Source organism: Cupressus sempervirens, chromosome 5 (genome assembly GCF_028749045.1).
Source record: "Cupressus sempervirens isolate cs-2001-9-10 chromosome 5, ASM2874904v1, whole genome shotgun sequence".
Taxonomy (NCBI): Eukaryota; Viridiplantae; Streptophyta; class Pinopsida; order Cupressales; family Cupressaceae; genus Cupressus; species Cupressus sempervirens.
In genome coordinates, this window is record NC_143122.1 from 260,404,933 (window position 1) to 260,693,290 (window position 288,358).

General features: G+C 35.7%; 1 long non-coding RNA gene and 1 pseudogene across 2 annotated transcripts; both read right to left on the reverse strand.

Moving 5' to 3' along the window:
• Positions 1-2,636: 2,636 nt before the first annotated feature.
• Positions 2,637-12,848, reverse strand: LOC149555535 (ABC transporter C family member 10-like; annotated as a pseudogene).
• Positions 12,849-14,160: 1,312 nt separating this feature from the next.
• LOC149555536 (uncharacterized) lies at positions 14,161-121,089 on the reverse strand. 2 transcript variants are annotated; one of them, XR_016364511.1, is made up of 11 exons: positions 120,539-121,006; positions 119,871-120,411; positions 119,386-119,574; positions 119,148-119,301; positions 118,920-119,054; positions 17,012-17,090; positions 16,581-16,895; positions 15,728-16,366; positions 15,407-15,541; positions 14,953-15,168; positions 14,161-14,734 (listed from the first exon to the last, which is right to left on the reverse strand). It is a non-coding gene; the product is annotated as an uncharacterized LOC149555536 (long non-coding RNA). The 2 variants fall into 2 exon arrangements; XR_016364512.1 differs by lacking the exons at positions 15,407-15,541; positions 15,728-16,366; positions 16,581-16,895; positions 17,012-17,090 and having other exon boundaries at positions 14,161-14,619; positions 118,920-118,968; positions 119,148-119,309; positions 120,539-121,089.
• Positions 121,090-288,358: the final 167,269 nt, after the last annotated feature.

A 288,358-nucleotide genomic window follows, 5' to 3' on the forward strand; every position in this document is an offset into this window, starting at 1 on the left:
CCCATAGCTAGCAACTCCTCGATGGTCCTTTTGATCTCATCCTTGAGTCGCTTTGGGTGTCGATATGGTGTGATCATGATAGGCTTAGCACCTTCCTCCAGCTCAATAACATGCTCAATGCCTCTGTCCGATGGCCTGCTTGGTGGAATCTCACTGAATACCTTTTCGTACTTAATCCTCAATTTCTGAATATCAAGATGATATTCCGTCTTATGTTGCTCCTCCTGTGTAGGTGTCAAAGTACAAACTGTTGCCCACTCTATATCATTATGCCTAGTTAATCTCTCCAGCCGCCTAAATGAGATAGTCTTGATGTCTCCATTACGAATAGCCTTAAGCACATGAGTCCTACCATTCACTTTGAATTGTATCTCCATATCCTCTAGTCTCAGGGTAACCACCTTCAATGAATGTAGCCACTACATTCCAAGTACTATATCCATGTCAACCATGTTGACCACATGATAGTCCGCCTTAAACTCATAGTTGTTCAGGCGCAAAGGTAGGTCTCGTACCATCCTGTCACAACGAAGAGTGTATCCATCAGCTACCTTGACTCTTAGTCCCACGAACTCCTCAGTAATGAGTCCATGCTTCTCCACGAATCGTGCATCAATGAAATTATGTGTGGCACCTGTGTCCAATAATGTAATAACCTTCTGCCCAGCCAAAACTCCCCAAAGTCTGAAAGATCCCTCTCTCTGGATACTAGACAGTCGTGCTTCCTGTAAATGTAGCTCTGTTCCCTGCTGTTGCCCTGCACTGTCTATCTCCTGCTCTCCCTCTGCTTCATCAGGATCCTCATCATGATGTTCTGAACTATCTGAATCTGAGCCTTCGTAATAAGCCCACATTGCTCGGTTGGTCTTCCCTTTTGGCCTCATAGGACAATCATGGCCATACTCATACAGGCCTTTGCAATAGAAGCATAGCTTCTTCCTACGCAAGTCATTAAGTGTCTCCTTGTCCAACCTCTTACTTTCCTCCTTAGGTAGTTGTGCCTCTCTATGAAAGGGTTTCCTGTCCCTATCTTTTCCTGAAGGGAAACTCTTTGCCTGGAATTTATTTTTAGAAGCTGAAGAGGAATCCATGTCACGAGCTTTCTTAATGGCTTCTTGCAAAGTGGGAGGGTTGAGAGCTTTAATCCACCCTCTCAACGGATCAACTAGCCTATCCATAAATAAAACCAATAGCCTCCGTTCAGATACATCTGTTACTAACACTGCAAGTTTCTGAAATTCTAAAATGTATGTTTCCAATGATCCCCATTGTTTAAGCTGAGCTAACTCCTTGAAATGGATTTCTGGATCCTTCTTATCAAAACGTTCAATCAGTCTCTCCGTAAACTCCACATATGAGGTAATGTGTGCATGACCCATAGTGATCATACCATGATGCCACCACTCGTGTGCTAACCCATCCAGGTGAATTGTTGCATACTTAATAGCTTCTTCCTCAGACATAGGGTTCAATTGAAAGTATGTGTCAAGTTTTTGAACCCAAGCTCTTGCTGTAGACTTCCCCGAGCCATCATAATATGGTAACTGAAGTTTCCCTACTTTCTTTCGTAGCTCATAGCTCTAAGTCCTGTCATGTCCACGGGGCATATGCTTCATCCGCACATCCATATACTCTCTAAAGGTGATTGCAGCTGTAAAATCTGGACCTCCTGCTTCCCAATCTCTCCTCAGCTGATCCTGTATGTCAGTGATCTGGGGTTCTGGTGCTGGCTGCTCTGGAGCTCTAGGAGGGAACGTGGGAATCATAGGCCTCGAACTCACTGTCCTAGCTTGCTGGGGTGCATGACCGAAATTGTTCCCAATTTGTTCGCCTCCATTATGTATCCCATCCTGATTATTCCCATTCTGATTGTTACCATTCTGATTATTTCCTCCACCTATGTTAGCGTTCAACCCCATTTGACGAGCCATCATCTCCATCATAAGCTCCATTCTCTGATTTTGTTCCTGTGCTCTTTGTTCGGCTAATCGTTGTCCCTGTGCCAAGGTGTCTAATAACTGTAAAAATCTTTCCTCTCGCTGATCTGGACCGACATTCCCGCCTCTATCCATATTGTAGTCGTAGTCTTGATCAAAGAATACCTCCCCTGTGTCTGTATGACTAGATTCTATGTCCACCTGTACAGATGTGCTAGACTGTTCGCTCTGCAAGTCTGAAATCCTATCTTGTCTTGCTTTGGTATTGTGGAAATTATAAAGCCTCTGTCGCATGCTCAAACATAAATGTTCTGATTTTAGTGTTTTGACATTTCGTCAAACACTTTCCCTTCTATCCAGCTGTTCCAAATTCCCTATAAGACCTCCACAGGATGGCAGGACTTATAGCTCTGGTACCACTGTTAGTAACCGTTGCACCAAAAGCCTGGACTGTTAGTAAACAACACCTCCCCGCGTTAAGGGGGCAACCCCAGGATAGCCTCACTGGCGAGGACCCCGGACACGTGGTAGCGAAAAATCGCACGGACAGACCTACGTCACCTTCCGTTAGGGGCCCACTCTGGGGACATCACATGTAGGGCATGCACATGAACCCATGGAGTGATGGTGAGTTCCAGTTATTATTTTGAGTTTGACATATCCTTTGCTTTAGTGTTTATCAATTTTTTCTATTGACACTTACATTTTGATGCTTTTTGTGATGGGGTTAGTATTCATTTCAAAACTTTTGACTACAACAGTTTCTATATCCTCCTTTTTAACTAATTGATCCATTTTAGGTGCTCTGGATGATCTCTCCTATTCCTTTGGGACTTGATCTGTTGAATTTCATTTTCTTGACTCACAGGTTTTTATTTTGAGGGTGGCATTCTACTTGCTGATTAGTTAGAACCCATTGTGTCTTTATGTGCATTCACAAGATCCTGGAATGCCTCACTAGAGGCTAATAACTCTTGATAACTCCCACTTATTTGAGACGAAGTTGAAGGAATTTCTACAATTAAATTCATATAAACTATGGGAGCAACATTTTATTTCAGTAACTAGAAAGCATCTTGATGTAACTCCCTTAGGAAATACATATGCAATCAGACATCTCTTTCATGACTACCCAGTATGGTATCAAATGCTATTAGAAAATCGGCTCAATGTGTTATAAGGATCACCATCCTTTTTGAAAGTGCATCCATTATGTAGTCGTAAACAAAGGAAACAAAATGATCATAAACTAGAAAGTAGATTGAGATGAGATTGCTCCCATATACATTATATTTCAGGAAGTTTATATCAAAAGAAAGCCAATACGATAGAGAAAAGTGGCATTATTTAAGAACCTTAAACAGGTCAGTAGTGGTATGAGCATCAACAAAATTGAAAGCTAAGTTGTCGATTCCAACATTGAAAGCTAACTTGTCGGTTCCAATTTGGGTTTGATATTCGTTCAAATTTTTTTTAGGTAGGCTTCAAATTCGTTTTGGGTCTGTACATACAAGAATATTTAAAAAATAAAAATAAAAATATCACACACACACACACACACATATAGATGCAACAATGCCTAAGTTAATACACCACTTGTTTACTATAGGGTAAATAGATTAATGCATACAGATAATGAACAAGAACAATAATACTTCTTTTATTATTCGCATATGCCAAGAGGTTACATAATCTGTCCAATAATTTACAATGATCTCAGATAAGGTATATATACTTCCCGCTAAACCTTCCCAAAGGGGTTCGTCAGCTACATGACAATGATAATCTACATGTCGGCTACCCAATGTTTACTGATGACATCATCCTGTCGGCCACACAATCTCTATTGACAACATCATCCCATTAGCTACGAATCTCTACTGATGACATCATCCCCCCAAAAGAAAAGTCATCTCTGAATGACAATTACAAAATATTTGAGATAAATTAACAAAATGGAATACATTAACTGACTAACTACAATAAGATAGATCTGTTTCTATCACACCACTTTCATAATCGTCCTATGCCTACACCAAACTGGTTTCCAAACCACATTGCATTTGTAGCCTTTGCTAACATAATACTGGTTCCTTAGTTGACCTTGATAGCCACCCGTGCCGCTTTCTCTGTTTCCAACTCCTCGGTACCCTAAGCCAAGTGTTGTTGTACAGTCTTCAACTAGATGATCAGCTCCTCTAAAGCTCTCTATGCATCCACCAAGACAACTTCACGTCCAACACCTACTCTAAGTACCTCAAAGCGTATCACCCCTCTCAAAAGGCATGCTCTGTTGATCTCTCCACCTTTGGCAACTATGCCTGTAGCAGTTCCAGATCTCATCAACTGGTCACACTTCCCATGATTGATAACTAAATTGACTGATAATTGCCTCTCTATCACTCTTAACTACTCTGATGCTTTTGTCTTCCGAGTTGAAGATTAGTGTCGTTGCTGCATCACCGCTAAACTCACACAAAATACCCCTTGCATTCATTTGACACGGAATGTAGAGCTGTGAAGGACAGGAAAAACAATCCACGGGAATGTTGTCCCTACGGAATTACTGTTCATGGGAATGTTTGTTGCTGCCATGGGAATGTTGTCTTTGCAAAATTACTCTATCCACGGGAATGTTGTCGCTACAAAATTACTCTGTCCACGAGAATGTTGTCGTTGCGAAATTACTTTGTCCACGGGACGTATACAACCTAGTCTGCGAAAATGCACAAATCCACATGCAGGAATATCCGTGGAACTCTCCACCGCAAGACTCAAACTTTGCAGGACATGTGATCTGCGGCCACATGTCTGCAAGACACTTCGTGTCCAGTGGATACCCAAGGTCTGTGGAATAGGTGTTTGCAGGACACTCTTGCAACACTTCACTTTTTTTTTCATTTTTCTTTTTTTAATTAATTAATTTTTACTTAGAATTTTACTGCTCCTCGATACTCGTCGACGACGGAATAGGTCACACATGATATATTTTTAACTTGCCACCATTCAACATTTTTTGAATTTCCTATCCATCCAGTGTCCATAACTTTATTGCTCTGTTATCACCTACTTCCCGGATCTAGTGTGACCCGACCCATTTGACTTTAATCTTCCCTAGTTTGATTTCATTCCGTCTGCTATACTTCAGCTTCTCCTACCATATATTCCACCTATTTTGTGTAACTTTCGTGGCCCATCGTGCCTGTAGTCGTTGCTTATCTAGTTTATTTCTTTGCTGTTGACATTTTTCTACTAATTTCATGGTGCAGTGCAACATTTTCTTTCTGCGCAATTCATTCATTGTGTATTGGGTTTGTACTGTATGTTCTTCCCCTCAGCTTCAGCCGTAACCGCCTTTCCTTCTTCCGCTTCTTTGTATTCCTTTGGTCATTTATTTTCCTCTTCTTTCTCATCTTCGTCGACCCTTAACATATTATAGCTCGAAAAGAGTTTGTAGTCCTCTATCTGCCAATGGAAAAGGTCATTCACCGAGTCTAGGTCGTCCTCATTTGATCCTCCTAATCTCAATACTCCATCCAATTCCATTCTCTTCTTTCCTTTATCATCATGGTCACCTTTACCTTTTGAGTCTGATAATGTTGCCTCCTCACCTACCATTTGCGTGTGCAGGTCAATTATGAATCTTTTACGTTCGCACTCCATTGATACGGTATTTCATTTCCAACCGTGTTTTACTTTTGCTTGCACTAACCAATTCTATCCCAAAATAGCGTCATATCCTTTTCTTTTCAATGGGATGACCACAGAGTCCAATAAAAATGGTTGCATTCCAATAGTTACCAGTTTTGCCATCAAGGTTCCCAATGGTTTGATCCCATGTTGGTCTACCGTGAGCAATTGGAATGTAGGTGGCCACAACGTTGGCTGTCCCAACCTCTTCCTGGTATCCTCCGGTAACACATTCATGCCGGACCTTCTGTCCACAATTGTGTCTGTCAGAACCGTTCCCAAAATTCCCATCTCAACAACTGTCAGATGCCTTTCGGATGTAAGGGCTAGCAACATTGTGTCCTCTGCACTTGCTCTACTTTCTTTCTCCTTTCCTTGTTCTCTTGGTAATTTAGCAGTGGGAGTGATGCTTGTGAGTGCCAATTGGAGTTGAGGCATTGTGAGCAGCAGATCATTTATCTTAACTGGCACTTCAGTTTGTAATATCTATCGTACGATGTTCTGTTTTGCATAGTTTCTTGCTAAGGTACCAGTAGTGTCATTCAAGTGTGCTTTGTCTGCCTGCACTGCCTTTTCAATTCCCACCTGTGCTTCCTCTAATCTCTTCTTTTCCTCCATCGGGTCAGGGTACAATTTTTCTTGCTTCCATGTGATTGCTAGAACCTCCTCTTCATCCTTCTTGATGGTGATAAGATCCACTCCTAATTTTGTGCACTTGGCATCTTCATGATCTCTAGGACCGCACCATCTGCATAACAACTTCGGTGCATTTGCCATTGTACAGTCTTGGGCAAAGTGGCCCCACAAATTGCATGCTCGACATTGTACCATCCAACGGTTGTTTGCATCGTACTGAATTCGGCTACGGCTTCCATTATTATTGTTGGCCTTGTTGTTTTGCCCTTGCCTATTATTTATGTACCCTTCTGATGTGGCACCCTCATTACTGGTGTTTTTGCTTCCTTCTGACGTGGAAGCCTCCTACGTCAGGAGCACTTGTTGAGGTCCTCTTGTTTTCATATTGAAGCGGCATTCTTTTGTGGAATGTCCCAAAGTTTGGCAGATCTTGCAGAACTAGTTCTTTGGACAGGATCCCTTTGTCTCACCTTTTTTCTTACATTCCGTGCACCAGAGGTCGTTTCCCTTTGTCTCTTTCTGCATGTTTTTAAATTCTTTCATCATTTGGATCATATGCTTCTAGAGGGCTCGGACCTTCTTGCTTCCCTTTTCGTTGTCGTTGCTCTCTTCTTTCGAAGATGCATCATCATTTGACTCGGATGAGCTACTCTTCTTCTTTTTTGTTTTCTACTCACTTTCTAAGTTCATCGCCTGATTGTATGCTTCAGTGTATGACGATGGTGGCACAATCTTCATCTTCGTTTGTAACTTTGGGTGTAGTCCTTCAATGAACCATCTCTTTTGCAGCCCATCCGCTGGCTTACTTTCCATCTTGTTTATTAAGTCTTTCAATTTTCTAGCATATACTTGAACTATTTCATTTTTCCCTTGCTTCGTGTTGTATATCTCTGCTACGATCTCATTGTCGTCGCGCAACAGTTGAAATTTGGTGGTAAATTCCTTTTTCACGTCCACCCAATTTGTTAATTTTTAGGGATCCATATCGGGAAACCAATCAATTACTACACCCCTTAGGGTTGCCGAAAATTTGTGACCCATTCATTTGTATCTGTTATGCCATTCGCCCTCCAAATTGTTTCGCATGTTTTACAGTGTCGGATTGGATCGACTATTCCACCACCATCAAACTTTGGCAACTTTTCCTTCCATCCAGCCATTATTACTTGATTGTGTGTACGGGCGTTGTTTGACACTTCCACACCGATGTTGTTTTGCACTCCCACACTAGCATTGTTCTACACTCACTCATTGGTGCTATTCTGCACTCCCACATCGCTGCTTTGCACTCACACACCAGCGCTCTGTACTCCCACATCGATGCTCTCTTCGATAGTTGTCTTATTTCCAACAGTTGTGTTCTTTGGTGAAGAAGGGTCTTCATTAAGCAAAATTGTCTGTTCCAAAAGTGTATTGTAGACGAAGAGTTCACTCCATGCTCATGCTCCCTCGGCACTTCGAGCTGTGCGAGTCGTGCGAGTTAATTCCCTTCTGTCTGGATTCTCTTCCCTCAGCGAATATAGGTTCAAAAATTCCTCCCTTGCTTCTTCCACCAATTCCACTACTTGTTGAGTCTCCAACAATTCCTCAATGCTTCGGTATTTATCGGCAAGTTGTTGAAACCTCCATCTCCGTTCGGCCTGTTGTGCGAAAATTAAATTTTCTTGTGCGGTGCGTATTCCATCTTTTCCCTTTCGCTTATTTCTATCCTTGTTAAGTTGATTTCGAATTAGTCTATGTTCCTCTATCGTCGTTCTAGGTCCATCAGACAATGACGCCAAATGTTTACTGTAAGGTAAATAGATTAATGCATACAGACAATGAACAAAAACAACAGTACTCCTTTTATTATTCGCATATGCCAAGAGACTACATAATCCATCTAATGATGATTTAAAATGATCTCGGATGGGGTATATATACTTCCTGCCGAATCTTCCCAAAGGGGTCCGTCGGCTACATGACAATGCTAATCTACCCATCGGCTACCCAATGTTTACTGACGACACCACTATGCTAATATTAAAACAACATAGAAAAGTACAGCACCATGTCAATGCTTTAGTTAAAAAACAATAATGTCAACATTAATAATCAACCTTCATTGATCAAATATCATCAAAAACAATCAAGCAAATCTTCACCATTCTGCTGTTGCAAATATGTAGCACAAAAATTAACGCTATTGGCCCATTTAAGGAAAATGTTGTGATTGCTACCATATTGTAAGCTTCACACATCAATTCTCGTACTCAATGATTCAAAGAAAGCAGCTTTGGATCAGATTGGATGAAGCCAAGAAAGTAGGCTCTGGATCCAGAATTATCCCGATTTTGTTCAACCCATAGTTTTCTATACATGTTAGCCTATATGCATGTATTGTGGTGTATTACATACATTCCATAATAGATGCATGGCACTTCTATACATCCTAATTCCTCTGCTAAAGTAGCATTTAATTCAAATTAAATATGATTAGTAATTTGAATCTAATCATGTGCTTAAGTCTACTTTGGCAACAAAAAAATTAAAAATTAAAAAGTAAACATAGGGTGTTTTTCAACCAAAATCTCTCAAAATTCTGCCCGCGTTCCTCTTCTGGAAACCAAAGTCATCCAAAAGTCATCTGAATTCTGCATGGGTTCCTCTCAGAGAATTCCCACCGAAATTTGGTCTCTGTGGCAGACTTTTGACAAAATTTTACAAGGACCAGACTTTTGAGAGAATTGAACCAGGAATTCCCAGGTCCAGGAGAGAATCTGCTAACACAGACCGAAAGGATTGCCCAAAAGACAAATATCAGCATCCTGTTACAGATCATGAACAAGTTGTATATGTTGTTTCTGACCACAACTAAAATTGACACCTCACTCCCCAATTTTGGTTAGATCACCAAAGGGGAGATCCTTAATTACTCCCGGTCCTCCTCTTATGAGGTCTTTTGGATCACCTCTTTATATTTCTTCTTGTACAGGAGCCTCCCAAATAATATGTTGTCCTGGACTGTTCCACTTTGAATCCACATAGTCTGAGAAACATATGCAAGAGTGCCACAGACTTGTGACCGTGGAAGCAAGAGATCAGAACAATCACATAAAGGAAAGTGGGTCAATAAGCAGGTTAAGAGAATAGTAGATACAAAGGATAGTCACATTTCCCCCCAGCTTTGGTACCTACCAATATTGCAGCTAAAACAGTTGATTTTCCAGATCCAGCTTCGTCACAAACAACCCCTTTTTGACCATGATCAGCCTCCATGTTGATATTATCAAGGCTATCATAACTTAACGTCACTGATTTGACAAAGATAGCGTGTTCAGACATTGTTGAGTACACCACTCAACGGTTTGATCCTGCAACTCATTGCTTTCCAGAAAGTTGGAGAAACACCTCAACGAGATCTTCACCTGAATGATAACAGCAATGACATTAGGCATTACTTGAATTGGTTCTTGAACAAGGAGCACAGTAGCTATGAATGTGAAAACATTTCTTGGAGTTGAAGAGATTTTAAGTAGCATGTTGCAAATGTATGATCTGATTAAAGACCAATGATTCTATCTCTGATACCACTTGATCCGTAAAACTAATCGAGCACTTACTTGGAATAGTTCACGAGTTAGACTTACAAAGATTACATTAGTAAATCTAACATCAAGATCTTTTAATTACCAATCTGAATCCAATATGTAAATCCAAACCTCTAATCTACTAAGCTCAAAGAAACAACTGCAAGATTAATCACAAAAGAATAGAACCGAGATGATAACGGAGTTCACTGAAAATCGGCTACATCTCCAGATTCGCCAGAAAAATGAATCAATCTATTGACTTCAAGACTTGGAAACGCCACAAGTTACAAAAAGAAGTCAGCTTTCGCCTTACAAGAGGTTTCAAGAAAGCAACTCCACCTATGACAATAGCTCCCATGTTGGCAAGACGTCCTTACAGAAGAACGAGAAGAAGCTTTGCAACAGCTCTTACAAAACATGGATTCCTCCAAGGAAAGCTTGGCTTACAAGAAGAATTTCTACGAGAAGAATTGGGAAGAATTGGATGATCAACTAATGGATCCCCCTTAGGAGACCCTCCTAGTCTCCTTTTATACATAAAAATAAGCCAAAATTAGGTTTAAACAAATTGTTTTAAATATGGGGCTTATTAATTAACCCCATATCCAAAATCCCCCTTTGGCCTTTTATAAATTTGGCCTTAACCAAATTTGGGGATAATAAGTTATCACCAATTAACAATTATCTATATTTAAAAAGGGTGCTTGGCGGACTGTTACAAGTTAAATAAAATGTCGCCACTTAATATAACAAACTGCGTATTTGGTGCAACGGCGGTTAACGTTTTGATTGGTCCGCCGGTCTAGGGTTCCAACCCTGCCGGCGGCTTCCCTTATCTCCAATTTTCGGCAGGAAGGTTTAAATAAAACCTATGCCAAATACACATTGAAGTTACGGCTACCGCCGAGGGTTTGGAGCTCAAAGGTGACGGGTTCGATTCCCGGCGACCCCTTCATATGCCGAAACAAAAATTTTGTAATTGACACGTGGACTGCCAACTAAGCAGACTTGCCACATGGGCTCTTGAGGTCGTGCCACGTGGGCTTCCTCGCCAAATACGTGGCACATACTTTCTGCCCTATAATGCAAAGTGTCAACATTTGACTGGCTGAGAATGCTAACTGTATTTTTTGTGTCATCATGCTGATGTCATGCCACATCATCGGTCAACCATTTTCCTAATCATCTTTGACTGCTCATAACTTTTGCGTATGAACTCCTTTGACGAAACGAACGCTGTTGGAATCGTGACGACAAGACCTTCGAATTGATGTCAACTTCGATCAATTTGGTAATGATGAATTTTTTCACCTTTTTTCATCCCTAATGTCTGAGTTGACCAGCCTTTGACCGAGCTTTGACCAGTCCTATCTCGGACATACGAACTCAAAATTTGACGAAACAAATTTTGTTGTGATCGTGTCAACGAGCCCTCCGAACTGACACCACTTCTAACTGATTCTGAGTTGGTCAAAATTTCACCTGCTCGAAGGCCTAGGTTGACCCAAACTTTGACCATGCGTAACTTGAGAAAACAGACTCCTCTTTCGCCTGTTCAAGTAGCACCGGATTCAGAATTTTGTGCTCTACGCAGCGGCACTGCTCCTGAGAGAAACTGGAACACTTCAATTTTAGGTCCTGAAGATCCTCTTGGATCAATGTAGCAGATGCAACCAAAATTGGGGGTGACCAAAGCAATAGCATACTCTATGTTGTTCAAAACTGAAATGCCGATAACCCTTCCTACTCTACCTTGCACAACTTTTCTATACCAGATTTGATACGTTTTGCCCATGCATGCCATTTCAGTGACTTCATGTGAATAAGAGCTTCTGTGACAGCTCTTAATTGTTCATCTTGGACTGACGGGTTCAATTTGGAATTTATGCTGTTTTTTTGCCAATGGAGAATTACAAATCATGGTTAGAACTTAGAATGATAATTTTCATGGCTGCTACTGTAGCCCATCCAATCATATGTGAAAGGACACTTAAGCCAATTACAAGATGGAGAAATGTTCTCCAAGTCAGGTGAGGCCAAAAGGGAAATTTACCTATATAATAAGCATCTATAGACATATAGCCCATGATCTCTCCTGCTCCATGGACCTGTTTAGCTTCATTGGATAGCTTTAATTGTTTCTCATAGATTTCTTTTACTAATGAGGAGCGCATCCTGAGACCAATCCTTCTAGTGCCAAAATACCATTGCTTTGAGATAGGGGCTTTAGGAGCTTTGCTAGAAAGAGAGCTCCCATTAAAGAGTGCCTTCCAAATTTGAAGGATTGTTTGCCTTTTGAAAATCCAATAAACTCATTTAAAACAAGTGGTCGACAAGACAGTTGTTATTTTGCGAAATGCATAGATCCCAGTCCTTGCTAGACTTTTCCAAGGACAACAAGCTAGAGCCCAAAAGACAGATGAATTAGCAGATGATCTTTTTCATTTTTGCCTAACTAGCTCTTCAGTGAATTTCATATAACATTTCTCTGCCTAATATTCCTCACATACTTGAGGCAAATCATTTTCTTCAAGAGGCTTTTTTCTGCCATTACACAAAAGAGAATTCAACCACCAAAATAAAAAAATGTCATCCTGCCAAAATTCCCTGCTTTGTCAAAAAGGAGTAACTTATGGATTTGACTATTCAGTAATGGGTTTTCGTGCACCTATTCATAATTTAATAACTCATTTTAGTTATGGCTAATTAGAATGGGTTCTGATAGAAGATTGCCTCTAGAATTTGAAAAATCGTTTTCCAGGGCACAAATGAGCATCAAACAGCTCACTAACCATGTAATTAAAGGTAGAAAAAGTTGAAGCTTTGCAATTGAACACAACAGAGACAAAATCCAGTGTCTCTAATAAAATGTGATAACCCAGCAAATAGGAAGAAATGCCTTTACAGTGCATGTGCACTAAAGGGTCACTGATGAAGCAACGACTAACCGTGCTAAACCTTGCACTGAAAGGACAACCAGATTGTCAGGGGAGTAATAGAAGCCCAGTCCCATATATTCTTGTGCAAAATCCCAAATTTACTCGACCCTAAATGACATTGATTGTCACAATGGATGCTTGGAATTGTGTTTGAGGCTTCCCATTTCTAAGAGTACTTGTCTGCCTAGACTATTTGAGTAACAAAATAAACCCAAATTCTAACAAGAAAACCGAATGTGATTAAAATTATGACATTTTTGGTGCATAAAGGCAATCGGAAGGCATAGAGAAATTGAGCGTCAAACAATAGGGGAAAGTGGCAGACAAAAGGAACAAATCCAACTCCCTGTGAAAGCCAGACCATAGATCTGTGGCAGACAAATGAAGTCAATTCAACGCAATGACAGGCAGGAATTTACAATGTTTAAAGAATTTCATACCAAATTTCAAAAAATAATCAAATCAATATTTGAACTTTCACTGTTCTATGACATGAGGTGGGGAGGTTTTCCATCAAATATTTATGATATCATTTAGTTTAAAGTCTAACTCAATAAAACTAGCTTTGCAGTTCACTGATAGGAGTCACTCCCAGCATTTGTAGGCATCAAAGGCTTAGTAATCCGAAAACATCTGGAGTGAAGGCCATTAAAAAATTTTAAGCCTAGACATGGATGATATAAATGCCTGCGATTTTCTCTTTATATAATGAAAACCTTCTGGTAGTCACCTCTTAGTGATAAGGATTTTGGGATCAGAAGCCCAAGCATCTGGTAAACTCAGGAAAAAACACTACTTCTCTCAATAGAGATCACAGCACAAAAAATCACTCATTAAAATCATGGATAGCGACGAACCTCAAGATTTTGAAAAATGTTTTCATGTTGTTAGTGATATTGATGTGAAAACTGGACACAGCTTGCAGGAACAATACCATGCAACCCTATGAAATAAAACACCTAGATTGATCTTTGTAACATATTTATAACAAGCTAAAAGAAAATTTAAAAATATTGTCTGATTCTTGAGCTAGAGATCATAAAAAACTTTATTGCAAAGTATTGATTTGACTGCATGAGGAAATCTGGTTTGATTTGATCGCAGAAAGGAAACCTCCTTTGATTTCGAGAAAATTTGATTTAGAGAAAATCTGATTTGGTATTCAGAGATATGATTTTGAGTGATAGTTTCCAGCATGAGGAAATTCATTGAATGGTAAGTAGTTTTGTGGTTTTGGCGCTGGACAGATGTGGGGTCCATTTGGGCTAATCAAATTAAGATATAGAAATGAAGAAGAGCTGCAGTGGAGCTGGAGTCCCTCTCTAATAAAAAATATAGGAGTGAAACAGTCACTGCTATTGCTTGGTGCAATTATGAATGACAATATAGTAGAAACAATTATTGAATATACAAGTAAATCAGTCTGTAGCTAGGATGTACATATGTAATCTTTTGGACACTGTTGGTGAGTGCATTTCTTTCCCAAATAGCCTTTGGAACCCACACTACTTTTGCAAATAAATTAGCATGTATGCCTTGTAGTGTTTGTTTCAAAAGATGAAAGTCCTCTTTTTACATTACAGAGACAGCCCCAGTAAATCCTTTACTGATAATTAAAAACAAATAAAAACACTATAAACAAAGAACTAATTTTGTGCAAATAATTATTAAAAACAAATCAAAGAAAATCCTAAAATCCATTAAGAGAACAGGAACAAAGGGTATTGAAGCTCCTGTGCGTTCAATCAACAAGAAAAGTATCACAGCACACTCATCCCTTGTCTGGGTGATGGACCCACTACTCATGCTCCATGGAATTCTCAGATTGATAAATTCTCATTAGACCTGCCCAATAAAAAAACAAGTTATAATGAAGAAAACCATTAAATCTTGACATTCTGGATTGAAAAAAAACAATCCAGGTGTGTCGCTTGTGTGAAGCTCAGCAGTCAACAAAAACCTGTCAGCATACCAGATGATAAGAATCATTTCAAACTAGCATTAAAGAACACTAAAAAATAGAAACAAACATACATTTGCTCAAACATATTACACAATAGAGTTATAAACCTTCACAACCAAAGCAATAATTGAATTCCAGAACAGTAATCAGTACAAGAACTTGTCAATTATACAATTAGAAAGAGAGACTAGACAACAAGAAGGTTGAAAAGTTACCTTCACAATCAACCATAACCATTCTAGGAAGTCCTCGAGGGTGTGACTTAAAGTCAGCCAATGTATCAAATTCCTTGCAGGCGTCGTGATTCTCCTACTCTAAGTCACAGTCCTGATAATTGATCGACCATATTGAGGGATACCGGAATTGTCTATAGCACAATTGTATGTGCCCTTAATATAATCCAGTGAGGTTACAACTAAATTGTTCTTCTCCTGCAAAAATTTTCCCATGGTTGGGGATGCAATCCAAGTCATTATTAACAACATCAATGCCAACAACCCATAGCAACATCAAATCTTTTGGGCACACTACAATTAATTAACCTTGTATTTAGAGAAAATATATGGAAAACATTAATTTGGCAGATACTGGCACACATTTGCCAACTCTTCTCAGTAGAAGGTGAGATCACTTAAAAGAATAACCTAAAAGTGAGGTCGGTTTGTCTACCTTTTGCTAGGAAAGCAAGACATTTAATTGTGGACCTTGCATTAGAAACAATAGCCATCTCAGACTTATAAGTCTCTTCATTAACTCCAACCACAATAATAGGGGGGTCTGCTGATGGAGCCGAAATCACAACCTCTTTAGGGCCATACAGTCGCAAAACAAAATATTAAATACTACAATCAATTGTAAAATACCCAAGAAAAGAGCCAAAAGTTGTTTCTCTATTAGTTTAGGTTTTCAAAAGGAAAAGAACATTATTCAGAACATCATATGTGTTGTCCACCTATCGAATGAGTTCCCATTAACCCCAGAAATCACTACCTTAAGATGTGCACATCTGCCGTTTCAGCTGTAGTAAATACAAATGACTCTACAACATAATCAGCTCCAAAATCATCCCATAGAATCTCTACAGGGTCCTGACACAAACAATTTGGAGCATACTTTAGCATACATCTTTTGCAATTTCGCATTGAGTATACTAATCTTGAAGTGCAAGCCTCTTGGAAGTAACTGTAATCTTGTGGCCATCAATTTCAAGTGTTTTATCATACATGCTACCCTTGTATATGCTGTGTTCTGTATTGTACTTGAACATGTCTGCCTGCACCAATGTAGTGATCTGCACCAGCAAGGGCAATGAAGGGAGCTTGAATTCAATATGCTGAGGCCTTCGGCTGTAATGAGTACAGGAGAGTAAGTACAAAATCTGATGTAAGAACCCCAACCAGTTCTAGCTCCAACACCATCAAATTACTTCACTTATTAGATGTTTGACATTCGTCAAATACTTTGCATGAAACCTCTATCTTGTTGTCCTTTATTATTTAGATTACTTTTGCTTGCTTGTAATGGTTTCAAATTTCGTTAAGACGCTTGCAATGGTTATTAGATATCCAGGCAAAGAGCTAAAGTATAGATCCAACCTTTTTTGACCATTCAAGTGCATACATATTATTTCTACACATAAAATGTGAAACTACAGTCAGTAGACATGATAACTAAATATCAATGAGACAACTCTTGACATTCAACTCCTTGTGACTCCAATAATATTAGAATTTAATGCAATTGATTACAAACTGAAATGCCAAGCAAGGCCAATGATTTGCAATTATGGTATTTGCAAATTATTATAACAGCTATCAAATAAATTGCAATTATAAAAAATAACCTGTATGTAACTGTCACATAAATTGATTGCAGCAGTTAGGTAGGATGAAACCACATACAACTCCAGCACAAAACCAAATTGCAGCTCCTAGTCTAAGGATGCTGCCCCCTAAGCCAGACGCCACTCCGCCAATGAGATTATGGCTGTTGAAAGGAAGCTCCAGCGGCTGAGATAACTCATACGGCAGTAGGAAAATGCATGCCAGTGGCATGTGAATATCACAGCAGGGTAAATGTACTCAGTGGCGTTGAATATATTGCGATCGATTGGGTAATCAAGTGCCCAATCACAGCCTCAAACACCCAGTAGGAAGTGCTGCCCAATGAATGCAAATGAATGACAATTCTAACACCAATTTCAGAACAAATTGGCCACCTAGCTTGATAAATATTGGAGCGATACAGACACCAAACTTGCAATACCAAAATTACCTTCTAGTCACAATGATCACCGTCATAAAGGCTGAAAACATAGATGCCCCAATTCAGTCCAGAATACTGATTGAATTTGCTATATAACAACAGAAAATTAATGCACAGATCAAGATGAATCAGTCCTCAAGAAATCCTTGTTGAAAAACTTCAACAACTTCCCAAAATAATAAGATCTATAGCTAAGAGAATGATTTCCTTTTTCTCAAAGTAAAGCTTTTATAGTCAATAAAGATGACTTCCTCAAGACATCTTTCACTTAAAAGTCTCTTTGATGGTTCGTATGGTGGTTGATTGAAGAGTGGTGCACGGTAGGGACAAAAGGTTTCCATTGTACAATAAAGAGAGGAAGTGGTTAGGGCATATGGTGGTTAGGGGTAGAGACTGAGGGAGCATAAGTGTGTGTGTGTGTGTGTGTGTGTGAGAGAGAGAGAGAGAGAGAGAGAGAGAGAGAGAGAGAGAGAGAGAGAGGCGAGGTCGTAAAGTGGAGGGAAGAAGGATTGCAGAGTAAATTGTACAGTGTAAGGGGAAGGGTATTGTGGTGTACGAAGTGAATGGTGTAGGTTGGGTTGTGTTGAGGTGTATACGTAAGTCACCTACATTCAACATACAAGTACTTGAGACAATTCAATGGATGATTAGGACACATATACTATCAAGGTTGTACAACGTTGGTGGACATGTAGTATGGTGAGGGGGAATTATTCTCGTTCATGGATTGTAGAGTGTTGTCCATCATACTTGAGTGACCTTGCCGCCATCTATCGAGAATGTTGTTTCAGTATTGCGACGCAAAGATTATCAATTGCAATTATTTTGTATAGACAAAGGGATTATGATTGATGCCACAAGAATACTTCAAATTTGCAAAACATAATGAGATCTAGATTCAGCAAATCTAAAACAAGCACTATAGGGAAAAAAATTGGGTGAGGGTTGAATCCCACCAAAACTGCAATAACCAAGTAGGTAAGGCCTTCTACTTTCGAAATGGTGAACAATACAAGAATTGTACAGAATTTTATATACAATAAAAACCAAGTCGCATACCTACAACTAACTCAATAGACATATATACCCTGTTGAAGGAAACAATCATGAGAGAGAAACAATGTGCCGACACATGATACGACAAACACCTATGCGTATGGCAAGAAAAAAGAAGGGCACAAGATATATATAAATCAACTCATACCCCAAATAAAAAATTATTTTATTTTTATTTAGTGATGGGGATATTACAATCCTCTTGTACCCCAAATTGTTTGCCCTCAAGCAATTGCAAATCTACTTCTGGAAGACCTTCTATGATCAACTTCTTCAGTTTGGAATTAGGCACAAAGTAGATCTTATCGCTGTAGTAAATGATATCATAAATCACTTTGTATCTATCATCTTATATATAGCCATCCATCAGTTGACATACAAAAGCATTTTTGGAGCACTCGACCAACAAATGAGCTAGCCAGTCATTCAAGGAATGGGGTATAGCATTGACTACAACATTTTTTTTGCCTCTGCCATGTTGAAGTTAGATTTTGGGATCATATTTGGTTTAAAAATTGCCTCCATCTTCTTGATTGTATCTTCCATCGGTTCTTTATTTGACGTTCCTCTTAGCAACTCCTTGTCATCTGTCTCAAATTATAAGTCAATCCTCTTGAAGCTTTGGTTATATTGATCAAGGGTCTTCGTCCATTGGATGCTCAATATGATATCGATGTCAACTAGATTTATGGAAAAGTAATCATCTGTCAGTGTATAGTTTTCCATGGTATTGCTCAATTGTGGTCACGTGAGTGTAGGGTAACAAATTTCCTCCAACAACCTTAACCTCAAATCCTCCATGCTCTATTGCATGCCAAGCCTTATTAGCAACCAATGATGAATTGATGAAATTGAGTTTGGCACCACTATCAAACATGATTTTGACTTTTTTTTCATGAAGTATATGCCATGTACCTTGAAGATACTACTTTCAATTGTCATAGTGAGGGTCGCAATGAAACCTCCTTTTGCACGAGGGTGGCAATTCTCTCAACCTTGTTAGTTTTTCACCTCGCCCTTTAGAGACTCGACTTTCTTCTTCATAACTAGGTAACACCTCTGTCATGACCCCATATGGATATATGTCTAATATAAATATATATAGAATATAATTATATGATAACATCAATCAATAATATGATATTATAATAATTAATAACCAAATAAGCAAAACAAATTTATATAAGAATAAATTTGATTGAACATTATTATAATCTTAAATAATATTACTTAATAATAATCGATACTCTTATTATTATGTGTATTCATTATTATTATGTAATAATATATCATTATATCTAAGTTAAAGAAATTAGTTTTACGTGTATACATTATATACTATATACTATATATATATAGTCTTAAAAAATAATGTCTATTATAATAATCTATTATCATTCACTTTATTAAGAATGCATTAAAAGGTTGGTGAGACGACATGTTGTGGAGTCACGTCCCTCCATGGATCATGACTCCACGGTGATGTATTTAATCACCTTCTTGCCCGCAGCCAAAGATATATAGGATGGAATGGGAAGGATTAAGCACAAGGCAGATATAAGTGAGGGAAAAATAGCGGATAGTATGAAGACCATCGGGCAGAAAGGTACGGAGAACAGGCCATGTACAGTGATCTCCTGAATTGTCCAAGCTTATGTAGAGTATATTCCACCAAACGGGAGGAAGATACGTGTTCAGGCAAAAGGCGAAGGGGGAGTGGAACGAAGTAACAAGAGGAATCACGATACATAGTTTAACGTAGAGCAGACAGTGACGCTGCTACATAGCCTCAAGGTTGGATCGAGACAAAAAGATTAAAGTTCACACAACAATTAGATCCTCGAGCGTAGGTAAGGCACGAGTATAACATTTATAATTCTTAAATTATGTTTGGAGATTAAATTACCAATTAATAATTAAGGAATCTTTAAGGTTTAAAGATATCAATATTTATTGGAAAGATTATAAATATAAGCCAAGAATGCATGAGCATCAATAACTAATCAGAGATGACATCAAGAGGTTGCATGGTTAGAGGGTGATCATTCTAGAAAAGCTATAGGTTATATTTCCTCTTACGTGATCAAATCCGATTGCTTGCAAGATTATAAGAAGATAACTCAGAAAAGGCGATCATACTTGTATTGGACCCGCCGATTCTTCATATAGTTAGCGATACGGTTATTGGTCTCATTAGGCACGATTACTCTGTAGATCAGAAAATCTGACATTTTCATCAGCATTGAGAACATTTATAATTATCAAGAAATACAGGGATACAATAATCTTTAACAGAATTAACATTAATAAGGAATTTGTACCGCTGAACATGGAAGAGGGCACTGAACATAGAAATAGAGTATACAACATAAGTAGAAAACTATCAAGGCACCATAGCATAGCATAATGTGGAGCGTAAGAAATAAGGAGTATCACATACTGATCCCTTTATTAAGCAATATGTCATGAATCAATCATAGGTGATATGAAACATAGGACATAAGACATTGCAACAAAGTATGACATAGAATAGATGAATTGAAACATAACACCCAAGCATAGAAGAATAATACTTAACAAACACCGAAGATAATAAGGAATATGTTCCTTATTCCCTCCTCCATACTAGCACCAAAGCATAATACATAGAAACATATAAGATATGCACTAAGACATTAAAAGGAGTAAATCATTCATTTGAAGATAAGAGGAATATGAGGCAAAGATATTGAACAAGAAGGATAGAAGGATATAAAAGAACATTCTAAATTAGACATGAAATATAAAGGAATATATATATATATATATATATGAAAAGATATAAAGACATAGATATTAATATATCCCAAGGCTATTATGAAATATAGTAGAATATATATATGAATAAGTAAGAGATAGACGTTTTGATCTATTGAATATTGAAGATTCCTAAAGGATATTATGAAATATATAAGATCGACATGATATGCTATAAGCTATTGAAAATGTATATAATATATGGTGATATATACATCAGAAAAAGATATAAATATATGACATATAAACAAATATTGCAATACAAGAATATTGTATTAAGATATATTCTTAAGATTAGATAACATTAAGAATGCATTCCGGTTATAGTACAGAGGGTCTATCACTCGTCCAAAATTACGTAATCTCAGATAGGGAGTTGGTGGAGGGAAAGACGGAGTAATTTCGAGCGCTTGATGGATATCCTCCAAGGAACCGCTTGGAGCTTGTTTCACACGCCCTCTGCACCGTCATTCTACCATCAAGATGATCGTAACAAGGAGAAGGGAAGTCGTCTGTGTACTATAATAAGGAATTTTCTAAATGAACTCAATAAATTAAATTAAATACTCATCTTCTCAAGCACTTTAATAATAATGAAGGTTATAGGTTGCTAATTATTGGATGATTCCCTAACCTATGCTCAAATTTTGGGCTTTAGGTCAAAGGGGTAAAAAGGGGTCATCACAACCTCAATGTAGTGAGTCTTTCCCTTGCCAAGACAATGGTGACCCAATCTTCATGGTTTTTTCAACTGAAGCAAAGTCTCTTCCCTCGAAGCGCTTGTCAGGAATCTTCATCTTGCGGAGGCTTTTCCTGAATTATCTCCTTAACTTTGTCTTCCTATAGGGGAGGTATGGAATAGCTATGTTGATTTCGGAAGATGTGATGATGTCACACACCTTTAATAGCTTTGTTGCGTGTCCATGGGTCCTTTGATCCTGCCTCTCAAGGGTTCCCTCAGCCCATCCATGAATAACACGATCCAACGTCTCTCCAAGATGTTCGTGATCATTACTAATAGCATTTGGAACTCTGTGATGTAATTGTCTATTGTACTTGTTTGTCTTAGCTGCCCCAAATCTTTGAAGTTTAGTTTAGGGTCCTTCTTGTGGAAATGGTTAATGAGTCTCTTAGTGAACTCAATGTAAGAGGTCACTTGGTTGTGGCTGAGAGTGACCAATCCATGGTGCCACCAATCATGCACCACTTCTTTTAAATTGAGTGTTGTGAACTTGATTGCTTCCTCTTTAGGCATCAAGTTGAGCTGAAAATAGGTGTTCACCATTAGAACTGAGGACTGCGTAATGATTACTCGAGGTCCTTCCAATGTTGATAAGTTTGCTTTTTCGATATTTATCTTGAGGTCATTGTTGTGTGGATATTTTGCAACTGACAGTTTTGGGTAAAAATTCAGTCACAAAATAGGATGACTAGACTTAGCATGTGAGACAAAGTCTCTCCTACCTTAAAGGGAAGGCTCCCCCTTCTCACCATTCCTTGGATGAACTCAAGGTAAGAAAGAAGTCGAAAGATTTTCATAAAAGGGTGTTACCAATATTCTTTCCTCTTAACTTTTAGAAAAGAATCCACTTACCCGTGGAGAGAGTAATGGGCAGGGTGAAATCTCTAACTACACTTTTAATCTAAAGTTGGAAACAGTGATACCGATAAACTAACACTAACTCAAAGCATAGCTAAAAGTGTACCGGTTTGGCTCTAAGTCTTGTTTTAACCTATTCTAGAAGAATGACTTCTACCATTGGGGCACAAAGACTTCTAGAAGTAGGGAATTCTAACTATTTTTTGTGGATTTGAGATGGTAATACAAGCTACAGTCAAAGCTCCTAGTCTGTGTATTGCCACAACCACTCCCAGTCAAAGCTTCGGTTTTGATTGCTTTTTAAATCGCTATGCTCTATTCTTGAAAACACAATAATAACATGAATCAAAGACAATAGACACAAATTACAGTAAAGCTTCTAATTTGCTCTATCACAATTGTTTCCAGTCAAAGCTTTGAATCCAGTTGCTTCTTTTTTATTTAGTTTTCTCCCAAATTCCTACTACACAATCAAAGTTATGCTTGTACAAATGCGGTAGATCTTTTTTGCATACAACACCAGATGATCTTTACAATGAGGGGCACTCCTTTATATAGGCACAGGAGTTGAGAAAAAGATGGAGGAAAAAGTAAGAGCAATTCAACCAACTTTGACTCAATCTAACTAATGAGAGAAATTATTGGGTTACATGCAACTCGTGTTACATGTAATTATACATGTAAGTCATATTACATGCAATTACACATTTTCATGTAATACATCCTCTTCAACTTAAAACATGAAAGAAGAAGAAAGATGACGGAAGAGAAGGAAACAAGCCTAGGGATTGTTTTGAAGGGCCTTGTACTTAGCAATGCAATCCCAATTGATCATAAGATTGGAAGTTCTTGTATTTTGTGTCACTGCATTCACTTTGATAACATGGTGTTGCATCTTTTGATAGCCTATGATTCTCTTTGATGAATTTTCCGTTGTCATTTGAAAACTTGATGTGATCAAGCTTTTTTTCGTTCAAGCTGTCATGAATTCTCCTTTGTAGATTGGCACATTATGGAGTCTCTGACATTTTGAAAAACTTTTCGATGGTGTTTGAATGTAAATTCAAAACAACTTTCCTACAAGCATCTGCAACTTCTTTTATTTATCCTTTTTTTTTTCTTTTTTTCTTTTTTGAAACAAAGTGCTTGGCACATTCCCACACAAACTCAGGTTCTCAGACAACCATTGGGAAAAATGGAGACCAGAAGAATTCTCACTTTGATTTGAAGTGCACCTTCTTTACTAGATGTCTTCATTCTTTATAGAAATCCTAACATATCTTGACTTGCTGCAACATGAAAGTTTCAATGGGATTGAATCCATGAAAGCTTTGAGATTTGAGTTACATTGATGAATCTATGAGGGGTGGGTTTTCAGAGTATGGAATAAATACCTATGGAACACATGTAATGGCTGTAAATGAACTGGAAAGCATAGTTTTTGGATGGAAAGGGCCAAACTCAGACTTGGAAGGATGGATATGCTTTGAAACATGAAGGTGAAACGCATGGGAATGCGTGTGAATGAAGACTTAAATTTTAAAAAGTGACTTGGGATTTCAAGATGTCATTGCACGGAAAGTGGATTACATGTATATGCAACATGTATTGAGAAACAAAAAGTGAGATGACATGGGAATGTGGTTGGAGGAGGAGCTTACACATAAGTACGGCTGACGGATGAGATGAAATGCATAATGAAAAAGGAAGTGAAATGACATGTATTTTCTCATAGAGGTGTAAGTGCATATGGAAGGAACGAATGCAATATAACTTGAGGCGAAGTGAACAATATAATCGTCTTGGTGGAAAAGTAAAGTCAAAGTACATGGGAAAACATGCACATGACATTTTTGACCTTTTAAAAAGTGTCTTTAAGTCAAAAATGGTTTTTAGACATGCGATTACACGTAAGAATTTTCATGTAATTGTGACGTGCGAGTGGGTACAGAAAGTGAGATGAATGAAAATGGAAGAAAAAAATGAGATTACATGCATGTGCGGATGGTGAATGAGATGAAAAACATGTAATCGCATTTGTCGAATGAGATGTGAAGTGCTGTGACATGGAAGATGGAAATGGAAAGTGATGATACTTGCACATGAAATGAAACAAGAACAAGTTCGTGGGAAAGAACTTATAACTTCTCCAAAGTGAAGAAAACCGAAAAGCAAGCATAGAAAACACAAAAACTTCAAAAGAAAAATGTACCTTTGGCAAATGACTCAAATATGTCAACAAGCAAAGCACTTCAACATGCAGTTTCGAATTTGGAGTTTGGGGAAAAACCAAAAACATGAAAATGAACAATTTCATCATTTTTAAAGGAAAATGCAATTTCCATGGCATCAATTTCAACAAGTGGCAATCATCAAGCAATAATGTGCATAAAATCAGCAAGATAAGCACAAATTAAATAGCAAGAAAAAATATGTCCACTTACATAAAGATTAAGTGCCAAAAATGATGGAAAGAGAAGTTCCAAAGTTGAAAATTTCTTCAAAAACACTTGGACTCTTTCAGACTTTGCAATTTCAAATTGGAGACAGCAGCAAAAGAGTCATTTTTACATGCCAATACCCAAAACATGCCCTAATATAGCTCAAAATCCCAACGTTTTTCATAAATGCATGCACATGAGACATTTTTCTCCAAAAACGTTCTCCAAGGCAAGCAACAAAAACGTTTTGGCTATTAAATACCAAAATGTGAGTTACAATGTAATGTAAAACACTTAAAATGCCAAATCAATTCCTCTTTGGGCCAAAACTAGATTTTTTTGAATTTTTTTCCAAAAACGTGCCCTTGAAAGGAGTTTGAAATAATTTTTTTTAGCAAGATAAATCAATTTTCATTACTTGAAAACCCATGGATAGGCAAAAACGACCCTAGTAGAGAAAATCTCGTGACAAATCATGAAATAAATCAACCATAATCTTCAAAAATAGGTTCTTGGAGGCTCTTTGTATGTGTTCTTCCAAAAACATGTTTCTCAAGAGCAAACACATGAACTTTATGAAAGATCCTTGATGGATGCCCTTGCTGATCAGACAGATTTCTGATTTATAAAGCCAAATAATAAATCCAATGCAGTTCCAAGGAGCTTACATCCAACAATGATGCCAAATTGCTGCAAATGGCAGCCCTAAGACTGCAAGGAATCACGTTCCAACTGAAAGAATCAATCTGCAACGCTGAAACCATAAATCTGCAACCTGAATCCACAATAAAGAATGGCGTACTCTATCCCTGATAGCAACGCACACTATCTGAAGAATCCAATGCCAATAACTGCTGAGGGCTACGTCCCAGCCAATCCAAAACCTAGGGTTTGCGTCCTGGATGAAGAATTGCTCTCTCAAAGCCAATTCACAAAAACAAGTTTTTAAATATGCAAAAAATGATCTTAGAATGAAGCTTCCATCTCCTTATAACCCTCTCTCAATTGCAAATCGAACCCTAAGTGTCTCCAAGTGGTGTTGTGTAGTGAAAATGTTATAATTTATTATTTTAAAGTGGTCATGTTACTAGAAAATGACCTTTTTTCTCATAGATAGAATTCCATTCACTGAAATGCCCTGAGACCAAAGAGAAAGATTTAGAGAATTTTGAGACCTTTCCAATGAGCTATCACACCATAGGATACACATCTACATGAGGCCAAAAAACCCCTTATTACTCCAAAATGGCTAAAATTTAACCTTATTTAATTAATTTAATCACCAACTTAGGAAATATTTAAATATATTAAAATATTTCCCAAATGGTCCCAAAATGACTAATCAAACATGAATCTGAGCTTGTCACCTGTCTGTGACTGATGCCGAACAAGATGGATCAACTGGCAGTCCATCCCTAAAATCTAGGGATGCTCCTAAAAAGTAGGAGATTGCCCCAATCAACCAAAATTGAGTCCCAATGACTCTTCCCTACTGTGTGCACCTCTGAGAGAACTATCACTGTACTGGGAGTTTCTCCTAAAAAATAGGAGATGCACTCTAAGTCTCCAAAATGTTCGCCGAGGTCTCCAAATGCCTCCTAAACCACTCCTAGTCAATCCCTACAAATTAGGAATCACTCTTAAATTGTAGGAAACTGTTGTCTACTGCTCCAAACCACTTGGGAAGCTCATGCATGACTCTCAAAGCCCCTGGGTTGGTTCCCTCTATGCTCTGCTGGCCTATGGGAACCAGATAATAGACCAACCTTGCTAGAAATGTTGTCACTAAGGAGGGGCAAAAATTGGGGACATGACAGTCCTCTCTTCCCAAAGATTGCTTGTCCTCAAGCAATGTCAATCCAACTCCACAAACATTAGGCAAGTCCATACCATAACCAAGAATGATCCCAAGGTCCCAAGCCATCCTGGAAGGTTTGTAGTTCCATCTTCTAGAAACACTGTCCTGCATTGCACCCAAACAAGTAAACTCATGAAAACCCCCTGAAGGAAGAGCAAACAAATATTGTACTAACTCTGTCAACTCCTCAATGAATTGCTCTCTGAAAGAACCAAATTGGAACACTAAAGGCGAAAACTCTAGTAAGCCTACATTGGCTTCCACATCCTCAACTATTGAACTGCAAATCCAAGTGATTCCAGGATTCCAAATCCGCCTGAAAAGGGAACCACCATGCTGACGCTTCGTCACTCTGATATAAATATTAGTGAACCACAAGTTGTGAAGCAATTCATTAGGACCCTGAAGCACCAATGTATCAATGAGACCAGGGCCTGGATCCCAAACCAAAATACCAAATGTACTGAATGAGATGAAGAAGTATCTCAACCGCACTCCATGAAACATACATACAATGAAGCAGACTAGCAAGGTGTGAAAGTGAACTCCCATAAACCAGTATTCCAACCCACATGACCACCTAACAATGCTGCTCTAATTCTGACCAGCAACTCGAATGATATCATAGACGTCATCATACCAATGCCAAACAACAAATGTCCCAAAGAAACACTCCTCAATGCCCTCATACTAAATCATGGATGTGGTCAATGCCAAGTCAAGTAGTAAATGATTCCAGCTTGGACAGCCATTAGTCCATAAGGAATCGAAGACTATGGAATCACCAAACAACAAGGATACCACTGCCATATCAATGGATGTAGATGACAAACTTGAAGATGAAGTATGTATGCCATCATGAGAAAAACCAAAGCATGTATCATTTGTACCCAACATTGTAGGATTATCAATTCTTGAATCCCATATCGATTTGAGAAATGTTGCTCCACCCAACCACTGCGCTACTCTGCTGTAAACATCTGTATACCAAAAGTGAAGCAACTCAACATGAATCCACTGAAGAAATGCCCAACACATGTTGATACCAAGATCCCAAATCTTTGCACTGACACATCCCTCTGGCATGTTGATACTCATTATGTTGCTGTTGTGAAACTATACCTCATCTAACCAACTAAGAACTTCACTCCAAATGAAGCCACAATTACTACTAACAACCAATGCTGTTAGGAATTCACAAATGAGCCAATCATCGGCAAAGAAAGTTTGTTGAATACTTTTCCAAGTCTTCCAAACAGCTGCTGCAACTTTACCTATATTTCCACAATTTAGTGTGTCTTCATTAAAGGTTGTTAAATAAACGTTTTGTTTAACCATGTAACCAACGAAGTCCCTTATATTTTGATCTTGAAAGCCCAATGTAATATTTAAAAAGTTTGAATCTTCAATCAAAAGGTACATCGCTGCCCTATCATATGGAAGAGGTGATAAACACAATAATGAATGAGAGATGTTTCTAATTCTCAACAAAGACAGGCTCTTTGTGGTTGGTCCACTAGGTATGCAACTTAATATATCATCAACTCTTGGTAGGGAAGGATCAACTTCGCACTTGAACACCCCAACTTGAATGTAACCAACCCAAGGTTCAAAATTTGACTCATGAAATGAAAGAGAATTGCTGTTCAAAGTCAGAAAATCAAAAGTATGTTCATACCTTTCCACAATGTTTTTGTAGTCTTCTCTTGCCTCTCCTCCCAAGGTAGGTGACTCCTCTAAAGGTGCAGGTCCATGGGGTGTGTTCAAACGAATATAACATGTCCCATTAACTGCCTTAGCTGCCCAAAATCTGATCCATACCTCTATCTCCATAACTGATATGTTTTCCATTACTAACAAACTCCAAGGTGTAGTATGCCAAACAAACCAAACATTATCAAAATGCAATATCTTCTTCGTAAGAAGCCTCTTAGTCTCCCTAATCATCTCTTTAAGAAAAGATGTTTCATATGATCTTAACAATTGTCCTTCCATTGTAGATGATGCATGACTAACCAAATTAGAATCAATAATGTTCCATTCTACACAAATGAAAATAACACTTGTGGCTGGTCCATCAAGTGTGAAACTAATATCATCATTGTTTGGAGCCTTTAAGGGGTTCTTTAAAAGAGGAACGTCATAAACTTCATGATGCAAACTAGACCAAACTGAGTTTTCTAAATTATAACTTTTTTCCTCTTCACACATCTCAACATGCTCTTCTTGTGGACTTACCTCAAGAAGCTCTTCCCTTGTATGCTCAACATCCTCACTTTCTTCCCTTGGAAGAAATAAGGATCTAATGTATGACTCTCTTTGTCTTCTTGCATTATCAAGCTGATTGCATCTTTCCTTGACCTCTTGTAAGTGTTGTCTTTCTTGGGCAGCAAGCATCTTGGCCTTCTTAGCTCTATGTGACCATCCATTGCACGTCTCTTAAGCCTTTTTCACATCTTCCAAGGTGGGGTAAACACAATCAAAACCTTTGTGGTTTGAATCCACAATATAAATCTCATGTGCAACACTCTTAACCTGAGTGCCATCATAGGAAGACTCAACAACCTGATTACCTTCATGTGAAATGGATGATACCACATGACTAGAGCTACTATTGCAAAAATTAGAATAGGTATCAGACTTTGGAGACATGCTTTCAGCATCCCTAATGGACTGATCCATGATTGTAATCTCTTCCATTTTGTGATCAAATTGATGAATCAATGGTGTGCTATGTGTCTCCTCCTGATCTAGAGTTATTTCTTCTTTAGGAATCCCACATGATGACTGATTTTTGTTTTTCATAGGCTGCAACTCAAATGATAACACATCTTCATGTCTTTCTTCTGCATACCCTGCAAGTGACTAATCCATTATGGTGTTTTTGTTATAAACATGGATAGGTTGACACAAATCTTCTTTCTCACATGAAAACATATCATCCACTATGGCATGGTATTCCTTTTTTGCAAGCTTAACCTTATGACAAATTTTTGGATGCATGTCAATGTAATCTTTGAAATGAAAGTTCTCTCTAACATATTGAGGAAGAGTATTATACTCCTCAAGTATGCTAATTACTTCCGTTTTCCTGTCTAGTGGCAATGGATCCTTTCTAAAAGAAGATGATGATCCACTAGCATGTCCAAATTTCCTTGACATGGAATCATTGAACTGCTGCAATTGAAGCTTGAATTTTTGTTGTGATTGTTCCCATTCTTTCCATAGGGTTATATCTCTTAACAATTTTGCCATAATGAACTACCATGCTGACCAACTGAAACTAACATGCTAGAGCAAAAATCGACCCTGTACTGCTAATATGAATTATCAAAACTTTTGTTCCAGTACCCAGATTCCAAAATGAATTATCAAAATTTTTTAGCTAGTACCCAGATGCTGAAATGAATTATCAAAACTTTTTATCCAATACCCAAATGCCAAAATCTGTTGTAACAATTTCTCACAAACCCTACAGGCTGGTAGGATGTAGGCTCTGATACCACTGAAAGATCCCTGATGGATGCCCTTGCTAATCAGGCAGATTTTTGATTTATAAAGCCAAATAATAAATCCAATGCAGTTCCAAGGAGCTTATATCCAACAATGATGCCAAACTGCTGCAAATGGCAGCCCTAAGATTGCAAGGAATCACGTCCCAACTGAAAGAATCAATCTACAACGCTGAAACCATAAATCTGCAACCTGAATCCACAATAAAGAATGGCGTACTCTATCCCTGATAGCAATGCACACTGTTTGAAGAATCCAATGCCAATAACTGCTGAGGGCTACGTCCCAGCCAACCCAAAACCTGGGGTTTGCGTCCCAAATGAAGAATTGCTCTCTCAGAGCCAATTCACAAAAACAAGTTTTTCAATATGCAAAAGATGATCTTAGAATGAAGCTTCCATCTCCTTATAACCCCCTCTCAATTGCAAATCGAACCCTAAGTGTCTCCAAGTGGTGTTGTGTAGTGAAAATATTATAATTTCTTGTTTTAAAGTGGTCATGTTACTAGAAATGACCTTTTTCCTCATATATAGAATTTCATTCACTGAAATGCCCTGAGACCAAAGAGAAAGATTTAGAGAATTTTGAGACCTTTCCAACAAACTATCACACCATAGGATGCACATCCACATGAGGCCAAAAAACCCCTTATTACTCCAAAGTGGCTAAAACTTAACCTTATTTAATTTATTTAATCACCAACTTAGGAAATATTTAAATATATTAAAATATTTTCCAAATGGTCCCAAAATGACCAATCAAACATGAATCTGACCTTATCACCTGTTTGTGACTGATGCCGAACAAGATGGGTCAACTGGCAGTCCATCCGTAAAATCTAGGGATGCTCCTAAAAAGTAGGAGATTGCCCCAATCAACCAAAATTGATTCCCAATGACTCTCCCCTACTGTGTGCACCTCTGAGAGAACTATCACTGTACTGGGAGTTCCTCCTAAAAAATAGGAGATGCACTCTAAGTCTCCAAAACGTTCGCCAAGGTCTCCAAATGCCTCCTAGACCACTCCTAGTCAATCCCTACAAATTAGGAATCCCCCCTAAATTGTAGAAAACTATTGTCTACTACTCCAAACTACTTGGGAAGCTCATGCATGACTCTCAAAGCCCCTGGGTTGTTTCCCTCTATGCTCTACTGGCCTATGGGAACCAGATAATAGACCAACCTTGCTAGAAACGTTGTCACTAAAGAGGGGCAAAAATTGGGGACATGACACTTTAGTGCAAAACTCACCTTTTGGTGTCCATAGCATATATTAAAAACGTGCTAAGATGCAAATAGTACCTTTTTTGGAGACATTGCATATTTTAAAATATGCATTTAGCTTAAAACTTGCCTTTTTGGGGTGATTGCATATTTTAAGTGAAAACTCACATTTTAGATGCAATAGCATATTTAAGTTATAAAACTCACCTTTTTGATGTCATTGCACATTTCAAGTGAGTTATATGCAATGCCATCGGAAAGGTCCACTTTTATTGACTTTTACATGCAAAGACATGAAAAAGGTTCACTTTTGATGGGTTTATGTTTCTAAGATGAATTTTATATGCAATGACATGTAAAAAGTCCACTTTTGATGAATTTTATGTGTAATGACATATAAAATGTCCACTTTTGATGACATTAAGTGATTTAATAAGCACATATCAATTTAAATTCATTAAAATATTACTTAAGTGGGATATAAATTATATTTACATATCATATTAATAATATAACATGTAAATATCATTTAAAAAGTAATATTTACTAGAGCACTTGATTTAAATGCTAAAAATTAAATTGAACATTATAGTTAATATAATCACTTAAGTGAAAAATGAAATAGTAAACTCAACTTAAAAATATAACATAAAGTGAATGTCAAATTAAAAATATAACATGATATTTTTAATTCATGCTATTGCATCAAAAAGTTTCACTTTTTGGATACTAAAATGGCCATATCTCTTGATTGACAACTCCGATTACGCTCTAAATTAGATCGAATATGTTGGGTGGATATTTTGCAACTGACAGTTTTGGGTAAAATCAAGTCGCAAAATAGGATGATCGGCCACAACATGTGAGATAGAGTCTCTCCTACTTTAAAAGGAAGGCTCCCCCTTCTCACCGTTCCTTGTATCAACTCAAGGTAAGCAAGAAGTAGAGAGATTTTGTAAAATGGGTGTTATCAATATTCTTTCTTCTTATCTTTCAAGAAAGAATCCACTTACTTGTGCAATGAGTAATGGGCAGAGTGAATACCTAACTACACTTCTATCTAAAGCCAGAAAAGGTGATACCAGTAAACTAACACTAACTCAAAGGCTGGTACCAGTTTGGCTCTAAGTTCAGTCATACTTCTATATGGAAAAATCTTTACAAATGGGGCATAAAGACTTCCAAAAGTAAAGATATCATAACTATTTACTATTTTACGAATTAAGAAAAGAATATAAGCTACAGACAAAGCTTCTAGCTATATATTTCTTCTCTAGTTGCTTCTTAACTCTTTTATATTCAATTACCAAGAGTGCAAGATAACATGAATCAAAGATAATGTCTGTGAATTACAGACAAATCTTCTAATTCACACAAATAACAATCTAACTCAATCAAAGTTAAGTCTAAATTGCTCCTTTGTATTCACTTTTCTCTCAAAATAGTGCTACACAAACAAAGTTTTGCTGGCACAATTTCTCCAAAGCTCTCTTGTATACAATAAAAGATAAAAGATGATTTTACAATGAGGGGGGCACTCCTTTATATAGGGATAGGAGTTGAGAAAAAGATGGAGGAAAGTGGAAGCAACTCAACCAATTTTGACCTAGTCTAACTAGAAGAGAAATTATTGGGTTACATGCAACTGCACATGTAACTCACATTACATCTTTTCATGTGCATGCAATTCGCATTACATATAATTACATCTTTTCATGCAATGCATTCTTTTAGACTTGAAAATAGAAATAAAGCAAAAACAACAATCTTAAAGATTGTTTCTCAATGCCTTGAACTTTACGATGACATCACACACTATAGGAAGATCAGCAATCTCCATTGTCTTAGATATAGCTTCAATCCTCATTGCATCTGTATATGCTGATTGTACAACCTTGAAATTTGTTGTCACAGAATCTAACAAGTTCTTTGTTGAGGATCTATACAAGATAAACTTATTCATTGTGTGTGAACCAAAATCTTTAGAATCCACATCAGCATTGATCTTGATTGTAAATTCTGAACTTACCCTTTCAACTACAATGAGATTACCATGTTCATCGAGAACTTGGCATCCCATTTGTTCCAACTCACAAGTAACACCTATTTCAATTGCTTGACAATCTCCAAAGGCCGTGTGCAACTTTGTAATCAGCTTCCTCAATGTTTCTTCTTAGTAGCCAAAAAGTCCTTGAAATCTGAAGAACATTTCACATGATGGAAGAATGTCACATGAGACCAAGTCATCTAGATCAAATGTTGCAATTTCATTCCAATAATTGAGGGTTTCCTTCAAATCATCTACTTCTTGAGTCAAAGAAGAGATCAAGTTTCGCTCCATTTCATTCATCTCTTTGATAGGCTTAACAACTGCAAATGTTTCTGTGATAGCTCGAATTCCTTCAAAGATGATTTCCCCTATCCAAGACTTGGCAGCCTCAATCAGCTTTCCCTCCTTAGATGTCTGAGACATAACAACTGCAATTTGAGAAGATGGTTGCCGAATGACCTCATTCAGGCGAGAAACCTCCTGTTTGAGTTGATTTTCTTCTCCCATAGTTCATGATTGCTTTTTTGTACATTGGCTAATGCATCTTGAGCATCTTGTAAACAACTCAAACGTGACTATTTTCCGATTTCAAACTTAGTGAATTTGTAATCAGAACGAGTAAGTTCTTCAATAGGTTTGTCCACCAAGGGCTCAACAACTTCTACAAATTTAGTTTTATCCGAATCAACCAAAACCCTTGAGACAATCTTATCTTTGAAAGATTTGGATTTGGTTTTCTTGATAGGAAGATTATTTGGAGATACAACCACTTTTCTTGCAGGCAAGCTAAAACTTTCATCCATAGAAGTACGTACAATGGAGACCATCGACATTGATACAGATTGTATCTCTGTTGTGATTGAACAAGATTCAGTCTATATAGCTGAAGGCATAGGAGCATGATGAGAGGACTCCGTCATGAAAAGCTCAAAACTTGTCAAAGATGTATCAAGTTGAGAAACTTGACCACTTGTAAGAGTTGGAAAATTCTCAAATACATTTGCCAAATGCTCATATTGTTTATTTGCGAGGATGAGAGGAGCAATAGAAGAAATAGGAAGAGTCATTGTATTGACTTACGAGACTAGAAATGGAGTAAAAGTAGTGGAGAATGAATCCACATCATCATCTACTTCATCCAAAAAAGGTGCTTCATGTATGGACAATGCACGAGTTTGTGTAGGCCTTGGGGGAGATATGATCACGACTTCCCCTTCTTCGTCTGTATCTTGTTCCTCTGATTCTTCCTCTGATTCTTGAACTAGTTCAGAGATCTAAGATGGCTTAGATCTCTTTCCACCCTTTAATTTGAATTTGAGGGAATCCTTAGCATCAGAAGAGGAAGCACCATCTTTTCCTATAATTTCCAGCTGTGACTTTCTTCTAGGAGGGCCAAAGCTTCCACAATCCAGACCCATCTTAGGATTTACTCTTTTTAGGCCTTTAATCTTCAGCCACTTGTTGGTGTTTACCAAAGTGAATAATAATCTATCCAAGATAAATGTACATTCTTTTTGTTGCCATTGAATAGGAATAGGGCACCTCTTATCAGATTTGGCTTGAAGAAATTTCGGGTCAAGAATGTTGTCGTCATCTTCAACTGGAAATTTGAAAGAATCTCTAGCATGTTAAGATTATGATATTGCTATCAAGATTTAAATATGTGATTGAGTTGAACTCATTGACCCATGTTTCATGACTAGTGATTCAACATGAATCCATCTCTCATGAGAATAAATGGAACACTTAGCACTCATTGGATTGAGGTGGTGCTCACAGGAGTGAAGCAATGGGACTTCCTGAGAGGTCACCCATCCCAGTACTACTCCAGCCTAAGTGAACTTAACTACGGAGATTCCTCAATGGTTAAACCCAAAGCTTGCAACCCCATTTGCAAAACCTTCACCAAGTGTTGTGCCTTATGAGCCATTCATTAGAAAGCCCCTTAAGCTCATCAATTGATAAGTAGGAGATAGTTTCCACAACAAGTCAAATTGTGATTTTGTTGTTTGGATTTAACTGTGTGATTTTGAGCCAAACACATTGACCCGTGTTTCATGAGTAGCGGTTCAACACGAATCCATCTCTCATGAGAATAAATAGAACACTTAGCACTCATTGGATCTAGGTGATGCTCACAGGGGTGAAGTATCAAGACTTCTTGGGAGATCACCCATCTTAGTACTACTCCAGCTTGAGCGCGCTTAACTACGGAGTTTCCTCCATGGTTAAACCCAAAGCTTGCAACCCCATTTGAAAAACCTTCACCATTATGTTCCAGATTATAGAACTAATTACTTGCTATACCTTGTAAGGTTTCAATAAAGAGCCTTATAGATATGTCATCATGTTCAACACCAAAAACTTTGTTAGAAGTTGTAATCTTTCCTTGGTGTATTTATAAACTAAGGTTAGACTTCCTTTCTTTATTGTTGTAATATATTAGGATATAAGCCAAGGTATCCTAATATATTTCTTTTTTGTCCTTTTTCCACTACATCTTATTTTGTCATCTAGTGGAATATGTGAGAACAAATATATATTGTAATTTCTAATTTTAGATTATTCCTCCTTAAGAGGAATCTCACACTTGGCCTCACACACTTATGAATGGTGGCATTCATAGACACGGGAGTTACATTCTAACTCCTCTCTCTCATCTCTATTTAAGAGATGACCCTCTTCTCTCATTTAACAACGAGGTTTCTTCCTCTTCTCAATTATTGTATGAGCCATTGCTCTCTTGCTCTCTCTCTTTTTCTTCTTAGGCTTTTCATGCCTCATTCATAATGTCACAAGGGGTTTTTTTTGCTTTCCCCTTTCCAAATATCTTGTCTCATGGTGTTGGAGCTTTGAAGCTTTCTCTCTCCTATCTTATGGTAATATCTTTTCATGCATTTACTCACTTAGATTCTTTCGTGGTATTGCTTATTTCCATATTTCTTTTTCCATTTCTAACATGGTATCAGAGCAGTTTAATCTTTGTTTTGAGTGTTTGCATGAAGGTACGATTCAAAGGAGACTCTCGAGAGAGATTTCACTAATTTCTTCTTTAATCTTCTTAAGATGGAAGAAATTGAATTTTTTTTGAGTTTGGCTGGTTTATCGCCAAACCTGATTAACTTTTGTTTGCTCTAATTTGTGCAGGTTACTTCTTATTTTCTATTAGTTTTCATCTAACTCCTTTGGAAGGCTTGCCGCCAAAGCGTTCACAGTTTGTTTTCTAAAAATTTATTTGCTTAAGAAATGGCTCTCTGACTATATATCGTGCTTTTATGGATTTGTTTTTTTTTCCATGAACTACTCATCTGGATGATGGTTTTATCTATTTGGCGGAAGCACTAAGCTCGCTTGTGCATTATTTGGCGGAGGTCTTTGTACGTTTTTTAATTGCTTAATCATTACTTTTATTTCTGCATGTCTTGCATGCACTGTGTTTTGTATCATTGCTCTTGGAATCGACATTTCAGCCTTTTTCCTCATTGAACTCCTCCGGATCGAGTATCCGGGAGATCAACTGCAACTTGGCCCCTTTTATGAGACGTCGGGACTCGATATGCGTCCCCTGCACTTCATCTTAGGGTTTCCTACTGTGCTCATTTTTGCCTCCGAGAGAGGCATTGCGGTGGCAAAGGCAATCGTTGAGGCCAACGAGGGAGACAATGGCAGTATTAGTTTGGGTTTCAAGGAAGTAGTGCGCCTCTATTACTCTTCCCCTCGGCTTTACCGTATTTTCCTGCAGCTTCCCACGCTGCTTGGCAATTCTCGCTCACCTTCTCTGAGTATTGACTCCCGCTTAGTGGGGAAATCATGGTAACTCTAATATACTTTCATATTCGCAAGTAATGATTAAGTAACATTACATCTCCAAGCAGAGACAGAGACAAGGGCTCGTCGTTGCCAACCAAGGAGGAGAATTTTCTCTTGTTGCACTACGACTAGTCGACCTGCAAAAGCTTTCATATTTGCCTAAATTTGATACCTCTGCCACAAATTCTGAACCCATCATTACTTTAGCTAGGAATCTTACTGCCGTGGCTGCACATCTTCTGGGTATCAGAACTTTTATTCCAGCTGTGTCTGTCACTTACTACTGTTGGAGTTCTTTCCAATTTTTGAGTTTTTTATATTAAAGCCGCCATTACTAATCTTTGGTGTAGATCCTTTTCTAAATAATGAATAGTCAATGGCTGCTTGTTACTATTCTAACAGTATTTATATTATTTTTCCATTTTAATTTTTGATCAAGCATCAAGGTAAGTACCTCAAGTCTATTTCTTTTAGAATAAGTATTTATGTTTCATCAATAATTTGACTTCATGTGAGCTAGATATGACCTTGTTTCATTGTAGGATTTCATATTTTATGTATATTTATTCAAACATATATTGGGGCCCACATATATGCCCAGATAAATATATAATTTATGACTATAATATTTCAGAAATTAATACATACCTTTGCAAAATGAATTAAATACTCATGTTTACCCTTAATGGAGTTTTATACCTGATATCTATATTTAGTTGATCTTCCTTAAATCATTTTACTTAATTGGATTATGAGTAATCTTACACATTTGCCTTCATTTTGATATTTTGTTGTGCCCATAGTTGCACTTTTATGCTTTTATAGCATTATTCTATGCCCATGTTGGCACTTTATGGTTTTATACCATTGATATACATGATTTATATGATTTTTTTGAGTTGCATAGGGAGCTTAATATTTTTTCAAGGATAACTATGTAGGTCCCCTCAGTATAACTGATACATAGTTTCCTTATCTGGCCCATGGAGTATCCCTCCATCCTATATTGGTATGCACTCATTTTATATGGAGTTTCCCTCCATTTGATCCTATTTGTTCCATTTTGATAGGATAATATTTTTATGGAGTTTCCCTCCATGTTGTTCCATTTTTGTTCCTCCATGAAGAGGATGCTATTATTGGAGTTTTCCCTCCAAATTCAGATGATTTGATCCAATTTGAAGGCAATATGTTGTTATATCCTCATAATCCATTCTTTTGATTATCCTAACAAAAATCATGATAATTCTACTTTGATCAGCATGTCTCTCCTTTATGTTATAATGATCTGCATACTTTATTGCTTAGATCATGAGTCATGCATGTTATGGATTGATCACCCATTAACTTGCAGTGGGATGATTCATTAAGTGGACTATCTATATCCACATGATTGATACAATGTTGATGCACATATCATTAGTTGGCCTTGTCTGTGGTCATTTGTGCATTAGTATAATATACTTTTCATGAGAGCATTGATCAAGCTTTTTACTCAATTTGTCCTTGTTGACAATTTTTTGAGCATATACTTTATCTTGATATCAGGTTATCTCCATTGTTTTCTGGTAACATGTTTTACTCATTGTTTCTCTATGAGAGTTTTATTATCCTTATTCAAAAGGATTTCGAATTTGCATATATGATGGCATTCTACTTGTGGATATTTGTCTTGTTGTTCTTTTTTTTCAGGTAATCCATCAAGGAACCTTCTCCAAGATGTGTCTATGCTTCCACTTGATCACATTCAAAGGACTCATGTACTTCTCTTGGATCTACAAATGTTCCATATGGCTTAAAGACAATCAAATTACTTCATATTGAAGACTAAGATGCAGATTTTTGTAAAAATTATGGGTTTAATACCCTTTGATGTAATTTCCCCAAGTAAAGATTATAGGGGGGTGTTAGAAGTTGTAATCTTTCCTTGGTGTATTTATAAACCAAGGTTAGACTTCCTTTCTTTATTGTTGTAATATATTAGGATATAAGCCAAGGTATCCTAATATATTTCTTTTTTGTCCTTTTTCCACTACATCTTATTTTGTCATCTAGTGGAATATGTGAGGACAAATATATATTGTAATTTCTAATTTTAGATTATTCCTCCTTAAGAGGAATCTCACACTTGGCCTCACACACTTATGAATGGTGGCATTCATAGACACGGGAGTTACATTCTAACTCCTCTCTCTCATCTCTATTTAAGAGATGACCCTCTTCTCTCATTTAACAATGAGGTTTCTTCCTCTTCTCAATTATTGTATGAGCCATTGCTCTCTTGCTCTCTCTCTTTTTCTTCTTAGGCTTTTCATGCCTCATTCATAATGTCACAAGGGGTTTTCTTTGCTTTCCCCTTTCCAAATATCTTGTCTCATGGTGTTGGAGCTTTGAAGCTTTCTCTCTCCTATTTTATGGTAATATCTTTTTATGCATTTACTCACTTAGATTCTTTTCTAGTATTGCTTATTTCCATATTTCTTTTTCCATTTCTAACAAACTTCTATAGCAATTTAGAAGGTTTTGATGTGTTCATCTAGGTATTGCTTACCGTCCCTATAGAATTTGGGAAAATTCTTATGAGAACCTTGAGGTAATGCATGCAATGGTGCTGCAAGTTTTTTAATGGACCAAAAGATGCTCCCCACGGTGCAACTGCCATATTGGTGACTATAGTAGCAAGATGTAATTCTACAGTAGGCACAAGGGGTTTGAGGAAAAACTGGGAATCTTCTCTAGGTATAATAGTCTTCCTTCTAGGAGGGTAGCTTGTAGTATGAGAGAGAATGAATTTTGGTAAGAAAATCAAAACAAGTTTGTTGTGCCCAAATTAATCTAGTAAAACTTGATGAACTATCACCCTTCTTTCTTCATGGATACACATGCTCAAAACTTGCTAGTATAATAACCTATAATGCAATTAGAACAAGGAACTAAACTGGGGAAGAAAATTGTTATGTGGATATTTGATGCAGGAGCATCCAGAGGTATAAGGGCAATCCTGTGTCACCCAAAAAAAAATTGTACTTAGACTTAGTTTCTGTTTCATGTCTTTTCATTTTTGGATACCCATTTGGGTCAAATAAAGGTTCCAACTCTCACAGTTCCACTATCAGTGTGTTTGAAAATCCCGAAAAAATAGGAGCATGCAATTTGGCCATCATTTTGGTGACCTAGAAGGTGTGAATTGGCCAGATGAATGTAATTGTGATTTAGAGCATTCCAGAAAAAGAATTAGGTCAAAAGACCCCACGGTTTGAAAGTTATTGCAATTTTTCAGGTTTTGGAGACCCCCTAAGAATGCTTCGAAGTCAGGTTAGGGGCATTAAATGACCTCGAAAAGGGTCGAAAAATGGGGGACGAGCGAAGCTTGTCCATGGGGCTATAGAGCGCTTCGAGAGCTTTCCGAAGATGTAAACGGTTCGTCAATCGGAGCTATAGTTCAAAAGTTACGTCTCCCAGAAGTTTGGTTACCGTTTCTGGATTCTTCTAGATTTGCACCGACTTCTAACACAGCTTCCGGAACCTTCTATTTGGTCGGTGGATGCCTACTAGCACTTTCTAGAATGTACTCCTAGTCCTTAACCCTCCGGGGTCTATTTAAGGAGATTTTTGGCATTGTAAAAGGCAGTTCGGAGTAGAGTTTGAGAGGAGGTACTAAAAGGAGAAATTATCTCCAGATTTATGCTATTGTAAGCCCGTAGAGCATGTTTTGAAGTTTATTTTCCTGTACTATTTGTACTAGCTTATTTTCTCAGTTAATATAATTTTCCTTTTCTGTTGTTTCCATTCTGTTCTTGGGTTGTGTCCCCATCAATATTTTGCAACTGACAGTTTTTGGTAAAAATTCAGTTGCAAAATAGAATGACTAGCTACGGCATGTGAGACAGAGTCTCTCCTACCTTAAAGGGAAGGCTCCCCCTTCTTACAATTCCTTGGATCAACTCAAGGAAAGCAAGCAGTCGAGAGACTTTTGTAAAAAGGTGTTACCAATATTCTTTTCTCTTAACTTTCAGGAAAGAATCCACTTACTCGTGGAGCGAGTAATGGGCAAGGTGAAATCTCTAACTACACTTAAATCTAAAGCTAGAAACGATGATACCGATAAACTAATGCTAACTCAAAGACTAGCTGAAAGCATACCAATTTGGCTCTAAGTCCTGTTTTAACCTATTCTATAAGAATAACCTATACCATTGGGACACAAAGACTTCCAGAAGTCGAGAATTCTAACTATTTTCATGAATTTGAGATGCTAATACAAGCTACAGTCAAAGCTCCTAGTCTATGTATTGCTACAACCACTCTCAGTCAAAGCTTCAACTTCGATTGCTTTTTTGTAATATCCCCATTTTTTCCAGCATTGGAGTTTCAGGGATTAGCTTATTACTGTGATCCTCATCAGCTAATTATTGTGGATAGAGGGTCTTTTGTGGCAGTGGCCTGGCTTGGGAGGGTCTTATCTTCTCAACATCTCAGTAAGCTACAAGTTGGTCTTCGTTTGACTCAAATTGGACTTCATTTGGGCTTAGTTTTTGTGTACTTACTATTCGTGGTAAGTTGGTGTTGATCGAGATGGACCCTTTCTATTTTTCGAAAGTGCATTTGGTCACATGGAGAAATAATAGGTATGACTCGTATTTCAAATGACGTATTTAAATGATGAGTATTTTGGGAGTTATTATATTTTTAATGGCCAAATTATTATTAATTATTAAATGGCTTATTATAAAGTTATAATTTAACTTAATAATTTCACTTAAGTTGAGAGTTGAGTTATCATTAGAAAGTGTCATTTATTAATTACTTAAGCCAAGTCAATTGAGAGAATCTATTGGAAGCTTCTAATTAATGTTATGTGGTGAAGCTTCTTGAGTGAAGTTACATTTTGACAACAAAAGGGAATCTGGAGATAATAAATACAAGCCCATTTGTTGAGGAAAGCATGCTTGGATATTTTATTTGCTTTTGATGCCTTTGTGGCTTTTCCGAGTTCTTATTTTTTGTGCCCTTGCTGAAGTATAAGGGTTTGTAGCTGATTGTTCATTCCATTGCTGAGGTATAGCGGTTTGATCTGAGGGTCAGTAATTCATCTACAGCTGAGGTATTGCAATTGTTCTTTTCCCTTTTGTTTTTACTGTGGTTGGGAGTTTTAAGTGGTTTGTGAGTTTCTCTATCCTACTATATCTATTGTGACAAAGGAGGAGTCATTTGTTGAAGTTTTTATTGGATCTATTGTGAGAAGTTGTGATTTCATTTGATAAATCTGAAGCTAGAATTTGGTGGAATTAAATGCTCAAATCCCACTCTTGACCTATGATTTGGAAGAAAAATTGTTGTTAATTAAAGGCAGCGTTGGGCATTGATAGTGGCCTGCGATCACTCCAAATAGGCCTGCACCATTTCTTTTTGGCCTGCAAACCACATTCAAGCTTGCACATGAATGACACCAATCCTGCGTTTGGGATTTAGAGGTGGGTAGCTGAGCCTGGATATCAGTATCTGCATTTTTGGAAGGAGTTGTCTTCAATCTGAGATTGCAAAGTGTATCTCCAACTATCATTCTACAAACATTGGCCAATGTGGATGTGGAAGGGCTATGGTTAGACTGAAGAGAGGTTGTTGATCGATTCAAGGTGGAATTCATAACACTAAGTCAAGTTATTCAATTGCTTAAATCAGGTTCCAATTGTTATTCGAGTGTTGATACTTGTGCTTCAGATAAAGCATTAGAATTTTGTGAATGTAATAAGTGTTAAAGGTCTTGAGAAATAAGTGAAGTTAAAATTTAAAATACATTGAGCTGGTTTTTCATTAGACATTTAGCTAATTCTTCCTTTTGAAAATTATTTATAACTAAAGAAACTGTTTTAGTTGGCAACTACAAAGCTTGAAATCGTAACCATTTATTGGCTTGTTCAAGAGCTGGCTTGCAAACTGTTTCAAAAACATCTAACCTTGGATTAGCTTAGGAAATTGTGTATTTAGGACATATGTTTGAAGCTATAGCCAGATTGAGGTTATTACATTCTTAAATCACTATGCTCTATTAGTGAACACACAATAATAACATGAATCAAAGACAATAGGCACAAATTTAACTCAAAGCTTCTAATTTTCTCTATCACAATTGCTTCCAGTCAAAGTTTTGAATCCAATTGCTTCTTTTTATTCACTTTTCTCCCAAATTCTTACTACACAATAATAACATGAATCAAAGACAATAGCCACAAATTTAACTCAAAGCTTCAAATTTTCTGTATCACAATTGCTTCCAGTCAAAGCTTTGAATCCAATTGCTTCTTTTTATTCACTTTTCTCCCAAATTTGTACTACACAATCAAAGTTAGGCTTGCATAAATGTGGCAGAGCTTTCTTGCATACAACAAAAGATGATCTTTAGAATGGGGGGGCACTCTTTTATATAGGCACAGGAGTTGAGAAAAAGATGGAGGAAAAAATGGGAGCAACTCAACCAACTTTGACCCAGTCTAACTAATGAGAGAAATTATTGGGTTACATGAAACTCGCTTTAAATGTAATTACACATGTAAGTTGTATTGCAAATAATTACACATTTTTATGTAGTACATCCTCTTCAACTACAAACATGAAAGAAGAAGAAAGAAGACGGAAGAGAAGGAAACAATCCTAGGGACTATTCTGAAGGGCCTTGTACTTGGTGATTGCAATCCCGAATGATTATAGAATTGGAAGTTCTTGTATTTTGTGCCACTGGAGTCACCTTGGTAACCATGGTGTTGCATCTTTTGATAGCCTCTGATTCTCTTTAATGAATTGTTCGTTGTCATTTGAAAACTTGATGTCATCAAGCTTTTTCTCGTTCAAGTTGTCGTGAATTCTCCTACGTAGATTGGCACATTATGGAGTCTCTGACACTTTGAAAACCTTCTTGATCGTGTCTAAATGTAAACTTGAAACAACTTTCCGACAAGCATCTGCAACCTTCTATTTTTTCTTTTTTTCTTTTTTGAAACAAAGTGCCTGGCGCATTCCTACACGAACTCAGGTTCTTCAACAACCATTGGGAAATCCCACCGAAATCGTGATAGCCAAGTAGGGAAGGTCTTGCACTTCTCAAATGGCCAAATAAGCATAACTCTACTAGGAATTCATGATAGAAATAAATAAATCAATTCAAATACCTAAACAAGTCAACCTAACGGACATATATACTCCATCGAGGGACAAATAACATGTCGACACAAGACATGGAAAATGCCTAAGGAAATAAATTATATAGAAATGGGTTCAAGGTATGCTAAATCAATTGACCCCATAAACAAATTTTTATCTCATTTATTTTATGATAGGAACATTAAAGAACAATTTGGTTAAATGAGGTGAAAATCTTTTAATGGTACAAAAAACAACCAATTTCACGTCAAATAACAGAAAAGACAAATATGCTAATGTGGAATAAAATTCCAGGTATAGACCCTCACATAAAACACCAATAATTCTCTTAATTTTAGAAAAAATAATTTGTAGATAGAACAAAATCTTCAAAATAAGGGAGAAGAATGCAGATTGAGAGTTGCCACAAGCTTAAGATTAAATTGTCATCCTCACGTGCGACATTAATGATGACAAATGTCAGGAAAGGGGAAGGAGTTAAAACAGGATTTTACTCTACTATTAATCAGTTTCTTGGATTTTTCAAAATACAAGATGCCATCATTCGAAGGATATGATACATTTGTATTTTTAAAAATAAATACTGCTACAATAAATACAAACTAATATCAACAGTTTTTGGAGACATAAATTTTTTTAAAACAACTAACAAAATTTGATTTGTCCAATAACAACATTTGAGAGAAAAATAATTCAAGCAGAAAAAAAGAAGAAGCAACATTAAAATGTTTGATGTTTAAACTTCAGCATAGATAAAAAATTACATTATGACAAGATTCAATGTAGAATTAATAGGCAAAATAGCTAGATGAAAACATTACTTCCATACCCATAGATAGGCAGGGACTAGTAAATAAATAACAAGAGCTGCAGTACAACTTAATTCCTACCAAGTACTAGCACGGCAATTTTGGAAGATAAATGAGGAAGAAGAAGAAGCTTGAAATGATTATGATAGACGAAAGAAATAGTATTTGAATTTAAATTTTTGCTATTTGTGGATATAAGAAAATTGTACATGTAAGATAAACCTCTAGCAACAGTTTGTTGAAAAGTGAAAGAAATTTAGAAAATCTCAAGAGCATTGCTCAATTTGCGGATGTGGAAGTAAGAGTGTAGAGTTAAAAGGTCAATCCATTACAATTTGATTGGCTACATATCATTCAATAGCAACACAATCAAAGGAAAAACGAGCTCTTTCATAAGAAAATCTAAGGTGTGTTGTCCAGCAAAAAGGGTAGTTAGACAGTTACCAGTGTGACGACGGTTGTGTCGTTTCATTGGCACCATTTCGGACATTATAAATGTCATGAATACTTTTGTATATCAGCATCATTATCATTGTATGGATTATCATTGTTGCGTACAAAAACATTTGATAATAAATAGTAATTTATATTAATTATATGTTTTCCTTCCTATTTGCCACGGGCTGAACATTTGGTGTCGTTGCTAGTTCAAACTCGGAGTAGTATGGAAGGACAAAGATAAATGGGAAGAACAGTACAAGACAACTAGAAAAGAAATGATGATGGCAAAATAGAAATTTTTGAAGGAGACCATGAAGTAGCACAAAACTTTCACATTCTATATCACGTAGGTCTAGAAACATTTGTATGAAGGGAAGCTGCAGAGAATGGGGTTACCATAGATAGTGTGTGGGATGAAATGCATAAGAGCCCTACCACAACCAAATTTCTAGACCAACTTCCCCGTCTGATTACACAAGCCTACTGGCACAAAAGCGACATTGGGAGGAGGCACAATGTGAGGAGCTCCGTTAAGCGGTCCTCAAGAAGTTCTATGAGGAGAGAGCCGCACGGTGGCAGAAAACCTAACCATGAGCCATTGCTTCGTGGTGTCTAAGGCACTCAAAATCTGTAACTGTTGTCACATAAGTCAACACATTTGGTATACAAAGTAAATAAGTGAAAAAGTGTTCTATTTTGTTTTATTTTATAATGGTATCTGTGAGATGCCCAAATTTTAAATAAGAATAGGAATTTGAGGGAAGAAATCAATGAATTACAAATTGTGTGTGGCGAAGCCGAACATAGGAGGAGAATAAGACAAGTCACCGGGAATGAACTGAGGGGTAGTCGGAGGAATCACCTAGTGTGGTGGTCGTAGTGAGGTTCATAGGAACCAATGAAGGGTGCCATAATTCGTCGGAGTGGCAGGGATGGAGGAACAAGGAGTTGCTGGAAGAAACTTGGCATAGATTAGCAATGCTTGAGGAGACAAAGGAGCAATGTTTACATTCAAATACACCACTACGAGAGGGAACTTGTGAAGAAGTAGGAGAGGATGCAAGGCCAACAAAAGACATCGAGGCAAGAGGAAGTGTCAGAGCGGCACTGCACGATAATTAGAGTAACCTATTGGGACCAACTTCAAATAGTTCGACAACACGATCTAGTGGTAATCAAAAGACAAAAAGCACAATGTCTCAAAAGCAAAAACTCCAGAAGTTCACAGGTGACAAGGAGGATACCATGTGACATTGTCATACGTGTGAAACAATATGGATGGCCAATTCGGTCACGGATGCAAATGAATGGTTGAATCAATTTCCCGCTAGTCTATAGGGAGTGTCGGTGGATTGGTTCTCTGACATGAATAAGGCAAAGATCTGCACATGGGATGATTTGAAGAAAGAATTCCAAGCAAAATTCCAACTAGTTCGGGATGATAACGAGGTTTTTAGAAGAAATCTACAACTACAAACAAGGCAAGGACATTGTTCAAGCCTACAATCGAAGGCTTTAAGATCTTAGCCAGATGGGTACTCAACTAACAGATGAATTAAAGAAATGCTGGTTTGTAGAAGGCCTCTGCAGGGCATTAAGAAGAAAAATGAAGATAGTTTCGCCCACATCATACACCGATGCATATCACCGTGCTCTAAATCTAGAAAGTGAAAGGAAAACAACAAAGAAGAAGAAGAAGAAGAGAATTAAATCTTCATCATCCTCTGAGAGTGATGAATCCTTCGACGAGGGAAGCAGTGCTGATAGCGAGGAGCCCAGCAAGAAAGTGCAAGCACTCCAGAAGACTTAGAGCGGATGCAAAAGGAATTCAAATCCATGATGGGAACAGGTGGCCGCATGGAGGAAGGAGAAATCTAGTGCATAGATTGCAAAGGAAATGGGCATTCAAAAGGAGTGTCCCAAAAAAGGCGATGTGTGATATCTGTCAGGTCCTAGGACATTCTACAAAGGAATGTCCATTCAACATGAAGGCTAGTTGCCAACAGATATTGTTCACATGAGAACAACCATCCACATCTAGCACGAACAATAATGCCACATCTGGCAGCTAATGCAATAACCGTCGAGGAGGATGGGGCGGGAATGAGAATGGAAATCGAATACAATATCACTCAAAAGGTAGGCCCATAATCCAATGTCGGGCATGTAACCAGTGGGGCCACTTCGCTAGAGAGTGCCCGAAGAACGACACCACAAAAATTATGTTGATGGTGTGGTCCAGGAGATCACGAAGATGCTAATTGCCTAAAGCAAGTAAATCTCATTAACATTGACAAAAAAGTTTTGGTCGTCACCAGCAACCAAGCTAAGTAGGCCACCTATCCTAACCCTCACATGGAGAAGTAAAGGCTAAGGGAGGTATGGGAGGATGTAGAAAAAGCAATGAAGGGATATTAAATATGCTATCCCTTGACGATTAGAGGGAGAGAACAACTTGGTCAACCAGATCTTGCAAATGGAGGTGCCTGTCAACTATTACAAATAGTATTGCAACTTAGGACGACATTATTGAATACCCATGCAAACATGTTAGAGACAAAAGGACAACCAATGGTACTCGGAGGATCGGCGACAGATCCCATGTTGTTGACAGGAAGCAATGGCCGTCATCTAGTGGTGGTCGAGATGGGAATCCTCGGAACCGTCCAGATGGACACCATCATGGATGATGGGTCTGTGGTGAATGTTCTTCCCGAGGAGACATGGAGGAAATTGGGGAAGCCTACCCTATGGCCATCCACATTCAACCTACTCGATGCTGACCAACAAGAGATAAAACCCCTGGAGACCCTAGTGGCCCAGCAAGTAATTGTCGAGACACAACCATTTGTGTTAGATTTTGTAGTAATCCTATTGAAGAAAAAGGGATATGACGCCATTCTTGGTGGCCGCGAAAGTAAATCATAACTGGAAGAGTAATATCCTGACAATGGAAAGTGGAGAGCGAAAGTTCATGATTGATCTCCAAACTCAAATTGTAATTGAAGAAATGGCCTTGTCATTGGAGTCCAAGTCAAACGGAGAGCATTGGAGAGATGAAGGAAGAATGAATCCGAACGACAAAGGCGTTTTAGAGTTGGTAGAATGTTTAGAGGACGAGACAAGTTCACTGAATGAACTTTTTCATTGGCAGATGGAAGACTATGAACTCTTCCATACGTACATGCATTGCATTGAAGAACCCGAAGATGAGCAGGTACTTCCACCATAGTTTGTGGAGTACAGAGAAGGAAACACGGAGATCAATGAGAGTCTCACCCATTGCTTTGAGGGAAAAGAGATAAGATACGAAAAGCCATCCATAGAAGTTATTAATCTTGGAGACGTGGAGAATCCAAGGAACATACTCGTGGGAAATGATTGGAACCTAGTATTAAAGGCTACAACATTCAAATTTTTTCTGGAGTACAAAGATGTATTCACATGTACTTATAAAGATTTAAAGGAAATCCCATCGGAGATGTGTGTTCACCGCATACAGTTGGTACCCAGAGCCATACCTATGTGAAACGCTCATACATAATGAACAAAAATTATGCAACCCGCATAGATGAGGAAATACAACACATGTTGGAGCTCGGCATAATATTCAAAGTTCAAACAAGTGAGTGGGTGTCACCAATTGTGATATCGATGAAGGAGGATTGGATCCAAATCCGGATATGCGTAGACTTCTTGTGCCTCCACACAGTAACAATAAAAGATCCCTTCCCAATTCCATTCACCGACATGATTCTGGAAGAAGTGGCTGGCATGAGATATATTCCTTCATGGATGGATTTTCTGGCTATAAACAAATTTCCATTACTGAGGAAGACAAACTAAAAACTACTTTTGTGGGAGGATGGTGTGTATGTATACAACCGGATGCCCTTCGGATTGTGTAATGTGCCTGCTACGTTCCAGAGGATCATTTTGCACATATTTGACAAAATGTCAGTAGGCAACTTCCATACATTTCTAGATGATAGGTCCATTTTCAGTGGACAAGACAACCATTTAAAGGCACTTCAGGAAGGTACGGAAAGGTGTCGATGGGTGAGGCTGGCATTAAATCCAAAGAAATGTCGGTTTATGGTTCCTCGGGGAAAACTACTTGGGCATATTGTTTGCAAGACAGAGTTAAAGACCGATCCGGATAAAGTAAGGGTGATAGTAGAAATGGAAGCCTCGACAAATGTATTTAGAGTAAACTCCTTTCTCGGACACATTGGGTATTACAAACGGTTTATAAAGAATTATGCTAGAATTGCTCTGCCCCTAGACAAGCTGACACAAAAAGGAGAATCATACATTTGGACGTCTAAGAAGGAGACCGCCTTCTCAGAACTAAAGAATTGATTGCTGGTAGCGCCCATATTGACATATCCAAACTGGGATAGGGAGTTTCACATCCATGTGGACGCATCAAACTTCACTATCGGTATGACGTTGGTGCAAATTGGTGATCATGGTCTTGATCACCCAATGTATTTTACAAGTCGGCTACTATCAAAAGCCAAGAGGAATTATAGTACCACTAAAACGGAGGCTCTTGGGATGGTATACTCAGTACAAAAGTTCAGACAATACCTATTGGCTACACCATTTACTTTTTACGTGGATCACCAGGCGTTGATTTACTTGGTGAACAAACCAATCATCCATGGCAGAATTAGCCAATGGTTGTTGCTACTACAGGAATTTACCTTCACCATCATTGTGCGACCCAAGAAGAGTCATGTCATTGTCGACCAACTCTACCGAATCAAGTCTAGGAAGCCATCGGAAGGGGTCAATGACAACTTTCCAGATGCACACCTATTTAGAATTGCCATTCTTCTGGAATGGTACAAATCTATGGGGAAGTATCTATCGAGAGAGATGCCACCAAGTGAACGATGAAAGCTAGTTCTAAGAAGTCGGACTTTTCAGCTAATAAATGGTCTTCTCTATAAGATGGATCTTGATCAAATCCTACAGCGATGTGTAATGGAGGAAGAAGTGCAAAGCATCCCAAGGGAAGCACATGAAGGAACGACAGGTGGCCACATGGGACCTGACACAATACGAAAGGTTCTGCTTGCTAGGTTATGGTGGCCCACACTTTACAATAATGCACGGGAATGGGTGTTGTGCTACGACACATGCTAGAGAGCGCAAACTGCTCAAGAGGGACTTTATGCCATTAAACCCGCTGCACGCCCAGGAGTTGTTTGAACATTGGGGATTAGATTTCGTCGGTCCCTTGAAGGTGAGTAGGGCCCGACGTTGCCAATACATAGTGGTAGCCACAGAGTATCTAACAAAGGGGGTAGAAGCACGGGCACTACCTGATAATTCTGCAATCAATCTGGCTAGGTTCTTGTATGATCAAATCATCACACGGTATGGTATGCCTATTCAGTTGACGAGTGACAAAGGAGGTCACTTTGTTAACCACATGATTAGATTATTAACGATAGAATTCAAAAACAATCATTCGTTGTCAAGTCCCTACTATCCACGAGCCAATGGCCAGGCGGAGGCCACAAATAAAATTTTGGTGGGCATCATATACAAATCATGTGGTGTCAAACAGGCGAAGTGGGAGGAGAAGTTACCTTCGATGCTGTGGGCCTACTATATAACATTCAAAGTCACAATAGATAGACGTCGTTCTAATTGATGTTTGGCCAAGAAGTTGTGGTACCAGTCAAATTTATGGTCCCAAGTCTACGAATTGCAATTGACAATAGACTGGGAGATATGGAAAGTTTACACGAATGCCTATACCAATTGAACAAACTCGATGAACGTAGATTAACAACAAAATGGGCAACAGAAGTGGTGCAGACCCATCGAAAAGCGTGGCATGACAAACATTTGAAAAGGACAAGGTTCCAGTAGGCCAACTCGTGATTCGATATAACGGCTACAATGAAATAAAACCAGGGAAATTTAAGGTTAAGTGGCTTGGACCATATAAAGTGAGAGAACTCGACAACAATGGATCCATAAAACTATGGACCTTGGATGGGTGTGAGATTCCCAAGGCCATAAATGGATTGAAGTTGAAAATTTACTAAAAGCGACAAGGAGGTGAAGTAAGAAATAATCGCCAAATCGGACTCAAGTTAAAAAAAATTTAAAAAATTAATTTAAAAAAATTTAAAAGAGAGGCGAAGTGTGTCCCGCGGACATGTGGCTATAGAAGACATTAAGTGTCCCACGGACGCATGGCCATGGACACTTGTGTCCTACGGTAAGGGTCCCGTAGACAGCAAAATTTTCAGCCGTAGGTTAAAGAAATGGTTTTAAGAAATCACGTGTGATAAAACAAATTTTCTAACCACTGGTTAAAAGAAATTGCCTGTGATAATAAGCCTACGGTTTTAAAGGAAATTGCAACCGCAGAGAAGGAAAGAAAGAGAACCATGGGAAAGAGATAGCTACCAAGTATAGAGCTGCAGGTATAGCGCAAAGAGATAGCTACCAAGTATAGAGCTGCAAGTATAGAGCATTCACTGTGGAGAACGGCAGTCCGCAATAATCAGTATTGGTGCTGGTAAGGAAGCCAGAAGAAGAATAAATGTTGAAGGAGAAAAGAAAGAAGCTACATTCCAATGGAAAGGAACATATCGTAGGCACATCATCTGCCGGAAAAAAATAATATCTGTAGAAAAGTAGAGGATAGCAAAGGCACTCCAGGTGGGAAGCATTGTTACCGAAAAATCTCTGCCGCAAAAAGAAAGAGAAACCCTAACCATTTCTTCTGGATACATTAAAAGACAAAACAAGACACTGTTATTATGGAATCTACAAGGAAAAGAAAGTAACGGAAAAGCCAGTTGAAGGCAAATATGGAAAAGAATGCAAGAGTGTAGGCTTCCAAAGTCCAAGTTGCAAGGCCAACAGCATCCAGCAATAAGAAGTAGAAAGTAAAGGCTGACCTATCACACCTCATGGTTTAGTTTGAAGAATTGAATGGCAACAACTGTCAGAAATGGTGGCAAGAGACTACAGATATAGAGGTAATCAAACAAATCTTGATACAAGCACAAGTACATTGGGCAATAGAACTTCTCATATCTTCCATTCGGTTGTATGAATCGATTTTAAGAACTATGATAGAATTGTACAATAGGAACAACATAACAAGTACATTTGTTTATAAGAAGCATCGTATGACAATCTCTTTCAAACCGAAGGATTTCACTAGGGTTTTTGGCATTCCTGGCCAAGGAGGTTGAAAAGTGGAGACCAAGAATCGCAAGTTGTCACAAGAATGTAAAGAGTATTGGGTGAAATTAGTGGGCCGCGACCCCACGCCAAAGGAAATGGAGTCTGCAATGAAAGGTGCCAAGAGCTGAGGACTACGTCGAGATTTTATTCAAGAGGGCCACTGGAGATGTATCATGGATGTAATCAAAAGCAGGTTGATAGGGGCAAGTCAGGTCTCAGATAGCTTTGTCCTAGATTACATTCATGAACGGCATCATGAATGGTACCGTGTACGATTGGGCCATGGTCCTTGCCAACAAGATGGAGGAGTTTATGACACTCCAGGATCAGACATTCTTTATGCCACATCATGTCATAGGCTTGGTTTTGGAGGCAACCCTTCATCAAGTTCCAATCGACGATTTTGAGGTTCCACCGAGGAGAAAGTTGACGCCAAGAGAATCCCTAATATTCTATTGGAGACATTTAGACATGGGTGGAACCGGGGCCTATCAAAAGAAAGTATTATAGGGATCGGAGACATACAAAGACACAGATAGGGGAAGGGAGGAAACCACAGAGTAGTGGGTTCAATTTTGAGGAACAAAGTACCAAGGCGGAAGTTGGCAGTGATGCGGTGGCCAATGGGTCCACATTCTTCACCCCTCCCTAGTTGCCAACTTCGGCACACTTGACTGCCACCACTTCGCTCATTCCTCCATTTGGCTAGAGACATGCATCAATCGTCATGACTCCACCAACAGCCATGACAGATGTGACTCCGCCGACAACCACGACAGATGTTATTCCACCGACGGTCATGACCGATGTTATGCCTCCACAAAGTTTTTTGCCAAACTCCGTTGCACCAATAGAGCTAGCTACAGAGATGGTAGAGTTGCCAATGTCAAAGCCCTGTACCTCAGGTTTGATTAGATGTGATTGGCTCTGACGCTATGGTCACCATCTCTTCCTCTTTGTTGGCCAATGCCCAGCCAGCCCAGTGAGCTCATCCAATATAGCCAGTTCTGCCAGTACAGCCAGATGGGAGCATTGAGTAGACACCAGTACCATAGCCTGAGAAGATGGAAGTGATGGATAGAGCCAGTGCATTTTTATGACAGCAGTTCCGCCTCATTCTTGCAAAGGTCGGTTCTTCCATTCAGTCCCCGAGTCATGGAGTCAGTCCCCGAGTCATGGAGGGGTATCCCTAGGACCAATTGCCATATTGGAGCCACAGGAGGTGGGAGTACCACAGTCCGAGAATGCACGCGAAGAGGAGGCGGCACTGGATGTGGAGGTGGCTAACGTGGAAAGGGCAGAGATGGATACCAATGGGGAGTGTATGATCGATGATGTGGTGAAAGAGGACTATGGGTCGGATGAGGATAGATGCAAGGAATACCTCAGAGCTATGCAAGTTGTGGTGGAGAAAGGACAAACCGTTGCATGCCAAGCTTTAACTCATTAGAGAGAGTTGCATTTGATCCAAGCTTATATTTGGGGGGTTTGTCCTGAGCAGTTTCGCTCTTGCTTCAAGGATAGGGGATGGCCAGTAGTTGAGACACCAAAGATGTTGGCTGATTGGGCTATAAAGCCTAAGCTAGACCGTGCAACACTTCGATGGAGAAGCTGCCGCATGAGATAATGGGGTTATATAAAGGCGTCTATTATGCTCATAGGTGTGCAAAGGTGGACAAGGCATCAAAAAAGATCAAGCTGAGAGATCTTTGATAGTTGAGTAGGAGACTAGAGAGAAGTTAGCTGCTGACTTGGTTAGCTTGTAGGCAGCGTGCGAAGCTGAGTGTACAGTACTATTACGGGACAAGGAAACGGCCGAACAAAGACTACAGGCGGCTAAGCAAGAATTGCAAACAGAAAAGGCATAGGCTATGAATGCAACACTTCTTCTAAAGTAAGCAGTGGAGGTTAATACGCAGACTCAGAAGGATTTACGCTTCTGTATGGATCAAGAGTACAAGTTGCGCCAACAGCAGAGCTCTTCAGGGATGCAACCTCCTCCCTAGTCAATATTATTTCTATGTTGTGTGTTGTTGTCTCCTATTTTTGTTAGTTTATGAAGTCGCTAGGAGACGACTTTTCTTTTTTTGGGGGGGATGATGTTGTCCGGCAAAAAGGGTAGTTAGACAGTTACTGGTGGGGCAATAGTTGTGTCATTTCACTGGCACCATTTTGAACATTATAAATGTTGTGAAGACTTTTGTATATCAGCATCAGTATCATTGTATGGAATATCATTGTTGTGTATGGAAACATTCGATAATGAATAGTAATTTGCATTGATTATATGTTTTCTTTCCTGTTCACCACAGGCTGAACAAGGTGCAAAACAAACTGGTTTCTTTTGGAAGTATAAGTGCAGGTTGTGCACTCTAGAATCCCAGCAACAATGAAATTTATAATCCAACTACTCTTGCATTGATTTGAATGTACACAAAGCCTCTGACAAAACTAAAATTTTGCAATGCCTATGATTTGGCCTATGGGAATCTGTCAGCACTCATATTGTATAGGCAATTGCTAAATTCCAATCAACTCACCGTAGTAAACATTAAATAATTTTCAAACAAAAGAAAAATTAAACAATACTATTGGTTGTTGAAGGAATGTTTAATCACTATAAAATGTTTTAGCCGTTGCCATAGTTACCAGGCATGACAGGAACTAATAATAGTGAAACGATAATAAAAAGAGGAAAACAATCTCATATCATATGTCACTAGAAGTGTTAATTGTTTGAACTTTAGAAGAAACTATTAAGCCCATGTAGATTCATTTGATGGAAAAACTACGTGAAGTGTTCGTTGATGCAATCAATGACAATCTAGGTGTTGTTGTATACTCCAAATAGTTGTTCACTATTGTGATAAGGATTAATAGATAACAAGGCAACTATTGAACGAGAATAGCAATATAATAGTGCCTCCATTACAAGAAGAAGAGTACTCAATGATAAGACATCGGTATTAACCTATACAAGCAAGCCATGAAAAAAGGAAAACAATGTTAAAAAAGTCAGAAACAATCACACAACAATGAGGAGGGTTAGTTTAGGAGGAGATGCAATTATTTGGAAGTTCTAGATTTTGATAAAATCAGCATATCAAAGGTAACACATTATCAATCTATTGGCATTGTGATTAAATAAATAAAGAATAGGCTATTGTATCAATAAGACTAAACATATATCGTTAATTATTATGATCCTTATTTGTCTTGAAACTTCATTTGCAGAAAACTTTATACCATGATCCTTCCACTTTGCCTACTAAATATTTGTTTTAAAAACTCGGCACTATGGTTTTAGTCAAAATAATAATATTTTTAATACTTAAATTCCCATTACCGCTATTACACTATTGTTATTATGTACATTATGAATAAATTAATTTAAAAGCACAAGTAAAAATATAAATAAATAAGGTGGGGATAATTTGATTTTGAATACAGAGGAATGTTAATATTCCTATCTGCTGGAGGATGCCATAGAAACAAGGGGCATGTTCATAATTTCTAGAAATCCGAGAAAGTAAAGAATAGACCTAAAACGCCAAAGGAAGAATTGAATGTTTTCAAGGAGAAATATTTGAAAATATACTGATGGCACATGTTGTCCTATGTTTTGCCACCACAAAATGTAGATAATAGTACTAAACTTTTTCAACTTAGTTTCTTATTTCACTGAGATAATTCACTACTAATTGGCCAACATTGATCAATCAATCGACCCTATGTTGCATAGTTAATCCTTTTACTTAAGGCTTTTGTCAAGTCCTTTTCATTTTTCGTTTTATTAAGCCTATGCTTGATTTTGTGGCCTTCAACGTCCTTTCTTACATTTTTAAGTGTGTTAGTTGATTTTGGTCTTTTTGTTTTGTCAAATCTCTTGCTTTTGGTTTTCCCTCCAATTTGGTATATCTTAGGGCTTAATTGTTGTTAGGTTATTGGGTAGTTAGACGGTTGGCACATCCAAGGGAGTTATACGGTCATGATGGTTCGCCTCACAACCCCTCTGCCACTATATGTATGCACCATTTCCTTTAATTGGAACATGTTAGTATGGAGTACATTGTATATGGTGATCAATGAATAAATATAATATTACTATTCTCTCTTTCCATTCCATGTTGAGTACTTTACTTCCTATATGCAACTAGTCTCTGTTACCCCAAGAGGAGAAACATTTGGAGGTCATTGGCATTTTTGAATCTGTAATGGCATACCACAAATAGAGTAAATGGGAATACCTCTAGAGGAGAACATGTGAATTAATGAAAACGGAATACCTAAGTTGTTCAAAGGGGAGTAAGAACTGGCAGAGAACTTTCACATTTTGTTTCGCTCGAGCATTGAAACCTTCGTACAGAGAGAAGCCATACATGAAGAGGTTCTGAAGGACATTGTCTGGGACTCACTGAATGTGAGCCCCATCGCCAACCGATTGTTGCATCAATCTACTAATCTATTTGCCCAAGCCTTTCTAGCACAGTGACGACAACACGAGAAGATCAAGCGGGAGCAACGAAGGCAATAGACCATTATGCAGTTTTGGGAACATAATCGTTAGGAATCGGAAGATCATGATGAAAATAGCCGAAGGTCCCACCCATGAGTCCTAGGCCATGGGAAAGTGAGTAGAGTTTGAGTAGGAAAGAGCACTAACTTCTGTAACAGTCACACGGATGACCATAATGATGTATGGAGACTTTACATTAAAAAAAGTTTTCTTGTTAACTATGATGTTTTTTGAGGATTAATGTCAAATTAGTTAAACAAAAACAAAAATAGAAATGAACAAAATAATGATGATATTCATGTTGCACAACAAGCTTTAATCCTTGCACAAGAAGTTGAGAGACGAAAAAGGCTCAGGCAACATGTTTATGGGTATGATGGTGAGGTCATGAAGGGTGACTTCGGTGTTGTACGAGGTGTACTAAACAGAGAGTAGGGTTCGCCTAACCGTCTGCAATCGAGAAGTATCGAGGACTTACTCAAAGAGATGTGACAAATGTTGAACTTAGTTGATGAGAAGGCAAAGGAGTTTCTAAACTTGCATACAACACAAGTGGGGAATCTAAATAGAAGTAAAGAGGGAACTAGCGTGGCTCAAGGTACCGATGAAAAATGAGTGCACGGTGATTACGTTGTCTTGGATACACTGTTCGAGCGAGTATATTTTAATAGTTGACCACACCTCTTCACAAAGGTTATCACACTGCAATGCACACAGGCACAAGTTCACGTGCAACAACAACAATCGTTATAGACACATCAGCCACCAACTATGGCAAGGCCGAAACAAAAACTAAACAAGTTTATTGGTGATAGGAAGGAAGATCTTGTCAAACATTTCCATACGTGTGAAACTATCTAGGTGGCAAATGGGGTTACCGATAAAGATGAATGGGCTTAACATTTTCCTGCAACCCCACGGGATGTTTCCATCGACTAGTATTCAAACATGGGCAAGTGGAAATAAATTGATGGGACCATCTCAGAAAAGAATTCCAAGGAGAATTCAAATTACTTCGAGATGATAATGAGATTACCAAAAAGATCTACAGTGTTAAGCAAGGAAAGAAGGAAACTATCTGAGCATACAATAGAAGGTTGAAGGAATTGCTCAAAAAGATGAAAACCCAATTGGCCAATGAATGAAAGAAGAGATGGTTCATCGACGGATTAAATGAATCTTTGAGAAGAAAAATGAAGATTATACCAATGACATCATATAATGATGCATATGACAGAGTGATGAATTTGGGAAGTGAAAGTAAAACATTAAAAAAGAAGAAAAGCAAGTCATCATCTGAGAGCGATGAATCCTCAGACGAGGATAGTAGTAGTGATGATGAGTCTAATAAAAAGGTACAAGCATTACAAAAGGATTTGGAATGCATGATACGAGAGTTCAAAACAATGAAAGGAGGCATAGGGCAGAATGATGAAGGAGAAATGTGGTGCACAGAGTACAAAGAAAGTGCACACACAAATGGAGCATGTCCTAAAAAGTCATTATGTGACATCTACCAGGTGATGGACAATTCCACCAAAGATTGCCCATATAACGTAAAGACAAGAGGGCCACAAGTTTTCTTCACCTAGGAGCAACCATCTGCCTCTCGGGCAACCACGCCAACCAACAAACAAACAATGCGTCATCTAGCAAGTTCTGAAATAACCAGCGAGGAGTAAGAGGAGGTAACGAGAACAAAAGCCGGATACAATACGATTTGAAGGGTCGGTCGATGATTTAGTGTTAGGCGTGCAGCCAATGGGGCCACTTTGCCTGTATTGCGAGAAAAATGACACATTGTAGAAGTTGTGTCGATGGTGTGGTCCTGGAGATCACGAAGAAGCTAATTGCCCAAAGCCTCAGTGAACTTACTCAACATTGAAAAAGAAGTACTAGAAGTCAATCATAATTAAGCAGTGTAACCAAGGTGCATGCACTCAGGTCAAAAACCCGAAGCACCTATTATGCGTACGCACCTGAGTACCCTCGCCGGCCAAAATTGTGCCGCCAAACCTTGGCCACACTAGTCAAGCATCCTGGTGGGACATGAGACCCAGGTGCGTGGCGAGTGCTCGGTTGTGGTGGTGCTCTCAGGGTGCTTGTGGGGTGCTCTTAGGATGCTCAAGGGGTGTGGCCCGTTGAATGGCTGAAAAAGTTTAAAGGAAAAACCTTTTTGCATTTATTTTTTGATTTGTTTTTTATGCATGCTAACCCTAATTTGGTGTGGGTCCCATGTGGTCTATTTGAAGGTTTAATAAGACCAATAGACCTAATTTTCATTTCACCATTTCATTTCATTGTTTTGGAGCAGCAAGGAGCTAAGTGAGCAAAATAGTTTGCAAGAGAGTGTGAGAACTTATTGGGTGATTTTGCAAGGGATTGCAAGATCAAGAGGAGCAAGAAGATTTGATTTGGCAAGTGTCTCCTCAAGTTCAAGGTAGGTTTTTTTAATTTTACATGTACAACTTTTTTTGGTTTTAGAAATCAATTTATAACTTTTAAATTCAGTAGTGAGTTTTTCTTTCAAGTTTCAACTTTAAATTTTTTAATGTTTCATTCTTGGATCTTGTTGATAGTAGATAGTTGATAGTTTTATGATTTTTATTATCTATATTATTTTTTTCATCGTTCGTAAAATAAAAATATGCTGAAATATATTTAATATTTTCTATTTAGCTTCCTTTTTTATATATATAATATTTTTAAATAATAAATGATAAAATTAAATCGTAAAGTTTTAAGTAAGTTGAAACTAGTTTGTATAACTTATTTTTACTAGGGCTGAAATGTATCATGATCATTTTTATAATTTTATTTTCATTTAGTGAAATGTAGTTTTATAAAAGGCATCTAGATCTGGCCAAAGTGTAGAGGACATAGAAATTAACGAGACAAGTGCATCTGATTATGAGCTTGAGCCCGAGGGAAGTGATCATTGAGCTAATTTAGATGGTCAATTTGAGGAAGAGCCTCCTTATGTTGCACCAAGAGTGCCTTCTATTAATTGCTCTTCAGAGATTTTGGAAAAGTATGCTAGGGGTCCTTATGACCCAAAGTCCCCTCTAAAACAGTTTGTTGTGAAAATTACATGCCCTACACCTTTAGGTCTTGGCATACATAAATGAAAGTGTAATATATGTGGTGCGGAATGGTTTGGCAGCATTACAAGAGTTAATGCACACTTTTTTTGGACTGGTTATGGTGTGAACCCATGCATATTCTTGTCAAATCCCGAGAATCTGAAATACAGAATTGAAGTGAAAAAACTATGGGGCATTTTTGATGATATTGATGTTCCACTATCTAGATCTTTGGCTGCTAGACAACAGGTACATAGTATACAACAGTTATAGGGGTAGTGAGATACATCTACTCGTATCTTGCATTAGAGAGCAAGGACTGTGTCACCTACACCATCCTTTTTCTCGCATAAACACAGTTCAATAGGGAATAGCAGTAGGGTGAAACCGAAAGAAACTACAAGTCACAGTGGTAGTAACCCTATTTCTCATTTATTTAACATGCACACAAGGGACCAGTTAGATGATGTTGCTGGTGATTTCTTCTTTTCCAATGGCATCCCAACACATGTGGCTTGATCTCCTTATTTTGTGAGGATGATGTCTATGGCAATGAACAAGGGAGAACCATCATCTGTGCCACTAGGTGACCACAAGTTGAGGACCACAATGTTAGATAGAGCCTATGACAAGGTTAGGATCTTGATGGAGTAGATGAAAGCATGTGGAATGGATTTAGGCTGCAGCATTATCATGGATGGGTGGATGGACATTAGTTATCGTCCACTCATCAACATTATAGTTACATGCACCGAGGGCTCATAATTTTTTAGGGTAGTTGATTATTCAGGGTATCGTAAAAATGCTGATTTTTAGTTTCATGTGCTTAGTGAAGCCATTGAGGAGGTTGAGACACAAAATGTGGTCCAAGTTGTGACAGATGTAGCACATGCGTGTAAAAATTGTGGCAAGATTTGTTGAGGCATATTTGGTGGACTCTATGTTGTGTGCATGCCATGAACAATGCACTCAAAGACATGGAAAAAATAGAGTGGCTTAGAAAGGTGGTTAATGATGGGAGAGAGGTGCAGATGTTTATCTATAATCACCATACACCACATGCACTTTTCAGGAGCTTTGCAAAGAAGCAATTCCTGAAACTAGTTGAGACCAAGTACACGTCATATTATATTCTCTTGGAGGGAATGATTGAGTAGCAGGAGCCATTGCAACTCATGGTTATGACACAAAAATGGAATCGATGGCCTGAGTCCAAAATAGAGTAGGGGAAGAGGGTAAAGGAGACAGTGAAGAGTAATTAGTTTTGGAGTGACACAAAATACATAATCTCTATCATTACTCTAGTGTTTCAGGTGATCAAATATGGAGATGTAGATTCACCTAACCTTAAAGAGGTTTATGAGTGCATTGATTCCATGCTTGGGCAGATGAGGGTTGTTATGCATGAGAGAGACCGCACTCTAGCATTCTATACAAAGCACATTGAGCCTATCATTCATCACAGGTGGGAGAAGCTAAACACTTGTTTGCACATGGCTGCCTATGCATTGAACCTGAAGTGGTACATACGTAGGCTTGGTAGAGTCACACCACTTTAGGATGATGAGGTGAAGAATTGGTTCTTTTTATGCATTGCCAGGATGTATGATATTGAAACTGCTAGTGAGATTCGCACCGAGTGGTCCGAATTTCCTAGTCTTTTAGGTAATCCTTAAATCTTGATTCAGTGCTCTAAACTCTTTATAATTATAAGTTCTTTTAATTGTTACTTTACTTATAAGTTGTAACTTTATTTAAGTTATTTTAATATTATGTTGTAAACTTGTAACTTGTAGGATACTCAGATATTGCAAAGGTGGATCACAAAACTATGGCACAAAAGAATCCCATTTTGTGGTGGAAATGTCATGGGTCATAGAAGTCAAAGATCACCTCACTAGCCATCACCATAATCACCATACATCACATGCACTTTTCATGAGCTTTGCAAAGAAGCAATTCCTGAAACTAGTTGAGACCAAGTACACATCATATTATATTCTCCTGGAGGGAACGATTGAGTAGCAAGAGCCATTGCAACTCATGGTTATGACACAAGAATGGAATCGATGGCCTGAGTCCAAAACAGAGAAGGGGAAGAGGGTAAAGGAGACAGTGAAGAGTAATCAGTTTTGGAGTGACGCAAAATACATAATCTCTATCATTACTCTAGTGTTTCAGGTGATCAAATATGGAGATGTAGATTCACCTAACCTTAGAGAGGTTTATGAGTGCATTGATTCCATGCTTGGGTAGATGAAGGTTGTTATGCATGAGAGAGACCCCACTTTAGCATTCTATACAGAGCACATTGAGTCTATCATTCACCACAGGTGGGAGAAGCTAAACACTTGTTTGCACATGGTTGCCTATGCATTGAACCCGAAGTGGTACATACCTAGGCTTGGTAGAGTCACACCACTTTAGGATGATGAGGTGAAGAATTGGTTCTTTTGATGCATTGCCAAGATGTATGATATTGAGACTGCTAGTGAGATTTGCACCGAGTAGTCTGAATTTCCTAGTCTTTCAGGTAATCCTTAAATCTTGATTCAGTGCTCTAAACTCTTTATAATTATAAGGTTTTTTAATTGTTACTTTACTTATAAGTTGTAACTTTATTTAAGTTATTTTAATATTATGTTGTAAACTTGTAACTTGTAGGATACTCAGATATTGCAAAGGTGGATCACAAAACTATGGCACAAAAGAATCCCATTTTGTGGTGGAAATGTCATGGGTCATAGAAGTCAAAGATCACCTCACTAGCCATCACCATAATCACCATACATCACATGCACTTTTCAGGAGCTTTGCAAAGAAGCAATTCCTAAAACTAGTTGAGACCAAGTACACATCATATTATATTCTCTTGGAGGGAATGATTGAGTAGCAGGAGCCATTGCAACTCATGGTTATGACACAAGAATGGAATCGATGGCCTGAGTCCAAAACAGAGAAGGGGAAGAGGGTAAAGGAGACAGTGAAGAGTAATTAGTTTTGGAGTGATGCAAAATACATAATCTCTATCATTACTCTAGTGTTTCAGGTGATCAAATATGGAGATGTAGATTCCCCTAACCTTAGAGAGGTTTATGAGTGCATTGATTCCATGCTTGGGCAGATGAGGGCTGTTATGCATGAGAAAGACCTCACTCTAGCATTCTATACAGAGCACATTGAGCCTATCATTCACCACAAGTGGGAGAAGCTAAACACTTGTTTGCACATGGCTGCCTATGCATTGAACCCGAAGTACATACCTAGGCTTGGTAGAGTCACACCACTTTAGGATGATGAGGTGAAGAATTGGTTCTTTTGATGCATTGCCAGGATGTATGATATTGAGACTGCTAGTGAGATTTGCACCGAGTGGTCCAAATTTCCTAGTCTTTTAGGTAATCCTTAAATCTTGATTCAGTGCTCTAAACTCTTTATAATTATAAGTTCTTTTAATTGTTACTTTACTTATAAGTTGTAACTTTATTTAAGTTATTTTAATATTATGTTGTAAACTTGTAACTTGTAGGATACTCAGATATTGCAAAGGTGGATCACAAAACTATGGCACAAAAGAATCCCATTTTGTGGTAGAAATGTCATGGGTCACAAAAGTCAAAGATCACCTCACTAGCCATCCAACTGCTTTCTCAGGTTTGTAATACTAATTACTAATTCCAGGCCTTTATAATCTTAACTTTACGAGTTTTACTTTACTGATTTTAATGTATGATTCATTGATTTACCATTTATCTTTTGTTACAAATTGTATGAACATTTGTTTGTAACTTTCAACTTTGTTATTGTTATCACCAAAATTTGCACCCTAAAGATAAGCACCTAAATACTTAGAAATTCTGGTGAAACATGGGAACAATTATAATTTGTGGGTAAACTATGCAGGTGACTAAACCTTCGAATTCTAGGCTGGTTCCTATATGATGTTATGATATTCCACCTATACTATGAACTTATGAAGAAAAGGGGTAAGAATTATGAAAAAAGGATTACCTAAACTAGAAAGGTGATACACCAAAAATAATAATGAAGCATTTGACGTTTAACAACACAATGATGTGACATACAATCAATTATGAGATACAACTTTGACGAAAATTTCTGCATAAAAGTGTTTCAGAAGAGGGCTTTAATGAATAATATCTAAAAGATATAGACCATAATCAATATGAATTAATCAAACTGCACAACTTATGACCTATGCATAAAGAATTTACTAGCACATATAGGTGCGAAAATGGGACATAAACTTAAAGGTTCTTGATATAACACAGAAAATTAACATCAAATCACCAACGTTGCACACAAAAAAGAGTCTCAAAGTAGATCCAGCTAACTGTATTATGCCTTCAAAGGTCAATGAACATCAACTTCAGAGATACAACTCAGGAAAAATGAACATACAAAGGACGATCAAATGTCACAATAGTCTATTCTCCTCTCAAAACTGCATCCATCCATCCCTTGGTATCACAGTTTCAGAATACTAAATACCAAACTCCTGGTTGAAATCAAGAATCAAGGCTACAAAAAGGGAGTCAAAACTTATCAAAAAGAATGACTCACTGTCTAACAACTGCACTAAGTCATAATAGAACCTATGACTCACCTTTAACTGTCCTCAAAAGACTCAAAACGTCAATAAATGGTCTCATACTACCGAGACAAGGTCAAAATTTGACCCACAGTCCTGGAATGACTCAAAAAGCCTTAAATTTGACCTTAAATGATGTTACTAAGTCTTTGAAAATAATAACCTCTAAGACTTAAGTCTTTAAAAAAAATGTCATATTGACTTGTTAAATCTACGACTAAATCGAATTCCCCCTTTCTCTCTTATTTGCATTTGATAAATAACAAAAAATATTAAAGTGACTTACAAATGTCACTTAACATTTAATGTTTTACAATATTTTCAATGCAAAATTTAATAAAAGAAAAAAAAAAATCCGTAACGCCTAATACCCTTTCACACCCCTCACGGTACATGCAATTTTATTATACTTTGCAAAAACAATAAAGTTTAAGAAGGACCCTTCTTTACTTACGGATTTCAAATCAAATGAAACGCAACAAAGGGTATTATAGGTATTAGCAACCCTAAAAGTTGCTCATTTGTGTTTCACATTGGTTGGAGAGAATGTGAGAAGTCGGCTAGGGTTTGGTGGAGGAGATTTCATCATTTTGCCATGATAATGCTTGCTGGAGCATTCAAATCAAATTTTTTATGCATGCCGTCAACTGTGACTTAGTGCTGTAAGCACTTTTTTTTCTGTTGTTGTCATTTGGAGCCGTTTTTGGAGGCAATGTTTCGTTTCTGAATTGAAAAGGCACGTTTTTCTATATGAAAGAAGTATTTGCTTTGCTTTGCTTGCCATTCTGTGCTAAACTAGAAGCACGATTTTTTCAATGTGCATGAGTATTGTTTTAGAAATAAAAAATCTGGGTGTTTTTCTCTTTCTCTGTTGAAATGCCACCATGAAATGTTTGCTGGAACTTCTTGAAGAGTTTTACCTTTCGATTTTACCACATGAGGGTTTCTTTGCCATTTTCTGGATATACATGCCGTTTTGGTGGTTTCTTGCTGTTGTAAATGGCATTATTAAATCATTTGTTTCATGATACCAACCCACTGGATGTAGGTGAGGCCGAGGGTTTTGAAAAAAGGAACTTCATTGAAATCTTGCTATTACATCTGTTGAGCCTTCGAGTGAAAATGTCCAGCATTCTTATACTGCCCATTGTTGAATTCATTAAGGTTAAAATCTCAGCAGGAGCCTTTGTTTTCCAAAGACGAAAATTGATGGTATTATTTGCCCTGTACCAGGAATTAGAACATCATATGCCATTGCTGAAAGATAATGTTTTTGTTATTTCACTTCTTCCTTTCTTGCATTCTTTTGCTGAATTGCCATAAGGGTTTGCCGGTTTAAAACTTCAAATGCCATATGTAATCATATGTTTTCAGTTTTACATTTTCTCAAAAGGGTTTCACTGCTGATTACTTTCCATGATGGGTTTCTAACTTCAGTCTTAGCAACTCGCTCAGAACCAGTCAAATCTATTAAATTAAAAAGAAACAAAATTCTATCAACATTCTTGTCTCTATTTTCCATGATCCTCCTGGGCATTAAATGTTAAAACATTGTACACAACTAGGTGGATAATCACAGGATCTTCAGGGAATCCTTGCATGGTGTAGGTCTTCACAATGCTTGCTTGCCCATATTGAGTTGCCAATAGGCCTGATGCAAATCCAATGTTTAGAATTGTTCTAGCATTATTAATGCAAATGTCAAGCTTTCTAAAAGCTTCCAAATGCTTTGAATAAAACAAATGCCATGTACCCTGGATTAGTTATATCACATTTACCAAATATTGTTGTATGATTGCTCAAATCTTTATGAAGTTTTGCATGTTCTTCTTGCTAAATGCTACTTCTTTCATGGCGAAGACATAATGCCTGCTTGCTTCCTTTTATGAAATTGACTTGCATATCATGCTGACTTCATCCTTAAGATCTCTTACTTTTCCATATTATGGGCTCGAATGGTCCATATGTGCTTTTAAACTATCACTTCTAAAAAACACTTATGATTACCAAGAATCAAATCCATCTGTATTTCTAGTTAATGCATTTTGTGGTATGCCTAATATTGGTTTTGTAGGTGTACTTGCACTTGGATATCTTCCATTCTTGGCAATAGGTTTCATCACCATAGATTTTTGCCTGGTTAGGGATTTAGAACCATTGTTCTCCCTATGTATACTTGCTTCAAATTTTATATGTTGTCTTTCCCTTAGTGCTCTGTTTTAGCAACTCACTCTTTTCTTTTCTTTTTTTTATATGGAATAGTATCTCATGAGGTTCGAGCACGGGCTCGTGATACTCACAAACTACCTTTCTGTGATTTGCATCTAAACACTTAGAATACACTTGCTATTTTTTGTATGTATTCAAAAATAAGAGGAATATGACATGTGCGAGTATGTAGCTGTAGATAACTAGTCATTGCTTAGATCATAAAAATCTAACCCCACCTCTTTCTCTTGCAAGGGAACGAAGAACCAGGCGCTTACCGGATCGAGAGTTGGACTATGGGCAACAACGCAACGACAGAGGACACCTAACCAGTCAAAGTCTGAAAGGCAATGACTGGTTAGCTTTGACTTTCTCCCATATGTTTTATTTTTCTTGTTCCTAGTACATATGAAAGATAGCAATTGTATTCACGATTTGTGTGAGATACTTTGCTTTCAGCATTTCATTATTTTGTAAAATATCAATTGTATATTCAAGAAATGAATGATACAAGGACATTTATATTCTTTCAAATATCAAATGAAAAGTGCTTTTGGAAAATAAATTTTTTAAGACTGAATTTTAACATGTGTTAAAATTAAGTAACAATTATCTCAGGTGTCTAGCTCCTTACCTGCAAAGAGGAACTGGTCCACCTATAGCTTCATTCACTCTATTAAGAGGAACAGACTTACCTCTAAGAGAGTGAAGAAGTTTTTCGTTGTACATGGTTTCTTGCGGTACATGGTTTCTTGCGGCTCAAAGATCACAAGATATGCGAGTACAAGGAGAGCCCTACAACATGATGGGATGTGGAGCCAGAGGATCAAACTTAGATTGATGAGGATGACAATGTAGTAGAAGCCAATGTAGGGCTAGTTGATGTTCCTTTAGAGGATCAAGATCTTACCCACAAGAAGTCTAGTAGTTATGGTGATGAGGACTTTGGTATAAGGGATGATCAAAGAGCACTTGCAATGAATCCATTCTCATTATTGACATTTTGTCATTTTGTTGATTGTACTCACTTTGATATGTCTATGATACATTATTTCATTTCATTGTTTCATGCTACTCCGCTCATAGTCATCATGATTATCTTTATGATATATGATATTCATATTTGAACAATGAATTTTGAATCTTGCATCTTGAACTAAGTTAATTTGTTAAATGGTCATTGGTAATGGTTATGAAGTTTCAAATTTCAAGTCTGAACTTATGGTTTGTGAATCACATTTCAATTTTCTCTATTCAACTATATTTGGTATGTTATATAATATATTGAAGTATTATTTCATAATTAGCATTTTCAGTCATATATATCATTATATGTACTATGCAACCCCCTCCCACCCCCTCTGCACCCTTGTCGCCACACCCCCGTTGTCCCCCCACCATCTCCAAATTGAGACTTTTTTTTTCCACACCCGAAACTCGTCCCAATGTCCCCTCGCATCCCTGCACTAGTGTAACACTATAATTAAGTAAAACAAGTCGCATACCCTAATATCCGTACAGAAAAGCAGAGATTATGGTAGGTGAAAGAGGAAATAGAGAACACAATGAAAGCGAAGGGGGATTCACATGTGACTACAAGTACCTCTGGACGAACAGAGGTAGAGAATAACATACTAGGGCGAATATTGCAAATGGAGGTTCCAATTAAAATACAAGATCTCCACACTTTACCCCAATTGAAGATGACATTATTAAACACCTGCACCCTACAACCAAGTACAAGTACCACACAACTAACCGTTTCAAAAGGATCAATAGTAGATCCTATGCTACTCGTGTTAAATAATAGACAACACCCTACAATCGTTAAGATGGGTATCCTCGAGATAATGCTTACCGATACCATAGTTGATGGTGGCTCAGAGGCAAATGTGCTTCCGGAGGAGACATGGAAAAAACTTGGGAAGCCTACCTTGTGGCCCTCCACCTTCAACCAACTCGGTGCAAAACAACATGGAATCAAACCTTTGGGAACATTGATGGCTCAACCAATCATCATTTGTTCTAGATTTCGTCATGATTCCATTGAAAATAAAGGGGTATTATGCCATTCTCCGAAGGGGATGGCAAGTAATAGCGAGGGAAAAACACAATTGGAAGAGAAACACACTTCCATTGGAAAGCATTGGAAGGAAGTTTGTTATCGACCTTTAGACACAAACGATAAGTGAGTAGATGGCTTCAGAATTTAAATCCGACAGAGAGTTTGGTGGAAGCAACGAGGGAAGAGATCGAATGGAGCCTGATGATGAAGGCATGTTGGAATTTGAAAGATATTTAGAAGATGACTTGGATTCCTTGAACAGATTCTGATGGGGACACAACCCAAGAACAGAATGGACACAACAGAAAAGGGAAATTGTATTAACTGAAAAAATAAGCTAAAACATTCAGTACAGAGAAAATAAACTTCAAAACATGCCCTAAGGGCTTACAATAGCATAAATCTGGAGATAATTTCTCCTTTCAGTACCTTCTCGCAAACTCCACTCCGAACTGCCTTTTACAATGCCAAAAATCTCCTTAAATAGACCCCGGAGGGTTAAAGACTAGGAGTACATTCTAGAAAGTGCTAGTAGGCATCCACCGACCAAATAGAAGGTTCCAGAAGCTGCATTAGAAGTCGGTGCAAATCTAGAAGAATCCAGAAACGGTAACCGAACTTCCAGGAGGCCTAACTTTTGAACCGTAGCTCCGATTGACGAACCGTTTACATTTTCGGAAAGCTCTCGAAGCGCTCTATAGCCCTATGGACCAGCTTCGCTCGTCCCCCATTTTTCAGCCCTTTTCGAGGTCATTTAATGCCCCTAACTTGACTTTGAAGCATTCTTAGGAGGTCTCCAAAACCCGAAAAACTGCAATAACTTTCAAACCGTGGGGCCTTTTGACCTGATTCTTTTACTGGAATTACAATTACATTCATCTGACCAATTCACACCTTCTAGTTTACCAAAATGATGGCCCAATTACATGCTCCTATTTTTTTGGGATTTTCTAACACACTGATAGTGGAACTGTGAGAGTTGGAACCTTTATTTGGCCCAAATGGGTATCCAAAAATAAAAACACATGAAACAGAAACTAAGTCTAAGTACATTTTTTTGCGTGACACAGGATTGCCCTTATACCTCTGGATGCTCCTGCATCAGATTCTTCCATTGGCAAATGAAAGATTATGAGTTATTTCTGAGTTGTAATATGCTATGAGTGGAAGCAATGGATGTGTCCTATCCCTATTTTAAGATAGAATTTTAATAATTATTAGATAATACAGTGTTATTAAATAAATAATAAAGTTATATTAAGACTAATACTAAAATATTGAACAAGAAAATAATAATTATTTAATCTATATTATTACTAAAATAATATTTAGTATGATATTTTAAATAATAATAAAATTTAAATGAGTAAAGAAATAAATAAAATTAAATACAAGAGACAATATTGTAAAAAGTATATTAAATTTCTAAATAGAATTTCATAATAAATAGTAATAAACACAAGTAACTAAGTAAATAAATAATATAACATAGAATAATATAAATTAACTAAATCTAATGAAAAGTCAAGAGAGATTTAACAAAGAGACATGACTCTTTAAAATTAAGATATGAAAGGGAGGAGAGTTTATTTTAGAGAGGGAAAAAGGAAGAGAAGAGAGGGGTTCAAAAAGGAAAAATGGAAGAGGAAAGTAATATCATAAAGAAAATAAGAAAGTGACTTTTTGAAAAGGTAAGAATAATATTGAAAGGATGTGAACCTTTGAAAGGGTCATAATTATGAATGGTTGTGACTCTTCAAAAATATTGTGATTATAAACTATTGAGATTTTTCGAAAGGATATTAGTTATAAGTGTTGTGAATTTTCAAAAGGATTATAACTATGAAGTGTTGTGACTTTTCAAAGGATTTGTATTATGAAAGGTTGTGACTCTTGAAAAAGAAAAATGGTAATAAGGTAAACATTTATTATTTTAAATGTTGTTTAATATTAATTATGATAATAATGAGATAACATAATTATATAGAAATACCAAGGTAATAAGAATGAACATTTTCTTTCATTTGACATAATTAAATAAAAGAAATAAACATCTAATCAATGTAATTAATTAAGAGATGATAATCGCTTGAAAATAATCTCAAGAATTACATTAATCAGTAAGAATTTGGTGGATAAGAGGGGAATATAGTGACTCTTGGGCTTAGTTTATCGAGCTATGGGACCCCACCACAATGTTCGAGGACTGAGGTATGGCATAGCATTTAGGCATGGCAAGGGATGAAAAACACTCATTTAAAAGGTGAGGACCAAGGTCTTGTCAAGGCTTTAATGCAGTCTCCTTGTCCAATCCCTAGGTGACCTAGCCTATATGTACAATGTAATAGATTGGGTAGGAATATGTACATATATAAAGAATAATTAATAGTACAATAATAACCTTTAAATTGATTATTTGGAAAAAAAAAAAAGGATAATATTATAAGCCCTTGCAAGTAGGGACATTATAGAGGTATCAGAGCATGATTTTATCATCCTGTAGGGTTAAAGGGGATTTAGAAAAATAATTTATGTGAAAGACTAATTTAGAAATTTAATGACTATTAGAAATGATTCAAACATATCCATGATAGCAACCTAAGAATTTGGACTAAAAGAAATATAAATTTCAACTTAACAGAAAAAGTTATATAATTGCTTAACAATTTGAAGGATAACAAACCACAAGGATCTCAAACTCAAAGTACAGTAACACATACTCAAGGGAGGTCTCCTCCTAATTCGGTGCATGTAATCCAAGACGCTCTAGGAGCGAATATGACAAATTCATCTCAAGAAATTTCGTATGGTGAGGGGGAGAACCCTACACAAGAGGTTGCATATGGCGACATTAGCAGTTTCAATGGCCAGTTAGGGCCTCAACCAATTTATGTGGCTCAAGGATCGATGCCTATAGAACAACAAACTCAAAAGAGTCAAAATCCGGTGAACAATAAAGAAAAGGTGAAGAAGGAAGAGATTACTCAAACAATAGATTTCGGAGTGAAGCCAAAGCAAGCACATAAGACACCTGTGGTATATTATCAAGGGAAAGAGGAACCAGCCCCATTCTTGTTGTCAGTAAGGATGTTCGGGAAGTTGCTTCACAATTGTTTGATAGATTCAGGAGCATCAAGCAACGTCATGCCTTTGAACATTTGCAGAAGGTTAGGAATCACGCCTTTGGACTCCAACAGAAGAGTTACTCAATTGGATAAAACGGAAGTGCCAGTGGTAGGAGAATTACACAATATACATATGCAGTTGGCATCTGATCCGAGGATGGAACACATGGTAGACATTTCAGTAGTGGATGTAGCCGATACCTACGGATTGATCCTAGGGAGAGATTGGGCTAGAAAATTGAATGGATATATGGCTACTGACTTCTCCCACATGTGGCTCCCATGGAAAGGTTTGGCGAATCAAATTAGAATTGATAGCACCCCAAGGTTGAGATTGACAGTGACCGAAAATGGGGAGTCAAACGAAATATTGTTTGTGGAGACAAATATGAGCACCTACAGACCAAAGAAAGTAGAAGTATTGACAATGAATATCATAAGCAAAGGAAGGGATTCCACTGAGATCCTGATTGAGTCAGATCCAGATGCTTCGTCCGATGAGGGTGAAGGCATGTTTGAAAATTTCAAGAATTTCGTGACTAGGACCGTGCAACAAGGAATGGATTTGGGTAACCGAACACCAGTAAGAGACTTATTATTACCCAATTGGTGCAGAATTCACAATGCATTCCACTCGGAGTTATCTTGCTCTCTGTGTACAGTAGCCTTAGAACAAGTGGAAAAGAGAATACCAGGGGCTCTAAAACGAGAAGATCAACATGGTAAACAGAAGGTTGAGATTCAACAAGTTGATGAAGCAGAAAGCAACATGATGGGTGAAACAAAGAACCAAATTACACCACCCAGTGCGGAAATAAGAGAAGATGATGAAATAGACGAGTCGGAGAGTCTCCAAAAGGAGAAGCATCTAGAAAGAAATGGAGTATGGACTCTAAGATTCGATGGTTCCAGAACCAAACAAGGAGCTGGAGCCGGATTTGAGTTAGTCAGCCCAACAGGGACAACATATTTAGAAGCACATAGATTGCAATTCTCATGCACTAACAATGTGGCAGAATATGAAGCTTTGATTTTAGGATTGTTATGCGCTATCAAGAAAGGTGCCAAAATACTACATGTTCTTGGGGACTCATATTTGATAATTGAGCAGATAAAACAGAAGTTCGCCTGCTATGACAAGAGATTGAAGAGATATAGAAACAGGGTTTGGGATTTGATAGAGGACTTCGATGCCTTCAATATCAAGTTTAGCTATAGAGCGAACAATCAGGTGGCAAATGCCCTCGCACAGACTGCAAGCTCACTGGCACCAATTAAGTTGGATGGTTTGAAGAAATTCAGAGTTGAGTTGGCATCGATTCCATCAGTACCAGACAATGTCAAGAATTTCCAAGTGTTTGAAGATGATAGACATATCCTCAAATTCTTGACCAATTCAGATGTTTTCACAGCGCAAATCATAGATGGTGAAGTGGATGAAGAAGCAGAGATTGATGCAGAAGGAATTATGAGCTTAAAAGAAAATACTATTCCAAAGGGGATTATTGAGTTAGAAAGGATATTTGACATGGACCAGTTCCACAAAATGCAGTATCAACCCACAGGGGGCGATGAGTGTGAAAAGGTTAATTTGGGGACAGAAGATTGTCCCAAAATAGTTCACATTGGGAAAGTTTGCACACCTAAGGAGAAGGCAGATATATTGAGTTTGATGAAGGAATTCCCAGATGTAATTGCTTGGGGATATGGAGATTTGAAAACATATGATCCTTCTATCATCACACATACAATTCCACTGAAGGAAGGGAGTAAGCCATTCAGGCAGCGGCAGAGGCCAGTCAATCCTTTGTTAGAACCATTGATATATCAAGAAGTAAAGAAGTTGCTAGATGCGCGGATCATTTTCCCAGTGAGACATTCAACGTGGGTCGCCAATCTTGTCCCAGTAAGGAAGAAGAACGGAGAGATAAGACTATGTGTAGATTTCAGAAATTTGAACAGAGCCTCAGAAAAAGACAATTATCCATTGCCATCACTAGACGAGGTTTTGCAAATTGTAAATGGAGCCCAAATGATGTCATTTATGGATGGATATTCGGGATACAATCAAGTGATAGTCGAAGAAGAAGATAGGTTAAAAACGGCTTTCACCACGAAGTGGGGAACATTTGCATACAGAAGGATGCCTTTTGGCTTGATCAATGCAGGCGCAACATTTCAAAGAGCCATGGATTATGCTTTCAAGGACTTAAAAGACAAGTGCATTATAATCTACATGGATGACATAACCGTATTTTCAAAGAACAGAGAAGATCACATTCTGGATTTGAGGAAAGTTTTCAGGAAATGTAGTAGGTATGGAATTTCTCTGAACCTGAAGAAATGTATGTTTGGAGTCACCGAGGGTAAATTGCTAGGACATATAATTTCAGAAAGAGGTATCATGATAGATCCAGAGAGGGTGGAAGCAATTTCCAAACTTGGCATGCCAGGAAGTAAGAAGGAGCTCAAATCGTTCTTTGGAAAGATCAACTTTGTGAGAAAGTTCATATCTGCATTTGCTGAGATCGTGAAGCCAATGAATGACATGTTGAAAAAGGATGTAAAAGTGGATTGGACTCCAGTAGCTAAGAAGGCATTTGAAGAGATAAAACATGCTATCATCAATGCACCAGTTCTAGTGAGTCCAGATTATGAGAGGCCATTCAATATATATTCTTTCGCCTTTGATCATGCATGCGCGGCTATTTTAACACAGAAGAATGAAGAAGATGAAGAGCACCCGATAGCCTTCATGAGTGCACCTTTCAGAGAAGCTGAATTGAATTATCCAAATGTGGAGAAGCAAGCTTATGCCTTGGTGAAGGCAATGAAGAAATTCAGGCACTACATCTTGAGAAGTAAAGTACGTGCAATTGTACCTGATATAGCAGTGAAGACGCTACTGATGCAGAGTGAGCTTGGAGAAAGAAGAGGCAAGTGGGTCGCCACTATCCAAGAATATGACACAGAAATCCTACCAATGAAATTGGTTAGAGGACAACAATTGGCACAGACCATGGCATCAGAGGGGCCTGGACTTGTGCAACAAGTTTATGAATTGGAGGATGTACATCCCGATGAATGGTATCGGGACATAACCAACTATTTGTTAAATCATCGGTGCCCTTCACATTTGAATCCAGTACAGAAGCGAGCATTGAGATTCAAGAGCAGAAGATATATGTTACAAGGAGCAGTATTATACAAGCAAAATCATGAAGGGATATATTTGAGATGTGTCGGAAAGGAAGAAGCCAGAAATATTTTGGAACATTTTCATGATAAATGGGGAACAGGACACGGATCAGACTTGGCCACAGCACATTGGATACTAAGAGCAGGATATTATTGGCCAACTTTGTTCAAGGATACTCACGAGCACGTAAAGATTTGTCATGTTTGTCAAACTTCGGCAAAACGACAAAGGAATCCGACAATGCCTCTGCGGCCAATCATCGAGGTGAGACCTTTCGCGATGTGGGGACTTGACTTCATCGGTCCTATCAATCCACCTTCCTCAACACAACACAGGTATATTCTAACCGCAACTGACTACTGTACTCGGTGGTAAGAAGCCCAAGCTTTCAAGAATTGCACTGCTGAGATTGTTATCAAATTTTTAGAGGAAAGAATCACTACCAGGTTTGGGTGTCCTTCTGCTTTTGTTTGTGATAATGGTTCTGCTTTCACTTCTTTGAAATTTCATACATGGGCATTTGATCACGGGATTATTTTAAAATTTTCATCAGGTTACTATCCCCAGGGAAATGGCCTAGCAGAATCCACAAACAAGAACCTTTTGACTGTGATTGGAAAACTTTTAGACAGGAACCCAAAAGATTGGCACACACAACTGAGATACGCTTTGTGGGCAGATAGAACAAGAGTTAAAGAGTCCATAGGGATCACTCCTTTTCATATGGTTTATGGACAAGACCCTGTATTCCCAATTCAATTGAAAATTCCAACTTTAAGGTTCATACAGGAGTACTATGATGAGAACAAAGACAGAGTCCAAGTCAGGTTGACTCAACTGATGCAGTTAGATGAGAAAAGAGACGAAGCCCTGGAAAAATTTGCAAAACATCAAGGGGTAGTAAAACGTTGGTTTGACAGAAAAGCACAAAACAAGGCCTTCAGGATTTCTGACTTGGTCTTATATTGGGACAAAGCCCATGAAAAGAAAGGACAACATAATAAATTCGACAAACTTTGGAAAGGTCCTTTCCAGATTGCTGAGATCATCAGAGATAATGCATTTAGACTCAAGACAATCACTGGAGGAGATGTCCCATTGCCCGTCAATGGGCAATTCCTCAAGCATTATTTCCAAGCCTAGGACTCTGTCCGGAGCCCTTTGTACATAGTTAGTTTAGGTTTGCTTTAAGTTGTTAGTTTAGGTTTGCTTTCAGTTCTTTAGAATAGAGTTTATCTTGGACCATTTGGCCCAAGGGTTAAAGTAGTTTCCCTTTCAATTGTTTAGAGTAGTTTTCTTTTAGTTGCTTAGTTTAGGTGTTTTGAGGGAGCTTGAATTTGATTTGCATCAAGTCATTTGACTTGAGATCTTTTTGCCTCCCTCAGTCGGAGAGTAGTTTTGGTTTTGGACCTTTGCAAGTGCAAAGGAGAGTTCCATGTTATCACTCATGGGCGAGGTGTGTAGATTTTATATTATATTGGGACAAAACGGAGTCTGTCTTGTTCATTTCTCGAATGCATTTAACAAGGTTCAGAGATTAAAGGATGTGTTTAGTCGTTGGTCTATGGTAGGACTTGTATTAAATTTGGGTTAGACTCTATAGAGGTTCTTAAGTTATCTTTTGACATGGTTACAACATTCTACTCACACTTAATTGCTCTGAGTTCTTGGTGTTTTAAAGTGAAGTTGGACTTAGTAAAAATCATACACCTGCTTCAGCGCCACTGTGGTCTTCCAAACCCTCCGCAAGCTTCATTGCCTGCAAACCAAACAAAAGATTGAAAAGAGAGAAGAAAAAGAGAAAATATCAGGAGAAAAGAGAAAAGGCAATACTATAGTGAAAATAAAGATAAAATTTGGTTAAAGGGTGTGCAGTCATCTCTGCCGGTGCTATAAAGATAATCACTAAAGGCAGAACCGTGATTGTGGTGCCACAGCGATAACTCCGTCGGGGCTATAGACGCCTGACTAGCACCGGAGCTCTATCCGGGTTGCTTTTGAAGTAAGGATATTTATAATAGCTAAGTTTAATGGATCTAAGAGACTATCAACTTCTTGTCGAGCGGGGAATAAATCATTTGCACACACGTGAGTAACTTATGGTCAGAGTGCTTAGGTTCAACTTGAGAGTCCTTTCCCTTGTTGAGTGCTCGTCCTTAAGTGATTTGTGGATAGGCCATCCTGAGATTTTGTTCTAAGTTACTTGTTTCTCGAAATGTTCAGGAACATTTCACCCGTGGAGTCGCCAGATGTTGTGAGGTTTTCACACATCGCCCCAAAATCTTGGGGACCCCCTTTTTAATTGCCTTTAGGGCCAGTGGAGAAGGTTAGATGTATTTTTCACCCGGTTTCAACTTGATTTTCCAGAGCTATCAGTTCTATCCTTAGGCCGAATAAGTTCAAAATTGATTTCAACTTGGCAGGATAAGATTGTGAATTTTGTACTTAGACGATTTCTTTTGAAAATTTGGATTTAATTGTAAATTTGAATGATTTTCAAATAAGGAAATTTTTCGTTAGACTTAGGTTCTTGGAAAATCTTTTTTTTTTTTGGTGAAATAGAATTTAATTTTGTAAGATGAAGTTAAATTGCAAAATCGATTTTTACTCTAGAGGCAATTTTATTTTTTGTCATAAAATTTTAATTATTTAGCAAAATCGATTTAGAGGAAAATTGCAAAAATTGGCTTTAATAGATTAAATTTGCCTTGAAAGCTTTTGGTATTTAATGAAATTGGTAAATTAATATTAAGAAATGGCTTTTGGTTAGCCAAAATTCAACTTCAAGGATGTATTAATTAGCAAACCCTCATTAAATAGAAATTTTTAGCATCCCCAAGGCACCATTCAATTTCGTTTTGCAATTGGTGGTTAATTAGTAAATTAAAAGTGCAGTTTTTATTTTAGAAAATTAAAATTTTGGCAAAGTATTTAAAGTGGGCCACTAACTTAGCTTTAATTTTGGTTTTTTTTCCTCTATAGGACCAAGTCGGCCAGCCTGGGAGGAAGGTGAAAGCTGCTATAAAGGGAGTCCCCTCCCATTTCATTTTCATCAATTCATTTGCTCCTCATTCTTGGGCGAATTTGAAGCAAGGGCAGATTTCCAGACTTGGGCGAAATTGGTGGAAGGCAGTTTTTTGGCGATTTTTAGGCAATTTCTCCATTGCCATTGTTGGGCGATTTGTCTAAGGGCCAGATTTTTTGCGTTTTTGGGGATTTTTGCTCCACTTTGTGGGCTGCGATTTGTGCCGTGAAGACAGTAAGGGTATTACAAGGGGCGCCTGCTAAGAGACTTTCATCGGAAGCAGAAGCAAGGATTAAGAAGTTTGGGGGAGTTGGTTCATCCAATTCCCGCAATTCACATACATTAGAGTGGCAGGAAGTACAGTTTGTCCCAAGAGGCTTCCAAGATACCCGCCCGACAAGGTAGTTTTGATGGAATTGGCTAGGCAGCTTGAGCACTATGATAGAGTAATGAGGAATGAGGGGAAAACAGGCGTTTCCTTCTCAATTATAATTGGCAATGATAGTTGCCCAAATCGGGCCACCTTTGAGGCTGCGGAAAAGGAATTGGAGTGGTATCATCTAGGATGGTACAGAGCAAGGCAAGGATTCGACCCTGTTGGTCTTATCAAGGCATCTCATGGAAGCGAATTTAAGCATGTTCCCACTATAGAGGACTTTTGGGCCAATGCAAAGGATGATTTTCACGTGAGAAAGCTAGCTTTCTCGAGATTGTCGGTGAACATGATGAGAGATATCAGATGGAGAGGCCTTGATATTCCCGATCAATTGGAAGATGATCGTAGTGTGTTGAGAGAAGACTATGAGACAGTAGTTGGAACAGAGTTGAATCCAGTGGATTGGGACGATCATCAGGATCCTTCCTTGGAGGCAGTCACAAGGACAGTAGATTTGCATACCGAGTCGTGGTATAATGCCAAGTTGAGAAAGCTACAAAGACAAAAGGTTATCCTTACTTATGAGATGATGAAACCGAAGGAAGGTCTAGTAGAATCAATCGGAAAGAAGGGTGAAGGAAGTGGCCGGCAATCGGAGACAGTTAGAAATAGCAAGAAGAGGGCTTTGGAGGTAGAGAAAAGCCAAGAACGTTCGGAACCTCCAGCCAAGAGACAGCGGGCAGCGCCGTCAAGGGAGAGTATAACTAAGGCTAGAAGCCAAGAGGTCAATTCGAGTGATAAAGGGGCCGCAGTGGAGGTGAGCTCTGATTCGGAATCAAGTGGCTACAGTGAAAGTACGGAGTACTCCCCTCTCTCGGAGAACCAGCAAGGAAATATGGCAGAAACTAGTAGAGAAGAAGATGGGCCGATTGATATTGAAGAGATAAGTCAGGCGTCTAAGGCCGTTGGTGATGCTTTGTTGGTCGAACCGAATCCGGATTTGGGGAGATGCACTGCACCACTATGGTTAAGGCAAATGCTTATGCCGAGAGGCGAGGTGGTAATGGCTCACGCAGTTGATGATATCCAAGGACTAATAGAAAAGGATGATAGCGAGAACCAAAAATAGATGGCAAATACGGTGGCAAGGGTAATCAGAAGCGACAGTGATGGTCACCGAAGGGTTCAGATTGCTATACCAACAGTCAATAAGGCAGCGGATGAGATTGCAGCCCAGGAGTACGAAATAGTAGAACATAATTTGGGAAGAAATACAGATGATATGGAATGTGAGGAGGTTCAGGAAGGCATAGCATCAATCAGAGAAAGATTGAGGAAGGCAAACGAAAAGATAGTAAAGTTGGAGGCCGAAAACAATTATTGGAGAGATTGCCAGCCAATCCAACAGCTGCATCAGGCAGCCCTTCCTCAAGACAGCGGGAGCAATTCAGAAGAGGTATCAGCTCAGTTACATGAAGTAAGGGGTTGGATCTATGATACAATCCAAGATGGGCGAAATTTCTTGCCCTCCTTCATCTCAACATTCCAGTCATTGGTGACTGTTAGAAACAAATTCAGATTATTTGAAGAGGAATGGAAGAATTTTCTTCCCATCAAGGATTTGGTTATTCCTAGGCTGCAGGCGTTCATTAGGCTACTGGAGGCATATTTGGAAAGAGCCCGGTTGGTTGATGAGAGAGGATTGAGCATAGTTGAATCTTGGTATGTCGCATTGACTACCAAATTCAGAACACTTGAAGAAATTCCTGATGAGATTGCACAACACGGCCCAAGCGTCGACACTTCCATTTCGACTATGATGAGCGACGTTGGGGTGGCGCTTGATTTTGAAGGTATTAGAGAGGAGGATGTCAGTGAGACAGGATTTGGATCGAGATTGGATGAGTTAGGAAAGGCTGCCGTCAAAAGGAAACATCTGAACACCCTTTCCTCACTCAATGCTTTTATTGGGTTTGCAAAGGAATATGAGAAGGATCACGAAAGGATACTACAAGCAGCAAACAGCGTGGCAAAGTCAGCAAAACTCCGAGCGAAGCACACACCTTGTCCTCCTATGGAAGAAGTTAACGAAAGGCTAGCTAAGTTCATTGCCTTAGCTAAAAGAACAAAAGAAAAAGGAAGAATTATATTAGAAGATCATCTTATGTAAGCCCAAGTGGCAACTTTCTCTTTCTTCTAGAATAGGACAAGTGTTTGTTTCTGATTGGCCACCATTTTGGTGCCTTCTCATTGGTTGCCACTTTTGCACTTTTTTCATTGCTCCATTGATGAGGTGGCATCTTCTCATTGGCCGATGGGGTGGCAACCCTAATTAGGGTTTTGGATCCAATCTGGATCGTCGATCTTGTTTTGATCTCTACCGTCCATTCTATTTTGGACCTCTATATAAGGCCATTGGCTCTCATTTGTAAAGGGAGGGGTTGGAGAAATTGTTGCGAAAATAATACCAAAGTGCTCTCTTTTTCATTGCATGTTGACTAAGAACATTGGGTGTTATTGCATATTTTCTACTTCCACATAGTTAAATTTTCTTTTCAAGTTGAAGCAATTTCATTTCAAGTTGTTAGAGTAAGAGTAAAATAAAATGGATAGTTGCATGGTAGCTTTGGTAGATGTTTGATAGGGGTCAACACTAGGCCACTAGCATCCTAGCGGCTGGTTGGGAGGCTTTGTGTGGTGATCTAGTTTACTTTCCTTTGAAGCGTTGCATCTATGGAGGTAGGGCCGCTGGTTAACCTTCATTAGATTCGATCCCCGTCCGTCTGCTAACCTTCCATTCTTAGGAGTAGGAGTAGTTGAGTAGCCAAATTTCATGCTTAGAAGAGGTTAGTTAGAGAAGTAAACCAAAACATCGGCATTCTCACCTTCCATCGCCATTCACCCTACATTGCCATCATCGCGCCATCAACATCATCTAGCATTCACACCGAACCACCATCTCCATTTTCTCACCAAGATCAAATTTTTCTCAAACAAGAAAACGTAAGGCCGCCTACGTGATTACCAGCAAATCACATTGATAAAACTGAGCGAGTATCCAACGGTGTAAGGAACATTGGAGTTATACTCATGTCCCATGAGAGATAACTTTTCAAGAGAGGAATTGTGTATTTGATATTCTGTATCAAGCATCCAATTACTAATATGTTATGTAGTGACACAAAACTCGCATCAACAGCGTGCCAAAATTGTTATGCAACCTACTGCAACTCTAAACTTCAGTAATCTGGCATAACACAACAATCATTTTCTGCATGTTCGATATGCAACTTTGAAAATGAGACCACTAGATCCTAGCCCGGTTTCTATTGGATAATCACCTATTTTTCTCTTCAAAACAACTTTAAGACTTAATTGAGAAAGAGGAAAAAGAGTATGCAAAAGACTAACAAACTTAAAACTGAAACTTAACTATCAAATGATTCACCAAAGAGGTGAAAATGGAACATATAACTGATAACTATTTGAAAGGGGCTTATTTGATTGGTAAACACTCCTATTATATTGAGGCTTGCATAAATATTTCACAATAAGGTCTTCGAACAAGATAGTTATGAAAACGAGGATATTCACCTAATAGTCTCAAAATATGAAAGACACAAATTATGACTTGCAAACAACATACACTCCTGCAAGTAGGCAAGTTGAGACAAGACAATATGGAATGATGCAATTCACAAATGATCTCTATCAATCACGCATTTACACAAAGATGCAGAAAGAAAAGAACATTAAAACTCAATAACATTTCATTCCAAAAGATTCCAGCATAATATATTCAGTCTCCAAAATTAGTTACAGAAAACATGCAAAAAGTACACTAAGGACAAAAATATGTCACAAAAGCTTCCTTTGCATAATCAGAACTACCAAAAATAATGAGCCCAAAACTCACTAAGTACACACACTCAACAACATGGATCGGATACAAGAAAAGAGGACCCAGAAATGAAGTCAAAAGACCACAAAATAGGGAAAATGGGATGGAAAGAACCTTCCAAACCCATAAAAAACCCCAACACCTGGCCTAACATGCCCTCAAAACACTCAAAATGCTCATAAAAGCTCCTTAATAAACCAAAACAAGTTTGCATTCGAGTTACTCCCTAAATCTTCTCCATCTTCCTAGATATACTCTTAGTCCTTCAATAGAAAACAAACTCCTTTATTATACCCTTATCTCTCCAAGAAGTATTCAAGTTCCTATATCCGCTCGTGAGGCTTTCAAATTTCACCAAATAGCTTCCTCATTCTTACCCACAATAATACTAAGTCAAAGACTTAATCAATGGATACATATTACTTCCTTCCTCCTTGAATAACTTTGACTAAAGACTTAGTTTCAAAACTTTTGGAGTGACTAAATAAAGAATTGCATCACATGTAGGCAAGAGCTTACAGTACAATGGTAAATTGTTAGCCTCTTAATTGGGAGGCCTTGGGTTCAAATCTAATTGAAATTAATTAATAATTGAAATAATTATTCACAATAAATAATAATAACAATTAACCTTGGCTTCGGCCTCTTACTGATAAAAAAAAAAATGATTTGCATCAAATGTTTGAAGTTAATAAATAGATTCATAAATATCTATTAATTAATACAAATTACCATAAAGTAGAATGCTAACTTATTTATCTAACCTTGACCCCCTTAAATTCTAGCCCAAAACATTACATAAGCTTTAGCAAAAAATGTTAATGGGCAGAAAAACCAATTCAAAAGTAAAGGTCCTGGACAGCAGGCAGTGTGGTTGATTTGGCTCCAAGTATTTTATGCTCCACATTTTGCCCCCATGAATGAACATCCTTGTCTTTGACAACCATTACCCAGGTGAATGAAAGTAATCTTTAGACTTACAGACTGAAAGGAGCCCTTTTCTGCGTCTTTGATAATGGATTTCATATGTTTTTACTACTCCTTACACTTCTTTGCAAATTTTGACATGCCAGTTGAGGATACTCACAAGTTCCAGCTCTTTTTCTCACATTTGATTGAAGATATTCACAATGGTAAGATGGCATGAACGAATATAGAAGTTGGGGTTTTTATTTTTTTAAATCAGCGAACTGGGCTCTTGATTGTGCTTCATTCTTTCCACTCTCTAGTCTTAATTCTCTTTTTGGACAAAGGGTTGATTGTGTATCTTGTAGACTTGAGCCCTTTTTGATTTATGACCACAACCCATGTTTTTTTCTTCAGCAAAAGAAATTAATATTTGATTTTTTCCTTTCTCGTTCATAAGACTATGCATTTGTAACTCTCATTTCCTTCAAGCTGATATCATTGTCCTGGAGAACAAGGGTTTTGTTTACTTGTTCAACTTTTGCTATCAGCATATTAAAGCAGATTCATGGATTCACAATATCAAGCTTTATCTTTGTTTCTTTGTGAATCCTCATGTAATCTTTGTCATTTTTCATTTCTTGTAAATGTCAACCACATTGCGTTATGCTATGTTCATGAAAACACTTAACTGTTGTACTTCTCTTTTGCTAAAAATTCATGCATATTTCCTTAACAAAACATTGTTACAACACTTCCTTACTGTATTTGTTTGCTCGTTATCATTATTGATCAGCATACATGTTGCAGCTTGCTTGTTGACTGGTTAAGTGATGCCTACCTCTCTTTGCTACTTTCAGCATTATTGTCAATGGACAAATCCTTGTTCTCTTGATGAATTTATTCATTGTAGATTCTTCATTTGACCTTTTACTGCATGAATAAACTGTGAATTTCCTTATCATGAGAAAATAAGCTGAAAGGCCCTCCCTGATTTCATATAATCTTTCTGTATTACACTTGCAGTAGCAGAGACAAATCTGGAACATTGCATTTACAGCTTTTCGCTTCCTGCACTTGATACATTTCTTTGACAACCTCACTAAAATTCCATAACCTCACGGTATTATATGCAATATTTAGTGTACTGCACACACCCCCCCCCACCTGGTGATCCTTGGAAACAAGGATTAAACAAGTCCAACATTAAAGTAAAGTATAATAACATCAATATGCAACAACATAAGCAACGGAAGACTAACAACATATAACCATTCCAAGAATGCCATGCGTCATTACTTACAAACACGCTCAGTCACTGAAACATAAATCATCTAAGTGTTCTTAACTTGCATTGTTCATTTCATCTCTAATATAAGTTTACAAGATACATTTAAAAGCACAAGATTAATTCCTACACATGCTGAAATGATGAAAGAATAAACTTCATTATGGGCATAAAGGAATATAGAAACATTAACCTCCACACCGGGGAGTACCGGAAGAATAATAATGACGAGGCTAAGACACTTGTAAGCATATAAGCATCCAAGATATAACTAATAGGACTAAATCACTGAAGTAAAACACCTAATCTTAGCATCTACATATGTGCATTTATAATCCAATAAAAGTATATGCAACAATACTGAATTAACATTGCAATGATATATACATGAACTAACGGCAATCCACACAACCTAAGTGCACATTTCCACCCAACACAGTCACAGCTTCATAAGACATCAGGTCCTCAGCCGGCCCCCATGCACAAGATATTCCATACCACCCAACCTGTGGCCCTAAGCTGGTATTCTCATTTTACCAATGTAGTGATCAAAAGAACCCTAAAGGTCTAATATACTACAATAATACAGAAGCATCTATGAAAGTCTGTGTAAAATATCACTATGGTGTAACATACATCATAATGAAACATACTCCTACGGCACACCTCTCAAGTGGTGCATCAGGTAGAACAAGCAACATCTACTAAGCAAGTGAAACATCCCTGATGGATCTCTTCTGCTGATTTGCTATAATTTTATATTTTTAAATTTGTTTCCTTGTTTATTAAATTTTCTTGTAGGGCTAGAAAGAAATTGCAGAAGGACTTGATTGTTTTATATTTTTGAGGATTTTTCAATAAGTAATAACAGAAGTACAATAACATGAATCAGTTCTGAGAATGTATTCCAAATACATTTAAAGCAAAGTCGCTTCAAGCATTTTTTTTTTAATATATGCCTAATATGTAACCAGATGAAGATTTACAATAATATCCAAATGACTACAACAAAAAATAAAGCCAACCTAAAGGCATGAAGGTGAAATATGAGCCCAGAAGGAAGCTACAGCCAAAATCCAGCTCTCAAATGCTATACGTGGAAAAGTAGATAGCTGCCAGGCGCGCTCGTACAGCTGCAAAGATACCCAAATCCCAGCTAAAACTCTAACTCAATACTATATTCCCCAAAAGAAACAATGCACAACCTCCAAGATGCTTCTGACTGCAAGAATCCAGACCACTATTTTGGGGGCTACGTCCCAAATAGGCAAAGCAAGTGTGTTTGGCATCCCAAATGCTGAAAGCTCAATTAGAGCCTAAAACACAAATCCAAGATGTAATATGTCAATAATGCCTTCAAACTTTGTCTTTACCTCCTTATAACCCACCAAACTTAGCTCGAACCCTAAAAGTGTCCCCATGTGGTGTTGGGTTATAAAATAATATATTTCTCATTTTTAAAGTGGTCAAGTATCTAGAAAATGACCTTTTTTCCCAATAGAAGGAAATCCGTTCACCAAAATGCTCTGAGTCAAAAGAGAAATAATTCAAAAAGTTCGAGACCTTTCCAATGAGCTATTACACCAAGGGATATAAGTGGTCAAATATCCAAAAAAATGACCTTTTTTCCCAATAGAAAGAAATCTGTTCACCAAAATGCTCTGAGTCAAAAGAGAAATATTTTGAAAAGTTCGAGACCTTTCCAACGAGCTATTACACCAAGGGATATTCACCCAAATGAGGCCAAAAAATCCCTTATTACTCCAAAATGGCTATAACTTAGCCTTTTAAAATTATTAAAATGCTAATTTAGGAGAATATTTAAATATATTAAAATATTTCCCAAATAGTGAACTGATGCCAGATAATTTGAAATAACTAGAAGTCTCATCCCTCAAAATTAGGGATACTCCTAAAAAATAGGAATGTCTCCGAATCTCTTGAAACTCAAACCATAGAATGATCTCCTAGAGACTCAAGAATGTAACCCATCTCCACCTCCTAAAATGTAGGAAACTCCTCCTACAATTAAGGAACTGCTCTCAACTGCTCTCCTACTATCTGAAACTCCAGATCCGAACACTGAGTACCCTGACTGAGTCCCTAAACACTACTGCTAGCCTACAAGACTCTAATGACAGGCCAACTCTATCGTCTCTAATGTCCACTCTAGAAAGGGACATGACAGCAAGAAACCACATGCAACCAAGTAGATAAGTAATAATCACGAGAGAACTTATAGTGCTGAAATATAAGGTGTCAAGTAATCAAACAAGACCAAGGAAAACCTATATGTCAGTCCTATGCAGTGATGAAGATAACTGCATGCTGAAGGGATAGAGATCCGACCAAGTAGAAAACAGTCACATATGGCTTACACACACGCCAAATAGTAACAAGGACTGAAATCAATCTGAGACAATGCATAGGTTAGGCCCTGGTCAAAAACCTCTAAGATACTATGATGGAGCTGTAATGGAGTGTGGATACATAACACACTAAACAACACTCCGAACCTCCCTAGGCATGGTATCATGCCAAACAACAATCCAAACATCCCAAATATATTGTGTGTTGATTAATTGACTATATTCATTTAGTTTGATCTTATTAAGTATACACCTCATGTATGCAGTCATCCCAACCGCTTTGTGTTGGTTCTTGCAGCAAAGGCCACTCTGCATCTTTACCCATACATACCCAACTTTCTCACCAATTGAACCTCTGTATTCTAAGGTGAATTATTATTCTCAATTACAAAACTTGTCTATCTTAATACAAGATTCGTGGAAATTTCCATCCGATCATATATTTTGTTTTGCCATAATTTTATTTTTGTTGGCTACTTGGGATATTATTATATATTGAAATTTTTAATTACTTGTGGGTAATTTTGTACCCATAGTCATTTATTTATATTATTGCTTTTATTAAATATTACTTTACTATTCAAGTCTATTCTCAGTTTATATTAAATATTACTTTATTATTAAATTACACATATATTGTTTTAAATTTATATTATTTCACTCTTACAAAAAAAATTTACATTCTTTTATTATTTCTTCGTTAAATATTACTTTATTATTGAATTTTTTTTTTTTATTCATATTATATTATTATTATTACTTATAATTCTAGTTTACTATTTTTTAATGCAATAAATATTTCAATAAAGTTGTTCATCTCAAGTAACTTGTTACAGACATCGTATTGGCAACACACAAACAAATTGTCAAGGTCATAACTTTTGACCTAGAGTTCAGATTTCAAAACCACTTACACCATTGGAAAGAAGAATTAATAACCTAATTTCAGTCCCTAAATCGGCAAGCCTACGGCTGCCCAATTTAAGGGACTGATGAAAGTTTCAGCTTCAAATTTTGAGCAGAAGACCTCCGAAAAGGCAAAATAAAAAGACAGAAAAAAATATATACTTTCAAACATTTGATCTTCTATATAATTGGATCAAGGAGAGAGCTTAGTGAGGGAGCGCGCATGATGGTAATGGAGGAGTTGGATTTGTCTAGAGAGGCAAAAATGGCATTTACCAAACACTTGTCCATAACGCATCAAAGATAGAGAAATGTCAGTGCATTATGCACTACACTATGAGTCCCATTCCTTTCCCCGCTCTTCAGCACCAATGGACATGGGAAGAGAAGTCAATACATCTCAAAGCAAAAATATGGTTCATCCTCCACCCAATAGAATCAAGCATACCATCACACAATGAGAAGAAAATTTGAAGTATCCTTAGTACAACATAGTTCGATCCTCAATATCATGAACTTCCACAATTTGTCCAACCAAGAAAAAGTAGTTTCCCATAGTTAATCCTCCGTATATTCTTTGTGATTTTGTCACTTAAATTCTTCAACATTTACATGAACACTTTGAATGCAAGGGTACAAGGGTACACTTTGAATGCAAGGGTTAGGGCAGAATTATTCTCTTACTGCACACTATTTTGAAACCTCACTCCCTAGGGTTTTGTCAGTAAAATTCTAATAACTCTCCATTCCACTGTGGAAACATTATAACCTTTGGTGGAATGATTGTAATTTTAATCCTCTTTGACATTCAATTTGTTTCAGATCAAGACGTGGTGCACAAGAGGAGGAAATTGATGCCCTAAACTAACGTTTTGTTATGTGATAGGCTGATTTTTATAACTATGAATGCAACTTAGTAATGTTGTGTAACTTTAAAAGGGCTAGGCACAGAAATCCCTCAAATCCATGGTTTGGTGATGAATTCTAAGTGTCCATGCCCTTGCAATAACAATGTCCATCAATTTTTGAGTCATTTGTTCCAAAGCAACCCTACCCAAGTTTTCGATATGTTGTAAAATGCCAAAAAGGTTATCCTAAATAGCTCATAGATTCTTGTTATGATTGGTTTGTCAAAACGCATACCAAAGTTACATCACATGTTGCTTACTTTTAGTGAAAGTCCAAATCAAGCAAAATTTTGTCTCTGCCTTCCAAAGTAAACCATACTCAATTTAAAAAAGGTTGTATATGTCCCAAAAAGAGATCTTGAACAAGTTTAATCTTGTCCCTACACCCAATACCCTAAAAATTATTGCTAAAAACCTCCTTGATAGAGCTAGTCAGCATAAATGAGCACATAGAAGCTAATGCCAAAAAAAATGTTTTGGGTGTCTGTTGAACATTGTTGTTGGGTGTTTGGAGTCCCTTGATGCTTAAAACAATCTCAAATTAACATTTCCAAAGTAATGGTTGGTTACTTCTTGATGTTTTGTTTTGTCGCCGACAAGGTAGGATGTCATTGTCAATAAGGGTTTAAAGTTTTAAGAAATGTCAAACACCATTAAAGGGAGATATGTTTGCCAAATGTTGTGTATGAGCTCTTATCCTCTGCATTAAAAAGGTGTAAGACCTAAGAAGGTCTAGGCAAAGGAGATTTTTGTGGTCATGTAGTTGTATGCTTGTGTTTGTATAGGTTGGTTGCCAAAAGGGTGGGTAGATGATAAGAGAAGAGAACTTGGTAAGGGAAGGGCACAATGGTGATGGAAGAGATGGATTTTTCTAAAGGTACATGCAAGGTAAGGGCTCACAAAAGGAGAAACAAGAAAAGAAAAAAGACGAAAGGCAAAAAAGAGAGAGAAAGGTAGATGGAATATGATCAAAAGATTAGACAATTGGAACAAACTTTGAAGGAGTTGGAAAAAGAGTTTATCTAGAGAGGCAAAAATAGCACTTACCAATCACGAACATTATTGCATGTCCCATTATAAGGATCATTCAAAAGAGTTAGAGACAATCATATGTCTATTTCGACATAATAATAAAGAAACTCAAATTTGAAATATCAGCAACTATTCTTTCAAAGGTTCAAATACTTAAGCAAGAGAATGATATGGCCAAAGTTGAAGATGAACAATAGATTGATTCAAGTTCAAGAGAGGAACTCTGTTTATTCTACTTAATATATTGGAAAGAACTACCAGATGAAAGAGTATGTGGAGTACAAGACAATGCAGCAATCAAGTTTGATTGACAATGGTGCGATTTCCAAGAGACTTGGAATATTTTCTATATCAGGTAAATGTTGTAAAAGCTCCTTGAGCACATTAAATCAATTTGATCCCTTAGAAATTCCTTTGTAATAGTCATGTGTTTTTCTATTGTTCCAAGTTGTAATAAGGTCCCCAGGACCGTTATTAACCTTTTCAAGTCATCTTGTAAGGCATTTTATGCCAATGTGTCATATAGAATAATAAGGTACTCATTAGATCGACTTTGGTCAAATCACTTCAAATATCTTCCAAGAGTATGAAAATTTTGTATTTAATATAATATGACCTAATTGCACACATGTTATGAATTAGATTTAAGTTTGTTGTCAAATTTTTAGGATGTGCAAGAAATTGCAAAAGCAACTTCTTATGCATAAATTGCAATTTGCAACTTCCAAAATCCTATCAATCAAAATTTGGTTGGAATCAATTGGAAATTATGTACTTAGGTATCTAAGGCCTCTTGGGTACCAGATGTTAGATGTAAGTTCAGAAACAAGATCAATAAGAATAACTTGTCAGTTTCATGGTTATACACATCTTTCCCTACTATTTTTGTTTTGGTGTAGATTTCACAAGCTTTATACAGACACCATAACCACATGGAATGATAGGGGAAGTTAAGACAAGTTTGGTGCTGATCTGAAGCATTTTCATACGAGCATAGGAACAATCCTTGTTTTACTACAGATTGGTTTGAAACCTCACTAAAATGCTAATAAATCTCCATTCAACCATGGGAAATATCTGATCCCTGGTCAAAGAGTTATAATTTTTGTCCACTATAAGGTTCTATTTGCTCCAAATCAGGACGTGGTGCATGGAAGGAGTAAATAAATGGCTTACCCTCACATTTTGTTATGTGACAAAGTGATTTTTGATTGTAGATGCGAATTAATAATGATGTGTAAATTTGAGAGCTTTAGACAATAAATGGTCCTTGAATCCTTGAATCAACATCTTTGTACTCTACCATAAATGCACCAAGATTCAGCTTTTGGACATAATGACTAGACTTATTACCCGATAAGTATTGAAACCATTACCATACAACACTCACTTCATTAGATTGTCAATAGTCATTTGCAATTCAATTCCTCACATGCACAAGTCAAACTAGTTCTTTATAACACCTTGCACCATTCCCTCATAGTAACCTATTGGCATCTTTCTAACATCTTACACCATTCCCTCATTGTAACCTATTGGCATCTATACAACTACCGTATTTTCCTTTAGTTATGCATAACTTAGTTTCAAATTGCAGCTGCTTCAGCCATATTGTCAACGTTAACCACCAACATCCCAAAGGACAACAAAAGGAATTGAACGTCGAACGAAAAAGCTCCATTCAATCTAAACATCATTGATCCTAATCGACACAAATCAACATTAGTACTCCAAGGTGAATTATTGTTTTCAAGTTGCAAAGCATGTTTATCTTTATATAAGGTTACTGGATATTTCCATCCGATCATATATTGTGTTTTGCCTATTTTTCTTATTGCTGCATAATTGATATACATCAATCATTGGCATGCTCCAAGTAATAATGAACGCTGCATAAATATTAAGATTCTTCACACTTGTATGGATCATAGATACAAGATTCACAATGTTAAACAAATGGACACCTATACCAAAATTGACTTATTTAGGAGACTATACATAGATTCTTAGATTTGGGGTTGAATATCAAAAATGCATCGTTCTCGCATAGACTAGACACTAAATGGCTTGAGCTCAACATGCACCTCTAAATAAACAGTGACTTCAAAACATTTGCTTTGTTTATTTTGTTATTTCGCTAATCACAAACATGTTATGCACTAAATAAATCTCTTAAACCTAAATACAATCATATTATGGGTTAAATACAAGTTTAATCGGCCAATATCTATGTTAAAATCATCTGAAGCCTACTAAAGAAAGAAGGTCCAATGATTCAGGAACAATCCCAAACACCATAGTTGTTCTACCCCCTAAACACTCCTTTATGGGCTTTAGCACACAAGATTATCCTTTTCTCCCAGACTACCCAAACATTATCAATGTCACACATAGTTCTACATGTAGGGTAGGGTCTATCAAAGGATACATGAACAAAAGTTTCCCATTGTTGCACTTTTGTTGGAAACATAACACATTTGATGGTTGGTAAGAAATCATAAATGAGGAGCACCTATTATACATTTCCGACCTATCAATGTCTGTATACTTCGCTAATCACAAACATGTTATGCACTAAATAAATCTCTTAAACCTAAATACAATCATATTATGGGTTAAATACAAGTTTAATCGGCCAATATCTATGTTAAAATCATCTGAAGCCTACTAAAGAAAGAAGGTCCAATGATTCAGGAACAATCCCAAACACCATAGTTGTTCTACCCCCTAAACACTCCTTTATGGGCTTTAGCACACAAGATTATCCTTTTCTCCCAGACTACCCAAACATTATCAATGTCACACATAGTTCTACATGTAGGGTAGGGTCTATCAAAGGATACATGAACAAAAGTTTCCCGTTGTTGCACTTTTGTTGGAAACATAACACATTTGATGGTTGGTAAGAAATCATAAATGAGGAGCACCTATTATACATTTCCGACCTATCAATGTTTGTATACTCCACCTTGAATACGCCAATGTTCATCTTATCAATTTAGTGACTAATTACCCAATAAGCACTGCAACCATTATCATATAACACTCATTAGATTGTCAATAGTCATCTCAAATTCAATTCCTCGCATGCACAAGTCAAATTAGATATTTAGAACACCTCTGTACCATCCTACGATGGATAAAAGTATGATAAAGTCCAAAACTATAATCCTCCTAAAGATGAAATGTTGCAATATATTTTTACTTCACAGAACATTCAACTAAAATTATTCTAATAATCAATTCACAATATATCATTTATCATGTCTTATTGTCACAATTATTCAAGGAACCTATACAGTTTCCAAGTATGTCCTATACTATAATTCAATGATATCAAGTATCATAACCTTATTATATTCTAGCATCCCTTGTGTTGCAAACATAACTGGCCAAGACAATATATTATCGCATAAAATATTTTTAAACATATCTATCAATTCCAAATCATTGTCGTTTGAATGATTGTGGAAAAATACCGATGTTTTATTCCCAAGATACCTAATAACATGTTTATAGTATGCCTTCCATGTCCACTGTCTTGGGTACCTTATTTGTTTCATGTTAATGTATCAATACATTTTTCAAATCCTTAGAAAACACAACAATACCATATATGGAAAGATCACTCGACCCTTAAAAGTATTTGCAAAAAACATTTATTTGTTAAAAAAATCCTATTCTTCTAGTGTTGCAACCTACATATTATGTAATAATATAAAAAAGTCTTGTAATATGATGCTTTCTTTTTTCTTTTTCTTATTTTGTGCTATATAATACACTAGAATGCTTTTCCTGGCTTTTTAACATTCAAGTCAAAAAGATATTTAATTCTACATGCGCTCCTCCTTTGGCTTACAAATTATCCTGCATATTATGTAATATGTTTCCCATTGGGCAAAAAAAAAAACGAAAAAGAAATCTAGAAAAGTACTATAATATAATGCTTTATTTTTTTGTTTCTTATTTAGTGCTATATAATAGACTAGAACGGTTTTCCTCACCATTAATATTCAAGTCAAAAAGATATTTAATTCTACATGCTCTCCTCCTTTGGCTCACATACACAAAATGCTAGCCTCTAAAACTATGGTGCATTACAACATCATTATTGTTGGGAACAAAATCTGTCAGCTTACTATTGATTTTGGTGCACTGTATGGCAGCAATAGGTATGGCAATGGGCATTTACATATTAGTCGAATTACTACCTTGTCAAATTTAGACAATTGAATATGAACAAGTGACTCGACACACCCATAAAATAAAGAGCAACAAACATTCAAACCTAAAAAGGGTACGCTTGAAACAAATATCGCATTTCGGCAATTCCTATGTGCATGCATTCTAGCTGGAACAACTATAACAAAGAAGCTACAATAGAATTGCTTGGACAATAAATTGATGAGTAGTCAAGCACATTATTCTATGAGATGTGCAATGGCCATTACTATAATAACTTGTTATTCACAGATAATTATTACAAAACCCCACAATTTCCAATGCGCAAGTTGGGTGTTTTGAGTCCCTTGATGTTTAAAACATTTTGAGGTTAATGTTTCCAACTAATGGTTCATTATTTCCTCATATTGCCTTTTGTAGCCAATAGGGTAGGATTTCATTATGAAGAAGAGTTTAAAGATATGTTGTGTGTGAACTCTTATCCTATGTATCAGATTGGTATCAAAGCTAAAAGCTCTAGGCAAAAGAGATTTCTTTGCTCGTGTAGTTGTGTGCTTGTGTTTGTATAGGTTAGTTGCCAAAAGGCTAGGTAGAGGATAAGAGGAGAGAACTTGGTGAGGGAAGGACATGATGGTAATGAAGGAGATGCATTTGTCTAAGTGTTACACGCAAGGTGAGGGTTCAAAAAAGAAGAAACAAGAAACGAAAACAGAAAAAAAGATGAAAAAAAGAGAGCTAGATAGATGGAAATCGAATTAAAAATTAGAGAATTAGAACAAGCTTTGGAGGAGTAGGAAAAAAGAGTTTCTCTAGAGAGGCAAAAATGGCACTTACCAAACACTTGTCCATAATGCATCAAAGATAGAAAAGAAATGTCGGTGTATTGCACACTACACTGTGGGTCCCATTTCATTTCCCTTCTCTTCAGAACCAATGGACATGGGAAAAGGAATCAATGCATCTTGTACCACAAAGATGGTTCGTCCTCAACCCAATAGAGTCAAGCATACCATCACACAATTGAGAAGAAGATTGAAGTATCTTGGTAAATCTCAGTTCGATCCTCAATATCATGAATTTCCACAAGTAATAAAAAAAGTTGATCCAACGAATGAAACTAGCGACAATTTTGTCCAACCACAAAGAAGTAGCTTCCCTCCTGATGTTCTTTGTGATATTCTCACCTAAATTCTTAAAAATTTCAATTAAAGTGGAATTCTTCTAGTTTGAACCCCTGCTTCCGTAGGGTTTTGTCACTAAAATTCTAATAACTCTCCAATCCACTGTGAAAACATTATAACCTTTAGTGGAATGGTTGTAATTTTAATCCTCTTTGACATTCAACTTGTTTCAGATCAAGAGGTGTTGCATGGGAGGACTAAATTGATGCCCTAGACTAACATTTTGTTATGTGACAGGCTAGTTCTTAAAAACTATGAATGCAAATTTATAATGTTGTGTAAAATTAAGAGGGTTAGGCACCAAAAATCCCTAGAACCCATGGTTTGGTGATTAAATCTAAGTGTCCATGCCCTTGGTTTGGTAGAGCTGAGTCTCTTTGTGGCACTTGCTTTGTAAAAGTTTCCAAATTAGGCCCTGCAGCAGCAATGCCAATCAAATTTTGAGACAGTTTTTGGATTTAAGTTTAGAGTAGCATTTTTAGGAAGTGCAAAAAATTACAAAAATTACAAAAGCAACTTTTATGCAAAAAGTGCAATTTGTAACTTCCAACATCCAACCAGTCAATATTTGCTTTGAATCAATTTGAAATTATGTAATAAGGTATCTAAGGCCTCTTTTGGCTGAGGCCAGAGTTGGATGTAATTTAGAAAACAAGATCAATAAGAATAACTTGCCAGGCACAGATTTCAGTTTGGTACAGATTTCTCAGGCATTATACAGACACCATAACCACATGGAATGAAAGAGGAAAGAGTTAAGAGAAGTTTGGTGGTGGTTTGAAGCATTTTCATCAAGTGGTTAGGAACAGTCCTTGTTTTACTACAGATTGGTTTGAAATCTCACTACCTAGTCACTAAAATTCAAATAAATCTCCATTCAACATTGAGAAATATCTGATCCTTGGTGGAATGGTTAAACTTTTTGTCCTCTTTAAGATTCAGTTAGCTTCAGCTCAGGACGTGGTGCATGGGAGGAGTAAATAAATGCCCTAGCTTCACATTTTGTTATGTGACAGAGTGATCGTTATGACTGTATATGCAAATTAATAATGATGTGTAAATTAGAGGTTTAATAATGATGTGTAAATTTGAGAGGTTTAGGCAATAAAAGCCCCTTGAATCCTTCAATCGACATCTTTATACTCTACCATAAACATGCTAAGATTCATCTTATAGAAATAACAACTAGACTTATTACCCAATAAGCATGCAACCATTACCATATACCACTCACTCATTAGATTGTCGATAATCATCTCATATTTGATTCCTCACATGCATAAGTCAAACTAGATTTTGAATGCACCTCTATACCATCCTACCATGCATAAAATTCTAATAAGTCTAAAAGTATAATACTCTTAAGAATGACATGTTGCAATATATTTATACTTAATGCAACAGTCAAATAAAATTATTCTAACATATCAATTCATAATACCTCATTACCATAAACCACTCACTCATTAGATTGTCAATAGTCATCTCATATTCAATTCCTCACATGCATAAGTCAAACTAGATTTTTATAGCACCTCTATACCATCCTACCATGCATTAAATTCTAATAAGTCTAGAAATATAATGCTCTTAAGAATGACATGTTGCAATATATTTATACTTAATGCAACAGTCAAATAAAATTATTCTAATATATCAATTCATAATACCTCATTACCATAAACCACTTACTCATTAGATTGTCAATAGTCATCTCATATTCAATTCCTCACATGCATAAGTCAAACTAGATTTTTATAGCACCTTTATACCATCCTACCATGCATAAAATTCTAAAAAGTCTAAAAATATAATGCTCTTAAGAATGACATGTTGCAATATATTTATACTTAATGCAAAAGTCAAATAAAATTATTCTAATATATCAATTCATAATATATCATTTATAATGTGTTATTGTCACAATTATGCAAGGAACCTTTACAGTTTCAAATATGCCCTATAATATAATTCAATGATATCAAGTATCAGAACCTTATAATTTTCTATCATCCTTTGTGTAGCAAACATAGCTGGCCAAGACAATATATTATGGCATAAGATATTCTTAGACATATATATCTTTTCCAGATCATTGTCGTTTGAGTGATTATGCAAAATACTAATGTTTTATTCCCAAAATACTAAATGCACATGGAGGTTAGTATATCTATACATTCTACTCATTAAACCATGTTTATAGTATGCCTTCCATGCTCACTGTCTTGGCTCCTTATTTGTTGCTTGTTAATCTTTCAGTACATTTGTCAAGTCCTTAGAAACCACGACAACACCATAGATGGAAGGATCACTTGACTCTCAAAATTATGTGCAGAAAATTTTTTTTTACTAAAAATCCTATTATTCTAGTGTTGGCACCTACATTTAATCTAATATGTTTCCCATTAGGCAAAAAACCAAACAGAAAGTAATCTCAAAAAGCCATAATGCTTTCTTTTTTCTTTTTCTTATATTGTGCCTATATAGTAGACTAGAACGTTTTTCCTCAGCATTAACATTCAAGATACGGAGATATTTAATTCTGAATGTCCTGCTCCTTTGGCTCACATACACAAAATGCTAGCCTTGAGGGGCTATGGTATACTACAACATCATTTGTGTTGGGAACAAAACCTGTCATGCTACTGTTAGATTTTGGTGTACTGTATGGCAGCAATAGTATGGCAATGGGCATTTACATAGTAGTTGAATTCTGTCAAATTTAGACAACTGAATATGAACAGGTGCATAGACACAAACATAAAATGAAGAGCAGCAACCATTCCAAGCTAAAAATGGTATGCTTGAAAACATTATTGCATATCGACAATTCTCACGTGCATGCATTCTAGCCAGTCCAACTGCAACAAAGGAGTGAAAAAATTTATTGCTTGGGCAATTAAACTATGAGTAATCAAGCACATTATTCTCTGAGATATGCGATGGCCAATATTATAATAAATTGCTATTCACAAATAGTTGTCAAAAACCCACAATTTCCAATACACAAGTTTTGGTACAGTACCGAAGGAGAATTATACACAATAAAATTATTTGTAATACCAAATAAGGCAAGGTAACACAAAACAAATGACTATCAGAAAGTAAGGATGAACTAGAATACAGGTGATGACATTGAAACTCTTCTCATCATCACAATGGGGGAGCTCAATGCCACAATATATGTACTCACACTTGAAAATCTTAATCCACCATGATTAGGACCACCCTTGAGGCAATCCTAGGTCTTGAGGGTTCATTTGGGATCACCATGAATGTATCCACTTGCTTGAAATCAAAGGCTTCACACTTTGTGAGAAAATGTTAAAAGGAGATAATTATCTCCCTTTGATTAGATACTTCTTCTTTTTTTCGATTAGATACTTGATCATTTGTACACCAAGACTATTAATAAATGGAATCTATTAAGATAAGCATTTTCATCAAAGGTATGCTTCATATCCATCATCATCAATCATTACTATAGCAACAAAAACATATGCAAAGGGGTAAGGTCTCACACAGTGACTGTTTCAACATAGATCACATACGGACAAGTCTAGTTCATACCCATCCTAGGTACACAAACTAACTAGATCCCACGTCGGTCGCATAGATAAAAAGCAGCTATTACCTAGATCACAAAAATAATGACTGGCTCATATATGCGTCATAAAGATAAGAATGATAAGCTCGTACAAGCATCAAAGTGATAGTACCCAACGACCCATACACACATTACAAAGATAATAACAATTGGCTCAAATAAGCATCAAGAATATAATAATGCTCGGCTCATATACAATTGCTACCAAACAACTATTTGTAACGCATCAAAGATATGGAAGGAATATCGGTGCATTGTGTACTACACCTTGGTTCCCATTGTTTTCCCTACTCTTCAAAACCGATGGACATGGGAAGAGGAGTGAGTGCATCTTGTACTACATAGATAGTTTGTCCACCCAATAGTGTAAAGCATACTATCGCACAATTGAGAAGAAGTTTTGAAGTATCCTTACTACATCATCGTTCCATCCTCAATACCATGGGTTTTCATAGGTAATGAAAAAACTGATCAAGTGAATGAAACTAGCACCAAGTTTGTTCGACCGAGAAAAAGTAGCTTCTCACATTTAATCCTTTTGATGATCTTTGTGATATTGTTACTTAATTTCTTTACAATTTCAATTAACAATTTGCATCGATCATTCCCGACTTATACGAAACTATCATACAACCATCCTAATAAAACAAACCTTCATTATTTACAGTTACCTAAACGTTAAGGTAACTATACATCAAGCCATTATTGTATCAAAGCAAACACAATCTTGTACCTCCATGGACATACGAAATATTAGCTAATACCAAAGGTACAATAAGAGCTATTGTGATCCTTCATAAGAACATTCTAAAGACAAACTAAGAAGTGTTTCTATATCATATCAAGGGTAACTGTTGGCAACTTCACCTTCATGAACAAACTGATCTTTGACCGAACATTTTCAATACCCAAAACATTCATCGTCATCATGTTCTTTTTTATCATGACCTATTAATTATCTCTTGCTTGAGGTCAATTTGATCTTTGTGGACCCGTTAAGGCTAAAATTTTGCACCCTGTTAAACTAAACAAGTTTAACAATCTTGCCTAACATGGGATTCATTTCTGCATGTGGGAAATGCGTAACTAGAAATGAAACCTCCGGATTCTAGGTCGGCTCCTATTGGATAATTACTGATAACTCCAGAAAACTAACATGAACTTGTGGGGAAAAAGGAATAGAAGTTACTAAAAAGAACCTAAAATCTTAAACTCTAAACTAGAGGATCAGGTGATGCACCAAAATGATATGAAAATTTGAATACTGGTAACTAGGAGGGCTTACTAGCATATCTGAATGAATAGAAGTTACTAAAAAGAACCTAAAATCTTAAACTCTAAACTAGAGGATCAGGTGATGCACCAAAATGATATGAAAATTTGAATACTGGTAACTAGGAGGGCTTACTAGCATATCTGAATGAATACAAAACATTTCCTTTCTGTATAGGCTTGCATAAATGTTTTGTAATAAAGTCTTAAAATGAATCATTATAAGGAGAAAAACAGATACTTCTCTTATAAGCTTCACCTTTCAAAACATGAACTACAACCTGCAAACAAACATACTTTTCTGAAACTAGGTGTTTGGATGAGACAAAACAACATGGAAAGACGATGATTCACTAGTTATCTTTATCAAATCACCTGAAAATACACAGAATTACAGAAAGAAGGGAAGGATCCAAAATAGATTCAGATATTATAAACTCAGCCACTGTCACTTGTATTTGATCTTTCCAAAATGGGTTACAAATTTCTGCACCAAAATCTTAAGGACAAAACAATTGTCACATAAGCCTTCTTTTTGCATAATCAGAACCCCTAAAATGAGTTCAAAAAACTCCCTAAATACAATCCCAACACTTGGGTCGAATTCAGGAAAACAGGCTACAAAAAAGGAGTCAAAACTTATCAAGAAGATGACTCACTTTCTAACAACTGCACTAAGTCATAATGAAACCCATGACTCATGTCAAAATCCTCCAAAATGCTCTAACTGGCCATAAAGACCTCCAAAATACTTGGTCAAAGTCTAAAATCGACCCAAATTAAAATCCCTACAATCCCTCCTCATAATTCAAAATATTTGAAACACTGTGATGACCTTTACATCTAGAGGTCACTAGAAAATAATGTTGTATTGTGAAAATTTGTCAAATGTTGGGTGTGTAACTGACAAATTGGGCGGAAATGTAATATCTTAACAATTCACTGAATAAGTAACTAATTAAATAACCAATTTTTTGTGGCATAGCAAATAATATTAATGACAAGAAATAACAGTGTTTGCTAATATTCAATTTTGGATAATAAGAATAGTCATAAGAACTTGAGATTACATTAGCTTCCAAGAGCTAGCACTCGTTTTGATGGTAACCTTGTCAATGAAACTCAAATTTGTGATTATCGTCCCTCTGCTATTGCTGTAGAACTTAAACCAGAACTATGCACTGGTCATTACATAATTTACTCCGGATTTCGCCTGTCACTGTTGTATTTGCGAAGGGGTCAGGGATGCTTTTTTCTAGACTCGACCCATGAAATTGCGATTTTCTGAATGGTGCCCAATCTGTGCATTCACCGGTTTTAGGCGGGATAGTACTTGGAATCGCCTGTAATTTAGGTGATAATATGAACGATTACAGTATACTTTCCGCCCCTGGTATTTGCGATTTCGGCATGCACGATTTTTGAAGGAAAAATAAATGACAAAGCCGTCTCCCAACCTCTGATCCTTCCTTAAAGCCTGCAACCTGTTTTTAGGGTAAACGCGTTTCGATCCTTAATGCGATCGATATTCAGGATACTTCATAACAATGATCTAAAGTCGCAAATTCCTGCTATGAGACCTGTTTGTTTTCCCTTCTTCAAAATAGACCAATACTGCCAACCGTTTCTTATGTAGTGATTCTTGCAATTGGCCTTAGGCCCGAATGTTTGCCCTGATGAAATGACTGCAGTGTCACCTCCAATGTGCAACCCTTCGGGGGATATTTCACCTCCTCAGTTATGCAGATCCAAGGGAGTTTTCGTTCCCAAAGACCTAATGGAAATTTGCAGATCAATGACTACAAATTGCCCCAATTGAAATAGAAATCGAATCCACAAAACCACTTGTCCAAATGGGTGTCTCTTGTCCTCTATTTATTCACTTTTTTTGAGAAGTCGCTGGAAACTTCCAGAACAACTTATTATAATAACTTATTATAATGTATTTAATTATTAATTAACTTTATAAAATTAAATAAATAACTTTATAAATTTAAAGTACAATCTCAATTCGACATTAAACAAGTAGGCCCCACTTACTGGATAATAACCTTCTGAGAGCAAGAATGTAATCATCTGTCAACTGAATGACTCTCTTTCCAAACTCATTTGCCTACGAGAGCCAAGGATAGACAAATCCCCGGTAGAAGTTATGTTGCTAGAAAGGGGACATGACAGTCCGCCCTTCCTAAAATTATTTGTCCTCAAGCAATCTCAAAGCTGGATGTTTCATTTTCCCAAGTGGCATCTTCAACTGGTAGATCTTTCCATTTAACCAAATATTCTCTGATTACCCTTCTGCGAAGCTGTTTTTCCCTACTTCCCAAAATGATTTCCGGCACTAAGATCAATTTCCCTTCATCATCCAAAGGAGGTAATACTGTAGAAGGTACCACATTCTGTCCCAGTGCCTTTTTGAGGCGCGACACATGGAACACATTATACACTTTGCTATCTGCTGGAAGCTCAAGCTCATAAGCCATTTCCCCTATTCGTCTGGCGATCCTGAAAGGCCCATAATATCTAGGCTTAAGCTTTTCTGACCCACTTCTTTTAAGAGTACATTGCCGAAAGGGCTCAAGCATGAGGTAAACCATGTCACCAACCTCAAAGCTTCTCTCAGTTCTCTTCTGATCTGCATACTGCTTATATTGATTCTGTTCCCGAGCAATGTTATCCCGAAGAGTGCTAATAATGTCTTTACTATCTTGAATCAAATCCCCGGCACGTGGAACCCGGACATCCCCCATCAACAAATCAATAAAGCTCAGTGCATCATACCCATATAATGCTCGAAAAGGTGTCATCTGAATTGACATGTGAAAAGTGGTATTGTAACAATATTCACACAAATAAATCCATCTTACCCATGCCTTCTACTGGTCAGCCACGTAATTCCTCAAGTAGCCTTCCACCCACTTGTTTACTATCTCCGTCTGTCCATCAGTCTGCGGGTGATAACTAGTACTGGGTGTGAGCTCAGTGCCACATAATCGAAACACCTCCTTCCAGAAATGACTCAAGAATCTGCTATCCCTGTCACTGACAATACTACGGGGTATCCCATGTAACCTGAGAACTTCTCTGAAGAATACCTCAGCTACCTGTACTGCTGTATAAGTCATGGTGATGGGAAAGAAGTGAGCATATTTCGTTAGTCTATCTACCACCACATAAATGCAATCACATCCCTGAGCCTTGGGCAACCCTGTAATGAAATCCATGGATATGCATTCCCACTTCTGTCTCGGGATGGGAAGTGGTTGTAGGAGTCCTGCTGGGAAGGTGTGCTCCTGTTTATTCTATTGACAAACAGAACACTCACGAACATACTGCAAAACATCCTTCTTGAGTCCTTTCCATGTAAACCGTTCCCGCACCTGTCTATATGTTTTAAAGTACCCGGGATGACCAGCTATGGGTGAATCATGAAGAGCCCGCATAATAGACCGTTTCACCTTCGATCCTGGGACTAAAAAGATCCTGCTCTTGTAAATGATCAAGTCATCCACAAGTGAATACCTAGTGTCAACAATTGTCCCATCAACTATCCCAGATGCCCAAGAGTCTCTAACATATTATGCAATAATCAAATGCTTCCAATCCTCACAGGTCTCAATCATCATACTAAGATGCGGCCTGCGTGACAAGGCATCTGCTACCACATTCTGAGTGCCCTTAACATATAATATATCAAAGTCGTAGGCCTGTAGCTTACTCACCCATTTCTGTTGTCTATCATTGAGATCTCTCTGCCCAAGGAAATGTCTCAAACTATTGTGGTCAATTTTTATACAAAACTTACCACCTACTAAATACTGCCTGAACTTAGCTGATGCATGCATGATAGCTAACATCTCCTTGTCGTAAATGCTGAATGTTCTCTCTGGCCCACGGAGTTTCCTGCTCTAATATGCAATAGGGTGTTTGTCCTGCATCAAAACAACCCCAATACCATCTCCTGAGGCATCACACTGGAGTTCAAATGGGTTTCGAGAAATCGGGCAATGCTTGTTTGACAAGATTCTGAATATCTTTGCTAGACAAAAGATTAATGAAACTATGTGGTTGATCGTTCTTCACAACAACTTGAAGCTCTATTAGCTTACAGATAGTTTTAGACTTATAAGCTAATAATCCTAGATCACTGTAAATTTCATTCCACTTTTTAACTGGCAACTTAAATCTTTAATTAGGCATAGAATATGCTTCTGATTGTGCTACATCTTCTTCAACATTAACATCTTGAATGGAATCAAAGACAGAGCTCAGACTTACTAATTCCGATGTTTGATCTGCAGATTGTTGATCCACGGGATCGGCCATCTCGATCTCTTTTCTGTATGTTGGTCGAAAGTGCGCTACCTTCCCTGCCTCTAACACGCCTTCACACGGCTTCAACAAGGAGGACTTACTTCACACGAAAGACCAGACAGAAACACGAGAGACACTAAACAATTGCTATGATCAAACAGAGGGCATAATATGAAAGAACATGGCTCTGATACCAACTTTTACAAGCAGCTGTGAATGTGAAACAGAAAGATCTTCTTATTAAAACTTTTACAAGCAGCTCTGAATGTGAAACAGAATGATCTTCTTATTAATATAATATGCGGAAATACATTTCACATATGCATCACGCGCTGACAGTCTGATTTCTGATTTTACAGACTCTTACAAACTGAAAGACTATGACTACTGGAAAGAACTAAGCAAGGGACTTCTTACGACTAGACTCGACTATGCCTGACTACTTCTACCTAGGACTGAAGGAAGCCCATCCTCATATAGATGGAAAACCTTAGCTTCAGTTTACAAATGATTCAAGTCCGACCATAGAGGGTGGACGCGTGTAAAGCACTTTCGGCAGAAAGGAATCCCACACAGGACCTCCACTAAGGAAAAGGAGGTGAACAGTGATATGGGATAAGAACGCACCGACAACTTTATTACAAGAGCATCTTTTTGACGCGAGAAGGTTAACTCGACAGGTGTCAGTTTTACCATGGTTGACAGCCATGTCCCAGATTAACTCACAAAGGTTGGGATGCCTTCGTCAAGTGACAACCCCAGTTGATAGGATTAGTACCCACGACTATGAGGAGAACTAGTTTCCCAATTCATATAATCTTCTTCTTTTGTATCTGACGTAGGTCTTTGTTCTTCGAAGACCATCTTGCACAGCTTGAAGAAGAACAAAGACCTACGTCAGATACAAAAGAAGAAGATTATATGAATTGGAAAACCAGTTATCCTCATAGTCGTGGGTACTAATCCTATCAAGTGGGGTTGTCACTTGACGAAGGCACCTCAACCTTTGTGAGGTAATCTGGGACATGGCTGTCAACCATGGTAAAACTGACACCTGTCGAGTTAGCCTTCTCGCGTCAAAAAGATGCTCTTGTAATAAAGTTGTCGGTGCGTTCTTATCCCATATCACTGTTCACCTCCTTTTCCTTAGTGGAGGTCTTGTGTGGGATTCCTTTCTGCCGAAAGTGCTTTACACGCGTCCACCCTCTATGGTCGGACTTGAATCATTTGTAAACTGAAGCTAAGGTTTTCCATCTATATGAGGATAGGCTTCCTTTAGTCCTAGGTAGAAGTAGTCAGGCATAGTCGAGTCTAGTCGTAAGAAGTCCCTTGCTTAGTTCTTTCCAGTAGTCATAGTCTTTCAGTTTGTAAGAGTCTGTAAATTTCATCACATCATTCTGGCATAGAGAGTATGCTCTTTTCTCTTTGAGAAAATCAGAAATCAGACTGTCAGCGCGTGATGCATATGTGAAATGTATTTCCGCATGTTATATTAATAAGAAGATCTTTCTGTTTCACATTCACAGTTGCTTGTAAAAGTTTAAATAAGAAGATCTTTCTGTTTCACATTCACAGCTGCTTGTAAAAGTTGGTATCAGAGCCATGTTCTTTCATATTATGCCCTCTGTTTGATCATAGTAATTGTTTAGTGTCTCTCGTGTTTCTGTCTGGTCTTTCGCGTGAAGTAAGTCCTCATTGTTGAAGTCGTGTGAAGGCGTGTTAGAGGCAGGGAAGGTAGCACACTTTCGACCAACATACAGAAAAGAGATCGAGATGGCCGATCCCGTGGATCAACAATCTGCAGATCAAACATCGGAATTAGTAAGTCTGAGCTCTGTCTTTGATTCCATTCAAGATGTTAATGTTGAAGAAGATGTAGCACAATCTGAAGCATATTCTATGCCTAATGAAAGATTTAAGTTGCCAGTTAAAAAGTGGAATGAAATTTACAGTGATCTAGGATTATTAGCTTATAAGTCTAAAACTATCTGTAAGCTAATAGAGCTTCAAGTTGTTGTGAAGAACGATCAACCACATAGTTTCATTAATCTTTTGTCTAGCAAAGATATTCAGAATCTTGTCAAACAAGCTAAGACAAAGAATGGTTACAAGTACTTACACATAGGTAGTATAGTGGCCGGAATTGAACCTCTGTATCAGAAAGGAATTCCAGCAACTGTCATGATGACATTGCTAGATGTAAGACATAACCGATACTGTGATATGTTAATGGGAGGAATCTCTGCTCCCATGGCCACTGGTGCCACAGCTTTTGATGTCATCCCAAACTTTGCTGTTAGTCTTTTGGATGATCATTTAGATAAGGTTTTGATGTTTCAATTCGGCACCCAGTACTTGAACATGAAGAAAGGGTCTAGAACTCATGCTCTTTGGTTTGCCCTTTATGGTCGTTTATTCAACACAACTGTTCCTGTTGTAAAAGATCCCAAAGTAGATAAGTCTCAGAACAGATATTCATTGTTATGGCAGACAGATGCTAAAGGTGCTCAAATCACTGCACCTCGCATGTTGCAATTAACTGATATTCAAGTGCCTAGAGAATGGATAGTAGACATGAAGGCTTTAAGGCGATTAGAAGGTCCAAGTAATATGACTACTATAGCTCAAGTACAAGAAGATTATAATCATGCTAGGATTTCATTTGCGTCTTCGCAATCTTCATCCTCTGCATCTACTCCTGCACGCCAACCTTTGGTTCGGAGTATGTCAAATATTACACCATCTTCTGTACCTCCTTTATTCAGACAGCCTTCAATGCCTCCTTTGAGACAGCCTCCTGTGCATACTTCACCAGCCATAGCACCTCCATCAACGCATTCACCAACCAATAGTGTCCATCAAACCTTGACGTCTGTAAAAGACCAAGTTGAGAATGTTATCTCCGATAAGCTAAGCTCTTTACCACAAAGTTCAGCCCCTGCTAAAATCCCTAGCAAGTTTCCTAGTTCGCAGGCTGACCATCAGCGTTTACGCTCACTCCATACAGGTAAAGCCTTAGTCTTACATGTACCTCCTCCAAAATCTCAAGAGTTTGATCCAAAGACCGGTACATGGAAACAAGTCAATATGGTATCTCAGGATCCATATGATCAACTGTATGCTTTTAATGAGAATGTACCTCCGTACATTAATTTCGATACTTATAATCCAATGAAAAATAAAGCTATTCTTGATGCTCTAAGAACATGGATGGACAATGCCATCTATGCAGCTAATATGACACCAGACCAAGCAATTAGAAAAAGACTAAATGCCTTAACTGGTATTGCACGAAGTGCTTGGGATAGTCTGCCGACAGACTACAAAGATGATCTGATTCAAGCTGGTGTTACTACAGTAAGTAGTGCCCTGTACAGAATGTTTGTTGGACAACATGATAATGAACAGCGTGCAGCCTTAAAGAAATTCAAAGAAAACAGAATTTGTGACATGAGTAAGTTAGATGAATACTGTAGTGATTAGTACACTAACTTCTATAGATCAGGCCAGACAAACAATAATGTCTGGATGTATAATACTTTTCTTGATAGTTTTCCTTTGCAACTCCAATCTTATTATCGAGAAAAGATTCTCTTTAGCATTATGAACACACCAGAACTGTCTATCAATGATGTTACATTTCCTCAATTGTGTCAGTTCATAAAAGAAATCAATAGTGACTTATGTACTAAAAAGCAAAAGAAGAAAAAGAAAGAAGTTTTGTCATACCTGAAAACTGGTTTATGCCATTGTCAATCCTCCTCCTATGGTTGCGAAAAGCACAAGAAAAGGCATAAGTTGTATAAATCTAAGTCACATAAGGAGAAGACATTTCCTCGATATCAAAAGCATAAAAGGAAAAAGAAAGTGTTCTTAAGAAGAAAGGAAAAGGTACGCAAAAAGGATTTTACACCTGTTTGCTATATCTGTAAAGGATCTCATTATGCCAATAAATGCCCTGATCGCCAGAAAAAAGGAAAGCATGTCCGCGCTTTACAATTTGTAAATCTGTTAGATGAACCTGTCACACTTGTTTCAGAAGGATCAGATTCAGATGATCTCTGTATAGAAGATTGTTCCTCAAATAGTGATGATGAGATAATGCAAGTTATGCATTTAAGAATATCTGAGCAGGAACACGCTAATGATACTGAAGAACCTGAAGAGTTCTTCTCACCAAGTGAAGATGAGCAGTCTGAAGTTTCTTTCTACTGCAATATGTATCATCAGTCAGATCGAATTCCAGATCGACACCGATCTCTCACGCAAATCAATCCAAATTGGTTGAAGTTGACTCCTCAACAAGAATTGGATAGAATCCAAGCACGGAGTAATCAATTGCTCAAGAGAAAAGAAGATTTTCTCACTCCCTATCAATTTGAGCAAATTAAAAAGGAATTAGCATCTCTTGAAGATCAAAGAAATCGCATCCTACTACAAAAGCAAGAAGCAGTCTTACCGCTCTATGATAAAGATGCTCCTGGTAATGTTTCTACTCCTCATGGGTATGCTCATAACCCACAGGGTCAACACGCCTTTTCCAAGGCTTCTTGAAAAGAATGGCTCTCTCAGCGCCTCGCCTTCCTGTATCAGGCCAAAGCTGACATTTTCAAAGAAATTAATCAAGTTCAGAAGGAATTAAAAGATTATGAAAGTAGTTCCAGTTCATTAAGCGCTTTTGATAAGCTGCTCCTTGAATCCGAACAAAGTCAGATGCAGGCACCTACATCCAGTCAAGCTATGGAAGCCACCGAAGACTATTTTGAACAAGATATCTCATATTTACATACCTCTGCAGACCCGTCCGAAAAGCAAGCTTTTGGTTATCAGAAAGGAATGCAAAATCCCTATCCAGCATTTTTACTTACAGTAAAACTTTCGGGATTAAAAGCCTATCAATTGTGTGCTCTACTAGATTCTGGTGCTAATTGCAATTTAGCCAGAAAAGAAGCTTTTCCTCTTGATTGTTGGGTTCCTACACACACCAGTATCCATTCTGTTACACATTCCAATAATCCTATTAGATTTCAAGCACACATCCCAATTCAGTTTGCTGCCCAGACTTGTGTTGTTACTTTTCTCCAGTTTCCTGTAGAACAATATGATTGTATCATTGGCAGTCAAACTTTACAACAATGGTCTCCATATACCGTAGGTCACCAAGGCACCTACATTGATTTTCAGTTTGGAAGGGTTTCTCAGATTAATAAGTTTCATGCTTATTTGCCCAAATTGTCCTTTCCACCTGTCTCTAAGCCTATTCCTCCTCAGTCGCGTGTCTGGTTAGCCACGCAATCTCTTTCCACCCGGGGGGATTTAGCCGCTATTCAAACCAATTTTGAACCCACTGTCCTTACCAAAGATTTAACCAAATACAAATGACAGATGGAATGTAGTTTCCCGTTGAAAAGGGATGAGAATGGTCATGAAATGTTACCCAGAAGTAAAGCAAATTACTTCATCCTTTCTAAAGATGAACAAGCTCTCTGTGAAAAGGATATTGCTGAACTTCTTGAGAAAAAGATTATCCGTGTAAGCACAAGCCCCTTTTCGTGTCATGTCATGTATAACTCAAAGAAAGATGAAAACGGGAATGAACTTGCTGAAAAAAAGTTGGTTGTAAATTACAAACCATTAAATGCTTGCCTGGAAAATAATCAACATCCTTTGCCTAGTAAGGATTATATTTGGCAAAGAATCCAAGGATGTAATATCTTCAGTAAGTTTGATTTAACGAAAGGTTTCTGGCAAGTCTCTGTTCGAGAGTCAGAAAGATACAAAACAGCCTTCTCTGTACCACAAGGCTTGTATGAATGGAACGTAATGCCATTTGGTATTAAAACTGCTCCTTCCATATTTCAAAGTCATATAGATAGGTTATTTGGTCCTTACTCCAAGTTTATTCAAGCCTATATAGATGACATCCTGATCTTCAGTCAAGACTACACCAGTCATATGAGTCATCTACGGCAATTCTTGAATATTTGTCAAAGCCATGGTATCTGCCTCAATCCAACAAAGTTACATTGGTGCACAGAAAGTTTAATCTTCATTGGTACAAAAATAGAACCCAATGGACGTCTGTATCCACAAACACATTTGCTTGCTGCCATCAACAAGGTAGAAGTCAAAGATAAGAAATCCTTGCAACAGTTTCTTGGCCTTGTTAACTATATTACAGGTTACTTTCAGAAGATAGCAAAAGCACGCAAAGAACTCAATAAACTTCTTCGAAAGAATGCACCACCATGGATAGATAAACATGATAAGATCATTCAACAAATCAAAGATCAATGTCAACAGCTCCCGCCTTTGAGAATTCTTGGTTCAGGTAAAAAGATTGTTCAAACTGATGCAAGCAATGAGGCTTGGGGTGTTGTGTTGTTAGAACAAGTGGAGCATGAAGGAAAAATCAAGGAAGAAGTGGTAAGATATGAATCCGGTTCTTTTAAAGGTTTTGAATTAAATTACCACAGTACACATAAAGAGTTGTTAGCAGTTATTAATGCTTTCACCAAATTCCAACTCTTTATTGGTGATAAACCTTTCCTTCCGAGAAGTGATCTACGTCACTTAGCCAGTTTCTTCAAGAAGGAATCCAAGCATAAGGTTGCTCGGGGCCGCCTGTTAAGATGGGCACAGTTTCTTGACACCTTTGATTTTGAAACAGAGTATGTGGAAGGTATAAAGAATGTCCTCGCAGACTTTCTAAGTCGTGAAGGATACCATGTGAATGCTCTCACAAAAGATTAGGAATACAATGAGTATATACGTCCAAGAGCTAATCCCATTGCTCAAACTCTTCCTAATGTTGTTACTAATCTTTATAATAGCATTTATTTTCATCCTGAGATGATTGATCAACAGGTACATCAAGACTAGATCCGAATGAGTATTGAAGAGGATCGTGGACGAATAATGGAGGATCATCGAGATCAAAATTTGATTCATCTTCAACAACTAGATCAATATGTGCAGATCCATCTGACACAACCAGCTCCTGTTCCTATACCTGTTGCAGAACAAACAAATCAACACAATGTCCGAATGATAATGGAACGAAAAGAAACATATCCAATGGTGTGCAATACTCCCTGGATTGTTGATACTCAAATGCTCACTAAGCATATCTATGATGAGTTTAGACAGTATCACTTTGCAGCCAACCGTCAGCTTCTTACAGATTCAGTAATCGCCAAGTATCCATGTCGTGAAGCTGATCCTGAAATTTCTGCTGCCATAGGTCCAATCCAGACATATGCTTCTTCCTATGAATGGCCCATAGAATTTCTGAGCAATACTCACATACCTAATCAACATCGAAATCAATATACTCTTCTCTCTAGGATTGATGAGTTCTTTCTTGGCCTTTATCCACATGCACATCAGGTTCAACCTATAACCATTAATTATTGTTATCTGTTCCATTTGCAATTTCTAGCCAAGACGCCAACTCCGCTTTCTAATGGAATCTTTGCTTCATATGGTCCTTCCAGTCCTCAACCTGACATCATTGAACTAAGAACATTAACCTCCTTTTTCGATGAAAGGAAACCCTTATGGTTGTTCACACAGTTTGAAACTATTCCAGAAAACCGCACTCCAGATGTTAGTCTGCCTACTGCATTTCTTCGGGTCACTCGCCGCATATTCTGGAAAGAAGATTCCATCGAAGACCGTCTTGCACAGCTTGAAGAAGAACAAAGACCTACGTCAGATACAGAAGAAGAAGATTATATGAATTGGGAAACCAGTTCTCCTCATAGTTGTGGGTACTAATCCTATCAAGTGGGGTTGTCACTTGACGAAGGCATCCCAACCTTTGTGAGTTAATCTGGGACATGGCTGTCAACCATGGTAAAACTGACACCTGTCGAGTTAGCCTTCTCGCGTCAAAAAGATGCTCTTGTAATAAAGTTGTCGGTGCGTTCTTATCCCATATCACTGTTCACCTACTTTTTCTTAGTGGAGATCCTGTGTGGGATTCCTTTCTGCCGAAAGTGCTTTAAAAGCGTCCACCCTCTATGGTCGGACTTGAATCATTTGTAAACTGAAGCTAAGGTTTTCCATCTATATAAGCATGGGCTTCCTTCAGTCCTAGGTAGAAGTAGTCAGGCATAGTCGAGTCTAATCGTAAGAAGTCCCTTGCTTAGTTCTTTCCAGTAGTCACAGTCTTTCAGTTTGTAAGAGTCTGTAAATTTCATCACATCATTCTGGCATAGAGAGTATGCTCTTTTCTCTTTGAGAAAATCAGAAATCAGACTGTCAGCGCGTGATGCATATGTGAAATGTATTTCCGCATGTTATATTAATAAGATCTTTCTGTTTCACATTCACAGCTTCTTGTAATGCCGTTTGGTATTAAAACTGCTCCTTCCATATTTCAAAGTCATATGGATAGGATATTTGGTCCTTACTCCAAGTTTATTCAACCCTATATAGATGACGTCCTAATCTTCAGTCAAGACTACACCAGTCATATGAGTCATCTACGACAATTCCTGAATATTTGTCAATGTCACGGTATCTGTCTGAATCCCACAAAGTTGCATTGGTGCACAGAAAGTTTAATCTTCATTGGTGCAAAAATAGAACCCAATGGACGTCTGTATCCACAAACACATTTGCTTGCTGCCATCAATAAGGTAGAAGTCAAAGATAAGAAATCCTTGCAACGGTTTCTTGGCCTTGTTAACTATATTGCAGGTTACTTTCAGAAGATAGCAGAAGCACGCAAAGAACTCAATAAACTTCTTCGAAAGAATGCACCACCATGGATAGATAAACATGATCAGATTATTCAACAAATCAAAGATCAATGTCAACAGCTCCCGCCTTTGAGAATTCCTGGTTCAAGCAAAAAGATTGTTCAAACTGATGCAAGCAATGAAGCTTGGGGTGCTATGTTGTTAGAACAAGTGGAGCATGAAGGAAAAATCAAGGAAGAAGTGGTAAGATATGAATCCGGTTCTTTTAAAGGTTCTGAATTAAATTACCACAGTACACATAAAGAGTTGCTAGCAGTCATCAATGCTTTCACCAAATTTCAACTCTTTATTGGTGATAAACCATTCGTTCTTCGAAGTGATTTACGTCACTTAGCCAGTTTCTTCAAGAAGGAATCCAAGCATAGGGTTGCTCGGGGCCACCTGTTAAGATGGGCACAGTTTCTCGACACCTTTGATTTTGAAACAGAGTATGTAGAAGGTATAAAGAATGTCCTCGCAGACTTTCTAAGTCGTGAAGGATACCATGTGAATGCTCTCACAGAAGATTAGGAATACAATGAGTATATACGTCCAAGAGCTAATCCCATTGCTCAAACTCTTCCTGATATTGTTACTAATCTTTATAATAGCATTTATTTTCATCCTGAGATGATTGATCAACAGGTACATCAAGACCATATCCGAATGAGTATTGACGAGGATCCTGGACGAATAATGGAGGATCATCGAGATCAAAATTTGATTCGTCTTCAACAACCAGATCAATATGTGCAGATCCATCTGACACAACCAGCTCCTGTTCCTGTACCTATTGCAGAACAAACAAATCAACACAATGTCCGAATGATAATGGAACGAAAAGAAACATATCCAATGGTGTGCAATACTCCCTGGATTGCTGATACTCAAATATGCTCACTAAGCATATCTATGATGAGTTTAGACAGTATCACTTTGCAGCCAACCGTCAGCTTCTTACAGATTCAGTCATAGCCAAGTATCCATGTCGTGAAGCTGATCCTGAAATTTCTACTGCCATAGGTCCAATCCAGACATATGCTTCTTCCTATGAATGGCCCATAGAATTTCTGAGCAATACTCACATACCTAATCAACATCGAAATCAATATACTCTTCTCTCTAGTATTGATGAGTTCTTTCTTGGCCTTTATCCACATGCACATCAGGTTCAACCTATAACCATTAATTATTGTTATCTGTTCCATTTGCAATTTCTAGCCAGGACGCCAACTCCGCTTTCTAATGGAATCTTTGCTTCATATGGTCCTTCCAGTCCTCAACCTGACATCATTGAACTAAGAACATTAACCTCCTTTGTCGATGAAAGGAAACCCTTATGGTTGTTCACACAGTTTGAAACTATTCCAAAAAACCGCACTCCAGATGTTAGTCTGCCTACTGCATTTCTTCGGGTCACTCGCCGAATATTCTGGAAAGAAGATTCCATCGAAGATCGTCTTGCACAGCTTGAAGAAGAACAAAGACCTACATTAGATACAGAAGAAGAAGATTATATGAATTGGGAAACCAATTCTCCTCATAGTCGTGGGTACTAATTCTATCAAGTGGGGTTGTCACTTGACGAAGGCATCCCAACCTTTGTGAGTTAATCTGGGACATGGTTGTCAACCATGGTAAAACTGACACCTGTCGAGTTAGCCTTCTCGCGTCAAAAAGATGCTCTTGTAATAAAGTTGTCGGTGCATTCTCACCTCCTTTTCCTTAGTGGAGGTCCTGTGTGGGATTCCTTTCTGCTGAAAGTGCTTTACACGCGTCCACCCTCTATGGTCAGACTTGAATCATTTGTAAACTGAAGCTAAGGTTTTCCATCTATATAAGGATGGGCTTCCTTCAATCCTAGGTAGAAGTAGTGAGGCATAGTCGAGTCTAGTCGTAAGAAGTCCCTTGCTTAGTTCTTTCCAGTAGTCACAGTCTTTCAATTTGTAAGAGTCTGTAAATTTCATCACATCATTCTGGCATTGAGAGTATGCTCTTTTCTCTTTGAGAAAATCAAAAATCAGACTGTCAGCGCGTGATGCATATGTGAAATGTATTTCCGCATGTTATATTAATAAGAAGATCTTTCTATTTCACATTCACAGCTGCTTGTAAAAGTTGCAAGCTTTGGGTTTAATTGTGGAGGAAACTCCGTAGTTAAGCGCGCTCAGGCTGGAGTAGTACTGGGATGGGTGACCTCGCGGGAAGTCCCGGTGCTTCACCCCTGTGAGCATCACCTAGATCCAATGAGTGCTAAGTATTCCATTTATTCTCATGAGAGATGGATTCATGTTGAATCACTACTCATGAAACATGGGTCATTGAGTTTGACTCAAAAATCACACAGTTAAATCCTGATATTCACATCACAATTTGACTAGCTATGGAAATCATCTCCTACTTATCAATTGATGAGCTTAAGGGGCTTTCTAATGAATGGTTCATAAGGCACAACACTTGGTGAAGGTTTTGCAAATGGGGTTGCAAGCTTTGGGTTTAATTGTGGAGGAAACTCCGTAGTTAAGCGCGCTCAGGCTGGAGTAGTACTGGGATGGGTGACCTCCCGGGAAGTCCCGGTGCTTCACCCCTGTGAGCATCACCTAGATCCAATGAGTGCTAAGTGTTCCATTTATTCTCATGAGAGATGGATTCATGTTGAATCACTACTCATGAAACATGGGTCATCGAGTTTGACTCAAAAATCACACAGTTAAATCTTGATATTCACATCACAACTCTCTGAGTTGTCAAGTATTCTCTAATTTTTTTTTGTCGGGCGAGTTTTTACAAGTTTAACTCTCAGATTTTATAGACGCAATGAAAATATTGATAAAAATGCTGACAAAGGTGAACTCTAGTTACAATGTGTTCTTCAAATTTTGTTTCGCTACCAAATCATGCATTTTATCTTTCAAGATGTCAAACTTAAATTTAACATATTTGTGATTGAATTTTGCAAGAAAAAATGCTTCTTTAAGAGATTTTAACTTTTAGTATTTATGAAGTTGTCAACTTTCCATTGATTATTTGCTGAGTTGAAAACTTTGGGCTTGCCGAGTATTCTCCAAGGCCAAGTCTGCGAACTATGGTATCAACTAACAAAGCCTACATATTTCTAAAGAAACAATGTTTAACAAAAGAAAAATTTAACAATCAGGAACAGCGGGGATGCAAGACAAGAGATATGTCTCTTACTCCTTGCAGCGTATTAAATCAGTAATAAATTTTTCGGGAAAAGGAGCAATCAAAAAAATTATAAAAACACCATATGTGGATAGAAAATAACCAGATCAATATAAGCATAACATACATAAACGGTCAAGGTAAAAGGAGGAAATGTCTTGACAACAAGGAAAGTAAGAGTGAAAAGGTACTCAGGTCAATATAAGCCAATGCAGCTAAAGGACCAGAATAAAAGAGAAAAGAGGTACGAACAGCAAACATCAGAGAGGATAAATGTCAATTCATATCTACCAGTAATATCTGGTTAAAGTACCTGAGGTGAAGTCATTGTATGATATTATTACTACTAATCACTAAATAGTAAATACAAATAGATTAAAACGTGCAACTACTTATAACAGACATCCATCTAGGACAGAATGCACCAGATCAATATTTAGATAATTGTTTGTTCAGTTGATATATGGACATGTGGATTTAGGCAAATTGCTAGGGTATTTACATTCTTGACTACATAATACTAACACATACAAATATATATTACCTGCACTTAGATTAGACTTTGTACATTTTATATGCAATATATATGATGGAATCCGTAATCAGGCTTTGTATATTTTGCTTGCAATATATGATGTAATCATATTCATGAGTCTGCAATAACTAGACATCAAATGTGTAACTTATATTTTCAACTACATTTAAGTAATAGCTCACAAGATAGGTAAGTCCTACGATGGAATGAACCACGGTACATCATAAAAAGGCAAAGAATAAGGTCTGCAGTGGAATGGATCATGCTAGATTATACAAAGGCAAGGAATGAAGCCTATAGTGGAATGAGCATGAGCTACATCATACAATAGGAAGTAATAAGGCCTTTGATGGAATGGGCATGAGTTACATCATACATAGACACTATCTGTGAAGGATAATCCATTGGATGTGGGATGACACAAGTGAATTCCTTTCATATGCATTAGATATTGATAACTAATCTCCAGATGAATTATATATTTTTATATGGTGTATATGTGCACTTGTTCCCTAAATGGGGACATGAGCTACATCATACATGATACACACACACTATTTGTGAAGGATAATCCATTGGACGTGAGATGACACAAGTGAATTCCTTTCATATGCATTAGATATTGATAACTAATCTCCAGATGAAAATTGAACATTTTCATATGTTGTATATGTGTAGTTGTTCCCTAAATGGGCATTGTAAGAGCTAAATCAGGACTTAACTTGTTAAAAGGCATTTTTAATGGTAAATTTATATCTCTAATAGTCTTACAATTCTTATTTTAAAGAAATTTGTGTTTGTAGGGCATAAATTAGGGGAATCCCAAAAAGGAGACATTACAGTGATAGACATAAATCCTTCAAATAGCAGAGATTGAAGAACAGAATACAAGATTTGTCAAATTAAGGTGACAGTCAAGCACAATGAAATTGTCTCCCAAAGTATGGACAGGATAATTTTAAGAAATCAATCGATATTCTGACCCTATGCAATTATGTGAGAGGTATAAAACTTAAAAACAAAGTATAAATTGATAAGTTAATAGTTTTTTAATTTGATATATGGAGTACCAAATGATTTTTGACAGGTCATTGTTTTTTCACAACAATCACATCATAATGGTTTGTAACATCTAAAGAAAAAACTCCTGCTAATATAGCATTAATGTTATATGCACTAGAAGGATTTTAAGCAAGAAATACAAAGAAAAACACTTGAAAAAGAAAAAGCATGTTATAATTAAATTTTAAATGTACATGACATATTCACAATCTGAATCACCTAATTTGTTCTTGCTTGCGAACATCTATTTCATTTTCGCTCCAAATTTAATTTGATTATAATGATAATTTCAAAAGCCATGTGAACTTTACAAAATCAAATGGTGCTGAAACCAACCTCTAATAGTGTTGTTGCAATACTCTCACAATGGACCTAATGGGTATATCTGCACACATTGGAAAGTGGCGTTCAGTTTGGTAAGAATGTCTTTGTTCATCCCGTCCATGTAATTCCCCCTTCCTCAACTCAAATCTGAATCAGTTTCAAGAATGTGATTCGAAAGCAAACAAAAGGCAATGAGAAAGGCCTCACTCTAAATGAATGCACATTTGAGTCCAAAATTACCTTGCAAGAATGTAAAGGCAAACAACTATTTACATTCCAAGTTTCTATTCCATCTTATATCTCGAACAGCACATATCTCGAACAGCACAAATAGACTTGCCCATAGTCTCCAATAGTCCATCTGGAGTGCATTCTTCTTTAATGGGAAAAATATCTGCAAATCTAGGAACAAAATAAAAGTTCTAATGACTACTTGCGCTAAATAAAAATCCAAAAACGCATGTAAAACAGTCTTTACCTGCAGCTTCAAAGACACCCAGAATATATATTTGTCTCTTGACAGCAAGTGTAGAGTTATAGTAGTCGTGCTCATTAAGATTGAAGGCACAGCTTCCCTGACGTTCCCATTCATAACTCCAAAACTTATTCCCATTATTTCTAAGGCACTGTAATGAAGCCCACTATTTTTCTAATGCACCCTCCAAATCTGCTACCAGCAAATAAATTGCATTCACATTAAATTTCACTCTATTAAAAATAGTTTTCTCAATGAATAACAAATATTGGTCGTTATAAGAGATCAAAATTGAAAAAGGTTAAAACACTAACTGATTATTAACTCTTTACGAGAAAACTCAATCTCACATAGACCAACCATTGAAGGAGGGTGCAAGTCAACAACCCCCACGAATAATAAAGACTACAAAGGAAGTTGAATAAGTGAAATCAGAAACATCGAACCTAACAAGACGTTATAGTGGTGATTAGCTCATACATACTTACAAAATGGATAACTTCTGAGCTTCTTGGATTGGTTGGGCATTGCATAAGTTTGAAGCCATTCTGAATTGAAATGATCCCAGGGAGACGAGTTGTTGAAAATTCTTCAATCCTGCCAATCTGTCAACATATCCTACAACCTCACTGCTTTTAAGATTTTCATAGCCATGACAACAGTCAAAAAAGACCTAACAAATTCTATAGATGATGTAGTTGTGCGCAATACGGGCTGAAATTTTCCTGTATTTTGAGGAGAATCGAGTCTGAACCCTTCGACGAGGCTCGTAGAGGCAGAAGCGGGAGAGAATAATTAAACTTGTCTTCTCGGGCTTCTTTTTAAGGGTAATATACAGAACAAAAGAAATGAAAGCTGAATTCAGTCTTTTATAAAACAGAGCAACAGCCATCTTCTCACGGTTTCGGAGCCGTTGGGGCGCGCTCCTCTCTGGAAAACCACGCCAAGGTGAAAACCCAATTTCACACAAACCAATGTTTCAAGATGGGTGTCAACAACCCACAGGAATGCAAATAGCCCGACTTCTACCTTTGAAAATTACAAAAGAAGTGGAATAAGTGAAATAAGAATTATTACAAATCGTGGAAACTTAACATGACGTCATGGCCAAGAATAAATAGCACAGGCATGCTTACAAAATGGTGTAACTTCTTACCTTCTTAAATTGGCTGTGCATTGCATGGGTGCTGAATTGAAATGATTTGTTCAAAGTTCTTCAATCCTGCCAATCCGTCAACATGTCCATTGCAAAAGCTTAATAAGCCAACCTCAACCTCACTGCATTGAAGATTGTCATAGCCATAGCGAAAGCTGAAAACTACCTCACGAATCCATTGATGTTGTTATGCGCAGAACAGGCTGAAGATCTCCTCCTGTGCTTGGAGGGGAATCGACCCTGCGAGGTTCTTAAGAGGCAGAAGCGGAAGAAAATAATTATGCCTATCTAACAGATATAGTAGCTGAATTCTTGTTTTTTCAAACGGTAATATACTGAATAACACAAAATAGAGCTTGAATTCATGCTTTTTTTAACGGTCATATGCAGAATAACACAAGCAAGAGCTGAATTCATGTTTTTCTTCAACGGTAACATGCAGAATAAGAGAAACGAGAACCGAATTGATGTTTTTTTAAAACGCTGTAAGAGGAACGAGAGCCGAGTTCATGTTTTTTTTTTTTTAAAACGGTAACATGCAAGCTAGTAGACATCTTTTTGGGCACCGGCTACGATGCAACTTATTTGCACCGTCTAGCTGCCCCAACTCTGCCACTGCCCCAACTTGCACGATTCAGATTACAATGGTTACGGTTCAAATTTGTACCATTGATTGGACGTGTTTGCAAACTGTAATCCGTACATGCAAGCAACATATTTAGTAAAAGACTATACAAGAGTGACGCCTCTTACATTAAGTGACGAGATTATTTTTTGTAAAAAAGAAGAGGACGAAACCATGAAGATCATAAGGAGATAAAGCAAGAAATCAGTCAAAGTGAAGGAAATTTCAGAGGTAACTTAAGAGGTAGAAGAGGAAATCCAAGAGGTGGATTTGGTGGTAGAAGGGCAAGTTCAATTATTTGTTTCAATTGTAATAAGGAGGGACATTATGCATCTAGGTGTCCAGATAGAGCAAGTTCAAGTTCACAAGGTGAAAGAAGAACCCATTTGGTAAAAGATGATGACTAACAAGAGAAGGAGATGGCTGACTCAAACAGTGTACCTGAAAGAGGAGAAAGTTTAATGATGAGAAGAACACTTTTGAAAGTGCCTACTACCATGGAACCACCACAAAGGAAAACTATCTTTAGGACTGCTTGCAAATCTGGAGGTGAGGTATGTAAAGTCATTATTGATTCAGGATCTACTGAGAATTTAGTTTCTCTTGAGATGGTTGAGAAGTTAAAACTTAGGAGAATACCTCATCCTTTTTCTTATAAGGTTTCATGGCTAACAAAGGGTCAACAAACTCTCGTAAATGAGCAAGCATGGGTTGATTTTCAGATTGGAAAGTATAAGTACAGAATTTTGTGTGATATAGTTGATATGGATGCATGCCACCTATTATTTGGTAGGCCCTGGCAATATGATTTACAGGTACAACATGACGGAAAACTCAATATATACACCATCAAGAAGGATATGATATGATATGATATGATAGATTTTAATGACGTCCACGAGACTAAAGTAGTCTATGGGACCCATGCAATCACCCTCCCGAGTTAGGAGCCAAACTAGTCAGTTGCAAAGTTTTGGTTAACTTGTCTCTTCTTCTCTGAATTTTGATAATCAAATCCGTTGTTCTCTTCACTTGATCTTCCTCGAATAAATAGTTGAAGTCCTTGTTCTGCAGAATTTTTGTATAATCAGATCTGATGTCGTTGTAAGCCAGGCATTCCATGACAAAGTGTTGCTCTGTCTCAACTGTTCCCATATTGCAGAATAAACATGTTCTGTCTGCCCACTCTTCCTTTGGAACTTGCCATCTACCAGTTTCACATCCCAGCTGATGTGAACTAGTTCTAATTTGTGCCATCAACATTTTTGCTTTCCAGTTAATAGGTGCCCTTATATATGCCCTGATGGAAAGGTGATTAGATTGATTCCATTTGCTGATCATGAGGAAGTGGAAGAAACTAAGGAGAGGGAAGCCAAAATTATGATGGTTAATAAAAAAGAATTCTTACGAGACATAAAGGATGAACCTAAGCCTTGTTTTTTTTTTATGCTTAATCCACATCCACAAGAACTCATTAGAAAAGACAGAAAGGAGGTTAAAACAAAGAAGGCAATTCCTAATGAAGTGAAAGAACTTTTGGATAAATATGAAGGTTTGATTTCAGAAGGTATGCCAAAATCTTTACCACCTATACAAGACATTAGTCATTGTATTGATTTCATTCCTGGAGCTACTTTACCCAATAAGGCTGCATACAAGATGACACCACAACAAAATGAAGAGATTGCCAAACAAGTAAAGGAGTTACTTGATTCTAGCTTGATTACGAAAAGCTTAAGCCCATGTGATGTACCTGCTATTTTGGCACCTAAGAAGGAAGGAACCTGGAGGTTATGCATTGATTCTAGAGCCATTAATAAGATTACAATCAAATATAGGTTTCCAATGCCAAGAATTGAAGATTTGCTTGATTGTTTGGGAGGTGCAAAGTATTTCTCCAAGATTGACTTAAAAAGTGGGTACCATTAAATAAGGATAAGAGCTGGAGATGAGTGGAAGATAGCATTCAAAACCAATGATGGATTATATGAATGGAAGGTAATGCCATTTGGACTCTCTAATGCTCCTAGTACCTTTATGAGACTTATGAATGAAATACTCAAGAACTTCAATGGCAAGTTTGTCATAGTATATTTAGATGACATATTAATTTTCAGCAAGACAAAGGAAGAACACTTAGAGCACATTGGCATGGTTTTGAGAAGACTTCATGAGGAGAAATTGGTAATAAATTTAGAAAAATGTTTGTTTATGCAAGAGGAGCTGACATATCTAGGTTTTGTGATCTCTCAAGGTTGCTTGAAGATGGATAAAGAAAAGGCAAGTGATATACTATCCTGGCCACCCCCAAACACAGTTGGAGATGTTAGAAGCTTTCATGGTCTTGCTACATTTTATAGAAAATTCATAAGAAATTTCAGTCATATATATGCTCCTATGTTAGAAACTATTAAAGGAGGAAGGAAATGTAAGTTTGCATGGAGTCAATTAGCAAATGAAGCTTTCGAGTTGCTTAAGAAAAAGGTTAGTGAGCAGCCAATTCTTTCTTTACCTGATTTTAACAAAGTTTTCCAAGTAGAATGTGATGCTAGTAAGGTTGCTATAGGGGCAGTTCTTAGTCAAGAAGGAAAACCAGTGGCTTTTTCAAGTGAAAAACTCAATGAAGCCAAGCAGAAATACTCTTCATATGACTTAGAAATGTGTGCATTGGTTCAAGCTCTCAAAAGATGGAGACATTACTTATTGCCAAAGGAGTTTGTTGTGTATACCAATAACCAAGCACTTAGTTTTCTAAATAGCCAAGACAAATTAAGTCATAGGCACATGAAATGGATGGAGTATTTATAGGCCTATACCTTTACCATCAAGCATAAGAAGGGCATATCAAATAAGGTTGTTGATGCTCTTAGTAGAAGGAATCTGACTGTCTCCCAGATACAGCTAGAAAGTGTGGGCATTGAAGCACTCAAGGACATGTATGTAGCAAATCTAGATTTTGGTGACATCTACAAGGTATGTATGGAGTTTGGTGAGAGATACCATGCTGATTTTCCTAATTTCTTGATACAAGACAGACTTCTTTTCAAAGGAGGACAATTATGTGTACCTAAGTGCTCTATGAGGACAAACATTATCAAAGAGAAGCACAGTGGAACAATGGGTGGACATTTTGGTTTGGATAAAACCTTAGAATTGGTTATAAGGTACTACTATTGGCCTAATCTTCAGACTGCTGTGAGAAACTTTGTGGCAACATGTATGATTTGTCAAAGGGCCAAAGGAAGGACTACAAATGTTGTACTTTATCAACCTTTGCCAATACCATCTAGACCTTGCAAAAGCATAAGAATGGATTTTGTAATGGGGCTGCCACGGACACAAAAGGGGTATGATAGTGTATTTGTTGTAGTAGATAGGTTCAACAAAATGGCTCACTTCTTACCCTGTAAGTCAACCAATGATGCTTCTCATATAGCAAATCTCATTTTCAAGGAAGTCATAAGGATTCATGGGCTACCCCTCAATATAGTTTCAGACAGGGATGTGAAGTTCATAGGACATTTTTGGAGAACTTTATGGAGGAAACTTGGAACCAATTTATCATTTTCATCAGCCTACCACCCTCAAACTGATAGCCAAATAGAGGTAGTTAATAGAACATTGGGCAATTTGTTAAGAACCCTCACAAGACAACATGCAGCAAAATGGGATGTAATCCTACCCCAAGCTGAATTTGCATATAATGACTCCATCAATAGAAGTACAGAAAAATCACCATTCCAAGTGGTATATGGAATTCATCCTAGAGGGATTTTTGAGTTAAGGGATATGAGTTCACAGCCACAAGTTAGTGCCCAAGGAGAAGAATTTGCTATTGCCATAAAAGCAATCCATGATGAAGTCAAAGAAAAACTCTGAAACAGCTCTGACAAGTATAAGAGGCATGCAGATCAGAAATGGAGACATTTAGAATTTGAAGTCGGAGATTTAGTATGGGCAAATCTCAAGAAGGAGAGGCTACCAAAAGGTAAATCTACCAAACTTATGTTGAGAAAACTAGGTCCTTGTAAAATATTAAAGAAGTTTGGACCAAATGCTTATGAGATTCAATTGCCACCTGAGATTGGCATTTCTCCCATCTTCAACATAGCATACCTCACACCATTCAAACCAACCATTGAAGAAATTGATACAGGACATATTGCTGATATAGAACACATTCAACATCTACCATTTAAGAAGACACCAGAACTAGACAGGATACTTGACACTGAAGTCATTAAGCAGCGAAAAGGACAGGAGTCCAATCAGTAGTTGGTAAAGCTCAAAGGTTATTCGGATGTAGATGTTGTGTGGATGAAATGAAATACTCAAGGACTTCAACGGCAAGTTTGTCATAGTATATTTAGATGACATATTAATTTTCAGCAAGACAAAGGAAGAACACTTAGAGCACATTGACATGGTTTTGAGAAGACTTCATGAGGAGAAATTGGTAATAAATTTAGAAAAATGTTTGTTTATGCAAGAGGAGCTGACATATCTAGGTTTTGTGATCTCTCAAGGTTGCTTGAAGATGGATAAAGAAAAGGTAAGTGATATACTATCCTGGCCACCCCCAAAAATAGTTGGAGATGTTAGAAGCTTTCATGGTCTTGCTACATTTTAGAGGAAATTCATAAGAAATTTCAGTCATATATGTGCTCCTATGTTAGAAACTATTAAAGGAGGAAGGAAGTGTAAGTTTGCATGGAGTCAATTAGCAAATGAAGCTTTTGAGTTGCTTAAGAAAAAGGTTAGTGAGCAGCCAATTCTTTCTGTGAAAAATTTAACTATTGCAATCACTGATTATTAATCTCCTATCATAAACGATTATTAAACTGCTAAAAATAAATTCCCAGCTAATATCGAAAAATAACACAACTACAACTTCACTTATAAAATACGGAAAGAAATGTGCAACACAATGAACACAATATTTTCAGACAAATTGTCCCAAGAAAAACCCTTAAGGGAAAACCAGTTCTACAGATGAGAAATTATATTAAACTTCAGCAAATCAAGAGATACAAATTTCCTTGCCTCTTACTGGCAAAATTCCAACAACCTCCTAATTTCTCCCGCTGATATTCCCCACTGCGCCCTTGCTAACACTGCAAGACTGTTTGCTAACACTGCAAACGTTTCTCCAAACTTCATGTTCTCCAAATGCCCCCCTGACCTCCTTTTATACTACTCTTGTTGGTAAACCAACGGCCGAGATTGATTTACAATCGACGGTTGAGATTAAAACAACTTAACAACCCTAACCAAGTCGGTTTCTAGTTGTTTCCAAAAGTGGTCAATTAATTAACAAATATTTGTTTCTAATCTAACCAATTAGTTAGCAAAACAATTACTTGCTAAATAATAGCAAATGGACAAACAGCTGTCCAAAGATAACAAAACTAACACTCCCTCTTAGCAAGGAAGTTGTTCTGCAGGACACCTAACTTATCTTTGAAGAAGATAAATTTTTCCTTCTCCAATGCCTTAGTCAGAATGTCTGCTACCTGCTCCTCTATAGGTATGTACTGTAACTGAACAACTCCCCTTTGTACACAATCTCTGATGAAGTGATATCTGATATCTATATGTTTAGACCTATCATGAAACAATGGATTCTCAGACAACTTGATGCAACTCTGATTGTCACAATGTATCACAGTAGTCTCAACCTTGTAACCAAACAAGGCTACTAACAACTTCCGAATCCATATAGCTTCACATGTCGCCATGCTAGCTGCTATGTATTCTGCTTCTGCTAAACTTAGAGCCATAGAATTCTGCTTCCTGCTGAACCAAGATACAACTCCTGATCCCAAGCTGAAACAACATCCTGAAGTGCTCCTTTTGTCTGTTGTACTTCCTGCCCAATCTGCATTAGTATAGCCTATCAACCTGATACCTTCACCTCAAACATATATGATCCCATACTTGACTGTACCACGCAAGTAATGTAGCACATGCTTAGCCACTATCCAATGCATTCTCTTTGGTTCGATCATGAACTGACTAAGAGAGTTTACTGCAAATGCTATATCTAGCCTAGTGTTGACCAAATACATAAGCAAACAAATCAACTGTCTATATAAAGTGGGATCTACATCTTTCTCCTTAGTTGTATCTACCTTCCTCCAATTCGTGATCATGGGTGTAGACATGGCTTTGCAATCCTCCATCCTGAATTTATTCAAGATTTCAATGCAATATTTCCCTTGACCAAGAAAAATCTCCCCATCTGTCTGCCACACTTCCATGCCTAGAAAGTAGTGCACAAGTCCTAAATCCTTCATCTCGAACTCTTCTGCAAGGTTCCTCTTGCAATCTACTATGAGCCCTAGTGAACCTGTAAGAAATAGGTCATCCACATAAAGAACAAGAATGAGAATCTCACCCCCAACCATCAAGTAGTAGAGGTTAGCATCTGCTTCACTCTTCACAAAGCCCATTTTTTGCAAGTATGTATCAATGTGCTCATATCACGCTCTAGGAGCCTACTTGAGTCCGTACAATGCTTTCTTCAATCTGCACACGTGGATCTCTTTGTTGTGTGCTGCAAAGCCTTCTGGTTGTTCTATGTATACCTCCTCCTTCAACTCACCATTAAGGAATGTTGTCTTGACATCCATTTGATGGATTTCCCATCCCATCTGTGCTGCAAGTGAGATTATAGCTCGTATAGAAGTATACCTGGCAACAGGAGCAAATGTCTCCTCATAGTCTATTCCCTCCTTCTGAGAGAACCCTTTTGCCATGAACCTCACCTTGTATTTCTCGATGCTACCATCTGCACCATGCTTTATCTTATAGATCCAGCATGATCCAACTACAACCCTATCTGTTGGTCTAGGTACTACCTCCCACACATCATTCTGTATTATTGAAGAATATTCCTCAACCATAGCATCTCGCCATACCTGATGTTCTGTAGCTTCCTGATAGCTAGAAGGCTCACTATCTACCAACTGACTAACTAATGCCACATAGTCATTGAACTTGGCTGGTTGTCTTCATTGTCTAGTACTCTTCCTAGGAGCTCCCACAAACTCCTGAGTATCCCTTTGTGTATCTAAAACCACATGGTTCCTGCTGCCAACTGTAGAGGATGAAAAGTCAACCTCTAAGTCCTCTAGATGCATTTCCTGTTGCACCTATTGCTCCATACTCTGTGAATCTTCACTAACTGAGTCTACACTCATACTGGTAACTGTACTTGAGCTTTGTTGCCCTTGACTTGGTCTTGGAGCTTCTGTTGGCTACTCACTCTGATCATCTGTTGGCAAATCTCTAGATCTCCTGAATGCCTTGTCCTCCATGAACTTAACATCCCGTCTGACAATAATTCTTTTAGTCCCTGGAATGAAAATCCTGTATGCCTTTGAGGTCTCACTGTACCCAACAAAGTACCCCCTCTTTGCAGTCTGATCTAACTTTGTACGGTTATCTCCAGGAATATGGCAATATGCCAAACTCCCAAATATCCTATAGTGACTAACATCTAGCTTCTTCCCTGTGAAAGCCTCCTCTGATGTCATCTTCCCTAGCACCTTATGTGGAACTCTATTCTGAATGTAGACTGTTGTATTACACGCCTCTACCCATAAGTAACGGGGCATGTCCTAGTCATGTAGCATAGCTCTTGCTACCTCCGATATAGAACGGTTCTTCCTCTCAGCAACTCCATTCTGTTGTGGATTGTAAGGAATAGTCCATTCTCTCTTGATTCCTTCTCTGGTGCAGAACTCCTGGAAGACATTTCCTTTGTACTCGCCTCCATTGTCTGACCTAAGAACCTTTATCTTCTTTCCTGTTGAGTTCTCCAAAAGAGCCTTGAACTCTTGGAATCAACTAAAGACCTCATCCTTAGTCTTCAAGAAGTATATCCAGGTCTTTCTAGAGAAATCATCAATAAAAATAACATAGTACTCATATCCTCTAAGAGATTTCATCAACATCGGTCCACAAACATTTGAATGTACTAGATCAAGAACACCTTTAGATCTAGTGTCACTCCTTGGAAAAGATGCTTTCGCAAACTTCCTCAACACACATCCCTTACATACATCGTCATGCTCTGTGCTCACCTCTGGAACACCTATCACCGTCTCACGAAGCAATCAAAGTGCTCCATGATGAATATGGCCCATCCTCCTATGCCATAGCTCTCCAAGATCTCTAGGATTACTATTGCTCATAAGTGCCTTAGGAGTATCAAACTACACTCTATAAAGGTGACCACTCCTAACTCCAATAGTTATGCGTGATTTCCAATCCTTGTGCTTAATCAACACATTTGTCCCTCTAAAGAGTACATTATACCCCCTATCCTGAAGAACAGATACAGAAATCAAATTCATACCTAAGCCTAGCACATATAACACATCATGAAGTGGGATTATCTTTCCATTCTCCCTCTGAAACTGAACAGTCCCTTTCCCAACAGGGTTCAGTTTGGACAAGTTTCCCATAGAAATCTGGATGTTGGTGTCCTCCTCCTTGTAACTGGAGAAGTACTCTCTAACTTCTGTCATATGAAATGACGCCCCACTATCTATATACCAAACACACTGTGAGGTTGAGCTAACCATACAAGCTATGAGTGCAAACTCATATTCCATTCTATTGGAGAGTTCTTCCGCACTTGCTAAAGCTGCCACCTGCTTCTTACCCTTCTTCCTCTTTGGGCAATCACTGACATAGTGGCCAAACTCGTGACATCCAAAGCACTTGACCTTAGAAAGGTCCTTCTTCTTTTCACTTTGTGAATTTGATCCTTTGCTAGATCCCTTCTTTTCTTTCCCTTTACCTGCTAGGGCAACGTTCTCTTGTTCCATCTCATTTTTTTGACTCTTGTTGGCCCCATTGACAAGACTTAGTCTAAACTCCTCCTGAGTGAAATCAGTCCATAGTCGATCCCAACTCGGTAAAGTATCTCGTCCACTGATAGGTTGAACAAAGACACTCCATTGTTTAGTAAACCCATTTATGGCTATTCTCACTAGCTCATCATCACTAGGGCTATCTCCAACAGCTGCTAACTCATCCTTGACAAGTCTGAGCCTGGTGAAGTAACTTGTGACGTCTTCTCCCTGATTCATTTTGGTATTCTTTAGCTTCTCTCTGAGAATCAACTTCCTGTTGGTGGTAGCATTCTGGTATAGATTCATAATGGCATCCCACATCTTCTTCGCTGTATCTAGCTCCGAGATATGTGGAACAATATGATCCTTGACACCATCAAGGATTATCCTCCTCACCTTGGCATAGTCCTTCTTGTATGCTGCAAGCTGGGTTGCATCCATTGGTACAGGTACAACACTGGTAGCATAATCCTTGATACCATTCTCTTCCAACAATAAAGAAATTCTGGCCTTCTAGACACCAAAATTTGAGGCACCATCCAATCTATCATGATCTCTCAAACCAGCTGAAGCTATCTCAAGGGTTTAAAGCAATAATAAATCTAAAGAGATCAACATTTCTTTCCTAGGGAAAAACTTTTCTACCCTTAACAACGCTCTGATACCATGTGAAAAATTTAACTATTACAGTCACTGATTATTAATCTCCTATCATAAACGATTATTAAACTGCTGAAAATAAATTCCCAACTAATATCAAAAAATAACAAAATTGCAACTTCACTTATAAAATACGGAAAGAAATGCGCAACATAATGAACACAATATTTTCGGACAAATTGTCCCTGGAAAAACCCCTAAGGGAAAACCAGTTCTACAGATGAGAAATTATATTAAACTTCAGCAAATCAAGAGATACAAAATTCCTTGCCTCTTACTAGCAGAATTTCGACAACCTCCTAATTTCTCCCGCTGATATTCCCCACTGCTATTCCCACGCTAACACTACGCCCTTGCTAACACTGCAAACATTTCTCCAAACTTCATGTTCTCCAAATGCCCCCCTGACCTCCTTTTATACTACTCCTATTGGTAAACCAACGATCGAGATTGATTTACAATTGACAGTTGAGATTAAAACAACTTAACAACCCTAACCAAGTCGGTTTCTAGTTGTTTCCAAAAGTGGTCAATTAATTAACAAATATTTTTTTCTAATCTAACCAATTAGTTAGCAAAACAATTACTTGCTAAATAATAGCAAATGGACAAACAGTTGTCCAAAGCTAACAAAACTAACAATATGCAGAATAACACAAGCAAGAGATGAATTCATGTTTTTCTTCAACGGTAACATGCAGAATAAGAGAAACGAGAACCGAATTGATGTTTTTTTAAAACGCTATAAGAGGAACGAGAGCCGAGTTCATGTTTTTTTTTTCAAACGGTAACATGAAAACTAGTAGACATCTTCTTGGGCACCGGCTACGGTGCAACTTATTTGCACCATCCATCTACCCCAACTCTGCCACTGCCCCAACTTGCACGATTCAGATTACAATGATTACGGTTCAAATTTGCACCATTGATTGGACGTGTTCTGCAAACTGTAATCCATACACGCAAGCAACATATTTAGTAAAAGACTATACAAGAGTGATGCCTCTTACATTAAGTGACAAGAGATTACTTTTTGTAAATTCTGATTATTGGGTGGATAATTTAATTTAGTTGTACATTTGTGATAAAGAGAGATGGATATTAGGTTTTCAAAAAAGTAGAAATTTTATTTAAAAGATATTGTTATTAATTAATATATTAGTTTTTTTTTAATATTAAAAGTAATTAAAATGATTAGTAATGTATTAAAATATATATAGTATTTTCTGAAGAACTTCTTAATATATTTTTAAAATTAACAACTTAAAATAAAGTTTATCAAATTATTCTACATTCATATGTAGATATAGTATTTGGTAAAGAAGATCTCAATATATATTTTAAATTAATAGTTAAAATAACAAAATGTTCTTTAGTTTATTAAATTATTCTACAATTTATATGTAGAATAATTTTTGACATTGAAGTAAATTAAAGAAATTAAAGAAAATCTAGAAAATAAATAAATTTTATTTATATTTATGATATTTATTAAGTAATAATGTTTCTAATTCTTTTTTCTTATGAGACAAATGAAATGAGTTGAATCTTTTAGATATATAATGTTATAAGAATAGTAAAAATAATGTTAATAATAAGTAAAAACATTTTATATAATCTAACTTGTAAAATAAAATATGAGAAATAATGTTAGTGAGTACAAACCAAAAAAATCAAAAAGATTTTAAGTCCTTCAAAGAAAATATATTTAAACAAGTTTTATTTGTATTTATTATAGTAGTAAGTAATAAAATTTTGGAAAAAATATAAGTTTATATTAAAAAATATAAATTAGATAAAATTACTCATTATAGTAAGTAAAAATAGTTTATATTTGTAACCTTTCAAATAAAAACAATTTTAAATTTTTTTTTATGATATTAACTATTTATTAATTATAAATTTCAAAATTTACTAAATTCTTAATTTTTACTCCTAATATAAATATATTTTATAAAATATATGAGGATGAATGTTACCTTCTAACTATTAGGATCACTAATATCTTTATTAGTGATTAATTCAAGATTGTAATCCTAATATGATTAATTCAGGTTATAGATTTTTTTGGGTCATATTCTTTCTTTGGAAGAAATTAAGTGTGCTTTATTTTCTATGAAATCCAATAAAAGTCCAGGTTGTGATGGCCTTCTAGCTGAATTTTATCAAGTCATGTGGCAACATATCAAGGATGATTTTTATATGTTTTATTTAGAAACCTTTCAAAATGGATCATTGGGTCTTAATGTCAATAAAGGCCTAATAAAACTTATTCCCAAGGGGAAGAATGAGAATACTATTTCTAGGTGGAGACCAATTACTTTATTGAATATATTTTATACAACCATTGCAAAAGCCTTAGCTATTAGAATTAGACCCACTGTCTAAGTTATTGTAAGAGCTAAGAAAACTTGGATTTGAAGGGGAAGACATATTTTGGACAACCTAATGTTAGCTTGGGAAACCATGGAATAAGATCAACAAATTTTGTAAAATGCCTTGGTATTCAATCTAGATTTTATTTAAGTATATGATAGAATTCGTTGGTCCTTCATTCTCAAAATGTTGCAATGGTTGGGCTATGGACCTAATATTTAAAAGCATGTTGAAATGTTGTTCAAGAGTGCCAATGCCCACCTTATTGTCAACAAAACAATGCCAGGTTCCTTTTCGTTACAATGATCTATAAGGCAAGGTTGTCCCTTATCCCCTTTTTCATATGTTCTCATAGTTGGTGCCTTGGGCCATCTCCTCCAAAAGGATCATCACATGAAGCTTATCATAGGTATCTATATTCCTCATAAAAAGGTGGTTATCAATTCATACTTTGTTGATGATAGTATGTTGTTCTTGCATAATTCAAAGGAGAATTTGAACAAAATTTTAGACATTTTAAATTTGTATTTTGTTGTTTCTGGTTCACTTTTATCATATAATAAAACAAAATATTTCATGATTCAACCTGGCATTTCTCCAAATTGGATTCTTAATAAATGGAGGAAACGTAATCATGGAGTGTTAACTAGATATCTTGGTATTTTGTTTGGGCTAGGAGTTTCTCTTGCTAATATGTGGACATAGTTTGTAAATAGAATAAAAAATAAGCTAGTTTACTTTGGGAATAAGTTTATATCCTTAGCTGGCAAGGTTCAAGTTGCCAATAAAATTCTCATTGTGACACATGTGTGCTACTCCTCTTGCTAGATGCCATCCAAATAAGGATATAAATAACATAACAAATTAATAAATAATTTTTTGAGGTCTAAGTGGGATGGAAATGGTGGATTCATTGCTACTTTGTGGTTCCATTGCATTCAACCATGAAAAAAAGGAGGCTTGGGGCTTATGGATCCCCAAATACAAGGGATGTGTCTTCTTGCTAAATTGATTATTAGAGGTGCTAATCGGCATGAGGCATGGAAAATTTTGGTTTGTTGTGGAATTAAAGAAGTAATAATAAAAAAGTGAAAAGATGTTGTTGGTTGGATAAATTGCTCATGTCTCCTTTCAAAATCAAGGCATCATTTCCTCTTCCATCTATTTAGAAAGCATGACAAAAAGTTTGTAAATTTTTAGAATGGAATAGATTTTTAGTACAATATGGTTTCAATTTTTCTTCGGCTTCAATTTGGTGGAATAAGCTTATTAACTATCATAACTAGCCTTTGGCTATTTTTCTTCCAAGACAAGCACATTGCTTATTTAAAACAAGGATACGATAATTTAAAGATTTTTGGGACTTTGATGGACTTGATTGGGCTTTATGGGACAATGTTAAAACTTCTTACTATTTACCTAACAAATATAAACACTTTTAAATCATTATTTAGTAAGTAATCCCTACTGGATTGACTATGAAGATTTGTACCTCAAGGTATTTTTTTTTTTAAGGATTGGAAGTGGTTGTCCAACAATCGCTTTAACTATTTTCCTTTAAAGAAGATTTACTTTCAGATATTTCCTTGTTAGTATCCTAATCGTTCGTTGAATCGTAAATGGAAATACATATTTAGTTCTAAATTTTGGATTAAAATGAGTGCTCAAATATGGAAAGCTAATGCTGATTTTGGTACTCAAGTGCTATCTTCAAAAATTTTGCATGGTAAGCTACCAGTGGGAGATAGATTGAGATTTATCGTGTTCCAACCAACAAAGTGTCCCTTTTGTAATGGTGTTGAGAGTTTAAAACATACATTTTGGGATTGCATATATGTCAAAAGCAATGGTATGCTATATTTAAAGTTTTTTTAGAAATATTTAATCATGATTTGAATTGGAAGGAAGACATTCTTGGCTGTGTCTTGCAAAATGATGGGTATGTGTAGGATCATGGTGTGCCAAAAAGTGGTGATCTAAAATATGTAGTTCTAAAATACCTCAAAGCATTTGAAAATCTATTCTAAATTTTTTCCCACTCATCTTGATACTAAACTAAAATATTGATAAAAATATTAGTGATCCTAATACTTAGAAGGTAGCATTCATCCTCATATATTTTATAAAATATATTAATATGAGGAGTAAAAATTAAGAATTTAGTAAATTTTGAAATTTATAATTAATAAGTAGTTAATACCATAAACAAAATTTAAAAAATTGTTTTTATTGTAAAGGTTTAAAATATAAACTATTTTTACTTACTATAATGAGTAATTTTATCTAATTTATATTTTTTAATATAAACTTATATTTTTTCCAAAGTTTTATTACTTACTAGTATCATAAATACAAACAAAACTTGTTTAAATATATTTACTATATATATTTTAATACACTACTAATAATTTTAATGATTAGTTATTAATTTTAAAAATATATTAAGAAGTTCTTCAGGAAATACTATATATATTTTAATACATTACTAATAATTTTAATTACCTTTAATATAAAAAATAAACTAATATATTAATTAATAACAATATCTTTTAAATAAAATTTCTACTTTTTTGAAAACCTAATATCCATCTCTCTCTATCACAAACGCACAACTAAATTAAATTATCCACCCGAAATCAAAATTTACAAATAATCTCTAATCACTTAATATAATAGGCGTCACTCTTGTGTAGTCTTTTACTAAATATGTTGCTTGCGTGTACGGATTATAGTTTGCAGAACACGTCCAATCGATGGTGCAAATTTGAATCGTAATCATTGTAATTTGAATCGTGCAAGTTGGCGCAGCCAGAGGGTGCAAATAAGTTGCATCGCAGCCACCGTTGGCACGCGCTCCTTATAGGAGTGAGGTCAAATTCTGAAGAAAAATAAATAATAAATTAAAATGCACATTTTTTTAAAAGTTTATTCCAAAACTATTCATTTATTACTTTATTAGTATGATATTTAAGAATTAAAATTATTTAATAATCTTTTCTAAATTGATGTAAAATTGAACCAACTAGGAGATTTAAAATAAAAGAAGGTTAGGAAACTTGTTCTAAAAAAAATTTGTAAAATTATAATAGTCAATTAAGGAGACAGATACTAACAAATATTTACTTAAAAATAAATAGTTTTCTAACTTGTAGAATAAAAAAATTTAGATGGTGAATGGATCAGAAATTTTTGTATTATGGATTGTTTTTTATTAAGTTAAGCAGCAAGAGGGTGCTAGCCCGTGGTACAAACAACTCGCACTATACTGCTAAACAGAATTAACAGTCTCTAGTGCCAAATCCAAGATCACCAAGGATCTACAATATTAACTTACCTCCATCAAAGACAAAGGTTTGAAAATGACACACCTTGGGACAAGCCCCCAAACAACTATGGAACATAGCCAAAAACAAGAACTAAGGACTTGGATGAGCCCTTTAAAACTTCCAACGTTCATCTAATCACAAAAGCCAAGGGCTTGGAAGCACCCTTTAAAACTTCCAACATACCTCCAAACACAAGACGATAAGGACCAGGAAGAAGGAGGTCCTTTCAACATCAAACAAAAGAGTAGCTAAACAAGGTAGCAAGCTGCCTGCCCTTTCTTCTTTGAACTAGAGATCCGAACCCTTCTTGGCCCATTTCTTAGGCCAGCACCTTCAAAGATCTTCCAACTCACAGCAGTCTCCTTTCCCACCTCAATAGTGAAAGGGTCCCCCATAATAGAAGCAGGGCAAGGGAAGATCAAAACAACAAAGTTGGGAAGATGGAACCACCAACCCCCCAACCTATCAGCAATAGCAACCATGAAATTGTCCCCATCATTAGGAGTCTCCCACAACTCACACCAGATCTCCACCTCAATAAGAGATACACCTCAATAAGAGATAGCTTCACCTCCATAGAAGCCATGCAAGAAGGAGTAGAGACAAGAATCCAAGCCCACCACCACTGTAACAACATTTTTCTCATAATGAGAGGACAAAGGGGAGTCCTCCCACCAAGGATCCAAACATCAAGGTTAGGAAGGTGGAACCACCATCTTCCCAACCTATCAAAAGTAGAAGCCTTGAAAATGTCCCCCACAATAGGAGTCACCTCCACACCCAATAACTCACACAAGATCTCCACCTCAATAGGAGATAGCTTCACCTCCATAGAAGCCCTGTGAGAAGGAGCGGAGACAAAAAACCAAGCCCACCACCTCTGTAACAACATTTTATTCATAGTGAGAGGACAAAGAATAGCCCTCCCACCCAAGAACCAACCACCCACTAGTGGTGGAACCCAAGCATGGTTAACCAACATTAGGACACAAGAGCCTAATGCATGAAACCAGTAGTGTCCAAGAGAAACCAGCCACATAAGCCTCCACAACCTAAGATTTCCCTAAAGGTAGCAACCCATCCTGACATCCAGCAAATGGAGGGGGAGAGGAACCATTCCAACCCGTCCATTACCAACATAACAACAAGGAGAGTCATGCAGATAGTAAAACTCCACACCAAAACTTGGGAAGACATAGGATCTAAAAGCCTTGATCCAAAAAAAGGTCATTCCGAGGTAAGATGAACCAAGGAGAATGAGGGCCTTGGACCAAGCCTTGGAACCCAATTCTCCCACCTTTGCCCATGTTACCATCACAACTAGCTACACATCTGGGGGAACACCTCTCACCCCAAAAACATAGAAGGCCAGAGCCAACCTTCAAAAAAACCAAATAGCAACCTTCAGAAGAAAGTTTTCCATAGCAAGGAGTGACACCCAGAAGGAACCCGTCAACATTGTCTCCAGCAGGAAAGGTACCGAAACCAGACCCCAATCTCTGCATATCTTTCTCAGAAAAAGAAGGCTACAGCTAAGAGGAGTTCCAACCCAAAGGAAAAAACTCATAGCTAGACTGCACCACACACAATATTACGGATTGTTATTCATACTTGGTTTATGTGAAAAGGAATAATGTCCACCATTTTAGAGACTTGTAGTCTAGTATATGTGATTTTCAATTTTGTTACCTAGTTCTTAGTCAAAGATATTGGGAGGAACATTAATTGATAAATGCAACATGTAAGATTCATTCAATCTCATGGAAGTTACAAAAGTATTAGCAAAGACCTAGAACATAAGGATCGCAAGGTTTTATTGGTAGATCACTAAATAACATTTATTGTAGCATAGATACCTTTTCTAGTCCAACAACATTTCTTGGTCCTTAACAGTATGAAATCATGGCCCAAATGATATTTATACTCATAAGGAATGGTACAACACCTCAAATATATAGAATAATTCAGCCATAATGGATTCCCTAAGTTTCTTTATGTTAGTACACTATATGAGTATGTTGGGCACTCATGATTTGGCAAGTTTGATAAATACCAAGTTCACCATTAAAAACACCTAAGGGATGGCTAATTTCTATGTTCAAAAATTAGAATGGACTTGGGCCAATTGACAAGGCTATTCTAACAAACCTTCTATACTTTAAGCTCTACAAAACTTGGGCAAGTTTACCCTTTTGACCAATTATATAATCCTATGTATTCCTACAAATGGTCAATAAAGTAGATAATCTCTTAAATTTTCTCTACTTGTTAAAGGGAAGATGAGTAATAGCTAGTTATTACCCTACCATAATCTAACAAAAAGGCTTAGATTTCATTAAGCTCCTTAACAACACAAAACTTAAAGAAGATTATTATTTAAGATTTTATATGCAAATTATGACATATTCAAATGAAATACCAATTCAAACTAGTGCCTAATACACTTTGAGCAATAGAGTCAATATTTTGCCTCAAAATTCAATGTCATACAAAAAAGATCTATTATATCATATTGTAGACCAAATGTATCAAGTATTCTCATAATTCTTCTTACTTATCACATCTAAATCTCCTATCAATATTATATCTATCGACCAATTCAAGAAATTACAAAACTCATTAAATTGAACCAATGAATTAGATGACATACATTCAAACAAATGCAAGGAAACAATCTAAAATTGTTCAAATTATTTTGAGACACATAAATAGAAAATTTGGAGAGGAAAATAACTTAGGAATAGTCTTATGAAATTTATTTATTTGATATAATGTCAATGCATTGGAAGATACAAAATTGGACTTCTAACCTACAAAAGGAATAATACTGGCAATCTATAAAACATGAAACTTTGGTTATTGACATTCTTTAATAGAAAATTATTAGAGCTCTACAAAGAACCATCAACACTTAAAGAGGAGGCATCAATTTTTCAAAGTTTGGATCCTCACCTCTAGTCTTGGAAATCCTTTTATATGTAAGGATTGCTACAAGCTTCAAGATAAGATGTGAGATACTAGTCATCTTTTAAATTGACTACAAGATAATAAACAATAGAAAGTGGATTCCGAGAAAACCCAAAACATACATTCTTTTAGGTGATCGCATTCACTTTGTTAAATTGGCATCTTTTAATTCATGACTCTTTTTCTTGAAAGAATTAGCATGCATCCCAAGAAGACTCAATTCTATTGTTTTAGTTGTTGAGTTGACAATAATGGCTTCTCCATTGTAGTGCACAATTTTATATATTCATCATATTCTTCCTTGCTTGGCAAATCGAATTTCATGAATTTATCTTCTATCTATTTGTAAGGATTATATCTAACAACACATTGTTTAACTTCCAACTTGAATTTTTTGTTGTTTACCCATGAGGTAGTTAACTCATTAGTACATATCCTTAGGAGATTCATGTTGGGGCTCTGACAGATGTTGTCCACCATAGCATTTACCTTTGATAATATATCTTCTTTCCATAACTGAAATTTTTTTACTCTTATGTCTTCATGTTGAATAGGTGTCAACAAGGTACTCTCCATCTCATCAAAACCCTTTTGTGGCTCTCTAATTTGTGCCTCAATGTGATCTAGTAGTATTTCTAAATTAACAAAGGACTCCACAATCAAAACAATAGGTTGAATCTTCTTTTATCTCTCACTGTGGAATCTTGAAGTCATATATAGGAGGTCCATCTTGGAAACCCTTTGGATCCACCTGGCAACCTACTTGTCATTGTTACAATTATTGACTACTTCATAGGCAAGTGTGTAACAACCATGAATCCTTAGTAATCATACATTAACCTTCTCATGTAGATGAAACAAGGTTGATTGTATAATTTTTACCCTAATCTTTTCAAACTCACTTTTATCATTGTCGGCATCCCTCTCTAACTCATAGATTTAATAATGTGATAATGCCTTGGACTCTTCATTATCATCTTCTTCTTCATTAGGTCATTCATGGTAGAGATAGGAAGTAGCCACATTCCATATAGAAGGTTTAATCATCAAGGACACAATGGCATTAATTGATGTACCATAAACATTTGTACCAACCAAAAAATGTAGACTCCAACTCAATAAACATTTTCTTAGTAATCTCACTTGGATCTCCAAGTTGACACATAACTTGGACTTCACCTCATATTCCCTAAACTAATGTTGATAACTCAATTTCAACTCATCTTTTCCTTTATTGCTTTATGTTCCACACCATGAAATAAATTTGAGTATTCCACACCCTGATCTGCAACCTATGAGATACAAGTGTCTTCAACTCATTGTAAGATACCCTTTCCTATAAAATATATCCATATCAATGAATAACCTTTTCCTATTTATGGGGGTGAGAGACAAGATTACCAAAGTGGCATAATCCTTATTGTAATGTGCTCCCTTAAGTGTCATGATTACTTCCTTTGATTTAGGTCCATGAAGTCTCATACTCTTTTTTATTGCATTAAAGGATATAATATTTGACAAATTCCAATTGTACAATGATGGGACACTTGTGTCATGGAATATTCGACTCTCATATGATATTATTGCCTAAAATATTTGGTGTATTTATGTCTACTCTTCTCTGACAATGCCATCTTTTGAAGCACCTTTCCTCTACATTCTTCTTTATTCTAATTTATTTTGATAATCTTCAATGTGATTCTACCTAAAAATTTGCAAGAAAGAAATTAGATTTGATGAAATCTTCATCACTAATGAATTTTTGGAAAGCCTTCATTCTTAAATCTCTATGAATCCCCTATATTTCATATAATGTAAATTTGGGTAAAGGAGAAATGAGCATGGGATGGATTCCTTCTTTCATCTTATCCTCTGGAATTATAATAAGTTCTTCCTACTCATCATCCAACTTGTAGTCAGTGACTAAATGGATTGGAGAATCACCTTACCCTTGTCTTTACCTTCCCCAATATTGATCTCTACTTCATGCCCCATTTTTCATTCCTTCTTTGGCTTAGGCATAGATATTGGTGGTGATTGAGGAGATGGTGGAGATGGTGACTTCCTTGGTGGATCATGTGCTTCTTTGATCACTACTCCAATTAGAGGTATAGGAGTGAGATCTCTTCTCTGATAGACCATAGGTCCTTTCCCTTTCTTCTTTATTCTATCTTCTTTTTCAACATCCTCCCTTTTCCTCTTATATGTATTTTCATCAGTTATGACCTTTGATGTGACAAAACTTGCAAACAAAAAATATCAACAATTCCACATAACCCATAATATATTTGAAATAAATAAACACTTAGAATCCAAAAGCAAGAAAATAGACAACATAGTCACAAAATGTGACACAAGATATAACTCAAGAAATCCTCATTGAGGAAAACATCCAACTTCCAAAAGCATCAATCACCATGTATTTTTCATAGAAAAAACCACTCCAATACATTGCAACCATTGAAGTCTTCAAATCCATAGCCACAAACAAGAAATTGATGTAAAAAATCATGAATCCACATATCCCATGGCATGCTTCCAAACTCCACAAATTCTACCTTGACTAACATGCCTTACATCTCTTACTACTCAATAACTACCCCTTTGACCTTGCATTTATAGTATCAAGCTCCCATAAAACCACCATTTGTATTACATAAACCATGTACTACCAAACCACTATTGACCCACTTTTAGTATTGAGAAATTAATTTATTGTTTCCCAATATTAAATAATTACATCAAAAAGATCACAAGGTATCAATACAACTCATCAAGAATATTCTATGAGAATCTCTACATGTTCTACATCCATCTAGGTGTTCCTATGAGCAATATTACACGATAAAATAAAATAAAATAATATAAAAAATATTGAGAGATGTGTGCAACAAACATAATCTCAACAATATCCAACTTGTTATATACATTGCATAGAGTCAATCCATGGCCACATAAATGGGCAATGAAACAATCCCTCCTAATAAATCCAATATTACAGATTAAAGTATAATGTGTGCTCTACCTAGGAACCTATAACAAAATCAAAGTATCCAACATCTCTAACATAACTGAAACCACTTGTTATCATGACACTATCATCAACCATACATGCAAGTCATCCATTCATCCAACCTATCACATAAGAATCATAAAATCCTATACTTACTAAAATTAGAAGCAAAAACATCTAATCCAAAGGTAATCACATGTATCTTTAGCCAAAAAAATACATAGCTAAAATAGCACCCATAGCAAGTTCCAATGCATTCAACTATCCATACCTCCAAAGGTGTACCAAGTGAGTCTCACATCCTCAACACATCCAATATGTAACCTAGAATCACAAGCCTCAAGTGAAATACATGGCACATATACACCAAGAAGCTTCTACTACAAAGATAATGTCCATTATGCAGCCTATCCACTCACAATATCTCATAGAAGTGAATCTATGTAGTATCAAGGACTTTCACAACACATAAACAAATAACCTGCAAGGACAACTCTCATAACAAGTCTCCAATGATCTCCCAAGTTCTTCACAACCAAAAAAGGAAAGAGATAATATAATAATCATTTCATCTCTCACATGACATACATGAACACAAACTAGTGATCACAAGCTCCACCAATCTCAAATCCAATGTAAGTGAAACTGAACATCAAGAAAGATAACCAATACCAAAGAAAAGCTATGAAAATCATAACATGTATCATGGCCTTATACACACATGAGTTATATGTAAATTGTTCCAAGTAAGATAACTTCCATAAAACCCCAAACAAGAAGCCACAACAACACTTGAAACATTATAACCAATCATGGATATAATCCTCTCACAAGAAGATCAATCTCATAAATCATTCCTAAACTAGGGAATATGCCCAATAAGACCATCTCCCAAACTCAACCAGCATAACAACATATGCATAAGGAGATAATCAATGCTAAACCATCTCTCAAACAAACACTCCAGCATTAACTCCTATATTATAGATCAAAATGCATACCAATGAAAGACAAGGTTAATAATAATGCATCTGAGAGGGGGGAAAATGGGGTATACCTCTCAAGTAGTAGACTACTAAATAGACCAAGAGTGGGGAATGAGAATGCTCATCAAGATATCCAAGTCTCCAACCAAGACTAATATAAAAAAAATCTCCTCTCAAGTCATATCAAGTGAATGCATGTGAGACTTCCTACTAAAACCAACAACTATCCAAATAAATAAATCTCTAATCCAAGAGAAATCAGCATCAACACCATCTCTAAGTATCCATGAGAAATATAGCAATATCAAGAAGTTTCCAACAAATGATCAATGTACTCAATACTAAGAGACTAAACTAAGATAAATGTCAAAGTTATAACTATGGCCCTAGAAACATAAACATGACAACATGGTCTAAACTATCTCAATTAAAGAGATAACATGTTCTATATAAACATACCATGACATGTCGAACTCTAAATGTGTATCAAGATTATAACATAACATAATAATGAAATTGTCCTAACACCGAGGATAACCTATCAAATGAAAGCATAAAACACACATCTATCAAGAATCTCATGAGTCCTCAAGATGCAACCATCTCCACACACCATGAAGATAACCATCACTAACAAGTGCACCATGAAAATGTCAAAGATACTTCTACACCAATAATATCTAAGACACCCTCCAACATCTACAATCACTCAATAAATATATCAATATTAATGACTCCCACTTAATTGTGGCACCAAGTCACCTATGGGATCATAACATCTATCTCATACTTAAAGATTAACTAGGTCTATAGACACAACTAAAGTGTCAATACTAAGTGAAACTAAGATCTCCAAACTGATAAGATACTAACTAGGCCAAGAACCAATCCTACACCACCACACCATCATTGTCATAAGCTCCCACTAAAGTCTATAACCAATCTATCCATGACATCATGATGAAAATCATCCTCTAACCATGAGAACTAACCAAGGCATCAAACCATAAAAGAACTCAAAGTGCACGTCATGGGTTTCTTAAAGAAATCAAATAACTATGATCCTCAACTAAGAAGATATACCATCATAGACAAATTAAAAATCCAAAATAATGAAAATCATCTTATAGTATAACCATGCCATGCCAAAATCCATGACACCATGATTACATCCATGAATCGAGTATCTAACTCTCAAAGTGTCTAACCTTTTAGCATAATATAGTCAACCAAAATTCTCAACTATGATTGTGCTTGGTAACAACATCTCATCCCTTCAACATGAGAAAAAATTAACAAATTGTATGACTAAGGGCATAGAGAACCCAAATCCAAGCCACCAATATGAATATGCATCAATTATGAAAGATTGATGGGCATAGACAAACCATATCCAAGTCATATATGCAACTTGTAAGTATAGATCACTTACAATATTGGATGAATCTTAGACCCAACAGTGCATCATACATATCCAAATGAAATACTGATAACATATCATCACGTAACCAATCTAAAATACATCTTAAATATACAATGACATCATAATCCAATTCTCGAAAACACATAATGTCATAAAATCACAATGTCACCATTGTCAATATAAATCATAAACTATTTAGATCAATATATCACCAAATAAACCATACCAAACCTACACCAGATCTAAACCAACGTGTATATCTCTTCTAGATCTTTCATTGACTATTTGAAGTCTAGGATCTGACTCTATATGTTCAATTTATGCCCTTTTTTTGGCTAAAAATAAACAAAATTTCAGTTTTGGCCTCCTAAAACTTAATCAAAAGTTAAAATCATAGAATGAAACATATACTAAACTATAGCACTCTAAATTAGGTTTCCAATTACTATAAAAAAATCAAAATTCTAACATCTTGAGTGAAAGTTGTGGTCATTTTAATAAGATAACCTATTTGCTTATATAAACCACTTTCAAATCCTTTTTTTTAATGATAAAAATTTTAACAGGATCAAATTTTAAGGTTGTAATAGCCTACAAATTTAAAATCTTTGCATTTTCTCTCAACACAACCAAACTAGAGAAAATTATACATTAAAATTCGTGGAAAACAATCAACCCAAATCCAATTGTGAGGTTCATTTTGTCCAAGAGGCCATTTTTGCAAGCTCCTCCTAAAACCCTTATTTAAATAAAACATCCAAAAAATCCTTTTGACCAAAAATTTTACATGCCCAAATTTGTGCAATAAACCATCATAAAAAAAAACCCAAAACCAACAAATCTAGAATTGACAACCTAATATATCTTTCCCTTCCTTTTATTCTTTCATGCAAGGGATTAGCTTTTTCATTATAAAGTTCACAATTGTCTTTAATATCATCCAAACTCAGATTTTCTAATATGTTCTTCACAACAAATTCTAAATGGGTAACTATTGTATATGCTACTTTAGTATGTTAGAAATGCTAAATTAAAACAATCAAAAAGCATTTGCATACTAATTTAACATAACTTCATGAGAGACAAAGTGAAGTCCTCAAATGAGAATATGAGCCATGGATAGGGCTCTCTCAATGAGGATGATCACTTGATGTAGAGGTGTGTCTAATAGCTAAGATGGCTTGATTATGTATGTATGCTCAAATGCTCAAATGGGCTTCAATGGAGGATTTTTGATAGATTTTGGTGAATGAATTTGATGTAAAAATGGCTTCTCAAAATGGCATTATGGCTTTACTTTCTAGATTGTGTTAAAATGGCTTGGGAGAGGATTCCTTAAATAGGCAAAGGGCTTGAGGGATCAAGGGCTAGGATGCAAGGATGGGAGAAAGTTTATGGAAGGTTTAGATTGAATGAGAGGAGAGCACATGGATTGTGCTTCCTTACAGCCAATTAGGGAGTGACACATGTCACAGGGTCGTTGGTTAGAGCAAGAGGGGTTGAGGGGTCAACAAAGGAGGCTCAAAGCTCATAAAGACCCTCATAATGGCTTGTAAGAGCAATGAATGGGCTTGCAAGAGTCATTTATGACTTTGTGGGCTTCATAAAGTTTTATGGTTAGGATATTTGTGAGAGAGTTGAGATATTTGACTTGGGTTGGATTAAGAAAGTCTTAAGTTTGACTTAGGAATGTGCAAATGATTAAGGCTTGGATTAGGCTTGGGTTAAGATTAGATTAGGCTTGTTAGAGATGGGCAAGTGGATGGCATTTAATGAGGGTGGGTGAAGGAGGAGATATTTGTTGACTTTGGCTTGGGTTAGCAAGTCTTAACCCATGTTTAGGGAATGTGACAAAGTTAGGGGGAGGGATTAGGATTAGGGTCAAAGATAAGGATTGACATCTTCTAAAAGAGTCTAGGCTTTGGATGAGGATGAATACTTTCTAGAAGAGTCTAGAACTTCCTAGGATGAGGATAAATAAGGTTTTTAGGGAAAAAAGAAGAAGTTTTATTTATTTCAAGGGTTTGGGTTGAGGAGATATTTATTAAAACTTTATTAATAAACATGAGGATTAGTATTTAATCTTAATTAAATATTTTGAGTTGGGATTAGGGGTAGGAAATGATGGGAGTAGCCTTAAATCAAAATTAAAGAAGGATTATAAGATTTTGGAAGAGGTTAGTGGTCTTAAGGAAATTGGCCAAGTTTTGGGCAAAAAATAAATTTTTAAATTTATTTTGGGTTTTTTGGTCAATTTATTAATTAAATAATTAATAAATAAGGAAATAATGTTTAAATAAGATTTAAACATTTTTGGGAGGGATTCCTTAATTAAATATTTTTAATTAAGATAAAGGGATTTAATGGCATAAAAATAAATAAATTAATTAAATAATTAATTAATTAATTAATGATGATGTCATCAGAGACTTTTTTTCAGAAAATAAAAATATTTTATTTTCTAAAAGATTTTAGGTGTCTACATTTTGCCCCTCTTTGATGTGATGCCACAAGTGGCAGGGCATCAAAGATAAGAAAAAAAGATGCCCAAGGCTAGAGCAGAAGAGGAGAGAATGGACTACGAGATGCCCCCTCAAGAAGGCGATGGGGAGAGAATGCAAGGCTCGATGACTTCTTGAAAAGTACAAGAATGCAAGATGAGCAAGGAGACTCGGATTAGCTTAAGAGAAGAGGTTTAGTTAGCTCAAACTCTCACTATGGGAGAATGATAAAGGGAGAATCAGAGGCACAAGAGGAAGCAAGCTTAAGATCTCAGGGATCGTAGAGGATGAAGGAGCAGAGTGCTATAAAAAGGAATCTAGGATAGGGAGATGGATGATGGGATGATAAAGCTGATGCAATAGGATTTCAAACAGTTAGATTGGTAGAAGATGGGTTACGAAGATCCCTAAGACTAGGATTGTGGATCTCGAAAGATGAGGCTTGGTGGATTGATTAGATTGGTGGATCCCTAAGACTAGGATTTTGGATCCCTAAAGCTAAGAGTGATGATTGATTCTGAGAGATACTAATGCACAAGCTAGGTAAGGAGAGACAAATGTTGGATATGTATGGGGGATAATGGAGATGAAGGAAATCCATTGAAGCTTATTGAGCGGGGGATACTTCAAAGAGAAGTACCACCATGTAGTTGAGCACTAGATTTGCTATAGGACTGTTGATTAATTTCCAAGGTTACCAAGAACATCAAGGCCTTTTCACCAACCGTCCAGAGGACTGACAAACTGACTCAAAACAAACATGCAAGGATTGCTCCAGCATCACACATGAGTCTCAGAGAAAGCAACGTGGAACCGACACTAGGTAACCCACAAGCAAAAAAAGAAACAAACAAAAGACTTGATCAAAACCGTATGCTTAGAGTGCCCCATTCACAGCATACCATGATATGGAAGATCGTGGAAACCTTGAGGAGGGAACAAAAAGATTGCTTGGAAAAGATACTTCAAGACCCAAAAGGGAAGATTCCAAATCGAAAGAAAGTGAAAATCCAAAAGAGAATTGTTTGCCAATGAGATGGGTAGGATGAGGTACTAACGGACCAAGATCAAACATGAGGAAAGCTATATCCTACAAGGATCTATTAGAGAGCACCTAAGCTGATGGATCTGGATGAGTTATGCGTTTGGCAAGCTGAACTAAGAAGGATAACACTTTGGTGACAGGAGATCTAGCTAAAGGATGAATTGGAATAGCTAACCAAGGGTTGTAAGATGTGTGCAAGATGCTGATCAAGGAGGAACTGACACGAAAGCTAGATAGATACAATGGTACTAAGCTAAAGAGGATGTACAAGCTGACGGACCAAGATATGTTACAAATGTACAAGTTGTTCATGTTTGGGTTTTGTGAGATGGAAATGTTTGTGAAGGGTGGGATGTCTGCAATAGTTGATAGGTGGATAGGTAGATGGTTTGCGAAAAGCTTAAGTGAAAATGGGGTTATTTGTGTGCATGTGATAGGATACCAACTAGGATAAAAGCTTTGATATATAATACAAGCTGGAATATGATACAAGCTTTGGACAAGATTTGGATATACAAGCTATGATACAAGGGATGATACAAGATTTACAAGCTGGGGTACAAGATTTACAAGCTGAGGTACAAGATTTAGGAGGTATTTACAAGCTTCATTAGATTTTAGATATTTGGTCAGAATACCAAGGGAACAAGTAGGTGTTTTATGGGATGGTGGGTGAATGGATGAGGGATAGGATAGTGATAGATAATGGATTAGTCTTAGTACACAAGGCACCTAAATTACTAAGTTTTTACCAAGGTACCTATCCAAGGCACTTGAATTGCCAAGTTTTCACCATTGGACGCTTATTTCTCTTTACTATTTTTTTAATTTTTTAATTTTTAATTTTTAAAAGCTGGGTATACCAAGGATCTTCAAGCATAGAACTTCTTGAGATGAATGATGTTAGTAGGATCATTCAAGAGTTCTCCTTCTGGTGTAGATAGCTGATAGGCTCCAGAGCAAAGGATGCATTGACAATATAAGGACCAAGCCATGTAGGTTCAAACTTGCCTTTCTTTTCTCGATCTGCTTGGACTTTCATATTTTCTTTGAGGACCATGTCACCTGGCTGAAAGTGTCGTGGAAGTACCTTCTTGTTGAAATTCCTTTTGAGACGAGTTTGATAGACTGTGAGATGATCATAGACTTGTTGTCACTTCTCGTCTAAGAGATCTAGCTAGGTGAGTCGAGCTACTCTGTATTCTTTATTTGATATTTTCCCTTGCAAAGATATGCGCAAGGAGGGAAGTTCAACCTTGACAGGTAGTACTGCTTTGGGACTATAGACAAGGGAGTATGTAGTTGTGCCTGTGGATGTACGAAAGGAGGTTCAATAGGTCCATAGGGCTAGATTTATTTGTAGGTGCCAATCGCGGCCGAAATCATTGACAACTTTCTTTAGGATTTTGAGGAGAGTTTTGTTAGTTGCCTTTGCCTGGCTGTTACCTTGTGGGAAATAGGGGCTAGAAAAGTGGTGATGGATGCAGAGGGAAGTGCATAATTCTTCCATGTTGAGATTTTCAAAGTTACCTCCATGGTCGGTGAAGATGGTGGATGGGATGCCGAAGCGACAAACAATGTGGTTCAAGATGAACTTGGAGACCTGAACTCCTGTAGCTGAGACTAGGGGGACTACTTCCACCCACTTAGTGAAATAGTCTGTAGCTGTTATTATCCATTTATGTCCATCAGATGAGAGAGGTGTGATATTTCCAACTAGATCAAGGCCCCAACAAGTGAAAAGCCAAGGTGGTGCAATAGGTTGTAGATCCTATGCTGGAGTGTGCACAAGATTTGTGTGCTACTGACATGGGAGACATTTTTTGACAAAGTCACACGAGTCTTCTTTAATGGTAGGCCAATAGTAGCCTGCTCTAAGGATTTGTCGTGCTAGGACAATACCACTCGTGTGGACACCGCAAAGTTCAGAGTGTACTTCTTTTAACGCCATCGCGACCTCATTTTGGTCTAAACATTGAGAGAGAGTATCGTGATAACCCTGATGATATAGGGTATTGGCTATGATAACATAGCGGGATGATTTTCGAATAAGGTTCTAGCGTTGGGTATGTGTGAGGTGAGGGGAGATGATAGCATCTTTAAGGTAAGTGTGAATCTCATGGTACCAAGGGGATTGGGGACCAACCAAGATACAAACACAGTTTGAATCGTCATTCGCATAGGCGGGTGTGAGGAGCTGCTCAACTAAAAACTCATACTATGTAGTTGCTTGGGGAATTTCCAAGAGCGAGCTGATAGTAGCCATAGCGTCCACTGCCTTGTTCTGCATTCGAGGCACTTGTGTAAATTAAAGCTTTGTAAAATGCTGGGTTAGCTGATCAACTAGCTCTTTGTAGGGTAATATATTTTCATCTTTGGTTTGATATTCATTTAGGGCTTGCTTGATGATGAGTTTAGAATCGCCAAAGATTTGTAACTCAGTGATGTTCCATTCTACAGCTATCTTTAATCCTGTTATGAGAGCCTCATATTCAGCTATATTGTTAGTGCTAGGGAATTGTAGCTTGAAGGCTTTTGCAATGTAATCTTCTTAAGGTGTGACCAACAATATTCCTGCCCCTGATCCACAAGATGTGTATGAGCCATCAAAATAAAGTTTCCATGGGGGTTGTTCTTCAATTAGGTAGATATGCTCATCTGGAAATTCTATGATCAAATGATATGCATCTATTAGAGGTGCATCAGCTAGGTGATCTTCTATAGCTTGCCCTTTGATTGCCTTTCTGTCCACATACTAGATGTCAAATTCGCTAAGGAGCATAACTCATTTGGCCAAATGGCCTATAAGTGATGTTCTAGAGAGCATATACTTGAGAGGGTCGATCTTGGAGACTAATTGGATGGTATGACTTAGCATGTAGTGGCGAAGCTTTTGAGTTGAGAAAATAACTGCCAAACAAGCTTTTTCCATAGGAGTATAATTGAACTCATAACCAACTAGGGTTCTACTGATGTAGTAGATGGCTCTTTCTCTACCGTAGTCATCGAGCTGTGCTAGAAGTACCCCTAGAGCAGTAGGTGTTGCTGATATGTACAAAATCAAGGGACAACCAGGAACTGGTGGAACCAAGATAGGGGGATTGGCGAGATACTACTTGAGTTGATCATAGCCACGTTGACATAAAGGATCCCACTTGAAGTTTTCATCCTTCTTCAGTAAATGTGTAAATGGCGTACACTTATCTACAAGCTGGGAGATGAAGTGTCGAATGGATTGGAACTTTCCCTGAAGAGAGAAAACCTGTCACATTGTCTGGGGAGGAGGCATGTCTAAGATAGCCTTGACCTTCTTGGGGTCGATCTCTATACCTCGTTTGGAAACTATAAAGCCTAGAAGCTTGCCAGATGTAACCCCAAATATACACTTCTTGGTATTCAACATGAGATAATATTTGGATAATCTATCAAAGACTTTCTCCAGGTCATCAAGATGATCCATGAAGGTGTGAGATTTAACCAAGATATCATCCACATAATCCTCCAAAATGCTATGGATAAGATCATGGAAAATGGCTGTCATAGCTCTTTGATAGGTAGCCCCTACATTCTTTAGGGAAAAAGGCATCATGTTGTAACAAAAGGTTCCCCAAGGGGTAGTGAATTTTGTCTTATGTTGATCCTCTTCTACAATTTTGATTTGATTATACCCAAAAAATCCATCCATGAGGGACAGAATTTCATGTCCAGCTGTAAGATCTACAATCATATCTATGTTGGGCAAGGGAAAATCATCTTTTGGACAAGCTTTGTTAAGATCTCTGAAATTAGTGCAAATTCTGATGTCACCTGAAGGTTTAGTGATGGGGACCATGTTGGAGATCCACTTTGAGTAGTCGATAGGTCAAATAACCTTAGCAGCTAACATTCTTTCTAATTCAGCTTTGACCAGTAATGCCACCTTGGGGTGCATTTTTCTAAGCTTTTGTCTGACGGGCTTGATCTTTGGATCGACTACAATATGATGAACTACAAGCTTTGGATCAATTCTTAGCATGGCCTGATATGACCATGCAAATTGGCCAATGTTCTCTCTTAAGACCTCAAAGAGGAGATCAGCTTGGTCTTGTGATAGGGATGCAGCAATGTGAACAAGTTTGGGGATCTTTGAAGAACTGATGTTGACTTCTCTAGTATCCTCAATTAGAATAGAAGACACCTCTAGTTGATTATCTTGAGGAGGTAATGCTAAATCCTCATATTCTACTTGTGACTCTGGATTTTCTTGCTAAGGGGCTCTCTTCACTGCCTTAGCTAGTCCCAGATTCACCTTTGTTCTAGTTTTGGGTATATCGAAACTAGGTTGGGGATTTTCTCCAAAATACCCCTTGGGATCTAGCTTATAGATATAGGCAGAATCTAGCTTTGTTTGTTTGTGAGGAGTTTCGACTCCCATGAATCTTGGAGAACAGAGTCTCTCAGGGAGATTTGGTCTGGGATATCATCGTAGGCTCTCTTTTCAACTTCCTTAGGAATGTCTTCGATTTCGACAAGGTTGCGGTGAATGTTCAAAAAAGCGTGACTGTTCTCATTGGTGCCCCCAATTGTGGGTATGCCAAAGCCAAGACCTGACTTCGATTCCCACTTGTATGCGTCGATGGGGCATTGCATGCCTCTTTCTTCTAGTCCTAGACCACCACCTTGATAGTTCCATTTGTCAGTGATGAGCTTATGTTCTTGGGGGTACTTCTGGCTGAAGTGATCAAGGCGTGCTTGATTTCTTGGAGGTGCATCCTTATGTAACCAATTGTTGATATCTAGAGTGACCTCCTCATGAAGAGGGATTTTTGAGGATACAAAGGTTGTTGGGCCAAACTATTTGTATTGAGGAGGTGGAATATCCTTAGCCTTGTGATATGTCAGTCATCCATGGGCGTGTGGATCAAGTGGGAGTGCCCCGACAACAAATGCATCTGACAGACTATACTCTCCACAACCTTTGTTATTGATCTTCACGGTAGATAGGGTGGAGGTGAGGATGGTTTCTGGGTCATTACAAGTGTGGGATGAACTGGTGATGGTTGTGCCGATATCAATTCCAGGGCAATGGTTTGCATATGAAGCTTCAACTGCATTGCAGTAAGCAAAGGGTTTTGGATCAGCATGGATGGTTACCTCAGTGCCTTGATGTGGAAATTTGACGCACTGATGGTAAGTGGATGGAACGACTTTCATGGCATGAATCCATGGGCGATTGAGGAGGATGTTAAATGGTAGGTTTAGATCAATAACATGGCAGAGTGTTTCTTGGATGACTGGCCCAACCTTGATTGGCAGCAAAATAGTTCCTTCTGTGGTTCTTTCCAAGTTGTCATAAGCTTTGATGGTGATAACCTCACTGATGATATCTGCCTTAGTATACCCAGCTTGTTTTATGAATTTTAGGGTGTAAATATTCAAGGCTGATCCATTATCTATCATTACTCTTTTCATGGCAAAATTGGATACCATGATGGCTATGCAAAGTGGAAGGGTGTGATCTGGCTCGACCATGGGTATGTTGGTGGGTTTGAAAGATAAGGCACATGAGAATGAAAGGTGTCCAACAACATTATGAAAATCAGTAGCGTTGATATCTAAAGGGACACGAGATTCTATGAGAGCATTTTCAAGGATGCTTTTTTACACAGGACTAGTGCGGAGAAGGTCTAAAATGGAGATTTGGGCTAGCATGTTCCCAAGGTGTTCCAAGATATTGTATTGGCTTTTTGATAGAGTTGATGGTGCTGGTGGAACTGGTGGGCCTGCGATGTTAAATTGCGTTCTTCAAGATGTGACTGCACACTCATTGTTTGGTCCTTGGATATTGATAACATTGACAGAAGGCTCTTTTTCAGATATACAACCGATGAGGCTACCATAGTCTATGTAGGATGAAGTGCGGTCATTGTTCTTCCCATGTTGTTGGTTTGGCTGGCGGTTGTTGGTGTTGTTGTTGTTGGTTTGGATAGGTGCTTTTCCAAGATTTTGGTTGTTGTGAGGAGGAAAAGAATTTTGATAGATCTGTAAGCTTGCATTGGGAGAGGTTTGGGCACCAATGGTGATTTCTTTCCGATCAATGAGGTCCTGCAAATAATCTTTCAGTTTCATGCATCTGAGGGTAGTGTGACCTTTTCCCTATGAAATTTGCAGTACTCATTGTCTTTGTACCATGCAGCTTTGGATTGGATTGGGTCAATTTGTTGGGTAGGAGGAAATTTGATGAGGTTTTCCTTGACTAATTTTTCAAAAATGACATCCAATGGCTCACCAAGGGGTGTATAGTTTCTAGGTGCAGGTTGGAATCTGGGCTTTTTCCCTACAGCTACATTGATGGCATTAGCTTGATTGCTAGATCCTTGGAAGTTGGTTCTTGGATTGTGGTTTTGATAGCTTTGGTTATTCTATTGTTGGTAGTTGATAGCTTGCTAATTGTTTGGTTGATATGGTGGGTTGGACTGATTTTGGGAAGGACCAACAATATTCACATGTCTAGTGTCAGTGACGCCATCTGTTGCAACGTGCTTGTTTTTGTTCCAATACCTAGACTTGTCATTTGAATGTGTTTGATTTTGGTTGTCTTCCTTGTAAATCTTGACCACACCATCTTTAATGAGTCCTTGCTCAAGGATCATTCCTTTCTCTTTGATATCTTTGTAGGTCTGTAAACAATTCATGGTCATGTGGTGAGCCAAGCTAGGATGGGAATTATCAATAAACATTTTCACCAAATGATGCTCTAGCAAGGTGCAAGATATGCAGGTGGTAAGGGTTTGCCATCTTTGTAGATATTCGGGAAGGCTTTCTCCACCTTTTTGCTTGGTGTGGACAAGATCAACTAATGATAGCTCTGTTTCAACAAGATGGGCATATTGGGCTACAAATGCCTCAAACAATTCAACAAAGTTTTTAATTGTGCCATATGGTATTCTATAAAACCATTCAAGAGCTGGTCCGGCCAAGCTTTTGGGAAAAAGGTGCAAGAGGAAGACATCATTGTATGCCACTTCTTGGCAGTGCATGTAAAATTCTTTGATATGTATTACAAGGTCTCCTTTTCCTCTAAATTTATCAAACTTGGGTACCTCAAAGTGTTTGGGAAATGGTGTCATGGTAATGGCTCTGTCAAATGGGTAAGGACACACATTCTCAAACTTGAAGATTTTTGGATCATTTCCCTCCTGGATGTTCTTCAAAACTGTCTTCATGGCTTCCCATTCTACATTAATGGGTGATGGCTGGGGTGCCCCCAATGTAGGAGCGCCTTGAGGTAGGTATGTGCTAGATGGGGAAATGGAATATGGATGGCTTTGAGGTATGGGCTGGTAGGGATTGTACATGGCTTGGGAAACTGAATGGTGGATGATGGGTTGTTGAGGTGGAGGGGGCACATATTGTTGCATGTGTTGTGAGGCTTGCTGCTGATATTGGATTTGAGGTTGGGATTGAGGAACATAAGCTGGCTGTGGGATAAATGGATTTCTTTGTGGAGGTAAGGTATAAGATGGGTGTGAAGCTCGGGGAAAGGATCAGGGAGCTTGTGGAACTTGACTTTGGATTTGAGGAGTTTGACCAATATATGTGGGCTGTGCCCCCATCTAGGAAGGTGTCTGCATGGCAAAAGAGGCCAAGTAATTGATGGTTGGTGGTGGTAGATTTCCTCCTAGAAGTTGCATAAAAAAATAGTTGGTAATAGGAGGTAATGGATTAGTTGGTGGTGGAGGTGGTGGGAATTGGAAGCTTGGGAATGGAACTGATGGGGTTTGATAGCTTGGTGGTTGGATTTGAAAGCTTGGTAGAGTGGTGGCAGGAGTTTGGGTCACTTGAGAGCTTGGCAGAACATTGGTAGTAGCTTGTGGGGTTTGATAGCTTTGTACAGTGAGGGTAGTAGCTTGTGGATTTGTGGCTGATGGCACTGAGCTCCAAGGACCTAGTGGAAATGATGGAATTGTGCTTTGGGTTGTGGTAAACAAGCTGGGGGTGATGAAAGGTTGATTACTTGGCCCCATGGGTGGCATCCCAATTGTATATTGCTGAGGTTGGCCAAAGATGCTAGCACTGATTTGGGGGATGGGTGGATTCGGAAGGCTGGGTTGGAGGGTAGTAGCAGCAATAGTGGAGGGAGTGAATGGTGATGTGTTTTGGGCGAAGGGGTTTGGGATTGAGTGGTATGGACCAATGGTGGAGTGGTGATGGCTGGATTGGTTTGTGGAAGGGAGATTTCAACTTGAGTGGAGGCTGGTATGTTTGGGTCTGTTGGATCATATGGGGTGGGTTGAGGCTCTTCTTTTGGCATATATTGAGGATAATTCAAATCATAAGAACCTATGGGTGGTGGGAGTTTCTCAAACAAGGGGTGAGATGGATCTGATAAGGGAGGAGGTCTTCCAAAGTTGAAGGCTCTGATGTTGTCCCTTTGAAAGTTAGCCATGATTATTTCTTTGTTCTTGTCTATAATGGCGTTCACCAATACTGCATTTCCTGGTTGGTTCATGAAAGCTTCAATGTCAGTAGGTGATGGTATAGTGTTCTCTGGGCTGAAGGATGGTTGACTGCTCAAGGGGAGCGATGCTATTTCATCCAAATGATAGGGCTCCATTTTTACCTTCTTCTTCTTGGCTAAGCGAGTGACGGGTGACATGAAAATGTAGAATGTTTCCTAGGGATGAGATGCAACAATGCTGATGGATGCAAAAAGGGGAAGGCTTTTCTATGCAAATGATTTCCTAGGTTGAGGCAAAGCTATATGAAAAAACCTAAGGAGGATCGGTTTGGGGACTCTAACTTCAAAGATATGTTGCCAAAGCATGAAAAGTCTGCTTTCCTATGTGCAAGCTTGGTGGCGATTGTGTCAACTTAAGTATAGACTGATGATCCTTTAGGAAGAACATGAGATTGACCACTTATGGATCCCAACCTTTAGCTCAAGGTGATGAGGGATAACAAGTGACAAAGCTAGATTACCCTAGACAAAACTTTGTCAAAGGGATAACCTTGGTGAGATTGGTGGATTTGGAAGATGTTAGGAATGGCAAACTTTTGGCAAGGTGACCACAATTTTGAAGGCTTGGATGTGAAGTTTTGGATTGTTGGCTAGATGGTTTAGAACTAAATGAGATGGATGAGCTAAAATGCTTAAGAGGATGACTAAGTATGGTTGGCTTACCTACAAGGATGACTCTAAAGTGGAGCTTATGCAAGAAGATGTGGAAAAACAAGGGGGTCTAATCATAGAAATCATGCCTAGTTGGTAATGCATCAGCAGGGTTAACTCCTGGATGTTGGTTAAGTTGGATAGTGCGATCTAACTAGGTGTCTTGAAGGGCTTCGTCGGCAGCTTTGTCCTTTTCTTTGTGGAGTTTGGCAATTTGAGGGCTTGGTGTTATTTCCTTTCTCTTGACTGAAAGTTCTTGGTATGCCTAAGATGGCTTGAGTTTGGCTTTGTGAAACTTCTGTTTAGGTTTGGGTTGTTCTGACATGAATTCCCGAATCTGCTTGGCTTTGAGAGATCTCAATTTTTTTGCTTTGACTTGTTCAACTTTTGAAATAGGCAGTGACTACGCTAAGTATGTGCTAAGCTAGGATTGACCAAGTTTGAAAAACATTCATTCAACAAATAAAAGATTAAGCAATAGATAGAAACAACCAGATAGAAGTTTTGATTCTCAGAATGTGATACTTGCACCAAGGAGTGTGTATGTTTTACAAATGTTTCAATCAGTCACTTCAAACACATTAACATCCTAGATGGTTGTCTACAAGGCTGACAGTTGTTTTAGCTAGGGAGTCCTCGATATACCCAAGGTACGTGAGGCCCAAATCTGTAGATGAAACCAAAACAATGTCACACAGTCGAGAGGAGCGGTAACCTACTTCTCCCCTTTCACTTCTCAAGGGTATAAAGTTCCTTGAGGCTTAGCCTGAGTGACAAAATTTTGATCCCAAGAGAGGTGTCTTTGGATTCACCTCCTAATCTTTATACTCCGTCGGAACGCTAGAGTTGAGGTCGTCCCAAGGGGTGATGAAATTCTCAAGCAGGCCTCCTAAAAGCTAAGACAAGATTTTGGATCCTAATCTTATGCACCCAAGATGGCCTCAAAAGACAACAAGGGGAGAGAAGACTTGGATGATCTTGGGCTAAAAGGTAGAGTTCTTTTCCAACTGACGCTTTAAGTTTTCTAATCTAGACCTTTTGAAAACACACGTGATTTAAGATGCAAAGGTTCAATTCCAATTTGAAATGTGCCAACAAAAGAGAAGTGATCGAAGAATGAATACACCAAGAACATTTAGGGTCAACAAAAAAAAAAACTCGCGTGCCTAGAGGCCCTCCACGTCAAGTATCGAATGTTTTTTCTTTAAGGCATTCAAGAGTTGGTGTGATTTTGTTTTAAGCCCAAAAAGAAAGATGTGTAAAAATTGGTTTCAAGCGTGTGCTTGGAGGTCCTCCACATCATGATTTGTTCAATTATTATGTCCAAATGAAGTGTTAGTGAGACTAATGCTCATTCAAGAGATTTTCTAACTTAGAAAAACCACTAAAAACCCAAGTGAGTGGAGTTTGATTTGCGTGGAGCACTTAACACCCTCTTAGGTAGACCCATCCCCATAAATGGTGCTGAGATTGCAACCAATGGTTAAATTTATGGGTGATTAAAGAGGGTGAGTCCAACTACAAACTCACTCAAAGCATCTTTAATTAATTTTGTAACTTAGAAAATTTATAAAATGTGGATTCTTTTTATGCCCCAAAAGATGAAGTGTGAGATATTGTAATGATTAATTGACCTTTTGCATTCAAGATTGGATTTGTTGTTTTAATCATGCATTCATAAAAAAAAAAAAAAACAATCTTGATTTTAATCCATGGCACTCAAGAGTGATTTTAGCAACATACATTCAAAGACAAGTGATTAAACATTCAAGTTTTTTCTTTTGAGCATTCAAGATTGAGATTTTGTGTGTTGTTTTAAGAACTTTGAAGTGCTTTGTTTTAACCTTAGATCATTCAAGATTGTTTTGGACTCAAAAGTGAAAATGACTCTTTGGACTTTGGTTTTCATTCAAGATTTTGTGTTCTAGTTTGCATGTTTTAAGCCCAAAAATGATATTCCTAGATTGTTTTGATGCATGAAAAACCTAAGAAACATTCAAGATTTTGCAACAAGACATTTGTTTGGAACAAATAAAAAAGCTTTTAGGACAATTTTGGCAACCATTTAAGACTCTTAGTTTTCATGAGATTTTTAAAAGAACTTTAAAATATTTGGAAATGAGGTTCATTTTATCCTTGATTGATGCTTTGAGTTTGATTTAGATTTTAGTGTGCACTTAGTGTTGATTTTGAACCTTTTGAAATGAAAACTTGAAGTTCTTTTTAAATTCTCAAAAATGAAGTGTTCCTAACTTTGCATGAATGCATCTAAAACCTTGATGTTGCTAGGATGCAAATGATTGGATTGGTTTAGTTTCACTTGTTAAAAGATTTTTTTTTTGCAAATTTTTAGTTTTTAATGGATTTAAGTATGATTTGGGGGTTCATTTTAAGCACTAAAAAGAAGTGTGTATGATTTTTCTTCCTTAAAAAAAATGGCCAAGATCTCCCACAAGAAGAAGAAAAAGAAGTAGATGGAATAAGAAGAATATAGACAAAAAGAGGAAGAAGAATTCTAAGTGCTTTGTCCACCTATAAGCTTGAAAAATTTGCAAACACTATGAGATAGACTATGAGTTCCTTTGTCTTCTTCATGCTCATGTGGACCTATAAAACCAATTTATACAATCCTACCTATCACAAAAATAAGCAAAATTAACCAAAATTAGCAAATGACATACAAAACTTGACTAAAAAAGCTAATGAAGATGACCCATGCGGGGTCCCACCGGGCGTGGCAAAATGTATATGCTACTTTAGTATGTTAGAAATGCTAAATTGAAACAATAAAAAAGCATTTGCATACTAATTTAACATAACTTCATGAGAGACAAAGTGAAGTCCTCAAATGAGAATATGAGCCATGGATAGGGCTCTCTCAATGAGGATGATCACTTGATGTAGAGGTGTGTCTAATAGCTAAGATGGCTTGATTATGTATGTATGCTCAAATGCTCAAATGGGCTTCAATGGAGGATTTTTGATAGATTTTGGTGAATGGATTTGATGTAAAAATGGCTTCTCAAAATGGCATTATGGCTTTACTTTCTAGATTGTGTTAAAATGGCTTGGGAGATGATTCCTTAAATAGGCAAAGGGCTTGAAGGATCAAGGGCTAGGATGCAAGGATGGGAGAAAGTTTATGGAAGGTTTAGATTGAATGAGAGGAGAGCACATGGATTGTGCTTCCTTACAGCCAATCAGGAAGTGACACATGTCACAGGGTCATTGGTTAGAGCAAGAGGGGTTGAGGGGTCAACAAAAGAGGCTCAAAGCTCATAAAGACCCTCATAATGTCTTGTAAGAGCAATGAATGAGCTTGTAAGAGTCATTTATGGCTTTGTGGGCTTCATAAAGTTTTATGGTTAGGATATTTGTGAGAGAGTTGAGATATTTGACTCGGGTTGGATTAAGAAAGTCTTAAGTTTGACTTAGGAATGTGCAAATAATTAAGGCTTGGATTAGGCTTGGGTTAAGATTAGATTAGGCTTGTTAGAGATGGGCAAGTGGATGGCATTTAATGAGGGTGGGTGAAGGAGGAGATATTTGTTGGCTTTGGCTTGGGTTAGCAAGTCTTAACCCATGTTTAGAGAATGTGACAAGGTTAGGGGGAGGGATTAGGATTAGGGTCAAAGATAAGGATTGACATCTTCTAGAAGAGTCTACGCTTTGGATGAGGATGAATACTTTCTAGAAGAGTCTAGAACTTCCTAGGATGAGGATAAATAAGTTTTTTAGGAAAAAAAGAAGAAGTTTTATTTATTTCAAGGGTTTGGGTTGAGGAGATATTTATTAAAACTTTTTTAATAAACATGAGGATTAATGTTTAATCTTAATTAAATATTTTGAGTTGGGATTAGGGGTAGGAAATTATGGGATTAGCCTTTAATCAAAATTAAAGAAGGATTAGAAGATTTTGGAAGAGGTTAGAGGTCTTAAGGAAATTGGCCAAGTTTTGGGCAAAAAATAAATTATTTATTTATTTTGGGTTTTTTGGTCAATTTATTAATTAAATAATTAATAAATAAGGGAATAATGTTTAAATAAGATTTAAACATTTTTGTTGAAAATGATTGATTAATTGTGTACTATCTTTGATGTTACACAAAATGTCATATCATTGCTAGTCAGTGTATATCAGCTCACTCAAATGTTGAAGATAGTTTTTTGTGTCTGTTGAGCATTCCAAATTTTGCCTAGTTCAAAAGACAGTGTCTATCAAGTTCACTCGGGCAAAAAAGGAAAGTTTATAGAAGTTGAGTGTTAATCGAAATCACTCGATTAATGAAGAAAATGTACCTTTATAGCAATGATCTAAATCTTTTAACTGAGTTGGCTTAACAACTATTTGTAAATCCTCTAACAAGGTGGCATTTCTATTTTGAAGTGTCCAAAGACCTCTAAAAAAGCCAATCCTAATAGGGTGATTAAATCCTCTAACAAGGTCACACCTAAAAGTGTGTTTTGTAACCTTTAACAAGGTTGGCTCCTAATAGGTCTCACTTCATAAGAGTGAAAACTAGCAACTAGTTGCAATTGGTGGTATTTCCCAAATTGGATTTCCACGTTAGATCTTAGTGTCAATTGAGTTCATGATATTTCTTTTATATGTATACAAACAAGTTAAATAAGGATAATCATAGATAATATCTTAAATATTTTTACGTTAAGCAGTTACTGAGTTATTTTAGTGTTACTGAGTTACAATATTTGCTAGTGTAAATCGAGTGTATGTATGTTTGTCGAGTTACAACAGAATATAGTTAGTCAAAGTTTTGATTTGTATTGGCATCTATGGGATCTGGGATTTATTTTAGTGGTAGCTAATTTACCCCTCCCCTCTCAGTTACTCCTCTTATATTTCCAATAATTAAATATTATATTCTTATGTACTTCCTTGATATAATTTGGGTTTAACATTAACACCCCTTCATCCTGTTTGGGTTTAGCTAATCTTAGTTGGGTTTTATTAAGATTTATGTTTGGAAGCTCCTCCTTATCTTGTATTGAAGGGCTTGGTATGAAAGTGGTTACTGAGTAATTGTATCAAACATCTATATTGCACCATTAATGTTACTTCATTTAGAATTTATGTTGCCAATTAGTGTCAAAAATATAGTGAAGGATAGAATGAATATGTTAATTAGTGACCATTGTCATTGAGTCACACTATTGTCTGATAAATGAACAAGGAGAAGTATGAGTTTGGGATTATACTCAAGCTTAGTATTTATTGAGTAATTCTATATTCATCTAGGAGAAACCTCACTAAGAAAGATAAATATAATCAAGCAAAGACATCATTGAGAGACAACATTTCTACTGAGTAGAAGTGGTATATTTATCGAGTGGAACATAGGTTACTTAAATGTTTCAATTGGCATAAAATACTATGTGTAATGATCATACTGAGAAGGAAAAAATATTCCCACTAATCAAGGAAAAGATTTGAAAAGATTTATTGGTAAGAGTGCATTGATTATTGTATGATTTCAAGGTAGAGAAGGCCAATGAAGATGTAGAAGGGAAAATTATGTAATGAGGACTATTTCAAATCATTAATGATTTTGACTAGTGATACAATCTAAACAATTCTTAAACCCTAATTAGTCAGTGATAATACAAGGAAAAAGAACCTATAAGGACCTATAAGGAAAAAAAAATTGTTGTTGTTGAGATGAGATATTTTGTTGCAATCAACTTATGAGGAGAATAGTGATACAGTAGGAAGAGCAAAGATTTAAGGACCTATAAGGAACAATTTTTTGTTTTTGCTGAGATGGAATAATTTGTTGTAATCAACTTATGAGGAGAAGAGTAATACAATAGAAAGAGAAAAGCATCAATAAACACAAGAATGAATTATTTTATTAATCACAAAATGTGATTTATTAGTGAGAAGAAGAGGGATCTATACTAGAGAAAAGTAAGTTTCATTATACAAATCAATTTACTACTATTATCTAATCATTGTAGCTAATTAAATCCTTTCACAAGGTAGACCAATAGTCTTATGCAAAATATATTAACCGAGTACACAGTAGCATAGTGTTGTAAAATCCTTGAAGAAGATAGATCCTAGAAGATCTAATTGTATACTCTTAACAGAGTAAGTGACCAGAAGTGAAACCAAATTATAGCCCTAACAAGGCACCCTCTTACTATAGTAGTGATGGATTTGTGGGTACCATCCCCACTATAGTTTTCCCTCTTACCATGGGTTTATATGTGACCAAATAGTTATGTGTGATAATCTTATGATTTATGTTTATTATTTCATGCAACATTATATTAGACAAAGTATTTTTATTTACAAGTATTGTGTTTAAGATTATATGGTTGCTGAGTTGCAAAAAGGGACAACGGTATTGCAAAATTAGTTTGCGAGTTAAAATTTTTGAGGATACTAATTCACTCCCCCCTTCTCAACATACAACATTTCCATAATAATCAAACAATTAGTAGTAGAGCACAATTTTCTTGTTGAGGGTTTTAACACTTGAGGAAAAGATCTAAATCATGGAGAGTTATAATCTTGACAAGACCACTAAGAATAAAAAATTGGAACTAAGGATGACCCTGAATTAAATCAATGAGATGAAAGAAAAATTGAAGCAAACATTAATTAGAACAAAGAAAAATTCCTTACAAATTGATGAAACAACAATATTAGGAATAAGTGATTGAATAAATGTCTAACAAAAACATGTATGATGAATTTGATATTGTTGTAGCAGATCTACCGAAGAAAAATCACAATCCTACTAAGTAGATGAAATCAATGAAAAGAGAAAAATAAAATTTCAATCTACAAGGATGTGTAAAGTGCTAGAAAAAAGGACAAGCCGAAGATGAGAAAATAATGATTGAAGATAGGAGATAGATCACTCCAATGCTAGATGCTAAGGATAAAGAAATCATGAAGTTGACTCAAAATCACTATGATGTGGTAAACCACCTAATTAGTGAAAATAATGGAATTGGTATAAAGGTGGAAGAAACTGTCAACTTTAAATTTTTGAATGAAAAAATGAAAAATGAACTAACAATAGAGAAAGAAATTAATGAAAAGCTAAAAAGATCATAAGAAAGCATAAAAATACTGGATGAACATCTAAGAGGGAAGACAAATGAGAGATACATTTGGACTAATCTATATTGAGCATTCCACTATTGAGAAAGGAAAGCTATCTATGAAAGATGAAAAAAAGGTATATATATACAAATGCCAAGCCAAATAAGCATACATGCTATCATTATGGAAAGTTGGATACATAGAAAATGTTTGCAAAAACAAAAATAGTAAGTCTAATGTTACTCCTAAATTTGATGGTTATTATTATAATTGTAATAAGTATGCTCAGAAAGAATATAACTATTGATCCAAGTTTAGTTAGTCCCGTAAGAAGTATACATTTAATAGACATTGCTATACTTGTGACAAGTTTTGCCACAAGTCACAAGAATATAGATCATAGAGGAAGTCCAATTGAACACTAAGAAAGAAAGGCAATACAATCAATTGGGATTAAAATACATGGTACAGTTATATTACATGTGGAAAATATTGTCACATTGCTAATAATTTCATGATATTACACTTTGGAGATTGGAGAAATCCTAGAATGGTATGTTATCATTTTCATAAGGTTGGTCACATAAGCAAGTACTATAGGTACCGAGTATCAACACCTAAAGGGGATTATCCAAAAGGAATAGAGAAAATCAATTTGTAGATGAAGTTCATGAATAGATGAACAAGAAGTGGATAAGGAAGACAAAAGAGAATGAGATGTCAAACAAAATTGATGTTGGCACCTCATTCAATGAATTAGGTGAAACCTCTACTTGAAACTAAGACATAAAGGAGGTATGGAACTGCATTTGAATTGGCAAATCTTACATTTATTCCAATTTTTCTTTTGAAATGAAGTCCATATATTCATATAGTTATATGCAAAAGGAAAACTAATGAATTTTTTGAATACTAGTAAGAGTCGACAAGTCTCACCGAGTGAAGTAGTTGTAATTAGTGTTAATTGAGCTATCAAAAGAGTTATGTATCAATCAAGTGTTGTGAGAAAACCAAGAAAAGAATAGGAATACATGTGACCATTGAGAATAGTGTACAAAACATTTATTGTGTAGTAATAAGCATTGAATACAACTTTTTTACATAAAAGAAGGAATTGATGCTTCATTTTTAACTTGCATTTACAAGAGCTGAAGAGAAATGTTGAATGAATATGAGTGATTTATGTGCACCAAAGTAAATTAAAGTGTAGGGATTTGGATTTGGTCAAGGATTTCAATAAAAATAAAGTTTGTAGTAAAAGGAAAGAAAATCTACCTAGTAATTAAAGTATCAATCAAATCCCTACCTAACAAAATGGATTTGAACTTAGCATTTGCAAAAGTCACAAAAATCAAAAGGGTTAGATTTATCAAGAATGAAGAATGTGAGAAACCAAAATACAAATCATACCTAGATGTAACAATGAATATTGATGAATGTGGTTCCCTATATGCAATTACACTTGAGGTTTTGCTAGTATGTGACATTCAAACATTTTATCATTATGAAATCAACAAAGTCAGAGATCACGAGCTTAGAGAGATCTGTCATGCCCAAAATACCAGGGCAAAAACACACATAACTTTTTTAAAAAGAATTTTAATAATAAGGAGGTACACTAAGGTTGAAGAGTTGAATACGAAATTTCAAGAATTAGATTCACTACATTACTCTTAAGTTTGTAAACATGAGGATTGAATCAAACGTTAAATTTGAAACTTTCGTTATAAGATTGATATCGATCATTAGTTACGTTTTTACATAATTATACTTAATTTAAATTTGCAACTTAATTAAAAAACTAATTTCTTGATTAATCTAAAATTTAACATTTCAAATTTATATTGCACTATCTTTTAGACTAAGCTAACTTTAATACTAAGTTCTTAACATCCAAACTCTATTAACAAAATTTAATAATCATATCATACATACATTAATTTAAAACATATCTGAACAAGTATGTTTACAAACAAGACAAGGAAAGAACTTTTTTTTTAATCACCACTTAATAAAGAAAATTGATAACTAATGTTTAACTATTTAATAATAAAATGTGCTAATATTAACACGTATGAACTAATTCATTAACTTTTAATAAAAAACAACTAAACTTTTAAAACTAGTTTATATACAATCTAACTAAATTAAAACTACTAAAATATATTAAAAATAAATAAAATTACAATCCCTAAACAATAACAACTACTATCATAATTAATGACTAACTTTTTTAATAAAAAAACTACTAACAAATAAAAAAATGATGTAACAACATTAACATAAACTAATCTATACTAAACTAAAGTAAATTACATACACATAATACTAAACTAACCCATCTTATAAAAATGTAACTAACACTAACATATACTAATATTTACTTTAACTAACACAAATATTAAACATACCTACACTAACACCAAACCCCCCGCCCCCCCCCCCCCCCCCCCCCCCAAAACCATACTTTACCTTACTAACTAATATAAAACAATCTTAATAAAACAAATAAACTAACATAACTAAAACCTAAACTATCCTACCACTAACCTAGATCCCTATGCGCTTTCCAAGCGCTCCCCATTGACACCCTGCCCCAAAAGCATGCGCAGACATCCTAGAAATAGAGGCAACCAAGGGACAACAAGGGTGGGAAAATGGCGACCCAAGGCTAACAAAAGAAATGGGAGAAGGCATTAACTAAGACAACCTCCTTTCACAACTACAATCACAAAGTATGTCCAATCAAAGATTTGCTAAGGCTACGAATTCCCATGGTCTTTGGGTGCCTCCCAAAACACTTCATGTGGACCAATGTCTGTCTCAAGTGAGTCCTTATGTAGGTCTGACCAAAGTACGAGAGGGAAGCTTTTACATCAAGCAATTGGAAGATGGTGGATAGCAACTGAATTTATTTTTAAAACATTAGCAACCCACTTTCCATTTAATACAAGTTTGACTTGCTTACTGTGCCCAATATTTGAAAGGAGAGGGGTGAATGTGATGTCACGAGGTGGCCAAAAGTCTTGGCATTAAATTCATCGACTAAGTTTTAAACACCATTCCCTTTCAAACTGGCACCTGGGATACGTAGGATTAAATGCAAAAAAGTTTTTTTTGATAGGAAAGATATTTAGGATAGTTTAATATGTTTAAAAGTTTGTTTTTGAATTGTTGTATCTATTTATAATTTGATTAATTTAAATATATTATTCAACCAAAATATAAAAAGGGAATCTTTTAAAGATTCTCTGTTACTAAGAGGGGAATTAAATTGGTTCCCCATACAAAAACCATAGAGTATTTACTCTTTGGGTAGAACTTTTTTGAAGTCTTAATTTATACTAAGTATAGATTTTCAAGCAACTATTTTTTTTTTTGACAAAAGGGGGTATTATTTTTTTGATGGGTTTAACATAAAGTTTAATAGTATTGTTAACAATGCAAGATCCATTTCAACAACAATACACAATTGTTTTATTTCAAATAATCATGAAAATTGAACCTTCATTCATAACATATTTTTTTTGCTCTCAACATATAAGAAAACTTGAAATTTTTCCTAATTGAACATAATCATTTCATCTTATTTTTGATGTGCATCCATATAACTGAAAATTACAATTAAAACTCATTAGAAGCAATAATACTCAACCACCATTTTATTTCCAAACCTGATTCAAAGGCTCAGCCGAGAAAGAACCAGGAAGAAAACCTGGTGTCATTGCCATTACAACAAAGTTTTGAAATACAATTTACATAGGATTCCAATCCCAGAATTACAAAAATCCAAATAAATTTCCTTCATGACCCTTATCAAGGGTTTGATATCATTTTCTGCAATACATTGCTAAGATTGTGGAGAGAACAAAATCTGATCAGGTGTCAAACAAGCATGACAAAGAGACAAAATCAAACATGCATATTCATACTAGGTTTTCATAACAAGATTCACAATGAATCAAAACTATGGAAAGATGGATTTTTTCAATAGGAGATGTTAGACACAACACCAAAATAGATGCCCAATTGGGGCTATAATTCAAGAACTTCCATTCTTCCATTTTAACATGCCAAAACTCATATGAGGTTTGTGCTAACAGGTAGGGGGCCATAACACCCTACCCTCTCTCCTTCTTCTCGTCCTGAGAAGAGACTCTACACTGTTGGAGTCCAACTAAAAAGACCTTTCCTGAAATTAGTCATTTCTGACCTATCCAAGGGTGAGTAATGCCAAAACACTCATACAAGAAAACTTTGAAAATTCAAACAAGAACATGAAAGAAAAGCATTCAAGAAACATGGTTTCAATCCTTCCCAACATGCCCAACATACATACAAGCATCCAAATAACAACACAATAGCATAAGCATGAAACAAGCATGAAAAATTTGAACAAGGGAGATGAAGAACTCCTACCTTCACAAAGGGATTATGGCAAATGATCAAATTGAGAAGAGTTTTTCCTTCCTTGCCTTCAATCTTCCAAGACTCCTCTCTAAAAGTAGAGATTGGGTAACAACCAAAACTACTCCAAGAAGGGCCTCTAAATAAGACCCAAACCAAACCACCAAAAAGAGTAATAACTTCCCCCACTCACCTAAAATTTTAGAAGTTTCTAAACCAACTAATCCTAAGGTTAATCACTGAGTGGAGTTGAGGTGATGCAACTCATGGCAACCATTTTCAATTTTCGCACAAAGGCAAAAATAGACTTTTTGAGTGACCTCAAAAGTCAACAAAAGGGGCTTAGGGGGTGGAAAATGCCCCCAACCCATACCCATACCCCTTGGGTATAAAAATTTCATGTTTTAAAACCTTAGGAATTGATTTGGAACCAAACAAAAGCTAGGAATAATTAGTACCATCTAACAACTCCAAAATGTAGATTAAGCACTAATCTACATTAGGGGTGACTAAACTCAATTAAGAAACAAATTAGCAAAAATGAAACTAACTTAATCTAACTTAGGTCCAAAGGTTACACAGTTAACCCTAGCTAGAATGCTAAAAGCATAAACAATTCACGAGTGTCAAGTGACACTATAAGAATACAGTTACAAACATTAACATTTACTGATCACAAAAAGATACATTCATACATCTCACAATATAATTTAGTTACGAATAAAAAGGTTTCCACAAAAAGCACATAGGGATCAGTTTCGTTCCTCCGTCGGGTTTCTCAGCTAAAATATCCTGCACACTCATTGCACACATCAGTAGTCTCGTAAAATCACATGCACATATGTATATACGTATCAGGGATTCACATAAATTGAAACATACATCTTAAAATCAATCAGGGTTTCTTTTGTCCTACTCATGTCCTTAATCATTAAATTCCATAATCAATGTGTTAATCCTGCATTTTACTTATTTCATCAACATACATATTTATAAAACATTAAATGAAGAACTCAATATATCTGAAAGTAAACATCACACAACATGAAATAATATAATATGTTCAAAGCATCAGATAATGTCTCAACATCTCAAGTCGTGAGTATCAAAATAATAATAATGTATCACTATGCTACAATGGGTCGAGGCGAGGCCTCACAAGATCTGTGAGAAATTTTGTGTGGATAGAAATCTTATAGATGAAAAAAAAACATTTAGAAAAAAAGAGGCTTACATGTATACTGCATTTTTTTGAATGTATTTAAGAGTGAATAGATTTGTATTAGTTTGAGTTGTGTTCACAATATGCAAATATGGCTAGAAGAGCCAGTAAAAATCACCAAAGATGTGACTCATATGGCCATAAGATACTTAATTACTAATAAAGACAAAGCTATTTAGCAAGATTCAATGAAAGAAATAAAAGAAATTACCAAATAAAAATGGGATGGAAAAGGTCTGAAAGTGGAATCGATTGATGATCCTAATACTAGGTTTTCTACGTACATAGTTTCCTACAACATATATCAATCAAACAAGCTTAATAGAATGCCTTGTGAAGTTGTAGACAAGACATATAAAATTGCAAAGAAAGGGTTGAAACTTGATCTTTCTAAACTATAGCTGAGATAATTAGTTGAGAGCATGAAACCAATTTGAGTGGCAAAATTAAACACTTGCAAGTTTGGATTGTTGTTCATATTTACATGAAAAACTTTTTCCCTACAATTGGAAAAGGTAATTGGGAAATAGATAAACCTATCATCTACCTGATTAATGAGTACATTAAGAGGTCAGGTTATAATTTTGAGAGTTTTATTAATGAATATGTCAACGGATTCAAAACAAAAATGCATCAAAGATACATAATTCCACCGTCATTGGTTGATAAGTATGAGAAGGACATTTTTTTTCTTATTGATATTCATGACACCCTAATACAATCTATTGGACCTAGGGTTGTTTGGTTGGATCCCTTAGGATATGAAGTTGATTTTTATTAGGCCACTAAGGCTATTGATGAACTATTGAGACAACCTATTAATAGGACTCTTATATTGTTTGAGATATATGAAGAAGAAAAGAAGAAAATTAAAATGGATGTCACTACCCTTAGAATTGACAAGAAAACTCAGAAAATGATTAACAATCTTTAAGGAAAATTTGGTGATGAAGAGAAGGGGCAACCCTAATTCTTACCAAGGGAAAAGGTAAAGACTTTGAGGAGAAATAAGGAAAAGAAAACCAAATTTTACTTGTTGAACCAAAAAGAAAACTAGTAAATGGAAAAACACATGCTACACCCTCTAGCCCTAAAAACAAAAGGTCAATAACACATGCTTCTACTATCACCAAGTCACCACCCAAGAAAGGAGTTGCCAAAATTATTAAACCTACAAAAAAGACATATGAAAAGAGAAATAATATTTTTAAATCTTCGAGCAAATAAATCATGAGAAGAAGAACATTGATTCTTAAGGATGTAGAGGAAGATAGTTAGAAAACAAAATCGAACGATGTTAATTAATTCTCATTTGTTGTACATAAAAGTCTAACAATAATTGATGAAATAGAAGATTCACTAAGAGAACATATGTTACGTATGATAAATTGAATGATGGAAACAAATAAAAGATTGAAATTTCCTTAATCGATATGATGGAAAAATTCAAGAAACACTCCTATAGAAATTGAAAATATTATTCCTAATGAGTTATACCAAATTATTGAGAATAGGTGGTAGTATGCCCTACTAACTAAGAAGTGAATGAGAGAAAGTTCATTTGCAATAGTAATGTCTGAGCTTACCATTGAAGGAATATGTGAAGCAATAAAAAGGAACAATAAGAGATTTGGTACTAAAGCATAGAGCATTGAAAGTCCTGAGAAGAAAATTACAAAGTATTGATATGGAAGGCTAGAGAAATGGGAAAAAAATATAGAAAATCAAAGATACTAAAGAAGAGATGGAAAAAAAGAAGAACTACTAAGCACATTTAATTGGATAACCAAGCATATGAATATGATAATATTTCTCCATAAGAAGTTGTTGATTCAATTCATGAAATGGTTGAAGACATAATTAGAAGAAAATAAAATATTACTATTGAAGATCTAGTAGGAGGAATCCAACTAAAGGATTGAAGAAAGATGAAGATGTTATGATAGACATTGAGATGCATACTGAAGGTCTAATGTCTTCCAAATCATCTCATGACTATATACTAGGTGTTGCACTAGTTATTATTCAAATCAAAGAATATGCCAATCCTAAAGTAAAAAATATAAGTAACTCGTATATTGGTTCTTTCCACACTTTAGCTAATAGTATTCTAATGGACACCAAGGGATAGCAATGATATACATATGCAAATCAAAACAAGGATCAAGGTCATAATATGCAAGGGGGAAAGAATACAAATAATGCAAACACGAAGCAAAATTACATTGATACTAATGATGGGAACACTCAAATAATTAAATAAAAAATTGGACACATGGTAAATGATTTTACTACAGGTGAAAGAGTGCTAGCCCATGAATCTTTGATTGAGGGATATATTAGGCAACGACAATTGACTATTAGAAGTGATAAGAAGAAAAAATATGGTGTTTGTTACAGTCAACATTTATGCCACAATTAATATATCATCCTCTATTTATTGATCCATGTTCCACATGCCAATAAGAGGAGAAGAAAGAGAGAAAACAAAGAATAAGAGAAGAAAGATACAAATCAAACTGACACTGCACAGAACAATCAAAGGATATGCCTCCTTTAGTACCATTGAAAATTATAACTATTGTAAGTATTGATCAAACTATACTAAAAGGTGAAGATCATAAAATAAGAAATTAGAAAACTAAAAATCTAGTTTCAACCTAAGTATCCCCGAATACAAGTAATGTTGATTCAAAAGGAAGGAAGTTGAAGAGAAAGAAAAAGAAGAAGATTACACTAGCTATCATGTCCAATCCTTTTACACTTGATGAGGTAATCATCATACCTAAATGGAATACAAATACTTTGGACACTAAGGATATGGATGTATATACTTCAATATATGCAAGGAAAGAAATACTAAAGAAAGATCACAAGCAAAAGAAGGCACTTCATGATATCAAATGCATAGTATTGGATGTTATGCTAGACATTACATTGAATGAGAAGACTCCAATATTGGAGCAATTAGTAAATTCTTTTGAGAATCCCAATCCACATGAAATTGATACTCAGTCTAAGTTAATGGAGAAAGCTAAAAATAAATTTGAGCACAAGGTATTAGAGAAGATGGCAAGTGAAATTTCAATACAATAATTGGATTTATCCACTAATGTTACCTAGATAGAGACCATTGTGGAAAATGTTTTAAAAAAATTCAATAAGTTATGTGATATTCCATTCCTCACAAGTGAAGTAAAAAACAAACAACAAAGGTTAATGAAGACATGAAAGCACACATTGATGCACTACATGTTGATTCTAGTACCGCATAATTGCACTACTCCTGAGTGATATTTCTTACAAGATTTCAACACGTGAGGCCTCACCCCAACCCATCATGGCATAGTGATGTATTCATACTATGATACCTTATGATTTGATGTTTTGATACACTTTTGGATTTAGTTAGATAGTGATTCATATTATTGATAATGTATGATGATTACATTTTGATGATCTTTACTTATGTTGTGGACTAGGACCTATCTCATATGTTTTTATGATTTAATATATATGTTTTTAGTGGCTCATTATTATGAGAGAAATTGAATCATGGTAGTACTCACAATGTTAAATTAATTATGTTTAAAGTGAGAATTGATGTTGATGTATAGATCATGATGTTTTAATATTGCAAGTATTATGTATGACATTACTTAGAAAGAAAAAGTTAATCAAAAATAAATTATGCATAAATTAGATGTGGATTGTGATTATGTAATAATGATCCATTGTATATATTTATATGAGATTCTTCCTTGGATTGTTGATGCTTGACTTTAGTGTCAAAGGATTTAACCATGGAAATTAAATCAGGGAACCAAGGTCTAAACATATGTGAATGCAATAAAGCCAAGGTTGAATCTAATGGAAAGATTCAAACCTCATTGTTATGTGATTTAATTTATAAATGTGAATTATATGTGTGTCCTAAATTAATTGCATCCATGCAAATAGTGACATGTCATTGTGATTTTTTTTATGGTGTCACTTGACACTTGTATTATTCATGTGTAAATGAGGTGTCAATTAGGGTTGGTAAGAAATAAATTAACCTAAAAATTAACCCCAACGGAGTACCCAAGTTTACCCCACTTGGAAGAGTTGTTAGGAGAAGTCCTCATCAAGTTGAATTTAGAATAAAACTTTCTACTAACTTTAGAGGGCTATAAAGTGGTCCTAAGGTTCAATTTTAGTGAGAATTAGGTACCCATATGATAGTATAATTAGCTAGGAGCCTAGTTTTCACCATTTGAAGGCCCAGATAACTTCAAAGACCCTCCAAATGAGATATTTTCTAAAATTTTCAAAAATGGAGTTGTCTTGTGGAATTTCCCTCACAGTCATACTTGGTCAAGCTCACATTTTTAGGAAGGGACAATATTGCAAGAGAAGTGGGGATTATGTTATTTCCATATGGAAATATTGGGTGTATTAGAGGTTTTGGAGGCCCTTTTAGAGTGTTTTGGGATAATTAGTTGAATGTTCACCCACTCTCTAATTTTAGAGACATCTAGGTTTTTTGACATTTTTGCAAGCTAAGGGAAAAGGGAGCTCTTGTCAAAATTCATTACCATTTTGCATAGTACTAGGGTTGGTGCATCTTGACATGGAGTTTCTCTTTCATTTGGAACTTGAGTATTGGTGTTGCATGAATGAATATGTAGGAATGCAATTTTATATTGCAAGAAGATTGTGTTTATGTTGCTCTAGGATGAGTATAAAAGTTTTCTTGCATTGTGTTTTTTATTTGTTGTGGTTGTTTGGATTGAGTGATTTTTTTGGGTGTGAACCCACCACTCACAGCTCTCTACTCCCATCATACATACCTCTACAAAAAAAGGAGACACCACCATATGTGTGGGAACTAATGAGGGGTATGGATTGCATGAGATAGTGTGGTTCCCCTTCTTATAGACATCATGGCCTCTACATGTCACCTCTCTCCACATTGGACAATGAGCCATTTCTCACTATGTCACTCCTCTTTGGTGTCATCCACAGTACCACAAAAATACACCTCTTATGAATGTCATCAAATGTACTTAGCACAAAATACATTGGGAGGTGGTGCAAATAAGTTTTTGCATAGTCTGAACCCTCCACTTTCTTGTGTGGGCCCTCCATGCTGCCACATTGCTCCTTTCCTCAACTGCCCCCCTTCCTTGTTTTTGGAGCTGCCCTCCGTCTCATGTTCACATGACTAGTCTTTGCATGCATGAGGGAAGGAAAAAGGTAATTAATAAGGGAAAATGAAAACGTGAAGGGTGGGACTAGATAAATAGGAGTAGGATATGATAAGGGTTTGGCTAATAGGAAAGTAAGATAGGGTAAAAGGAAAAGATATGCATATGGGTTAGTTTAGTTAGTTTTATAGGAGGATAACTATTATTATTATATAAGGTATAGTATATGTGTATATTCTATTATATAAATATATAATATTTAGTAATTAAAGGTAGAAAGTATCTTAGAAGTCCAATATACATTTTATGCTACTTAATGAACAAATTCTAAGTATACATTTTAGGTTATTACCTTATATGAATTTTAATGTTTAGTTTTGATAGATATATTTTTTTTTAAATGATTAATTATATACACCTTAATATAATTTCTTATATGAATATCTTAGTTTATTTGCATAACTTAGACCATTGTAAATTTTTACATATGTCATTTATATACACAAATATTATTGTCTAAAAGGTAACAATATATCTTTAAAACCATTGATATATGGATCCTATGATAATGTTATAGGAACAACATAGTTAATTTATTTGAGCCATCTTGATCATGATATGTCTAAGCACCAAATCCCTCGATGAGTTGTCTCACATTCCATTACGTCTTAATAGGTGTGCTAATGTTGATTCTTGAGTGCAGTGGGAAAACTTAAAATATAATGATTAATTTTATCCACAAAAATGAGACCCTCCAACTAACGAGTAATATCATCATTGAACTATCCTTTAGTTAATGAACATCAACCAAAATCCTAAACCTAATCACACTAATAAATAGACATTTGATTTTAACCTTTGCAAGTGTTCAATTAGTCATGAATGTAGCTCCAACTCAATCAATATAAGTGTGTAGTTAACATAGTTTCTATCACTTTCAAAAAAAAAATTGATAGTGTGTTCTGCCCAAGTTTTGGGCATGACATTATGGTATCAAAGTCTAGTTTCATCACTAGGAGCCTAACCCATTGTATTCCAACTTATGAAAGCTTCAACTTTGTATAGAATGCTTGGTGTCACCTGCAACAATCGTGCAAGGGCTAGAGTTCCTAGAACTACATATGCAACACATGTTGAGGTAGTGAAGGAGGTTGAGGCATGTCGATTTGAGTAGCCTCATGACCTAAACCAAGACATTTTGAATGCTATTCAGAACCTTATTTGGGTAATTAAATAAAGGCTACCATATGTAGCCCCATAGCTAGATCAACAAGGTTCAGGGGGGCATATGACTATTATTAGAGATAGGAGTAGGAGTCCCACACTAAGTCATGTAGAGGGTTAGGATGATCATGAGGTAGCATCAGTGCACTAGATGGAGTCACCACCTATCCTAGAGCCAAGAGCAGTTATGAGAGTACCCAGAGACATAGGAGTTGAGATTGGGGAGTTATCATGACTCCAACCACCTCTTTCCATATGAGCTATAGATGGTAAACATGTAGAGGCATGGTCGCAAAGCTGACAATGATGCTTCGAGTTGCATCCCTATGAAGAAATCTAAAGGCACAATTTGTCATCCACCTATTAAAAGATAATGCCTCTAATTGGTGGTGGTAGGAGGAGACCATAGGTGGGGTGAGTGTAGATACACTCACTTGGGAGGCATTTGTGGGCAGATACCTCTCAAAGAATTTTAAGCAAAAATAGATAAAGGAGTTTGATGATCTCCAACAAAGAGGTCTTATGGTGACACAATATGAGAGTAGATTTCTGAAGCTCCTTCCCTATGTTGACTATATGAAGGATGAGAAACTACAAATCCATTATTTCTTCAAAGGTCTTATTAAGTCCCTTTAGGGCATGGTTGACTTGGCATTTCCTACCACCTTTAGATAGGCAATTCAAATGGCACTAGTTGCTAAAGATATTCATAGTAGACATGAGTCTTAGGATCGACCTTAGAACCAAAAAATCTCTCATTAGTTAGGGAAACAAAGACCCTCTTGGAAGGGGAATCAAGATCACTAATAGGGTATAATAAGGCCCCATAGGCACAATAGTCTTAGTAGGAAACCAAGCATAGGTCATCAAAGGGTTATTAGGGCTCTAAGCCCAAGAAGTGGTAGACATAGGGTCCTAGGTGTGATTAGATGACACAAACCCCATATGCACAGCCAGTTGGGACTCAATAGTCCTCTAGGGGTGGATACAATGGATCCAGTAGGATTGGCAATTAGTGAATGATGCAAGAGAATCTTGGGTGTAAGAGAGATCTTTCATCACCCAAAAATATTTCATTTTAGTTGTTTGAATAAGGGATGTCTCAATACAAAGTTTCTTTCTTTGGAGGCTTTCTACTTGGTAAGTTAGCCATATGAGCTCTTAATGTCTTGAATTCAGAGGTGGATGTTCATCTTGGATATGGCTCAATGCTATATTATGAGTGTTCATGGATTTATTGTAGATTTTTGGTTTGTAATTTTGGTATAAAATTTACAGCTCAATTTTGAAGATCTAAGCGTGCCCAAATGAGGCCCAAAACTTAGAGCCTATAGATCAAAAGTTGAGGATTCCAAAAGGTGGTTATAATAGATAATCTAAGAAATGCTTCAAAAGTTATGGCCTTCTAAAGTTGTGATGACAAAATCTTCCAAAATAAATGTCAAAGGTGTATTTAGCTGACTCTATATGTATTGTTAGGGTCTATTAGCCCTAAGTATTAAGTTTGAGCGTCTAGAAACTTCCTGGGCAACATAAAATTACGTATTTAAGAAATGCACATACAAATGGTCTAGGACAACTCTGGGTGATAGTTCACAGCTTTATCTTGTAGATTACTATAATGAAGGAGCCCATGTGAGTTAGCATTGTTAGAAAATATAGTCAACCAATATAATTTGTGGGGGGGGCGTGAATCAATTATATAACTATTATCACAATTATCAAATTTATTAAATCTTAACCATATAGAAAAATAATCCTAAACCACAAAAAGATGCTTATGCACAATAACACCAAATATGTTAACTAGGGAAACCCTTGATCAGAGGGAAAACTCTAGTGGGGATGGTATCCACAAGATGATGTACTAATATAAATATTCCTTGTTAGAGGATAGAGGATAGACCCTATTAGGAGTTTGTGCAATACATTCAGTACATATCAATCCCTATTAGGAAACTTTTAATCCTTGTTAGGAGATTCCAACCCTATTAGGAGTTGGGCCAACTATGTTAGCAGTTGTAGAAGGTAGATAAACCCACTCTCCAAATAGCCTTAGGGGAAAGACCAATGAACCCATTGTCCAAATGATCTCTATATTATTCCTTGCAGAATAATAGAATTTAACTATATTGCTCCTTCCTCTTATTCTGTCCTATCAATCAGACTTCTACTCCTAATTTTGTTACTAGATCACAAACTTCACATCTAATAATCCCTTGGATCGCTTACTCGCATTCACCAATACACTATCCTTTTTGCACTTCCTTTCCCAGTTCAAAATTAATACATATTCAACACCCTTTACAATCAAGGAAAACATCTTTCCTTTATACCATAGCTTCAAAATATTTCCTTGAGTCGGCCTTGAGGATCTCCCAATTAATTATAATAAGATAATTAATTAATTCACAATTATAATAGCACTTTCAACTCACAATCTATATAACTTATCACATGTGTAATGTTAGGGCTTGCACACTTGTTAAAATCACCATCAAACTATCTTCTATCATTGATAGAATGTGCATCTCCATATTATATCTTTTTTTAGAAGATATAATGCAATCACCATAAACCACTTCTCACATACTCTATCATTGTACTACTCACTGTAAATTAGGCATATCTTCTATACATCTTCAACTTACTTTATGTGCATTGAAATTTATCATCAGGTTATAGTGTGGAACATGTCCTTAATCACAAATCACAAAACAACCAAAACTCTATCCATATGACCTTGATCTCTATCTGCTACTCTGCCAATCTTCATAGACTTATTGCTATGTTGACATCAATGAAAAACATAGTAATGAATGAAACATGTCAATACTACCACATGATCTCTAATTCTTAGGATACTCCCCCAAAGGAATACCATTGGCATTCATGCTAACAATCTCCCCCCTTTGGCATTGATGGTAACATAGATGAAAAATATCTAGGTTCCAAGAATACCAAATAGTACTCTGTTACTACTGTTGTAGTTCTCATATTCTCAAATCCTCTCCATCAATCAAATGTGAATTCCTTTGGAAATTTTCACTACTCTACACCTTCTTTAGGATCGACATCAGTTGTTTACATTAAACAACTCTCAGCTTCTCCCCCCCTACATCATAGCTCTTTATGATGCATATCTCCCCCATAGATATATTTCTTCTTTTACTTACATGAATCTTTCTAAATCTCCCTAATTCATACTCATGTCTCCCCCATTCATACTTAGGAGATTTTTTCATGTATTATCTCCCCCATTGACATCAATGAAAAAAAGCATCATTATGTCAATTTACTACTCCAAGTCTTTAACCAACTCAAGTGTCCAAAGACACTATTCAATACTAAATACCAAGAGTGCTCAATGACTTTGCTCACCATAAATAACCCCCCATACAAGAAGCATCAACATTCAATCTAGTCAAACAATAGTGCTTTATACCACTGGACTGATGTAGTCTCTGCATCATATACTCTAAAGTAGGTAGGGGCATAACCCCAAGCATACCTCTCAAATACTCAAAATTATCTTTAGGTAAAGGCTTTGTAAATATATTTGCAATCTAATCTTTAGTACTCACATACTCCAATCTGATTTTCTTTTATGTTTCCTTCTTTCTCAAGACATGATACTTTATAGATATATGCTTAGTCTTAGAATGCAATGCATGATTCTTGGACATACTTAATGTACTTATGTTATCATAGTATATGATAATAGGTTCTAAAAATTCTATTCCAATGTCCTTCAACATCTGCTTCATCCACATAACTTGATTACAATTATTTGTTGCTACTACATACTATGCCTTAGTTGTACTATGCAAAATACAATCTTATTTCTTACTTAGCCAAGAAAACAACCTTCCTCCAAAAAAGGACGCTCCACCATTGGTGCTTTTCGAGCATCCATACTACCTATCCAATCTGCATCAATATAAGCACATAGAGTGAAATCATTTGATCTATCATACCATATCCCATAATCAGATGTTTCTTTCAAATATCTAAATATCCTCTTTATTGCTGCATAATAATACTACTTAGGATCAGCTTGAAATCTAGCTACAATCCCAACTACATTTGTTATATCTAGTTTGGTGTGAGTAGGATATTATAAACCTCCAATCATGGATTTGTGCTTCTTTTTCTCAACTATAGGTGTCTCATCTTTGCTAGATAACTTTTGACCAATTATCATTGCTGTACGAAGAAGCTTACAATTTTCCAATCCAATTCTTTTCAATAAGTCTTTCAAATACTTAGCTTGTGAAATGAAAATGCAATCACTGTTTTACATAATCTGCAAACCTAAAAAGATCTTCATTTCTCCTATCTTACTTATTTCAAACTCATTCTTCATCTCTTTAGCAAATTTATCACTTCTTTCATCATTACCTCCAAATATTATATCATCAACAAATATTACTCTATTCAACAAACAATTGTCAATTTCTTTCAGATACAAGTTACTATTTGCCATAACTTTAGCAAATCCAAGTTTTCCCAAATACTTATCTAACCTTGCATACTAGGTTCGTGGTACTTCCTTCAAACCCTATAGAGCTTTCTTCAATCTACGTACCATATCTTTTTCATCTGTTAGAGGGAATCCTTCAAGTTTCTCAATATATACCTCTTCTTCAAGTTCTTAATTCAAGAAGGCTAATTTGACATCCTTCTAATATACTTTGGATTTCTTGTTCATTGCATAAGCCAAAAAAATTCTCACTATTTCCATTCTCACCACAAGAGCATATATCTCCTCATAATCTATTTCTTGCTAGTATGAATATCATTTGCATACAAGTTTGGCCTTGTTTCTTACAACTTCATCTTGTTCATTCATCTTGTTTCTTAATACCCATTTGGTTCCTACAATATTCTTATCTTTAGTTCTAGGAACTACCTCCCATGTGTCATTCTTCACAATCTAATCTAATTCTTTCTTCATTTCTTGAATCCAATAATCATATTTACATGCTTCATCTATACTCTTAGGTTCAACTTGAGAAATCAAGCATAATTCCCCATTTACTTTGTTTATTGTCATCATGAATTTGTCTTTGCTTCCAATTATCTATTCTACTAGGTGATTCTTTGTCATATTTCTATTGGAGGTAGGAGTTTCTATGTCAACTCTTATCTCTTATCTTGGTTCAAATGTATGTTCTCCTCTTTGTTTAACGTTTTGCACATCATTCTACAGATCATTGTTAGTCTCAAAGAAAACTTCAATATTCTATCTAACAAATCTAGTATCATCTTCTTCTTCATCAAAATTGTAATCTATCATCTTTTCCTTAGTTCTAAATTTTTCATCAAATTTTACACTTGCACATTTAACTTTTGTCTTTGTTCTATGATTAAAGCATATGCATGCTTTGCTTTTCAATGAATAACCAAGAAACATACCTTCATCACTTCTTCGATCAAACTTACCAATATCATCATCTCTCTTAATGTAACACTTGCTTCTGAATATTCTAAAATATTTTACTGAAGGTGTGTGACCAAACCATAATTCATGAGGGGCTTTATTCATACCTTTTTTGATTTGTACTTTGTTCATGGTGTACACTATTGTATTGATTGTTTCTCTCCAAAATGTCTGGGATACATCATTTCTCTAGCTACCTTTGATACTAACCTATTTCTCCTTTTTGCAATCCCATTTTACTCAGGGTTCTTAGGTGAAGATAACTATCTCTTAATTCCATTCTCTTCATTATCTGTTAACTCTATTCTCTTCACAAAACATAGTAAATTCTCTAAAGGTGAACTCTCCTCCTCTATCTGATCTCAAACATTTTATCTTAATGCCAGATTCATTCTCAACTCTATTCTTAAATATCTTAAACTTCTCAAATGCTTCAAACTTTTCTTTAAGAAATGCTACCCACATCATTCTAGTGAAATCATCAACAAAAATCACAAAACACCTTTCTTCATAGAATCATCTTGTCCTAGTAGGGCCACTCAAATCTGTGTGAATAATTTCTAGCTTCTTTGTAGTAGTGAACTTCTTACTTGGAAATGATACCTTCTTATACTTAGCCATAATATATTCTTTGTAAACACTAGTAGGCTTTATTATCTTAGGAAAGTCTCTGATTGTAAATGTGCTACTAACCTTCACAATGTTATCAAAGGTTATACGTAGGATATTGTGTCATATAAAATTTGTTTACAACTAATAACCTTTATCCACTAACTATCCAACACTGAACAAGTTATGCTTTAATCAATCAACAAAGTAAACATCATCAGTGTTAATATTCCCATCAAGAGTAATAGATCCTATCCCTATAACGTGATAGGCTACATTGTTACTAACTCTAACAATACCTCCATCATGATTCCTGAATTTAATAAACTTGTTCATATCACCAGTCATGTGATACAAACATCCATTATCTATTATCCAATCAGATTTATTTTCAACTTGGGAAACTAGAGCTTTTTCTTTTCTAATTTATTTGTCAAGATCATCTTCTTTAATGGCTATAAATGCTAGCTCATTATCACTTTCACTCTAAAATCTTTCATTAGATTCCTTATCTTCATTTGCATATAAATAATTTCTAGGTCTCTTAGGCTTAAACTTTCCCTTATACTTTTTCTCTCTTTTAGGACATTTAGATGTATAATGACCAAATCCATTACAAGTCCAACATTTAAAGACATTCTTACCATTTGGTTCTCTTCTTACAAGAAGGGATATACCATCTTCAATCCTCCTATTTTCATCAAATCTGGTTCTATTATTGCTAGTAAAATCTCCATAAGTACTTGCACTTCTTGAAAAACTTTGTTGAACACTTAAGGCACTAAAAGTTGTCTCCATTCTTGTCAATTCTCTAGACTATCTCATACCTTCTTCTACTACTTCTAATCTTCCAAGAAAATTTTCCATGATAAACTTCTCAGTAGAAGGCATTAGTAGTTCAATCATTTACGATGCTTGCTTGAATGGTGGTGGGTGAACCCACAAAAATGGGTTCCACTTTAGTGGGACGAAGGAAAAGTTAAAAAATTATAAAAAATTGAAATTGAGATTTTCATATGTTGGCAGTGAACATATTTTAAACTATTTTCACAGCGAACATCTGAAACGTATTTAAGGGACATTCACAACAAACATCCATATTAAATATGTTCGCTACAAACATGTAGAAAAATGGAATTCGACAACAAAAATGTCATTTTTCCCCATTATTGTTCATTTTATGACATTAGAACAAGGGTTGGAGCAAACGTGCAATACTAGTGAGCGCCCACCCATCATTTTCTTTCAAATTCTCATCCTCGCACTATTTAGGTATGTGTATATATTATTATTTTAATATTTTTTATGTTTTTAGTGTTTTCAAAGCATATTTTGATGTTTTTTACATTTTTAATGTTTTCAAAGCATATTTTAATGTTAATTTAATATTTTTATTTATTATTTATGTTAAACTTAATTATATTAATTTAGAAAACATTATAAAAACATTAGAAAACAAATTTAGAAAACATTAGAAAAAATATTAGAAAAACTTTAGAAAATTTATAATAATATAGATTTTAGAAAACAAATTCAGAAAAAAATTAGAAAAACATTAGAAAAACATTAGAAAATTTATAATAATATAAATTTTAGAAAAACATTAGAAAAACATTAGAAAATTTAAAATAATATAAAATTTAGAAAACAAATTTAGAAAAAAATTAGAAAAAATATTAGTAAAACACTAAAAAAAATTAGAAAATTTATAATAATATAAAATTTAGAAAAAAATTAATTCTTTTAAATATAATTTATAATAATATAACATTAGAAAACAAATTATTCCATTAAAAATGGCCAACTAAAGTAGTAATGCGAAAAAAAGTAGACACGAATGTAATAACATCACAACATGAAAAAAGTACTTTCCAATTGTGAGCAGACATGCAAATTTCAAAAAATGGCAAAGTAATGAAGATATATGCCATAGGAGCTCTAGGACAGGTCTTTGCTGAAATCCAGAGTAAGGATCCCATTCCATCAATACCCAATTCGCGTTGGAAACCTATAATGCTTTCTCTATTTTGGTGGAACTAGACACCTTCAGGAATTGGAAGAATGTTGTTCAATCGAAAGATTGGGTTAGGTCAAATTCGAAGTTGAAATTTGGCCACATCAAATCCTTTAATACACAACCCTTTGGCTTCCAATCTAACACAATCTTCACCATTGAAAGCCTAGATCACCAGATAAAGGTTTTTAACATGACCAAATAAGCTCATCCTAACATCCTCATGGTTTCCCCAACTTCCTCTAATTTGGCTAGGGTTCCAATAAATTCTCCTATTTTGGACACTCTTGAGGCACTCAATAACTCAATCCATAAACCCTACATTCCCCCATACCAAAGATCGACAAAGAAATCTACTAAGCGTATGGAAATCTCCCCAGTGAAATTGCCACAATTCTCAGATCCAACAGATACAACTATAATTCAAAATGAGGAATCTGAAGATGCGTGGCTGGAATGCAAAAATCTTGAAGTCTTTGCATTCTGGACTAGATCAAGAGAGGATATGTTCTTCCTTTCCAATTGGTTGGAAGAAAATTGCTGAGGTCAGGTAAGTATTTCTTACTCTGGTAATAATATTCTCTATATGAATTGTGTTGAAAAGCTAGTTAGAGATGAATTGCTTAAGGTTTCTCAATGTATGTTCAATGGCTATGTTGTCAAATTCATTGAGTGGTCTCCAAATTTCAAAGTAAAAAATTTAGATAGTAAGTGTCCCATCTGGTTTAATATCAGATCCCTTCCTCCAGAACTAAACTAGATTAAAACTCTTAATCTGATTGGTTCTTCGGAAGGAGATTTCATTGGAATTGATGGCACATTTTAGTTTGATAATAATGTGAAACTATTAATAAATACCAATCTTAATCTAGAATCTATAATACACAAAAATGTTTAAAATAATAGAGCAAAATATCAATTAATTCTTCACAAACACAAAGGTGCTATTTCAGAGATCATCAAAAGTAAGGATCACAAAGGCATAGGAATCCAAAATATTCCTCTTACTTTAGATTTTTGGACTACATTCCCTTTGATCTACCAACTAAGGAAAAGGACAGGTATTAATATTGCAAATTTTGAATCTTACTCTTAGCCTGGAACTAAAGATTTGGTTTAGAAGGACATACAAAAATCAGCAACAAAAAGGTCTAGTGAGGACAGAGTAAAGTCCACTATTGTCAGAGATGACTCCCTGAGGACAAAGAAGCATAAGACAAAGAAAAATAAGAAAGCACCTAAATCTACAAATCAAGCAAGGAAGATAGGAAATATGGCAAAGACTTTTTTTGGAAAAGATTTGGAAGTAGTAAATTAGAATAAGACAGCAAGCAGGGAGAAGGGAATTCCAACAGCATCTACATCAATCATTGCTCAAAACCAAGTTAAGATCTAGGATAAAGGAATTCCTAACAATAACTAGAAGATAGCAACAGGTGAAACAAAATCAAATAATTATCAAATTAGGGCAGCAGGAGGATTAGAGGATATTGACTTAGTCGAGGCAGAAAATGAGCTTCTTTTTGCCTCGCCTACAGCTATGGAGGAGGATAGTGTAATAAAAAAGGGTTCCAAGGAAGGACAACAATAGAATCAGGATATAGAAATTGAGAATGAAGTAACCACTCCTAGGAATAGAGGGTCCAAAGTACTCTCTAAATTCTGGCAAACTTCGATGGATTACTTTCCTTCCCCATTTTCTCCAGAGGATAAGTAGATAAATTCATGGAATGATGGACATAAAATAGAAGGCTCCATAGTCACAAAGGTTTAGAATTTCTTAAATCAAGAAGAAGAATTACATCTAGATGAAATTACTCCCACAATAGAAAACAAAGAGCTAGAGTAGCTCTCTGAAGAATTAATTCAGGTCTTTAACTCTGACAATATCAACAATAGGACAACCTCCTAGAAGGAAAACTTGATTCAAAAAATCATCAAACTAAGTGGAATTGGATATATAGCCGAGGATCTGCATGAAAACATCCTAAGGATTGTGTTGGAGGATTCTTTAAAAAGGAAATATGAGAATGTTGAAATCAATTCCAAATCAAATCAAGTAAGCATTGTGATAGAACCCAATGAGATGGAAGATTAAAGAAATGAAATAGGAGGTAAGATTCTTAGGGAATTAGAAAAGGAGGAGCTTGGAGGGCTAGGGGATTGTAAAAATCCTTCAATATATAGCCCATCTGAATATCAACAAGAACTTGGTCTACATATGAATCAAGAAGGACTGAATGTTCCTAACTTTGGTAGGTCAAAAGGGAAAAGAGGAAGGAAATCATTGAAGGAATTAAGAGAGGCTGATGGACTATGCTAAGAACAAAGAAAAATTGATGATCTATTGAATACTAGGAAGGGGAAGTGCCTTCCCAAGGCACCATGAGGATAACTACTTGGAATGCTAGGGGCATTTAAGCCCCTAGTAAAAAAATATTAATTAAACAATACCTAAATAACTTTAATTCAGATATAATCTTAATTCAACAAACCAAACTAAGCCAGTCTAAAGGTTTTTAATTTAACAAGGTGATAGGGATCTGGAAGTCTTCATTCCTAGAGGCAACAGGTGCTTTGGGAGGTTTAGGCTTTGTCTAGAATCCCAAGAAAGTTGATTTACATTATTTAAAAGGTAGTAGCAATTGGATATGTGCTACTCTGCAAAGCCTAAAATTTGATCTGAAATTCATTTTACTAAATATTTATAGTCCAAACAATTATATTAAGAAAAAAGCTATCTGGGATGAACTTAATATGATTCTTCTCAATTTTAAAGATAGTCCTATTGTAATGGGTGGTGACTTCAACACTATTTTAAGTTTAGATGAGAAAATAGGAGGCGTGCAACACCTAGCTCTGTCCTCTTCTAATTTCAAAGGTTGGATAGACAAACATAATATGATAGATATCCCTTTAAATAATGGTACCTTCACATGGAACAATAGAAGAAATGATCATGCTTATGTTGCTAAAAAACTAGATATGTTCTTTAACGAATTTTAATAAAAATTATTAGTCCTTTATTCTGCCATATGTAGGATCAGATCATTTTTTGATTTGCATTGAATTCACTGAACCCTTGAAACCTATTAGAAATCCATTCAAATGTGAAAAGATGTGGTTTCAAGATCCAAATGTCTTGGAGCTCATTAGGACCTGGTGGTTACAGGCAAACTTTGAGGGCTCTAAAATGTTTATCTTTATTTCAAAGTGAAAACTAATAAATGAAAATTTATTAAGATGGAATAGAATTCATTTTAACAATATTTTCAAAGAAAAAATGGATGTTGAAGAAAAACTATATAAGCTAAATCAGGATATCATTAAGGATGGGATGAGCTATGAGAGTTATTCCTTAGAAAAAGAACTACTTGCGAAATAGGAAGAGATTCTTTCGAATGAGGAAACATATTGGAGGCAGAAATATAGGGATAAATGGTTGGATGAGGGAGACCACAATACAAAATTCTTCCACAATTCAACAATTTATAATCGAGAACAAAACAAGCTTACCAGTATTATAAATCATTAGGGGATTCATACAGAGAACCCTCAAGAGATAGCAGATATGTTCGTTTCACACTTTGAAGGATTATTAAATAATTATGAAGGATCTAATAGGGAGGCTCAATCCAAACTGCTCAGATTTATCCCTAAGCTAATTTCTCTAGAGGATAAAAAAAATCTTACTAAACCTATTTCATTGGAAGAGGTAAGATCTATGGTTTTCAGTATGAATCCTGAAAAATCTTCTGGGCCTGATGGCTTTCGGGCATTTTTCTTTCAAAAATGTTGGGATATCCTAGGGGAAGATCTCTGGAAAGAAATTGAAGCATCAAAGAATGGAGGGTCTTTGTTGGATGAGATTAATTACTCTTTTCTCGCACTGATTCCTAAGAAACAAGGGCCAGAACATGCTGGAGACTTTTGTCCTATTGCCCTATGCAATATGATATATAAGGTTTTTGCTAAAGTCATGGCCAATAGGCTCAAAATTCTTTTACCTAAATTGATATGTGAAGAGAAAACATGCTTTGTCCCAGGAAGATCTATTTTGGATGGTATCCTCACAATCCATCAAACGATTCATTCAACATCTAAAAACAAAGAATCTTTTATGTTCATGAAGTTGGATATTCAAAAGGCTTATGGCATGGTAGATTGGCATTTTCTTTGCAAGGTCCTCGAAGCATTTGGCTTCTCGCATCAATGGATCAACCTAATATTCAAGTTCATTTCCACTCCTACAGTATCTATTCTTATTAATGGAATGCTAGAAGGTTTTTTTGGAATATCTAGAGGTATAAGGCAAGGAGACCCATTATATCCTTCCCTATTCATAATTATGGCTGAAGCCTTCAGTAGAGAAATCTTAGATACTTATAGAAATCAAAAGATTGTTGGTATCACTGTCACTAGAAATCTTCCCAACATTACACACCAACAATATGTAGATGATACATTATTACTTGGTAAGAGCACTACCAATGAGGCTCTTGGTTTCAAAAACATCATTCAGTCATATATGGATGCTTTAGGTCAAAAAGTTAATGTAAAAAAAAATAAAAAATCTTTTTAAATACAGATCCTAATATGGAGTTGTAAATTTGTAGAATAATGGGTTTTAAGAAAGGGATATTTCCTTGCAAATATTTGGGTATTTCCTTGGAAAAGGGATCAAAATTAAGTAAAGTGTGGTTGGATATGCTTGAAAAGTTAGATGAGAGGATAGGAAGTTGCAAAGACAAGTGGCTCACCAAGGTTGGTAAGATAACTAAGATTAGATCGACTCTTTCTGCCATTTTGATCTTCCCTTTGTCTTGTCTACCTCTCTCTAATTGGATGTCTTCAAAATTTGAATCCAAACTTAGGAATTTTCTGTGGAAAGATAAGGATGACGATAAGAAATTTTCCCTTATTAAATGGGATAATCTATGCAAACCTAAACAATTAGGGGATTTAGGGATAAAAAAGTTTCAATGGAAAAATGAAGCTTTGGGAGCAAAACTTATTTGGAGATTATACTTTAAACGAGAGCAAAAATGGGCAAAAATTATCTACAAAAAATATCTAGACCCAACTGATCCTTTATCACTTTTCAGGATGAGAAACCTACCTAAAGGTTTAGAATGCTAGAACTTTATGTCTAAGTGCAGAAGATTGATAAGTAAGTTCTTAACATGGGATGTGGGTTTGGGGGATAATGCTTTGTTTTGGGAAGATTCCTATGATGGGCACCCCTCACTATCGTATGTGCCTAGTATTAACAATCTAAAGCATAAGCTGATTTATTTATGGGGTGAGAAGGTTAAGGATTATAAAACTAGGATTTCCACATATGGAAATTTGTAGTGGAAATGGCGTTCGGTTGACAATCTAGATTTAGATCTTGACTCAGTTAAGGAATATGAGAATATTACCTCAACAAGAATTATCAAGCAATCTGAAAATCTAGACAAACTCATTTGGGCTGGATCTAAAGATGGCAAGTATAATGTGAAACAAGGTTATAAGGTTCTTGCCCATTCGCAAAGCTGGAATCAAGTTGAGATGCTACTCAATCTATGCTGGAATTCTAGATACCTCCCTAACAATGGATTCTTTTTATGGCTTACCTTACAAAAAAGAGTTCTAACTGCAGACAGATTGGCCAAATTTGGCATATTTGGACCTTCTTGGTGTGTTCTTTGTAGGCAAAATACGAATATGTAGATCACCTTTTTTACAGTTGTCAATTTGCTCAAAGATGTTGGGAGTGGCTTAGAGAGTGACTCTTGTGGGCTACTCCTCTCCTAAACTCTTTTAAGGACCTCCTTCTATCATGGCCTTCAAAGTTGGATCATGGGGTTTATAATAAACTTTGGAATTCAAGCCCCTTGATCATCATATAGGAACTATGGAAAGAAAGAAATCGACAAATCTTTTGAAATTTAGAAATGAGTTTGGAAATATTTCTAATAAAAGTAGAGGCTTCCATTATAGAAGTGTTGAATTCTCACCTTAGGAAAACACTAGAAGAAGAGGGTTCCTTCTCCCATTGGGATGGACTCATAAAGAAGATATTGCCTAATATCATCAACCCACCTTTGGTTTATTCAAAAAGGAATAAGGAGGCAAGGGTGAGCTGCAAGTGGGTTCCTCCCCCTATTGGATGGCATAAACTTAACTTTGATAGCACAACCAGAGGTAACTCAGGGAGGGTTGGGATTGGATGTATTATTAATGATGATTCTAGTAAGTGGATTGCGAAGCTAACTACTCCCCTATCTCCCACGACTAACAATTTGGTAGAGCTAGAAGCATTAGACCATGGTTTGCAACTATGTAACAAATTAGAAATATAAAAAATCTTCATTGAGGGAGATTCACAGATTATTCTAAATGCAATAAGGAAAAGAGATACACCTAATTGGGTTTTAAATTCAAGACTAAGAGAAGTTGTAACGCATCTGGATCACTTTGAAGACTACTAGATTGGTCATATATTTTAGGATGATAACAAAATTGTGGATGGATTAGCTAATAAAGGAGCTGATGGGGAATCAATATTAGCTTCCAATTAAAGTTATATGGTATGGATTCATATCCTTTGGGCTTTCTTTGAGATAGTGCTTGAGTTAGATTCTTTAGACTCATATGACATAAAAGCTCAATAAGTCATGGATATATGTTCACTATTTATTGCCTCCCTTATAAAGTGTTATCGGGTCATGTTGTCATGATTTTGGTTAAATGAATTTCCATTCTCCTATCTCCACTTAGTGGAGGAGAATTATCTTGCTAAGTCCTACTAAATCTTTGGAGATCCTGGCAAGATTTCACTTGTCATTTATGATCATTTATTACTATCTATAGGTTGTTATTGTAAGTCATTCCAAATAATAATGAGCCCTGTACTTTGCCTTCATTAATCTTCAGAATAGAGTGCGATCAATCTAGATGGTTGGCACTAATGTTGATTTAATCCCACCTACACTAGGGGTAGATGTTTATGGTAAAGAGCTAGTGGTCTATGTCACATTTTCATAGGGTTTCTCATTGGTTTATATCCTTCATGTTTTTGTCACTCTCCCTTATTGCAGATGGAGACCAATATTCATGTTTTCCACTCCTCTTAAAATCACACTATGGCTTTTTTAGGAAAGGTCAAGCTTGAAAGGTGGAGTCAGTTGATGACTTGACTCATTTCATAGTGAGTAAAGCCTTAGGAGAGAATGTTTTAAACTACAGTGCCACCTAGAGAACCAATAGCAATATTATTGGCTCGTTCATAGGAGTTGCTATGAGAGCCAAGATTGGAAAAGAGGATATCATCAAACTGTGCAATGAGGTCTTCAACCTTGTTTGGCATAAGGATTTGGCAAAAGATGTTTATAGTATTGATGATAAATTTTGAATTACTCTCCCAAAAAGATACATGAGTCTCCCAGTAGGGGCAGCAAAGCCAGAAATCACACCTCATTGGTAATCTCTCATAGTGAGGGAAAGTTTGGCCTTCTACACAGAATGGCCTCACAAGGAGGCAAGTATCAATTTCCTTCTTCATTGGTGAAAGATCATTGAAGTAGAAGGTAAGGACTGGCTCATAAATTACCTCTAGTTGTTTAATGCATATGTGAAATTGGGAGTGGTTTTGAAGAGCTCAATGCTCTAGAATTATGTACCCTCAATGTGGAAAAATCCAGTAGAGTCAAACATTGCTGCGAACTTCCTCCCAATCATATGGTAGATAGGGCTAATGAATTCCCTAAGGTGATCATGGTTTCTTGGAAGAAATGATTTAGGGTGTGGTTTTTCATTTTTTTTGTTGATAGTAAGGTTGGGAAAACTTAGATGGTTGGTTGTTAGGTGTGGATATATTGGCATAGATATGTTAAACTAAAATGTTTTGGTGAACTTGGTTATATCTGGATCCTTGAATATTGTATAAACAAACTCTGATAAGTAATTAAATATATATTAAGAACTATTTGGGCTTAAAACTTTTCTTCTTCTTTTGGGTGTTATTATTGGAGGAAGGATTACATAGTATCCTCTTTATTATATGAATGTTATGTGTAGGGATGAATTTGGTGATCCAAATTGTGGAGTCCTTTTCTCTTACTTTTTGCAAATAGGAAGATTTGGATGATTGATTCTAGCTATATTTTTGTTTGGAATCTGAGGGATTTGTTTCATTTAGATTTTTGGTATTGAAGTTGTTAGAATTCTTTTAGAATAACTGAGAGGGGGGGATGAATCAATTATTTAACGTCCAATAATGTCCAATACAATTTTTTGTATAAAACGGGGGTGAATTAGAAGTACTAGCCTTTTTACTTTCTTGTCAAATCCTTAATGGCATATAATTGAAATTATCATGCATGCAATTAAACATTAAACAATCATGAAAAGTAAACATGCATCACCTCATAACACAAAGGATTTTGGTGACCCAGAAACCCTCCAGGAATAAGAAGGTAAAACTAGTGTGGGGATGACACCCACAAAATTACTGTGTAATTGATTTCAACCACTTTTGATGGTTTGCCTTGTTAAAGGCCTACCCTGTTAAAGGCCTTACACATTGTTAGATGTGACCTTGTTAAAGGATTTCTACACCATGTTAGGAGTGTTCCCTATTAGAGGGCTTAAGAACATTCAACTTAGAATGCCACCCTATTAAAGGATTTACATAGAGCTGTTAGGCCCACCCAAGTCCATGGGATTTACAGTCACCTTCTCAAAAGAATCTTTTATCCCTCTCTAAGGATCTTCTATCCTTCTCTTGAGGATCTCTTATCCTTCTCCTTGAGATCTTCTATCCTTTTCTTGAGGCTTATCCACCTAGCTGTTAAGCTAAACTATCAGTGTAGGATTTCAATGTCTAATACAATGGTAAGAAAATATTAGAAAGGTTTTGACTTGATAAAGATTACAACTCTAACCTTGCAGATTTCAGATCACTCTTCAATTCTTTTCTTTGCTTGGCTTTTCTTCCTTATAGTGTTGATAGCTTGTCCACCCTTCAAGATCTGTCTCCTTGAGTTCTTTCACTCATTATGCCAATACACTCTATGGTCATTTGATCAACTCAGAGTCTTGATGCTTTGTGCTTACTCCTTACTATGTCCTCTTCTTGATACTTCACACTAGCCTTCTCTTGGCTTCTTCACACAACCACACTTATGACCAACTCACTCTCTCTATCTTGATCTCTAACTTGTAACTCCTTATAAAGAAGTTCTATTCTTCATTTTCCACTCAAGTCTTTGACTTATCAATTTGAATTGATTTTCAAAATTATTTTCCCTCCAAAATATTTCTTCTAGAAAATCCATCAGTATTCACCTTGAATTGGTTTGCATGGTTTACATAAAATTCTGTGACATCTACTCATCATCCTTATCATCCAATTGATTCAAAAAATTCAATGTAACAAACTTATCATTACCAATCTGGCAATTCTTTTGAGTTAACAAATAATGCAATAACTTGACATCATTGGTTTACTAATGCTCGACATTAACTGGGTTACTTGGCTTCTATTGCTATTTATTGATACTCAACACTATCTAGTTCTGGATTGCTTGGCATCCTCTATAGTTTTTACTTTACTTAGCACCTGAAGCTTTCCTATATTGCTTGGCTTCTACTGTTTTCTTGAATCACTCAGCTTCTATTTACTCCGTTGTGCTAAGCTCTTATTGGATCCTAAGTTACTCGACACAAGTTGAATTTTGTATAGCTCGGCATATGAAAATCTTTATCACTCAGCATATACAATTTTTTGGATGACTTAAGCAATTTTCATTCCTGTAGTTAGCAAGTTTGACATCAATGACAAAACAATAATTGAAAGCATTCTTTACCAATTCCATCATTCTTCATTCAAAGATCTTTTCAATCATTTCCAACAATCTCCCTCTTTGGCATTGATGGCAAGCCAAACTTATCAATTGAACAACTTAATTACCACCAAAATTATATACTAAACATAAAACTTGTTTTCATTACATATCTTCCTTTTTGTATCATGTTTCTGTCTTTTTTTGATACAAACTGAATCTTTTGTTTTGCTTCTCCCTCTTGACTGCTGCATCCTTACTCTATATTCTTGATCCTTCATAGCTGCTCGCTGATCAATTTCTTATCTCTTCTGAATCTCTCTCTTTCATCTCTCTTTATTTGGTCTAGTACTAATCTTATACATTCTCATACATCTCCCTCTTACCTTTTATTCATCTCTTCTAAATCTCCCTCTTTCATCTCTCTTTATTTGGTCTACTACTGATGTCATACATTCTCATACATCTCCCTCTTATCTTTTATTGATCAGTTTCTCATAAATCTCCCTATTTGACATAAATACCAAAGGTGTAACATCTTCAACATGCTTGGTGTGAGATTTGCATCTTATGTTTTTTTTCCTCTGTCACCATGCTTGTGACTGATCTGGAATTTCTGTTCTTGTTGTCATCCTCTGCATCATCCTTCTGATATTTCAATGATCTACTCCTATTGATGCAGGGCAACTTCTTTGTTGCTTTAGACTACTTGAGTTAGGGGCTTCACCCCCAAATTTTCTCTAAGATATTCATAAGTATCCTTGGGCAATGGTTTGTTGAAGATATTTGCAATTTGTTCCTTTGTGTAAATGTACTCCATCTTCACTTATTTGTCTTCCATCAATTCTCCGACATAGTGATACTTGATTGCAATATGTTGGGTTTTTTCATGCATTACTAGATTCTTAGATATGTTTATAGCACTTGTATTATCACAATATAGTATCACAGGTTTGGTTACCTCTTCTTTCATTCCTTTCAAAAGATGTTTGAGCCACACAATATTTGTGCAATTGATTGTTGCTGCCACATATTCTACTTCTGCAGTGGACTGAGATGTGCATATTTGTTTCTTGCTAGTCCAAGTAGCTAGCCTTTTACCTAAGAATAATGCTCCTCCAGTTGTGCTTTTCCTATCATCAATGTTGCCTCTCCAATCTGCATCTGTGTATGCATTGAGCTCAAACTTCTCATTCTTTTTGTAGTATAGGCCAAAATCATCAGTTCCTTTGAGATACCTAATTATCCTTTTTAGCAAATAATCTAGCCACTATTCCAATTGCTAATGCTATGTCTGGTTTGCTATGTACAACATATTATAGTTTTCCAATCATGAATCTGTACATTGTTTGATTGACTTCAGCTGATTCATCATTTTTGGATAGCTTATGTCCTATTGCCATTGGTGTGCTGACAGGTTTGGAGTCTTCCAATCCAAATATCTTGAGTATCTCTTTGATGTTCTTTGATTGTGTCATGAATATACTATGTTTTAGTTGATGTACTTACAATCCAACAAAGAACTTGATTTCTCCAAACATAGAAATCTCAAACTCATGTTTCATTTTGTCAGCGAAACTTTTGCAAAGCGCTTCCTTTCCTCCAAAAATTATGTCATCCACAAAGATTTCAGATACAAGGATATCCTTACATTCTTCTAATTTGATGTACACATTGATGTTATCATCAGTTCTTTCAAATCCTATTTGCACTAGATACTTGTGAAGTCTCTCATACCAAGCTCTAAGGGCTTGCTTTAATCCATATAGAGCCTTATGCAATTTGCATACCTTGTTTTTGCTATTTTCATCAACAAATCCTTTTGGTTTCTCTATGTAGACTTCCTCTTCAAATATATCATTCGTAAATGTGGACTTAACATCCATTTGATAAATTTTAAATCCTTTGAAGGCTGCATATGCGAGTAAGGTCCTTACTCCTTCCATTCTGGCAACTAGAGCAAAAGTTTCTCCATAGTCTAGTCCTTCTTCTTGTGCATACCCTTTACAAACTAGTCTTGCCTTGTTCCTTGTGATTTCACCATTCTCATCTTACTTGTTTCTAAATACCCACTTGGTTCCAATTGCATTTTTATCAGTTGGTCTTGAGACTAAGGTCCATGTCTTGTTCTTTTCAATTTGTTCTATTTCTTCTTTCATAGCATTGTACCAATCATCATCTTTTATGGCTTCACTTACTATTTTTGGTTTCATTTTGCTGAGCAGACATGTCTCACTTCTAAGTCTATTCCTTGTCATTGGTCCTGCCTCTTTGTTTCCAATAATTTGATCTGTAGGATGATGTCTTCTTACATACTTTGCCAATATTGGTTCTTTTCTTGTTTGCATGTTGTCTCTTTCAAAATCTGAATCTTCATGTGTATTTTCATCAAATATTTCTTCATTTCCTTCATATTGACAGTTCTTAAAATCTAAATAAACATTCTCTATATTGTGCAGCTTAGCTTTTGAATGTGTCTGCTACTCGGCATTCACTGTCTGTGACTCGACAGATATTGGATTTTTTTTGCTGATTGTCATTCTAAGTTACAACTTCACCATTATTAGGTATACCTTCATAAAAGTATACAAAAGTCTTGTATTCTTCTACTTTCTTGGTGTTCTCAACACTTTGAACTTTTGCAAGCTCATCAAATTTTACATTTGTGCTTTCTACTACTTTGTTAGTGTAACATTCAAGCACTTATAAGCTTTGCTTCTAGTAGAATAACCAAGAAATGTGCCTTCCTCACTCTTTGCATCAAAATTTCCATTTCTAGACTCTTTATATATATAGCATTTGCATCCAAATATTTTGAAATGTTTTATATTAGGAGAATGCCCATACCATAATTCAAAAGGTGTTGCATTTGTACCTTTCTTGACTTGAACTCTGTTGAGTGTGTAGACTGTAGTACTCATAGCTTCTCTCCAGTACTTGAGTGCAACATTTTTCTCCATCATTAAAGTTTTGGCACAATCAATAGCTGATCTATTCCTTCTTTTTTCTATACCGTTCTGAGGTGGAGTCCTAGGTGCTGATGTCTACCTTTTGATTCCTCTTTTATTGTAAAATTTTTCAAATTCTCTTGATGTGAATTCACCTCCTCTATCAGATCTAAGATATTTTAGGCTCTTCCCAGTCTCTTTCTCAACTTCGGCCAAGTACCATTTGAACATTTGGAATGCATCTATTTTTTCTTTTAGGATTATGACTGTCATCATCCTTTAATAGTCATCTACAAATAGCATTATGTATCTGTCACCTTTGTAGCTTTGCACTTCAATAGGACCACACAAGTTAGTATGAACTAGCTCTAATACTTCATTAGAAGTATAAGTCTTGCTTTTGAAAGTTGACTTAGTCATCTTCCCTAGTTGGCATTGTTTGCACATGGTGTTCTCAAGCTTCTTCAACTTTGGTAGACCTTTGACTTTCTTCATTTTGCTAATACTTATCAGATTGTCAAAATTTGCATGACATAGCCTCTTGTGCCATAACCATACATCATCGATTTGAACAATGAGACAAGAAGTATCTTCCATGTCTAGGTAGAACAAATTACTCCTAGTTTGGTCACCTTTTCCTATTAGACTTCCTTGAGAATCATAGATCTTGGCAACTCCATTTTCAAATTCAACCTTGCATCCTATGTTGCCTAACTGTGAGACACTTAAAAAGTTATAATTTAGGCCTTCAACATAGTATGCATTATCACATGATATCTTTTTAGTAAGCTTAATACTATCTTTCCCTTTGATCTAACATGGTGCATTGTTACCAAATCTAACACTATTTCCTTCATATTGAATAAAGATAATGAACTTACTTTTATCTCCAGTCATGTGATGAGAGCATCCATTGTCTATGATCCATTTGTTATTCTTGTTCATTTAGGTTACCAGGGTAGTTGCTTCATCTTCATCTGATTCATCTTTCATAGCCACATAGACTACTTCATCATCATTCTCATCAGAGTCTTCTTCAACAATGTAGCATCTTTTACCTTTACCTCTATAGTCCTTGTTTTCCTCTTTCTTGTTCTTGGGGTTGCCTCCATCTTTGTAATTTTTATTTTGTGTGCATTTGGCTACAATATAACCAACTTCATTACAATTGAAACAAATGATTGACAACTTACCTTTGAATTTGCCTCTTCCTCTATGAAATCTTCTTGCTAGTAATGCCTCCAATTGGTCTACATCATCTTCATCAGTGTTGCTGTCACTAGATACATACTTTCCTTTTCCACTCTTTTTCTTTGTTTGCACCTCCTCATTGTCTTTTATTGTCGTCTTGGCTTTGAATGCAGATTCAAATTTTTTTGTCTTGTAGTTGTCAAAGTTGGATAGCTCAAAGGCAGTGAGTCTTCCAATTATTCCTTCAAATGACAATGTGTTGCCTGGTACACACCTTAGCTCTTGGATGACTAATACTCTTATAGCATAGATAGGAAGCAAAGTTCTCAAGTATTTTCTATATACTATTTCTTCTAATAACTTTCCTTCTAGGCTTCTTATGGCACTTACCACTTCTTTCATCCTTGCACCGTATTGAGCAGCATTATCTCCTTCTTCCATTTTCATGTCATCAAACTTTCCTCTTAGGCTCTCTCTTTTGGCTCTCTTAACATTATCATCTCCTCCATAGATGTTTGATAATATTTTCCACATCTGATGTGTAGTACCACATTCTTTGATGTCATCATACTCAACATAGCTCAGTGCTGAAGCAATTTCTAACATCGCTTGATTGTGCTCCTTCTTCTTGTTCATGTCTTTTGTAGTGAGGGCTCCTATAGGGTCCACATGATCAGCTGTGATTGAGGTCTATGCATAGTCACCTATTGATCCAAGGTGCAACATCATTAGACTTTTCCATGCAACAAAGTTGTCTTTGTTTAGCTTGGGAACTTCTCTCTTAGACATCTTGATCTTCCTGCTGCTAGTACCTTGAAAGAAATCAGCAGTGGGCTTTGATACCAATTGTTATAATTCTTTTAGAATAACTGAGAGGGTGGGGGTGGGGGGGGGGGGGGGGGGTGAATCAGTTATTCAAGGTCCAATAATGTCCACTACAATTTTTTTAATAAAACAGGGGTGAATCAGAAGTACTAGCCTTTTTACTTTCTTGTCAAATCCTTAATGACATATAATTGAAATTATCTTGCATGCAATTAAAAATTAAACAATCATGAAAAATAGCATCACCTCATAACACAAAGGATTTTGGTGACCTAGAAACCCTCTAGGAATAAGAAGGTAAAACTGGGGTGGGGATGACACCCACAAAATTATTGTGCAATTGATTTCAACCACTTCTGATGGTTTGCCCTATTAAAGGCCTGCCTTGTTAAAGGCTTTACACACTGTCAGATGTGACCTTGTTAATGGATTTCTACACCATGTTAGGAGTGTGCCCTGTTAGAGGACTTAAGAACATTCAACTTAGAATGCCACCCTATTAAAGGATTTACATAGAGCTGTTAGGCCCACCCAAGTCCATGGGATTTACAGTCACCTTCTCAAAGGAATATTTTATCCCTCTCTAAGGATCTCCTATCCTTCTCCTGAGGATCTCTTATCCTTCTCCTAGGTATCTTCTATCATTTTCTTGAGGCTTATCCACCTAGCTGTTAAGCTAAGCTATCAATGTAGGATTTCAATGTCTAATACAATGGTAAGAAAGTATTAGAAAGGTTTTGACATGATAAAGATTGCAACTCTAACCTTGCAGATTTCATATCACTCTTCAATTCTTTTCTTTGCTTGGCTTTTCTTCCTTGCAGTGCTGATAGCTTGTCCACCCTTCAAGATTTGTCTCCTTGAGTTCTTCCACTCATTATGCCAATGCACTCTATGGTCATTTGATCAACTCAGAGTCTTGATGCTCTGTGCTTACTCCTCACTGTGTCCTCTTCTTGACACTTCACACTAGCCTTCTCTTAGCTTCTTCACACAACCACACTTATGACCAACTCACTCTCTCTATCTTGATCTCTAACCTATAACTCCTTATAAAGAAGTTCTATTCTTCATTTTCCGCTCAAGTGTTCCCGCTTATCAATTTGAATTGATTTTCAAAATTGTTTTCCCTCCAAATTGTTTCTTCTAGAAAATCCATTAGTATTCGCCTTAAATTGGTTTGCATGGTTTACATAAAATTTTGTGACATCTACTCATCATCCTTATCATCCAACTGATTCACAAAATTCAATGTAACAAACTTATCATTATTGATCTAGCAATTTTTTTGACTTAACAAATAATGTAGCAACTCGGCATCATTGGTTTACTGATGCTCGACATTAATTGGGTTACTCAGCTTCTACTACTATTTATTGATGCTCAACACTATCTAGTTCTGGATTTCTTGGCATCTTCTATAGTTTCTAGTTTACTCGACACCTGAAGCTTTCCTGTATTGCTCGATTTCTACTATTTTCTTGAATCACTCAGCTTCTATTTACTTCATAGTGCTTAGCTCTTGTTGGATCCCGAGTTACTCGGCACATGTTGAATTTTGTATAGCTCGACATATGAACATCTCTATTACTCGACATATACAATTTTTTGGATCACTTAAGCAATTGTCATTCCTATAGTTAGCAAGTTTGACATCAATGACAAAAAAATAATTGAAAGAATTCTTTACCAATTCCATCATTCTTCATTCAAATATCTTTTCAATCATTTCCAATAGAAGTTAGTATCTAAAGTTGTTTCCCTATGGGTGATTCTTTAAAAAAGTTGTTCTCTGATGGGTCTGTGGATGCCTTTCTTTTTATTGCAATTTCCTTGTTTATTAAGTGACAACTAATTAAGAGTTTGGTCTTAGTCTTATAATCCTAGATATTTGGTTTGATGGTATTGGGTGCCCTAAGGTATGCGGCAGTGAATCTACTAAATCTGATTATTTCCCTAATTAACTGGACATGTATTTGGAAACAATGGATTCATATTTATCCCTTTCTAGATTCAAAGTCTTTGAATCACATGCTATATTACTTGATGTTGTTCTGAATGTTCTCTCTAGTGTAAAGGACAAGGGGCCTAGATGGGTAACAGTTGAGATCAACTCGATTTTTGAAAAATATTGTCGACAATTTACCTTTTCAACTCTGAGCTATTCTTTAGTTATCTCAAGACTCCCGTGGATTGTTCATATATCTCTAAATTGCATTTTCTTTACATTCAGACTCATTGAGTTTTATTTCTATTTCCAATATACCATTTATTTCATCATTAATCTTTTTAGTGCTCTTATGCTTATTGTCTTCTTTGTTATGGAGCTTGGAGATCTATTTTGACTATTCATTAGTTGTTTTGGTTCTTCTTACTCTTCTCTAAGAGGGCTTACTTTTTATATTTTTTGTATTTAGGACATCTTGTGCAATGTAACATTAATATGGTAGGATAGAGTATTCAGTTAAGAGATATGTTTCTTTAAGGACTCATGCCTTTTAAGATTAAATAGTAAATTACGATTTTGTTATATGAGTTTTTCCAAGGTGATTCTAGCCTCGAATTTACCATAGAGGTGATCTAACCTATATGTGTTTAGATGGTGGTTTTCCTTTTCGGGCTCATTTGAATGTCTCTATACAAGTTGATTCAATTCAGACTTTATGATTATTCAAAAGTCGCTTCTACAGTTTGGATGAAGATGCAATTATTAATGGCTCGTCCTTGTATTGTACATAGTTTTTTAATTCCAATGAGGTATTAGTTCACTGGGGTATGCCCCTTTTAAATTTGTAACAATATAGGACATTTGTCACAGGCAAGACTAGAGGTTTTCTTCTCCGTTCTTTCCTACTAGTGCCCGTTTGAACAGAATTAGTTATTGTAACTTTTCTTCTATTAATAAAAGTTATCTTGGCCTTGGCCATTTACCAATTTTAATTTTTTTTTAAAAATAAAAATTAAAAAAATTAGAAAACAAATTTAGAAAAACATTACATTTAAATATTAGAAAAGCATTAGAAAACATATTTAAAAAAAAAAAAAGTTTAGAATTTAATATTAGAAAACTATGAGAAAATAAATTAGGATTTAAACATTAGAAAATATTAGAAAAATATTAGAAAAAACATTAGAAACTATTAGAAAAATATTTTAAAAAATATTAGAAAATATTTTAAAAAAGATTAGTCTTGAAAATTAGAAAACATTAGAAAAACATTAAAAAACAATAGTGTAGAAAATAAAATTTAGAAAAATATTTTCAATATTAATATAAATTTATTAATTTTAATGTACATATTATTGATGTTTTAATATATCTTAATCTTTTATGTTTACGTATATGTTTTATGCATGTTTTTATATATGTTATTCATATTTTCCTTATTCACATTTTCAATATTCATGTTTATGTATATGTTGTTCATCTTTATGCCTTAATTTAAACCCCAATCTTAATTCCTAAACCTAATAAAACCATAATCTTTAAAACAATTTACTAAACATTCAAGGTAAAATCTTATCATAATTGTAAACTCTAACCTTAATCAAAATTGTAATGTGAGTAACCCTAACCCTAATACTAAATGCTAAGCCATAACCCTAATATTAACTCCAAATACCAAGCTTAGTACTTGAACTCTAACCCTAACCATAATACTAATCATAATGTAAAGTATACTTAAATCTTAATCATAAGCCTAAATATTAAATACTTAAATTTTAACTCTTAAACCTTAATACTAAACAATAGTCCTAAATACTAAACTTGGTCATAATCTTAACTGCAAAATCCTAATCATAAATTATAACCCCCAATCTTAGATACTCAACTATAACTCCTAAATTTCTCAATTTGAACCATAGATCTAAATGATAATCTCCAACATTAAATAGAAAATCGTAATACTTGATCCTAACTTTAATTATAAATATTAAAATTAAGTGTTAAAACCATAATCCAAAATTTTATCCCTAATACAAATCCTAACCCTCTAACCATACTTCTAACAATGATGTAAACCCATATCCTAATCCTCTAACCATACTAAACTAAGAATGATGTAAACCCATAACCTAGAACCCTAATCATAATCATAAATCATAAATGTTAAACCATGATCCTAAATACTAAACCCTAATCTTTGTACACTAAGATCCTAAAATGTTAAATTTAAATGTTAAACTCTAATTCTAAAAGCTATAAACTAATTTTAAGCACACTAGACCATAATTCTAACCTTAATTGTAAATGGTAAACCCTTATACTAGATGATAAGCCCCAACCCTTATCCTAAATTATAAGCCCTAATCATAATCCTATCCATAAATTTTAACCCTGATACAAACCATAACCCTAAAAATAATACTAATAGCAATGTCAACCCATATTGTAACCCTATAAATAACACTAATAGAAATGTAAACCCATACCCTAACCCTAATCCTAACATTGAATCATTTCCAAAATGTTTTAGAAGTTGTAAACTAGTAGTTTTATTACTGGCAACATAGGAAGGAAATGGTGGAGCAAGTTCATGACGCATTTACCACTTTATGGCCCATGACCATCTAGATTGTAGGGCATTCACCTGATGGAAGATTGTAGATCATAAACAACAAATTTTTATATTTTGGCCCAATGAAATTTATAGGCTTTTGATTGCCCCGTTACTTTAAGCTTCTTTTGTATTTTTTACTATTCTAAAACACTTACAATAGATTTTTTGGAGACTGTTAACATAGAAGTAGCTTTACAGTCAACCCATAAACATTACCAGAATAATTACCTAAAAAAGAATGAACAAAACAAGTTTGAGCACCAAATCTGAGGACACAAACAGAGTGAATCAGACAAAAGATCCAAATAATTAAAACTTTAATTTCTAAAAAGTTGCATTTCGCTTGAAATTTTAAAAAAAGTTCCATCTCACTTGAAATTTTTAGTTCTTATGTATAATTTACTTAGCAAAACTTGAAAAAATCAAAACCAAGATGTTGGAACAAAAAGTCACTCTGCATTAAGTAACTGCTTTGGCATAAAGTTTTTGCTTTCAAAATGATGTTTACAATGGAATGGTTAACAATGTGCTCTGTCCTATTGATTTGGAGTTTGCTAATCAAAATATATTGCTATGTCTGACATTTGCTTTGGTATTACAATAACACTTGCCTTGATAATTACAACAACACTTTCTATTCTAATTAAATTAACTAGCTTTGTTCTTTTGTTTGTTGAAGGTGTGTTTTTTTATTTTTTTATTCAATTAAGGCCTTCCAAATCTATCGGCTTACACTTGCATTGTGTCCTAGGTGCAAGTGCTAGTATATTTTAAATGATGGATTATGGACCAATGTGTTCAAATTAATAATTAATTACACATATTTAGACTAAATTTAGAAGGATGACCAACCTTTGTGACACCACATGTATAATTTTTAATAAATAAAAATAAATTGTGCATATAGTAGACTTATCTCTTGATACATTTCTACAAATATGGCTTCACATGATTAGCTTGTTGTGGGTCCTGGTGTGGTTCCTGTAGTGGCTCCTATTGCAACACCTGATGTAGTTCCTATTGTAGCAACTAATGCAGTTCCTATTCTTGCTCCTCATGTAGTTCATCATGTTTCTTGGGTGGGGCTTGTGCTGTAGCTCATGGTGGGGCTCATGGTGTACCTCGAGATAGGGCTCGTCATGTATCTCATGTTCCAGCTTTTGGTGTGGCTCTAGGTGGTGTAGGTCCTATCGTGGCTCCTAGTGCAACTCCTATTCTAGGTCAAGCTACACCTGTAGCTCCTACTACAACACCTCCATGCATCAATATCGATGCTTTATTTTCATTTTTAGAGAAAGAGGTTACTAGACTACAATAGTCTATATTGTCCTCTGATGATGTTTTTTATAGAGACATATGTGCTACTGTATGTAGGATTTTATCGGATCTGACAGCTAGATTTAGAGCTCACCATTCATTTACTCCTAACATATTAGCTTTCATATCTAGGGAGCTTAGGGATGATATTTCAGGAGATGCATCTTTTGATGATGCCAAGAGGGTGGCCCTCAAAGACATCATCAAAAGAGACCTCTTTCCAGGATATGAGGTAGCATGAGGTAGGGTGAGAAGCTACTGAGTCACACAATGTAGAGATCTTATTATTACTAGGATGATCTATCCTTGATTTTTAGTTGCACATGGTCATTATCCTAATAACAACCAGATACCTCTTTATTTTGCACAGTAGTTGTATGTTGAGTTTCGTGTGGGGCTCAATGTCAACTACTTGGACATTCTAGATTATTATAGACAAGGAGATGGTCAGATCGCAGATTGTGACTAGTATTGTAGTGCACATCATCTGCCACGTCCATATGTTAGACAGTTTGTTGGATTGAGACTACATTGACTCTAGCACATGCAACTATTGCAAATAGATTTGACATTGCTTCCTAGAGGGGAGAAATTGACATTATTGAGCACATTGCATTTGTGACCACTAGTATCACATTTGATTCTATTGGTCATTATATTCATAGTCGAAGTCCTCATCACCTGGTTGACCATCTTCAGAGGCATCTAGTAGCACTTCAGGAACTTCCTTTGATGATGCATATAGAGCTACTGGGCTACCACTACCAGGTGATGTTCATGGTCTTTTAGGACATCAGACACATATGGATTTGGCATTGTATTTTTTGGAGGATATGTTGCACATTATTAGTTATATTTCCAATACATAGGGGATGCCATTTCACTCAGTGATGGATGTTGTTAGACAACAGCAGAGCCATGACGTAATTCCACAGACATAGGATGCCACACCAGTGATAGATGATACACCTGCGCATAGCTCATAGCATTCGACACCAAGCTCACAACACTCTACAAATGACTTAGGCATACGAGTTGGAGATGTCTAGATTACAGATGAGGGTCTTGATGATTTTCGTGAGTAGTTACGAGGCTTGTCTGAGATTGATACTAGTTTGAGCTTGGGAATTTCATCATACATGGACATGTTGTTCTGACTTGACAACATTAATTCTACACCATTACCCAATCAGTTACACAGTCTACTTCACTCAGATTTAATAGCAATTGGACATGGTGTTGAGGGTGATTTATTAGGTGTTAGAGTTTTAGGCTCAGGTGCATCGGTAGATGATACGATGGAGTCTATTGATCATCCTCTACCTCTAGAGACCCAAGTACATATATAATTTATTTTTATTTTTAAATATATGAAATTAAAAAATATGAATTTATTAAAAAATTCAGTTCAGATATATAGATATTTAATTTAATTGTTAACAATAATAAATCATGAAGGTAGAGGTCGTTGAGCACATGGTTACATGTAGTGTTGGTTCAAGGCATCATGTACATGAGAGAGATGATTCTATTGAGGCACCCAGTAGTGCTTAGGTACTTGAGTTTTAAATAATTTGTTTAAATTTATTTAAATGTTTCAAACTATATATATATAAAATTTGAATGTACACACATGTATATATATGTTTAGATAGAACTCTAATGTATGTATATGTATATATATTTACAGGGCTTAGTTGATGCACCTTGACAAGAGGATGTATAGGAGACTCAATCAGAGGGTCATTCTGTTTGTATGCATCTTGAGGGGTCCCTCTAGCAGTAGATCTTTATATATATTTTGATACATTTATATATTGGAGATAGTTTACATACACATATGTGTATTTTAGTACCTTGATGACATACATGTAAACATATGTTTCACTATTTATTTGATTATTGAGTACTTTAGTAGTTAGATGATCACATGTATATATGAATTTTTATATTTTGCTATGTACATGTATTTATTTGAGATTTACAGTTTGCATATGTATGCATTTCAGTTGTAGAGATATATTAGATGCAGATGTCTATTCTTGAGACATGTGTATGTATATGTGTATTTTTTTTGTATTATAGCTATAGAACATGATCTTGAGATGTGTACATGTGTGTTATTTTTTTGCAGTATTATAGTAGAACATTCTTCATCAATAAGATTATCGCTTTTAAACTTTAGATTTTATTGTCATCATTATAAAATAATCAAATTAACTTCTCTAAATATAGGTACTTCAATAGTATATTCAAAGAAGTTCCAAATTGATCTATGAACCTAATTTAAAATTTTGAAAAATAATAATAATTTAAATAGGGTGATTGAAGTGAATTAATATAGGTGCTTAAAACTACTAAATTAACCTAAATGATTTAGATTATAAATTTAAAACATTATATTTATTTGTAATCATTATATGAAATAAACAATTAGGAGGACTAAAGATACATAAATTTGGTAAATCAATTAGTAGGAATAAAGATGCAAATTTGTTATATCAATTAGTAGAAAATTAGGAAGATACATATTTCTTAAATTATCAATTACTAACCCGCTAAAGATAAATATTAGTTTTATGTCGATAAAAATATATTAATTAGGTAAGCCAATAAATTATTTTAGAAAACTTTTACAAAATATAATATTTAAAAGCATATTAATTTAAACTAATTTAAACATTAAGAGTATTCTACCGTAGATGTAATAAACTAACATTAAAATATTTAGTTTTTTAATCAACTAACATTTGATAACTATGAATTTATAATCTTACAATTTTCAAAACACATTTAATTCACTTATGAAATTCAATAGTTTGAAAAAAAGTTGATAAATGAATTTAAATTATTAAATTCATCCATGGTACAATTAATTTATTATTAAATTATATAGTTTTTTAATAAACTAATGATAATTAATAACTTATGATCAGACAATTAAAAACACATTTAATTCAAGATGAAATTCAATACTTTGAAAAGAAGTTGATATTTAAGAATTGTAACATATTAAATGATTTTTGATACATATCTATAGACAATGATTGTGTAAGTTCGAACTAACTTAGCATATTTATATCAAGTTGTTAAATTATTAAATTCATCCATGGTACAATTAATTTATTATTAAATTATATAGTTTTTCAATAAACTAATGACAATTAAGAACTTATGACTGTACAATTAAAAACACATTTAATTCAAGATGAAATTCAATAGTTTGAAAAGAAGTTGATATTTAAGAATTGTAACGTATTAAATTATTTTTGATACATATCTATAGATAATGAATGTGTAAGTTTGAATTAACTTAGCCTATTTATATCAAGATGTTAAATTATTAAATTCATCCATGGTATGTAGTGCCTGCCCTAGTTTACATTTTTCTATATACATTGTTGCTATCATTGCTGAACTCTTTTAGGCCAGTTTTATGTTGATGGTTAGTAGCATTGTTTTGAGACTATTAGATATTGTGCTATGGATTTAGTTGATATATGATGAGATTACTTAGACTCTACATTTCATGTATGCATGATGATTATTACATTATTCTCAGTTATTGATGATATTTAGCTAAATGGATTATTATATGTGTTTTCTTATGGATACTTACCCCATATTGCATGTGTATGGTGTGCGCATTTGTTCTCTTTATGTATGGCATTTCTTATGTGGTTAAAGAAGGGAGTCGTAGTCACCTGCTAGTCGGGATCTACACGATGCACCACTTCTTGCCATTGCTTGTTTAGCTTTATATATATATATAGTATGTAAATGCATGGATTTTATGCAGGTTGCAGGTATTAGGTATCGACTTCCCTGAATTACCAGGATGAGCGTACCCTATCACACTATCTCAATGATAAGAGAGGAGAGATAAATTCTCAAGTCCAAATCCTAAACCCTTAAACCATCTATCCTAGAAAGGTAGGACAAGTATTTGAAATGTTTTACCTTTCGAACGTGTCAGATGATGTAATTCGTGATTTTAACCCCTTAGACTGATTTTGTGTGGATTGTTCTATGATGGGTTTTCATATTTTATTTTGGAAGTCCATGGTGAATTTTTTATTAATTAAGTCTAAAATTAAAAGATTTAATTATTTTGGAAAAAATTAATATAATATCATGATATTTTGATATCTTGTTTTTAATTACTTAAATGGGAAATTAATTGAGTAAAAGGATTAAATTAAATAAATTTAAAAAATAATAATAAAAATAATAATAATAAAATAATAAATAAATAATAATAATAAAAATAATAAAATGAATAAAAATAAAAATCATAAGTCTACCTAGGAGTAAGCGCAAATCTTGATTGCACCTATGTCTACAATGCAAGAGTTAGCGCACAAATTAAGCACATGGTGTCTACAACCTTCTAACTCATCTAGAAGGTTGGAAAAGGCCTGTGCTTAGTTGTTAATGCTTATCTTATCTTTTGGTTGATTTTAGAGACATTCTAGGTGCTTCCTGAGAGGTCCTTATATTCAGGCACTCCTAGAAGCTCGAGGAGCATTTTTGGGTGGATCTGCGAGCATTGGAGAAGGAAGGAGCTTGCTTTGCAGATTCTGAGGAGAGGTGAATTAGCATCAGTGTCCAGGTAGACACTTGTAATTTTGCATATGTTATTTTTGCTTCGTGCACTTCCTGTCTTCTTTGTGTTTTTCGAATATTTTCTAAGGATTCTATGCATGAATGTTTTAGCTATATTTAGTCATGTTATGGATATTTAATTTTCTATATGAGAAAACCTCCACATGTGTAGATCTGAGGAATTTATGGGCCAAGTTTAAATGATGTGGGTTAATCCTTTTAGAAGGAATAGATAGATAAAATTTAATAAAAGGAAAAAATAACTCTATCTCTTCATCTGAATAATCTATGCACATATTTCAAAATTATGCCTGATACACACACACCCACACACACACACACACACACACACACACAAATATATAGACATATACATATACATGTACATGTACATGTATATATATAGCTTTGAAATTCTATCAAACTGTCAATATAAAAAAGGGATACATTGTAAATGTTTATCTTTGAAAATGTTTTAAAAAAATATACAAATTGAAAAATGTTTATTAAAAAGAATTTAATAATTTTAAATCAAAGTGGGAGGGACGAACCCGTGCCCCCGTAGGCCTTGCAACAGGAGGGTTCTGCGTGACAAGTAAGTCACCTTGTATTTTTTTAAATTTAATTTATTTTATGAAATATTAAAAGTATAAAATTAATTTATATGGTATTTCGATTTTATAAATGTCATGTTGATATTAAGTATTAATATTATTAAACATTAATAATTTTATTTAAATATTAATTATTATATATTTTTAATTAATAATTATTATATTATTATTAAAGATTTAGCATTATTAAATATTAATAATTTTTAAATACTAATTATTATATATTAATGATTACATTCATTAAAAATAGAAATTTTATAAATAGTTTTACTTCTTTTAACCATCTTGTAGCATTTTGTTTATTAATATAAATTTAATTAAATTGGATGTAATTGTTCCAGGATTAAAGTTAGATATTAATGAGGGGAAATTATGATTGCTTTTATTAAGAATTCAATTGATCCATTGAAACATGATGGGGGTCATTACCTAAATAATGTATATTCTTAGAACATTTAGAGAATTGAATTCTAAGAGTTATGGGGAGAAACTTTTATCAAAACAAATATATGAGTTAGAGAAAAATGTATAAACATTCCCTCACTTGATATCTAAGTCCGAAATGAAAACTAGAACCCCATATTTAACTCAACTAAGTTATTTTAGCAAATCCAAACATGTGCTTACATTTTGTGTTTTCTCTATGATATCTGTTTTGGGTTTTTGGGTTAATTCGTTTGTTGACCAGTTATAGGATGTCTACCAGAGGCTCGGGGAATTATGATTTGTGATGTCATGATGATGTCTTTTGATCTCGATCTTTTTAAACCCAACCATGGTTATGAGATGGCATGCTCTATGGTGTGTGTGGTTTACTAATTGATATTGTTTCCAGTCTTCTCGTGTAGGCTGTGACATATGTAACCATTTATGAGTTATCGATTAGTTGTATTTGGATTACTTTCCAGTTGCCTTGATGGGACTGAAGTGTTTGTTTTGATCTTGATGATGTCATGTTGTGACATGTTTTGACTTGACCATTTTGGAAGTCTTTGAATAGTATTATTTTGAGATTCTTTACAGTTGTTTGTTGAGAACTAATGGATATTGTGATTATAATTGATACCTTCAATTGCCAATAGAGAACTATTGTGGTCATGATTATCAATGGATACTTTTTAGTTGCTCATGGAGATTTGATGCTCTTATTGTGGATTATCTTTTGGTATTTTTTCAGTCGCTTGTATAGGACTGTGGTGATTTTGTGATTTATGATTCCATGAGCTTAGGGTAGGTTATCTACTTGTAGTGTCAGGAAGTGGCTTACAATGGGGGCTAGGGCCCTAAGTGGTTGCCAGGGTAACTCATTGTAAGTTGTTTAATAAGTGAAAAAATTACACTAAATACTGACTTAAATGAACCTAATAAGATAATTGTTTGTTCTCGCCCATGCCTCGAGTGCTAGTAGAGACTAGGATGGGAGTAGAGAGAACGCTTGGTTGTGACCTTGCATTCTGTAGTATGCCTCGTCAGTATGAGAGGATACTAGTGGCCGCATAGGGATCACTAGGGGGCCGGGGTCTATAAAGAGACTACCAAGGTAACTCTAGCATGATCCATGCGATGATACTTTCCTACTTACATAGTAGGTTCCTACGTGTCTTGTGTGCCTCTAGGTATAGATGTCAATTTATGTTGGAACCTTTGAGTTAGTATACTTTTAGGATTCCTAGACTTAGAAAGTACTTGTGCTATGTGATTTGATTATCTATTTGGGACTTGAGATTATCTCCTTATTGCAATGGGAGTGGTCCATTTAGGTCCCACGTGGTCGGGTGGTAGTGCTTTTTCACTCTTACCATTTGGGATCCGTCTGAGACACCATGGCTGAAGCATTCTTTGTTGGCACTTATCTTCATTCTCTTCTTGGATTATGATGGTGGACACATATCCTTATATTGATGTTAGCATATGTTAGATGATGTTATCTTATGCCTTAATTTGCATGATTAGATTTCTTATGCATATGTTGTAGCATGTTAGATTTCTTTCTGTATATGATGTAGCATGTTTTAGGACTGACATTTCTACTATGTTAATACCGATGATCTCTTCGGTGACTTGGGATGTTACACATGGAGGGATGGCTAGGGACCACAATGGTCTAATGATGCTATTTATAGTTGGGAGGAACTGTGCACTTAGATAATTATGTGTTATGATTTATGGTTATCTTTTATGATGGATGTTTATATCTTCTATGATGGATGTATCATGTACGATATATGGTTTCACTTACTTTATTGCACCTGCATCATGGATTAGAATAGGATGATGTACTTTATTTTCACACATGTATATTCTTTTAGGTCTTTCATACCTTGTGACATGTATAGTGGATGATTGAGCATTTTGAAATATAATATACTAAGGGACATTTGGAACAAGAGTATATTGTTTAAGAACGTTGGACTTTTCATTATTATTTCATGTGGATGTGGTATTAGATGGAATCAATATTAGTTAATTTAAATGTGATTCAATTTTAAGGGATCCTTAAGGAATGTAACCTATTATGTATGTTTATGTATGCTTTCAGTTGAATGTTGTTATTGCTTCTGCTACTATGTGTATGTTGTGAATGGTTCAACTTTCATGTTTAAAAAAAAAAATTGCTACCGAACTTAGTGAAACTTTAGGTCATTTCTTTTGGTTCCCTTGGCGGGGTGTTACATGGTACAATTAATATTATTAATTTATATAGTTTCTTAATAAACTAATGACAATTAAGAACTTATGATTGTACAATTAAAAACACATTTAATTCAAGATAAAATTCAATAGTTTGAAAAGAAGATAATATTTAAGAATTGTAACATATTCAATTATTTTTTATACATATCTATAGATAATGATTGTGTAAGTTTGAACTAAGTTAGCTAAAAATGCATGACAAATATAAGGTTGAATCAATTTCTTCAATCTATCCATAAATGTTAGAACAAGTAACTCCTCTTCAACATATTCCAACCTTTTTGTCTCTTTCCCCAACTTTGTTTCATTCTTGACATACTTGTAACTTTTGCAATTCAATTTTTTTGTCACATCAATACTTTCAATTTTCAAAGGAAATAGAGCCAATTCACCACATGTTTCACATAATCCTTTGATGCAATTTATTTGACTAGCTGGATCATCTATGTTGTCACATAAAATGGATGATATAAACTCACTTCTCCTACTAGGAGGAGTAGCATAAAAACCATATGTGTCTTCTAAAAACTTTCAAAATATCTGATAGTGGAGATCAAACTTAATATGATGACGAAAAAAACACATTTCAAACACTTTGTTTGACCTCACAAAGTATGGCTTCAATTTTTCAAACAATGTTTGCCCAACTTTTACATTAGGATGTTCACTACAAAATGATACATATAACTCATGCTGTGTTGTATCAAACCAATGTTTTGTATGATGTTCATATTGACCAGGTGCAATCCTATGCCTGATAACATCTCTACTATTTGATGAAGGGTGAGTATTATCAATCTAAAATGATATAAATAAATTTTTTAATAACTCTTCAATCTTATCAGAATGAGGTGCTCTACACATGATTGCCTAATTTCCCTCCATAGTACCATCATCCACAACTAATCTTCTCTTAACATATTCACTCATTACTTTCCTACTAAAACCTATTTAGAGGAAATTGAAGATATTTATCTATTTTGGGTCATATTCTTATTTACAACAGACATCAACATCACTTTTCTCATTGCGAACTTATCTTTAGTTCGAGAATGTTTTCCTATATTTCTCAAACCTTGTTTAACATTTTCAATTGGATTAGTTTGCATGCTAGAAAGTCTTCTCTTCTTTAATGTTGTGTCTACACCTAACAATTTCAATGCCTCTTGCAACTTCTTTTGTGTAAGAAAAAGTGAAAGCAATTAATCTTGTTCAAGTGTTTTAGTGTTATCAAATTAAGTCATAATTTCTCTTATCTTCTTATTCATTGACCTTTTCTTAGACACACTTAATGGTTGAATAGTAGCTGCAAGTTTTCTCAATTTATCCACATCCATTTTAAGTAAATGATCTAATTTTTTAATGAGAAATACCATTTTTTATAGATTGGGCAATATTTAAGATTTCATCTAGACCAATTCCTGCACTTTGTGAGGCCTCGCCCCGACCCATCCTAGAACCAATAATACATTATTATTTTGATACTCATGACTCGATATGTTAGAACATTATTTGATGCACTGAACATTATTATGCTATTTTACGATGTGTGATGCTTTACTTTAGTTATTTGATTATGTCATTTAATGCTTTATGAACATGTATAATGATCAAGTAAATGTATGCAAAACTAACACTTGATTATGCAAGTCTAATGGCCAAAAATATGAGTAGAATTAGATAAACAATTGATTATTAGAAAATGGATGCTTTAATTTATATGATATTTTTGATATGTAATTTAAATAATGCATGTGATTTCTTGATCTATTGATGTGTGCAATGAGTATGCAGGATTGTCTCCTTACTTGAGTTGGTGACCCAAAACTCCATCTTGAGGTTACTTGAAGCCTAGTTGAGTTAAGGATCATACATAGAGGCATTTTGGGAGGAGTTTTGGTTTTTTCACCCAACCTCTAGTTTTAGAGGAAGTTTGAAGATTGAAGGAAGAAAAGGGAAAGCTCTTCTCAACCCACCATTTTGCCATCACTCTTTTGTGAAGGTAGGAGTTCTCCACTCCTTGAGTTGTTCTTCATGTGTTCATGCTTGAATCATGTTTAAATCTTGCATGAGGTTTTGTGTTGTTTATGCATTGCTTGCTTGTGTGTTGGGGTTGATTGGGAGGGAACTTAACTTGTTTTCTTTTGATGGTATTCCATGCTTGCTTGATGTTTTGTGTTTTTGAGAGGATTTCATGGGGATTGTGTTGGCATCACTCACCCTTGGAGAGGGAAGAAGTGGACATGCTTGGGGGAAGGGCCTTAGTTGGACCTCAATATTGTAGAGTCTCCTCTGATGGTGAGAGGAGGGAAAGAGGGTAGGGTGTGTGGGCCCCTAATTGTAATCCCATACCTTGTTTGTTATTGAGAATTCTTGAATATGGAAAGGAATGAAAATTCTTGTGGAAATAGCCTCGAAAGGGCCTTGTAAAAGAATGGAAGTTCTTAAAGTTTTAGCCTCGAAAGGGTTATGTTATGGTATGGTGATTGATATCTCCTATTGAGAAAATCCACCTCCCCCTATTTTGGTTCATTGTTGAACCTATTGTGCAAAATCGGGTTGGGAATGCATTCTTGAATTGTTCATCTCTTTGCGTTGTTTACCTCCACATTGGTTCTTGTCTCTCCCATGGTTCCCTTGATGCTTTGAAGTTATTGGAAAAGTTCTCTTGTGAAAGCCCTTGAAGATAATTCATTTGAATTACAATATTATGTAAAATGTATTTGAATTTTGATGTATTGGCAAAGACATCAGGTTTTCTTACTGGTTCTTTCCCGATGGAGCCTTGAACTAGGATAAATAATAGAGAAAGAAAAGATTATGAAAACCTCCTTGTATTGCTCTTATGTGATTTCAAATTACGCATATGTACGTGAGAAAATGGAATGATAGATAATGTCTTGAATTATAAATGTTCAAGTTTTCAATTTTGTTAATGAGAAACTATTGATATGTTGAAGTTTCCAATTCATTGTTTAAGCATTAAGATAAAATAAAATTCCTACATTGTGATCACTAAGTTATCTCTCTCCTTGTTAAGTTTCATAATTGTCAAAATCAATTTGATCCAGAATTGTGCATCACCTTGAATCCTGATTATAAAGGAAAAAAATACACCTTGCATATGATGATTGTTAAAACATAAATATTAGGAGAAAAGAAAGAAAGGAATAACCATAACACACATCCTTGAAATGGTATATTGTAAAAAGGAATCAATGTTGTCATTAGGATTGAAATAATTCTTAGCATAACACAAAAATGAATTATAGTAGAGACATGTCAACACTTAGGCAAAATTGGCTCCACAAAAACAAAATGCATTTCCAAAAGTAAAAACCTCTCTGGAAAATGTATGGGGAAAAAACCTTAAATTCCTCCAAATTATAGAGAATATTCTCTGAGTTATCCTTTTTGCATTTCCAAACAAAAAGGAAAGAAATCATTATTAAATCTTTAAAAAAAAAGAGAGAAATATAAATTGAATACATTTAAGATTTAAAAACATTTAAATATAAATCCTTGTGATACCTTCAACAAAAAAACTTTATGCATTTACTACACCCACCCTCTATACTCATTACCCTAGTATCTACCTATCAAACTTTAAAACATTATCTGCATTCTCCCACTTTGGCACAGGCTTAGGGACTATAACAATTATTATGTTGTACTGAATGGAAGTGGGGATAAAATGGTTAAGAGTCAACATATATATATCCTCCCACCTCAGAATTGGTGCGCATTGGGAGAGCTGCCCACATGGTTGGGCAAGGGAGGTGGTGGTTGAGATGGACTGTCAAGGCCTTGCTTGCGTAAATGTTTTGGGGGGGAACAAAGGCAGTAAAACACATTAGTGTTGTTAGTTTTTTTAACCCGTACCATATCTTACTTTCCCCATACTAACCCCACTTGATGCGCTGACTTTCCTTCACAAGGCTTACGCAAGTATGCTAACCAGGCTTGCATTGCGCAGACCTTGGGTAGCACATTACCATTGGGTATGGGGCCACGTGAGTCGACAGGCCACTTGACTTAGGGGTAGGGGGGGGTGTCTCAGGTAGTAGATAGCATTTAGTTTTATTTATTTTTATTTCCTTCTTTGTCAGTAGGTTTTAGCATGATATTTGGGGTAATATTTAGTTATGGTGAAATTTGATAGTAGTGTAGTAATATTGTTGTTAGCATAGTTTGTTAGAATGTTATGTTGAGTAGTATAGTTAGTATGTTGATAGTTTATTTTAGTGGTAGTGTTAGGTTAGTTTGAGTTTAAAGTTATTAGATTAGTTTAGTTTATTTTTTTCTTTTAGTTTGAGTTAAGTTAGTTTTAGAGTTAGGTAATCTTGTGTTAGTGATTAGTATCATTTGGTAATTTTATTAATTGCAAATTGTTTTATGAATTTAATTATTAGTTTTAGTTTAAGTTATATGTTAAGTAAATTAATTAATTATGTTGGTGGATATTAGTTAGTTTAGTAAGATAATTGTAGTCTGAGTTAAAATTGTTGCTAAAAAAGTTATGCAATTAAGGGATAGATGTCATTTTAGTAGTAAGTCATTAGACGTATTGAATAAGTTGTTGTGTTAATCTAATGTCACTTTAGGAGGTAATATTTTAAGGAATTGTTAAAACCAATAGATGGATTGGGGCTCTAATTAAATGGATTAGTCATTAAATTTAATTCAGTGATTCACTAAGAAACTCTCAGTTTACCTTAATAATCTCTTCAACAAAATGTTCAAACTATGTTGTAACCCTTTTTATATCAATAGTGAACTTGCTTCTAGTTTCAAAGTACCCTGGATATCCGAACTTGAAACTTCTCAAACAAATTAGTTCCATTATAGTTAAACATTTAGACTTCTTTACAACCATGTTATCTTATTTAATCATAGTTAATCATCTGAACATTTTTCGACCTTATCATCTTAATTGATTCTTATAAAAAATAAAAATAAAATTTGTTGTGTGTTTTGCCCTTATATTTTGGGCATGATATTTTGGTATCAGAGCCCATGTTTCAACACTAGGAACCTAAAACCACTATGCTTCTAAAACCTAACTAAAAACTTTATTGTGAAGGATGCCTCATACTACACGAAGCAACCGTCAAGGTAGGGGTCGTAGGGCGAGAGGTGGTAGAGAGAGACAGGAGGATGGACTGCCACCTCCACCACCACCACCTCCACCACCTCCACCACTGAATCCAAATCAGGAATTGATTGGTGTAGTTCAACAGAGGGTAGTACCTATAGTCAACCAGGGCAGCAAATTCCTGAAGGGGAAGCACAAGATCTCGGAGGAGGTAGGGTCAAAGACAGAGAGAGGAGTTGGAGTCCTCCATTGAGGTAGGTTGAGGGATAGGGGGAGCATGAGGGTGAGTCAATACATCAGAGAGGACCACCACTCGATAGACATCCTAGGCATATAGGAGATGATATTAGAGAGTTGATACAACTTGGACCACCACACTTTATCAGTTCCACGGAGGGAACGGTAGCAAAGGCTTGGTTGCAGAGTCTTAAGCAGTGCTTTGGATTACATCCCTATGGGAGTAATTTGAAGGCACATTTTGCAGTCCATCAACTAAGAGGTGATGCCTCCAATTGGTGGCATCAGGAGGAGACTATAGGAGGAGTGAGCATGGATACCCTCACATGGGATTCATTCTTAGAGAGATTTAGAGAGAGGTACCTATCTGAGCACTTCAGGCAGAAGTAGATTGATGAGTTTCATTCTCTACATCAAAGAGGTCTCACCATAGCTCAGTATGAGAGCAGGTTTCTCAAGCTCCTTCCATATGTTGAGTACATGAAGGAAGAGAAACTACAAGTGCATCGATTTATCATGGGTTTGAATTTCTCACTTCAGGGTCCAGTTCGGTTGGCATTCCCTACTACTTTTAGACAGGTAGTTGAGGTAGCACTAGTTATAGAGGATACTCGAAGTAGACAGGAGTCACAAGATTGGTCTTAGAACCAAAACTCTACCCAGCAGAAACCCCTTTGGAAAGGAAATCATAACTCCAAAATAGGGTCCTCTAAGGGCCAATAGTCTCAGCAAAAGAAACCCTCATAGGGTTATCAGGGCTCCAAGCCTAAGCAGTAGCATTCATATGGTTTGAAGTAGGATAAAAAAGTACAGGCCCTGTAGTTACAACCAGCGAAGACTCAACAGTCTTCTAGGGGTGGTTTCAGTGGATCTAGTAGGTCAGGAGGCCCACAGCAGTCTGGATCACAGGGTGCATGATCTTACACATGAGGACCATGTTACACTTGTGGTGCCATGGGGCATATTTCTAGGGAGTTCCCTCAGGGATAGTCCTCCAGTGGTCAGAGAGGGGCATATTCAGAGCTGATAGTCGGTGATGTAGGTAGGTCACATAGAGTTTTTGCAGTGGTTGACAACTACCAAGCTGAGCATCAGGCTACAGTTATTAAGGCTACAAGTATCATTCAGTGTAGTAGGGTTACTGTTTTATTTGATTCTAGAGCTACAGATTCTTTTATATCTCCTTTTGTTGTGGAGCATTGTGGGCTAGTGGCAGTTAGACAAGATGTCAGTTGGGAGGTAGAGTTAGCCTTAGGAACCAGAGTGTCAGTTAGTTCCCTGGTGCATAGTTGCCCGATTTAGACTGGAGACATGTCCATGATGTCTGATCTATGCATTACCCCTCTAGGTTCTTATGATGTTGTTCTTGGCATGGATTGGCTTTATGCCCATAGTGCCAAGATGGATTGTCGACAGAAGAGGGTGGAATGTGTGGATGAGGATGGTATCTCTAGAGTGATCCTTGGGGTTAAGAGACCCATATCCCTTCATATAATTTTTGCTATGCAGCTTATATGGTGCATGCATAAGGGATGTCAGTTGCTCGCTATCACCATCAGTGACAGGGAGGAAGATTTAGAGGGAGAGCCATCCCTCAATGATTTTCCTATATTGTAGGAGTTTGCAGATGTTTTTCCTTCGGAGCTCCCTAGTAGACCTCCACCTAGAGTAGTGGATTTTCATATTGATCTTGTGCTAGGGGCAGAGCCAGTGTCGAGAGCACCTTACAGGATGACTACTCATGAGCTTAGTGAACTAAAGATTCAATTGGAGGAACTCTTAGAGAAGGGGCATATTCAACCTAGTGTGTCACCTTGGGGCACACTGGTGATCTTCATATAGAAGAAGGATGGATCACTTAGGTTGTGTATTGATTATCAACAATTGAACAAAGTAACCATCAAGAATTGATACCCTCTTCCTAGGATTGATGACCTCTTCGATCAGTTGCAGGGTGCCTGAGTGTTTTCAAAGATTGATCTCAAGTTAGGTTATCATCAGTTGAGGATTGTGGATAGGGATATCCCTAAGACTACCTTTCGTACTAGTTATGGTCACTATGAGTTTACCGTGGTACCATTTGGCCTCACGAATGCTCCAGCTATATTCATGAGCCTTATGAATGGAGTATTTTGTACCTTTTTTGATAAGTTTGTGGTTGTTTTCCTAGATTACATCTTGTTATATTCTCATGATGAGAAGGAGCACGAAGAGCACTTGAGACAGGTATTGTAGAAGTTGAGAGAGAATCAGTTGTTTGGTAGCTTGTCAAAGTGTGCATTCTTTAGACCTGAGATACATTATTTGGGTCATGTCATATTAGGCGATGGTGTCTCAGTAGACCCATCAAAGATTACAGCCATCATGGATTGGCCAGCACCCACCAGTGTCACTAAGGTGAGGAGCTTTATGGGACTAGCAAGTTATTATCAACGCTTCATTGCGGGATTCTCTAGATTGGCACACCCCATCACATCTCTTTAGAGGAAGAGAAAGAAGTATGAGTGGACAAAGAAGTGTGATAGAGCTTTTCAAGAGCTCAAGAGAGCCCTCATGAGTGTACTAATTCTTGTAGTACCAAATCCATCTACGGATTTTGTGTTGTGCACCTATGCATCTTTGGATGGTATAGGGGTAGTGCTTATGCAAGATGATTGACCTATTTCCTTTGAGTCTAAGAAGTTGAAGACTCATGAACTCAATTACCCTACTCACAACTTAGAGCTCAGGGTAGTGGTTCATGCTTTAGTGAGGTGGCAACACTTCCTACTAAGTCATAGATTTGAGCTTCATTCCAATCACCAGAGTTTGCAGTACATATTCACACAGTCGAACCTTAATGCTAGGCAGAGAAGGTGGATGGAGTTCCTTTGTGAGTACAATTTTGATGTTCATTACATCAAGGGGAAGGAGAATGTAGTTGTAGATGCCTTATGTAGAAGGTGACATGAGTTTTCATCTATGGCTACTAGTACCAATTTGAGAGAGCGGATTCTTTAGCACTTGCTAGCAGATGAGCTTTATGCAGAGGTTAGTCCGGTGGTGCATTCTCAGAGACCCTTAGAGGGAAAGTATTGAGAGTATTTCTTGGATTCTAATGGACTCTTGCATCATAGAGGATGTATATATGTACCTTACATTAGGGGTTTGCACGAGCTCATTAAATTTGAGGCTCACAGAGAACCTTATGTAGTGCACCCCAGTGTGAAGAAGTTGCATGCCAATTTGAGACAGTTATATCATTGGCTAGGCATGAGAGTGAAAATTTCTAACATAGTTGCGAGATGCCTCGAGTGTCAGAGGGTGAAGGCAGAGCATCATCATCCTGGTGGGCTCCTTTAGCCTCATGAGATTTCAAAGTGGAAGTGGGATGTTATATCTATGGACTTCATTATTGGTCTCCCTTTTTCATCTCATCGCCATGATGCCATTTTGGTGGCAGTTGACATGTTGACCAAGTTTTTCCACTTCTCTCCCATGCATACTACATACACAACACAAAACATAGCTCAGGTGTTTTTATGAGATATTATCAGACTTCATGGCATTCCTCGTAAGATCATCTCTGATAGGGACTCCTTGTTCACTTCATCTTTTTGGAGAGAGTTGCAGGTAGCTTTGGGCACTAGGCTCAATTTTAGTACAGCGTACCATCCTCAGACTGACAGGAAGACTGAGTGAGTGAATCAGGTCTTGGAGGACATGTTGCATATGTATGTGATGGAGCATCAGGTCAAGTGGGAGGAATACCTATATCTTGTCGAGTTTGCCTATAATAATGGGCACCATTCCCCCATAGGTATGTCGCCTTATGAGGCTTTGTATGGAAGACCTTGCAGGACACCTTTGAGTTGCGACATGATCAAGGATTGAGTATCTATTGGTCCTCTATTAGTTAAGGAGATAGAGTAGTAGGTAACTCTGATTAGGAGATAGAGTAGTAGGTAACTCTGATTAGGAGATAGAGTAGTAGGTAACTCTGATTAGACAACGCTTGAGAGAGGCACAGGATCGGCAAAAGAAGTATGCTGATGTGAAGAGGATAGATCGAGAGTATCAAGTTGGTGATAGAGTTTTCTTGAGGGTGCAGCCACACAAGAGTTTGATTTGATTCAAAAAGGGCTCTAAGTTGGCACCCCAGTTCGTTGGACCGTTCAAGATCCTAGAGAGGATAGGACCAGTTGCCTACTGTTTAGCCTTGCCACCTAGCCTGTCACGTATCCATGATGTGTTTCACATTTCAGTACTTAGAGGATACATTTATGATGAGTCTCATATTATAGATTGGGATTCTTTGTAGGTGGATTCGAACAGCTAGTTAGTGTTGGAGCCTATCCGTATTATTGCTCGACGGACCCTAGCACTTCGAGGTCGAGAGCTGGACCAAGTTAGAGTCTAGTGGGATTGCTATGATGAGGTTATGGCTTTATGGGAGGATGCGGCACAGATTTTATCTTAGTACCCATATCTTTTTAATGAACTCTACGAGGAAGTTCATGCCTAGTCAAGGAGGATGTGAGGCCTCACCCCGACCCATCCTAGCACCGATGATACATTATTATTTTGATACTCATGACTTGATATGTCAAAACATTATTTGATGAACTGAACATTATTATGCTATTTTATGATGTGTGATGTTTTACTTTAGTTATTTAATTTCATCATTTAATGCTTTATGAACATGTATAATGATGAAGCAAATGTATGTAAAACTCACAATTAATTATGCAAGTCTAATGGCCAAAAATATGAGTAGAATTAGATAAACAATTGATTATTAGAAAATGGATGCTTTAATTTATATGATTTTTTTGATATGTAATTTACATAATACATGTGATTTCTTGATATACTAATGTGTACAATGAGCGTGCAAGAAAACTAGCCGAGAAAACTCAATGGAAAGGCAAAACTAAATCACTTGTTAATTTTGTGCTATCTTGTATTGTAATTCGTTAAAGGTTGTTAATTGGTCTTACTATTCTCCTAGCTTTTAGTTATTCCTATTAAGTCTTTAAGGCCTAAAAACGTTAAATTTAAGTACCCTAGGGGTAAAGGTATGGGTGGGGAGTACTTTCCAACCCTTTAGCCTCCTTGGTTGATTTTTAGGGTCACTCAAAAACCCTATTTTTGGTTGATTACGAAAATGGATTGTCTCCTTACTTGAGTTGGTGACCCAAAACTCCATCTTGATGTCACTTGAAGCCTAGTTGAGTTAAGGATCATACATAGAGGCATTTTGGGAGGAGTTTTGGTTTTTTCACCCAACCTCTAGTTTTAGAGGAAGTTTGAAGATTGAAGGAAGAAAAGGGAAAGCTCTTCTCAACCCACCATTTTTCCATCACTCTTTTGTGAAGGTAGGAGTTCTCCACTCCTTGAGTTGTTCTTCATGTGTTCATGCTTGAATCATGTTTAAATCTTGCATGAGGTTTTGTGTTTTTTATGTATTGCTTGCTTGTGTGTTGGGGTTGATTGGGAGGCAACTTAACTTGTTTTCTTTTGATGGTATTCCATGCTTGCTTGATGTTTTGTATTTTTGAGAGGATTTTATGGAGATTGTGTTGGCATCACTCACCTTTGGAGAGGGAAGAAGTGGCCATGTTTGGGGGAAGGGCCTTAGTTGGACCTCAATAGTGTAGAGTCTCCTCTGATGGTGAGAGGAGGGAAAGAGGGTAGGGTGTATGGGCCCCTACTTGTCATCCCATACCTTGTTTGTTATTGAGAATTCTTGAATATGGAAAGGAATGAAAATCCTTGTGGAAATAGCCTCGAAAGGGCCTTGTAAAAGAATGTAAGTTCTTAAAATTTTAGCCCCAGAAGGGTTATGTTATGGTATGGTGATTGACATCTCCTATTGAGAAAATCCAACTCCCCCCTATTTTTGTTCATTGTTGAACCTATTGTGCAAAATCAGGTTGGGAATGCATTCTTGAATTGTTCATCTCATTGTGTTGTTTACCTCCATGTTGGTTCTTGTCTCTCCCATGGTTCCCTTGATGCTTTGAAGTTATTGGAAAAGTTCTCTTGTGAAAGCCCTTGAAGATAATTCATTTGAATTACAATATTATGTAAAATGTATTTGAATTTTGATGTATTGGCAAAGACATCGGGTTTTCTTACTGGTTCTTTCCTGAAGGAGCCTTGAACCAGGATAAATAATAGAGAAAGAAAAGATTATGAAAACCTCCTTGTATTTCTCTTATGTGATTTCAAATTATGCGTATGTACATGAGAAAATGGAATGATAGATAATGTCTTGAATTATGAATGTTCAAGTTTTCAATTTTGTTAATGAGAAACTATTGATATGTTGAAGTTTCCAATTCATTGTTTAAGCATTAAGATGAAATAAAATTTCTACATTGTGATCACTAAGTTATCTCTCTCCTTGTTAAGTTTCATAATTGTCAAAATCAATTTGATCCAGAATTGTGCATCACCTTGAATCCTGATTATAAAGGAAAAAAATACACCTTGCATATGATGATTGTTAAAACATAAATATTAGGAGAAAAGAAAGAAAGGAATAACCATAACACACATCCTTGAAATGGTATATTGTAAAAAGGAATCAATGTTGTCATTAGGATTGAAATAATTCTTAGCATAACACAAAAATGAATTATAGTAGAGACATGTCAGCACTTAGGAAAAATTGGCTCCACAAAAAAAAATGCATTTCCAAAAGTAAAAACCTCTCTGAAAAATGTATGGGAAAAAAAATTAAATTCCTCCAAGCTACAGAGAATATTCTTTGAGTTATCCTTTTTGTATTTCCAAACAAAAAAGAAAGAAATCATTATTAAATCTTTTTTTTAAAAAAGAGAAATATAAATTGAATACATTTAAGATTTAAAAAAATTTAAATATAAATCCTTGTGATACCTTCAACAAAAAAAATGTATGCATTTACTACACCCACCCTCTATACTCATTACCCTAGTGTCTACCTATCAAACTTTAAAAAATTATTTGCATTCCCCCACTTTGGCACAGGCTTAGGGACCTATAACAATTATTATGTTGTACTGAATGGAAGTGGGGATAAAATGGTTAAGAGTCAACATATATATCTCCTCCCACCTCAGACCTGGTGTACATTGGGAGAGCTGCCCACATGGTTGGCCAAGGGAGGTGGTGGTTAAGATGGACTATCAAGGCCTTGCTTGCGTAAATGTTTTTGTGGAGAACAAAGGCAGTAAAACACATTAGTGTTGTTAGTTTTTTTTAACCCCTCCCATATCTTACTTTCCCCATACCCACCCCACTTGATGCACTGACCTTCCTTCACAAGGCTCATGCAAGTACGCTAACCAGGCATGCATTGCGCAGACCTTGGGTAGCACATTACCATTGGGTATGGGGCCATGTGAGTCGACAGGCCACTTGGCTTAGGGGTGGGGGGGGGGGGGGGGGGGGGGGGGTGTCTTAGGTAGTAGATAACATTTAGTTTTTTTTTTAAAATTTCCTTCTTTGTTAGTAGGGGTTAGCATGTTATTTGGGGTAATATTTAGTTATGGTGAAATTTGATAGTAGTGTAGTAATATTGTTGTTAGCATAGTTTGTTAGAATGTTATGTTGAGTAGTATAGTTAGTATGTTGATAGTTTATTTTAGCAGTAGTGTTAGGTTAGTTTGAGTTTAAAGTTATTAGATTATTTTAGTTTATTTTTTTCTTTTAGTTTGAGTTAAGTTAGTTTTAGAGTTAGGTAATCTTGTGTTAGTGATTAGTATCATTTGGTAATTTTATTAATTGCAAATTGTTTTATGAATTTAATTATTAGTTTTAGTTTAATTTATATGTTAAGTAAATTAATTAATTATGTTGATGGATATTAGTTAGTTTAGTAAGATAATTGTAGTCTGAGTTAAAATTGTTGCTAAACAAGTTATGCAACTAAGGGATAGATGTCATTTTAGTAGTAAGTCATTAGATGTATTGAATAAGTTGTTGTGTTAATCTAATGTCACCTTAGGAGGTAATATTTTAAGGAATTGTTAAAACCAATAGATGGATTGGGGCTCTAATTAAATGGATTAGTCATTTAATTTAATTAATTGATTCACTAAGAAACTCTCAGTTTACCCTAATAATTTCTTCAACAAAATGTTCAAACTATGTTGTAACCCTTTTTATATCAATAGTGAACTTGCTTCTAGTTTCAAAGTACCCTGAATATTTGAACTTGAAACTTATTGAACAAATTAGTTCCATTATAGTTAAACATTTAGACTCTTTTATGACCATGTTATCTTATTTAATCATAGTTAATCATCTGAACATTTGTCAACCTTATCATCTTAATTAATTCTTATAAAAAATAAAAATAAAATTTGTTGTGTGTGTTTTTCCCTTATATTTTGTTCATGACACACTTGATCCCAACCCTTCTTCGACTTCTATTACCATAATTTCTACAGGGAGCAATCTTGAGCCTTCTCCAACATCCATTGTTTGAGATTCTGCAGGGAAAGATTCTGGCCCTTCTTCAAATTCTATTATTTGAACCTTTGTAGGGAGTGATCTTGAGCTTTTTTCAACATTCATTGTTTGAGATTCTATAGGGAGTGTCCCTGATCTCTCTACCATATGCACTTCTTCTACTTCTGTTGAGCCTTATTCAACATTTCCTTCACCTTGTTTAATTTGATGATAATGTGCCACAATCTTCTGAAGATTTCTTTTTTTGCTTCATCAGAGATCTTCCTTGCATATTTGTTTTTCCTTCTTTTCTTGTTTCCTATTATAAAATTAAAAAAAAAAAAAAATTACCCCTTGCCTCAAGATAAATTTCGTGCAATAACCATATAAAAAATTTTCCGTACAGATTTTCTTGTCACTATCACTATTTTTAAACTGCTTGTCTAAAGCTTTACATGTTCGCACAAATGCCATAAACTAGACATGTTTGCGTGAACATGTCTTGTTAAATTTTTGGTGGTCAAGAAATTGTAACCTGTATGTTCCTAGCGAATAGATGTTCGCAATGAATAGATGTTGGCAATGAACAGATGTTCGTAGCGAACATGTTTTATATGGTTTTTGCAAACGTAAAAAAACTAAGAAAATTTTACCCCTTTTCTTTGCTCTTTTGACACCCATAATTGCAAAAGAATGATCTCCTACTATAAAATAAAAAATTTCAAAATGTGTTTCTTGGAGCAAGCTTTCCAATGACTATAATTGTAATACATATTTTAATAATTAAGGCTTTCAAATATGAGTTTAACTCATCATAGGTTCATTACGTATTGAACATCAACTAACTTTGACACTTTGAGAAAATTAGTAAATTAGGTCAATTTTTTTTTAAAAAAAAAATTTAGGAAATAACTTATTGAGATAGCTTTCTATTCAAAAATATATATAGGTTTATGATAAATTGACTTCAAGTTATTTGTGTCAAAATGAACATATGTTTGAGTTACAATTGGTGTCACTTCAAAACTTCATAAACTATACAATATTCAACCAAAATGAATCAAACCAAATGCATCCTTTGGATATTGATATTAGAAATCTAACACTAAAAGAATTACTTCATTATCATTTCTAGAAAAAAAGTTATGTGTGTCAAGCAGACTGTCACTCTTTTAAAATATTGAATTTTATTATTTATCACTGTTTGAAGGAAAAAATTCATATAAATAATAATTTTTAGATTAAAAATATGGTTACAAAGTAGGAACAGAGTACTAAAAATCACTAGTTTATGTCATCTTCAAATTATTTATAGTTTTAGAGATATAGTCACTCAAATGTGAGGTTTGTTGCAAAAATATTGATTTTCATGTCAAAATTGGTCAAAAAGTGGAACCAATTATTGTGGCATCATCCTAGTGTCAAATTTTTTAGGATCTTCCACACAACTTCATCTTCTTGCTTGGTTCCAACATATTATTTAATTATCGCAACAATCTCATATATTCTACCAACATAGCTTCTTACAGCTTCATCTTCCATAATTTTAGCATCTTAAAATGAACATATCCATCTCTTCAATGTTACCCTCTTTGTATGTGTCTCACCTTCAAAAGTAGATTCTAATGTTTTCCAAATCTCATGAGATGTCTTTAGTGACTTTACTTGACTATATTCATTCATTCAAAGAGCTAATAGTAAGGCTTCTTTGGCTCTCATATTACACATAAATAGATCTCTTTCTACTTCATTGCATTCTTCAAGCAATTGTCTTGCTACCTTTTGTTAAAAATCAATAACCTGGACCTATACTTAGCACATGAGTCTTCATCTTCTCTTTCCAATAGTCATAGTTGACTCAATTAAATTCAGGACTATGATTTCTAAAAAGATTCACCATTGATCTCCCAAATTTGTTAAGATTTTTCTTCAAGGACCTCAAGCTCTGATACCAATTGTTAGAATATATAGTCTACAATTATAACTAAGAGTGGGGGGAGCTGAATCATTTATATAACTATTATCACAATTATCAACCTTATTAAATCTTAACCATATGAGAAATATAATCAAAAACCACAACAAGATACTCATGTACAATAGGGTAGATATGTTAACTAGGGAAACCCTTGATCAAAGGGAAAACCCTAGTGTGAATAGTATCGATAGGATGATGTACTAATAGAAATATTCCTTGTTAGAGGATATAGCCTATTAGGGTTATGTGCAATAAATTTAGTACATATCAGTCCTTGTTAGGAGGCTTTGAATCCTTTTTAGGAGATTCCAACCCTATTAGGAGTTGTGCCAACCATGTTAGGAGTTGTAGAAGGTAGATGGACCCACTATCCAAATAGTCTCAGGGGCAAGACCAATGAACCAACTATCCAAATTATCTTTGTGTTATTCCTTGTAGAATAATAAAATTGAATTGTATTGCTCCTTCCTCTTACTCTTTCCTATCAACCAAAATTTTGCTCCTCTTGATCTTATTACGAGATCATAAACTTCACATCCAATGATCCCTTGGATCACTTATTTGCATTCACCAAAACATTCTACTCCTTTTCACATTTTCTTGCACACTTCATAATTAATACATATTCAACACCCTTTATAATCAAGGAAAATAACTTTCCTTTATACCATATCTTCAAAATAATTCCTAAGTTGGCATTAAGACTTTCCCAAATAATTATAATAAAATAATTAATTAATTTGCAATTACAATAGCACTGTCAAATCAAAATCTATACAAATTATCACACATGTTACTTTAGGGCTTGCACACTTGCTGATATCACCATCAAACTATCTTCTATCACTGACTATCTGCACATCTCCAAACTATAATTTTTTAGAAGATATAATGGAATCACCATAAACCTATTCTTAGGTACTCTATCTTTGTACTACTCATTGTAAATTAGACATATCTTTTGTATTTCTTTGACTTACTTTACATACATTGAACCTTATCATCATGACATAATGTGGAATATGTCCTTAACCGTGTGTCAATAGATAACCAAAAATATGTCAGTACAACCTTGATCTCTATCTGCTACTCTACCAATCTTCACAGACTTACTGCAATGTTGACATCAATGAAAAACACAATCATGAATGCAACATTTCAATACTACCACATGATATCCAATGCTTAGAATACTATCCCAAAGGAATACCATCAACATTCATCCTAACAAAATTATATTGTACTTTAAAATTCTATAATTTTGGAATTGCGGCAATAATAAGAATCCCATATTTTGTTCTCATAAATTATTGTTGCTTTTTTTTTTTGTTATGTGTTTAAGGTATTAAGAGGAACACCCTTCATCACACGATACTATGTGAGGAGATTTCTACAACTCCTAAAAGTAAAGAAGGCGGGTATTTGATTGTTGTTATGGTTAATAATGACAATTTTCAAGTTGATGAAATATTGAGGGAGGTAGGATGGGTTTGTGATATACAAAGTTTCTGGAAGACTAATGAATGTCCACCAGGTCTAGACAAAGCCAAATGTACATATTTTTGTTTTTAATTCATTCCTTCTATTTTGTTGAATGACAAGGACATTAATGGACTATTTTTATAGTGTATTGACCTTTTTCAATTTGAAAAGATGAAATATTTTTATGATGGAGATTCACAGGGTCGCATTTTCCTAAGGAAAACCACATGGAAAATCATGTATGATGGTTATTTTTTGCCAAATATGTTTAAAGATTGTTTTAGGTAGTCTAGAAAATGTGTAAAATGTACATTATTTGTTGGTAAAGAGAAACTTCCATCCATACCTTTGCAACTAGTTCAGGTTGACCATCCTTTCATGAAGTGAGGTCTTGAATTGATACGACCAATTAATGCCTCAGCTAGTACTAGCCATAGTTGGGTTCTTACAACAAAAAACTACTTTACAAGATAAGAAAAGGTAGTTTCAATAAAGACTCCAATGAATTTATTGTTCTAATTTTTTATGAGGATATAGTTACGAAATTTGATGTTCTAGAATCTATAATATCTAATAATCCCCTTGTACTTTTTGGTTTAAGGATGACTAAATAGGATTCTAATCATGACATTTACTTGAATACATCTTCAAAATACTATCCTAAAGGCATTGGTTTGGCTAAAAGTACAAATAACTTAATAAGGATTATTAAGAGGACCATGGAGGAGAATCAAAGGGTTTGACATTCTCATATGAAGACTATATTGTGGGAAGAACGTATAACTCATAAGAGGTCAATTGGTAACCCTCCATATATGTTGGTGTACAAGGAAGAGGTAATATTATTATTATCAATTGAAATTCTAGCTCTAGATAGCATCCATTAGTTTAAAATGTTTGAAGATGAGGATCTCATGTTGGTTAAGTAAGATGAACTAATGGAAATTGAAAATGATAGAAGGAAAGCTATGGAGATTTTAGAATATCATTAGATTCATACCAAGAGGACTTTTGACAACAAATCCACTCCTAAGGATTTTAGAGAAGGAGATGGTGTGCTGAAATAGGATGTCTTAAACAACAATCCAAGAAAGCATACAAATTTTGATAGCTTTTGAAGTGGTTCTTTCATCATCACTCAGTACAAGGAGAATAATGTATTTTAGTTATCTATTATAGATGGTGATGTCCTACCTATTCAAGTTAATGGATTACACATCAAGTGTTGCTTTGAGGTTTGATATTTCTGTATAGTTATGTTTCTATTTTCATTAAGGTGTTGTTGTCCTATTTTTGTTGTTGTTTTTCCAAATTTTTTTAGTACATAATTTTCCTAGGTTTTTGTAGTGTTTCCTTCTTTCAACAAAGAGTTTCCAATTTTTATGAAGAACTAGGATGGAGGTCTTTAACTTGTATGTATAAAATTACCATAACTAATTAGATATACTCATACATATGAATCACTAAGAAGGATAGTGATAGGATCTTTTTGTCTCCTACTTAGACATATATCTAAATATGGTTGGTCGACTAAGATATTTGCACCCATTCAAGTTTTTTTATGGTTTATTATCAATGTTGTTTATATATTTCATTAAGACAAATGAATTAGTAACCCTTCCTTTTAAATTTAATATCTATGTTCACAACTTGTAATGATGAAGGTGGCCTACTTTAGTGTAAATTAATATGCATATAGCACTTGGATGAAAGAAATAATTATCCATTACTAAAATATGAGTCAACTCCTATCCCAATAGAATATGAAGGCTACTAGTTATCATGTCTAGCAAGCAAAACTCATCACAAGTTGCCAATTTGTTACCTATCTTCACCTACAACTCTATCTAGTAGAGCCTTTCTTGATAAAGAGTGATTAATAAATCTAAATGTCCATGTTTAGTGCTTATTATAATTACTTTGATCCATTCATACATATAGTTTTACATTTTCTAAATAAAAGAAAAGTAAAACATGAATTAAAAAATGCCTAGTCTCACCTATTTTGAAAATATAAAATTGTATTCAACAAAGTATTTATTACTGCTTCAAACAAGCCATGAAATGAGCTAAAGAAAAATTAAAAAATATTAATTTTACAATATGAATAGATATGAAAACATGAAATAAGAAAATAATAGATTTTCAAAGGGCCAATGATTACCTAATTGATAGGTTGTATTGTTGGTTTCTCTAGCTTCTTGCATTCTTTGTGCTCCCAATGTCTAAATTTTCTATGCTCTCATGCTAGACCCTAGAACTAAAACAAAAGAAGGGTTAGATCCATCCGGTCTAAGAAATAACCAATCCATCATACCTCAAACATGAATCGACTTTCCTAAATATTGAAACACTATTTATTTTTTAATTAGTTTGTTTCATGTGTATCAATCCATATTATTATTGACACATGAACGTAAATGTGGCTTCCTCAAGGGTTTGATCCCAACTTGTCAGTAATAGGCAAGATCCTAATAATACATGAACAATAATATTATTTATACATATATACATATACATATATATATATATATATATACATATATATATGTATATATATATATATATATACATACATATATATATGTATACATATATATATATATATATATATATATACATATATATATGTATACATATATATATATATGTATACATATATATATATATATACATATATATATGTATATACATATATATATATATATACATATATATATGTATATATATATATATATGTATATATATATATGTATATACATATATATGTATATACATATATATATGTATATATATATATATATATATACACACACACACACACACACATGAAACCTTTTATTGTACATTTTGAAGATTATAAAAGAATAAGTCAACTCATATTTAAAGGACAATATTTAATGTTGAAACTTAATAAATTGGTTGAGATAATAGGAAATGATCATGAAAGAAGACGTTAGTGGTTGAATGTGAAGGTAATTTAATGGTTTTAGTGCATGAGTTTTGAAACCAACTCAAGTATTAGTATTTGGTAGCACAATGATTTCATAGGGTCATCATAAAGTGCAAGAAGAACCAACACACTGGTGATCAACATTCTTTTTATGAAAGGAATCAGAAAAAATTTGTGTAATGGTAGCCTTCAACATTTTTCAATACTAATGGAAAAAAAAAATATTAAAAGAAAGATGTACAGATAGGGTTGTTACAAAGAGAAAAAAATGTTTCCACAGGGGTTTCAACATTTAGAATGACAATGGGACAAATTATGATAGTTGGATGGTGAGCGAGAGTGGAAGTAGGGAGAAGGGAGTGGGTGGGAACTTGATTTTGAGTTCCTCTAGTAGAAACTTGACTGTTCCCTCTGAGATGGGAGTGCGATCTGTGTCAGCTGGAGATTCCTCTACTAAAACTTTTGACACTGATGACGGTGAGAATTTGAAGGACTCGGGGGGGCAGGAGATTAAAAAATGGTCTAGTTTTTTTAGGGTTTAACCAACTAGCAAATCTATCTTCCTTCTAGTTAAGGATATCTCTTCAAAGGAAAAAGGCATGTACTCCATCAAAATCCCAAATCAAATCATTGATAAAAATATTTCTTGTATGGATTCAACTCTAGTTGGAAGGTTTCTAGGTGCCAGACCCAACACTAAAGATGTGAGGGCCCTTGTTTGTAAGAAATGGAAATTGAAAGGTCGAGTGGATATTATAGCGATGGACAAAGGGTGTCTTTCTTTCTTTTTTTTCCTTGTGATGAAGACAAGAGGGATGTCCTCTATTGGATCCCATGGGTTATGGGAAGCATACCTTGCTGTTACAAAAATGGGCTCCAAAATTTTACTCTTTGGAAGATTCGTCTATCTAAGCCCATGTCTGGGTTAGGCTGGTTAGCCTTCCACTAGAGTTCTAGGTGGAGGATGTGTTTTAGGTAGGGTAATCTTTAAAGAAACCCCCCTCCAAAAAAAGATGTAAAATATTGGCAAATATTTCATTATTTTTAAAAGCATAATTATTCCTATTGGCGAATCTATCAATTTTTTTTATTCCAAATGTTATTTATACTAGCGATTATTTTGGAATAATATTTTTTTTGTAGAAAATATTTGTGAATCTCAATAATAATAGAAAGCTCATTAATCACTATTATATTTTACAAATCAAAAATGAACATTTTTTACCTAATAGAATATTATGAGGGTCATTACATTATATTTTAAATCAATAGCGAAAACTAAATAGTGGTCATATATCCCTAAAGTAACTAATAATAAGAATAATTATTGGTGAATTAATTTTAATTTCTCTAATAATATATAATATTTAGGAGAGTCAAATCTAATCATGTATCAAATATTGTGGCGAACCATTGAATTTTAATTTTTTTATAAAATAAATTATTTAGCGATTCTAAGTATTTTAGAACTAAATTTTATAAAAATGTTGCAATTTAGGTTGCATTAAACTTAAATTATTAGCCAAATTACACACCAAAAATTTCTAAAATTAGCCAATTGACGAATATTAGCCACTAAAAAATACCTTGGTTTTAGGGCATTGCCAATACCTTTGGGGAGCTCCTTTCTTTGGATCCTATGACTGTATCTTGGAGGAGATTGAACTATGCCATATTTTGTGTTGGAGTTTCTCAAGGTGTTGATCTGCTTGAAGCTATCTCGTTAAAATCTAAATTGGGGACCTGGGACCAATGTGTTGAGTATGAATATATTCCTTTCACATGCTTTCATTGTAAAAAAGTTGGACACTAGGCTAAGATATGCCCTTCTTTGAAGAGGATACCTAAGAAGATTAAGAAAGTGTGGGTGAGAAAGGCTTAGAACAATATTTCAGAGAACATTAAGGGAGATGAGGTGGCTTTGGGTGAGAATGCCCCTCACCATAGGAATAGATTAAAAATTCAAATTTTGGTAAGCCCTTGGTTGTGCTGGTTTGTCAACCTAGATCTTTGGGTGAGAATGCTCCCTCGTAGGAGTAGACCAAAATTATAGATAGTGGTGAGCCCCTGGTTGTGGAGTTGCCTCAACCTAGATTGGATTTAGCTAAAGAGCATGAGAAATGCCTTGAGGCTTTGGATCATGGCATTATGATGAATCCTAACAGTGTTGCTTGGACAAGACCCTAGAAGACAATGTGATCAACCCCAAGGAGGGGGGGATAGCGACAATGGGGTGACTCATAAGGGTACAATCAAGTCTACTATTTAGCTGACCCAGGATGTTGTGTTAGTAGGAAACTTTGTTAGAGGTGAAGTTGAGGACCTCCTAACTATTTCACAAGATGAGGAAGTGGTGTGGGGGGAGGAGACTTAAGGTGATAACTAGATCCTAGTTGGAAAACCTTCTAAAGGTGGGAAGAAAGCTAACCTTAAAAAGGATGTGGAGATTGCTTCAACCAAAAACAATAATAAGAAAGGGTCCAAATCATAATAAAAAAAGGGGATTCTAAAGCTAATAAGGTTAAAAAATTGTTGTTCTTCTTCAATGCCCATTGGGACTATTCTCAAGAATGGGGATGTTGGTTCATCCCCTTCCCCAGGGGAAGACCCTCCAATTTGTAGAAAAGAACTACTAAGAAAAAACAAGGCATAGCGGATGGTAGTCAGAGGACTATCCTTGAATCAAAAAAATTTCATAAATTATGAAGATAATTTAATGGAATATTTGAGGGTTAAATAATCCTCACAAACATGACATTTTAAAAAATATGATTAGGGATAATAGGCCAGATATTTTTGTTTTTTAAGAAACCAAGATGCTGAAGGATAAGGTGGAAGGTTTTTCAATTTTTAGGGGTGGGAAGATAATAGGTAATGATTCTAAGGGAGCTTCAGGAGGGATGGAAATTTTTTGGAAAAATAGGTGGATTCAAGGGGAGCTTTAATCTCATAATAGAAACATGATGAATGTTAGATTTTCTAACTTGAAGGATGGCTTTACTTGGGTCCTAACTAATGTCTATGCCCCCACTTCTAAGTGAGGATAAAAGGCTTTATGGGAAGAAATTACTAACCAAAAATAGCTTTTTGTTGAATTGAATTATTATGGGGGACTTCAATACTCCTCTAAAAGAAGCTGAAAAATGGGGAGGCAGTCAAACTAATCTGGATAATAGATTAGATTTAATGGACTTTATTGAAAATCATCTTCTTCATGATCTTGACTTGCATGGGATTGAGTACACCTGGTCTAATAGAAGAACCAAAAAGGATCTCATTTAGGTCAAGTTGTATCAAGCACTTATTTGCAATGATTAGTTCCTAAACTACAAATGTTCTATCAATGTTCAAGTCTGTGTGGGTTCAGATCATTACCCAATTTTTCTAGTGGCTGATAAGCTTATCTATTAGAAAAATTTCCCCTTTAGATTTGAAAAAATGTGCACTATTCATCTAGACTTGGAGATCCTCATAAAGGAGTAGTGGGGCATTAATGTGGAAGGTACAACAATGTTTAATGTTGTAGCTAAGTTGAAAAATGTCAAGAAAAATATTTTAAAATGGAACAAAGACACCTTTGGCAACATCTTTGAGAATAAAAAAAAGATTTTGGAGGAACTTAAGGATATTCAAGATAGGATTCAAATCAATGGTTATGAGGTTGTCTCAAAGGAGGAGGAAAGCATCAAACTAGTTGAATTTCATGACATTATCACTAAATAGGAGATGTTTTGGAGGTAACATTCTAGAAAGGTTTTTTTGAAAAAAGGTGATCGTAATACTAAGTTCTTTCATATGACTACTCTAAAGCATAGGATGGCTAATAAAATTTCCAAACTTAAAATGGAAGAGGGATTTACTGATAATTAGAGATTTCTGAAAGGGAGGCAGTGGAGTTTTTTAGTAACTTGCTTCAAGGTGACCTAGATTTGGATGTGAAAAAGAAGAATTTGTTTCTTGATTGCATCCCTTCTTGTGTCTCTAAGGATTAGAATAATTTTCTCACTTCCATCCCTTCCTCAGAAGAGATTTACCAAGTTATTTTCTCTTTTGAGGGAGATAAAGCCCCTACTCTTGATGGGTTCCCATTCTTGTTCTTTCATTAGTATTGGAACATTATTGGAACATATGTTTGTAATGGGGTTAAGGAATTCTTTGGTTCTAGGAATATTCTGAAAGAAGTCAATGGTACTTTCATTGCTCTTATTCCAAAGAAGCTTGGAGCAAATAGCTTGGATTAGTTTAGGCCTATCAACCTATGTAATTCTTTCTATAAGATTACTTCCAAAGTGCCGACCCTTAGAATTCTACCTCTTCTTCCAATTATCATTTCTAGACAACAAAATGGGTTCATTCTTTGTAGATAGATTTTGGATTCCATTATTACTGTTCATGAAAATATTCATTCACTTTTGACATCCAAGAAAGAAGGGTTTCTTCTTAAGCTTGACTTTTCCAAAGCTTATGACAGAGTGGACTAGAACTTCCTTCTCCTAGGTCTTGAAGAGTTTGAGCTTACTAAGAGATTTCAAGATTTGATCTTCATGTTGATTTTTTTGGCTTCCTTCTTAGTGCTTGTTAATGGATCTCATGCCTCCTTCTTTAAGGCTTCTAGGGGTCTTAGACAAGGGGACCTGATCTCTCCTATTCTTTTCATTCTTTTGGCTGAATTTTTGGGAAGATTTGTGGAAAATATTGTGATGAAGGGGAGATATGCTCTCATCAACAATTTGTTGATGACTCTATTGTTATGGGAGAGGCCTCGGTTAGAAATGCTAGGAATATTAAAAAAGTTTTGGTTGTCTATGGGATTGCTTCAAGCCAAATCATTAATTAGAACAAAAGTGTGTTCTACTTCATTAATGTTAGTCAGGCCAAGAAAAATAAAATAAAAAAGATTATTGGCTGTGAGATTAGCTTTCTTCCTAGATCCCATCTGGGGTTACCTTTGGGTTTAAACCCACTTGATAGCTTTTGGAATTCATTGATTAATAAAATACACTTGAAACTCGCTGGTTGGAAAGGCTCCCTCCTTAGCCAGGCTAGTAAGGTTATTGTGTTAAAGTCCATCTTGCAAAGTGTTCTGCTTTATGCTTTGAGTGTTTTTAAAATTATAAGGAAGTTTTCTCTTGCTATTGAGAAAATTCAGAAGACCTTCTTACGGACTGGTATGGAGATTAGAAAAAGACTACCAGTGATTGCTTGGGAAAATGTTTGTATGCCCCTTAAGAAGAGTGGGCTTGGTTTGAGAAGAATTTCTTCTATGAATGAATTTTTATTGGCAAAATTATTATGGAGATGGCACAAAGAGAAAGGGGAATGGAAGAACATCTGGGATGATAAATACAATAGGGACAACTATGATTTTAATCATTTCCTTAATATTGATTTGGAATTGGGGGGGGGGGGTGTCCATGATCTGGAAAAATGCTTAGAAATTTAAAAAAATTATAGGGAAAGGGGTTAGATGGAAGATGGAAAACAAAAGAGTTGTTCTCTTTTGGGAAGATATTTGGATTTTGGACCATCCACTTTGTGATGATCCAAGGTGGAACACTTATATGGAGCAATGTAAGTATCTTTTTGGCAATCTTGTGGTAGATTACTAGAAGAATGATATGTGGTTGGACCTTACAAGGGTGAATGATAACTTGGTTGATCTTGACAAGTGTTTGAATGCTATCTTTTTAAGTCAAAAGGAGGATGATTTGATATGGAAGTCAAACCCTAGTGGAATGTTTTCTATATCCTTAGCCTATGCTAATTCTTTTGATTTATATGAAGAACTTTGCTGGGATAAGGCTTGTGTGAAAGACATGACACCTAAAATTAATATTTTCTTTTGGATTCTTCAGCAAAATAAGATATTGACTCTTGAAAATTTAATGAAGAAAGGCTTCATCATTATCAATAGGTGTGTTCTCTACAAGAATGATTGTGAATCAGTTAGCCATATTACTTTGCATTACCCCTTTACCAAAAAGCTTTCAGATAAGGTTTGTAACTTATTGAATATGGATTGGGTTTTCCCTACTACTATTCAACTATTCTTTTCTAGTTAGAAACCTCCATCCAAGAATGCTCTAATTTTAAATTTGTGGGATTTCATTCTTCCTTACCTATGCTGGGGTATATGGAAGAAGCGCAATGACAGGGTCTTTAGAGGAGTGGCATCTAGTTCAAATCAAGTTTTTTTTGTAAAATTAAGGCCCTTATAATTGAGAATATTAAAACTAATGGTTTTGGACAGCAATCTCATAATGAGTGGGAAGACTGGGTGTTTCATAAATGGAATCTTAGGAGTTTGTGTAAGGATAAACAATAACCTAACCCAAGGGATAGTGCTAGATGGGACATCCCCTAGCAAATTGGTTCAAGATAAACTTTGATGGGGCTTCTAAAGGGAACCCAAGTATTCTTGGGTGTGGAGTTGTTATCAAGAATTTTTATGTTATAAAGTGGGATGTATGGCTATTCCTATTGGCAATCAAACTAATAACATGATCGAAGCTTATGGTACTCTTCATGGTCTTATTTATGTAAGGAGTTTGAATTTGACAAAGGTTTGGGTGGAAGGAGACTCTCTAAACATCATTAACTATCTTAATAAAATTACTCAGCCTTCATGGACTATTAGAAATATTATTTTTTAGGCTATTCATATTTTAAGTTCTTTTTGATATTTGTATTGTCACCCATAACTTTAGGGAAGCTAACTGTGCTACTGATTGGGCAGCTAACGTGGCTTGCTTAAGTGAGCATAAAGTTATTTGGGATAATAATGAGCCTTTACCTGCTGATGGTCACCAATTTATCGGTTATGATAAATTGAGGTGTAGGCAAAAATGTTTTAATAATGATGATTTCAGAGATTTTTAATTATGTGTTAATCACTCTTTGGGTGTGTTGGGTTATGATTTTTAGAATAGTGAGCTTTAATTCTCACAAATTATGGGTTGCTGTTACCATTTTTCCCTTCAAATGTTGTATTATTTTTGGTAGTAGTGAGTATCATGTGTTTTAGAGAGAGAAATCTAGTGACATTGAAGGGGGGAATATGAGAGGAAAAAGGAAGAGAGTGGAACCTACAAGTTGCAAGGAGTGGATGAATAAAATAGAGGTCTAAGACATTTTAAGAGATGAGAATTTCACAGGTTATATAGAAAGGCTCAAAGGTAACAATCCTTCCATCACTCAACAATTCATTAAAACTTGGAGGGATAGTTCTGTCATGATTGGAAACCAGTGTATGGATGTGACTAAGGAGGTGATAATAGAGGCTATGAGGCTGGATATGGAATGCAACAACTTTTATCAAGATAGGAAGCTATTGGATAGGGCCATTGATGAATTTGTGGAGTGAAAAAATGAGAGAAGTCGACTGGTGAAAATAGGTAACTCTTATTTCAACTCGGCCTCTATTTCTCAACCTCGGAGATTCATGTTGTTTATCATTATGGAGTACCTTACTTTGGATGGTAGGCTATTAAAGCTATATGAGTATCATTTTATGGTTGCTAATAATTTTAGGCATGATTTGAGGGTCAACTTCCCCTTTTCTTTGAAGCAATCTCTAAGCTTCTCCATTTAGGCTTTTCAAAATGTTTGAATGGAGAACATGTGTTTCATTAGGGCCTTATGGTTCTTATCATGAATGTGCTAAAATCCAAAAAGTCTATGAAACCCAGGGGTAATTTGAAGGTAGTGTATTATGACATAGAGGGTAGTCTTCCAAAGAAAGCTTATGATTTAGATACTCAAGATGATGTAGAGGGCGATAAAGAGAGTTTGAAAAGAGGTTCTTGGTGTAGCTCTCAGAAGAAAAAGAAGATTGTTGAAGGGAGTAATTATGACTGCAAAAGTGATTTTGTGGATGAAATGGTGAGAGATTACTAGAACAAGAGGAGTGGTGGTAAAGGAAAGGATTTAAAGGGTCACAATGATATTAGAGCTTCTACCCCTTTTGATGATGAACCCTTTGTTCACAGAATGGAGAGGAAGCAAAATTCTTTGAGGCTTCAGGAGGAGAAGATTTAGAATGCTATTAAGAATGTGGAGCCGAAGAAAGAGGATGAGGGGGATGAGGAGAAAAGTCCAAATTTTGATGATAAAATGGAGGGTGTGATTGGTTCTTCCAAAGGTCTGTTAGGTAACCCTAGGATCATTCTAAAGGAGATTGGCATCCTAAAACAACAAATGCAGTTTATTGGTAAGGAGGTGGAGTAGGTTAGCAAGCTAGCTAGAGGAGAGTGTACCTTAAGACAACATATTGACCATCTCTCAAAGGATTTTGGAAATGATGCAGAACTTAAAACCCTTATGCACAAGATTCCACAACTTGAAATTAAATAGAGGGTGCTAGAGAAGGCTAATAGTGATAATCAGGGGAAGGTGACTAGACTAGAAGCCAAACTGAACAATATTAAAAAGATGATCAAGAAAATGGCAAACAATAATAGAAAATCTCTAAAGGCTATGGCTGATATTATGGGCAATCTTTCGAATAAGTTTGAGCAAGACAAAGGATAGCAATCCCCTACAATGGTAGAGAATTAGGGTCCTAGTAAAAACACTCGGGCTCACTCTAAGAAGAACAAGGAAGTGAACAAGATGGAAGAGGTGAAGGCCACTGTAGAGAATATGCATATTTTGGAAAACTAGGCTACTGACCTGAAAAAGCCTATTTAGCTGGTCAAGTGTTGGTCTTTTGCTATCTTTTTGCTGTCCTTTACAACTCTCTTTTTGGTTGGCCTCCTGTTTGTTCTTTCTAAAGGCCTATCTTATGCTGATCTGTGCTTTTATGCTTTTCTTTTTAAACTTTTAAAATTTTGTATAAGGTTTCAAGTCCTTTAAATTTTGTTTTTACTTAATCAAAACATTCAAAATGACAAATAGTTACAAGAGGAGAGGTACATAACATTAAACATGTTATCAGTAATGGGGAAGGAAAGGTATCATGCCAAGTTTATTGTTCAAGAAAATATTCAAATGTTGTTATCAAAATAGAAGCAAATTTTGGCTATCATAAATCAATAAAAGTAATAATTTGATGCAAGAACATCCTAGTTGTAAGGGTAATCTTGCATCACCTGAAAATATTTATATTTTCAATTTTCCATTTTTTGGGTTTTAAATAAGGGCTATCCCAGTATAGAGTTCCTATTTGAGGGAGCTTGCTAATTGTAATAAGCTAGTATTATGTGCTCATTTGTTCTAATCTCATATATGGAGGTTCATATTTGACATATTAGCCTGCTAGATGAGTTTTATTGTCATATCATATGTATTGGTGTAGTTATTGTAGATTTTTGGTATGCATTTTGGCTATCCAAATTTCAGGTACAATGATGAAGGTCTAAATAGCTCTAAAATGAGGTGAAACCTCAACTAATTTATGCTTACATAATCAATTGATGTATATTTCTAGCTAAGGATTCTATAATGGGGTTATAATAGCCAATCAAGTCAAAAATTTACTAGTTATGGTCTCTAAAAGTAGATCCATCCAAAAATATAATTTGTAAATTGTCTTGAGTTGATCATATGTAATAAAGTGTAATGGAATAATATAATATGAGGTTGGTTGGCCTCAAGGGTTATAGATTAGTGTCTAGAACCTTCCTCAATAGTTAAAAGTGCCTATATAAGGAAGGCATGTAGGTTGTCTAGGGTAGTTCTGGGTGATAGTCAAAACTCTATCTTGCAGAATTTTGTAAGGAAGGCACCCATGTGGGGTTGCATATTGTAATTCTATAATTCTACATTTGTGGCAATAATAAGAGGCCCATATTTTGTTCTCTAAATTTATGTTCTTTATTTCTAGTGGTTGTTTTGGTATAAAGGGGAGTGCCCTTCATCAAGTGGTATCAAACTGGGAGTTCTTGACTATGTAAAGAGACTGAGAGAAAGTTTGCACTGGGACCATAGTTTTGGCTAAGTGTGTGGATAGATCACCAATTGTGAGGCAATTTGCACAAGGGTTTTAGTAGAATCACAAAAATGCCTCCACAAAGAGAGCATGGTGGAATAACCATAGGTGTTATGCCTAGGGGTTTTAGAGTTATAAAGAGGCATATGCAAGCATTGGTAGAGCAAACATACTAAAGAATAAATCTTTTTGTAAGAGATAAAGTTGAGGATGAAGAAGAAGAAGAAGGAAATATTGAAGAAGAAGGCTTTTCAAAATATTTTTAAGATTGAAAAAAGACCTAAGTTTGAGGTCCCCTAATTTTTTGAAATCTTAACCTTGAGGAATTGATCGACTAGATTAATGAATTAGAGGAATACTTTGAAGATTATGATATGGTTAAATTTTGCAAAGGCTAAGACAAAGCATGCACAGTTTTGGTGGTAGGAGATCCAGTTAGAGTGAAATAGAAGAGGAAAAGACAAAATTGCAAGATGGGACTAGATGATAGCCAAATTGAAGCAACAATTCATTCTTCTGGATTATGAGCTCGATCTATTGAGGAAAATACAAGGGTTGAAGCAAGTGAAAAGATCTATTCAAGAGTGTACTGAAGATTTCTATGAAGTTCTCATTAGAACTAACCATGTGGAAGTTGATAAAGAGAAAGTTGTTCGTTATCTTAATGGGTTGATGCCAAGAATTAAGGAGCTGAGTCGAGTTCCAATGACCAGTATTGGAGAGGCATATGAGTTTTCCCTAAGAGTGGAGGAAAATATGAATAAGAAGTTTGATATCAAAATGATACAAGGCACAAGAATCCCCAAAGGATATGTCCTAGCCCCCAATAAATAACTATGTAGTGGAATATAAATAATAACACAAAGATTAAGATCCAAAATAATGCCAACTCTCATAATATAATCATAAGATTTACATCCAACATGCCTAACTATAAGGCCTTCTAGGTTATGGCCAAATACATAAGCAAATACAATGATTGTGCTGCAATATCTGGCAAGATCCAACCCTAGCTAGCCTAAATTGACAATTTGGTAGAAAAACAAAGAAGAATCTAAACTTGTGCTCACAAGCCACCAAGAAACTCCTTGTTTCCCAAGCCACAACTACTAGCTTTTCTCACCTTCACCCAACATCATGTTGTAAATTACCTCACATTTTGTGATCTATCCACAAACTCAAGGAAAACTTTTCTCACTCAACTACTTTGTCTTATCAATGTTGAATCCCACACTCCATGCTCCATCTTCAAATGAATATTAACAAGGAAAAACCCTCTACTTATAATAAACCAAGCCACAAGTCAATTAGAAAATTTATATTAAATAGACCCTCAAGGCACATGTTGGCTTGACAAAAAACATTAAATGCCTTTTTTCTTTTCTTTTCTTCATTATTTATTTATTTATTTTTTAAAATAATTTTTTACTTTCTCTCTTTTATTTTATGATGCAAGATGCTCCTATATTTGACTCCCTGGCTAGATAGAAAAGTATGTCTCATACTTTGATGTCAAAAGAAATATCTATAACCATCTTCATCTTCACCAAAGGCTTCCAATCCATCAAGGAAAAGAGAAAAAATCTAAAATTCAACCATCTATACTTCATCCACTCAAACATACAAATCAAATGAATCTCACCAACGCGATCAACATGCTCACTCCCAAGAACAAAGTAAACATAATGCTTCACCAATAATTCCCATAGTTGATCGCAACCAGCAAGACCAACATCCTTAATCATGGACTTCATGTCAAAAACATCATGTAACTCTAGAAACAAACCAACAACATGTAAACTCAAATACACATTAAGAGTAAAAATAAAATCCTTAGTAGCTAGTGAATCCACACTAGTTACATCAAATTCCACATCAATAGAAACATCCGTACCCTCAATCATTTCAACAAAATCTACGAATTCATATTCATATAAAAAACCATATGAAAATCCTCATCATCAAAAATCTCATCATCCACAATAAAGTTCTCTGCAACATACAAATCATCACCCACAACAACCTGATTATCTAGGACCAAGTGCTCTATAATTTCCATGTTACGCTCAACCAACTGATCATGAAAACCAATCTCCATCACAAAATCAACAAGGTTACAAATCTCTTCAACAAAAAACACAAGTTCCTTTTTAGGTTTCACATCACACTCCTCAAATTGATTAAAAAACCAACTTCTACCTCAACCTTTTCATGTCATCTTCTCTCTTGAACAAGTCTCCTAAACAGCTAGACAACTCACTTTCTGATTGATAAACTCCAAATCTAGTTGAGTATAACTTCCTTCTTCTATTTATCAACACTTTTAAACAAAGCAACATTAACCCAAGAAATTGACCCATTAGTCCTCGTCTCCACCACATTACAGTGAGTCACAATCACCCTAGGGTCCAATCTTTTTGGAAACATCTTCTAAGATCTTCACAAACCCTCTGCAAAAAATCTCCAACCAAATCCAACCTTTGTGTAAGATAAACTATCCATTTTTAATTTTTTAAAAGAAAATCATGCCCCCTTTTATTTTATGATGCAACATGCTCCTGTGTCACAAAAATAGTGAAAGAGGTCACAATACAATATTCGGTGAACTATCTTATGGAGGTTGAAATAATGATAAGGAGAATAAGGATGAGACCAACAATGGTGGAAAAAATCAAAAGAGAAAAAATTTCAAGTTTTTCCATGATCACATTAATAGATATCAAAAAGAAAGAGGAAGAGAGGAAGGATTTGGAAGAGGAGGTTTCCACAAAAATATTTTTCACTATGGAGAAGAAGGGCATAGAGCATTTGAGTGTTCCTAGTGCTAAGAAAATAATGATAGAAGAAATGAAGGTTAAGTTAGTGTGGTGCATGTTTATGAAGATTCCAAATCATCACATTCTAAAGATGCTAAAAGAGGAGAAGTCCTATTGAATAGAAGAGTCTTACTCAGTGGTGAGAATGAACCTAATCAAAGGAGGATTTGATTTTGCACAAGGTTCAAATGTGAAGAGAAGTGTTGTGATGTGAATATTGATGGTGGAAGTACTGAAAATCTGGTGTTAGGAAAGATGGTCACAAAGTTAAAGTTAAAGAGGCAAAAAAACTTGTGTCCACATCACATTGCCTAGGTGCAAGATGACCACAAGGTAATGGATAATGATCAATGCCTAGTGAAGTTCAAGATTGGGAGCTCCCAAGATAAAGTGATGTGTAGTATCATACTTATGGTCATATGTCATATGTTATTTTGTAGGTTGTGGTAGTTTGGTACGCATGTTCTACATAATGGATGTACAAATAAGTCTACACTCTGACAAAGGATAGAGTGAAACATAAGCAGAAGCCATTCATGGAGAAAAAAGAAAAGATATGTAGTTCTTCCAATATATGTTTTATTGATGGAAAATATTTTCTCAAGGATATTTAGTGTCAACATATGAGTTTTTTTGTAATTTCAAAAGATGGTAAAGAAGAAGTAGAGGAGGTACTTGTAGAAGTTGCAAATTTGATGGAAGAATTTCCTAATACTACGGCAGATAATGTACCCTATGGATTGCTCTTAGTGTGAAAGATTAGTGACCAAATGGGTTTGATTTTAGGATTTAGTTTTTCAAATAAGGAAATACACAAAATGAGACCAACAAAAAGAAAATATTCAAATAGACAAGTGCATGAGTTGTTGTAGAAGGATTTGACTTGAGAGAGTCTTAGTCCATTTGTTGTACCAATAGTATTGACACCTAAGAATAAAAAAGAATGAAGGGTGTTTACATATTCTCAAGCTATCAACAAGATCATGATCAAGTAAAGATTTTTATTTCTATGGATGGATAATATTATGGACTATTTTGAGTGGAGCTATGTATTTCACAAAGATAGATATGAAAGTGGGTACCATCAGATTCACATCAGGGAAGGAGATGAGTGGAAGACTACCTTCTTGATAAGAGAAGGATTATATGAGTGGTTAGTGATTGAATGATTGATATTTTGGGCTAACCAATGCATTGAGTACTTTCATGAGGCTCATGAATGAGGTATTGAAGAAGCTTCTAGGTAAGCTTGTCATTGTTTACTTATATGATATTTTTATGTTTAGTAAGACATTGGAACATCATTTGATGCACATTCATAAGTTTTTTTATAAGTTGAGGGAGGAAAAGTTGCTAATAAAATTAAAGAAGTGCATTTTGTGAAGAAAATATTTGGTGTACTTGGGATTTATAGTATCAGTAGATGGTCTGAAAATGGAACCTAAGAAAGTAAAGGCTATCCTCAAATGATCCACCGCTAGGAGTGCAACAAAGGTAAGATTTTTTCATGGATTATGTAACACCCTGCCAAGGGATCCAAAAGAATTAACCTAAAGTTTTACTAAGTTTTCCAAACATTTTTTTTAAACAAGAAAGGTAAATCATACACATCAAACACATAGTAGTGCAAGCAGTAACATACATTCAACTAAACATAAGCACATAATAGGTTTCATTCCTTAAGGATCCCAAGACGTTGAGTAACATTTAATTTAATTAATACTAAGTCTAACAATTACCACATCCACATGAAAGAATAATGAAAAATCCAAAGTCCATAATATACATTTGTTCTGAATGCCTCTTGGAAAATGAAATTCGGAATGCTCAATCATCCACTGTACATATCACAAGGTATGAAAGGATTAAAAGAATATACATAGGTAAAAATAAAGATACATCATCCTCATCAAATCCATGATACCAGTGTAATAAAGTAAATGAAACCATCCACCCTACATGATACATCCATCCATTAGTAAAGATATAACAATGATGCAGGAGCATCTAGAGGTATAAGGGCAATCCTGTGTCACCCAAAAAAATGTACTTAGGCTTAGTTTCTATTTCATGTCTTTACATTTTTGGATACCCATTTGGCTCAAATAAAGGTTCCAACTCTCATAGTTCAACTATCAGTGCGTTTGAAAATCCCAAAAAAAATAGGAGCATGTATTTGGGCCATCATTTTGGTGACCTAGAAGGTGTGAATTGACCAGATGAATGTAATTGTGATTTAGAGCATTCCAAAAAAAGAATCAGGTCAAAAGGCCCCACGGTTTTAAAGTTATTGCAGTTTTTCGAGTTTTGGAGACCCCCTAAGAATGCTTCGAAGTCAGGTTAGGGGCATTAAATGACCTCGAAAAGGGCCAAAAAATGGGGGACAAGAAAAGCTAGTCCATAGGGCTATAGAGCGCTTCGAGAGCTTTCCAAAAATGTAAACAGTTCGTCAATCGGAGCTCCGGTTCAAAAGTTATGCCTCCCGAAAGTTCGGTTACCATTTTTGGATTCTTCTAGAATTGCACTGACTTCTAACGCAGCTTTCGGAACCTTCTATTTGGTCGGTGGATGCCTACTAGCACTTTCTAGAATGTACTCCTAGTCCTTAACCCTCCGGGGTCTATTTAAGGAGATTTTTGGCATTGTAAAAGGCAGTTTGGAGTGGAGTTTGAGAGGAGGTGCTAAAAGGAGAAATATTCTCCAAATTTATGCTATTGTAAGCCCTTAGGGCATGTTCTGAAGTTTATTTCCTTTGTACTATTTGTACTAGCTTATTTTCTCAGTTAATATAATTTCCCTTTTCTGTTGTGTCCATTCTATTCTCAGCCTGTGTCCCCATCAAACAACCATCGTAAAAGATAACCATCTATCATAAAGCACAACTAACTAAGTGTGTAGTACCTCCCACCCATCAATGGCATCATTGTTAGAATTTGAAAAGATTGATAACCCAAAAAATTAGTTCAAATAATAGATATCTAAACTATGAATTCAAATGATATAAAATTAGAATAGCAACATAGAGTTAGTCTCCAAGATAGTATTGCAAATACTGGAAGAAAAATAACATTAAGAGGATGCAAAAGAAATCGATCCCAAATACAAGCCAAGTAGCATGCTTATATAGACTAGGAAGAGGGAGGAGGTGGCAACACCGACCAATGAGGAGCAACCATTTATTTGACTAAAGATAGAAAAATATCTTCCCAAGATAGCTAATGGATGCTCACATGTAGGAAGGTGACACCTCACAACCACTTTCTAAATAAGACATGCTTTATTAACCTAAGCCAAATTATTAAAAGTGTAGGAAAAAAACTAGAAATAAAGCAAAAAAAAAACCCACTAGGAAATAAATAAACACTACACTAACACCCCCCATAAGTGAAGCTTAGGTGGATAGAGAAATGGGTCCCAACAAGTTAGGCCTGATGAGGTGCCCATGTACATAAAATTCCCCCAAAAGAGAGAGAAGAGATCACCAAAAATAATTAGGACTCCAAGTGAGAGGAAGAGGCCCCCCCAAAAGATGAAGCATCCTATACCCCTAGCAAAGCTTGCAAATGAAGGAACTTGCTCTCAGTGAAGGGTTTGGTGAAGATATTAGCAACTTGCTCAAATGTCAGACAATAGCGAAGGTTGATGACATGACCATGGATGAGCTCTCGAATGTAGTACATGTGGATCTCAATGTGTTTGGTCCATTGATGATGGACTGGATTCTATGAGATCTGAATGGCACTCTGGTTGTCACAAAATATGATTGATGGCCATTTGATTGGATACCAAACTCAGTGAGAAGATGTTGAAGCCAAATGGCCTCAGTGGTGGCATTCATAGCCCCTTGATACTCAGCCTCAATAGAAGATAGAGAAATAGCAGACTGCTTCATGCTCGACCAAAAAATAGGACCAGAACCAAGTGAGAAGCTATAGCTTGAAGTAGACTTGTGATCCTGAGAATCACCTGCCCAATCTGAATCTATGTAGCCCACAAAATCAAGCTCAATACCTAATGGATAGTGAATCCCATAACTATGAGACCCCTGAATGTAGTGAAGGATCTGCTTGGCTGCTTTCCAGTGCAGCTCATGAGGCTCCTACATTGATTGAGTGACCATGCCTACAACATATGAGATGTCAGGTCTTGTATGAGTCAAATAAATGAGACTCACAACAACTTGGCGATACAAGGTGCCATCAACAAGTGGAGAAGAACATTAAGCCTCAAGTTTGACTCCAAAAAGGAAGGGAGTTAGAGCAAGCTTACAGTCAGCCATATGAAATCTCGAGAGTAAATCTAGAGCATACTTGGATTGTGTGATGGTAATCCCAGAAGGAGACTGAAAGATCTCAATCTCAATAAAGTAATGCAATAAGCCCAAGTCATTCATCAAGAAACTATCTTGAAGGGAAACTTTGATAGCCTTAATGGTGGGTGAAGAACTTCCTGTAATCAACAAGTCATCAACATACACAACCAAAAATAGGAGTGAATCACTTGTTGTAGAATGTAGACATTAGGATCAAAATGGCACTAAGTGAACCCAACTGATAGAAGAAAGGAGCCCATCTTGGCATACCAGGCTTGAGGATCCTATTTGAGGCCATAGAGAGACATTCAAAGATGACACACAAGTGAAGAATCCTAAAGGAAACCTTGTGGTTTCTCCATGTAGATATCCTCATGAAGGTCACCATGAAGAAAAGCACTCTTCACCTCCATCTGATGTACTTCCTAATGATTAGCTGCAGCAATGGCAAGAACAAGTCGAATAGCATTCATCTGGGCAACTGGTGCAAAAGTCTTAGAGTAGTCAATCCCAAGAACCTGGGAGAATCCTCTAGTGACCAAGTGAGCCTTGTGTTTGTCAACTAGCCCATTTGTTGCAAATTTTGTTTGATAGATCCACTTACATCAAATAAGTTTTCTTTCCTTAGGAAGAGGGACAAGATCCCAAGTATGGTTCCTCATCAAGGAACTATACTCTTCCTGCATAGTTATATCCCACTTAGGAATACCAGAAGTCTCATGAAAGGAATGTGGATCTAAGGCAATAGCAATGAAGACATGTGGAGCATCCTGGAATTATGAATAAGTCTGCCTGGTGTCTAATGGATCCCCAACCCAATCACCTGCAGACTGCAAGGTTTGTCTAGCCCAAAGTGGACTGGAAGATGGAGAATCTAGAGGAGAATCATCAACTTGTGAATGATGACTAGAAGAGGAAGGAGGTGAGTCCTCTATATCACTCTCTGCATCATAATTAGAGGTAGAAGACTATTTAGGTGAATCTAACCCATCAAAAGATTTGTCATGTATTCCAAGTGACTCCAATGCCAAAGTAGGGGGAGTTGGAGAAATTATAGAAAGGGAGCTTGAAGGTCCCTCCTCAAACTGAACACTCCTCGTATTAAACAACTTATGTGTAGTAGGGTGGAGCAATCGATAACCCTTCACACCATTAGGATAACCTACAAATATGCAAGGTTTTCTCTGTGGATCCAAGGCCTTGCATTTCTCTGCAGGAATGTGGGCCCATGCAGGAGAGCCAAAAACTCAAAAGTGCTTAATTGATGGTTTCTAACCATTCCAAGCTTCAAAAGGAGTAAATCCCTTCAAGGCTCAGTAAGGAACACATTTTTGGATATAACAAGCATAGTTAATGGCTTCTACCCAATATTGTGGTGCAAGAGATCTAGAGTGAATCACATAGTTTTCCATTTCCTTCAAGGATCTATTCTTCCATTCTACAACATTTTTCTACTAAGGATTGTATGGAACTGAATGTTGTAAATCAATCCCCTCTAAAGTGCAAAATCTTTCAAATCGATGGTTGACATACTCACCACCATTGTTTGTGTGCAACACTTTGATGGCTTTCCTAGATTGCTTCTGTACAAAAGTTTTGAAGTCCTAAAAATGATTAAATACCTTTGACTTCTATTTGAGAAAGTACACCTACGTATATTGAGAAAATTCATCAATGAATGCGAGGACATATCTGGCCCTACTAAAAGAAGGATGTTGAAATAGACTAGCCAAATCACTGTGAACTAACTTTAGTGTCTATGAAGCTCTCCATGCCTTACTTTTGTCAAAATTTTCCTTAGGATGCTTACCAAGAATGCAACCTTGGCAAACACCGCTTGACAACTCAACCAAGCACAACCCTATGACCATGCTCTACTAGTTGAATTGATGCAAATAACAAAAGTTAAGATGGTGAAACCGCTCATGCCATAATTTACTCACATCATTAGAGTGAGTGAGGATAATAGATGAAGGAGGATCAGGAACAAAGTGATAAAATAGATAGAGTCATGACTAATGATCTACTCTTCCAACTACAACTATAGAATCACTATGCAACTCACGTATCTCCACTGAATTAGGAGTGAACTCAACCTGCTTGTCTAAACCTATGTGAGTGATCTGGTATACTGATAGGAGATTAGTTGACAATGAGGGTACACAAAGAACATCATGGAATGTGCCATCCCCCACATCAACAGACCCTCTCCCACACACCTCAATAGGAGTGCCATCACCCATCAAAATAGAAAGCATAGTACACGGCTCCAAGGATGCAAGTTCTTCCTTAGATGAAGCCATGTGGTGTGAAGCACCTGAATCAAGAACCCAAGTGGGTGGTGAGGAAGCAACTACAACAAGGGCCTTGTCCTTTCCTTTCCCCTTGCTATTTTCTTTTTCCTTGTTAGACCCTTCATTATAACTTTGTTTGAAAGACTTAGGAACACTGATATTATTCTTCTCAACAATGTATGTCAAGTGATCAATTTGTTTCTTCAAATATTTATGTTCATCATGACCAGGTCTTTTACAATAGGCACATTTGACCTTTTCTTTCTTAGGCTTATTGCCCTTGGAAGATGGGGTATCAATAGTTGCTTTTGAAGCAACTATTATCTGATCCTTCTTTTCCTCACTACTATTTTGTTTCTCATCCTTACTATTTTTGTTACTACTTTTTCCTTTTTGTTCTTTTGTGCCTTGGTTGGCAGCTAAGGCATGTGACGTAGAGAACTTAAGAATGCCCATCTGGATTAGCTTGTCCTATTCTCGAGTGAGATTGATAGAAAAATCATCTAAAGATGGCATGGTGAATTGAGTACCAAGTGCACTCTTATTAGCATAGAAGGTAGAAACAAACATAGAATATTCTAAACTTAGCTTAGAGAGAATACTAAGAATCAATTGTTCATCTTTCTTTTCAATTCCACATTGTCTTAACTGCAACCTTAGTGACTTCAATATAGTGAAGAAATCTTGGATTGTGTTGAAATTGCTTGGTCTTAAACTACTTAGTTCATTTTCCAACATATGACCCTTCATTGAATCTTGTGTACCAAATAGTGTTTCTAGCTTTAACCATATTTCGTTTGGTGTATTCAAAGATTCAATGTGAAATAAAAAAATAGGAGAAACAGACAAACACAATGTTCCATATGCCTCATCACATTTGTTAAACCACTTAGGCTTGTCTTCATCTTTAGTAGGTTCAGTTTCAAATCCCATAGTTATCCTATTTAATCCAGCTTTCCTTAAGTGAATTTTCATGCATGATTTCTACTCAAAGTAATTGTATGGAGTTAGGATGGGCATTTTTGCTTGATCCATGATGAAGAAATACAGAGAAGAAATGCCAAAAAAAAGAGAACCCATCCACGACAATGCCCCACTTTTTTACTCAATCAAAGAACACCCCCCTCCCCCAAAAAAAAAAAAAAAAAAGATTTGGCACTTTATTTTAGTGTGTTTACAACTACCACTAGAAAAAAATACTTAGTGGTCTTGATTTCAATTCATTACAAACCCTCATGAAGAGCATATTCTAAAAGTGAAACTTAGGCACAATAATTAAGGAAACAAATAGCACCACTATGATCTACTCGAAAAATTATGCACTTCCAAAATAAGAATTTCCCTGATACAAGGTCATAAGAGAAAGTTATGATCCTTTGAAGTTTCCAAAACGTGAACTATGCACAATCATAGCCGAGAATTTGCAATTTTTGAAGAATTCATGCATGAAAAAAAAACTCCACTAGTGGATAGAGCATGAAAAAATAGCCAAGGTCATAACAAGAATCATCAAAATCGAGGTCTGTATGAGCAAGAACAAGACATTTGAAAACTACATTCAAATTTACCACTGCTAATGGAGAGGGGTATGGCTATAGCTTTCCATGCTCGATTATGAAAAATATAGAGCTTGCATGAAAAAACCAAAATATACCTAGATACTTTTTTGGTGCTGTGAACAAAACCTAGAAAGTGATTTTCTTGTTGATGTACAGAAGATGTTGTTGTAGTGTAAATCAGATGACTTTAACAGTAAAACATGGCTCCAAAAAATAAGAAACGACCCCAACAACCAAAATATGACATGCAAATGTTGGATCAATTGCCTAAGTCCATCAATGGCATGCTAGAACCTGCAATACTGATTGAAAACTCCAAATATGCACGTTGTTTGTCAGTTTTGAGATTGAAACCCCATAGATTAAAAACATTTTTGTTAGAAAATTTTTGATTCTCAAGTTCATGCAACGATGCAAGAGAAGAGCATACTTCATTTTTCAAAAAACTACAATAAAATTTATTAGCCCCCCCCTCCTGAATCTCTCAAATAAGGAAACTAAAATCTACTCTTACACATAGAAAAGCTCTGATGCCATTTTAGAATCTGGAAAGATTGATAACTTAGAAAACTAGTGCAAAGAATAGATATCTAAACTATGAATGAAAATGATATAAAATCAGAATAGCAACATAGAGTTAGTCTCCAAGAGAGTATTGCAAATACTGGAAGCAAAATAGCATTAAGAGGATGCAAAAGAAATCGATCCCAAATACAAGCCAAGTAGCATGCTTATATAGACTAGGAAGAGGGAGGAGGTGGCAACATCAACCAATGAGGAGCAACCATCTATCAGACTAAAGATAGAAAAGTATCTTCCCAAGATAGCTAATGGAGGCTCACATGTAGGAAGGTGACACCTCACAACCACTTTCTAAATAAGACATGCTTTATTAACCTAAGCAAGATTATTAAAAGTGTAGGAAAAAAACTAGCAATAAAGGGGAAAAAAAAAACCCACTAGGAAATAAATAAAAACTACACTAACAATCATTAGACCATCATGGGCCTTAGCCATCCCCCACGCATAACATCCCAAGCCACCAAGAAGATCATCGATACTATCGTAGTAGGGATGTCACTCCTAAAACATGCTACAATATATGCATAAAGAAATCTAACGTGCTAGAACATACACATAAAGAAATATAACATGCAAGAATAAAGCATAAGATGATCCTATAAAGTAGATAACATCATCTATCACATGCTAATCATCAATATAGAGAGAATAACATCCATCATAAGATATACGATCCATAATAATGATCCAAGAATAGAATGAAAGTAAATACGTACCAAGAATGCTCTAGCCATAGTGTCTATGGATGGATCTCAAATGGTAAGAGTGAAAAAGCACTACCACTCAATCGCGTGGAACCTAAATGGCCCACTCTGACCATGCTGAGGAGATAGTCTCAAGTCCCAAACAAGATATCAAATCACATAACACAATACTCACTAAGTCCAAGAATTCTAAAAGTATACTAACTCAAAGTTTCCAACATAAAGATCGACATCTAGAACCAAAGGCACACAAGAGACATAGGAATCTACTATGTAACTAAGAAAGTGTCATTGCATGAATCACATTAGGAGTTACCTGAGCAATCACTTAGCAATCCCTTGGGAATCCTAGGTCCCTAGTGATCCCTGCGGCCACTAGTATCCTCTCATACTGACGAGGCATACTATGGAATGCAAGGTCGTAACCAAGCATTCTCTATTCTCCCATCCTAGTCTGTACTAACACTTGAGGTATGGGCGAGAACATATAATTATCTTATTAGGTTCATATAATCCCCATTTAGTGTAATGTTTTCACTTATTAAAACAACTTACAATGGGTTACCTCAAGAGCCTCTTTAGGGCTCCCGACCCCCATTGCAAGCCACTTCCTGACACTTCATATAGATAACCTACCCTAGGCTCATGAAAACACAAATCAAAGAATCATAGTAAAATCACCTCAACCCTATACAAGCGACTAGAAAGCATCAAAAGATAATCCACAATAATCATATCAATTCTCCATGAGCAACTGAAAAGCATCAAATAATAATCATAATAATCACAACATTTCTCTATAAGCAAGTGAAGGCATCGATGATAAATTAAAATATCCAACGGTTCTCAATAAGCAACTAAAATAAATCACAATACCCATTAGTTCTCAATGAGAAACTAGAAAGTATCCCATAATAAATCATGATACCCCTCGGTTCTCAACGCGCAACTAAAAAGTTTCTCAAGTAATACTAATTGAAGACTCCAAAATGGTCAAGTCAAATATGTTAAAACATGACAACATCAACATCAAAAAAAACACTTCAGTCCCATCAAGGCGACTAGAATGTAATCCAAGTATAACTGGTTGATGACTCAAAAATGGTTAAGTATCTCATATACATACACCTTCTATGACAATCAATAAACCACACACATCATAGAGCATGCCATCACATTACCATGGTTGGGTTTTAAAAAGATTGAGATCAAATAACATTAGCATGACATCACATCACATAACTCTTGAGCCTTTGGTAGACGTCCTATAACTGGTCAACAATCTAGTCAACCCCAAAACTCAAAACATAAACATCACACAGAAGACATGATGTAATTTCATATTTTGGTTTTGTTTTGAATCACATGGTTGTGCCAAGTATGAGGTTTCAGTTTTCATTTCAAGTATATTTCAAGAGTATAAGATTCTTCATTTAATCTCCAAGTCAACCCATTTATCTCTTCGAATAAAACATAGAATTATCCCTCCATTATTTTAAAACAATTTTCTAAAATAATCAAAAGATAATTATTTACTTGTTTAAATCATTGAACTAGTTCCCATTGATTTTTAATAAAATCATTCGCATTATTTTACTAAAATCAATGTTACTAATAATTAAATAAATCACCTTTAATTCCGAGAAGCATCTCCCATTATTCAAATTATTAGAATAATACTTATCAACTTTCAAATAAATGATTTACAATTTCCTTAAAATCGATATTATTGATAATCATTTCAATTAAAAATTCATTGCATAACTTAGTTATCAATTAGATTTAATTAATTCTACAATTAAATTAATTAATTAATAATTATATAACTATACTTATCATTAATTAAATTTAATTTAACTAATTTTTAATTAAATTAATTAAAGATTAACAACCTAAGTACTTATATTAATAGCTCAACAATTATTAGTTATCAATAATTAATAAAATTATCAATGATTTTATTAATTAAAAATAAATTATAGTTAATTAATAAACTAATCGTATAAATCTTCCATTAATTATTAAATCACTCAATACATTTTAACTCAAGGAAGCTTCTAGAGCATGCTAGAAAGCACTAAGAGATAAGTGTGACAACAAAGCATATGTCCACAAAAAGGTGGAATATCCTCGTTCAAGGTGAGAGGATAAGTATGACTTAAGTAGGAATAAACTCCCATCTTGTCAACAACTCATCACAAACTCCTAGATGACAACTAAAGTCTAAATGTATTAATCTTAAGTAAAAGAATAAATAATTAATAAATAAGAATTATTAATAAATAATAATTTAAAATGTATATATATATATATATATATATTATCAAATCCTAGAGTTAATATGAAGGATGAATACAACATACCCATTTTTTTATTTTTTTATTTATTCATAACAAGAATGCATGTTACTAAAAACATTCGTCACAAGAATTCTTCATAAAACATTCAATAGACATGATGAAGAAAGGAAAGAAAAGAGTATATTAAAATATGTGAATATCATGAACATCTACTTGGACACTGATGCTAATTCACTATGCCTCAGAAAACTGTAGAGAAAAATCCCTCCTCTTAGAACCTTCTCTTTTTTCAAAAATTCATTCCTTCTCCAAAATTCGCGGCACAAGCACATAGTAGGCCAAAGAGTATGATCAATATGAATGCTCATTATTATTAGCCACATGTGAAAACCTCTCCTTACACACTAGGAGTGTCAAAATATAAAGACCTCTCAGGCAACACCTAGAATATCTCTAAAAATAACCAAGAGATAAGATAAGTATTGACAACTAAGGACAAGCCTTATCCAACCTTCTAGATGAGTGGATAAGAATGAGAAGGTTGTAGACACCATGTGCTTAATTAGTGTCCTAACTCCTGTGTTGTAGACAACATGTGCAGAAAAGAGGTGCACATACTCCTAGGTGATAAGTATTAAAATAATACACATTATTTTATTTAATAATCACCTGACTCTTTTTAATTTAATTTATTAATTTTAAATCTCATGCACTTATCATGCGATCATGAAGTTTTTAATAAATTAATTTCTTTTCCACTTCTAAATTTATTTTTGAAACTTAATTGATAAAGTATTTATTAACTTAAATACTAATATTATTTAGCATTTATTTAAAAATAAACTTTAAATATATTATTATTAAATTAAATAATTTTTATCACATTCTAAATTTAAACTTATAACTTTTACCATCAAATTTAATTCTTTTTATTTAATTAATTTCCCAATTAATAAAATATAATTAAATATCATAATAAATTTTCATTAAATTAAATCATTAATTAAATCTTTTAATTAGACTTAATTAATAGAGAATATGACAAAGACTCATAAAATACAAAAACCCATCATAGAAAAATTCATACAAAATCCAACTAAGGGGTTATAATCATGAATTATGTCATCTGACGCATTCAAAAGGTACTCAACTCAGATACTTGTCCTAATTTTCAATTAGGACAAATGGCTTACAAGTTTAAGATTTGGACTTGAGAATTTATCTCCCCTCTCTTACCATTGAGATAATGCGATAGGGTACGCTCATCTTGGAAATTCAAGGAAGTCGATACCTAATACTTGCAACCTACATAAAATCCATGCATATACATACACAATATATACTAAGCTAAACATGCAATGACAGGAAGTGGTGCATCGTGGAGATCTCGACTAGTAGGTGAGTACAACTCCCTTCCTTAACCACATCAGAAATGCGAAACATAAAGAAAAAAAACATGCACACCATACACATACAGTATGGGGTAAGTATCCATAAAAAAACACATATGATAATAAACCATCTAACTAATCATCATCAATATCTTAAAACACTAAATAATCATCATGCATATGTGAAATGTAGAGTACCAAGGAATCTCATCATATAATAAACTAAATTTGAGTCGATATCTAATAATCTCAAAATAATGTAACCAATAATCATCAACATAAACTTGACCTAGAAGAGTTCGGCAACAATAGCAAAATGCAAACTAGGCCAAGCACTATAGATTGGTAAATTTTAATAGAAAAGTTATCAAAGGTTTTAGAAGTATTTGTGGATTTTTTACTAAAATAATGAGAGGAAATAGAAAAGAATTTAAGTAGATTGTAGAAGTAGATAAGACTTTTAATTTTTTTGAAATAGAAAGTTATAGAGAAACCTATTTTAGCACTTCTATATTTTAATAAGGTGTTTCAAGTAGACTGTGATGCTAGTGGTACTTCAAGAGGAGTTGTTTTGAGCCAAGAAGGTAGACCTATTGCTTATTCTAGTGAGAAAATGAATGATGCCAAATATATTTATGATCAATAATTTTATGCTATAGTTTAGGCATTGAAGAAGTGGAGATAATATATGCTTCCTAAGGAGTTTTTATTGTATACTGATAATCAAACTATGAAACATTTCAATAGTCAGGGAAACTTGAATCAAAGGCATTTGAAATAGGTTGAGTTTTTGTAGAGATATACATTTATTTTGAAACATAGGAGTGGGAATTCTAATAGAGTTGCATATGCTCTTAGTAGAAATGTAGATTGAGGTGGTTGAGTTCAAGGAACTTGAGAATTTTTATTCGGAGGATCCTAATTTTAGTGAGGCTTAAAAATCTTGTATAGAACCTATTACACTTGATAGGACAAAGTGGTTGGATTTCATAACCCAAGATGGTATGTTTTTTTAAGGGAAGTCAGTTGTGCATTCCAAGAAGTTCCATGAGAGAGAATCTCATGAGTGAGAAACATAGTGGAGGATTGGCTAGACACTTTGGTAGAGATAAGACCATTACTTTGGTTGCTGAGAATTAATACTAGCAACAATTATAGCAAGATGTGAAGAAGTTTGTGTAGTGTTGCAAAGTATGTCAGATGGAAAATCGAGTAAAGAAGAATATGGGGTTATATCAACCATTAATGTACTTTAGGAAACATGGGAAGATGTTAGCATGGATTTCATTCTTTATTTACCAAGGACAAAATAAAGGCATGATTCAATATTTGAATTTGTTGACAAGCTTTCCAAAATAGCACATTTCATTCCCTACAAGAAGATTAGTGATGTTGTTCATGTGGCAGAGTTATTTTTCAAAGAAGTGGTGAGGTTACAAGGTTTGCCAAAGAGTATAGTTTTCGATCAAGATGCCAAGTTTCTTGGGTATTTTTGGTATACATTATGGAATAAATTGAAGACAATTTTGAAGTTCAATTCATCCCATCATCCAAAAATTGATGGGAAAATTGAAGTTTTGAATCAAAGTTTAGGGAATATGTTGAGATGCTTGGTTGGAGATAAACCAAAAGGTTGGGATCTAATTTTACCACACGCAGAATTTGCATATAATGATTCTGTCAATAGGATTACTGGTAAATCACCATTCCAAATTGTATATGAGAGTAGTCCTAGAAATTCTTCTAAATTGAGGCAGTTGGATAAGGAGAGATAAGTACTTCTAAAGTGGAAGATATTATTGAACAATTGAAGAACATCCATTTGGAGGTGAGGAAGCACATTACAAAGATGAATACACACTATAAGGCTAAGGTTCATGTGAAAAAGAGGTATAAAGAATTTTAGATTGGTGATGAAGTCATGGTTCATTTGAGGAAGGAGATATTTCTAGTGGGCACATACAATAAGCTGAAAATAAAAAAGTTTGGACCATGAAAGATAGTGAAAAAACATGATTCTAAAAATGCTTATGAAGTAGAGTTGCCAACATAAATAAATATTTCACTAGTGTCTAACATTTCAAAATTGGTAGTATATAATGAGGGAGGTGATGGAGATGAAGTTACAAAAGCTTTATGGAGTATTCTGGCATCTACTTTAGCTACACAGGAGATTGATGAGATATTGGATAGTTATGTGGGAAGAAGCACAACAAACATAACACATGAATAGTATCGGGTCAAATGGAAAGGGAGACTGCTAGAGGATTCATCATGGCTACCATGGGAGGAGGTTGTTCATCTTGAATTTTCTTTAACTACTTGAGTTTACCACAGGTGTCTAATGTAGGAGCATCCTGGGTGTAAGGGAAATCTTCTATCACCCAAAAATATTTATGTTTCCATTATTCCAATTTTTGTGTTTTTAATAATGTTTATTCCTGTATAGAGTTTCTATTTGAGGGAGCTTGCTAATTTTAGTAAGTAGGTATTAGATGCTCATATTATTATAATCTCATAAATGGAGGTTCATATTTGACATATCAACCTATTAGATTATTTTTATTGTCATATCATATGTATTGATTTAATTATTATAGATTTTTTTAATATGAATTTCAGCTATCCAAACTTTAGGTCAAGTGATAAAGTCCTATATGGCTCTAAAATGATGTAAAACCTACACTAATGGATGTTTTCACTATCAATCACTATAGATAGCTAGTCAAGGATTCTAGAATGTGGTTATAATAGTCCATCATGTCAACAATTTGCTAGTTATGGTCTCAAGAAGTGCACCCATATAAAAATTTAATTTTTAAATTGTCTTATGTAATAAAGTGTAATGAAACAATATAATATGAGGTTGGTTGGCCTCAAGGGTTAGGGCTTAGTGTCTAGAACCTTCTTGGGAAATTAAAAGTGCCTATATAAGGAAGGTATGTAGGCTATGTCGGATAGTTTTGGGTGGTAGGAAATTTTTAGTTTAATTTGGAGACTATTGTAAGGAAGGTGCCCATGTTGGTTCGCATATTATATTTTTGTAATTTTGCATTTGCAACAATAATAAGAAGCCCATATCTTGCTGTCTCATTTTGTGTTGGTCTTTATTTCTATTGGTTATTGTGGTATTAAGGGGAGAACCCTTCATCATAATCTATCCGCAATAATTTCCAATAGGCATGAACAAGAGGTTGAGTAGGAATTAATTATGTGCAAAGAAAATAAACACAAAGGTGTGTTACTGAGAAAGAAGTCAATAAATACATACAAAAATGTTGACTGATCAAAGCATGAAAGGAAGATAACATGTGATTTCCTATCTAATTTATTATGATAGGAATTTCTAAGTACATGGACATATGCACCAAGATGGTGTGCCAAAAAGTGAACATCATGAAAAAATTGTAAAAAGTACACATAGCATGATTGCATTATATGCACTTTTGATAAAATTTCAAAATGGGTCTTGGTTTGATGAGCCAAGAGAAAAACATTCAAAATTTGATCTTTTACATAACACAATCACATTATTAAGAACTAGAAGCAATAAGAGTGAGATGTCTAGAGATAGGGGGTGAAGGAGATGCAAGGAAGGAGTGAGAGATTAAGGGAGAGATTAAGGGGGGGGGGGGAGAGAGAGAGAGAGAGAGAGAGAGAGAGAGAGAGAGAGAGAGAGAGTAATCATCATCATCATCATCAGCCATAGGTTCACATGAATATCTTACTTCTTTCCTTTGTTTCTTTCCCCTTGCTAGATCTTTAGGTCATTATCTATAAATTCTATCATGGGTCCACTCTTTTCCATTAACTAGGGGGGGTTTGTCTCTTAAACCTAATTAATTGGCTAATAGTTCCATTCTTAATAGAATTCATAACTAGGTTCTCCATAGCTAATTTTCTTCTTGATTACTACAACATTTTCTCCTTAGTTGATATACAATCATAGTTTTTTCTTGGCTGATCCTTTAGGCATATGATTGATCCTTTTGATCCACAAAAGAGTTTAAATATAGATCTAGTATAAGAAAATTATTAGATCCCCAATTTTAAAACTTCATCACCCAATAAATGTTCAAGTTTGAATGGCACCATTTGACAATTTTCATTGGCACCAACTTTTGAAACAATTAGCATTTTAAGGCAGGCATCCTCCATCATCCTAATAAGATGAAGGCCTAGACTACTTTATGGTTTTTCTTTATCCAATGATTCTAAAGGGAATAACATTCTTCCTAGTAAATTTAGTTTCCAAGCATGTCTTTTCCTTGGTTGTGTGGATTAGATTTTAGTATCAAAATCCTCTTAATGCATTTTTCCCAATGTAAATGGGAATGTACAACAACTGCATCTTCAATTATTATTGTTAGAGTGTACATAACTATAAAGGGTTTATCAGCTTCACAAGCTATAGACTCCAAAAGACCTCTAACAATTTGATGTCTTCTATCTAGGGTAAACTTTAAGAAATCTCCCTCTAGAAAATGATATAAACCATTGGCGAATCTTTCATTAATTTGAAAACCAAATTATTTTAATTGGCAAATCTCTCAATTTTAGAATTTTAAATATTATCTACATTGGCAATTATTTTGGAATCATAAATTTTGAGTAGAAGATATTGGAAAATCTCAATAATAATAGGAAGTTCACTAATTGTCATGAGATATTACAAATCAAAATTGAACATGTTTTATCTCATGGAAATTATGAGGATAATTACATTATATTTTAAATCAACAGTGAAAACTAAATATTGGTAATATATTCCTAAAGAAACTAATAATTATGATAATTATTAGTGAATTAATTTTAATTTCTTCCATAATATATAATATTTAGGTGAGTCAATTCTTATCATGTATCAAATATTATAGCAAATCTTTGAGTTCAAATTTTTTAATAAAATAAAATATTGAGCGATTTTAAATATTTTAGAACTAAATTTAATAAAAATGTGGCGATTTAGGTTGCATTAAATCTTAAATTATTAGCCAAATTAGTAACAAAAAAATTCTAAAATTCACAAAATTACAAATATTCACCACTCAAAAATACCCTACTTCTATCTGTCGATAATTTGAATGATGGATAGGAAATATATCCAAGGATAGTCATATACATACCTTTTTTTAATAGACATTCTCCTACTAAAATCTTGTGCAAATAGATGACACTTGAAACATACATGTCCTTTTTATGTACTACTTGTGATAGTTTTTGAGCTCCAAAAGTCTCATACATTGAAAGGCTCTAATGATCCCTTAGATTGTTGAGAGTGGGAAGACCTAGTTAACATTGACCTTGGTTGCAATTAACACATGATATGCATGTGAGCCTATATGTCAGATGATGATGATGAATACTCATCTACTAGGAGCTCAAGTAGTGACTATAGGTCTTTAGTGCACATGTACCTAGAAACAAATATATTATAGGATCTTACAGGATACTAAGGGGTCCTAATGTCCCTTTTGACACACTATGACCTCTCATGACCCTTTTCAACAAATCAAATCCAACCATTTTGTTCTTATTCTTTCTCTTGCCACTCTAAATAATTTTGTGAATTGGGATTTAATCGTTGTACACAAGTTTCATGATAAGTCCAAAAGAAATATTAATTTCATGGAAATAATAGTATTTGCCCCATACTGGTTGCATTTCCATGTCTTCCAAATCTAGTGGTGGCGGCGTATATTGATAGGCTCTAATGATTCATAATATTATTGAGAATGGGAAGACTTAGTTAACATTCATCTCGGTTGCACTTAACACATAAAATGGATGTGAGCCTATGTCAAATGATGATGATGATAATGATGAATACTCACCATCTACTTCTAGCTCAAGTAATCATAGGTCTTTAGTGCACATGTACTTATAAACAATCTTTCAAGGGATATTATGATGATTCTTGAGATTGTTAAGATTTGGAAGACCTAATTAAAACTCACCTTGGTTGTACTTAACACATGATATGAATTTGAGCCTATGTCAAATGATAATGATGAATACTCACCATCTAGTAGTAGCTCAAGTAGTTATAGATAACTGATACCTATGGTAATATATGCAACATAGATTCAAGGATCACCCATCTTCAGAAAATAAGAAAGAAAATATCCCACTATAGAAGTAGCATACATACCTATCTAGTGACCATATTGCAATGAAGAATTCTTCTGATGTCATATGATGATGATGATGGTGGTGGTGGTGGTGGTGGTGGTGATGAATACTTACCATCTACTAGTAGCTTAAGTAGTGATAGAAGGTCTTCAGTGCATATTTACTTAGAAACAAAATTAAGAGAGATCTTAAGGGGTCCTAATGTCTCTTTTGACACATGAGGACCCTCATGACCCCTTTCAATATATTAGAGCCAAAAAGCCTCCAGAAGTATTTATATTTGTCAATATATGAGACACACCCATTATATCTTCAATATTCTTAGATATCTCACCTGAATTGATGTCATATCAGTCTTGAAGCTTTCTCACAACTAGATCTCCTTGGCCTTTTATTGTACCTATATGAAAATATAAATCTAAAGTTTAGTGATAAGCTCTACAGATACCTTGAAAAAGAAGCTACAATGAAATACAAATTAACATGATCTTATAAAATTATATAGGAGGGATGATAATAGGGAAAGCGTTCTAGTTGTCAAAAACCATATTAAACCTTTCTTGATTCAAAAAAGTTAATTTTATCTTGACTTGATACCTCTATCCATGATGGAGACTCAACCCAAAAACAGAATAGACACAATAGAAATGGGGAATTATATTAACTAAGAAAATAAGCTGGTACAAACAGTGCAGAGAAAATAAACTCAAAACATGCCCTACGGGCTTACAATAGCATAAATCTGGAGAATATTTCTCCTTTTAGCACCTCCTCTCAAGCTCCAATCCGAACTGCCTTTTACAATGCCAAAATCTCCTTAAATAGACCCCGGAGGGTTAAGGATTAGGAGTACATTCTAGAAAGTGCTAGTAGGCATCCACCGACAAAATAGAAGGTTCCAGAAGCCGCGTTAGAAGTCGGTGCAAATCTAGAAGAATCCAGAAACGGTAGCCGAACTTCCGGGAGGCATAACTTTTGAACCGTAGCTCTGATTGACGAACCGTTTACATTTTTGGAAAGCTCTCGAAGTGCTCCATAGCCCTATGGAAAAGCTTCACTCGTCCCCCATTTTTTGACCCTTTTTGAGGTCATTTAATGCCCCAAACCTGACTTTGAAGCATTCTTAGGAGGTCTCCAAAACCTGAAAAACTGCAATAACTTTCAAACCGTGGGGCCTTTTGACTTGATTCTTTTTTTGGAATGCTCTAAATCTCAATTACATTCATCTGGCCAAGTCGCACCTTCTAGGTCACCAAAATGATGGTCAAATTGCATGCTCCTATTTTTTCGGGATTTTCAAATGCACTGATAGCTGAACTATGAGAGTTGGAACCTTTATTTGAGCCAAATGGGTATCCAAAAATGTAAAGACATAAAATAGAAACTAAGTCTAAGTACATTTTTTTTTTGGGTGACACAGGATTGCCCTTATACCTCTGGATGCTCCTGCATCAGACACCCAGGGTAGATTGAAAAGTGACCTTGTCACTTTATGGATGGTAGAGGAAATCCCAAATGGGAAACCTCAGCTGCTGAAATCCAAGTTGAGTCTTCGATCGGTCGTCCTTTCCATTTGACCAAATACTCTTCATATTGCCTATTTCTGGTACTCCTACCCACACGATGATCTAGAATGTCTTCTATCTCCTCCTTCTTAGAAGCAGGAATTGGGCATGGCTCTAAAACCAGCTCTTCATTTGCACCATCATCATGATACTCTGTTAAATCTGCAATGTTGAAAATGGGAGAAATGTGAATACCATCTGGCAGCTCCACCTCATATGCATTTCTTGAGTTATGTTTCTTCAAAATTTTGCAGGGGCCAAATTTCTTCATTTTCAGCTTGTTGTAAGTACCAACTGGAAATCTTTCTTTTCGTAGGTGCACCATGACAAGATCCCCTACTTGGAATTCCTTATGTCTTCTCCTTGCATCAGCCCTAGCTTTATACTCTTGATTCATCTTGATAATGTGTGCTTGAACCTCCTCATGTAGACGCTTGATGTGTTCAGCAAATTTCTCAGCTTCAGCACTTGTTCTCTCCCCTTGTTCTATCTTCCTCAATTCTAGTGCAGTCCTTGGGCTATTCCCATATACAATTTGAAATGGTGATTTTCCAGTACTCCTATTTACAGAGTTATTATAAGCAAACTCTGCCTGTGGTAGAATCAAATCCCATCCCTTGGGCTTATCTCCAACTAAACATCTCAGCAAATTGCCCAGACTTCTATTTACCACTTCTGTTTGGCCATCAGTCTGTGGGTGATGCGTGGAACTGAATTTCAAGTCTGTTCTCAACTTCTTCCACAATGTCCTCCAGAAATACCCCACAAATTTAGTATCTCGGTCAGAAACTATACTCCTTGGAAGACCATGTAGTCTTACCACCTCTTTGAAAAACAAGTCTGCAATATGGACAACATCATGAGTTTTGTGGCATGGAATGAAATGTGCCATTTTGGAGAACCTATCAACCACCACGAATACTGAGTCATTACCCCTTTGTGTCCTTGGCAATCCAAGAACAAAATCCATACTTATGTCCTCCCATGGCCTTGATGGAACATGCAATGGCTGATATAGGCCAGTATTTTGACTAAACCCCTTGGCAACTTGACAAACCTGGCAACTCTGTACAAACTTCTTCACATCCTGTGTAATTTGAGGCCAAAAATAATGTTCTCTAAGAATGGCAATGGTCTTATCCTGACCAAAATGTCCTGCCATCCCTCCACTGTGTTTCTCCTTAATCAGATTTTCCCTCATGGAACTCCTTGGAATGCACAATTGAGTACCTTTGAACAACATGCCATCCCGAATCAAATAGTCTAACCACTTGGTTCTATCTACAGCCACAGGTTCTTTACAAGCTTTCCATGCTTCAGCAAAATCAGGATCCTCGGGGTACAAATTCTTGAGTTCATCAAACCTAACTACTTCAACCTGCATTGTTGTAAGCAACAACTATCTCCTACTTAATGCATCTGCAACCTTGTTAGATTTTCCACTTCTATGCTTCAACACAAATGTATAACTCTGCAAGAATTCTACCCACTTCATATGCCTCTGATTCAATTTACCTTGGCTATTTAGGTACTGTAATGCCTGATGATCAGTATACAAAACAAATTCCTTTGGCAATAAATAATGCCTCCATTTCTTTAAGGCCTGAACTATCGCATAGAACTCTTGATCATAAACAGAATATTTCTTCTTTGCATCATTCAATTTTTCACTAAAATATGCAATAGGCTTACCTTCTTGGCTTAATACAGCCCCAATAGCGCTACCACTAGCATCACAGTCCACCTGGAATACTTTTCTAAAATCTGGAAGTGCCAACACAAGCTGTTCAGTCACCTTCTTCTTCAGCAATTCAAAACTTCTCGCAGCTGCTGCAGTCCATTTGAACTCTTTTCTATCCCCTCTTATTGTATCAGTTAGAGGTGCACATATGCCACTAAAATTCTTAATAAACTTCCTGTAAAAACTAACCAGACCATGAAATGATCTTACCTCAGTAGCAGACCTTGGAGTAGGCCATTCCAAGATGGCTTTTACCTTCTCTGGATCCATTTTGAGACCTTCAGGTGATATAACAAATCCCAAATAGACTAACTCCCTTTTTGCAAAGACACACTTCTTTAGATTAATTAACAGTTTCTCTTCCCTTAGCCTTTCAAGGACACTACAAATATGCAGTAAATGTTCTTCCAAAGTCTTGCTGAAAATTAAAATATCATCCAAATAGACAATAAAAAATTTTCCCAAGAACTTCTTAAGTACCTCATTCATGAGCCGCATGAAGGTGCTTGGGGCGTTCGTCAATCCAAAGGGCATGACTAACCACTCATAAAGACCCTCCTTGGTCTTGAAGGTTGTTTTCCACTCATCTCCTTCTCGAATCCATATCTGATGATAGCCACTCTTCAGATCTATCTTTGTGAAGTACTAAGCTCTGCTCAAGCAGTCCATAAGATCATCCATCCTTGGTAAAGGAAATCGGTACTTGATGGTTATCCTATTTATAGCTTGAGAATCTGTACACATCCTCCACTCTCCATCCTTCTTTGGTGCAAGTACTGCAAGTACTGCACATGGACTCAGGCTCTCTCGAATCAAGCCCTTCCTCAATAGCTCCTGAACCTGTCTATTTAGCTCCTCTGTTTCAGTAGGAGTCATCCTGTGAGCAGCCTTGTTAGGCAAACTAGCTCCTGGAATCAGATCTATTTGATGATTGATTTGCCTTACTGGTGGCAATCCATCTGGAACATTATCAGAGATAATATCTCCAAATTCTCTTAGTAAATTTGAAACTTCAAATGGTATTTCACTACTACCTTCTTCATCTTTCCTAAGAATCAAAGCATAGCACATACGCTGATGTTTCATGCCATCTAAAAACTTCCTTCCATCAACAAGACAAATCCTAGCACTGCTACATACCTTTTCACCTTCCTTTTTTATGGGCTTCAATTTGTGGCGAACTCCATCCTTTGTCAGAGAGTATGTGTTTGCATGTCCATCATGTATTGCATGTCTATCAAACTGCCATGGTCTACCCAACAATAGATGGCAAACATCCATCGAAATAACATCACAGAGAACTTCATCATGGTAACTCCCAATTTTGAATTTTACTAAACATTGTTCACTTACTAGGACCTTATGATCATCTTTTACCCAAGAAATCTGATAGGGTTGGGGATGTTTCTCCCTCTTGAGCTTCAGCTTAGAGACCTTCTCTTCGGATACCAAGTTATCAGTGATACCACCATCAATGATCACATCACAACATTTATCCTCACACTTGCATCTGGTACGGAACAAACTCCTCCGTTGCCCTGGTTCATTCTCACCACTTAGTAGGACTCTTTCATTTACCAAGGCCTCTCCTCTTTCTGCATCCTCTGAATGTGATGATTGTGCATCCTCATCCACATGAGAAACCCTAGCTTGGCCCTCAGCTCTCCTATCTATCCTTCCTTGTCGTTGAGGGCATTCAAAGGCACGATGACCTTCTTCATTGCAATGGAAATAGGTACCATGGAAGCCTCCTCTTCCTTGTCCACGTCCTCTACCTCTTCCTCTTTGATTTCCAAAATCTTGATCACGGGAGCGGTTGAAACCCTCATTCCTCTGGTTCCTGCTAGTACCCTCATCTTCATTTTTCTTTTGAGTTTCATTGTGGCCTCTAGATGATCTACCGCTTCCCCTTCCTCCTTGACCGCGCCCTCTTTGTCTTCCTTCAAACCTTTTACTCAGCTTCTCTTCAACTCGTAGGGAAAACTGGTATGCTTCTTCAACGCTGGTCATTCTTACCAGACTTAATTCCTCCTGGATGCTAGGTCGTAACCCACTGATATAACGAGCAACCTTCTCCTTATTTGCTTCTGCATGCCCCGCTCTAATCAGGAGTCGGTAAAACTCCTCTGTATATTCTTGGACTGATCTTCCTGCTTGCTTTAACCCATGCATCTTCTTAAATAGATCAAGCTCGTAGTCCACATGAATGAACTGCTTCTTCAATTTGTCCACCATGCGATCCCATCTTGTGATCTTCTCCTTTCCTCTTCTAAGTCTTTCCAGTTGAACCTCTTGCCACCAAATTTTGGCATGGCCTTTGCAAACTTAACCCTATCTGGGTCCCTTATATCCTCATACTCAAAGTATTCATCCAGTTCATTGATCCAGTCGATCAACTCATCTGGTTTCAAATTTCCCGAAAATATACCCATTTCAATTGTAGGTCTTTTCCCAAACCTAGTAATGGCCCTAAAAATCCTTTCCTCTACAGGATTCAAAACTTCCCTGTCAACTTCCATTACTTCCTCTTCATTGTCATCCTCACTATTGTCATCTGCGGCAATATTTACTCCTCTACGAAGCTCCTCTTGCAATGCTTGTACCTATCTCTGGAGGGCTCTAACCTCCTCAGGATCAATAGCTCTGGCCCTTCTGCCATGCTCTCTTCATGGAGGCTTCTTCTAACTCGAACCCACAACCACACAGTCCTGGTGCAAACTGCCTCACAGTCGGCGCTCTGTCTACACACTCAGGAAAACCAGCTCTGATACCACTTGATGGAGACTCAACCCAACAACAGAATAGACACAATAGAAAGGGGGAATCATATTAACTGAGAAAATAAGCTGGTACAAATAGTGCAGAGAAAATAAACTCAAAACATGCCCTACGGGCTTACAATAGCATAAATCTGGAGAATATTTCTCCTTTTAGCACCTCCTCTCAAGCTCCAATCCGAACTACCTTTTACAATGCCAAAATCTCCTTAAATAGACCTCGGAGGGTTAAGGACTAGGAGTACATTCTAGAAAGTGCTAGTAGGCATCCACCGACAAAATAGAAGGTTCCAGAAGCCGCGTTAGAAGTCGGTGCAAATCTAGAAGAATCCAGAAACGGTAGCCGAACTTCCGGGAGGCATAACTTTTGAACCGTAGCTTCGATTGACAAACCGTTTACATTTTCAGAAAGCTCTCGAAGCGCTCCATAGCCCTATGGAAAAGCTTCGCTCGTCCCCCATTTTTTGACCCTTTTTGAGGTCATTTAATGCCCCAAACCTGACTTTGAAGCATTCTTAGGAGGTCTCCAAAACTCGAAAAATTGCAATAACTTTCAAACCGTGGGGCCTTTTGACCTGATTCTTTTTCTGGAATGCTCTAAATCTCAATTACATTCATCTGGCCAAGTCGCACCTTCTAGGTCACCAAAATGATGGTCAAATTGCATGCTCCTATTTTTTTGGGATTTTCAAATGCACTGATAGCTAAACTATGAGAGTTGGAACCTTTATTTGAGCCAAATGGGTATCCAAAAATGTAAAGACATAAAATAGAAACTAAGTCTAAGTACATTTTTTTTTTGGGTGACACAGGATTGCCCTTATACCTCTAGATGCTCCTGCATCAATCCATATCTACTAGCCTCTTCTTACTCTTTCTCTTTCCACTTAGAATAATTTTGTGAATTAGGATTCAATGGTTGTATAGAATCTTAATGAGAAACCAAAAGAAATATTAATTTATGAGAAATAACAAAATTTAATCCATACTACATACTCCATTAACATGCAGAGTCATTAATACATACTCAAAACCAAATACTTATACAAGCATTATTACAATAGAAACAAGATCATGTTTACACGTTACAAAATAATTATAACATATGAAATTAAGTTTACCACATATGATAATGGTGGCTTCATTTCCATGACATATTGATAGGCTCTGATGATTCCTGAGATTTTTGAAACTCAGGATGATCCAGTTAACATTCACCTTAGTTGCACTTAACACATGCTATACATGTGAGCCTATGTCATATTATGATGATGAATAATCACCATATACTAGTAGATCAAGTAGTGACAAAAGGTCTTTAGTGCATATGTAATTAAAAAACTTGCAATGAAGATGACACTTGTAACTACTAGACTATCATAGAAAACTTGTGATGAAGAGGGCACCTGTAACTATTCGACTATCATGGAAAAATTGTGATGAAGATGTCACCTAAAACTACTAGACTATCATGTATTTTTTTGATAAAGATGATACCTCCAGCTACTAATATGCCACAAGAAAATTGTGATGAAGATAACAAATACATTCACCAGAGGGATTATCAACATATTTTACTATTTCAAGATCTACATTAAATTGGCTATCAATGTCAAGTAGACTTGAAGTCTGAGTTCCAAAAGCTAAACTTTATATGATAGAATTAGCATTTGAATATTTGTATAAAAATCATTGTGCATTGTCTCTCCACTACACTCTTTCTTTGTATAAAAACACTGTGCGTTGTCCCTCCAATAATTTATTCGATTAAATTAATCCATTTTTAGGTAATTAATTCATTTATTGGGCCTAATTAGGCTTATTAGACATTTAAACAATTGAATATACTTTTACATAGACATAACGTAATCATGTTATGTCTAGTAAAGTCATAGTAGACATAATGTGATCATTAGACATAGCATGACCATGTTATGTATAGTATGAAACTTTAGTCATACAAAGAATAACATGATCACATTTTTCTAATAAAAAAAGTGACCATGTTTAGGCTTGGGTTGAAGTTTTTCTTCCAAATTTTGTTGGTTTAGATATTTTTTAACTTCTAAGATCAATTCTCATCTTTAACTTCATCAAGTTTGCAAATGGTGAAGTGGGTATCTCTAAAATTACAACCATAATCTTACATATTTTCTTACCTTTATAACCTTAAAAAATATTTAATTTTTAGACAAGATTAGCATTGTGGAGTTGATTTTTCTATATCAATGTCTTGACAATCTTCTAAGACATATGTCTGGGTCATTTTTATTACTATTGATCTACTTAACAAAATGGAAAATAAATTACATATTATTTTTCTACACTTGATTCTATAAACTTTTTAAAAAGTTTTGATTTTAGGTTATTTTGATGCAAGTTATGCCCAGTGCATGAATAGGTACCTAAATTTCAGGATGGAGTCACTTCAAAAAATCATAGAAAAAAAACTCATTAGAAAATTATGAAAAAATATACAACTTCTGGATTTCACTCTTACCTATCATCCTACCAAAGGGTTTTAAAAAATGTTGAAAAGAACTATATGTCTTGTTGAGTGTATGAAAACAAATATGTTATGTTTTTAGTAAAAAATAGGAACAATATTGTGTGTGTGCAGGGTTTGATTCTCTTAATCTTATCCATTTAAAAAAACCTTAGTAATTTGGAAACTAGATTTAGAGTACTACTTTTTTTTTTCTATACATTTTATCATTTTGAGTGCATGGCCCATGGGTCTTCCAAGATTAATTTTACCTAATTTTAGAAAAAGGCATCTACTTATACCCCATTTTTGCACACCATCTTGGTGCACTTACCCATATGAAAGGTATATTTACAAATAGAAAGGAATTTAAAAATGTGAAAAAACATATGAGTAAGGAAAATATTTGAATATCATGCTGATAAGGAAAATATGCACTTATTTATTTGAAAGTAAAACTTTGGTGTTGTATTACATGCGTTAATAGCCAACAACCATCTACAAAGATTACTTAGAAATTTCATTGATGATAACAAAATTATGAAGAGGAATACATCAGAGGTATCTTTAAATGTAAAACAAAGCCATTGGATGAACAAAGAGAATTGACAAAACTAGTAAACCAATAATGCTTGTTACATTCTAACTAAAGGTGCAATGGATAAGAGAGTGAATGCAAGTATAATATCTTGACACAATATGAGCACCAATCATTTAGTAAAAAGGAACATGTATACCACCAAATGGTTTAAGAATTCTCTAAAATAAAACTACAACAATAATTATGTCACAATCATGTTACAAGTAGAGGATGTTAGCCCCAACTGATAATTGTATTAATATATGTGAAAGAGCCATATCATTTGTTATGGCGTTACTAATATTATCAAGCCTTAATTGGTTAGACATTATGCTCATTTAGTAGAGTGCCATATCATTTGATTGATGAAAATGATTTGAAGAAAGTATGATGAGTTAGACTATTGATAAATGTATGATATTCAATGGTGACATAGTGAAAGATAGGAGAATCCATAAAGGAGATGTCCTAGCCTCTAGCAAATAACCAGACAGAGGAAATAGAATAATGATGCAAGACCTGATACTAAATCACAAATCTTTATTCATAAAATAAATATTACATGCAATGTGTTGGGTTGTAAGGCCTTCCTGATTACAGCCAAATACAAAGCAATTATAATAACAGTTCTACAAGATCCCTCAAGATCCAACCCAAACACTAGCTAGTCCAGATCCACACACTGGTAGAAACCTCCATGGAAATTCAACTTGTGCTTGTAAGCCCACCAAGAAATCTCCTTGTTTTCCAAGCCACAACTACTAGCTTTTCTCAAACTTTATCTAAGATCTAAGTGTAAACTACCTCACATTTGGTGCTCTATCCACACACCCTAAAAATCTTCTCCTACTTAGCTACTCCATCTTCTATGCTCTTCTCTAAGCTGGATGATTAATCACAATCTTGTTGTAAACAACCTCACATTTGACGCTTTGTCCATCGACTCAGGAAAAACTCGCTCTTTAGCTACTCTCCACACTCACTCCTCCTTCTAAAAGAATGAATAATGACTAAAGACTTCACCAAAAACCCTAATTATTCCAATCTAAGCCACAAGTTGGCCTAGAATGCTAAAGACTAAATAAACCTAAAATTAAATACTTGAAGAGCCACAAGTTGGCCTCCAATAGAAATTAAATGTCCAAAAATTGATACTCAAGAAAAAATTATGATATCTCCTAGCCTCGATTGAATTAGAACTTGTTTCTTGAATTGAAGGTATTATTTTAGGTCCTCTACAACCCCTAATATTTTCATCCTCTAACTCATTCTAAAAAATTAGTTACATGGCCTGCAATAGGAACCTAAAAACCAGAAAACATAGCTCTAGCAACAAGGTAAAAAATGACTCAAACTTTAACATGATAACTCCAATCTATATGCTCACATAGGAAAAGGTTCTCTAATGTGTCTCCAACACATTCCTAACCATGAAAATAATAACTCCACCAAAATCCAAGCTCGAGGATTCTACATCAGACTCCCCAAGTAAATAGAAAAGTATGTCCCATACTTTGATGCCCAAAGAAAGATTTGCAACCAACTTCATCTTTACCAAAGGCTTCCACTCCAATAGAGACAAGAAAACCAACTTGAAAATTATCCAAAACTACATCACTTTTTCAATCACTAGAATCTCAACCATCATATCAACATGCTCACTCCTAGGAACACACTAAACATAATGCTTCATCAAAAAATCCTCATCCACGTCAACAACTAGTGAATCCACACCGACAACAAAAAACTCCATATCAACAATAGGATGTAGATCTCCATCAACACATGTCAAACTCAAAACAAAATGCTCTATAGCATACAAGTCACCACTAATACCAACTGGATCATCCATGATTGAGTGCTTTGCAATCCCCATGTTAGACCTAATCAATTGATCATAAAAACCAATCTCCATCCCAAAATCAACATAGTTAGGAATATCCTCAACAATGACTTCTAGTTGCTCTGTAGGTTCTATATCAAACTCCACAAACTAGTCAGAAAAAATAATCTCTTCCACCTTGACCTTATGATGCTATCTTCTCTCTTGAACAAGTCTTCTAACTAACCAAAAAACTCTCTTCTAGATCGTTAGATTCTAGCTCCAATTTCATACAACTTTCTTCTTTTATTTCTCAACTCTTTTAGAAAAAGAAACATCTACAATAGCATCCACCCGAGCTATTATCTCATTAATCCTCCTTTCCACTATATCACAAAGATTCACAATCATCTTAGGGTCCAATCCTCTTGGAGCAATCTTCCAAGATCTTTGCAAACTCTCTGCAAAAAATCACCAATAGATCAATCTTCTCAAATAATATCAACCTTCCATCTTCACAACCTTAGATCCATCTGCATGTTCTCCCAAGGTCTTGGTGCGAACTACCTCAACTTTGGTGACCTATCTACACAATCATGTAAAAACCTTTGCTCTAATACCACTTGATGTAGTGAAAGATAGGAGAATCACCAAAGGAGATGTCCTAGCCTCTAGCAAATAACCACATAGAGGAAACAAAATAATGATGCAAGATTAGATACTGAACCACAATTCTTTATTCACGTTACATGCAATGTGTCAGGCTATAAGGCTTTCCTAGTTACTATGAATAACAAAGCAATTAGAATAATAGTACTACAAGATCCCTTGAGATCCAACCCAAACACTAGCTAGTCTAGATCCAAAATCTTGTAGAAACGTCCAAGGAAATCTCAACTTGTGCTTGTAATCCCACCAAGAAATCTCTTTATTTTTCAAGCCGCAACAACTAGCTCTTCTCAAACTTTATCCAAGAATTAAGTGTAAACTACCTCACATTCGGTGCTCTATCCACCAACTCGAGAAAAACTTGCTCTTCAGTTACTCTCCACACTCACTCCTCCTTCTGAATGAATGAATAATGACTAAATAATTCACCAAAAACCCCACTTATATCAATCTAATCCACAAGTCAGCCCATAATGCTAAAAACTAAATAAACCTAACATTAAATACTTGAAGATCCATAAGTCAGCCTCTAATAGAAATTAAATGTCCAAAAATTGATACCCAAGAAAGATTGTGATATCTCCTCACAATAATTGAATTACAACTTTTTCTTTGAATTAAAAGTAGTACTTTAGGTCCTCTATAATGCCTACAATTTTCATTCTCTAACTCATTGTGCAAAATTAGTTACATGGCTCGCAAGAAGAACCTAGAAACCAGAAAACACAACTCTAGTAGCAAGGTAGAAAATGTCTCAAACTTTAACATGTTAAATCCAATCTCTATGCACACATAGAACAAGGTTCCCTAATGTGTCTCCAACACATCCCTAACCATAAAAAGCATAACTCCGCCAAAATCCAAGCTCGATGCTCCTACATCAAATGAGCACTAGAATGAGTTAGACTTTGATAATATAATGTTGGTTTGATTGTTTTACATGATTTGATAAAGTGTATGAGATCATTATAAGAAAAACAATCTAGTCAATGAATGAAGGAACAACCGAGCTACTATAATTGTCATCAAGCACCAAGTAAAGAAGTGATGAAGTTTAGTGTTAACCGAGTAATTTTAGTGTTAACTTAGTCAAGTATTGACTGAGGAAATTGTGGTGCTCACCAAACATGAACAAGAATAACAGTTTTAGAATATATTTAATTTGAGGCTAAAAGTTGATAAAAATCAAGATTGTTCGAGAAGTTTCAAAGATAAAAATGAAGTTAGTTATGAGATCAATGGTTGGAGAAATTCAATGAAGATCTGATGAAAAGGATTTAGCAATTTGAATTGAAGCACGAAGTTCAGAGTAAAATTATATTTTTTGAGAATCTAAATTCATTGAATCTCAACCTAATGAAGATCTAATGATTGTGTTTAAGCAACAAAATTTGTAAGATTTTGGAATGGCAACTTTGTTTCTATTTAAAGGGATGGACAATATGTTTCTTCTTTCTAGTGCTAATTTCATTGATCGAGTAATTGAAGAAGAAAGATATAAGGTGAATCGAATATAAAGATATTGTGGAGATTGAGCAGAGGAAGTGCTAAGTTGAAGTGTGATTGTGTGAATTAGCTAGAAAGATATCAAAAAAAAGAGATTGAGAAAACCATAGATCTAAACAAGAAAGGAGTGTAATATCCCCACTTGAACAAGATTCAATAATATGTAACTATGAAAATGATAAATAATATAATTATATAATGAGTAAATAATAATAATTATAGTTATACTTTGATGTATTAATAAAAATGTAATACTAGTGTATTAGTCATAAATAATAATAATAGTATATTAACGAAATATAATTAGAATATTAAATTAGTAATATATTTGGCATATAGCATAATTGTCAAAATAAGTTTTAAAGGACATGATTATTGGAACATTTGATATTAATGGAGAGAAGCAAAGAGAGAAGACAATCATAAAATATTTTTCAATTCTTCTACGAAATGACAATGAACAAATTTGAGATCTTTACAAATAGTATTAGAACAAAATCCTGCCATCTGATGAATTGAAATTCATAAAATTACAACATTAAGAAAGGAAGAATATTTAGAGAGAGTCGAGTCAGTAGTAGGAGAAGAAAATGTCATATAGGTTTAGTGCTTGTGTAGATAAGAGACAATAATGTCCAAAAGTCCAAACAAGCATTGGAAAGATAAGATGACAATATGCAAGTGATTAATCTATAATGAGAGAGTGAAATCAATACCCCAATAACCCTAGATTAGATATGGGTCATATTGATTGATGTTTAAGGTTTGAAAAGTATCATAGAAGCTTATATATGAACCAATGACAATATAAATTATTACATTTGACATCTAGATAACCACCAAAATTTTATTTATACATAAATAGTGAAAGCACCCATATATATTTAATAGTGAAAGATACCAGATCAACATATAAATGATAATTATCAAAGATAAAAACAAGGTAGGTAAGAAGGGCGGATATCATTGGTCCATTTTGTATTAAAAAACATAATATTCTTTTATTGTATCATCAGATTACTCTAAATTTTATATTTAAATGTATGTTTCTTCATATATTTATATCTTTTTAAAGAAGGGAAGATGATCTATTTGATTTTATTGTTTTTAAAAAGAAACAATTATTTTTACAAATCACATAACTTTTAAAATCTCTCTATTCACACTCTATATTTGACATTTGTATACTTGATATAAATCATTTGAGAATGTCTATATTAGCTTCAAGTAAGTAAAATCTGTAATTTTAATAATATAAAGTAAAATCACTCTTTAGTAAAAAAAAAGTAGCCTTAAAAAGTCTTGGATGGTCTATTTATGCAACTAAGCACATTTAGATTTTCCTTATTGAAACATAAAGTACTCAAGTATGTAGGATAAGCCTTGTTTTTCAACTTTTATAAGTAAATATGCAAGATGGGCCTCATTTACACCTTTCATCCAATCTGAAAAACAAAAATGAGTGAGATCAAATTTTTTTAGTAATATAACTAATGTCAACTTTTTCATGATCATAATTCCAGAATAAAATTTTGAAGAGAAACTTGCTAGTATTTAAAAATCAAAAAATAAAATTTTGTTGTCTAGGACAAAAATACAAACCAATCTAGGTGCATAGTGATGATCTTTTATATCTTCTAATGACACATTGTTGGAACATATTGGACACTGTATTAATTTATAAAGTACCAAGTTTAATTAGAGACTAGAATATCTTGTTTAGAAAAGAATTTCTCAAAAGAATACTTAAAAATAAAATAATTTGAATTAAATTCTACTACAAAATTAATGGGATAACTCTCATAACAAGATTGAAAACAATCTAAATTCAATTATAGCTACCTTTGTAGAACCTTCACCTGGAGCATTTGTAATTCATTCTAATATGCATGATTTTCCAAACTAATGCCCATAGGCAAGAGAATTGTACTTTACCAATGCGAAGTATTAAAATTATAATCATAAAAAAATTTGGAAAAAAAGTCCACTCTTCTCTCTAAATTTTGTATTTACATATAAGTTTCGAATTCTTATTATAAATAATAAATAATGTAATAAATTACTTTACAAATAAAATACATTTATAATAGAAGTGATATGAAGATGAAAATGAGATTCAAAGAGTTTTCTTATATTATTAAAATTAGAAAATATAAAGATAGAAATGAGGGTCAAAGAGTTGTTTTTATATTACTAATTTGAAAAAAAATATTTATAAATTACCCATTTGTATGGAAAGCATACTAGAAACTATATTCATCAGTCCACTCTTGAGTCCAAATATACTCCTCTTTTTTCATGCAGATTGAGCAATTTGGATGATAAACCTTTCTCTTATGAAAAACTTGTGCATTACATTCTCCTCCTTCATATGCCCAAACTGTAATATCCCTATTTTGGATGAGTTAATTATTTATAAAGTTATCAAATTAAAAAAAATAAAAAAGGTAGCTTTATATTTAACTAATAAAGTGACTTGAATTATAAAATATTTTATAAAATCACTTAATAAAATAATGTTCTAGAGGTTGCTGGATTAAGTGGAGAAAAAATTAGAAAGGAGGCCGACCTATCGAGGAAAAATAATAAATAGGCATTGAGGGCTCATTTCCTATCATCTAGATTTATTATTGATATTTGTTAACGTGTATTGTGGAGCCTAGGGTTTCTACAAGTAGTCACAATTGGCCATGAAGAATGAAAACTCTCAATTGGTACGCAATTTTGAGGGCATGAAAGATCACTTGAATTATTGCACAGTTGAGGAAGTTGCTACAAACTTTCTACTTGTACTGTAAAGCAAAAAATTTTGGTGGTATCAATTGGATGAATTGTTGGAGATATTTGTGTGATCAAAGTTTTCATCTACTGGCAATATTAGGGTTTGATTTGTAGCATTCTTCATTTCTAGGTTTACTCCAGAGATTTGCATCTTAGTATAGTAATATTTAATCTACCTATTTTACATTGTTAAAAATTGTTAGTGAGGCAATGAAATTTCAGTCATTAGTGTGGTATAAGAGTGCATTAGGAGATCATGGTCATTACATAGTTTGTTTTAATTTGTAGCTATAGGTTTGCATTTTTATATCAGGAGAACACCATAATTGTATGTCATTGTAATTTGCCAAGAGTCTTGGCTATTTGAAATCAACATTTTTAGGTTAGATTTTAGTAGGGTCATTATAGTAGTATCATAGTGGTTTCTTGCCAGCCTGATAGGTTTTATGCAGCCACCTTTCAATTTAGTTTACAAAAGAAAATACAAAAGGGGTCTATCTACACAAGGAACCAACAAATCTAAGAACATGGCTGAGAGACAAAAGCCCACCTAGAATTATGCAAGATGATGAGGCTTTACAGCATCAAGATGGACTTCTATAGTCAATAGGGGCAAGTACATAGGAAATAATGGCTATGATGCAACATTTGATTTGGGAAAATAGGAAAAATAATCATAATAATGACCATAATGATAGGAGCATAGCAGGATCACAACATAGGACACGGTCTGGAATAGTTGATAGACCCACACGTCCTACATTCAAGGAAGAAACTCCAGCACTCACACCTGATGCTATGGTAATAGATATTTTAGATGAACTCCAACAAGTAAGGAATGAGTGGGACTCATTACCAGCATATGTACAAGATGGATGGACATTTGACAGGTACCTGAACTACAGAGCTGCCAGGCGGAAGCATGTAAATAAATATAGTGAGTTGCAACAAGTCGCCAACAAGTTGGTATTACCCACATTTGATGGCAGTGGAAAAATGACTTCTCGTGCTTAGATTCATAAGGTGGATACTTTTCTATCTTAGAAGACTATGACAGAATTTGAAGCGCTCAAGTATGCCACTTTACACTTAGATGGGGCAGCACATGATTGGTGGATACATGGCATGATCACATTGCAACACAATCAGGTAAACACTTTTGAGGAGTTCGTGGATAGATTGATAGAAAAGTTTGATAAAAAAATCATGAAGTTTATTTCTAGGAGTTAGCCCAGTTGAGATAGTTAGGAGGCTTGGAACAATTTATCAATGACTTCTAGAAGCTTGCAGTGATGGTGCCTGACATTTCAGAATGGAGGCTAGTCATTTTATTCACAGAGGGATTAACTAAACCACTCAAGGTGTGGTTAAAGGCCTTTAATCCTCCTACATTATAGGAAGCCATGAAGAAATCTGATAGTATGGAACTTGTGGCTCCGACAAATTGATTTAGTTCGTAGGGTTCTTTATCATTTAGAGATAACAAAGGGGAATTCAACAAGGGTAAAGAGAAGGTTAGTGACTTAAAAGGAAAGTTAGTTGCACCTTTGGATAAGGAAACACTTAATGACCTGCATAGGAAGAAGCTATGCTTCTTTTGCAAAGGTCCCTATGAGTTTGGTCATGATTGTCCTATGAGGCCTAAGGGGAAGGCTAACTAGGTAATGTGGGCTTATTATGAGGGTTCAGATTCAAATAACTCAAAGCACCATGATGAGGATCCTAATGAGGCAGAGGGTGAATAGGAGGCAGATAGTTCTTAGAAAAAAGAGGCTCTGGAGCTACATTTACAAGAGGCATGACTGTCTAGTATTCAAAGAGAGGGATCTTTTAGACTTCAAGGAGTCTTGGCAAGACAGAAGTTTATTACTCTGTTGGATACAAGTGTCATGCATAATTTCATTGATGTGCAATTTGTGGAGAGGCATCAACTCATTACTGAGGAGTTCGAGGGATTGAGAGTCAAGGTAGCTGATGGATATACTCTTCATTGTGACAAGATGGTGCGAGATCTACCTTTACGCCTAAACAACTATGAGTTCAAGGCAGACTATCATGTGGTCAACATGGGTGACATGGACATAGTACTTGGGATGCAGTCGCTACATTATTTGAAGGAGGTTACCCTAAGACTGGAGGATATGGAGATATGATTCAAGGTGGATGGTAGGACTCATGTGCTAAAGGCTATCTATAATGGTGATGTCAGGACTATCTCATTTAGGCAGTTGGAAAGATTAGCCAGGCATAATAATATAGAGTGGGCAAAAATATGTGCCTTGATGCCTACCTAGGAGGGGCAACATAAGATTGAATATCATATAGATATTTAGAAAATGAGAATCAAGTATGAGAAGGTATTCAGCGAGATTCCACCAGGCAGGCCACCAGATAGAGGCATTGAGCACATTATTGAGCTAGAGGAAGGCATTAAGCCTATCATGATCACACCATATCAGCACCCAAAATGACTCAAAGATGAGATCGAGAGGACCATCAAGGAGTCTCTAGCAATGGGACACATCAGACCAAGTAAGTCACCTTTTGCATCTTCTGTTGTTTTGGTAAAAAAGAAGGATGATACTCTAGGGATGTGTATTGATTACAGGGTGTTGAATAAGAGATTTGTAAAGAACAAGTATCCCATCCCACCAATCAATGATTTGATAGACGAATTGCATGGGGCTTATTATTTCACAAAAATTGATTTGAGATCAAACTATCACTAGATCAGAGTTCAAGAGCAGGATATTGAGAAAACTACTTTTAGATGTCATTGTGGACACTTCGAGTTTGTAGTCATGCCTTTTGGTTTGACTAATATACTTGCCACACTTTTACCATCAATTAAGAAAATTTATGCTAGTGTTCTTTGATGATATTTTGATCTATAGCAAGACATGGTAAGAACATTTAGAGCACTTAGAGACAGTATTGAACATTTTATAGAGGGAGTCCTTGTATGCCTAGGAGTCCAAATGTGATTTGGGGATGACAAAGCTATTGTATCTTGGACACATCATTAGTGCAAAAGGAGTGCAGATGGATCCTAAAAAGATTTGTGCCATTGTTGATTAGCCACCACTAGAGAACCTTACATAGTTAAGGGGGTTCCTTGGTCTATGTGGATTCTATCGCAGGTTTGTTAGTGGCTACTCACAGCATGCGGTACCCATGACAGATTTTTTGAAAAAAGGGGCATTTGTGTGGACTCAGGAGGCACAAGACTATTTTATGCAGTTCAAGGAAATAATGACTACATGCCTGGTATTAGCATTGCCTAATTTCACGAAGCCATTTGAGCTTCAATGTGATGCTTCTGGAGAGGGAGTTGGTGTTGTATTCATGTAGGACAAGCATCCTATAGCTTATGAGAGTAGGAAACTCAGAGGGCTTGAGAGATCATTCAACATATATGATAAGGAGATGTTGGCCATCATGCATGCCTTGGCCAAATTCAAACAGTATCTTGTGGGTAGAAAATTTTGTATTAAAACTAATCATGATAGTTTGAGGCACTTTTTGGGACAATGGGACCTGAATGATCATCAACAAAAGTGGGTGAGTAAGTTACAGGCCTATGATTTTTATATCACATATGTTAAGGGGACACAAAATGTTTTTGCAGATGCTTTATCCTGTAAGCCACACCTCACTTCTATGATTCAGATATTAGAGAAAATTGTAGCAGAATATGCCAAAGACACATGGGCCTCTGATATAGTGGAGGGAACAACGATTGACACCAGGTACACTCTCATAGATGATTTGATCATTTACTAGAATAGGATTTACTCAGTCCCAAGATTGAAAGTGAAGTAGTTGATTTTGAGAGCACTCAATAATTCACCTATAGCAGGCCATCCCAGGTATTTCAAGACTTATAGGTTAGTATGGGAGCAGTTTACGTGGAAGGGGCTTAAGGCTAATGTTTTACAGTATGTGCGTGAGTGTCTTGTTTTCCAGTTGGGAGTGCATCTCCATGGATTTTATCACAGATTTGCCCAAGGCCTAAGGGCATGATTGTATCTATGTGGTGGTAGATAGGCTGAAAAAATATGCTCACTTCTTCCCTATCACTACTACATACTCAATAGCTCAGGTGGCAGAGGTCTTCTTCTGGGAGGTTTTTAGATTACATGGTTTGCCTCAAAGCATTGTGAGTGATAAGGACAACCACTTCATGAGTCACTTTTGGTAGGAGGTATTTTGGTTGTGTGTCACTGAGCTTACACCTAGCACCAGTTATCACCCACAAACCAATGGTCAAACAGAGATTGTAAACAAATGGGTGGAAGGGTATTTGAGGAATTATGTGGTAGATCAACAGCGAGCGTGGGTCAGATGGATATATTTTTGTGAGTATTGTTACAATACTACATACCGTATGACTATACAAATGCCACCCTTCATGGCACTTTATGGCTATGAGGCACCTAATTTCTTAGATTTTTTGTTCGGAGATAGTCGAGTACCCCATACAGGTGAACTATTATAGGAGAGTAAGGATATAGTTGCTACTCTTAGGGACAACATTGCTAGAGCTCGAAACTAACAAAAGTAGTATGTAGATGAGAAGAGGACTAAGCATAGTTTTGAGGTAAATGATATGGTTTACCTCATGTTGTAGCCATATAGGTAGACCACTCTCAAGAAGAGTGGTGTAGAGAAACTCAAGCCACGCTATTATGGACCATTTAGGACCGTTAGGTGAGTTTGTGAGGGGGTTTATGAGTTGGAGCTTCCCACAGATAGTAGAGTGCACAATGTGTTTCATGTATCATGCCTCAAAAAGTCATTGGGTTAGAATGTGGTTCCTTTTGCAATATTCCCTCCCTTGGATGATGAGGGGATTGATCTTAGTGCCAAAATCCATTCTAGATAGCAAAGAGAAGCAACTTCACAAGAGAGTAATCAGAGAGTATCTGATTAAGTGGAAAGATTTACTTGTTGAAGATGCTACTTGGGAGGGAGAAGTGACTTTGTAGCATCCAGCATTAAGATTACTTGAGGCGAAGCAATTTTAGGCAGGGTGGACCTGTAATGTCCCCGTTTTGGATGAGTTAATTATTTATAAAGTTATCAAATTAAAAAAATATTAAAAAGATAACTTTATATTTAATTAATAAAGTGACTTGAATTATAAAATATTTTATAAATTCACTTAATAAAATAATGTTCTAGAGGTTGCTGGAAGAAGTGGAGAAAAAATTAGAAAAGAGGCCGACCTATCGAGGAAAAAGAATAAATAGGCATTGAGGGCTCATTGCCTATCATCCAGATTTATTATTAATATTTGTTAATGTGCATTGTGGAGCCTAGGGTTTTTGCAAGTAGTCACAATTGGCCATTGAGAATGAAAACTCTCAATTGGTACACAATTTTGAGGGTGTGACAGATCACTTGAATTATTGCACAGTTGAGGAAGTTGCTATAGACTTTCTACTTGTACTATAAAGCAAAACATTTTTGTGGTATCAATTGGATGAATTGTTGGAGATATTTGTGTGATCAAAGTTTTCATCTACTGGCAATATTAGGGTTTGATTTGTAGCATTCTTCATTTCTAGGTTTACTCTAAAGATTTGCATCTCAGTATAGTAATCTTTAATCTACCTATTTTGCATTGTTAAAAATTGTTAGTGAGGCGGTAAAATTTCAGTCATTAGTGTTGCATAAGAGTGCATTAGGAGATCATGGTCATTACATAGTTTTTTTTAATTTGCAGCTATAGGTTTGCATTTTTATATCAGGAAAACACCATAATTGTATGTCATTGTAATTTGCCAAGAGTCCATGCTATTTGAAATCAACATTTTTAGGTCAAATTTTAGTAGGGTCATTACACAAACTATGAGATGCTCTAACTCCTTATTTGTTTCTCTTAGCCTCTTCAATTCTCTTATAACTCTTCTAACGAATCTCTACATAGTTTCACATTGCTTAGTTATGGATTCCAAAGTAGAGAGTTAATCTCCATCATCAAAGCTCGAGAATGTAATCCTACTAACTGCAAATAAGTGGGCTCGGCCAATCACGATATGTCTACCAAATTAAGTTGGAGTAGTATTGATATAGGTGATTTTGAGGAAAGTTTACTTATTTCATCTTTGTAATGATTGTTAAGTGTTTCATTCATTTGTATGAGAGAAGGATTTTTGGAATAGTAACATAGGTCGATGAATTTGACTAAAAAATGACATGATTGAATCCTTGTGATAATAGTCATTTCAATGTGACACCCCATAATTTTTTTTTTAAAGTTGCCCCACCAATTGTATACTTAAGTTTGTCAATAGTTGCAAACAAATGTCCTAATATTAATAGACAAATTAACAAACCTAATTTTATTTTACTCTTTTAGAAATAATAATTGAAAAATAGAATTTAAAATAAACATAAATTATTAAATGTAGTTGACCTCTTCCTCTAGACCAAGCTCTCTTACATTTTTTTTTTTAAAAACTAAAATCAACTCCTTAAGCTTTGCTTTAAGAAAACCCCGTTAAACCCCAACCAAATGGGTTGTTAATTATAAGTGTCAAAACAAATAGAAATAATACTAAAAAGTAGAGAATTTTGTCTAATGCTAGAGAGAGTTTTTAGAAAATGAACACTCTAAACAATTAAACACTTCTCTAATTTTTCAATAACATTATTTTTTTTAACAATCAACTGCAATCCATTTTATATAAATTTCCACTCAGATTTCTAGCTGATTTATTTTTAGAACTCTGGAAGATAACATGCATGTAATTTATTTTAGAATCTATTGCTTCCTCAAGTCCTCTACCAAAAAAAAATGCTAATGGAAACTTTATTAAAAAAATTCCTTAAAATAAGACAAAACAGGGGAAAAAATACTAAATTTAAATGACTAGAAGTCTCAATGACATTATCAAAGAGTTCTCGCACAATACTATATTCTAATAAACTCTTTTAAAATGTTTAAGAATAGTATATCTTTTTACTAAATTACTTCGATGATAATTTATAATAGA